Source organism: Condylostylus longicornis, unplaced genomic scaffold, assembly GCF_029603195.1.
Source record: "Condylostylus longicornis isolate FDR11 unplaced genomic scaffold, ASM2960319v2 ptg000241l, whole genome shotgun sequence".
In the NCBI taxonomy this organism is placed as follows: Eukaryota; Metazoa; Arthropoda; class Insecta; order Diptera; family Dolichopodidae; genus Condylostylus; species Condylostylus longicornis.
In genome coordinates this window covers 253913-542270 of record NW_026578208.1, presented here as the reverse complement: position 1 = coordinate 542270, position 288358 = coordinate 253913, and the positions used below count along the sequence as shown (strand labels likewise).

The 288358-nt window shown below is 22.2% G+C and overlaps 10 protein-coding genes across 17 annotated transcripts; 5 read left to right on the top strand and 5 right to left on the bottom strand.

The window, feature by feature from the left end:
• Positions 1–51526: 51526 nt before the first annotated feature.
• Positions 51527–135661, top strand: LOC129616585 (uncharacterized). The gene is made up of 6 exons (XM_055532209.1): positions 51527–53211; positions 131790–131906; positions 133214–133412; positions 133521–133693; positions 133799–133961; positions 134052–135661. The coding sequence occupies exons 1-6, from the start codon at positions 51991–51993 to the stop codon at positions 135359–135361; spliced, it is 3183 nt and encodes a 1060-aa protein (XP_055388184.1). The 5' UTR covers positions 51527–51990; the 3' UTR covers positions 135362–135661.
• Positions 135662–147004: 11343 nt separating this feature from the next.
• On the bottom strand, positions 147005–149877 carry LOC129616582 (E3 ubiquitin-protein ligase CHIP). Its single transcript, XM_055532205.1, has 6 exons — positions 149738–149877; positions 148187–148385; positions 147978–148119; positions 147787–147892; positions 147665–147721; positions 147005–147458 (listed from the first exon to the last, which is right to left on the bottom strand). The coding sequence occupies exons 1-6, from the start codon at positions 149855–149857 to the stop codon at positions 147216–147218; spliced, it is 867 nt and encodes a 288-aa protein (XP_055388180.1). The 5' UTR covers positions 149858–149877; the 3' UTR covers positions 147005–147215.
• Positions 149878–150523: 646 nt separating this feature from the next.
• On the bottom strand, positions 150524–152858 carry LOC129616580 (pescadillo homolog). Its single transcript, XM_055532204.1, has 5 exons — positions 152701–152858; positions 152356–152589; positions 151196–152300; positions 150944–151128; positions 150524–150876 (listed from the first exon to the last, which is right to left on the bottom strand). Exons 1-5 carry the CDS (start codon positions 152716–152718, stop codon positions 150601–150603), a joined length of 1818 nt encoding a protein of 605 aa, XP_055388179.1. The 5' UTR covers positions 152719–152858; the 3' UTR covers positions 150524–150600.
• A 4163-nt stretch (positions 152859–157021) lies between these two features.
• Positions 157022–157448, top strand: LOC129616583 (uncharacterized). The gene is made up of 2 exons (XM_055532206.1): positions 157022–157104; positions 157162–157448. Exon 2 carries the CDS (start codon positions 157164–157166, stop codon positions 157392–157394), a length of 231 nt encoding a protein of 76 aa, XP_055388181.1. The 5' UTR covers positions 157022–157104; positions 157162–157163; the 3' UTR covers positions 157395–157448.
• An 815-nt stretch (positions 157449–158263) lies between these two features.
• LOC129616577 (protein pelota) lies at positions 158264–195306 on the bottom strand. Its single transcript, XM_055532201.1, has 7 exons — positions 195117–195306; positions 194915–195011; positions 194678–194824; positions 194133–194610; positions 193874–194066; positions 162938–163044; positions 158264–158547 (listed from the first exon to the last, which is right to left on the bottom strand). Exons 1-7 carry the CDS (start codon positions 195152–195154, stop codon positions 158441–158443), a joined length of 1167 nt encoding a protein of 388 aa, XP_055388176.1. The 5' UTR covers positions 195155–195306; the 3' UTR covers positions 158264–158440.
• On the top strand, positions 169151–191768 carry LOC129616576 (probable WRKY transcription factor protein 1). Of its 2 annotated transcripts, none has more exons than XM_055532200.1 (3): positions 169151–169446; positions 185836–187563; positions 191101–191768. In XM_055532200.1, exons 2-3 carry the CDS (start codon positions 186446–186448, stop codon positions 191237–191239), a joined length of 1257 nt encoding a protein of 418 aa, XP_055388175.1. In that variant the 5' UTR covers positions 169151–169446; positions 185836–186445; the 3' UTR covers positions 191240–191768. The 2 variants fall into 2 exon arrangements, with proteins under 2 accessions (XP_055388175.1, XP_055388174.1); XM_055532199.1 differs by having other exon boundaries at positions 169151–169487.
• Positions 195307–195858: 552 nt separating the features above from the next.
• Positions 195859–196895, top strand: LOC129616578 (NADH dehydrogenase [ubiquinone] flavoprotein 2, mitochondrial). Its single transcript, XM_055532202.1, has 3 exons — positions 195859–195948; positions 196007–196461; positions 196543–196895. Exons 2-3 carry the CDS (start codon positions 196014–196016, stop codon positions 196821–196823), a joined length of 729 nt encoding a protein of 242 aa, XP_055388177.1. The 5' UTR covers positions 195859–195948; positions 196007–196013; the 3' UTR covers positions 196824–196895.
• A 116-nt stretch (positions 196896–197011) lies between these two features.
• Positions 197012–197697, bottom strand: LOC129616579 (NHP2-like protein 1 homolog). Its single transcript, XM_055532203.1, has 2 exons — positions 197526–197697; positions 197012–197466 (listed from the first exon to the last, which is right to left on the bottom strand). The coding sequence occupies exons 1-2, from the start codon at positions 197526–197528 to the stop codon at positions 197086–197088; spliced, it is 384 nt and encodes a 127-aa protein (XP_055388178.1). The 5' UTR covers positions 197529–197697; the 3' UTR covers positions 197012–197085.
• Positions 197698–199145: 1448 nt separating this feature from the next.
• On the top strand, positions 199146–256126 carry LOC129616586 (cAMP-dependent protein kinase catalytic subunit 1). 7 transcript variants are annotated; one of them, XM_055532215.1, is made up of 3 exons: positions 199146–199612; positions 204617–205153; positions 254909–256126. In XM_055532215.1, the coding sequence occupies exon 3, from the start codon at positions 254986–254988 to the stop codon at positions 256045–256047; it is 1062 nt and encodes a 353-aa protein (XP_055388190.1). In that variant the 5' UTR covers positions 199146–199612; positions 204617–205153; positions 254909–254985; the 3' UTR covers positions 256048–256126. The 7 variants fall into 7 exon arrangements, with proteins under 7 accessions (XP_055388190.1, XP_055388191.1, XP_055388187.1 ...); XM_055532216.1 differs by lacking the exons at positions 199146–199612; positions 204617–205153 and adding an exon at positions 209929–210569; XM_055532212.1 differs by lacking the exons at positions 199146–199612; positions 204617–205153 and adding an exon at positions 214757–214775.
• A 7413-nt stretch (positions 256127–263539) lies between these two features.
• Positions 263540–280058, bottom strand: LOC129616584 (uncharacterized). The gene is made up of 2 exons (XM_055532207.1): positions 280041–280058; positions 263540–264097 (listed from the first exon to the last, which is right to left on the bottom strand). Exons 1-2 carry the CDS (start codon positions 280056–280058, stop codon positions 263540–263542), a joined length of 576 nt encoding a protein of 191 aa, XP_055388182.1.
• Positions 280059–288358: the final 8300 nt, after the last annotated feature.

The window sequence follows — 288358 nt, the reverse complement described above, 5'->3', positions numbered from 1 at the left end:
AACATGTTATGAAAAATTTTGATAATTTTACATTAATTCTATATTTTCGTAATTAATAATTCTAAAATTCTCTACACTCGTTCCTTTTTATGATAAACTTAAAAAATATTTTGTAAATTACACCATGCAATTTTATACAAAAGAGAAAACCCTTTGAGTTCTGTGTTTTTAAGTTTCTATTGAGTCTTGCACAATATTTATATCAAAGAATTTTGGTGTCAAAACATTATAAAATATTTTTGATTTTCAAAATAAAAGGAAAAAATTTTTTTTTCAATTCAAGTGCAAATAACTACAAACTTATTGAACATACTTTTTTTACACATTTTCATTATACTTGACATTTATATCAATTCAATAACAAAAAACGTATATCTTTTTATTTACATTCTATTTACTTCTATACATATACTGTATACAAAAGGACGTGTTATTCAAAAAAAAAATTAATATGTAGGCATGAAATTTTGAAAAAATAAACGCTACATTGCACACACATAAAACATCAAATTATTATTTTTTTATCGCATACCATTAATGTGAATTTAAATTCAATAAAAGTTATTCATAGCTTTGTCTATTGTGCAGCTTTTTCAAAAAAAAAACATAATTCAATGTTATACAAATATTTTATGAATTTTACTCCATGATTTCACATACATACACAAGTAAATAAAACACAAAAATTTTTTGAACATTACGATATATATATTTCAAATAGTAAAGAATTGGAAAGAGAATCTTAATGCTTTGAGTTCATTTTATTTAAAAAAAACTGCTTAATTTGTTTTAACATTATTAGAACAATTGAAATTCCAGAATACACTTGGCGTTTATCTTTTAATTTTCTTCATTTATGTACATAAATATTGGTCTATACATAAAAGATTTGCAAAACAATTCAATTATATACAGTTACGTTTCATAAAGCTCTTAACACTATAATTAGCGATACTATTAATTAATTATACAATCAATACAAAAATAAAATTCAAGTATTTTCAGCAAAAATCTTGCATCTCAAACTAAAATTATTAATAAATTAAACATTTTCAATTGTAAAATAAACAATACGCGATAAAACAATATTATATTTACTTTGTTTGAGCTTTCATTATGCCGTTTTTCTTAATAAGTAAATTAATAAATTATTAACTAAATTTTATACAAAACAATTTCTATAACAAAATTTTCTTCTAAGCTCAACATTTTCTTAAAATCTTGGGTAATTAAAATAAATAAAAAAATTGCATACTTTTAGGGTACATTATTAATATTAAATATTATAAAACCATACGAAAAAGACATGATTTTTTGATAGAAATGAAAATTTATTGTTGAATAAATAATATTTTAATAATTAATTTAATAAAAAAACTAATTACAAATGCTAAAATTAATAAATAATTCAAAAATTTTATAAATTTTAAAATATCACAAATCTTTGTGCGTAATATTTTATTTTACCTATGCTGTGACAAAACTTAAATTCTTCATATTTCATCCAAATATTATTTACATTTCAATAAAATTCTTCATATTTATCTAAATTTATCTCACTTATGACCTCAAAGCACTAAATCAAAATGTTTATTTTGAAAAACTTTTTTGGAATTAATTGAATTTTAATTTCATTACCTTTCACTTTTGTTTTCTTTTTCATAAAACATGATTTTTATCAACACTTCAAATTTTAATTTAGTGTAAAATATCCTTATCGTTTCTCATCACTTTTCTATTATATAACTTTAGTTTCCTTCAAAATATTTTCTTCATTTCCATTCGGAATACATGTATAAAAATAAAAAAAGTAAATTTAATAATTTAATTTGCCCATAAATTGAAAAAATTTCCTTGTTTCTTTTTATTTTCCCTACATTTTTACAAATAGATTTATGCATTTGATTCATATCCGATTATTTCAATTATTCGTTTATTTTTCCTTATTTATTTTATAAAATAAATATTCACGGTAACAAAAAAAAAGTAATAGCAAAAAACTTAAATTTCTAAAATAAACATGATTTCCATACAATTTCGTCCTTATTTTTTTCCTCCTTATTTTGTTTGTTTTGCAAATAATTCATTTCCTACTGAAGTCCTTTTCGTTTAGTTTTTTTTTCTTTTCTTGCATTTTTCTTCAAAATATTCAACCAAAAAATGGAGGGAACATAAAAAAAAATGTGAAATCATGAAAATTTATTTAAAATTGCAAAATGTAAATCGATTTGATTTTATTTCCGTTCACCTAATGCCTTTCTATGCATTTACAAAAAAAAAAATGAAAAAAAATAATAAAAAAAAATATCAAACTATTTATTTATATGCATATTCATAGGACTTCCGGTCACATGTGACCAAATATCATACACTATGGAAAAAAAAGCTGGAAAAAATTAAAATGTCCTTGCAATACTTATTATTATGTTTGTATTTCTATTTAACAACACATTTACATATATTTTAAAAATAAGGAACAAAAAATGGGGATTTATCTATGTAGAAATGAAACTCACGTTCTGAACAAATCAAAATGGTTAAAAATATGGTGTTACAATAAAACCAAATACCATTGTAAGTTGTAATATAAAATTTAAAATGTTTTATCGTAAAAATTCAAGTGTATCAATAACATTATGAATTATAAGAGTTTATGGGTATGAAATCTTAAAGTTTCCATTTTGAAATTTGTTTATTTCGTCTTATTACTTTGTATGATAAAAAAAGTGATTTTTAAATTTATGTTAAAGAGTTCGACTTTTACCGAAATTATTGATAACAATTAAATTTTTTATTCAAAAATCACGAAAAGTATGGATTTTTCATGAAAATTTTATACAAAGAACTGAAAATTTTTCATGTTTTTTTTTTTCATAAAAATTCAAGGATCTTACAAAATTTTCATGAAAAATATGAAGTATTTTTAGGTCTAATCCAGAAATATCAAAATATTTTTAATATTTTCATGATAAACAAGGATATATTAAAGAAAAATCAAATATGGTGGCTTTAATAATGAACATTATGCAAAATAAAAGAAAAAAAATTACAGGATAATATGCAAAATTTTCCTGCTAATAACACCCGTATTGATTATCACAATTACGCCATGCCTTATTTACTGATTTTTTATCATCTATGCTCCTATAATTTCCTATTATTTTGCTGTTTATTTCAAAGGTGGATCTCATTATAAAATACATATACACACCCTGAAGACATATATGAACAGTTATACCCTAAGGATATTTAATACAATTCTATCTTGTATACAATTTATTTCATTATTGTATGTATTAAGTGTATACAGATTGCATTTTAAAAATGCACAATCAAAATATTTAATTTTTTACTAATAAAAATGGAAACTTGTATACCTTAGGGATTTTTATTTTAAATATGTTTAATAAAAAAAAACTTTGTAATATTTAACAACAAAAAAAATGAATCAATTGAATAAATTTAAAAAAAAAGGAAAATTTAATATAAAAATGGGAAATACTTAAATACCTAGTTCAATTCCCTTTGAATTTAATATGTATTAAATAAATTAAATTTAGGAAAAGAAAAATTTTTTCGGAAATAGTTTTTTTATTTTATAAAAGAATTTCAATAAAATACTTGAAAATTTTTCCCTTTTGACTTTTTACCTCAAGATTTTTTAACTTAAACAAAATGAATTTTCGTTTTTGTAAAGTTGATAATCTCCTTCTGTAAGAGTTGTACACAAAAAAAAATATAGAAATATAGTCTAAGAAATTTGAGTACTCAATAAGTTCTTAAAACTAACTAAACTGAATTTATTTTATTCAGTTTGTAATTTTCAAAATTATTAAAATAAATCAATAATTTTTTAAACAAGAATTGGATCTAGAATGAGAATTTAATCATCAATCAAGGGTTGAATCCTTGAACATGAGATGCAAAAATATTGTGCTTTTCGATTCACTTTTAGAGTCTGTTATATCAAATATTAGTGTATAAATCAATATATACTTTAATTCTCGATTAAATATTAAAACACTCATTTGAATTGATAGTATTTTAGGCAGTACTATAGCCGAAGCGAATTTGCCAGTGATTTAGGTAGTGCTTCATCTAATAGAATTATATGCTGTTTCCCTGTTTTATGTTGATCTAGAATTTTCAATTAAGACCGATCAATTGTTGCGGTATTGGATAAAATTTTATAAACTTATTTTAAATAATAAAGTACGTATGCTCCGTAAAAAAATTATCAATCATAGAATTAATTACAATGAAAGCATAACTTTAACAAGAAGGCAAAAACATCACAGCAGAATAGCATTTAATATGAGTTTAACTGATTTAACAAATCATACGCGTTACCCAACTAATATTAGATTTGAAAATTAAATAACTTATTTCATATTATTTGAGTTATATGACAATAAGAATGCGATATTGTTGCACTTTTCAAAAATTCTATGGCGTATATAATTGGATTTATTTTCAATTTTTTTCCACCTCAAATTTTTTTTTCCATCTCTATATAAATTGTATAATTACCATTTATTAAACATGCAATTATTTTCTAATATTCCTTCTATATAAACTAATTAATTTTTACAAATTTTAATTATAAATAACATAAAGTGCTTGTGGTATTGCAACTTCATAATCAAAATCTAAACCATACAATATTAATTTTAATATATAGGCACTATAATATAAAATACATATTGATTTTTCATATTCTACTCAAATATTCATTTCAAATTATATGTAATAACAATAATTATGAAAATAATAATGCCGTAAGGCTAACAACCTTATTATATGCGTGCCTTGAATGAATAATAGTGCAATTTTAACATTCAACAGGTTAATTTATGATATAATATTAAAAATATATAAAAATTATTTTGAAATATTTTCTAAATAATGTGATAATAATTTTGATAGTTTTATGTCAATAAATAAATAAAACTAGTATCCTTTTTCACTTTTCTAATTACATAATAAGGTTAAAATCAAAAAAATAAATTTTTAAAATATCCTAAAACAATAATAATATAAATAATTTATTATTCATTAAATTGCAATATTATTTAGAATCTAATTAAAGAACTAAAAAAAACAAGCATTTTATAACAGTGGTACGTGACACGAGTTTTAAATGTTATTCAAGCTAAAATCAAAAATAAAAAAAAAAAAATTTTAAAGGATATTGTCAATATAATTTAAATTAAATTTTAAAATGAATAGCTAGGTACTATTTAAAGTATACTTGAATTTTTAAATAATTTTTTTTTTCAATTGCAATCCTTTAATAATTTTCATTTTATTATTGCTTGGTTTTATATTATAATTTTTAAATAATCTATAATTTTATTTAATACTAAATTTGAAAATTTCATTAAAAAATCTTGAAATAATTGAGATGTTGTTGTTTTACCTCGTATATTGGTTTTGAATTAAATTTCTGCACTCAAGAAATCACAAAAAAAAAAGTACAATTATTCAACAGATTTTCTAGATTTTATGCACTCCTGACAATTGTGATTGTGGTAATAAAAGAAAAGCATAATTTTCTATATTATTGAAGTACTAAAACCAATAATATAAATATGGTACTTGTACATAAAGAAATCTGAACAATTTACATAATACCGAGATTTATAAATATTCTATTTTTATATTTAACATTTTTAAGAAAAATTTTTTGATTTTTTATAACATTTTATGCAGATTATTTCTGTAAATTCAATTAAATATTACACAATATTTTTTTATAAAAATAATTATACTTTTTCAAATTTTGTAATAAAAATAATTCTCTATACAAACACATTTTTGTATTATAATATTCTAAAATATTTTAGTCCTTGTCATCCTTTAATTTAACAAAAAAATTCAGATTTTTTTTTTTATTATACAAGTAATAATTTTATTCAAACCAATTTGTATTCTTTTTCTGTTTTCTGTGTTAACAGCATTAAATCAGATTTTGTATATTTTTTTCTGGAAAAATAAAATTTAGTTTTCAATAATAAAATCAAAATAATACAATGATGTCATCATTAAATTATTATTTTCTTTTTTTAATTTATTACAAAAAAAAATTTTTTTTTGTTGAAATTGGTTTAAATGTTTTTTTTTATTACAATAATATTTGTAAGTTTTACATTAAAATAGCTTAATAAATAATTTACAAAAAAAAAAAAAATTCATGTTAAAATTAAAATTTCATAGTTTATATTCTAACAATAATTTAAAATTAGTTGTCTTTGTGCAGGGTCTATATGCACAATATTGTTTAATAAAATCAGAAATTCCTGAACAAGCAACAAAAAGGTGTAAAATTGAATTAATCGTGATTATTGCTTTCTCTAAATTTTGTTTACGTTGTTATTGAAATATGAACTTTTATCAAAAAAATTTGATTGTATAGAAAGCCGCTGTAAAACTCCTAGAACAACATGAAAAACAGATGAAAATTTAATAATTAAAATTGTGCAAAATAATGGCTGAGAAATCCGTAAATTTTTCTTGAAGAACATTTTCAAAGATCGTTACTGAGTAGTAGGTGATTGGTTCTCACATACCTTTTTTTAATTTATCGTAATTTTATAAAATGAATTTATATTTTTTTTTATCAAATATTTAAGGGTCGCCCAACAAGTTGAATACACATTTTTCCTATATTTTAAGTGAATATGATACAAAAAGACTTTCTATAAGGAATTTCTTATATTTATAATAAAAATTTTGGGTATCAAGTAGGTTCATATGCCTTAAAAACTAATAAAATTTTAAACTATAAGGATTACAAAATTTTTGTTAATTTTCCTTAACCGAGTTTCAACGAAGCTAACAAAATTCTTACAATATCTTCAAACTGATATTTTTAATTTAAAATGAAGATTTTTGAATTAAAATCGATTTTTGTACTAAAAGAAATTTTTAAAATGACACACAATGAACCAAAAACTTTGAATAACTTCAATAATATTGAAATCAATGAAATAAAAATTAGAACAAAGTAAATTAAAAAAAAATTACTTAATAAATAAAACTACCCTGTTTACTATGTCCATACAATATTTACAAAATTGTTAAATAAAAAAGGATATTTCTTTTTTATTATCGTAAAAATAATTTTATAATGCATATTTTATAAACATGCAAAAAAAAAAATCATTTAAAAATAGGTAATCGCCTTGTTCCATTCATTTATATTTTAACTGTGTTTTTTAATTCCTTATATACCTATATAGTTACCGTTTGCCCCAATTATTGCATACAAAAAGAAGTTAATGCACATATCTATATAGTAACAGGGCAAAAACAATAAAGAACAGACTGTCACGGTGAAAGCACACATTTTGTTTTTCTTTTTTTTGTCTTTATTAAAATTTTATTGTGCTTTTTTTTCCTATATATGCAGCTATTGGTCATTATTATGTGAAAGAATCTCGGACAAATTCGTTTTCTATACTATTATAAGTTTGTCACCATAATTTTATTCCAGTTCATCAACTATCCTGAGGCAATTTATATTTTTGTAATATATTTTATATGTACATTAAAATATGCATATATGCACATAACAGTATGTTATACATTATGTTCAATATTTTAAATGAAACTGTAATCAAAATAATCAAAATATGCAAAAAAAAAACAACAAATCAAAAGAAAGGAAAAAAGAGTATAAAAAAAAAATTTTTACGTGATTATTATTTGTCTGCCTGCCATCATCATTAATATGTACACTGTCATGACAGTGTATTAAAAAAGCATATAAAAATGCATTTTACATTAAATCCATATTATTATACTAGTATACTAGTATATTTTATGTAAATATGGGTGAGCGTTCATTCATTCTCTCTGGACAATAGAGAATAATTTTCTCTCTTATTTTATTTTATTTTTTTTTTTTGGTATTTCGCTTGCAATTTAATCATCATCATCATTTCCATATATAGTCATCGTTTCAATTACTATCATCAACATCATCGTCATCATCATCATCGTTGTAATCATCATCATCATCGTGGTAATAACAGAGTGGGTGTAAAACGTGCAGTACATAAATGTGTGTATACATTTTTTTTATCGTTTTTATTTTCATGGATTTGCATTTATATATATATACGTATATTTGTATATATATATAAGTAGATATACTAGTATGCACGAGTATAATATTAAAAAATCTGAAAGGATGTCAGTCATATCATTTGATATTTTTATTTATTTTTACAAATATTGTGCATATATTTTTTTTATTCACATGCACATAGGCAATATTAATATGTATATCATATATATGTATGTATACGTAGGTATATATTTTCTATAAATATTAATTTTTTTTGTTGTTGTTTTTCATGCAATAAAATTTTTTTTCTTCTATTTTTAAATTGATTTGTTGTAAATGTTATTTTATTGATTTTTTCTTTTATTTTTTTTTTTAATTCCTATTTTTCTTTAAAGTGCCGATTTAAAATGCCTAGAATAACACCTTTTTCAATAGTGTTTGGCTTTTGGTTTCCCACATATATATATATATAAAGTACGTATTTTTAAAGAAAATAAAAATATTAAAGAGGGACATTTTCAAGAATTAAAACTGTAATACAACTAGAATTTACTTTACAAATATTCTCGACTATTGTAGATTTTGTGATTTTCAATAAGAAATAAGTAAACTTTAATACCACCATGATTAATAATGTTATGAAGGTATCCTCAGTTAGCAGTAAATCAAAAGACAATAATTTTATTTAAGTCTTTATTTTTGGTGGTTTTCTTAAGACTATCTTAATTATCATATAATGTACAATATAGCATATTGAGCTATATTGTACATTATATTATGCTATGTGGTGAATATGGTGTTGCGATGTTAGATAACATGAGAGTTATTTATTCTTTCAATAAATTTCCTGTTCCCATACTTCATGCATATAGCAAAACAACAATTCTGAACTTCTATATTGCTTTATAAACTTATGAAATACTCTCCAGTTAATGTTATTTTATTACAGCACTTATACTTCAAAAAATTCTGCATTTCTCGCTATTGTCTATTAAAATTTTCAGCTATATAATTCGAATATTGAATATTCTTTATATTTTTCATAATTTCATCTTAAATTATATTCAAATTTGCAGCACAAAAATTTAATGAAACATATTGTATAACCTCACCAATATTTCAAACCAAATTATAAATTATAATTAAAATTTTTGCCATGTCAATTTTGTAATTAAAAAACTGAAAGGCAAACAAAATTCTGACCAGAATTCCAATAAAACTTGTTTAATATTATTTTGATCAAGTCTAAAAACAATTCAAGGATATTTTTTTCTCACTTTTATTATTATTTTATGTGGTTTTTCTTCAACATGGAAATTCATAATTGTGATATTGGTCAAACCAAAATTGTTTTGTGACTGTTTAATTATTCCAATTAATTTTTCTTTCATCAATAAACTAATAATATCAATCAAAAATCATTATAAAAGAATTGCTGTACTGTATGCAACTAGATTAATAATGAAAAACAATGAAAAATTAATTTTCGAAATTCAGAGTCCACTCTTTAATAGAATTTCAATATAGTTTGTCAATTTAGAAATTACAATTTTTAGTTTCTATTTTTACATTTTCATACTAAAATATTATTTTATATTTTATAGTGTTCTAAAAATTTTACAATACTTTCTCATAAATATTGCAAAAATTTTTTATCCCAAATCGCGATTCTATCTATACTAAAAAATATTCCTGTACAAGTACAGAAAATTTATTTGAATCGTAAAAATAAAATATTGAGATGAAAACCAATGATTTATTTAGATACATTAACGTATATATAATGTAAACGTAAACACAAAATTGTCATAAAACTTATATTGGTACATAACAATTTATACAAGTACATAAAAACCTAAAAATATATGTACATATTTTTCACGAATGGGAAAAGGACAACATTTTATCTGATAAGTACATGATTTATGTCAACAAAATTGTTGTCAATCAATTTTCTCGATTTTTATTATGTTGTATGTCATGTAATACATTAGGAATTTTCCATTCAATCAATTAAATATTGTACAATGCCAAATCTGTTACCAATATTGGATTACTTAAATACGTTTTTCATTTATTATTCTATTTTATTTTTATTATTATATTTTTAATTTTACGAATTGTTTTTTGAATGATGATATAAATAAATGAATTTAGAAGATGATTTAAAGATTTTAATATAACAGTTATATTTCCATTTAATGAAAAATTGAAGAGAAAATTGTTTTGATTCTCGAATTGAAAGCTATAAAATTCTTTATAGTTTATATACAGGGCATGATGGAGGCAGCATTATTAATGAAATATTGTGGTGCAATAACGAATATTAAATTGTTAAACATTTAAATATTTTTAAAGTTAGTAACAAACTTTGTATTCCAATCTAGCCTTTGAATTTTGAGTTGTTGGGATATAAAAAATATAATTATAGTTCCGAAATAATTTTTATGGGTACACAAATTTAGTGTGACCCAAACATTCCAGATGAAAACAAATGAACTCGGCTGTGCATAAAATAACAAAAAATTTTGCCTAATTACGAAATTTTCCAAAATTATTTTGAAAATTCTTTTGAATCTCACTTAAAAATTTTTATACGCCTCAATTTTTTTTAAAGATTTTCTTAAAAAATTTCATTTCGTATTTCAATTATACTTAGTTTTTTTTCGCAAAACAATAATATATCCTTGAGAGAAAAATGGTATTGAAAACATTTGAGTATTCAAAAAATATTCCTAATTTTTTATTTGGCAATTTTTTGTTTTTTTTTTTAGAAATTTCGATAAAATATTTTCATACACAATGTATGCAAGTAAAATAATAATAATTCGAAGTCAAAATGTCAATGGTAGAAACATTATAAATATCCAAAATTTGAAAATTTCTAAAAATATTGTAACCTTAAAACCCCAATTGAAAAATATAAGAAAAATGTGGAAAATTTTTGAAAGAAAATTAGTGCACTTAAAGATTCATTTTGGGTCAAAATTAGTAGCTATGGAATTATATTGTTTTCAAATTATTCACAAAATATGTACAGTTGTTGAAAAAAAAACCATCATATTCCATTATAATATATAATTTTGATTATTTCGTTTTTCTTATTCCTCTAATAAAATATTTGGAATAAAATTAAAATGATTGAAATTCGTTCGTTTACAAAACAATTTATGATATTCGAGCAAAAGTATTTCAATGCATATAGTCATGCAAAATGTATAATTATGCATAGATATATTGTATAAGTTGTATAGAAATGAAGTTCCCATAAATTGTGTATAAATATCGAGGTCCTTATAATATTTAACTGAATTAAAAATTATAATTTATTTTTTGTGAAGAGCCATTAACACGACTGAAAAAGTATTTTCTACTTAAAACTCAAATTACATTACAAACATAATTGTACTTTAAAAATTCAAATTACTAATTTACGATAATAAAAATTTACGATTTGTATTAGTTTTACTACATTTAGAAATGAAAATAAGTACAAATAAAAACCGATTGAATGACCTTCAAAAGCTTTTATTATTATAAATTTTATTTCATAAAATATTTTTGTAATTGTAAAGCAAAAATAAAATCTTAAATCAAAAAATTTTATGAACTAGAACGGTTTGTTAAAAATTTAATAGCTAAATTTTATTGAAATCTTAGTGAAATTATTTAGTTTTAGAAAAACGTCTCAAAATCTGCTTATTATTGATAAATGTAAATAGCTAGGAATCATTTTATTACAAATTAATTTTGAAATTGCATACTTATAGGGGTAGGCATTTTTCTTTGAAGTTTTTATTTAAAAAGTAAATACGATAAAAGAAAGGTAAGTTGAATTTCGTGCATGATTTGATTTTATAATTGATTTTTAAGTTCCATAATACTTTAGCACGGTTCTTAAATTCAATTCGGTTCAAATAGAAAATCGTTGATTCCAAGTTAAACACAAATTTTTGAGCTGAATTTAAAAACTTTTGCGTTATAGATCTTAAGAAGTTTTTACAATTTAATAATACAAAAAATATATTTCTAAATTACAAAAATTTTAAAATATTTAAAAAATCAAAGTACAGATTAATTCTTAAACACGATCAAAGTAAATACAGCTTTCAATTACCTTAAATCCTGCATTAAAATTTTATATTTTTTTCAACAATACTAGATACTCAACAACAATTGCTAAACATTAAAGATTTGACTCACGTCTTACATTCTTCAATATCAGCAATTTTCTTTAATCACTCAATTTTTTTAAATTTTGAAAACTCTTACATATTTCTTTTACATTTGAACATGATAATAATCTAAAATTGAAAATTTTTTCTTTACGTTTTTTTTTTAAACCGCTCCATAAATTCAATTCAGAGTCACAAAACAGTTAGTTACTTTGAAAATGAATTCACTATCAAGAAAATAATAATCATTTTAAATAATATAAAAGCGTTTTATGACTTAACCATTATTCTCGAAATGATATTGTTAATTGCCTTTGAATTGTTATAAAAAGAAAAATTTTTTTTTATCTTAAATCTTTAAAATGGAATTGAATAAAAAATTCAAATCCAAAAAAAAAATAAAAAAAAAACTAAAATAATAAGAAGAGCGATTTTAAGCGATGATAAGCAAAAACAAAAACGAAAATTTTTAACAATAATAAAAATTTTTTTTAGCTTATGTTTTTAATAGTAAGACTTAAATACAGAGTGTATGAAAAATAACAAAATAAGAAAATAAATGTGTCAAATCTATTGAAAATCAAATTTAAATGTAACAAATGTTGGTTGCTTTAACTGTACTAAAAAATTCAGGAAATAATTACAAATTTGATATAGGAAATTTCTCAATAAAGAACAATCCAATTCAATAAGCGATGGTCACATTAAAACACCACTTTTATTGCGTACAAATTTTAAAACAAAATTTTTTTTAATTGAAGACGCATAGTACCCAACTATGACGTTTTTACCACAGCAGAATTATTCCATTCTTATGAAAACAACCCATTCATCAGCTCCTTCCTATTATTTAATTTTAAGAAACCTTGTTAAATTCCAACACAAAATATTTATTAAACACACTGTTTTTAATTTATTTAAATTAATCTTATATATTAAAATAGAATTCGTATAAGGATTTAAAATGCAACAACAACAGAATAAAAACCAAATGAAATAAAACAAACAGAATGACTGACAACTTATCATTCTTCCAACAAAAAAAAAACAAAATCAGAAAAACAGAAAAAATATGCAAAAACAATTTCGAATAAAAAAATTCATTTTATGCCTCTCTTGACTCAATTACGATGATGATGAGATAGATGAATGAATGAAATAAAAATAAAAAAGAAAAATCCAAGAAAACAATGATGAAAATGATAAAGAATGCAACCTTTAAAATGAGTCCTTGTAATCAAAATCACTAATTAGACTAAATTTAGCATAAAAATTTAAACAATGAATTTATTTTTTGTTTTTCATTTTCTTCTTATTTTCTTCGTTGTTTAAATTTGCTAGTTTGTTTTAACTAGTTTTTCACGTTTTTTTTTTTTATTTGTATTACTTGTTCGAATCCTTATGTTCCGTGTTGTGGAGGTTGAAGAGTAAGATTCAGAAAATTTCATTTATTTTTTGTTTTTCTTCTTTTCTTTTCCATTTTCCATTTTGCAAAAAAAGAAAAATAAAAATTCTCATGCCTATAAGTACGCAATTTTGTTTCCTTCTCGTTTTTTCTTTTTTCATTGTTTTTTTTTTCTGTTTCTTTTTCAGATTTTTTAGTTTATTTTTTATTTAAAAAGGTAAAACAATTTTTAATTAAGATGTTCTTTCGTAAAATTTCAATGAAACTTACGATTTGAGACCAAAAAAAAAATATTATAAAAATATATGAGCAAGAAATTTAGGTACACATAATGTAGAGAAAACTAAAGTGAGAGAAATGAGGATGGGAAGGAAGTGAAGAAAACAACATCTTGAATAAAAACAATAAAACATGATTGTATAGTGGCAATAAAATAAGGAGGAAATGAATTTTAATGCCATAGTCGAATAATTTTTTTTCTCCTTTTTTTTCTTTCTCTCTCTTTCTCTCTCGTTTTCACGAGGAAACGTTTTTAGTTTTCTTCACTTTGCATTTAAAATATGAATTAATATAATGCATATAGACTTGTCCATATTAAGTGCGCGATACTTGTGCAAATTTTTAGAATTTGTATAAGAGCGACAATCTGTTATACAAATCTTAGTCAATTTCATTGTGAAAAGTAACCTTAAACATATTTTACTCAATTCCTTCTCGGGTTCTTTATTAATTTCTTAACAAAACAATTTTATTATCACACAACATTTTGTATATTAATTTTGATACCTTTCAATGCTCCAAAATAATTTAATATAACAGTTTTTCAAATTGATTTTATGGCAATGCTTTAAATATATTTTATATACACAAACAGACCGTTGGTTTACGTGTTCGATACGACTCCAATTTTTTGTGAAAATTTTCTAAATATCCTTATCATTGTAGGTTTCTTTCTCAACAATTTGAATGAAACAACAAATTTGCAACACTCTGTATGTATATAATATAAAAAGTAGTACAAGTTCATAATAAGAAATAGAATCAAACTGAGCAATAATAAGTAAATTCTTCTCATTCTCTATTTCCCATTTATAAGTAAAATAAAGAGAGCGGAATACAGTGTAGTAGAAATGTAAAATTTTCGCCATATTCTCAAAATTAGGTTAAAACAACATAAACTGTGTTTTTTTTTGTGTGTTCTCCTTATACAAAATTTAAAGAGAGATTTAAATGAGCATATTAGGAAAAAATTATAAAAAAATTCAAGAAAATTACAGAAACATTGAAATATATAGTTTACAGTCACCAATCTACATATAACATACATTTATTCTAATAGTTTACAGAACATTCTCACAATTTATTATTATGGAATATTAAGCAGTATACTTGCATGTACAACTGTATACAACATACGCTTATTTCAGAACCAAAACTTTACATTTATTAAAACTAAGTGTGTATAAAAATTATTGTAGCGTACATTCAAATGTCAAAATATGAAAATTTTTCATGAAATTTTTTCTTGTTTTATTTTTTTTTTTTTTTTTCATCTTAAATTGCAATTTTTTGTTTTTTTTTTCTTCTTTTTCTCATATTTTTTTTCATTTTAGTTGTTATTTTATTTTCTTCCTTTTTATTGTGTAGGTCAAGTGCAATTAGAATAAAAAACAAAAAAAAAAAAATGAAAACAAAAATTTTTTAAATTTTCTTTTAAAATTTCAAAAAAAAAAAATAACAGAAAAAAAAACCCATGGAATCTTCATATAATGAATGTGAATTCAAAAAATAGCGAAAGCAAAGTTATCAAAAAAAAAAAACAAATTAAAATATTAAAAATATTAAAAGTTTTATTAATATAAAATTTTAAAAGTTTGTTTGCTTTAATTTTAATTTGAATTTCTAGAGTTAAAAATTAAAAATTTAATTAAAAAAAATTTTATTTTCATATAAAAATCTTTAAATTTACAAATTATGTACCAACTCTACCAATTAATACTTTACAATTTTTTTTCAATGTTAAACTCTATTAAAAAATTTCTACTTTTTCCGAACGAGCTTAAAACAGTCTCCAGTTACCAAAATTTATTAGATATTATAAGAATTTATTGACATTATTGACGGAGAAATAGTAGCTTAAAACGAAATTCGTAAGAAGGACATTTCAATTATAATATCTACAGTAATTTAGCCACCTACCTAGTTAAAACTCTATGACGCAATGAAACTGGAGCATGACTATGTATGATATCATAGGAGGGAAAAAGGGAAAAAAAATAATAAAACTAATTTTTTGCCTCGATGAAAAACACCCTATAATCTTTAGGAATCATGTAATTTGTCATTGATGCTAAATTTATATAAATATGTAAACTCGATAGTAGGTATTTATAAACAGTCATGAACTTGGCAAAAATTCCACTTGTTATTATTAGAATTCTTTAAATGTTTTCAAAATTTCTTTTGCGTTCTTTTTGGAATATTGAACCTAATATTATAATCATTTTCCCAAAAATATTTCACAGCAGTATAACAATTAAATTTTATTGCATAATTATAGCACAGTTTTCTTTCTTATTAATAAAAAAATTATAATAAAAATTGATTATTTACCCTGTATTTTCATTTCAATTCAAATATTTCTAAAATTTTCTATATTCTTTTTGTAATTTAAATGTAATTGAATTCTATATTGAATTTTTCTAATATTAGTATTGTATAATATGTAATTGGTATTATAATCAAAATTATATTAAATTCATATTTGAATCGATAGTAATCTTCTTATGGTCCATACCCTTGTTATTACATTAATACTTTTTAAGAAACAATCTAAGACAGAAAATATTAAGTTAATTTCGAATCCATTCGAAATAACGTTCTGTGGAATTAATAGAAATTTTTTTTCCATAATATTCTGAAAATAATTTTTTTTTTTTATTTTTCGTGACTTCATCGACTTTATGGAAAATTTGTTTCGAAAACACTTAAAAAATATTTACTTTTTGAAAAATTTCTTTTTAATATTTTGATTTCAAAATTCCAATTATTTTATAAATTTTTTTTTTTCTAAAAAGCTTTCATATTTTAAAATTTTCATCAAAATCATTCCTTTTGATTATATTTTTTTATTGGTAGGTTGTACATGAATACAATCCAAAATATTTAATCTTCAACTTTAAATATGCTACCCTCAGTTATGTATTCGATTTTCTATTCCACTAATAATATTCTATGAGAAATACACATTATACATACACATTTAAATGTATGTATGTTTAATTTCAAACAAAATATTATCAAGTAAATGCTCTTATCTTTTTTTTTTAGGTCATTATACGAATTTATGTTATTCGTATAAAATTTAACATGATATTATTTATTGTAAAAGAACACCTTAAGCATCTCATTCTATTTTCACACCTGTATACATTGAAAATCATTATGTTTTTTATATAAAAGTAAAGGAAAATGCACATAAACTTGTATTAAAAGATAATATAAATGTGTAAAACATAAAATATTCAAAATAAATGTGTGAGTATGGTGGAAAAAGGATGAACATAATTGGCAAAAATAACATAAAATAATATTAAACAAGAACAACAATCTATAATAACATTATTGTGTGGCTGAATCAGTATGGCTTTAAGCACAATTTTAAAAGTCTCTTATATTAATGCAATATATACATCAGTATATCACATATATGAACATAAACACGTGTATTTCTTGAAAAGCAAAAATATTGTCGACAAGCAGAGAAATGCTTAATTTAAATAAAAATATCAGAAAATTTTATAAAACAACATATTTTACCATTAACTTTAAATCTAGTGACTCTAAATCGTATGTACCACATATTCTTTAATATCTTCTACTTAAAAATTTTCTATTCTGAGTTCTTTCTATTCTGAGACAAGTTTCTCCTTTGATAAAGAATTTATATTAAATTTGAGTTCGTATCTTTTTTAGATTTAATTCAAGGAATTCAAAAGTAGTTAATTGTCAGCCAAAGATCTTAAACCTAAAAAAAATCATTACAGTAATTCGTTTACTGTTATGGCTTTTTTTATATTTATTGAAAGGTGGTAATTTACCGTTTCTTGTTCTACCTCAATTAATGGAAATCTTGATAAATATCTAACCTTTATGACACTATTGATGACTTCATAACGTAATAATGAGTTTCTATAGAAAATAAGTATTGCAATACAAAACACGTCATAAGTGACGCATTCAGTTCTATATATATCTCTTATGAATTCATACACTCTTATTTACGTCGTCGTTATAAATAATGAAACTGTTTGATCAAAAAAAAATTTGTGTTGTAATTATATTCACCCACGTGTAAAAAACAATAGGGGAAAATTCCTTTAAATTTACTTTATCAAGTTGTAAGACTTATTTGAAAGTTTTCAAAATTTTTAGTTAGTATATTAAGAACACCACAATATTATTATGGTTTAATTGAAGAAAATCACCTAAATAGGCTCCATATCCTGTTATTGATGGTTTAAAATCTGACTAGGTTACGCTTTAATTCTTATTCATAGAATATATCCTCATAACGGATGACTCATCTCATAATTATCATATTTTTAAATAAACACTATATATTTAAAAACACTTCTTGAGTAAAACGGAAATCTGTAAGATGGTAGTAATCAACTTCATTTAATATTATAAATTTACACACTATTATATGATATAATAAGCAGATTTTTGATATCTTCTTAATATTTTAGAAATTTCAAGTTATACGGTATTGCATGTTACAAGACTATTATACACATAGGCCATAGCATATGAAATGTTGTTTGTTATTTTAGAGAGAAAAAAATCAATTTGATTACGTACCTTCTTTTATTATTTTATATATCAAAAATTTATAATATTATATAACAAATATTACCCCATATATCTACATACATACATACCTAAAATATTTCTACATCATAAAATATTTAAATATCATATGATATTCGATATTTTCTTTTATATTTTTTATTATTCATACATTATGTATACCCTATGAAGATAATATAATTATAACACTTTTTATATAAGTAATACAAAATTCAAACGTTATTATATTTACAAACTTATTATAATTTTATAATGCATAGGTACATTTTATAAAATCAAATAAAATAATTTTTATTAATCTGACAACTATAAAATTTATATCCTTAAAATATTTTAAAAATAGGAAAAATGAACAAGCAAAAGAAATTCTTATAAAATATCATTGATGATAAATTGGATTACGTTATACACGTATAATAGAAAATATTATATAGACATTATTATAAATTAAAAGGGATAGATACAAAGAATAATTGAAAAATAATTTTATAATAAAAAAATATACCATTACATAATACAGCTATATACATTATATACACATATGTCCTTATGATATTTAAGGATATCAATTTAGAATAACTCTATATACAAAAAATGATTGATTGAAATAGGAAGTTTTCTTACATTTTTTTACAAAAATTACATTGTAACTATAAATATAAAGTCCTTTGATTAAAGAAATAATTTTCACACGCAACCTTTTTTATTAAATGGTATTTTATCCAAATGGAAAACGAATTAAATTTAAATAGTAACCTTAAACTTTATAAAAAGTGTTAAAATATAAAATTGATTGTTCAAATTTTCAATTATTAAAAAAATATCATATTATATTACTATAGGTCTATAGCTAACTACTAAATAAACATTATATTGCTAAATTATTGTTTGGAATTCCCATATCAAAATCGAATTACTTGTAACTAAGAGCAATTTGTGACATTAAATATTTTAACTTGAAAATTGGAAATTTTAAACTATTTTTTAAGAGATTTTGTACGATAAGAAATTCATATCAATCTTCTTCTTTAACACCTGATCTCTTAAATGGAAATTCTTGTGTTGAATGTTGAATTTATTAATGATTGTTTACGAGGAGTAAAATCTAGTATTCGGAACTCATCAAGATTCTAATTTATCCCGCATATGATTTTTCATTATATAAGGAATGAATTGCCCAAGACGGCTGCATTATTTAGAAAATCAAATAATTCTGCTTATGTTTCTACTCTTTTAACATCCTTGTTTTAAATACCAGATTCTTGCCATAACTACTAACCACATTAAAACTTTTTATATTTTATTATATTTCTACACCTGATTATATATATTTATTATTTTTATACATTATTGTTTATATATATAAATTTATTATGAATAAAACCATATTTTATGGCCATAATATAAAATCTAGACAAGATAAAAATCTTTTACATATATTTTTTTTGTTTTGCTACTGAAATGAAAACAATGCATAAGAGTTATAATCATGTGCATGAATGCATGGACATATAAATTATTCTTAGATTTATATACATATACATCTATCTACATATAGGTAATCCTAGTGTTAGAATACCTATAATTGAATAAATAATATTATAAAATTTACAGAACGTATATGAATCGACATACATATGTATGAACAGTTGTTAAAAAATATAAAATAAATTGAAAATATTAGAATATAATTGAGTGTAAAATCGAAAAATAAAATTCAAATTCCAATAAATTATTTGCTTGAATATGTCAATTAAAATTGAAAAATAATAGTTATAAAATTTCAATAATCAAATTTTAAAATAAATATTTTCAAAATCTATAGACAAGGATCTTCAAATAAAAATTTATAATATTTTTTTTGGTTTTTTAGTATTTATTGCTTTAAAATTTTTTAGTTATTTTGGAATCTGATCATTTTAAATGGAACCGAATTTGAAATAAAATCAAAATTTTTCTAATAATAATAAAAAAATTTTAGGTAAATATTTTCGAATTGCAAAAATATTTCAAATTGTAATAAAATTGTTAAGTCCCAAAGTATTTCAGAAAATAGAATCACTTTTATGACAGTTTTTAACATATTGCATTAATATTCTCTTTTAAAACCTTTAAATTGAAATTTTAAGAGCCCTCTTTAAATATAAAAGAATCATTAAAAATTCCTTCTATCTAGCTGTATTCTATTATAAAAAAATAACTAATTATCCTAAAAGTACGCAATTTTTAATTATTTCAAAAATTAGAAGAAGGTAACATTGAGTGGTTAGAATTCAATTAAAATCAACACAAAAAATCGATTTTAAGAAAAATTTGTATGTTAATGTAAATTTAAGTCCAATTCTTTTCAAAATTTACAGAATAAATTAAATTTTATTAGAAGGAAATACTACAAATATTCACTAATTTTGTTTATCCACTAATTTAATAAAAAAAATTCATATTCCCACATAACATATTGAAAGTTCACTAAAACTGCACAGCATTATTCTCTTACGATCCAACAAACAAAACAAGTTCCTTCAAAAGGAAATAAGGAAATTACACGGTTAAAAATCATTACTCAAACATTACTAAATAATGTGCCAACTACTTATATAAAGGTAAAATTTTCTTATTATAAATAAAATAAAAAATTATATTGTTAAATGTGTATAACCACAACAAGATTAAAAACCTAAATATTAATTTAATGACCAAATTAACATAAAATGTCATAATTTACAAAACAGTACAAAATAATAACTGAAAATTTCATATAGGTAATTTACAAATACGTAAACACCAATAAAAACAAAGTTTATTTTGCTGTCTTAGTCTACCCAGTGTATGTGCATATATAAGCATGCATATGTGCATTTATTAATCAAACATAAGTAAAAGTAAACTGGTAAGTCAAGGAAGATTTGTAAATCTACAAGTCAAGGTATACTTGCATATTATTAAATAACAATTTTTGAATTGAAATTTGTTATATTTCCCCCCCCCCCCTCTTCTCTTTTATTCCTTTTTTGTTTCTTGAACGTTTGTATTGCGTGCATGCATGTGCATTTTTTTTTTCAATTCATTGTTTCCATTTTTGTTATTCAACATCATGTTATTAAAATATTTATTCAAAAAGAAAATAGGGGTATATGAATGTATGTGAATGTATTTACTAGCTAGTTATTAATAATAATAATACTAGCTAGTTTACATACGTATAATAATTAATAATTTAAATGTCAAATAACGGTAATATCTATGTTTATAAAACATAAATTTTTGACATTTTAATTTGACATTTTTACACACTTTTAAATTTTAATATATTTTTATTTTTTTTGTTTTTACTAAATAAATTCTTTCAATAACCTTACACACACAAAATATATTATTATAACAATTTTATGATGCGGTTTTCACAACAATATTGTAACAGTTTATAATATATGTATATGTGTATGCGTGACTGGTGACTATTAATTTGAATACTAAATAAAAAAAAAATATTATAAAAACATATATAAAATGAGAAAAATAACAAGGTTTGGGATAAGATGTGAAAGATCCTTACTAATTTTATGTTAATTTTAGTATTTTTTTTTTGGAAATTTCCTTGACTAAGGTCAAGATTAAAGTTTAGGGTGTGTACGTTTTCGGTTGTTTATAATTTTATAATAAACTAAACATTTAATATTAAATGACCTTTAAATTAAAATATATAATAAAAAAATTTAAATATCTGACGTTAATAATTAAAATGTGACGTTATTTAAAGAAAATTTTATATTTAGAATAGATTTTTTTGTGGAAATAATAGTTTTATGAGCGTATAGCTTGTTAGTTCGTTATTCTCATTTAATAAGAAACGAAAATTAGAATTTTCAAATTTTAAGAAAAATTGCATACTTTTAGGGGATCTAAGAAAATTTAATAGTTTTTCTAAATATGATAACCTAATGATACAGAAAGCACATATTCATTAAATTTTTATGTAACGAGCCTAGTTAAAGTGAATTTTCTAACATTTTTATTTCGAAAAGAGCATTTAACAATAATATGTAAAATAATTAAGAACAAGATAAGTTTAATTTTCATAGCATTTGAAGATTATGTAATTCATTTTTATGAAACCTGTTGAAAAATAAATTATATAAAATATTTGGCTGCAGAATAAGACATTCAATAATACAAAAAATTTCAAAAACACTTAAAAATTCATGATTTATTTGAGGTATTGAACCGGAAATTTATTGCAATGCCTCATAATTTTTAAACAAAAGTCTTGCCTCATAAAATTTAACAAAATGTAAAATATAATAAGTAAGTAAAATAAATGTAAATTCCAAAATTACTCAATTATTACAAAATAATGGATTTTAAACATAAAATTTAAGTAGACAAAATTTTAATAAATTTTGTTTCAGTTCAATAATCTTCTAATAGCTTTACATAAAACTTAATATTGTTCTCAATTTTGAATACTCACATTTCACTCCCACCTCCTAGATAAAATACTACTCCCAAATATTTTGCAAAAAAAAAAAATTTTCTTTACATATTTTACAAATATATAGAATTAAGTACATTTATTCAACCAAAACCAAAATTTCAATACTTTACCAAATAAAACTAAAAACCAAAAAAATAGACCGCGAAAAGTTTATTAAATTTTAAATCGATTTTCTTTTTAGTTAAAATAAAAGTTTTAAAATTTTACATACTGTGGTCGAAATATTTATATACTTTCCAACACTATTATTATTTTAATATTATTGTTATAAAGAATTATAAGTGTACAGTATCAAAAATAATTTTTATTAAATTTTCCAACCCATTATAACCACATACTGAAATTGAAAATGGATTTTATTCATTTATTATAAAAATAAATTTTAAGTCCTGAGAATATCATTGGAATTCCATTTATAAAATTTGAATGAAAATGACTTGAAATTAGAATGAAATAATTTAAATATTTGGTTTAAAATACATAAAAGAGCAATATGAGTGAATCCAAACTTTGTTTCAATAATTCTCTTTTCGTTCATTAATTTCTTTACAAGTTTCCGTTATGTATTCGCAAACAACCCTTAAAAAATGTTTTACGGCATCTCCTCACTATCAAGAAAATCTGAAATGTTTGGAGCAACTGTTTGGAACATTAGCCTAGAAGCATCACGACATATAATTCCATGTAATCTCTTGGAATTCTAATCAAGACATTAAATTTCGAAGAGTTTGCATTATTCGATCCATCTCCGCTGCCCTTATGAATATTAAGTTCTGAGACAAAATTTTAGCACAAATTATTAGAAAGTATATTAACCCAATGATAATATACGAGGGTCACTATTTATATTTCGGGTCCTGGCAATACTAGTGCTGCCAGGTGCAATCTGACACTTCCATTGGAAAGTTTGACATTTTTTAGGTCAACTTCACTCAGAACGTTTTGTCATTCGAGCGCGAATTGTTTTGTTTACAGTGACTTGAAAAATTCATCTCGGTCAAAAAATGGTCAATTTTCAACACCTGAAGAAGCAGTCGATGCGTTCAAAAACCATGTTTTGGAGGTGTCTCAATCGGAGTGGAAAAAGTGCTACGAAAATTGGTTTCAGCGCATGCAAAAGTGTATTGATCTTCATGGGGAATATTTTGAAAAACAATAAAACCATTTCCAATGATAAATGTTTGTTTTTTATTGCTAGACCCGAAATATAAATAGTGACCCTCGTAATGATACTTTTTAGCCATTGTTTCGCCATATCTACTATAGACTGTATGTGTCTATTATTTAAACATTTTTCCTCGTATTGTACATTTAGTTCTACTAATTTAATTCGAATATAGCATTAAAAACAGGTTAAACAGAATTTTTAAATAAGTAAGATATCTTTTAAATCGCAAGGAATTTTTTATTAGAAAAATATGCATATAAATTTTTAAATACTTAAAAATAAAAAAACAAAATTTAGTCAAATAACGACTGTTTTTGTATATAACAATGTTTATACTTACAAACTCAATATACATGTACGTATACTGTACTGATAACGGTATAAAATGTTTCCTCTTTCTATTAAAAGGATATTAGAGTAACGGTATCAAAAAATTTACGACTCACTAGCTTAAATGACTTTATATCAGTATGTTTTTGCACTTGTTTTATTGTGCTATCAAAAAAAAAAAACAAAAAATAGAAAATGAAAATTAATGCTCCGCGGTAATGTAATAGAAATTTTTGCATGTGTACTTTTCGAAATTCACTTTTGTAGATGTCAGGTGAAAATGAAAAACAAAAAATTTTTCTAATCTAATTTTACCTTTTTTCTGTCTTTGCCTCACTCTCTTTCTCTCATTCTTTTCTTTTTTATTTTTGTCTACTATGTTTAAAAGATTTATAGGAAACGATAGAAATAAATATAAGTCTTTCAAAATCCTTATATTCCTGTTATATATTCACCGTTGTTTTCTGCTTTTATTTTCAGAAATAAAAGGTATAAAGAATTTTAGTTTGTTATTTAAATTTTCTCTGTTATATTCGTTTATGCTGTTTTTTTATTGCAATCAGTTTAATTTGGTAACTAGTTTTGTTTTTTAGGAAATTTTCAAATAAAAATCACAATTTTCAAATATAAACCATAAAGAATAGTTAATTCTCGTAAAACCACACTCTATTTGATTCAACTTTACTGTATTTTGATTATTGAGTTGCGTTTGTGATTTCAATAGTTTTAATGGTTTTCAAATTAAACAAACAAAATCATATAAGGATAGAAATTGCGGTGTACTTTTTATATGAGAATAGTCTCCATGCATGTATAATAGTTTGCATGCTATAATTTATAATTTAAAAAGAAAAGACTTGATCTGAAATTTAGAATAATTGGTGGAAATTTTAAATTTAATTCTAAAAAATTATTATTCAGTTGGTATGATTTAAAATTTGCAGAATTTTCTAGTAATTTTGTAATGAAATTCGTAAAGAAAGGATGTAAACCAAGGATGATAATTACGAGTATAAGAAAGAAAAATTTTGTCAAAAAATTCACAACCCATAGATTGTTTCTAATCAACTTCCTAATTAACAAAGCACTCAAATTTTAATAATGACAATTGGGGAAAACAGAAATAAAGGCTATTAAGTATGGGACATAAAGTGGAATATAAAATAAATGCGGCTGAATTAAACATATTTTCCTTAACTTTGGCCCTATAAGCTCTGTATTTTGTACAAAAGCCATAATACAGAGAAAAATTTTCGTTATGAATATTTCAGTAATTGTGATTTACAATTTCATAATTTACTTACAATTCATTCATATCCATTACAGTTTAATCATTAGTCTATTATAGCCCACAATCTCACAAAATTTGCTCACAAAATAAGCCATTTGTATTCAGTGAAAATAAGTAGAAAACAACAATTATAATTGCAACATTATGAGCAAAAAATATAATATTAAATTCTGAAAAATAATTCTTAATTTTTTTCCAAAATCATTACCAAATTTCAATCAGCATTTTAAATAGTTACTTTTTAATACAGAAAATTTTCATATCCCAAATATCAATTTATATTTTTTATATATATTTTAATTACACGAAAATTATCATAATCATACAAATACACACACCAACTCCATAGTATCATTAACAAAACAAAATTTTTAAATAAAATTTTTCAAAACCAACATAAAATCATTTTCTAAAATATTAATAAAAAAAATTTTCATTCATCGCTTTAATTTCAAAAAAAAAAAAATTTAATATTCTCTGTTGCATTTAAAACATTCAAAATTGAGACGGGCAAAACATTTTTCTCATATTGTATAAGAAAAAAAAAATAATATTTAAAATTTAAATATTTCCTAGTTTTTTATAATTTATCTTCTAAGTGTTATATACACGAATGTTTGTATACACACAAATCCTTGCCATATAATAAATAATAGAGAGAGGGAGATCGAGAATGAAAAAGAAAAGAAAACAAAAAAAAATTAAATCTTCTCTCTACCGCATAAATAAAACAAGCAAATGAAAAAAAAAAACAAAATATTAAAAAAAAAAATAAAAAACAAGAGAAAATCAAAATGCATTTAGTGTCCTTAAAACAAACACACCAACACATATACGTATAACAGTTTTTTAGTTGCATATTTAATGCAGAAAACACTTTAAATGTCCTTATCCGTGCTTCTTATCCTTGAATTTCTGACAGACTTAAATAATATTTCAAGAATAAAAAGAGTGATGATATCACATGCAGTACCAGCAGCAATTTTCCAGTTGAAATAAAAAATAAAAAAGGTAAAACTACGTAATTTTCCTGATTGGTTTATATATTTTTTTTTTTTTACTTTTTCTTTATTATTTTGTATGATAATAAACTTTTTTTTTGTTGTTTTTTTGTTATAAAGGTAGAGAATATTATAATAAACTTTAAAAAGTTATGATTATGTTTTAATCATAATTCTTGAGTGGATTTTTCTAACTAAACTTGTTCTATATTAAAAACTTATAGTTGGAAATTTTTCTTTTAAAAAATTTATGAACTTCAAAAGTAATTTAAGCGAAATTGGAGTTTAAAATATTCTAAATATTTCGTGACATATTTAAAAAATATTACAGATCTTAGTTAAAATAATTGGAATTTAAATATTAATAATCGTTAATTCTAGAGTAGTAAAAATTCATTTAAATTCCCAGAGTATTTTAGCCTTAATTCAATTAAATTTTATAGGAAGATTAATTAAACTAGCATGTTTCGCTCGTTTACTTTGACGTAAACGGCTAGAGTTGTTAGAATTTTGGAATTGTTCCCGACAAATATAAAATTTTAATAACTCTATTTGCTGAAAGCCAGATATGACATTCCACAAAATATGACTCTCATTCATCATACTTGAACAAATTGTTATTCGAAACAAATGTGATGATAAAAGACCGAGAAATTTTAAAAATGAAATCATACTTGCAAATTATTTTAACCCAGAATGTTATACTGAACTTTTTGCATTATGTTAAATGACTAAAAACTCTTAATAGAATGAAAAGACAAATTGTATTACTAGTAAAATCTTGCGAACCAGTAAATTATACTATATAAACTTTTACAATTTATCACACTCCATTTTTTCATGCATTATATTACTGAAATTTATACAGGTATGAAATGAAAATATTTCAATTGTATGCAGGTGTTTTATCATTTAGTCGCCACTATTATATGACAGCAAAAAAAAAATTATGGTGTTTGTCCCTGTGAGGGATTAAGATGATTTAATTTTGTTTCCCTTTTGTTTCTGGATTTTTATTTCTTTTATTATTGTACTTCTTGTTGATTAAATGAATCAGTTTAGATTTCATTGAATTGCAAATTTTTGTATTCAGTGGAAATATTTTAATAATTTTTCATTTTTGTTGTTTTGTTTTTGCTCCCTTTTTATCTACATATAAAGGATATGCACCCACGATCTCTAAATTATAAAATCCTTGAAAATAAGAGAACTGGAATTATAATTTTAAAAAGTAATGTTTGAATTTTTTTTTAATTTTTCTAGTATTCTTACATATGTACATATATAGACCTTGTCGCGATATTAGAAAACAAAAATCGTCATATTTCATTTGAATAAAGTTCCTATACGTTTTACAATTACTGACAAGGGCATTTTGAATTCATGGAGGCACTGATTTAAGTGTAAAAATTAGTTGTTTTAATTAAAACTGAAGAATCTGTAGAGTTCAAATAGAAATTTCAATATTTCCCATTACTATGGACTCAAGAAATTTAAAAGAAATTAAAAATTACAGGTCCAATAACTAAACAAAAAATTGCATAACTCCAGCGGCAACAATTTTATATTTTGTAAAAAAATCACTGTTTTCACTTATTTTGCATTCAAAAATTTTATTTAGCATTTAAAAATGATAAATACCATCAAAAATTAATTATTATTCAACTATTCGCTACTCATTTCACTGTCTGTTTACTATTCAAGATGTTTTCTCTTTTAATATTTTTAAAACCATAGAACTAACATTTATTATAATTTTTACAAAAGTGTTCAAGTTATTCTAGTGACCAAATCATATTTTTTTTTTTTAATTTATAACTTTTCATATTAAACACATTTTTTCTCTATAACTACAATTTAAAAAAAAAATTGTCTTATAAATTCTTTTTCAAAAAAATTATTATTAAAAATTCTCTTCTCAATGAAATGAACGTGTAATAAATACTTTATAAAATACTAACCTTGTAAATCTAAAACTAATATATAATGTATATACATAAATTATATAGATATATATACATATATACCTTATATTAAAGGAATTAAAGCAGCATTTAAAATTTCATGTTCAAAGACATTTTCATTCATTATAAAGGTCTTTATTTAAAATCGAAAAGAAAACAGAAAATGAAACTACATATACCATCTTATATTCTTCCTATAATATTTGTGATGTCAGCTATAATACATTCCCCGTATGATATATCTACATACGTAAATTTAAGTACATTTTATACACATACCTATAAACATAACATGACGTTGGTATTACAGTTCATATAAATAATATTTAGATAAAAATTACAAATTTAACAAGGACCAAAAAATGCCAGGTGTTAAAAATACCAGTTCTAATATTGTTATACATCACCTTAACATAGAGGAACAAAAAAACTAAAGAAAAAAAAATCATGTTGAATTTTTTACAAGAAAATAAAAAAAAACATTGGAGGTTAATATTAGAAGATATGATCTAAGTAGTTGAACAAACATGATATTTTTTTTTTTACTCAAATTATCCTCGAGAAAAATAAAAAAGAAGAATAAAAGTGCAAAAAAAACAAGAGAAAAAACTTAAGCAGCACAAATAAAAAATTTTTAAAATGAAAATAAAAAAAAATATAAAAATATCCTTTATGTCATAACGGTTATTCAAACAACTGAATAATATGTTGAAATGTTGAAAGATAACTTATAACTCTGCCAAGAAAGACTTCATCGTTATCATCATAATCATTGCAATCATGACCATCATGATCATCAATATCATTATCATCACAAATAAAATTAGAAATTCGAATAGACGTATACATATATAAAATTTTAATACTCACAAGAAAGAAAAACAAAAAAAAATAGAAGAACCGTAACAGGACCTCTATTTTTCTTTCTACTTTTTCTTTATATTTTCTTGATATGTATATATTTTTGAAAAGGATATTATTTTTAGAATGAAATATAATTAGGAAATGCAATACATTTTTTTTCTTTCTTCTCCTTGTTCTCATTCTTATTCTTTTTTCATATCTCTTTAATATAGTGTAGAAATATGTTATACAAATTAATAAAATATATAAATACATATAGAATAATTCTATGTACTAATATGTATATATACAATGAGTTTGTTGAATATTTTCTAGTTAATTTTAACTCTTAAAAAAATAGAATATTATTTAAAGATGACATACAAACTTAAACACTAACATACATTTAAATTTCAAATATTAAAATACATTCTAGTTAAAAATATACTAATACTTAAAAATATATTCTATTTGTATTAAAGAAGTTTATGTATTAAGGTCGCATTGAAAATCATTGTCAATGATAAGCACAATTCCTTGAATATTTTGTAAATAGAAAAATATTTTTAATGTTTACGTATTATCTGTCTACATATAATTTAAATAAAAGATTACGCATAATCTTGAAACAATGAATGTTATAACAGTTCTAAGAAAATCAGAAATTGCTAAAAAATTTTATTCCGGAGTTCGTTCGAAATTTTAATGGTTTACGGGACACTGATATTTTAAAAAAACCATAGTTTGGCTATTTTTAGAATAATTTTTAATTTCTCTCAATATTTCGTTCATAACTCCTTGTCTAAGTGAAATGGGGACTTCTAGCAAAAATTTTTGTGAATGAGATTTTTTGGGCCTTAAAGGTATAATAATTTCATACTCATTGTGCTTCCGAAATAAAAAACACTAAATTTTCAGAAAAATTCTGTTTTCTAAATGGTATTTTTCTAATTTTTTACAAAAATCAGCATTTTGAAAAATGCAAAAACGATTTTAAAATTTAAGACAATTTAATGAATAGCCACATGGAAATAATAAAAGGGAAATTTTAATTTTTCTTTTGAAATTATTTTTTTGTAAACAATAAATTTTCAGTTTCTTTTTTGACGTCATTACAGTTTTAAAATAAAGTACTTTTCATTTCTTTTTTAATTTAAAAATATAAGAGTTTATTTTTATTATTTCATTCTTTTATAAATAAAAATTAAAAATTTTCACATATTATATATTTAATTAAAATCTCCATTTTCGAAATATATAACTATAATTTAGAATATGTACTTGAAGATAAAGCACCCCTTTGAATTTAAAAAAAAAAAAATATAACAGTTTTAAATTTTAAAATGTTTATTAGAACATACAAAATATAATTTTACTCAAATTAACCATGTACCTATTTATAATTTCAACTAAGTTTATTTTTAACTTTAATATTCTCATATGATAATCTTATTTCGAACTCTTATTTATTCTCTTTAATTAAATTTATAAAAATAATGTAATTTTATTTGAGTGTTATTTAAGATATAGAATACTTAAGTCAAACAACTTTTATTTATGAAATACTCAAAATTTTATTAAAGAGAGTTTTGCTACTTGAGAAAAAAATTGGGAGAAGAAGAGAAATAATAATACTAAAATATTTTTTAAAACATGCATTTAGAATGAATTTTTCTCTTTAATGAACAAATAAATTGTGGTTGTAGTCGAGACTAAATCGACAGCGTTAAATACACTTGTTATAATACATTGAAAAAAGCAATTATATATAAAATTAATTCCAACTACAATATTATAAACTGACCTACAACTTTTAAAATAAAATGATAAAAATTTTATTTATTTTTGTTTTTTTCAACACAATAACAATATTTAAAAAGAATATGAAAATATTTTGAATAAATGAAAATGCGTTTTCATTGTTATAATGGTAATTGCATGTCATCATACATTAGTTACAATAGATGAGTTTTTATTGTACGATTTAAAAACCATTATATTCATACATTATACAAAAAAGTAGAATATTATAAAAATGAAGCTTTTAACTTTTATTTATTTCATATTTTGAAAAAAGTAAATATATAAAAATAAATGTAAACAACATTATTATTTTTCTACTACATTGCCATTTTTCTAATCGTTCTAATGGTACCAATGCATTCAAATGCGTATATATACACATATTCAAACAAATAAAAATAAATTACTTGTGATATGTTCAAAAGTATTACTAACTATTTATTGTCGGTTTACAAAATGAACAACATAATAAATACAAAATAGACCACAATTAAAGGAAAATAAAGGAATAGTTTGCAACAATAATAATATTAAATGGATTGTTCACGTATAAAATAGATTATCTATAAATAATAAGCAAAATCAATAATGAGTATGAATTCCATGTGTCAATAACTAGTCGACAATTAATTCACACATGATTATTAATTATAATAAGTAATTTTAGCCGAAAAATACAAAATTTGTATTACAATATTGGAAAACAGTGAATTAACTTTATATCATTCAAATTTACAAATATTTCTGTACAAAAGTAGTTTAAGGATTTCTATTGCAATATATATCCTTCATTAAAGATCAGCTCACCTTCACATATTGTTGTTTTTAATAATCCTTGTACATATATGTATGATTTATAAAAATATTTTAACCTCTAAAAATTTAAAGGAAAAAATAAAAAATTTTTATTTGAAATTTTATATGATCCCATTTAAAGCAGAAACAAAAAAAACAAGCCATTCAAATTTCAATGATAAAATAACATTACAAGTACCATTAAATAAACAATAACCGATCATGGTCAATATAAACCATATTGACCTACCCTTATATAAATGAGATTTTTTATTATTATAATATTGAGTATAAATTTCTACTAAATTTTTGTTTCTTTAAAAACATTTTCGTTTATTTAAAATAATTTTTTTAAAATTTGAGCTCTAGATTTGAAATTTTTTATCAAAATTAAAACCATTTGAAGCTAGATCACATGCTAAGGCAGTTTAACATCTTATTAATTAAATAACTACTGTTCCTCTCTCTTAACTTTTATTTTTTCTCCTTACCTCAGTACTCCTTTCTTACTCCAATGTTTCTAGTGAAATTATTGTCATTCAAACAAAAGTAATATGAAGAATTAGAGATATATTTTATATGAAAGAGACGGGAAATTTTGGTATTTATGAAAAGTATAGAGTATATACATATTATGTAGTTAAATGAAGAGAATAATATAGATGACGGAATATTAAAAATATTTTTTGTTATATTTTGTCCCCTTTACTTTAGTTAGGTAGTTCTAATTTTATTTTTCAATATTTTCATATAATACCCAAGTGAATCATAAAAAACAAATATATAACAAAATAAAACTTTCAATATTTTGTTTTGTCTACTCTATTCATTTGAATATCTACTTTATTATTAGAACATTAAAATGTTTACGATATAAAACATAAAACACAGAAAAAAACTAAAAAAAAATTTTTAGGACATTGTCATAAAATTGGACAATGTCGGTTGAGATTTATACAAATTCAATTTGTTTAGGAAAATCACAACAACAAAAATGTTATTTTTTAATTGTAAAGTAAATATTGTATTCACAATAGAATTTTGTTTTTCTGTAATATGTATAATATTGAGAACATGTTATAAGAAGAATATAATATTAAGGATATTAAGGACATAAAAATAGAATTAATAATAAAATAAAATTAATAGCTTATAGACCTAGTAAAACCAACATTTTATTTGCAATCTTAATAAGGAGTTATGTGTTTACAAAAATTTTCAATAAAGAATATTAAATAAAATTACCTCAATAATGACATCATCAAGATGACAAGAAATACAATAATAACTTTTCACAATTCGTATTTAATGACCATAGGAAAACGAATTTTGACCAAAAAATATTTAGAGAAAAAACGAAAATTATAGCTAATTTTCTGCAAATTAAAAAGAATTTTATGGAATTTTTTAAGGAAATCCCGAAAAAATTCCAGAAATGCCTGGAAAACCTAAAATTTTTAATTAATCATATCAAAAATTCATTATCAAGTAGAATTTCAGGCAATAATGAGCAATTCTAATTATAATTTGACTTAAATCGTTTAATTTTCTCTATGTTTTTAAGTCATATAATCAAAAATCATTAACATAATCTTGAATATAATTAAGCAATTCGAGGAATGATATTAAATATATCTGTATACAGAAAATATAACACACACGTAAAATACGAAAAAAAATCAATAAACATAATTGTATACGTTAGACTAATCAAAAAAAAAAGATTACTTTTTTTCAATTATTGACAATGAATCGTAAATCACTTCAAATTCATTAATAGTTTTATATCATCTATACACATATAATATAATGTATAATATAATTCATATATAAAAACATTTACACAATATGGATAATTCCCACATTGTAAAATGAAATAGAAAAAATTGTAATCAATTTTGTACAAATAGTAAATTTGATTGTATATTTCAATTCAATATGTATGTCTGTACTTGTACATACTCCAATAATTTTTACAATTACAATATTGTACACGAATTATTCGAAAATTTCAATTAATTTTTATTCATGTTTTTTGAATAAAATGACTATAATTCATAAAAAAAAAATTTATTTCCCCCGCCACCCATTTTAATGACTTTTTATTGATTTAAATTAAGTACCTTTGTATGTAAAAAAAAAATAATTATGTACTTGTATACATAAGGTATTGGACATATATGGTTATTTTTTTTTGTCAATTTTTTTCGGAATATTTCAGATTTTCGTTTTAATTCAGTAATAATTTATTATGAAACATAATTAATTAATTAAAAAGTTATTTTTATTTTTACAAGAGTGTGTACTATTAAAAATTCTTTGAAAAATTTTTTAAAATGATATTTTAAAAGGGTATTAGGATGAAATAACATAAAAAGAAAGTAGAGATATTGGAAACAAAATTATATGAAGAAAAAATTTCGGAAGAATTCCAAACAAACGATGACTTGAACCTCTCAATAAAATTTCTAAGTGTTGGGTGTTGATTAAGACGGTCCTCACATACAAATTGCTGCAGTAGAATGATGAGTTTCAGCCCCTTGATGCATTCAAGCAGATACCGTAGAATGTCTTATTGCAAGCCGTTGCACATTACAATTTCTACCTTAGCATAGGAAAGATTACAGGTTGGTCAAATGAAATTTATTTATATTTTATGGGAAAAATGAATTTGTATTAAACCTAAAACCCATTAAATTTAAATTAACAAAAAAATTGACTTAGCCGATTATTACTTGAAAAATTTCAAATAAGAAAGATGAATAAGAAAACATAATAAATACACCCAAGTAATAAAATTAATATTAACAAAATTACTAAGTAAATAATCAGAAACTGTCATACTTATTCCTTCTGGGGGGGAGTAGGTTTCAATCTTTAAAATCTTCTTAGTGTTGTAAATGAATGTAAGGACGGATATTTGGAATAAGAGTATAATAAGCACATTTTATTGGCAATGTGCTTAAAAAATTACTATTTTGAAGAAATTAAATTGTTATACACAAAACTTTAAATGAAATCTATTACAAACTATCAAAATTTGCTAAAGGAAGAAAAAAATTAATTTAATAAATTATGCATTTTCAATCTCATTTTTAATTTTAATAAAAAACAAATTAAAAAATATAATAAATATTTTTTTATAATGAAATTATTATGGTATCAAAACTTAAATTTAATTTCATAAAAAACATAAAAAAAATGGCAAAATATCAAAAAATCTTTTGTAAAAAAATCAATTCTCTGCTTTTTTTTTACCCTATACGAAACCAAATATTTAAATAGAAAATCTTTTAAATTTTTTGCATAAAAGAAATCAATTTATTTTATTGAAAAAATTTTCAATATTTATAAAAAGTTTTTTCTTTTTTTTAAAGAAAAAATTGCAAACCCCAAAAACTTCACAAAAAAACAACCAACAAATTTTTGTTAAAAAACTATTAAGGATTTTCCATCATCTTTGGAAAAATATTTTTAAGTTGATCTCTCAGACAATACAAAAAAAATTCTTGCCCCTTTATAATGGTCTCATTGTTTTGCACCCCTTTTGGTCATCTGTTAATATTTTAAGGATATAAAAGGATAATTTTTGTTTACTTTTATTTTTGGCAAAAAAAAAAAACAAACCTTAGGGCGACTTCTTTCCCCTACTTATTAAGAGGTATAACATTTAAAATTTTATAATAAGGACAACAACTTTATTATTGTATAGGTCACAAAAACCGGTATATGAGATTTCATGTGCAATATGGTTAACTTCTTGTGCTTATTCTGAAATTTCTGCTTTTATTTTTTGCATATTATTCTTGTGATTTTCTCCTTCTTATTTCTTGCTTTTTTAATCAAATTATCCTTTCTCTCATTCGTTATATATAAAATTATGAATATAGTTTTTCTTTTCAACTTCTTTCACTCTATATATTTAATTTTTTCTAAGTAAAAGTTTACTTTAATAATTTTATTTAATTTTTTTCTGTTTTTTGTTACATTATTTTTAGATTTTTTAATTCAAAAAACAGAAACTGTAGAAAAATTCTTTTACCTTTAATTCTTGTATATATTATACTTTTAAATACAATATCCTTTTGCATTACGAGTATTATAGTCTCATAATCTTAAAATAAGTGTTTTAATAAAATATAAGTATGTGTATGTTCATAAATATAACACATCTGATACATTCTATAATATAAGACTGAAATTAACTCTATTCCTTGTTAAATAACAAAAGTATGTACCATACATTTGTGAGTAATTCTATGTCATGCATTGTACACTAGTGATAGATTCGCTTGGTTGTTATAACTTTGTTTTTTTCTCTATTTCTTATGCCTATACAGTATTTTCATTTCTTTTACTAAAATAAACCTCTCTATATTAAAAAAAATGAGGAAGAGAGATAGAGAGAGAGAAAGAGAGAGAGAAGAAAACTAAACTAAATGTTTATTAGGCTCAAAAGAATGGTTGCAGGAGCAAAAAAAATATTAAAAATAATATAAGAATAAAAAGGAGATAAGCGGTGAAACTTATACAAAAAAAATCACAAAATACGTACATGAACGTATGTATGTATACAAGTATATTCTGTACGTATAATTTTATACAATTTTTATTAATATTTAAAGAAGATTTTGCAAAATTAAAATGAGCCTTCAACCGTTTTTTTTTTCTAGTGTTCATGTTTCTTAGATATTATTATGATTTAAAAATTGCAAATACGTGCTTTTTATCTTGATCTTTAATACCATTTTGTATGTATAGGTATTATCCAAAAAAAAGCTCACAATATGAATACATATACATATACATTAAATATTAAAACATAGATATATACGAAAAGTTGGTATTTAGGCATATTTCGGGTATAAAAATACAGGATGAGGTGAATAAAAAGAATGAATAGTTTTGACTTTAAAAAATTTTATTGATCCTGCAAGATAGAGTAAAAACTGGCAAAAAAACCAAAAAAAATTGACACACACTTAAGCTGAGCAGAGATAATGTATCACTTATGAACATACAGAACAAGAAGCTTCTGTAATAACTCTTGATTATAATAAATTTAGTAATTGATCGCAATAATATGTTTAAACTCAGTTTAATAATTTTACCTATAATTTATATCGAATTAAAAAACCAATTTACTTTGATAAAGAATGCAATAAATGAAAATTTTTATTAAAATTTTATAAAAAGTTGAGAAAGAATTTGAAAATGAAAAATACAAAAATTCTATCATAAATTTCTCAAATGATGGAGAAACCACTCAATTATTGTATAATAGAAACTTATAGCGAGTGTCCTTATATGGGGACTCAGATCCCTATATTGCTAAAATTCTGTCAATATTCGTAAATATTACGAAATTTCATATTAAAAAATGCAAATATAGAAGTATTCAAACCATTTCCTGATATCGGTACAGAAACCATTTCCGGAAATCGGCCTCGCTTCTTAGACAACAACATAAAATAATTACAAGAAATAAATCATCTCAATACATATTTCTCATACCTAAAAATAAATATACTAGCACTATCCTTTTCTAGTATTTTTCAAAATTTATTATTCATGCAATATTTCGATATCCTAAAAGTATGCAATTTTTATCATATGGTATTTTTTTTAAACGTTTTATAAATTTTCAATAAAAATTCTTAATAAATTACCATTTCGTTTTCCAATCACAATAATTGTTGAAAAAAAAAAAAGGAAACGAAAAAATTCAAAAATTCAAGAATAAATAAAAAAAATTTTTCTTATTCAAATAATTCGATAATCAAGTGCAATTTTAAATTAGTTATTTATTCATCAAGTACAAATTTATAATATATTGGTATTGAGTTTATTTAAATAGCACGTAAGTGCACAAATAGTAATTAAATAAATTATTATTATTAAAAAATAGAAAAAAAAAGTTAAATTATGCAAATAATACAGAATTTGTTGAAATCGTCAAATTATCATAGAATAACCAGTACTTATATAGTAAAAATAATTTATGTAATTTCATTAAAAGTATTATTTTATACCCCAATTAGAACCTAGAATTAGCAAACATGCTGAAGTTCAAAGTTCAAGAAGTTTATTTTAATTACTACGCAATCCTTAAAATCTTGTAAAACTATCAGCTTTTTAAATAATTTTAGACGTATGTTAAAGCATTCAAGCCATAAATCTAAGAATAAACAAATTTGGGACCAAAAATTTATTTTGAATTTTATTGATTTTAAAAGTTGACGAACATAAACATAAAAAAATTCTTACAAAAAAAAAAGTGATAGAATAATTCCACTGAACACAAAATGTCATAAAAATATAATGGAAACTAATTTAAAAACTACAAAATAATTTTGTTATATATGTCTTTTTTATTTGTTATATATATAACAAAAATTTTGAAAACTAAAATAAAATTTATCATGTGAAAATAATGAAACTTGAAATACAATAACACATACAATTCAACATAACGCCATAAAATATTAAAGTTCAGTTCTATAATAGTTTCACTCTTGTAATTTTTACTTAAAAACTTTTTTTTTGTTATCATAAAAGACATTTATACATCCTGCTGTTCTACATAATATCCTTAATAATAATATACTTGAATAGTTTTTTTTTCTTTTGTTAGAATCATGAACATATACATACAAAAATTCACATACTTATAAGTAGAATAATTGTACATGCATAAAATATTGTTAAAAGTAAAAATAATTTCAAATTTTTCATACAATTACGTGTAAAATTCAACAGTACGTTTTGAATACTATGCCGAATAGAAATACTTAGATTGTCGTTCATGTATCTAATTTTTTCACTTTACTGCATGAGAATTAGTAGAGTGAGAATAAAATGAGTAATGCGTTACTAAAGTGCCGAATTTTAAAAAATCAAATATAACAGATACATAAATATTTACAATAATAAGGATAATGAATTAACAATTTTAAGTACAAATACAACAGAATTAAATTCGTGGAAATTAATCAATAATACACATATATCTAACACTTTATCAAGGATATAATATTGTTCCTAACAATCATTCGTAACAATTCCAATCCAAGACCCTACGAGTAGCTTTTAAATAAATCCGTCAACTAAATTTTCTACTGTAAAGCTCTATATAGAAAAGATTCATTTCCACGCTAGCATTCCTTACTCTAGTTCGAAAACTGTTTTATTTCATATGGTCTACCAATGATTTTCCTGGTTGGTTACAGTATATACATAACAGGTTACTATTAATGAGCTTCGTAAGAAACAATTTATTTAATAGTTTGTATAACAGATATCCTAGAATTAGTAAAACGCTGATTATCAATTTATCCACAACTATTTTTTTTCTCGTTTTTTTTTATATAATACTAAAAAAATTTTCGTATTAAACAATCGTATAGAAATTACAATGTTAGTTAGTGTTCGTGATAATAGCAATGGGAGTAAAAATGCACACATATAGTTACAAGCAAGACAAGAAGACAATGAAATAAAACTATATACATAAATATATAAGATGGAAGAAAAATAAAAAGAAAACGGAAAAAAGACCCCCAAAAGGAATTAAATTTTTTTTTATATAATTTTTCTTTGTTTTTTTAACATGTATGAAAAATACACACTTTTTTTTTGTATTTTAGTTTGAATTCATTTAAAATTCTTGTTTCTTAAATTATTCAAAAAATCATTATAATGATTTCTTTTTTTTTTCCGCTACTTTTAAGTCTATATTTTTAGATGTACATATATGTATATATAATATAGAAGTGACGTTATTGTAAGAATATTTTATAAAATTTTAATGAATTTAAAATCAATCCTGAAATATAAACCTTTTGCAATTTTTATTTTTCTTACTTGTGCTTTCCTCATTTTACAATATATTTTTTCAATGTATACCTACATACTATTATAATATGAGTAAAATTTTTATACTGAAAATATTGTCAATTCGTAAAATTAAAATCACATGACGTACATATGTCACGTATACGTGTATCAATTTTTTTTTAAATATTTAGAACATGTACGTACAATATGTTATAAATTTTTGAGAATGAGATAATATAGGAATGATAATTTTAGAGATTGAATTTTCTTTTAGCATATTTAAAAAATTAACTCACGAATTCATACATTATTATTAACTTTTATATAATACCACAAGAGTTTTTTACATTTTAATATTATTCTCAAATCTAAACTCAATAATATTCTGTAAGAATATCAAAAAATGAGATGAGATAATTTGCCTGTCACATAAAAATAAGAGAAATTTTTATCATTCTGTATTATTGTTTAGAAAATTTTTTCACTATTAAATATTATTGTATATAGAATTGCGGTTTTAATTTCTCTTATTTAGTAATTCTCAATCTACTGTTACGAATTACAATGACTGATGTGTGTTATGAGTTCCTCTTGTTAATTACGATTTCTGAGTACTTTTTAATTAAACTCATATTGATAATGATTGCTCTTCACCTTCTGTGTACACGATCGAAAACATTCCTATTTATTTAATATTAAAAATCATTTCCTTCAAATATTTCGTTGTTGAATTCAATAAATTATTCAAAAAGAAAACTATAAATTTATAGGTATTTTATGTTCAATAATTTATTAATACCGTATTTAAATTAAAAGGCAATGATCTCAAGCACAAAGTAAAAAAAAATATGTCAGATGTGGGTGCACCTTTCAATTATACATGAAATTATAATTATGAAATTAAATTATGAGTATGACGAAAATGAATAAGTATAAAATGGAAAATTTCTAGTTTTATTTCTTATTCGTTCTATTCTACAATAACATGAAGAAAAATAAAATATTAAATTTAAAATTGTGTGTTTTAAAAACGTTCAACATGCATTATAATTTCATAAATGGTATATGTATGTATTTATGTATAAATATACTTGTATACAAAAATATGTTCAAGTAGTTTTATAAATGACTTTTTTTTTCTCCATTTTATTAATTTAAATTCATTCGTTTTCATTTCGTTTTTGTTTCTTTTAAATTCTTGAATAGAAATTTTATTAAATTGATGGCAATGCAAGTAAAATAATCATAATAATGTATAATAGTTATGATTAAACTTTAAAAGAATTTAAGAAAAAAAATTTGTAAAAATAAAAATTAGGTCAACAATTTTACAGTAATTAATTTAAATTCAGAATTTTGTTAAAAAAAAATAAATATTCTTGAATTTAATTAAAAAATTTTGAAGAACTTTTTAATAAAGTGCAAATTTTTCTTTTTCTAAATGTTTTAATGTAATAATTTATTTTTTATCAATTTAAAAAAAAATTTTTGAGGATTAGGTACCGAATTTTAGTTTTTCATTATTTTAATTTCTATTGAAAATAAATTCATAATTTTTTTTTTCTCTTACTGACTTTATTCTATAATTTTTAAATTATATAATATTCATTTAACAAACTGCAGAAATTTAAAAATTTCATTTTGAATTTATTGAATAGCTAGTTAACTACTTACGTTAATTACTTACTATTTTCGATTTACAAAAAATATGGAATTATGTTTTTATCGTAATTTGCATAAATTTAGGAGACATCTTAAATAATTTTGAAAAAATTGTTTTTCTTTCACAAAAATTCCGTGTACGAGAAAAATTACTCTTAAAAAAATTAATTTTTGAAATAACGAGCAAATATATGAATCTACTAATGAAATTTAATTATAGTTTTCATATGGTAGACAAATTATTATCAGCCTATATTTGGATGGTCGTAATAAAACAATTCTGAATATATTCATTGTGTAACTATGATTCTATATATGATTTGTAACTCATCAACTTTGATAATATTACTTTTCATTTTCTAATATTAATTTTTCCGGCCATCAATTGCATAATTATCAACAAAACACGTCTAATATTCCACGTTATGAATTTATAAACACAGTATAATTTACGATATTTATGATTTTAACGGTAATTAATTATAAAATTTTTCAACTGACAATTTGAAAATTTTAATGTAACTACATTTTCGCAACTCGTACTTTCGCAAAATAAATTGAAATTAATACAAAAATTGTTTGCATCATATACAACATGACTAAGAATTGTGCATAATTCACAATTTATCAAAGAAAAATTACCATAAAATTAATAAAATTGAATAATAATTTAAAAAGTTTATAAAAAAATTTAATTAAATATTCAATTAAGAAATTTTAATTTAACTCTTAAAATTGATAAACAAAATATTCTTTTGACAAAAGTATTTAATTAATTTTTTAGTGATATTTTCCTATATTTCATATACTATAGAACAGGTTTATTTTTATTACATACAAATACGTTCAATAATATGAAATTATTGCTTCCCTAGGACTCAATAAATTGTTTTTAAAAATAAGTGACTATTTTTGATATTGATTACATAAAAAACATTTAAAATAAGTAATTAATACAGTATGATAATTTCCTTTTGTATTTTCAATTCCTTAATTGATGATCCATTATGATTATTATGATTTTTAATCATTTAAAATTTTAATAAATTAATCCTGTTCTTTGTCTAGAATTGCTAAATCTCGAACACAACAATGTTCTTTGAATAAAATGCATATCTTTCTATCTAAAATTAAAGTAAAATAAAAATTATTTAAATGCAATTTTTATTTAAAGGATTTTTTTTAAAATCTCTTCTAATGAATGATTAGTTTTTTTTAATAATAAACCATACTACAATAATGTAACAGTTTAACAAATAATTGAAAACAAAACTTATAAAGAAAATTTTAATAAATTAAAACTCTTTGTTCTATTTTTATATTAAAGAATTTGTTAAAAAGCCTTTTTCCAAATTGTTATATTATTTTCATTTTATAGCTATTAAGAAGACTCTAAATTGTCTCTTAATTGAGCAAATAATCGTTATTACAAAAACTCTATAGTACGAAATAATAACAGAGATGCTCAATCCAGAACAAAAGCAAAATGAGCAAAATATCCCAAATCAGTACAAAATCAGAGAAATTTAAATAAAAACTGAGTGCATAGCTTTCAAATAATAACAGCCTATTAACAATTCTCTAAAGTTCTCTTTATTTTTGTTCTAGGCCGGTAATAACCAATAATTAATTATTGTTCATTCAATATTGTATTAAAATTCACCTATATTGTTATATTATTAATTAAAATTTCCCTATTATATTTGCTTTATTTTAATATGATGTCTAATTATATTTTAAAACTTTAAAATATTCCTAAATTAATTTATGAATTCAAATGTCCTTGTAAAGGAATTAAAAAACCACAATTTTTTAATTCTCCAACAACTTTTATTATATTTACTTTATAACATTGCTATTATTGATTGAAATCCTTGAGGAATACATTGAAAATTAAAGGTATTGACGCTTTCTTTTTTGAAATTTTTCTTTTATTTATAAAATTCATATAATGACCTATTTTTCTTTTCCGTAAAAAATTCAAAATATTATAAGCAACTTCTTACCATATTATACTAACCAAATATGAGCAATATTGTTAGCAGAGTTAATACATTACATATCAAAAACTCTTACATAATTAATTAGATTAAAACGTAAATCAATCAAAATCAATGTCAACTGTATATACATATCTAAAAATCATATAATTATATTGAAATAGAATTTTCAATTTAAGCTATACAATGCTAATATATAGACATTAAGGAAAATATAACAAATGTGACATAATTCAATTAAATTTTTAATTAATCCTTAGGTGAAAATGAATTTTTTTTGTGCTTTTTTATTGACTCTTTTAAGCTTTATGCTTAATTACACATAAGATTTGTATTTTCACATAATTTTGTACCTTTATAAAAAAAATCCTTCATAATATATATAAGAGTTATATAAAGGTAAATAACATAAATAACAATTTTTTATATATGAATCCTCATTTATGACATTCTGTTATCCTTATTTTATCCTAATTTATGTAATAGATCTTAACTATTTATAACTATAAGTATCTTAAGGTTAGTTTCCGTTTTGTTTTCTAATACCTTAAAATGCCTCACCTTAATACAAATACATATGCAAAATTAAAATAAAAATAGAAAATTGCTTCTTATATTCACTTACACAAACTATTCATATTTTAAGTAGAAATTATTATCCCAGCAAAACTGTATTAGAGACACAGGAAATAAAACGTAGGTGTCTTATTATTATGAGCTAAAATTTTACCTCTATATTAGTGCTTTCTCGTTCAACCAAACGAAATTTGGAAATATCAAATTGCAGTCCCTAAACTGAATGTTAAATAAAATATTAACAAATTTGTTTTGAATGAGAATTTTCACTTAACACGAATAGGCTAAATATGAACATTTTTAACAATTCGAAAAATGAGTAAAATTTTCGCTTAATTCTCAAATAATAGTCCGCTTAACATCGGGCATCTCCTGTGGGAATAATGTTATTACCGAATCTCAAATAATATATATGTTCAATTTTTGGGGAGAAAAATGTTCGGATTTTGGAAAAAAATTTAAAACTAGTTTTTTACTCATTTTATATTTATTATATAGGGGTAATAATTTTTTTATTAACAAAAATTTTCCAATTACCCGATTATCCCCGATTTCACCCGATTTTACCTGATGAAACATTTTCCAATAAATCAAAAATATTTCATATGTATATAGGAACATTGAAATGGTCTAGTTGAAAAAATAGCGCGAAACTCTTAAATCTATAGACTCATTATTTCCAAGTCTTGAACCATAGTGAAGTTAAAAAATCCTGATTTTATAATATAAGTACTCATCATTGATTACCATGCACCCTATCTATATGCAAGTAGGTACGCTGCTCAACATTTTTTCTGTCCACTTAAAAAATATTTAGAATCTACTTTATTTTTTAACTTTGCATTTTGTTATACGGTTTGTTACCTGGTATCTTTTTCTATGAATCTAAATATTGTTGCCACATGCTGTCTAGCAAAAAATCAAACGAAAAAAAAAACTTAAATGATTTATGAGAAATTCTTTTTATTCTATTTTTTATTTTTAAATGAGTCCATAATGGAAAAAAGACATAGTTGGAAAAGATACAAAAAATTGAATGCAGAGGTAAAATAGGACACCTATTGAGTTTTTTTTTGCCTCCTTCTCTCTATATTTTTTATTTTACTCCTTTTCTGTTATTTTGATATGCAATTTAAGTTCATTTAAGAGTTTTAAATAGCAGAATAGATCGATAAATCGCAGAGCTCTAAAAAAAATAAAAATTTAAAAAAATATATGTATATCTATGTATATAACAGTATAATGTCAAAAAAAAGCAACAGAAAACCCCAAGAGTTAAACCCATAAATTAGAAAAAAAAAGAAAAGTACTTGTGCCAACAATAATAAATTTAAGTTGTTACTCACCATATGGGTAAAATTAAAGTATATGGTTGAGTATTTGCTTGTAAATACTATAATACCTATATGTGTTTATACTCGTATGTGTACAATATATAGAGAAAAAAAATAATGAAATGTTTAATGGTGTTTGCATTTCATTCCCAAAAAAAACAATCATTGTATCATATAGTTTAAGAGATTTATATCATATATAAGTGCTTATTTATGTAATACTCTATATTTATAGTAATATTTGTAGCATTGTGTGCTGATCTCTTTCCTATTTCTCTGTCCTTTATTATATTATTTGTATGTTATATTATTATTGTATTTGAATATTATACCTATAAACACGTTAATATAGATTTATGCTATACACTTTTGATAGTATTTTATTTACACTAAAATGAAGAAAAACTCACAATATGTAATCTGTTAGTTAATTAAATATTAAATAAATGCAGGTACCATCAGTGTTTACTAATTATGTCAATTATGTAATACTTGGAATTTTTAACTTTTATACAATATTACAAAAAGATCATTTGTTATATTTTTAGAATTTCGTTTTTAAATAAAAAAATTTTGTAGAAATACTGCATGAAGGCACTTTTAATTCTTTACGCAGTTTTTCTTATTAAATTCAATTAATTAAAAAATAAATTAGAATAGAAGAATTTGTAATAAATTCAATTAATAAAAAATTATTAGAATAAAAGAATTTGTTGAGAATGAGAGAATAATTGACCAAAAATGAGAAATTGATCATTATAAGTTGAGCTTTAAATTTTTACTTAACTCGAATACGTAAGAGAAATCCTGCATTTAAAGAGAAAACTTTATTCCTGTTTTAAAATATTTCCTTATACGAATATTTTCTTATACCGACAACGTATACATTATATTTAAGAAAGTTAATATTGCCCCAGAAGATGGATGAATATAATCAAATTTTTTTGGAAAATATTTATATTAAAGATCCAAAAATTAAACGAACGTCAATATTATAAAATTTAAGAGAATCTTCGGTGAATATTACATAATTCTGTGGTTCAAATTTTTTTAATATTAATTCTGTTTTAATTAAAAATTTCGTTATTTTTGTTTTTCTCATTTCAGTATTCATTCAATTATAAGAAGAGACATAAATTTCCCATATATCGCATAAAGAGAGAGAGAGGGGAAATAGGAAATAAATTCTCATAAATTTAATAAATTAAAATATTTAATATTTACTCATAAAAATATGGGAAGTATAAATGAGAATATATTGTAAATAAATTATATAAATTATTTTTTTAAATTATCATAATAATTATTAATTTACTAAAGTTGCCCAAAATCGCAAAAAATTCATTAAAAAAAATAATTTCATTATAGGTTATCAAACAAGAATAATTAAAAAATTTAGAATAATTAATGTAAATTTAAATTAGAATTCAAAAATAAAAAGAAAATGCAACTGATTAAAAGAAGTTAACATATAAAATTAATTAAATTAAAATAAAATAAATCGCAAAAAAAAAAATAGTAGTAGACGATAGATTACAAAATTAAATTAAAGAATCAGAAAATTAAATAATTAAAAAAATGTTAAAAAAAATATTATTTAATTAAAATTTAAAAATTACAATTTTATTTTTTTAATTTTTAAAATTAGACTAAAAATCAATTAAAAGTTATAGTGAAATTAAAAATATTTAAAAACAAAATAACGTCCAAAAATATCAAGACAAAATTAAAAGAAAATTTTCAACAAGTTTCAAATTATAAAAAAAAAAAATTCAAAATGATATCAAGATAAAATTTATTATATTTAAAAAATATTTAAAAAAAAATTTGTTATTAATATCTAAAACATTTAAATACAATTTAATTATAAGGTAGATAATTTTAATATAAAAAAAAATTAAATAAATATAAATTTAATTAATGTTATTAATATAAATGTCGCTTTTGTTGGCTAAAATACAAAAATATTTATGATAAAGCAAAAAAGAAAACCTGTTTTTTTTATATTATATAAAAAATTATTATTATAGAATTATTATTACTAAAAATAAAGAAATAATAGTTCAAAAACAACAAAAAAAAAATTTATTAGTTTTATACACATACTTTATTATAAAATTGAAAAATGTTATACATAAGCAAAAAAGTAGTTTTTATAATACTAAAATAATAGCAAAAATAAATAAATTACAACTTGATATAAAGAGTAACATTTATTATTTTATTGTTAAATATTGAAAAAGAGAACCTTATATAAAAAAAACAACAAGAAAAAAAGAGTATAACATAACAAGACAATACAATTTTTTTAAATTAAATAGTAAAACAAAAAAAGAAGAGAAAAATTAAAAGAAAATTTAAGAGAATTAAAATTATTTTTTTAAAAAATAAAATTCACATAAAATATTTATAATAAAGAAAGAAGCTAAATTTAAGATTGATTAAAATTTATAAAAATTTTTATAATAAAAATTTAATTAAATAATTTTCAACTACAATTAATTATTAAAAACATTTTTTCTTTTATTGAATAAATCAATTATTTTATTATTGTAAAAGAAATATTTTTTTTTATATTTTTCATATTATTAAATAATAAACTGATAATAGTTAAAAAATTATTTGAGTAGAAAAAATAAATAATAATTATGTTAGAAATTTTCCCTTTTTTCAATAAATTAAATTCTATAATTTTGAAATAGTATAGATTTTATAATTTTATTTCTAATTTTTAAATAGTAGATTATTTCAAAACTTAAATAAAATAAAAGTAAGCAAATACAATTAAAATAATATTAAAAAGAAAATTAAATAATTGCAGAATAATATTATATTATAAAAATATAATAATTTATTTTTATTAATATTAATTTAATAAAAGTAATTAGTAATAATAATAATTTAACAATTTTTATTTAATTAATAACAATAATAAATTTTATAATAACTATTATTTAATTTTTATAATATAATATAATAAAATAAATAATTGTTATATAAATATATTAAGAAATAATTAATAATGTATTATAAACTATAATACTATTACATATATACATTAATACACAAATATAATAATAAATAAAATATGGTTTCTACATATGCATTTAATTTTAAATTATTTAATAAAATAAATCTCATAACTTTTCTGATATCCGATTGTATTTAATTTGTTTTAAAAAAATTTTATAAAAAAAATAAAAAATTTATAATGTTTTTGGCATAATTTCTTTTTTCTTTAAAAAAAAAAAAAAAACAAACAAAAATTTATATTGTAAACCAGGTAAATTTAAAAAAAAATTTAAGAAATGGCAAACTTATACTGAAAAAAAAATTACTTGAGAATTAAATTAAAACTCAGGTTTTTAATTTTTACAACCATAAAAAACTTTTAATATAATTAAAAGAGTGAAAAATAACACAACATTTTCAAACATCACAGTACAATCAGTTTTAAAGAAAACAAGAAAACTCAAAATTCACCTCACATCTCACATTTAATTAATTTCAGTTTACTCTTCCCACTTTTCATACTTATTCTCCTTTTTTAAAATTTTTGATTAATATATTACCGCAAATAAGAACGAAAAACAAAAAAAAAAATAAACTTACATCACATTTATATAAATAAATTAAAAAGAGAAAAAAAAAATTATATTTATATAAAAAAAAATTACAATTTTCTAAAAAATCATTTATTTAAGAGAAAAACTACATTAAAAATTTTTAAAAAAAAAAAAAAACTCTTATACTCTACTATAAAATTTCTATATAAAACAAAAAAAAAAATTTTTACACAAAAAAAATCACAACTTTTCTATACAACCCCAAAAAAAAAAATAAATTAAATATTTTGAAAAAAAAATTAATAATTAATAATTTATATAAAATTTATAAATGTATATATATAAATAAAAATTAATATTTGAGTATATTTTAAACAAAACTTGAAACTAAAAAAAAAAATTATAATAATTTATATTTTGCTATATAAACAAAAACATACTTTAAAACAAAGACTTGTTTTATCTTCTTTAAAACACAAAAACCAAATTAAGAAAAAGAAAAACTATTTTCAAAAATAAATAACAGTATTAAATATATATAACAGTAGCAAAAATAGCTATAAATATTTATTTTCTAAGATCAAAACAAAGAAAAAAAATCACTTTATATTTATTTAAATAAATAGCGTATAATAAATAAATACATACATAATTAATATAAACAAATATTATATATATATTATATTTGTTATACAATAACAAATAAATATAAATTTATATTAAAATATACAAAAAGTACAGGGATTAAAAAAAAAATATAATCTTAAATTTTATCTTATAAGAAATATTAAAAATAATTTTGGAAAACAAAATTCGTATACATACATAACAATTATTATTATTAAATACAAGAAAGAAGAAAAAAGGGGGAAAAAAATGAGAAAATTTCAAATTCACTTTTAATTTTACTCTTACTTAACAATAGTATATAGAACTAAACTATTAATATTATTATACTATGTGAACCATATTATTAATTTTTTTTTTTAGAATGAGAACTCTATTAGAGAGCGAAATTGACATAATAATAGTAATGTTATTGTATACATATGCATAAAATCGAAAATAATTGAGTAAAATTTTTAAATTTATAAGGTATGTGTGTGTGTAATGCTTTATATCGTAATTATTTTTTAAGAAAAATAATTTATTTATAAAAGAATATAAAAAAAAATAAAAAAATTATTTAATAATTTCTTTATATAATATAATTTTTTTTTTAAATTAAAAAACGAAAACAAAAAATTTTGCAAAAATAAATTTAAATATTTTGGAAAATTTAAATTATTTTTTTCTTAAATTAATTCAATTATTAATAAAAAATTATTCAAAATTTTTAAAATTTTAATTTCAAATTTTCAATTCCAAAATTCGATTCTAAAAATTAAAGTTAAGAAAATATAAAAACAAAAAATTTTTTTGATTTAAAATTAAAATTATTTGAAAAAATAATAAAAAAATAAATTTTTCAATTTTTTTTTAATAAAGGTTTATATGTATATATATATATATATATATATATATATATAGTTAAAAATTTTTTAAAATATTTATAAATAGAATATTAATTATTGTATATGCTTAAATCTTAACAAAAAAAAAAAAATAATATTTAAATTAAATTTTCTTTTTTTTTTGAAATATACAGAAAAAAAAATTATAAAAAATTTTAAATAAACTGTAAAATTAAATACACCATTTCCGGCCATTGCTTTTATATTTATTGTGATGTAATTAAAAAAAAAATTTTTTTAAAAATAATTAAAAATAAAAACATTTATATTAACAAATTTTAAAGAGAAAAATTCATTATAAAATGCTCTTCGCTACATCTACACACATCTAATTAAATAAAAATATAAAAAGTATTCAAATAATATTTATAGAAAATTTTTAATTAATTTTTAAATTATTGGAAATTTCCATTTATTTTTAATTTTTTAAATTTCTCGAATTAATTTTGAATTAATTAAAAAATAAATGTATTTTAATTATTAATAAAAATTTAAGTTTCAATAAGAATCAATTTTTTCAAAAAGGAAAAACGCACATATTATATTTTATTAAAATAAATACTAAAATAATTTGAAACTAAATTTTAATTAAAAATACTTAAAATTTATATATGTAACTAACTATAAAAGAAGAACAATCTCTCAATTGTATATATCATATATATATATATATATATATATATATATAGCTTATATATAAAGGGCAACTTTAGAATTTAAAATCAACAATTACTACTAAATTAATCACTTAAATTTTATATATAATGGTAAATCATTATAAAAACTATTTTTTATTTAAAAAAAAATTTTAAAAATCTAAAAATTTAATTAAGTAATCAAAATTGAGAAGAAAAGAAATTAAAATAAAAAATTAACATCTAAATAAATTAAATTTGTCATATATTCAATCACTTATCGCTGTCTCGTCAAACTAGAAAATTTCAAATTTGTTGTAAACTTCCCATAAATATCTTATAAAACAAATAAAAAAAAAAATTCTAAAATAAATAATATTTATATATACATTCACACATATATGTATATATTCATAAAAATTCATCAGAAAAATTCACTTACTACAAAACTACGCGTAAATAACTTTCTATTCGATACAAGAAACAAAAGAAAAAAAAAGAGTAAAATCTCTCTCACTATCTATAATACCAACAAAATATAGGCGCTAATTCTAAAAATTCTAAAACCAAAAAAAAGAAAATTCATAAAAAATTATAAAATTTCAAAAATTTACAAAAATTAAAAATAATTAATCACAAAATTTTAATTATAATATGTATGCGGCTGCAGGCGGTGCTTCATTAGCATCGCGTAAAGCTCGTCAAAATAAACAAAAAAAATATCAAGCACAACAGGCTCGTGCACGTGCCGTTAATGAAATAGCACAACCACGTGTTCAACAATCACGTCAATTTCATCAATTACCCCCAAATTATTTACGTACACCTGGTGGTGGTCCATCACGTAAATTAAGTGCTGCTAGTTTTGCTACACAAAGTAAATTATTACTGCCAATACATGAAGGGCATCAACAACATCCGCATACACATCATCATCGTCATCCTAGTGGTGCTATTACATATTATGGTAATCAACAATCAATTATTAATCAACATAGTCAATATCATTCACATTTACCACATGGAGCTGTGTTACATCATTCACGTCAAAATTTACATCATGGACGTCCATCAACACCTAGGTTATCACAAACCGATGAAAGTTTAATACCAGATAAACCACATTTAATAAAATCAGCAACAGCATCATTTCCATTAGTTAGCCAAATTGAGGCTACACCACCTGCCACACCATTAATATCAATTGAAACAAATAAATTAAAACCACCTGGTACAAGCAGTTTAGTTGGTGTTGAATTAGTTAATATAGATGAAACATTATTAGTTACTACAACAGCAACAACAACATTACCATTAACATCAATAATTCAAGCACAACCTATAACTACTACTACTACTACTACAACTACTAGTAATATAATTGAAGATGATCAAAAAGAGAAGACTGATATAATAATAACAACAACAGGTGCAACTGTTCAAACTACAACTACAACTTCAACTACAGAAACAAGCGGTTTACAAGTTCTTCCAATACCACATGATTCAATAATTGTTACACCAGCAACACCATTACCATCACCTGGTCATAGTATTAAAGCTGCATCAACATCATCACAAGCTGCCGAAGAGAAAGACTTTTTTGGTCCTGGACCATTTCGTTTGGAAAGAAAATGTAGTTTTTATCGTGTTAGACCTAGACGAAGTAATGCATTCGAAACTTATGATGATTGTCAATCTTTTTTGGATGCGACAGGTCATGAGTTAACCCAAGCTCAATTACTTCATTATAGAGATTATACAGATGATAGCACATTATTACATCCACCAATTGGAAATGGTATTAAAGAACCACATAAATATTCACAATGTGCCTATTGTGAAGATGGAATTTGCTTATGTGAACATATTGAGGTAAATTAAAATTTTGAAAACTTTTTCGCCAAAAAAAAATGGACGACTGAAGAATGGATTTTTTTTTTTCAAACTTTTATGGTACAAAATTACTTTTTCGGTTTATGTAGCTCTTGCTACATAATTATTCTTATAAAATGTGGTTTACAAGTAATCATCAATTTAAGAAATTTTTTTGCTTTTGGAACTCAAAGTTTATTTCAGCATGCAAAAAAGCTTTTTGATTTGCTTTGGTTTTTTTTTCTTTTTTGGAATATTCGCTTATTTACATTTTCTGCATGAAAATTGGAAGCTTAGAAAAATTTAATGTTTGGTTGTTTTGGATAATAGAAATTTGTGGTCAAGACAATTACACAAAAAAAAATCTCTGCAAAGAACTTATATCTACAATATTTTGTCACTATTAAAAGAGTATATAGTTTTACCTAAATAATACTGTTACTTGTGAATATAGTAAAATTATACCCAATATCAAAAATCAATTGGAATAACAATGGTGCATTGCCATATTTCGATAATATCAATTAGGACAACAATCCACCACATTAACAACTGGTTGTAATCTTTAATAAACTCGGTTACCTGTCGGGGTTTTAGTAAGTTATACTAGTGTTTCGATTCTGCCCTCTGATTCTGTACATTAATTCTGTTACTAGCTGTTCACAACTAAAAGATAATGGTTTCATTACGTTAAAATACCTCAGTCTCATTTGAAAGCCGTCAGTCCTTCCGCGTTTCTACAATATTTTAAATTTAATATTTTTTTTTGTTATATTAAATTTAACATTAAGCTGATTTTCTTAATTTTTATTACTCTCTTATTCTGTTATTCTCATTCTCTTTTTTTAAAATTTAAAATTAAATAAAAAATTCCACTCGAAAAAAAACTAAGTAAAGTTTAATATAAAAAATCCTTTACATATATATATATGTATGTATATACTTCAACATATTAACAATGATTTTGTTCTTTTTTATATTTTATTTCTTTTACTCTCATTATTCTCTATAATAATTCTTTTAAATAAATAAAACAAACTATATTCCCATACTTATTTCATTAATCATTTTTGTTTTATTTTTTTTTTTTCTCAAAGGTGAACTTTACATATTTTAAATGTTAACAAAATAAAAGATTATCTTTAGTCATAATTCACTAAATAAATATTGTTATTGTATACTCGTATATGTATATCCTTGATACATACATACATACATAAGCAAAAAAAAAAATTCATATCTTTTTCCTTCTCTTTTTCCTTTCATTTTTATTGCTCATTCTATAAATAAATATTATTATTATAAATTGCACATTATATTTGTATATACTCATATACTAACAGATAATAAATGTATAAATAAAAATATAATATATTTTAGTATATTACATAATAAAAACATTTTGTAAAATCGTCGTGATTCGTGGGTGCTACTCATAATAATATAAATTATATTGTACACATATAAAATATACACAACACATACTATTATACTATGGTTATTTGTAACTATACTTTATAATGTGCATAACTGTATGACTTACAGAAGTCATACAGTTATGCACATTATGTTCATTTTATGCTATTCCGTATCGATCCATTAAAAAGTATATGAACAGAACCTACACCTAAAGTAAATTTAAAATTCATATTTTTATATAAATACAAGTATACCTAAATTGAAAAATACTTGTATTGCCATCTATATTTTTAAAAAATTTAAAAGAGTTCTTTAAAAATGTTTTCATAGGATATGATTTTAAATCTAATATAGTCTCATTTAAAATAATTCACAATTTGAAGAGAGTATAAGTTATTTTCTCTTTTGTATAATAAATAAGTAAAAAATAAAGAAATTTTTCATTTATCGGGTTGTCTTTATGAAAAGTAAAAATTATGATTAATATTTAATTTTATTTTAAGTATCTGTTTTGAAATAAATTTAATTTTAATATTTTTAAAATTCTAATTAATATTGTAGACGAAACTGTTAATTTACTGAGATTTATTAAGATTGCTGAGAAGAGAATATAAAAGAAAATTTAAAATTAAACTTTAAGAGACTAAGAGAATTAAGTCTTAATCGAAAATCTTAAATTTATCTTCAATCACAACTGAGAACTTCAACCCAAACTATGTAATCACTTTGATACTATAAGAATTCAAAAAAACTTTTTCTTCATACATAAAAATTCTTCGAGGCATAAAATCGTCTTTTGAAATTGTAGACCATTTTAACTCATCATTATAACAAAGCATACAAAACTTTGTCATTCATTATTATTAAAAGAAATTATATTCGATTAAAAACACTTCCTCTATGCGGTTTATTTATTGTGTTATGGGCAATTTTTGTATTCCAGAATATATTTCGAGAACGTGGTGAAAATACAGCCCGAATAACAGTATTTGTTCATCTGGATACATTCTTTTTTTTACTTCTTGTGGGAATGTAACGTAAGCTAATAGTATCATCAAAGTTATTGAAGACATTCGTGCTGTCTTAAAGTTTACAACACAATTAACTTACTGTATGTGATGGAATAAACAATTAACTTACTGGATTACACCAGCTTCTCTATTCAAATTCTAAATATAAAATTGTTTCTCATATTATAAATTGTAAACCCGAACCTCAATCCAAATTCTAAATAGAAGGTTTTTATATTAGATTTTTCTCTTGTACTGCACAAATAATTTTCATTACACAGATTTTCTGTATTAAAATGATATTCTCTATAGATACTAATAGTAAATTTGTAAAAATGAAAAACAAAAATTAAAATGAAAGCAAATAATAAAAAACATAAAACATTTTTATTATACTTTTGTAGTTTATAGTCTAGGTCGCCTTTATAAAAATTTTTCCTCATTTTTTTTTTTGTTTTTGCATATTTAAATCATAAATTTGCTCTTTTTAAAAAAAACAAAAATTATAAAAAGAATATAGTTTTTTCCTTTTCCCAGTATAAAATTAAAATTTATTTAAATAAGGGAGACATGCACCACATTAAATGCATATGAAACTTAAAATTTAATATCTTATTTTTCAGTTTTACATTTCCATATTAAATTACGAGTACATGTATACATACAGTTTAATTGAAATTAAAAAGGATAATAAAGGGTAAATTTTTAGATGTAATTATTAAATAAATTACATGAAGTCATAATTATCCGGAGTACATAAAAATATTAATTGTATGAATTAAAAAAAAGAAAAGAGCAGTTTTGTGTTTTCATTCGGATGCATGTATAGGATGACAATAATGTACCCAAATATTCAATGATTTTGGTGTTAAAGATATTGTTTGGATTACAGAATTTAATTAACATACATAGGTTGTAATTCAACTTAGAAATTGTTCGAGTTTTTAGAATAATTTTTTAAAAATTTTTTAAAAATAATGACTGTCTTCACTATATTATGGGTTGAAATCCATAAGTAATTAGTTAAGTGCAAAAGATTAACATATCTAGAGTACATAGATGGGAGCAACAATATGCATAGTATATAAAAATGAACTGTTCATTTGATTTGGGGTTTTTAAATTAAAATATTTTCTATTTCTCTGTAAAGATTATAACATTTAAAAGGTCTCTAAATCAGGAGCCTCTAAAATGTTCTGGAACGCCTAAAAGCTAATTTATTAACTACATAACAATATGAACAGATGTAAATTTTTGGAATATTATCTTGACTTTACTAAGAACGAAATGTTGCTACTGTTCTAATGATTTCATTTCAGCCAGTGCTATTTATACAGTATTGTATATGGTACACAATGATAATATGTAGGATTACATCATATTTAGGACAAAATATTTGAAATCCTTTAAAAGAAATTGAACAAATGACTAAAAATAATTATAAATTATGTGCTCCAAACTAACATTTTCTTTCTCCAAATTAAATTTTAAAAGTTATTAAATCAATTACATTTTTATTTTACTTGAACAAAATTTTATTTTTTCAAATCTTATGAGCATTTAATCAACTTTTTTCGAACTAAAAAAAGATACAAAAAAATTTTGTAATAAAAAATTTATTCAATTTATTAAATTAAAGTTTTTTACCCCAATTCCTTTAGGAAGTCCTTTTTCAATAAGGATTTTTTTTTTGAATTCTTTATCATGATCGGAAGTTAAAAATTTTGCCATATGAAACACAAATATTAAATCTCATAAAATATGAAATGCAATATTGTATTATGTAGGATTACAAATATTATTTTTTTTTAATAAAATTGAAAATTTTAATATTTTAAGACTACAATTTTCAATTTATTTTTTTTTTGTTTTATTTCCTGCTTTTTATTTGGAAATTAAAACACTTTAACTTTATATTATTGAATAATCTTTTATAAAATCTTTTCTGTAGTTTTTTTTATTTCTTCATCATTGTGCATTGTGCACTGTGTTCTTTTATATTTATTTGGAATTAATATTTTGCACATATTAATGTACGATTAACGAAAACATATGATACCCATGATATTTTAATTCGGATGTTGGACTTCACTATCACATCCCGCCTTTGTTAATTTCATATACCCATCATATATATATGGTAATTGTTCCATAATGTACAATAAAATTGAAATCCATCTGGTATAAAATAATGTAGTAATCAATTTGTATAAAGTAAAAAAATAAAAAAACAATTTTTTTATTGACCATTATTTTGGTTATTTTTTGTTCCTTTTTGGCTCTCTTTATCCCATATAAAATATCCTTTTTAAGTTTAATTATTTAAAAGTATTATTTATTATATATGTATGTGTGTATAAAGGATTTCATTTATGATTTATGTATATAAATAAAATATATAGAATTCTCATCATCACACATTTTATTTATATCAATAAAATCAAAATAAAATATAGGACATCTGTTTATTGAATTGAAAATGAATTGAATAAAAATTGAATTTGTATCTGAAAATAAAGGGAAAAATTTAAAATACCCAAATAAAATATATAAATATTATTATATGTATATAATATTTTTTTATATAAAATGTGAATGAATGAATGCAAAATTGTAATTAATTCCCGTATAGCATGTAAATTATATGGATTTTCTTGAAAAAATCCAGATTTTGAATATTAATTTATATAGAGATTAAGTGAATCACGGACGTTGCCTTCTAATATTATTGTGATTCGAATTAGTACAAAATGGAAATGAAACAGACTTAAACAGAAGTTGAAGTAAGCGAGTCCTAATTCAAAATTCCATAAAACTGCGCTGGTTGGCTTATACAAATCATTTAAGAAGAAAAAGACTCAGAATATTTTCTTAAATTTAAAAAAAAAAAAAACAATTTAACTGGTTTATACTGAAAAATAATTAAAGGAGGCTTAAATTACTACCTTGTACAAGGAACAGAAATTCACCAAAATTCTCTAATTTAAAAACGTATCGTACTTTTAATTTACGATATGGTGAAATTGGATTTCTATTGAATTACATTGACGACATACATATCTGATGGGAAGTACAATAAAAAATTTCATTGTAAACAATACAAGGTTTATTATGTTGTATGTATGTATGTAAAATATACTGCACGATAATATTGATATTACCATATTTATTAATATTGTCACATTAAAATATTTCAATCAATTCATCAGTATCCTTGTAATAATAAAATGTCCATTTTTGCTGATGCACATTGGATAGTACAGACAATTACTATTATTTGAATATATACATATATAATATATATGTATACCTGTATATTGTTATTATTAATTATTTAAAATAAAAATCTGGAACTGAATTGATTTTTTTCATGTTTTTGTAATATTTGTTAAATATATACCTTGATACTAATGGTTTTTTATTTTAAACAAGAATTTATGGTTCTTTTATTATTTGTGCGGCAGATTTTGGAAATAATATATTAATTCGGAAAAAGCAATGTTTATTAAAAAATATTTTTAATATGAATAAGAGGAACATTGAATTTGTATTTTTGAATATTTTATAAGAATTGTGATTTAACTAAATTGTTGATATTAGCTGTAATCTAGTGAAAACTTAACTGAATAGATAATTATTTCATTCAAAACAATGGGTAAGGCTAAAAGGAATGGAAAAGAATGGAAAAATAGTTCGAATTGATTTATATATTAACAAAATTTGAATTATTTTTAAAGGATCTTAATCATAATGTCTTGGTTCGCTACAGATTGTGCTATATATTGCATTCTGAATGAAACAGCATGAAGAACCCATTGAGAGTGATTATAATCTTAAAAATTATTCAATAATTTTTGGTTTAAATAATTCCAAAAGTACTTCCTTTTAGGTTTTATTTAAAATCCTAAAATTATAATCCATTTAAATTCCAAGTGAATTAAAAATTCAGAATTAAATTTAATTAATAAATATTATTTCATAATTATAAAATAATTTTAAATATTTTATTCTTCAAATAAAACTTTCACATTCTGACAAGAATTTAAACGAGATAAATGATCCTTTTGACACGTAATTTATTGGAAGATATTAAATTTTAATTTTATTGTTTAGGTATACCATGTACATAAGCTCACATTTTGATATAATTTAATGCCAAAAAATTTTAAAGAAATAAATTAAGAAAATAACTTTTTCTATATATATTAAAGTACAAACATAATGTATGTGTATATATACATGTAAGATAATAAATCATCGTAATGAAAGCTATAATATAATATGTATATTTTATAATTTCAAATTTAATACTTATAAAATTGTTAATTATTCATAAATATTAATTAAATTTTGAAGTCAAATTTTAATTAAATTACATATTTATATAGTCATTATTATCTGAAAATCTTAATATACGTAATAATAATTAACATTGTAATTGTTTATTATTCATTTATATAAATTTATATGAATCCAGATGTATGTATGGCAAAATAAATAATAGAGTGTGATTGTGTATAGGTATGCACAATCTATACATATATTTCTATAAAATTTATAAAATTTATTGAGTTGCATATTAATTAGTTTTATCATTTTCACAATTATTCTCGACATCATTATTTTATGTAAATACAATATATCTACTTTCTTGACAAATTATACCTGTGTATGTTGTAATATACATATTTACCTTAACAAGATGTATGCGTGGAAAGACCTATACGAATTCGCCAATGTTATATTTCAAAAATACGTATTTTTGAGTTATTCAAATTAAAATTTTACTTATATTTTAAAAATATTTGATAATTTCCTTATCTCCAATATAAGATTGTTTTAATCTTATTGAATATCTTAAATTTGAGAAAATGTATTTAAATAAATTTTTATAGGGTAGAAAGACATTTGAGACAATTATAAAACACTGTATATTTCCGGTTATTTAGAACGAAATTTATGAAAGGAACCCAACATACGAATATTCTTCTACATAATTTCGTTTTGATTTTTTAGCTTATAAACATCACATTCGTAAACAAATTTTTGTTTTTCTGGAATTCTGCTGATCGTATTTTCTCTATAAGAAACCAACATTTTGTTAAACTTTTAAATTCCCTTGTATTTTTGTATTTTTATAATGTTTACAAAATATACATAGTTTTTTTTTTTATAATTCATTCCTTTGTAAACTTTATAAACCCAAAATTTAATATAAACAAGAATTTAGATGAAATTCCTTAGTTTTTCTTTAGATTTCACTTTTTGTGTTTTCAAGTTTTTCTAAAAGAAGTTGTTTACTTTTCATATACAAACAAGGTCTTTCTGGTTTAAGATGGAAAAGAAAATTAAAGTATATACTTTTTTTTTATTTAATTTTGCTCTATGCAGCTTGAAATCATATATTCCACAGAATTTCTGGTCTTTCTATGTTCATTATAAAAACAACTATGTTTGATTCAAAATAATTAATTTTAAATTTTAATAGTATTTTTAAAATTTTTTATAATTATTAAAAAGTACAGTAATTTTAAGAACTTCCATATTTTCTATTACTACTGCAGAGTTGGTTACCTAATCGTTCAGTAGGGTTGTTTAGCATTACTAGGGAGGACCTTCTGAAGGCTAGATTTGATTTTAAATATCGTAGGCTGAAGGACATGTAACTTGTCACACATAAACTGTATTGCCATACTACCCAATTTTCTCACATTAATATCTTTGTCCAGGGAAAATTAAATGCATTTAATCTGCTATTCCTCTAATAGTTGCTTAAAATGTAAGAATTTTAATTCTAGAATTACTATTTTTAAATGCAATCGACAAAATCTTTGTACTTATATATATAAAAAAACAATACATAAAACATACTTGAACATAAAGAGACACAAATCTAAAATTAATTTAATATTATTAAGAGAAAAATTTTAATTAATTAAAATTCTTTTCTTATTTTAAAATAATTTTTACTCGTAGTTTAGTTACAATTTACATACACATAGAACTATAACCATCATCTATTTATTTATGTAAGTGTACAAAGGGGAAAAAACAAAAAGAGAAATATTTATAATTCTCTTGATTCATCCGCAAAACTCTTAAAGGAAATTTTCTTATACAAAAAAAAAATTATAAATATTAAAATGCAAAAAAAAAATTTATTTAATTAAAAAACTTTTTATAATTGAAATAAACTGTTAAACAAATTGTTTCTTATTCTTTTTTTTAATATATAAAATATAAAATTCAAATATAACATGAAATTTAAATATTCGCCGAGAATATTAAAACTTAACTTATTTTTTCCCCTGAATAATTTAATCAAAATGAATTAGTCTCTACTCCACAATCCGCTCTTCTCTCTTTTTTCACTGTAAAATTTTGTACAATATTATGGCATTTAACTCATGCATATAAGAGGTATATTTTCTATTACTGTTCTACTACAGCAATATCATTGAATTGAAAGCATTGTATAACATTTACATACAATTAAAATTATACAAGATAAGAAAAGTTACAAGTATAAGCAATACCATATACATTTACATATAATATTTATAAATGTAGGTACTTGTTTCTAATTTTATACCCATGTCTAAGATATTATGCAAATTTTTTTTTTTTTCGCTTCATGGATTATGTTGAAATCTTTCCGTTATGGAATTTTATTTCCTGCAATTTGTCCAAGATAATGAAGAGTCTAAAATTTGAATAAAAGTTAAGTCATTGCTGTGTTTCATGTATAATAATAGTAATGTTATGTGAACAGGAAATATTTGCAATAGTAATTTTTTTTAGTATATGAATGTATAACAGTATAACATTTTGTTATTACATATTTTTATTATTATTTTTTATATTTTTATTATTTGCTATGTTTTTATTATTCTAAATGGTAATTGTCTGAACTTTTGTACATTAGGATATTTTTTTTGCTATTTATAATTTATTCATATACATAATATACATACGTGGTATATGTGTATAATACACTAAGTGGTTAATAATATTTTTTTTACCCTAATTTTTTTATTGTCCTTCTTACATTTTTATGTGTGTATAACAACAGAAGGTTGAAAAAAATAACATTTTTTTTAGCTTTTGTCATATTATTTATGCTTATGAGAGTGATTTTTTTGCATAATTCACATTGTAAAGTTGAAATATTAAATCAAAAAAAAAAGATGAAAATTTAAATATCTAATTCAGATCCTTCATTATTTGACAAAATATTTTGAAAGAACATATAAGTATATGAGATAAGAGTTTTTCTGAAAAAACTGTTATACATATTGTTTTTTTGGAAATACTTTAAATTAAAGTGATATGTTACATGTATATTGTCATACACGTATGACAATATACTGTAATAGTGTACAATTTATTGATCAAATTTTGAATATCCCTCTCTGCTCATTTTAATTTGCTATCATCGTATAGAGCGACTTTTAAAATTTATTCAAACAGGTTTTCTCTCAGTCTTTTCGAGTTGTGCCGAAAAATTCATTTTGAAAATTTTCGTAAAATGATTAAATTTGGATGTGCTCATTGAATTCCCTTGTCATAATATTATTTTCGGTAAATTTTTTGTCAAAATTATTGAGTTTACATTCCTTTTCCGTATTTCTCAAACAAACTTGTTAAACAAATAATCTTTAAGTGTCGAAAAACTGTAAATGAAATTTATAGATTTGTCGAAATAATGATTACATAAATTTTTTTTTATTTTTATATACATATATAAAAAATATCCATAATATTGTATAATAAATTATTTTTTTATAATATAATAACAATAAAATATTTCAAGGATTTTGAAAATTATTATATATGTACCTATAATAAAAATTATATAAAATCTAAAATAAATATTATTAAAAAAATTTATATACAAAATTTTTAAATCATCTTCAAATTAGGCAAAGAAAATCATAAAATTTTATTACCAGAGCGCTAGTTAATTTTTTTTCTCAAATAATTTTATCTATTCTATATTTTCAGTTCCTATATTATTTATAAGCTTGTTATAAAATCTTATATTATATTAGTCATTTAAATTTAAAAAGAAAGATGTTTATTTGGTTTTATTAATATTTTTTAAACAAACTTTTCAACTTATTCAATAATATTATTGTGGTTTTATGGCCTTTATATGTGAATAAAAATAAAATAAAAAAATGTTAAAATATTTAATATTATCCATTAAAAAACAAATAAAAATTAAATTGAAAATATATCTGGGATTAAATTTTAGATTATATGACTATGTAATAGGCAGCAATAATCTGTTTCCTATATCATTCTTTATTATATACGAATAGAATATTTTAATGGTTAATATAATTACAAATTAATAATCCGTTTAACGATCGAACTCCATCTATCGATATTACAAACATTAAAATAGAATCAATAAATTCACACTTAATAACAATAAATGGATGATGACAACAGTAACAGCATACAACAGTAGACACAGATACAGTATATTTAATCCCTTTCCTTCTCATTGTAGGTTGTGAGAATTTTATATACAATATATTAATTTGCTCTTCAAGTCAATTCTCTTTCATTTGAAGTATGTATGAGTTAAACATGTCGCTATTCCTTAATGCTCTTCTTAATAATTTGTGAATCAAATACTATGAGTTTATTGGCCAATTCTTAATATTTTACTGATTTTATAAATTTACTCGTAGATTTCTATAAATTTAGATTTTATTGACAATTTTTCTTAATTAATAAAATAATAATTAATAGAATCATAAAGTCTTTGGTTAAATTTTTCTTGAAAACTAGCTACATACGAATAATTTGAATAACACTGAAACCTTACCATATTATATTTTTTTTTTGTTTTTTTTTTGCATTGGAAACAAATATATTCAAAACATAGTTAATAGTTTTTCTTTATATTTATTTTTTAATCTATATATATATATATCTACATATTAAGTATTATGTAACATGCTAATGGATTTCAATGTCACATATTTCTATATAGTATTAATAAATTATTATACACGTGGATAATATTTTCTCTTGTCAAATTCAAGCTTTTTTTTGTACTTTTTTATATTTTCACCAATATAACCTCAAATTAATTTTTATTTCTATTGTTTACAGTTCTATTAATATATGAAAACACTGCATATTATTCATATATATTATACACCATATTTACTATTATTTTATGAAATATATATGTATAGCATATTGACGGTTTAGTGCTTGTTTCCGACAAACACCATTTAGTCATTTTTCGCACTAAAAATATTTTTATACTCCATTAGCCGCGATACTAAAAATTTTGTATACATATTATTTAGTCAATGGCATAAAAAAACATTAGAACTATTAAAGCACATTTAAGCTATTAAAATTGTAAGGAATAAATCCTAAATTCATTAAAAAAAAAAAAAATTCCATTTCGATTTACAAACCCAATTTTCGAATGATTAAATTTGAAAATTATTATCCTGAAAATCTGATATGTTACGGTTGTTCCGAACAAGCTCTAAACCAACGGTATTATATTTATAATTCAAATATTTCTTATTATTTTTTTCTATTAATAAAAGTTATTCGTGTAAATCATCATATTAAGGAAAATATCCTTTGAACTGTGAATAAAAAAAACATTACTAAATTGGCTACAATTATTGGTTTTACTTATATAGATTTTTTACTTATTCTTTTCTTCTTTTATTTTTTTTTTTTGTTTTTCAATTTTAATATGTACAGGCATACGTATAATAGTTTCATTAGTATATTATTCATACTAGAATTGCCATTTCTTCTATAGGGGAGAAAATTTTTTTAATTACGTAAAACGTGCCAAAAAATATCGCTTAAAAATTAATAACTTACTACGAATATCAATGGTAAAAAAAAATTTTAATGAATTTAATTTTAATTGAATATTTAATTTTTTAATAAGACATAATAATAGTAATTATTATTATTCTATTTTTGTAAATTCTATTTTGCAAATTACTTTAATTGCTCTAATTTTATTCATTTTAAGAATATTAAGTAAATAGGGAACACATATGTAGGTGCGCCTCCTATTTTGATAAAAATAATTATATTTAGTCTTAAATTTATATTCGTATACTACAAACGTCTTACATATTGTACGTTTTTTTATAAATTATAAATATAATGCAATTATAATAAAAATTTAAAAAAAAATATTAAAGAATTTAAGAATACTTTTTGCAAAATTTCTTAAATTGTTAAAAGTCTTACCTTAAATTGAATTGAGCGATTTCAGATTAATATTGAATTTAATTAATGATTTTCGATATTATATGTATATTTTTAGACCGGATTATGAGGTAGATATAAAAATTCCTGAATTTGAAAATTTTATAATATAATATACCCCCGACGATGTGTTTTACAAACCACCTCGCACCGCCCCCTTTAACCAGCCGAAACGTCTCAATCTTAAGCACTCCACAGAGTAATAAAGGGTAACACAAAGGTTAACCACTGCACATACCAACTATTAATCTCGAAGCTGAACGGCCTAAAGCGATTAGAACCTTGCTGCTACTCTCCGACATAATCTATAAGTCCTACATCTTCTGAGGTTTCTTCTGATAGACTCACGATAACACACTTTTATGATATTTGTTTTTTTCCCGAAAGATTTATGCAAAATATTATATACAGGCCCACTGGTGCTACTTGATATACCCATATATTTATATATACATACATGATTCAAGAAAAACAACACGTGTTAAAAGTTCATGTTCAATTGTCAAATTCACCACTCGTTATGCCATTTATTTTTATTTTAATTTTGTATAACAGTTTAAACTATATTAATTTATTTTTTCTTATATAAATTTTTCTTATTTATAATATATTTTTTATTAATTATGATTTGAAGTTTTTTTTTATTTATATAAAAATCAAACTGGTCAAATAAATATTTTTAATAATTAAAATTTTGATTTTAACGTATATAAATATTAGTCAAATATAAATTTAATTTGATAATGAATATTAAAAACTATAATAATAATTTTATTACGTGTAAATTTCATTATTACTTTTTAATAAAATTTTGAAAATATTATATTGAAATACTAAAATACAAATGAAAAAAAAAAAAAAAAACAATAATTTATAATAAAACGACAAAAAACAAATTTATTACAGATTCCATTTTGTAAATAGACTTCATTTTCTTTTTTATTTGATATAAATAAAACAAAAAACCAGAAAAAAGAAACAAGAAACAGATTAAAATTAAACTAAAAACTTTAATTAAATAAAAAAAAGGAAGATTATTTAACTTTAGAAATGATCAATTAAAAAAAAATTTAATTTAAATTTAATTTAAATAATAATTTATATTAATTTAAAAACAAAAACCAAAACCAAAACAAATTGTGATAATCATTAATCATAATCATAGTATATAATTTAAAAAAAGAAAAAAAATAAAATTTACAATTTAATTTTTAATTACAATTAATTGAATTTAAATAATACAACAAAATTAAAAATTATTAATTAATATAATAAAATTATAACTTTAAAAATTTTATAAGAAAAAAAATTTAATATAATTAAAAAAAATAACTAGAAAATTATACTAAGCATTATATAACGCTAAAAACATAAAAATAACATAAAAATAATAAAAAAGTTAACTGTAAATATATAAAATTATAAAATAAATAAAATAATAAAAAAAATAATTTAATTAAACAATAAAACAAAGTGCTTCTTTATAAAATAAACAAAAAAAATCTTAAAACAGAATTAAAAATAAATAAAATTAAACAAAAAAAAATTAAATAAAAGAAAAAAAAAATTATTTTTTTTTTTCAAAAAAATTCTATTCAATGTGATTTTCAAAATTTGCCTCTAAAATATTATTAATATTTGTTTTATATTATATACAAATATTTATGAATATTTGTTAAATAAAAAAGTATTTGTTATATTTAAAAAAGAAAGAATAAAAAATTATTTTAAATGTCGTGCAATTTACAAAACAAAAATTTATAATAAATATTATATAAATTAAAATGAAATATAAAACAGAAATATAAAAATGAAAATATATATACAAAAGTGTTATACAAATGTGTTATACAAAATATGAAAAATAATAAAGAAAATAATAAAAACATAAAAAAATAACAGAATAATTTATATTTACCACAAAAAAAACATCAATTTAATATTAGTATAACAGTTTCAACATACATAACATTTATATATGCTTATATATAAATATAACATTATAATATATTTTATATAAAAGAATTTTTCGCTTCTTATTTCTTCTATGTATACAATATATATTTTATATATATACAAATATATATATATAAATATCCCATAAATTCAAAAATAAAAGCTATTTAAATAATTTTAAAACTATAAATATATGAAACTTAATATGTGATATTAAATAAATATAACATTTATTATTTAATTTTTTAATTAAATTTTCTTTTAAAATTTGTATATACCTGCATAATTAAATAAAATTTATATGTATATACATATAACTTTTGAGTTAAAAAAATTCATTTTCAAATCTCCTACTTCAAAAATTTATGTTTTATATATTATATAATACTTATATACATATATACAATAACAAAAAAAATGTACCTTTTTCTATTAAATGGCTATAATAAAAATCAAAATAAGTTAATAAATTTTATAAAATTATGTTATATAAAAAAAAATGAATAATAAATTAAAAAAAAATATATAAATTAAATAATAAAAGCATTATTAAGAATTAAAAATTTACTAACACTGCTACACAATTAAAATATAACTTTTTTTTTTTCTAAAAACAAATGAGTATAACAAATATAATGATTTTGATAATATTAAAAACCAAACTAATTATGTATTACAATAAATTATAATATAAGATCAATAATATTAAAATAAAAAACTAGCAAAAAAGAAATACTAAAAAAAAAAAACAAAAATTTTTTTTACTTAAACACATATATATGTAAAAATTCAACCATCATGTCAAATTATAATGTCAAAATGAAACGAAAATTACGAAAGTGTTATATAACTTGTAAACAATTTAAATACAATTTAACATTATTTTATAAGAATTCATTCTGCCTAAAAGAACTATTAAAAATAATGGATCAAGTATATAGCTAGGTATTTAATGTAAAAAAAGAAAACTAATATAACAAAAAAAATCAAACCAAAAATGTAATTAATTATAACAATTAATTTATTTATAAGCAATAGCATTAAATAATAATTTAAAACAAAAAAACAAACAAACACTATATAACAAAATGTATAACAGTTTTTTTTTTATTTTTCGTACATTTTTTTTTTCTACTTTTGGATTTGTAAAAAATAATCAAATCAAAAATTTTATTTTAAATAAATAAAAAATAAAAATTAATAAATAATTATAAAAAAAAAAAATTAAAAAATAAAATGGAATTCACCATAAAAGCCTATAATATAACAAAATATTCTTAAAAAAAAGAAAACAGAATTATTATATATATAAATATAATATGTATATATGAAACAACACACAAAATATAATAAAAATTAATATAACACATAATTCAAATTAACTAAATTTGAGTAGATAAAAAATTTTTAAAAATTTATATCGGGAGAAAAGTATAAGGTAGTAAATAATATTACAGTAATATAAGATAACCATTAAACATATTATGAGAATATTAATATAATATACAAGTAAGAGAGTCAAAAAATAATCAATATGAGGAAAAAACACAAAAAACGTGGGATTTAATTAAAAATTTATTAAAAACATTTACAAATCAAAATGTATAAAACTTTTCAATTATCATCAAATTTAATTTAAATTAAAAATGCGAAAATAAATAAACTAATCACATCAAATGTTAATAATAACAATAATAATAATGAAAATACAAAAAAAAAAATTAATTAAATTTTGACAATATTTTTTTTTCATTTAATACTTATTAAATTTTTTATTAATAAAATAATATAACAAAAAATACAAAAACTTTATAATACAGCAACACATTTGTATATAAAATCTAAAAAAAAAAAGGAGACAACAACAACTATAATAAAAGCCGAATAATTAACAATAAAACTTTTTTAAAACTTTTATATATATACAATTTATATATATAACACAATATATATATAACGCAATATATATATATATATATTAATAATAGAAATATTTATAATTTATTTTGTGTTTTTTAAATGTATAATTTCTCTTGTATAACAATTTTTTACCATATTATTGTTAATTACTATAATATTGTTGTTATTCCGTAATAATTAATTAAATTAAATTATTATTATTGTTTTTGTTGTGTATAAAAAAAAAAAAAAAGACTTTTGAAAAAGAAAAGAAAATATTTATTTTTTTTATACTATACCGTTATTTTATTAATTTATTATTTATTATTATTATTACTTTTATTATTATTTTATACTTTTTTTTTTTTTTTTGATATTTGTTAAATATTTTATGAGTGTGTCGAGTGGTGAATTTATTAACATAAAGAGGAGACGTCGAAGACGACGAAGAAGCCATCAGGATGCAGGCGGCTTTGATGATAAGATCGAAACAACGGGTAGAAAAACGACGAAAATTACGGAAATTAGGTGGAAGGCTTGAGTTGCCAAGCAATGTTGCAACAAAAGAAATAGCTCCATTTCCTCGTTATCCACCTGAATCATGGGTAATAACAAAAATTAAACACTTAAAAACCAAAAAAAAAAAAACACTCTTTTTTTTAAATATACCACCCACCAATATTTTTTTTTGTTTTTTTTTTTAAACTCTCTTAATCTCTCTTTTTCTCTCTATCTCTCAACTTCATTATTTCTCTATATTATATATATGTATTTCTATCACAATTATTTCCTAATTATTACATCTCTTTAATATAATATTAACATTATTGTATATTTAAATGTCTTTTTCTATACAAAAAAAAAAATTCTTTTACTCTTTTTTTTTCTATTGTGACATTTAAAGCACAACACGAAAATATTAAAAAAATTAACAACAATTTTTTAATTTAATTAAATTCCAAAGTAAATAATAATTAAAAACACATCTTTCTCCTTAAAATCTCTTATATACTTACAATCAAAAAATAAAATATTTCTGCACTGTCAATTTCAAAAATATTTAATTATGTAAGAGTTACCGAACTAAAACTAAATTCAAAAAAAACACCCCAAAAATTGGTTAAAACGCAAAAAACAAATAAAAAATTTTTAAAGCTTTTGTTTCTTCTCAATATTCTAATAATATTTATATGAAAATAAAATATATTCAAACAGAGAAATTAATTTAAAAGAATTCAACAAAATAAATATTAAAAATATCAAAAATTTAAAAAAAAAAATTTATGATATTTAAATATTTATTTGATTTCTCTATTTTTTCCTTTTTGATTTTACAACAATTAATTTTTTAATTTATTTTTATTTTTTTAATTCAAATTAATTTTCATTTGAATATTCTCCTTCTGTAACGCAAAACACAATAATACTATAAAAATATTAAAATTATTTCAAAATATAACTAGAAATAATAAATTTAAGCAGTAGGTTCAACTTAATTAATATTAACGGCACACGTATTGTTATACTTAGTAAAATTGATGAAAAACGCTTTGTATTTTGTTAGTTAAAGAATAAATAATTATAAGACAAAGCAATCTAAAAATAAAATATGATTAAATTATTTCACACATCTTATATCTCTCGCTATTTCTATAAATCTCTTTTATATAATAAATCACGGCTTAATAAAAATAAAATCAAAATTTTTTAATATTTTATATTTTTTCTTTTAATTTTTAAATAACACATTCAAAATTGAAAATTCAAATTATATAATAAATTTGTTAAGTTTTTCGCTGTTTTTTAAAAATTGCCTACTTATAGGATTAGTGCTTAAGTAAAGCTTTTTTTAAATTTTCTCTATCTTAAAATTATTAATCGTAAATTAGCGTACCAAAAAAAATGCTTAAATTTATAATATTATAGTTTAATCAGCTAATTTTAGTAAGCTTTTGAAGCACATATTCTGAATAAAATTAATAAAATACGTTAAGAATTTAATAAAAAAAAATAACAATCTACGAGAGATAAAATTGAAAATAATTTTTTTTTGCCGAACATAGTTACTAAAATAGTATGTGTATGAAACATAAAACAGTCTGATTTTCTAATTATTTTAAAGGTAAGATGTTAAATGACGTACGTATAATATGAAAATATAAAAAACTAAGTATATATCGATTCAATGATACTTAAAATTTTTCTGCCAAATTAAAGTGTTACAAATATCCACTTACTAAAATAAATTCTATAATAGATTTGACTTTATTCAATTCAAAACCACAAATATTATACTCCGTATTATCACAAAATATTTATTCAATATCATGCTCCTTCCTCAATTTTTCATACCATTCTTCATACTACATATACATGCAACTAACTCTTTCATTTATAATTTTATAATTATTCACATTTTAAAACATAATGTTATTATTATTATAATGGTCGCCTTCACATTTCATATCAATAGGAATAAATGGTATTCTACTTAACTATACAAAATTTTATTGAAAATTTTTAGAAAAGAAATTTTTGAATTATTTTCATAAAATATTTCGTGTTAAAATTCGTGACTTCCAAAAAACAAATTTTATTATTTTTATTACTGTTATATAAAATTACAACATTATTCTTAATTATTAAAATCCTAAAAGCATTAATTAAAATAATAAATATTAATAAATTAGTAAACATTTGTAATTAACATTCGAAAATAAATATTTTAATCAGATTATTACCATACTTGTTAATTATTTAAGAAAAACCAAAATGAATTTTTAATAATATACATCCATATAAATTCTGATACCTTAATATATACTGTAATACCCTAACTTATTAAATAATTTTTAAAATATTTTCTATTTATTTTTATTTAATTATTAATATTAATTCTATAGGACCAATTTTATAAAAATTTTTCTTTAATAATATATAATAATTATTATATTTTTAGTATTTTTTCTCTTTTTCTAATTTTATTGTATACTGCAATATAATTAAATTACAAAACAACTTTTACTCAATTAAAAAATTTTTCTGAGAATAATTTGAAAATATTCAGATAGGTGAGAGTCAGGAATGTCTGCGGTGGCTCGAGGGGTTGCTCCTGTCGCACTCGGTTTTATTACAATAAATAATTAAAATAATTTCAAAAATATATTTATTATATAAAATAATTTAAAAGTTTATACATTTTAATGCAATAGCATTAGTTTAACAAATTATCTAAATAACAAAATTTTCTGAATCTATTAATATAACAAATTACAAAATCACGGCATAATTAAACGAAATACACTGTATTAAAAAGAACACTTTTAACTAATTTATTAACTATTACCGCTATTAATAATTTAGTAATAATATCTCAGCTACAAGAATTAATTACCAGAAATTTCCTTTTTTTAGGGAACAATATCCATTTAAAGAGAATATTTATATGCTCTTATTACTTTTAAGCATTGATGAACAGTAACATAGCATTCTTACATTTTACATTACAGTAAGACTCTCTTTCATTTCATATTACACTCAAAATCTTTCTTACCACATTATTTTATAATACATATTAAAATCTTTTCGACTTATTATTCTTTTCAATCATATTAAAAATGATTAAGAAGATAACAAAGCTTTAAAAATAAAATTTAAATATACAAAAATTATGTTAAGCGAAAATCATAAATTTTTAATTTAAAAAAAAAAAAAACAAAGAAATAGCAACTTTTTCTTTTTCTTTTTTTTGTGTTTTGTATTTTATTTACAAAATCCGAAAAAAAAGAAAAAAGAAAAATTCAAAATTTATTTTGTATTTATTGCAAATAATTTAAAAAAAAATTTATGGTACAAAAAAAAAAAAAAAACAAACAAATGAAAAAAACCTCTAAATATTTTTTACCCATTTTACAACAAAAAAAAAAAATAATTTTTCTTCCCAAAAATTCAAAAACTATAAGAAACGCTTCGCTATTATGTAAATTTTAATTATTTTTAGAATTTAAATTTTTTTTTTCTTTTAAATTATTAATATTTATATAAAGTATTTGAAAAAATAATGTTGTTTTTGATCTCATCATTTTGGTCGCCTATTTGAAATGTAAGATATGTTTGTTCTATTCTATAAAACTTAATAAATATGACAAAAAATATTTTTTAAATGGAAAAAAGCAAATGAAAGTAAAAAATTATAAATAAGTAAAAGCAAAAATATCACAAAAAAAAATTCCTTATTTTTATTGCAAAACAAAAATTATTAAACAAAAAAAAAAATTATAGTAAATATTTTTTTTTTTTCAATTCTATATAGTTATTTTTTTTATTTTTATTATTCTATCAACTTTGTACAAAAGAAAAGCAATTTTTTCATATATTTTACAAAAAATTTATTTTTTTTTTTGTCAATTTTTAATTTTTCAATTTCTGTTTATTAAATTACAAAAAGAAAATTATTTAAAAAAAAAAAAACAAAACTGCGTATATATTGAATAACTATGTCGCTTCTTATTATCACTGAAAAATTCCAAAAAAAAAAAAAAAAAAAATTGAAAATGATTTAATTTATTTTTGAAAAAAAAAATTTAATTAATAAAATTTTTTAAATCAAAATTTTTGTATTATACAATTTAGTTTTCAAAAAAAAAAAAAAAAGTCAAAAATTTATTTTTCAAATCATTTTTAAAAAATTTATTTTAATTTTAATTTCATTTAATTATTTTTTTTTTTGTTCGTTTTCATTTTTATTTCTAACCTTTAACATTAAATGTCATTCAAATGCCACAATTATGTGTATACAGATAATAAAATCAAATATTTTAGTATTTTGCCGCTAGAGTATTAAAAAAGATTTTAGTTGTTCTCTTAATTTCATTTTTCTTTTATTTTACTTTTTTATCCTATTTTAATTTTTCTATATATAGCTCAATTTCATTTAAATAATTGTGTTTTCTTCCTTTTATATTTCAAAATAAAAGCATTTTTAATATTATTTATATTACATACTTTTTATTTATGTTATATTTTCATATATATATATATATATAGGCTTTCAATGTAGCAAAATATTTTCCATATATATATTAATCGTATATATTATATAAAATTATATTTTCTAAAAATTCTTCACCATAATTTTCAAATTTTTCTATACATATATATTTTTATATATTTTCAAATTAGTTAAAATTAATTTGTTTTTTATTTTATTAAATGTTTTTTCTTCAAATGTTTTTCACAATAATTTTTTTTTTTTGTAGAAATTTTTTTGATTTAAATTTTTATTTTTGACAATATACATATAATATTATTTTTAAATCTTAAATAATAATAAATTGAAGTTATTCGCCATCTGGTGTAGAGTTTATTTATTATTTATTGATAATTATTGTGAATTCACTTTGCTTATATTTTGTAAACAAAGTAATGATATTGTAATTCAAAATTTTAAAAATAAATTTTATGCAAGACTGTGAATACTTTAAAAATATTATTTAAGTTTTTATTTTGATTTTCTCGTTGTTTTGTTTTTTATAAATGTAAAGATCAATTTATGGAAAATAATATTTTTTTTTCGTCAAAATAGTAGTTTAGTAAAACATCTATATCAGTATTTTGTATAAGAAGAACAATAAAAATTCACTTGTCAATAATAAATCAAATATTTCATTTTTTTTTTTTGTACAAAATGTATAATTTTTCTCAAAAAACTCATCGAAATTGCAATATTTTTCAATTTATATCACAATAGCTATAAAAATACAATAAATGCATGTAGGACCTTAAGTACACCTTAAGAGATCTTTTTTTCCCATCTTCGACAGTTTCAAAATGGCTGACGTAGATCGGACCCAAAGTCTCGAATTTTTTCAATTGAAATTATCAAAAAAAAAATCTATATTAGGTGTGGTTAGTTTTGTGTGGAAAACGACGTATTATTTAAATGTGGAAAGAACAATAAGGAATGATAAGGAATTATTTAAAATTTATTTAAAATAGTTTTTTTATAAAATGTGTAGATTATAGGGGGCAAAACAATATTTCACTTCAAAAATTCATTTTATATATTGTTATTTTAATATTACACTCGTTTTATTATACTGTATATTTTATTATATATAATTGTATATTTTCTTTGAAAATAATATTATAAAATCATTTGATTTTTTTTTTTATTTATATTCTTATTGTAAATTTTAAAAATTGTGAACTCATACATATGTACATTTGTACATAAAAAACTTTCATGTTTAATTAATGTAAATATTATAAAATAAAATAAATAATACCAATAATACTAATATAATGATTATAAAATATATAATATAAATTTTAATAATTTCAAGTTAAATTTTAATACTTATATTCAATTCTTAATCGAATTTTAACAATTAATATTCTTAAATTAACATTTTTAACAAAAATTAGAACAACAACCTAATATTTAAAACTTTGTGTAAAAATAATACCAAAAATATAATAAATAAAGATTTTAATACTTTAGTGAACTTTATTAAAAATTTATATAATATTAAAACAATAAAAATTAAATTTAATAATATTAAAAATAGTATTTAATAATTGAAAAATATTATTTATTTTCAATATCATTGTGGATAAAAATAATACAAAATAGAGTAAAATTAATGAAAATTTAATAAATCCTTATAACATTGAATAATTTTTAAAAATTAATATAAATATTAAATGGATATTAAAATATAATGAATAATTTTAATTTTTTTTTAAATTCAATGCTGATTAATATGCTTAATAGTGTGAATAATTTTTTTCAGTGTATACTCGTAATACATAAAATTGATATTCAAAAAAAAATATGCAGAAAAAATTATTTCTTTTATAATAACAATTTTTATTATCTATTAATTTTTATTGGCAGTAATGAAAATTTTTTATAATTTTAATAAATAAAATGAGTGCAAGGCTGTCGCTTTATACTATTCCTAATTTTAGGGGTGCGGAATCTATATAAATTGGTTATTTGTACATATTAAAATTGATATTGCATTCTATTTGATTGCATATATGATTGCATCATTTTATTAAAGTGGAACTATTTGTTTACATTTCAACAAAGAGAAATATTCTCTGTTATGATTTTGAGACCTGTAATTCTACAATGTAAATTGTATGTAACTATAAAACAATCATGTACCGTACTCACATGATATTATACAAAAATATTAATTTTCGTTTTCTCATGCTATGGTAGTAATTTACAATTAAATATTTTAAATTCTATATATTGTGTAATCGTAAAAGTAAGATTGCTTTTAGAATTACGTATAGTTTTTAAAACATCTTATAAAGTTTTTGAAAAATATTAAGTTCAACCTTCAGCACCTTTTATAGTACATTTGTGATTTGAGTTATATTTAACAAAGTGACAGCCTCCCACACAAGAATTGGTTTCCAAATTTAAATATAGAAATTTAAATAAATTTTATTGAAAAGCATTATATGCGTATTTTTAATTAATATATAATTAAAAAATATGAAAATTAGAATAGTTTGCAATTATATGTATATATATTATACAGGTAGAATTTTCAAGATTGAAATGCATTCAAAATCGAGTACTTTAAATGTCGGACAAAATATGAACGATGAATTTCACCCAATCAAAACAATATAGAAAGCCTGGACTATGCTTTTTGTTCTCTTAAATTTCTTAATAAAATTTGTTGATATTATCTATTCTAAAACCTGTTGCATATTATTATTAAATAAAATTGTCGTTTATTTTAATAAAAAATTGTGCAATAAATTTCTAAACTTTATGCTCTTGTTGTCAGTCTCAGTGTCCATTTCTCTTGCATATTATTATTAAATATTTGATCCTTTGTTTTAATAGCATTTCATGATGAGATTGAAGTGAAATAAAAATAACAAAACATCTTATATAAAAATTTTCGCTAAGTGTCTTTTGCTAATTATCTTAAGCCGCAAACAAAACAGAAAAATTTATTCGAAAAATTTCTACCCAATTTATATTAAAAAAGTATTCAAATTAATAAATTAATTGAATATTAAAATATCCCAAAATAAACTGTTATATTTTTGTATAACAGTAAAATTTTATAAATTCAATAAATGCCTAAAACCCAAATAGTTATCAAAACTTGAATTAATATAAACTTTACCTGAAATTTATTAAATTCGCTAGAAAATACAATTTATACATATATTACAAGGAAATATAGAAAAAAATCGTATAAAATGAGTGGAATATAAACAAGCCTAATAAGATATTAAAATTTTAGTTATTAGAAATTACATTAACATCAAGACCATTAATATTGTACAAGTTTATCCATAATATTATAATAATAGTCTAAAAAATACATTTATTTTAAAATATTATAATTTATTATTATATATATATAGTATATTTATGAATTACCCATATTATACCATTTTTTTTAGTATTTATATGTGCCAATATAAAAAGCATGTTCAATTGAATTTTTAAATTAACCATTATGCTATTTGAAGTTTTTTGTTCAAAAAAAAACTATGACCAAAAAAGAAAAAATAAATTCCAATTCTACATTTTTAAAAAATGCTAAAAGAAAAGTTGAAAATAAAATTAATTAACAAAAAAAACCCGTATTAAATACATACATCCATGCGTATAACACTTATTGAATCGTACACATAATTTCCTGAATATTGCATAATTATTATTATTAAATAGCTCTCTCTCTCTCTTACAATACATTTATAATTTAGAAAAAGTATAAAAAGAAATAAAATATCCCCATACACCATATCTAACATTATTTTAACGTACATACATACATACCATATAGGTGAAACCCCTAAACACTATAATTTAGTATTATTATTATAACATTTTTAACATAACATAATCAATTCACAATATACACAATACACGTTAATATTATTATTAATACACTAAACAAAATGTTTTGATGTAACACAAACACACATAATACACTATATGTTTTATTAAACACTTTACAAAACAATAAAATGATATTATAAATGATAAAAAAAAAAAACAAAAATTATTTATATTCTTGTAAAAGGAAACAAAATTCATCATCCGAAATACAGAAATAAATCGAGTTTTTTGAATTTTTTTTTTTTTCATTATTATTATATACAATATATACACAGATAAAAAAAAGAAAGGTTTATTCAAATCAAAACAATTTTTTTTTTTAATATTATTTAAATTTTAGATTAAAGAAAAATAATATATATATATATATATATTATTTACACATATTATATATAAATATATATTAAAGGGAAAAAAACAATACATATACAATACACATACGAATAAGCAGCAGCTGTCTGCACCTGATGTGCGCAAGTTAAACTAATTCAAGAAAGAAAAAAAAACAACAAAGATTGAAATGATTTTTTTAATTAGAAAACGGTAATCGATATAATCATATATATATATATATATATATATATATATATATATATACTTTCAAAAACAAATACATTATATATATATATATTATATATAATTTATATATAAAACACTAAATACAAAATAACTATATATTAATTAATTATTTATTTTAAAGAATATAATATAACAGTTTTTGGAAAGCAAAAAATTTTTTTATTATGTTGATATGTAAATATCGATATATCGTTTTTTAAAGAAGTCATCGTTATAAGACGGTCTCCTTTATACTACTTTTATTAATATATATTAACAAAAAACAAAAAAATGAGACCCGTATTTTTTAAATATTAATTAAATTTATTATATTAAATATTTTATTTTTCCATATTCCAATAAAAGATTTATTGTTATACTAAAAAAAAAACAATTGTTATATTTGATTTCCTTACGTTTTTTTTTTTTTGTTCTTTCTTTCTTTAATTTTATTTTATTATATATTTATAACTGAATTTGTTATTTTACTTTTCGTTATAAGTTGCGTATAACAGTTATAATTGATTATATTGTATTTATTAAGTATAATTTTTTTTTTTATTATTTATTTTATATTAATTTAATTTATTAAATAATTATTTTCTTTTTTTTTTTTTTGTTATTAATTTTTTTTATTATCTTAATAGTTGTTGTATTTCTAACAATATTGTATTTTGTGTTGTTAAATTTACAAATAAAAAAGTCGAGATTTTTTTTTTTGTTTTTACAACACAATTATTAGAAAAATTTAAAATAAAGCAAATATTTTACCAAAAGAAAAATTTAATATAATACAGAAATATGCGTAAAATTAAAAAAAGAAAAAAAAAAAATGATAATGACAATTTTATTTTCTTTTGCATTCTATATTAAGAAAATTAATTAAATAAATTAAAAATAAAATAAAAACAAAAATTAGTTCTAAAATTTGAAATAACAAAAAAAGAAATTAAAATTTAATTAAAATATATTAATTTTTAATATTTTAGAGTATAATAAATATAAATAATTACTTGATAATTTAATACAGCAAATCTAAGTTTTTTTTTTGTTTGTTTGAAAAATTAGAATTAAATATATAGTAGCTGTGCGTACTCGTATATATATATATATATAGTTGAAATTAAGGGTGTTGTTTCTATATAGAATTCTATTAATATATAGAATAAATTTTAGATTTTGTGATTTAAAAAATTTTCTATTTTTATATTTCCTTTAAAAGATTTAAATTTTTATAAAACAATAATGAATTTAAATGAGTTTTAGAGTTCTAAAATTCTAGACATAGAATATATATAATAGAACATATTATTATAGAATATAATTATGTTATATATATAATTTTTTTTTCAGTATTCATAATTAATTTAATAGAATCAATCATGTATAACTACATGAAAATATCATATAAAATTATTTCATTTTTCTATATATAGAAAACCCATAAATATAACATGTACTGTATGACAGTTTTCATTTTTTTCTTCTTCTTCTAATATAGAATAAATTACTATACTTATCTATCTATAACTATGTAAAATATAGATTTATATATAGAATTTATATAATTTCAAATACATTAAAAAATTAAAATTTCATTTTAAAAATTTTTTTTATTTTCAAAGTATAGTGAAAATGAAAATCTCATTAAAAAAAAAAACCCTCAATTTTCACCTATATATTAATATTAAATTGTTTAAGTAAATTATATATTTTAAAATCAATTCATCATTATCAAATCGAATATTAATAATATAACACATACCTTAAATATTTATTACATACTTTTTTTCTCTCTTCTTTTAATCTTAAACATTTCAATTTTTAAAATAATTCATACACAAAATATTTATATTTTATATAATTAATATATTTCTCTTCTTTATTTTCATTTTTTTTTTTGTTTGTTATTAATTTTATATTAATTTTTATTAATTATTATAAACATTTTATTTCTCTCTATATATTTATACATTTTATTTTAAATAGTTACTTGCACACAATAATTCGTATTATATTAAATCTTATTATAAAATTAAACTGTTATATTGTGTTACATTAAGTCTTTTTACTAATATATTTCTAATATTTACAAAAAGAAAAATTACTTTTGAAAATATTTCTCTTAAATACTATTTATTTTAATATAAACTACATTTACAATTATATACAGACCAACATGACTTTTATAACTCTAATCTTGTGTAATAGTTTTGTTCTCGAAAACGTATAATACATATACGAGAAATATAAACATTCTCAATTTTGGTTGATGAGTGTGTAAGTACATTGAAAAATATTATTAATATAACAGTTGATCGTGAATAACATATTATTAATCTTAATCAACTCAGTTCTCTTAATTCTCAATCATTACTTAATATCACATTTCTTAATTGAATCTTTAATATAACTCAATGATTATTGAGTAAATTTTTGCATATTATTATGTCATAATACAAGTATTTATACAATTCGTACAATGTACTAATTTCAAAAGAATAAAATAATTTTTTTTTTCCTATAAAATAAAATTGTAATCAATGAAAATGCTATGAAAATAATTTTTAAGAATCATTATGAAAATTATTTTTTTTTTTATTAAATTGTCATGGTTAAATACCAAAATTTTTCCAAACAATATTAACATGAATACGCGGTATTAACTTCACTCCTAGAATATTTTATATGTTTTGATATTAGGAGAAAAGCCCAACACACACAATTTTCGAAAACAAACAAAGATATATACAATAATAATGTTAGATATTCTCAAACACCGAATTTAAAAACTTAAATTTATTAAAAGAATTCTTTTGAAATTCACACACTACAACATTATATTGAAAAAATATAAACAATACAAACTATATTAACCTTAAATACAGACATTGTAAGACCACTTCAACATAATATAATACTTATCCAATACGTATTACCTTTATGCTTTTGTGCAGCTATGAAAATTTATAACACTGAATACTAACGTATATCGTAATAGTAACTTTCTTTTAAATGATTTGAAGGCAAATCAAATCAATTGAATTTTAGAAGGATTTATGAAGGCTAATTTAGTTTTTTTTTTTCCATTCAGTTACAATATCTATTAATAAAGAAGAAAAACAAAAAATAAGAAAAAAATAACAAATCTTGAAACTTTTACTGATATTCAAATATGTATTGAAAAATTGCGTTCTATATACCGTAAACTTTTTGTTAGTTTCATTCAAAATTATATAGTTAATAACCATGAGTCAATCGCTGTTCGTATTATATATAACTACATGTACGTGCTGCCACTCCGATTGAAATAAAAATTTTATGAAAATAATAGAACCTTGAGAAATTATTTTGGTTCGCGAAATTTATAAAAAAGAAAAGAGAAAATCACAATTTTTTTCTAAAAAGGTAAATATGTACTAGGGTTATGATTGTGATTCAAAACTGTATATTACGAAATTTATTTAAAATTATTATTAAATTGGAAAATTTCTTCATTATAAACATTTTTAATATTTTCATGTTCAAGTGGGAGAATTTAAAAATTTAATTTGAAAATTATTGGAATTTAATTTACGAATAAGAATTTTTTATATCGAAAATTTTTTATGAAAGAACTTTAATTTATCTAGAGTTGATGCCTTATAGGACCAATATCCATTTCATCTTTAATAATTCAAATGTTTCTTACGAGTGAAATAAATATTTTTGCATTGAGAACCCAGAAAACTGCTTCCTAAGTATTCTCTTTTACTCTTTGGTTTTTTGAAAATAATTTAAAAAAAATTCTTTTCTCTTCCAAAACCCGTTACTTAATAAAATTATTGTTATTTGTTATACAAATTTCTTTTTAAACAAATTAATTTTTTTTTTTCTTTATTACAATTCTACTCTTTATTTTTGATATTCAAATATCATTTATTATAATCGTGTCAAATATCCTATCCCAATTTTAGCTATTATTACTATTATATTCATTAATACATCCTCTTCAATTAAAACCAATTCTTATTAGTAATAATATTAATTAAAATTAAACAGATTTAACATTTTATATTATTATGAAAACCAAAAATGAACTTTCGAATTCAAGCCGATAGAACGCCTTTGAATATTTTAAATTCATTATTTTTCATAATATACCTGTTATGATCAGTCCTGTAACTGTTATATAGATAGTAAATTTAATAAAATTTTAAATTACTTAGAATTTTAAATAACTTTTTATTTATTAAAAATTATAATAACATATAATTAAATATAATGTAATTATTATGTTATTTTAAATTCTAGGTAATTTAATAATAAATTTATACAAACTGTCCTTTAAACCTTTAATACATGGAATTCATTAAAGAAAACTTATCTATGAAATATTCTCTTAAATTAAATCATACTTTAAGTTTCTTCATCGCATATAGTAACTATATATGTATGTCTATAAGTCTGGACATTATAGTAATGGGTTCTCATCTTAATATTTGAAAATTTGTATTCTACATTATAATTAAATCTATATACAAGTATAATGTTGAATTGTAGGAAATGTTACAAATAAATTTTTATATTTTAATTGTATTTATTGTAAACGTACTATAAAATTTTTAAATATTTTTATAAAATTTATATTATCCCCAATTCGTTATATTTTTGCTTATTTATATTAAAAATTTTATTAATTATTTTACGTAAAAAATTCTTAAAATTTTAATAAAAATTAATTAAGAAAATTTTTTGTATAGCATGCTAATTATATTCTAAAAAGTTGGGTAGAATTTTATCGTATATTTGGTTAAAATTAAAATTCTTATTTATTATTAAAAAAATTGAGCTTCAATTAATAAAAGTAATAAATATTTTAGTATTATTGTTGTAAATTAATTTAGGTTTCTAATAAGGAAATTGTATAATTATTGTAATTTTAGTAATGTTGTTTAATGTTTTATAATAACAAAGTCAGTAAATTTTTTCAAATGCTTTTTAAATAATTTAAAATATATACGCTTATTTATATTTATTTTATATTATATATTTATAATTTAGAATTGAGAAATTACTTCAAATGTGTAAGTATATTAATTATTATTATAATTTTATTATTAAAATATAAATTCAAATAAATTCTATGATTTTTTAATATTGCTTATATTGATAAATTATTATTCGAATTTTGAATGAAATAATGCTATTTTTTTTCTCAATGACTTTATTAGTAACAATACAAAATTAAGGTGTGTTAAATAAAACTTATGCTTACATTTTACCTAATTGCTATTAATTGTTTCGTTAATATATGCGAAACAAAGGCGAATTTGTTGGTCGACGGAACAAAAATCTCAATCTGATCGTATCTGTTATTAGACGCGAAGAAAGCCCAAGTTACATCGAATTTTCTAACACCCTGACTAACAACCAAAATTAGATCAGATTCCTAAAAGTAAAGCCAACAATCCAAACCTGATCGAATTTTCTAACCAGAGTAAAACAATCAAAATCGCCTCCAATTATTTAATAGATGGAATAATAGATCAGAAAACAACCTGAATTAGTTTAGATTTCTAAAAAAGGGGGGAACAATTCGAATCTGACCGTATTTTTTAATAAACGGGACAACAACCCAAATCGGTTTGTATTTTCTGATAGATTGTACAACAATCCAAATTGAATCGAATTTTCTAATATACCAGAGAACAACTAAAATTTCTTCGGATTTCTAAAGAAAGGAAGAGTAGTTTAATTTGCCTGTCTAATATATTGGCCAACAACCCGAACGGTTCATATTTTCTGATAGATTGGATAACAATCCAAATTGAGACGGATTTTCTTATAGACCGGAAAACAGCCAAAATTAGTTCGTATTTCTGAAGGACTGTAGAGTTATCCAAATCGGATCAGACTGTCTAATAAATTGGGCAACAACCCAAATCGGTTCAGATATTTTAATAGTTTAGACAACAACCAAAAACAAATTAGGTTTTGCTATAGACCAGATAATAACAGTTATCATATTTGCTGAATTTTTTATATTTTTAAATTTTTTTCTTTAATTTTCCTTCTCTTATACTATACTAAACATTTACTATTTTTACGTTTAAATAAAACGATGAATGTTACACATTCACATACAAATAATAGGTACCTAATTTCCGGAAGGTTATTGAAAACTTAAAACAAGAGTGAAATGGAAACAAAAAACTATTTTTTTTTTTTTCATGAAACTACATTCATTTCAAGTTCCATGTTAAACTTACTAAAAATAATGTTGAAAAATACAATCAATAAAATAAACGAATCACATTTTTTTACATACTTTTAGGCGAAACACATACCGAAAGTATTTCAATAATAAAGCAAAAAAATGTAATTTAGAAAAGTTTTGATTTACTTCCGGAAGGTTATTGAAAAGTTAATGAAAATTGAAAAATATGTTGAAGTTTTCTTTTTTTTCTGTATGTTCTTCTACGTTTTCTGAAAATATAAGGAAATTTTTAGGAGTAGAATTTTTACGTTTTAAATTTTCATACGTTATACTTTATAGAAAAGGAAAATTGTTAATAAATATTTGTAATAAGAAAATAATTGCGGAATTGCGTTGAATTGTTTTTATTTTCTTATTTAAGAATTTTAATTTGAAAGTAATTAAAAAAAAATACTTTAAATTAAATTTCGATTAATAAAAACCACCTTTATAGGTGTTATGTTCATTCACAATTCAGTTTAGGCAGTTCAATAAAAAGGAAATAGAAATAATTCAAACACTAAATAGTTATTCAAAATCAATAACGAAAACTGATGACAAAAAATAATTGGTTGGATGATGCAGTGTGCCAATTATTTGCAATACTCATAGAATTCATTCTTTTGTGCATGTATTATAGAGTTGATACAGTAATTTCTTACTTCTCTTGCTTTCAATGGAATTCATGTAGCTATAACAATAAATGATTACCATGTTATAACATATTCCAGCCTCTTTTCATCTTGCCTTAAATATTTTGGTTTTATTTATGAATGGCAGCATAACTGACTACAAATTTGTATGAATAAAATCATTTTTCAATCTGTTAATTAAAATTTAAATCAAAAATATGTTGTAAAATCTTTATTCAAAAAATATTTTACATAAAAAATGATAAAACGAATATCCGAACGTGATCCATGAATAAGCGTGAACCTGTTCTTGGATTGTATATGTTTACATGTGTATGTAAGAGAAAAAAAAGAAAATAAATGAATAAAAAAAATCATCAGAAAATTTTTATATTCTCTTAAAGAGAAAAGCAAAAATAACTTTTTTTCATATTTTACTTGTATTTCTTCCTTTTGAGTTTTTTTTTAATATTCACCTGTCCCTCATTTTTATACATACTATACCTACATACATATGTATATTGAGTACATTATATGACACTTAAAAATAAATTTTCAAATAATTTTTCGTATGTGCCTATCTATCGTTATACACACATAATTATTATGTATGACACAATACTCATATACTCATATTATGTATAACAAAAATATGAAATGATGCAATAAAAATAATGAAAAGAGAAGAAAAAAAATCGCTGCTCCTTAAAATACCAGACTTACATTATTCTAGTAAATAGCTTTCGATTTTTCAAGGATATTATCGTTTCCTTTTTTTGTTTTTGTTTTTCTTCTTTTTTTTTTTTAAGATTTTCATTATTATTATTTTGTTTTTCTTTACTATATATACACACACAGAATACACAAATATACTTTTATTTCTATTCAAAAATATATCCACTTAAAGTTAAAGCTTATAACAAAGGATTTCCTTCAATCTACACCTTCACATATACTTTGAAATTATTTTGCTATACAGGGTACCTAATACTGTATACAAATATATTATAAATGTTATAAACATGTGTACAAACATATTATTGAATAAAAGAAACTAATTTTTTTTTTATATTTTTTTTTGTTTTTTTGAAGAACAAGGACATTCTTCAAAATATTATTATAATATATATATTAAAGTGCCACAAGTGTAGTACCACTTTTAGTTTCAATTTACATTCAATTCTTAAAAAATAAAATATAGGTTATTATAAGGATATTATGAAAATATATATGAGTGTATTTATTTATAAATCTATGTATGTATATAAATGTTATATAATACATAATAGACATAAGTCTGTTTACTTAATAGATAAATCAAAATTTGTATATGGGAAAGAGAGAAAACCGAGTAGAATAGCATAGAGGTAAAAAGGAACATAATATTGTGGTTTGAAAATATCTTTTGGGAAATAACAATAAAAATAATATTAAAGAATAATAAAGAAAAATAGCGAAATAACCTTTAATCGGGAAGAAGAGCATTTATACATGAAGATATGCTATAATTTTACATGAATATATGTACATATATCGAGGCCATATATACCAAAATTTAGACAAAAAAAAATATAATAACATTGAAAAATTAAAATATATGATTAATCGTTAACTGAATTTTATTGATTTTAGTTCAATCAAAATTTTCATTTCTATATATAGGTATACATACTTATATAATATAAGGATATTATTTGTTTTTGTAAAGGTTTGCTATTAAATGAAGATTAGTTGGAAAATAATAACAAAATATAATTATTAATTTTTAATATATTAGGAAATAAATTATCATATGTGGTCTTGAAATCATTAAAAACAGAGAAAAATAATTTCAGTATAGTGCTATAAGAAAAAGGAGCATAAAATTCTATTTGTTTTTGAAAATTCTTAAATTTTATAAATTTGTTTTAGAATTTAATCAATTCCAAACGTATAAAATTTAAAACTATATTACAATTCAACCCAGTTTCAACTACTACATATTTCCCATGACCAAAATTCTTGCAATATTGTAAATTTTCAGCTCCACTTGCAATTCTTTTATTAAATTTAATATTCTAAGATAAAAATATAAATATGTGCTCTTATAATCTCGCTATATATGAATTTTTTTTCAATTAATTAAGCCTGTTAATCCATGCATTCCATTTGTCTCCAATCTTATTTAATTTGAACACAACCATAATAACGCATTTTAATTAATAGTCGTACAATTTTAGAAACAATATGTGAATATAGAATTTTATCGCACTGAAACTATTGTAATTAAGGTGCTAAAACTTGCAACTTATAGAGGCCACTAATTCTATCAACGATTGCAAAATCTTACACGATATTTGTAGCAACTTTCTTAAAAAATATTAAAACTGTACTAAAACCAATAATATTACTAAACAATTTCAAATATTTAATTGTTTTTAAAATTCCTTCATATATAATCAAGGTCCTATTAACAAGTTGAATCCTTAAATAAATATTTATATAGAGAACATACACTTATATACATTTTCAAAATGTAAACAAACTTCTCGAAATTATTAAAAATTAAAATATTTTTAATAAGGAATTTTAAAAAAAAAATCAAAAAAAAAACTTCTAAAGTAAAAAAAAACAAAACTTTTATTTTGCATGTTTCACGAAATCCCGGAAAAGATAAAAAGTCAACTGCACCACATTCGATAGTTAGTAAGTTTTTGTTTTTAATTTTTTTTTTCTCTTTTTTTCTTTTTTGCATCTGCATTAATATGAATTTAATTCAAGGTAATAAAAATATTAAAATACCTATATTTCTTTATTAAAGTATACAATATTGCAATTTACACTATATCTATGGCATGTAGTAAGGTTCTATTTACCTTAAAGTAGTCGCTTTGAAGGATAAAATAGAAACTTTTGAATATTTTTCCCATGTCGACTTTATTAATTTGTTTCATGGCTACCTTCAAATCAACTTAATTTATTAAAAACTTTTTTCAAAAGTTACTTTTTATCATAATGGCAGTAAGAAAAGAAACTTTTTTTACAAAAGATATAAAAAAATCTAAGTACTGGGATGAAAAACTTTCTAGTTCCTTTAAGTTTTGTACATAGTAGATTCGCATATCCATCGCATGGATTCGTATATAAACTATGAACTTCAAAAGGAAACACCATGGAATATTTTCTATTGGCAAAATGGTTGCCAAGAAACAATCACATTATTTTGTATATGAGGATAAGCGGGCCAGCAACCAGCAAAATATATATACTTCTTTTCTTATAAATAGTTTAGAGACATGACCAATCAATGCTTAATAATTTCTTCCACCAATGACAATTCTGTGTCTGCCTATGCCTTCTACTATTGTGATCCAATTCATATTTCAGAGTGCATTATTATATATTCTGAGTATGAAAGAAAATATTTGCGGTCAAGCAGAAGATGCGTTACATAGCCATTAATTTTATTGAAATAGATCCAAATATCTGGATACCAATCGAACCGGCCATTTGCTTCTGTAATCCTCATTAAAATTTGTAACATTGTTTTCATTTCTGTATCATCCAAATCGCGCTCAAAATTAATTAAGTTCGTTCTTTCAAAAAAACCATGCGATAGGAGTACGCGACCTGTAAAAATTATTCTTCTTATATCAATGCTGCTAATCAGTTTTTGCAATACTGTTCAGAACCATATATTTCACAACTGACTGAATCAAAAACAAACAAAGACATTTGCTAGAAGTGGATTAGGTTCGATAACTTAGTATAACACTGCTTTCTGAATAATTTTACAGAAAATTAATTTTGAATATTTATATTTTTTTTCGTGAAACACTTCACGGATTGCTTTTCTTCAATCACATCCATTACCAAAATATTATATTGTTTCTTCTTCTAGTGATGACTACTATCGTGAGTCCCCAATAGTTCTAATCCGTAATCATTTATCTACGTGCCAACAATTTAAAAAGAAACTAATTTGTACGGAATTCAAAAAGATTAAATCTTTTGAGATTTTCTTGTTATGTGCATATAAAAATGTGTATATAATAATAATGTCTATGATTTTTTAACAAAATGTCCGATATCAACAGAACTATGCACATATACAGATGTGTATACACATACTATATTTTATTTAAAATTTTTATAATAAAATTTTCAAAAAAAATACCAATTGAATTTCAAACAATTCACTTAAAAATCTTTTTCAATAATAAAATTAAAATTTGTCAGGAATAAAAATGTGGTGGTGAAAAAGGACCTTATATACATGAAGATGTTAAACACTATATAAAATAAATAAAATGTGTTAAGTTTTCTAATAAAAATATCACTTAAAAAGTTGCTTAAAAAAAATGAAGGAAAAAACTTAAAAATAAAGTTTTTGGATATTTTTTACAAACGTGATTCCATTAAGTTTATTTTTGGTTTCCCATTCCTTCTTCTTCTTCTTTTCTTCCTCCATGTACGTTTGAAATTCTAGTTTTGTTTTTTAAATTTCTGTTTTTTGAAAGTTTAAATTTAGTTTTTAATTTGCTTTTATGTACACATATCCTTCGTTTTTTTTTTTAAAGAAGTGTGAAATCCATAATGATAATTTGTAAAATTTTTGTAAGAAAATGCTATAATATTTATAACGAAACTTTAGAAAGTTTTCTTTTTGTGTACTCTCATATGTGTACATGTTCAAACTTTCAACAATTTCAATATATTAAAGTGATCTACTCATAATAACTTTAAATAAGTTTTTGTTTTTTAACTTAAATTTTAATATTTTTCAATATGCATATGTTCTAAATATGATTTTATAGTTTAATGGCAAAGATAACAATAAGGAAGAAAATATCGACTCCCTATAATGGAAGTTTGTTTCAAGAAATTTTTCAGAAAAATTGTTGAATATAAGGATGATAATATAAGCCACTATAGACTAAGTAAATTTTTCCAAATTTTAAAAGAGCATTGGAGCTTAGAGTTATGAGTTGATTATGGAAATGATAATCTGAAACCTACTAACTCGAAAGCGAGACTCAAGAATTCTCTGGCGTACTTCAACGCAACTCAAAGTTCTTTGTGACCAACGCAACTCAGTACTCCAACTCAAAGTTCTTTGTGACCAAGAACAAAAACAGGTTCGATGCCGTTACACGGCCTCTATGACGTGGTTCGAAATCGTATTGTGTATGTTATAGGCGCATCTGCCGACTTGATATTTTAATGACGACAGATTGATCCCAATAGACTGAGTGATTCTAAAGCCTAACCTCTTTCCGATGGCTTTTTTACACGAATAAAGCACAATAGCTGCTTAATATTAGACTTCCAGTTCAGCTTCGAATCAAGAATTAAACTTATAAATCTAGCCTTCCTGCTAATACGTGGATTTGGTTTAGTTTCACTGGAATTTGTGACAGATATTTCATAAATTCCTAACAATTTTGTATAAATATACTATCAAATATATTGCATACTTTAAGGATTTTTAATGATTGTGAAAAACATTTTGTTAATTATTATTCTTGTTTTTCACGAATATACGTTGGAATTCAATATTCGTTTAAAACCATATTCCATCTGTTACTTAATGAATATATACATTTGCATTGAATTCCTTGAATTTTTGAGCAGTTTATTACTATACGCGATTGTATGACAGAGTTTTCAGTGAAATTAATGCAAGTGGATAGAAATTTACTCTATTATAATACCTGAATACCAGTCATGATTTGAAAATATTACTAAGAACGATAACAAGTTATAAAATTTCATTTAAATTTAGACAAGTTTTTCTTTAAAACCAATAAAAATTAGGAACAGTATACTTGTTTCAATTAAATTATTTGATTTTTATATTAAAAATTAAAATAATATAAGTAGATTTATGTATGTGTGAGTGTAAAATATGAATAAAATAAATTCTTAATTAAAAGAAAATCAAAAACAACTAAGCATATTTTTCATAAACTTTAGCTACATTATTATCATACATAAAATATGCCTTCCTACTTAGTTTTATACTTGAACTTACATATAATGTACGAGTACATACAGTTTTAATCTTGGCATTGTCAGTCTCAGAAGATATAAATATTTTTATTATATACTATAGTAATATGGAAATTTTTTTAACTTAATTATCCTAAATATTTTTCTTTAAAATAAATATTTATTCACCTTAATTTGACTATGAAACAAATTTACTGCATCCTTTTCTAAAATATTTTTGTAATCATTTTGAATTTTAAGTTGAAAAAGAAAGTCCTTGTAAACTTCTAACAATGGTAAAATATAATAAAGAAAGAAATTATATTACAAAATTTACCAACTAATTCCAGTATTAAGGAGCATACTTTTACTTGAAGGAGAGCATTGATTTAGGTCTTTCCAAAATTGAAATAATCATTCATACTAAATTGACTTTATTTACTGAATTAAGAGCTTTAAAGTTCAAAACATGCAATATGGTATAGTCCAACCATTTTTCCTAAATTTGTGATACAGTAAGATGACTGTTTTGCACAATTCCTCTGATGATTATATTGGTCAAATTCTAAATTTTCTCGAAAACGCTTTAATTAAAGCTGTTTGATACCTTTGCAACAATATGTCAGACAATTATATTTGTTGAAATTTTGCGAGGTTATAATCTAAAACTTTTAATTGTACGTATTTGAGGAAAGCTGATGCAACCCACTGGATTTCCTTAATTCTTTATGTAGCATACGTTGTGTATATCTCAAATATGCTCTCTTTATAGTAAATAGAGGATGTGGAACGAATTTTAGCATTTTCTTTTTCCGCTTCCTTGCCGAAACAATTCAAGTTATCCCTATAAATGGAAATTAAAAAAATCCTATAACTGGTTTGAATTATAAATAAAATTCAGAAACATGTTCCTGGGCAAAAAAAGCATTTTCAGTATTTGGAGTACAATTTTCCGCAATGTGTATGTGATGTGATCCGTCAGGTTAATTCCATCATTACCTTTGTGGCCGCATTCATGATGACTTATCACTTTACATGTAATCACGAAAAAAATTTAAAGTTCTTTTCAATGTTTCGTCTTTGTGTCCTCTTTAAATTTACTTTGAGTATGTTGGAATGACTATAAGAGTTGAGTCGTTGAATTAAATATATGTTAAAATACGAACGAAAGTTAATAATTTGAAACCGCGGAATTTAGTTGTTAACAAACATTGTATTCAAATCAACGTGTATCTAAATAGAATGTTAACACTATGTACTACATACAACTAAACTAATAAAACCATTTAAACTTATTCATTATTCTTTACAACTTATTAGAATATTTTACGGGCTTTTTTAAGATAAATTTTCCAGTTAGTTTCTTTCTTTTTATATACGTACGTATACACTTAAAAACCAACTTTTTTTTCTTTCCTACTTTATTCTTACAAAAAAAAATCATAATATTTTTACTCTTCCTTTTACACAGGATAACAAAAATATTGATATCCTTTTTTCATCATATACATACATATAAACTATAAAAGTTTTATTATAAAAGTATATATATATAGGTATGTACTTTTATTATATGCTTAGATACTATAGAAATTTTATGAATTCAATGATTATTTAATAAGAAGTTTGAAATTGAATAATATTAGAATAAATTTAAAATACTGAATTATAAATCTGTGTAAATTGGGAATATACATACATAATTTTATATATCTCTTTTCTCTCTCTTCCTTTCTATCTAGGTCTCTTTTATTTTCATTGCATAGTATTCTCATATAACTTAAACTATTTAAATTGATATGCAGTAAAATTTACATACTTGTTATACTTTTTACATTTTGGAAAAAGTTTTCTCATTGAGAATTCTTAAAGTATATAAAAAGTATAAATACACTTTTATAAAGAAGTAGAAATTTTCGAATATAATGAAAATTATAACTTAAGAGAATATTATATAATATTTTATAATACTCGTAACATATAGTATATAAAATTATAATTTATAAAATTTATATTACTCTAACAATATCGAATTATTCTAGAATCACTTGCGGAATAAATAGAAACATTATTTTTATATTAAAGTTTGTTTCTCTTGTTCTACATATCAACTTTTCTAATATAATTTTGTAAAAATTTGTAAATTACTTAAAAAAGAAATTTTATTCATAAAATGGATTAACAATTCTTTTATAAAGTTAAAATAGTTCAGAATTATAATAATTTTTTTCTGAATTGTTACTAGTTGTAAGAAATGCATTCAATAATTTTTAGGAATTTTTATAATCTATTTTGGGTAATAAAGTAAAAATATGATTGGTTTTGTCAAAAATTTTAATTAGCTGTTAAAGTACTAACTGAATTGAAAGAATCTGAATCAAGGAGTCAGAATCATTAAATTGGAATCAATCCTTCGAGGCTTGTGTTTAAAAGATTTTTAAATGGTAGTCACGCTTTCTTAAAGGTAAAGTTAGCATTAAAGTTAAGAGAAGAAGTTTTTCAATTTCTATTCATAACTTGGGAGTTTAGGTAAAATGATCAAATTTAAGCTGGAGAAACAATAAATAATCAAAAACTCACATTTACTGCTTGATAATGTATCTCACCTTTTCAGTCACCATTTTTATTCACTTTCAATTGGATATGTTATTTTCCTTCAATTCGAGATCAATTGAGTTAACTCAATTTTTAATTTTCTCGTTTTTGTACCTCTATTGCGTACAATAACTTAAAACAAATTGTGGTCTTAATATTTAAATGCTCTTATTAATTTCAAATACTCTTACTGTTCACTACTATTAACTTCTACTTAAAAATTTTATATTATTAACCTTAATTAGGATTATGAACCTTAAATATTTACGACAACTTTAGGAACAACAATATTAATATGAAAAAATCTAGAGTAAATTCGAATTTATGAGGTAATTATGAGATAATTTTTAATAATTATATTTAAGGATGACCCGTCATTAACATTCCATTAATATTCCGATATATTACAAAACAAATAATTCATCAATAACTACTCATAACACAAAAAAGAAAAAAATAAAAACAGAAAAGAATTTTTTTTTCCCTAGAACTACTGGCCAAGGATTATATGAAATCTGTTTTTTTTGTTTTCACTATTCTCTTTAATTTTTTTCTCATTTTGAGTATTAATTTACATTTTTCACTCTTAACCCACATAATATTATGTTATACCCTTTTCAATAATAGAATAATTCAAGGATCTGTATCCAACATCAGTTCCATTACCTTAACTTGAAAAAAAAAACCAGAAAATAAATGAAAAATTAAAGAAATAACAATTAATATTAATTTCCTTGATGGCAACAATTAAAATTACATTGAATGAAGTATCTATCATTATTTTATATATTCTATTGTCTTTAAAAAAAAACCATTATACTTTAAAACAATTCCAAAGATTTATTACAACCAAAATATTAAACAAGATAGAAAAAAAGAACAATGATCACAACAAAACGCCAACGCTATTTTTAGAATATATAAAAAATCTATTCATGCTATTAAAATATTTTTTGAATTTATTTGATGAATAAAAATTTTTCTTCTTATTATTATACTCCCCTATAATAATCATTGTATTTCACTTCATTCATTTCATTATGTTGCAGTACTGCATTATCTTGTCTTCTTATGGCAAAATATCAGATGATTATAGTGTCAAAATCGTTCAAAACTTGAATAAGTGAAAAATGTATCCTTGATTTTCGCTATTATTAACATTTTCAGTTATAAGTATATATGTATAATATGAATGATTGATGTATGAATGTATATATGAACATAATAATAATAAAGCTAAATATTTTTCAATTAAAATATTTTTCTCATCTCATTTTTCTTAATATAATATTTCTATATTACTCTGTTAGAAAACGTTAGAATATCCTTCTGCGAACAAAACATCAAAAAAAAAATATAGAAAATCATAATTTGAATCGTTTTAATGGAATTCCAAAAGCATTTTTTCTTTTTTTTTTTTCTTTTAAAGGAAAGAATGATATTATTTTCAAACAAAATATCCTAAAAATATGGAAAAAATATAAAAGAAACGCAAGAAAACAAAAAGAAGTAAAAAATTTGAAAAAATGTGAAATGTTCATCGTTTTTTTCTTTTTTTTTTTCCTAAATAGTCCATATTTCATTTAGTATTTTATTAGATTTTTTGTATTTGAATAACAATATTAGGTAGATATTTGAGGATTTGAGAAATTTTTGAAAATGATATCTGAATTTCGGATTATATGTATGTAATTGCGGTGACTCCTAAATATTTTATAATCAAAAATACTACTAAATTTACTCAGAATGTAAAAATTCCTTGATAATCTTTAAAATCTAATTGTAATTTTGTGAAAATAATATAAAAATTTTTAAAATTTTGAAATTCTGGAAAAAACTTAAACTTAAACTATGATCTTCTTCTTGGAATCGTAATAAGCAAACAGAAATAATGTTATGCTCATAAATGTACAGGATCGTTTGACAATTATTTTAATATCTTAAGGTCTTTTGAATATTTTATACTTTAATTAGGAAAGATAGCTAGAGTTGCAAACTTGAATCTCTTTTCAGCTCCAAAACCAATATTAAATCTCAGAAAACAAAAAATTTTGTAGTACTTAGAGTTGTCAATTTTTCTAATTTTCATTCAAAATCCTTAGTCAACTAGTTTAACAATATTTAATGAGTCAATCAGAAATTTGAATTGAACGATTATTAATTGAGTAATCACTATAATGAATTTTAACACAACAATCAAATTTAACGCATTTCACTTAATACATTAATAATTTAATACATTTAAATAAATTGAATTCCGGTCACTTTAGAACACAATATTATAGTCGGCAAATCTGGTAATAATTTTTTGATTTATTCAACATATTTCTTTCATCATAATAATAATATGGTCGATGACAAAAAAAAACATTTCATTTTATAAACACTAAAGAGATCTGAAAAGTAAAAATTATATAGATCATCACGAGACTAGATTTATCTTATCTAGACTATAGGATATTAAGGATATTAAAGTAAAATGCCAAAAGAATAAAATATACTAACAAAAATTTACCGAAAGCAAAAAGTAGTAAAACTAAAACAACTATAGAAAACCAAAACAAGAATAAAAAAATTATGTTTCTAAATGGGAAAAATAGAAAAAAGAGAAAAAAAAGAAAAAAAGTATATTAAAAACTTCATCATTTTTAGTGTAGGATTTTTTACCATATACTCATAATTGCACACTGCAATAGAGAACAGAAAGAGAAAGGAAAAAAAGGATATTAGTGATTTAAAAAATATACTCATAACACTTACATAAATTTATATATATATATATGTAGGTATACAAATTTAAGTAAATAAGTATGCAGGGATCTGCATATCTTTTAAAAATTTAAGTACATAAAAAAAACAAAAAAACAAAATGGAAAAAACGAAAAAATTTTCGCAAAAAAAAAAATTTAGTTTTTTGTTTTTTATTATTCGTTTTTCTGTGATTTTATGGTTTCTGATATTTTTGTGGCCCAAAGCCAAAAAAAAAAACCTAACAGAAGAACGAGAAAAAAAAATATTTTCGTTTTTTTTTTTTTTATTTCTGATGAAGAGCTATATTGAAAGGCAAAAAAGAATATTTTTTTTTTTGTTTAAACTATATTCAAATGTAAATGTTAAAAGCAGTGACTGTCAATATTTACTTTAAAAATAGGCCTATAAAATACTTCAAATTAATATTAGAAGTTAGTCCAGGAATCTTTCACTAATATATCTTCCGTTAATCATAAGTATATCGTCGTTCGCTAATAGAACTATCAAGATCAAACAGATGAAAAATAATTGGCTTTTCAAGTTGATTTTATTACAGATTTATTTCGAGAAATATTTTTATCTAAACACTGAAATAGTTTAAAATAAAATACGAAAAATAATTTTAATAAAGCTACTCACCTGTCCAATTAAAATCCAATCCAATTTACGAAACTGAGGGAGATGGGTTCTCTATAATAGGTGAAGAAGAAAAAAAATGGTCATTTCTAATAATATTAGAGTTAATTAAATTAAGAATAAGAAATAATTTTCTATAGAGTTGTTGGAAGTGATCTAAAAATATTTGACTTTCATAATAATAATCATATTTTGAATTGGAAGAAATTTTTTTTTATATTTTATAAATAATTTATATTAAATCAATTAGCTCTACGCAGACGATTTCTAATTAATTTCAAAATCTAATTTATTCAAACGGACGAATTATCAATGGTTTTTGCAAGGGAAACTAACTTTCTCAACTTGATTTATATAAGCTTTAAATATTGAGAATTTGAAATTTTATTTTCTGTATGTACAGAAATATTAAAGCCATCTACCGGAAAACATACTTAAATAAATACTTTATTCTCATAATTATTCATTAAGTTAGACCAATTTATTTATAAACAAAAGTGAAAGTAAATACGATCAGTGTTGAATTAAAATTAAAATTTTGAGAAATATTCTTTTTTTACAGTATTTGCACTTTTAGTACATACATACATAGATATATGAAATATATTTCTATGCATTCAGTATAGAGTGATTTAAGAATAATTTAACTGGAAATATTTTTTCTATATTTGTGTACAAAATATTTTTATACTATTTTTTCATTTTACAAAAATTTTTAAAAAAAATAGCTATCTAAAAATTTTAAACAAATATACAAAATTAGTCCTTACCTATACTGCAATAATATAAATACTTATATGTATGCATTTCTATAGTATTCTAGCGTAAACAATTTTATACATTATGGCTATTATGACGAAAAAAGATGATACTTTTTTAATATTGCTGATGCATCAAAAAATTTACTTTTTTCTTTCTTCCTTTCTTTCTTTTTGTTTTTCGTCCTTTCTCTTCTGTAATTCTGACATTTCGTCAGGTTGAATTGTTATTTCATATACCTATCTGCCTACTTTTTATTTTTTTTTTCTATTTTTTTTTTCGTTTGTGTTATTGCACAAGAATAAACCACATAAATGACTATCTTTTGCATCTTATATTTTTTTTTTTGTAATATGAAATTTTATTTGTTTTTCTCTTTTATTATTATTTTTTTTCTTCTTATTTTTATAATAGACGTGTGCCTTTTATTTGAAAGTGCATATATGTATGAATGCACATAATACAAAAAGAACCCAAAAACATGGTATGTGTAAAATATGGAGGACGAGGTCATAAAACATATTACAAAAAGAGAAAAACAATTTTTTTTTGATATTTCAAAATGAAAATTGAATTGAAATCTAATCAATTTAAAAGTATATAGTACCTGAATTGAATGCGGATTTTTCAATTTTAAATGTTACGTTCTTACACAATAAAATAAGGATGCACTTATACAGACTATATATATATACATATATATATAGGTAGTAATCAAAAAACCTTAAAAAAAAATATTAAAAAAAAGAGAAGAAGAAAAAAGAAAGAAATAATATGTTTATAAGTTTTTGGTCACAATTATTATGAGTATAAAGTGAAAGGATATAGATTAAAGAGTGTATATGTACAAATACTATATACAACAACAATCTTTTGATGAGTTTTACGAAAATATAATTAAATTATTGAAGGTTTCTTAATTTATATTAGATTTTTTTAAAAAAGAAAGAATATTGAAACATTAGAGTTGATATGACGCACCATTTTGCATTATTTTTTTTCTAATAATTTCATTAAGGGTCTGGTATAATGAATACCAGAAATACCTTAAACGTTATTAATGGCAATATGAATTTGAGCAGTATATCAATTTTAATATTTTATTAAATTTAATTTAATTAATTTAAATATTTTCCAAATAAGAATTGACGATCAATTGAAAAAATAAGAATTAATAACAATAAATAATTTTTACAAATTTGTTGATGCGTGAGTTTCAAAGCTGAAACCATTATGGTATGTAATTGAAGACCCCATAATATTTGATAAAAATTATATTACATAGCATTCTTTTATAAGATTTTGAATTCGCTATTCCACTTTTAAAAATTTTACTTTCAATTTGTGATATCATTCAGTTTTCGGAAAATATACAGTTATATTATATAAAATGCAATTTCAACCAAGTCCGAACTTCAAAAAAACTACCATTTTTATAAAAATACACAACAAGACTTTGTCATATTCGAATTTAAACAATCAAGTTTTAATTATAACATTTCAATTTTAATAGCTAATTTTTTTTTTTGTACAACGTCTATTGTTATTAAAAACATTTGAAATTATCTCAAGAAAATTTTTTTAAGGACCCTATAAAAAAAACTTTTAATTTTTTTTTTTTTAATTTTATTAATTCATGTCTGAATTTAAAATATGTATGACGTATATGCTGTAAAACTTTTGCAAAAGAAAAAAAAAATTGCATATATGTAGGCGTAAATTTTTTTTTTCTTTTGTTTTTCTTTTAACCACTTTTATTTTTTTTTAAAACTCTTATGTTAAAATGTAAATCTGTATTTTCATTTCATTTACTTTATTTTATATTGTGTAAAAAAAAAGAGATTTCAATTTACATATATACATACATACACAAAAATATTGCTAAAAATAAATGAAAAAGAAAAAAAAAAATTTTTTTAAGTGCTGTTAAGTTATTTTGATCTTTAGTCCTTAAGGTCATAAGAATTTCTTTTTTTGCATCATCTTACACAACGTTTACAGTCATTGTTATTTACATAACGCAATTATTATCAAAGAAGCAATGAGAAATTGTGTGAGTCATATCATACTGTCAAATAAGTTGAGTACACAATAAAAACAGTTGAACATTGAAAATGCAATATATAAAAAATTGTAAAAAAAATTAAAAACAATTTCTTTTTCTCATATTTTATTAAAAATAAAAATTTATGAATCGTCGTGAAAACTTGCTATTAAAACAATATAAAAATCAAATAAATTTTAAAATTAAAAATAATATTTTAATATCAAATTTTTAATATCTGCGTATAAGTCTGCAAAATATAGTGTCTAAAGGAATTATAAAAGTTATTTGAATTTAGCTTTTGCCTATAGTATTCCATAAAATTAGTGACTTTGAAAATATGTTTTTGATAAGCACTACAGAATTATGTAGAAAATTAAATGATATTATAACTAGTATCGAATCTGATCACTTTCAAAATATTTTTTATTCTCATTAAAGTTAATAACCAAAAATTTAAATATTAAAGTGACTTTCTTTATGTGGCCGGTGCAACAGATCCATTCCATTCCAATTAGCTGATAAAGTCAAAAATGAACTGGTTTGTTACCATTACCCCGTGATAACAAAGCTGTATTGAGCGTACAATTACAGGTGGCCTATCTAAGTGCAATTGTTATTAAATCCATATTTATTAAAAAATATCTTTCTATCATTTAAACCAGTTGAAAATTAACCAAAAATTTTGTGTTTTATTTAAAAACAAAACTAAATCCTATTATTAATAATAAAAACTATTTTAATAGCTTTAAACAGAATTACAATATTTAAGAATTAAATCATTAAAACGTTCTTTATGTATAAATACATTTGCTTGCATATCGCTCATTTTCACATTTAATTTTCCTGCTCAGATAATTGCTATTCTATTATATATGAAATTGACCGTATTTTTTATTTAAATTATAAATATTTTAAATAAGACATTTTAAATTTTGAAAAAGAGAAAATTACCAAAATAATTTTTTGGTTCATTCTCATCTATTTAATTGGCATTTTTCCTATGCGTACATATGTAAATAAATTCACTAAATTTTTCCTCTTCAACTCCACAAAAATGTACATAAAAGTGTATTTATACACATATTTTCAGTGTTGATAATATTGCATTTTATAATTCTATTTATTCAAAATTAATTAAATATTTGGAACAAACAAAAAAAAACAGAAACAAAACAAAATGTGGTATTTAAATTTAATGAATCGTTTCCTTTTTATTTTATAAATTTTTCTTTTCAGCTTCCTGTTTTTTTTTCAATAAAAATATTTTAATTTGGTAAATTAAAAAACCAGCAAAAAATAAAAATTATTATTATTATCTTCAATTTCGTTTTATTCCATTTTTTTTTTTAAAAAAATCAATTTTTTAACACCAATACAAGCCGAAAAAAAAATATCAAGGATAAAAATCAAGAATTTATTTTCAAAAAAATTTAAAATTTTTTTTTTTTGTCTTGTTTGTTTTTAATTGGCACGATATTTTATACCCCAAATAGTGTTAAGTATTTTAAATCATCAATATGTAGTTGACTTAATAATGGATGAAATTATACAGTTGTCGTGAGATCAAATGGGGATAACATAATATGCATATACTAGTCAATATTTAAAAGGAATGGAGTCATTTTGTGTTTTTGAAAATTCTTTTGATATCAATGACCACAACTCTCTATTGTACTTTTTATTGCAAACAGTTATTTAAAGACAACTGGTATTAGTAAATAAATTCTTAATAGTCTTAATATATAATTGGATGCTTTGTATAATCCAATAATTTCAAATTAAATTTTTTTCACACAATAAATTCCCAATACCCTAAAATTATTCACAAAATTCAAAATGACATGAAAGAGAATATTTCAATATAGAAAATTTTATTTAAAATCTCACAGTTTTTAAATTATTTCTTATACACTTTACGGGAAATTGTTCTAGAATCCTATAAATGTGTTTAAATAATAACACTTTGATTTTGGTTTATAATGAAAATATTGAAAATTCATGTTTAAAATTGAGATTAAAAAAATATTAATTCTCAGTATTTTCATTGTTAAACTAGAAATAGGCCATAATATAAATTACTTATGCAACGTTTCTAATTATTATTAATATAATCGTATAGGAAAAATGTCACAATTATTTGACTGTGTTACCTCGAATTTAAAAAAATTAAGTTCATTTTACGCTACTTTACAATGTTGTTACTTAAAAATATATTCACAATTAAATTATTCTCGAATTGGTAATTTAAATTATTGCTAATTTTTTTAAGAGTAGCTTTATACTTAAATTATTTCTTAAAATTTAAAAATATTTATACCCATTTAAAATCTATTAAATTTTCTTATTCTTTTATACCGTAAACGTTATGTCATGCCTTTTTCATGAGAACAATAATTTCGGAATTTTTTAAGCCCAGAAATCTCCAATTGAAGACCATATGATAGCAATTTTTATCAAAATAAGTAATTTTATTCTGTCATATAGAATAATCAATATGATAAAACAAAATAAATATCATAGTAAAAAATTATTTGAAACTTCTTGAATATTTTATTTGAAACTGGGATAACTTGTATAATTGACTAAAGAATTTCAATTACCTGATGATGATACTTCATTCCTGATATTTAATTCGTTCTGTATAATAAACATTCAATTGAAGAAATTCTATATTATTTTGCACTATCATTTTGTATAACAAATTTTTATAAACCATTCACGTATGGATAAACGCAATTCTATAAAAAAATATAATTAAATTAATACACAATTAAATTAATTGGCTGTCCCTAAAATACATGTGGATGTACAATGTAGAACTTAATTTTAATTTTCTATTTTATAAAATTCAATATTTATTTTAAATATTTTCAATAATTAGCTTAATGAATTCGTATTTATTTATTTTTATTAAAAAATATCTACGAATTAATTTTCATATATTTTGTTATATTGTTTTTTTTTTTTTTTGTAAACCACTAATCAAATATGCCTTTTAACTAAAATAACAAAATAATTTTATAAAAATTTCAATTAATTTATTTAGAAATTTAAAATTATTTTCAAAAATCAATGCCTCTTTAATTCTAAAAAATTATATTAATTGTTGAAAATAGCCTCGACTTCATAGCGACCTTTTGGAAATAAATACTCTCAATTCCAAATTTGGCAATCAAATGCACAAAATCTAGCCTATTAGAATCTTAAAATTTAAAATGAAAAATAATACATTAAGAAGATTTTTATAATTATATTTTCTAATTATTAAAAAAATAAAAATTTTCAATTAATTTCATTGCAAATCAAAAATTTAATTTTTAATTCTATTAGTTTTTTAATATTGCAATTTTCTTATTAATTTCATTTAAAAATTTTTATATTAAACTATTAAAATCTATGCTTTATTTCCTTCCTCTCTTGACCTACATAGTTTATATGTATTTATACTTGTATGTGAATTTTAAAATCAAAAATTTAAAATTTTTGATCAAGTATTGGAAATCAGTTTTGCCTTTATATACATGGCGTACAATTATTCAGCTTATTATATACCACTTGTAAGACTTATTTGTATACATAGCCGTAAAATATGCAATATACTCTATAGAAATTGTGAAAATTACATCAATGTCTAACTAGATGTGCATTTATTAAAATTTTCTATATATATATATGTATACACAATTTGTATGTGCACTGAAATAATCAGTTTTGTGGTATATCCTTTAAAAGAAATATTCGAAAAATTAGAGCATTTCTTTGATTAAAAACAATAAAAATATTTTCCAAAACGTTTGCCTTATAAATTTTCCAATTTAAATATAGATATAGCTATGACACAATTGAAAGTATGATTGAAAATTTTATGGAGAAATTAACAAAAATGCATTTGACATGTATGTGGTGTGTATTTTTGGTATATATATGTGTACGCTGTTCTTTATTTATAAATATGTGTATATCAGTGTGTTCCATAATATCGCATAGAATTTATTTGGTTTTCATCAATCATTTCATATATGTACATACATTTTTCAATTAACATAATCATGTCCTCTTTTGAAAATAAATATTTATTAATGTTTTGATAATTTTTTTTTTTTGGGAACTAAAAGGAAGAGGTTATCAAATAAAAATTCTTTTCATGTGTTATATACATATATAATATGTATGTATGTACACATATATACAGATTTCATATTTATCTAATAATACGCAATATTGATTTTAATAATTTGAATCATGAATTTTTTACAAATATAATAATTCTATTATATAATTCTTATTTAGATATTATTTATATAGAGTCGACTAATTAACGTAAAAATTATAGAGGTTATTTAATTATATATAAGATTTTTAATTAAAATAAAAATTCAAAGTTGAAAATTTTTGTATTTTTACATAGAAAAGTTTAAAAAAAAAAACAAACAAACTTTTTCATTATACAATAAAAAAAAAGAAAATGTAATTATGTAACAAATCCTTCTATAATTATGTATATATAGAACAAATTCTAATTCTAATTATATATGTATATGCATATATTGTGTGTAATTGAAATCTATTCAAAAGTTTAAATCTAAAAATAATTATTACAAAATCTACTCTTGAAATTATAAAAAAAAAAATCTCATTCGTAGTATGGAAATGAATCCTTTTTCAAATTTCAAGGAAATTTATTCAGAATAATGTGTAAGCATAATAAAAAATCTATTCTTCAAAATTTTCAATGAACTTTATATTGAAAAGAAAATAATATATAAATAAATAAAGTTGATGTAATGAAAACTTCAATAAAGTTTAAAAAAAAAAAATGTAGGTATATCAGGCTAATTAACTATGATGATATTTTATCATTTTGTTTGTCTACCTTTTCTATATCTACACATAATTATTTGAAATTTTATTCTGAAAGTTTGGATAAAAATCAACTTTATGTTCCTGTGTCTTGTGCTTATAATAGTAAAAGTTTTTGAAAAAATTTTTTTTAAATATTTTTCAGAAGTACTGGCCCCATAGATTTTTATCATTACATTGCTAGATTCTATAATTTTCTAGTGATTATGAAAAATACTCGAAATTGCTATATTTCTTCTTGTTTAAAGTCTATTGAAAGATTATTTCAAGTATCTCCCAAAATATTGGTCTCACAGATTTCTATTATATAAAATCTGATAATTTAATAAATAAATGTATTCGAAAAATAAATTTGAATTTAATGTTATACATTTTCATATTGGAAAATTTATAAAAAAATTGTTGTCCTCTTATATACCTTTATATATCACAATTTCCTTGCGTAAAACTGACAAGTTCATTTATACAACTCTTACACCTATCTGAGTTTTTCACACTTTTTAATGTCATAATAGACGTACAAATGTGCCTATATGAGCCTAATGAGAGGGATAAAAAAAACCAAGGTAAATAATATTAAATTTACAATTAAACTCAAAATAATTAATTCATAAATCATTATTTTGCGTAAAATTATTTTGACAAAAATCGTAAACCCAAAAATTCAAAATACCTTTTATGTGCTGCTATACATGTATAAATCAAAATATTTTTCCGACCTTATTCAGTCATGAAAAATTAACTATGTATTTGGAAATTCAGGTATCCATTGCCTTCAAATAACTAACATTACATCATCTAAAACTAAAATTTAAATGTTTTAGGTCAGTATATAAATTTATATTTAATGAATATATTTATAAAATTAATATTAAATAGTAAAATATTCAAAAATAATTATCCTAATTTTATATAAAATAATTTAAAAGGTATAATACTAAAATGGTATTATTGCCAAAATAAAATTAATATTTATTAAATTATTTATTTTGTGTTATAACTGATAATTCAGTACAATTTTTTATTCAAATTTTTTTATAATATTCTAAAAAAATTTGCCCTCGTTCAAAGGTCAAAAATAAAATTTGGAAAAACAAAAGTGTAACGTTACAATAGTCTGCATGTGAATGCAATTTTGCCGGATTTGCATATTCCGTTTAAACCAAAATTTTGTGGGAATGCAAATTTGTAGAATTTGAAAATGATGAAAGTTAAATATTGGTAAATGAGTTTTTCTTTTCATAAAAGAAATTTCAATCCAAAAGGTACAGTAATAATATTCCCGTTATTTAATAATATGATACGGCCGAAATCAAAATCCTAAGCAAATAATTTAAAAGTCTTAACACTTTAATCAAATTTAAAAATATCGTATAGGTGCTTGTTTTATTATGGCAAATCTTTTAACATCATTCACACTTCAATTTAATAAATTTATAATTATTTTGTAATTTATTCCCCTTGTTCTGTTTATTTAATGTGGTAATCTTTACCGTTTCCTTATTTAATTTTCTAAATTATTTTTACTCTCCGCTCTCTCTCCGCCCTGCACTCTCTCTCTCTCTCTTTTCCTTATTTAGGTTTCTTATTTTGTATTTTTATGAGTTCTTCATCTTCACTTTTTCTTATATATATTTTCAATTCAATTAATTTATTCATAAAAAACAAAGGGAGGAGAGAAAAAAACAAAGAATCCTGAGTCTGAATCAGTTATTTCTCTTTCTCTTACTATTGAAATTTTAATTTTTCAATGTATATGTATAATGATATTCTTAAATTTAAACACATATATGTAATATATAACCATATTGTAAGCATAATATACAAATATCTATTTGTACGTAAACACATTATTGAGTGAAATAAAAGAAAAAGAAAAAAAAAAGAACAAAATAAAATTATAAATATATAAAAAGTCCTTTTAAAAAGCACGTGGAATCCTTACAAAAAAAAAAGACACAAGAAAGAAAACAAAAAACAATATTCAATTCCAATATTACAACAAATCGTAAAAAAAAAAAGAGACACAGCGAAAGAAAAGAAAAGAAAAGGCAAAACAAAACATAAATTTGTAAAAAGGAAAGAAAAAATTTTATACTGAAAAATGTACCGTTATAATAAAGTTTTTATATGAGCTCGAGACTTAGATTTGCGTGTTATAAACCAACTGAGAATAGCTTTTAATTTCAAGGCCAAATCGATTTTTTGATTATACGATTTTTTTTTTCTTTTTTTATATTTTCTCTTTCTCATTCTTCTTTTTTTTACTTAAAATTATTTTTTCCTCTTTTCTTTTTTCGCTAAAGCTCGCTGCTACTACTGCTACTACTAATACTACCGTCATTACAACGTCAGTTATGATTCACAATAATTTTTTTTTTGTTCATTTTTATTCATTTATTCCGTTCTCCCCCCGGCTCCAGCTTCCTTTTTATAGATTTTTACATCTACATACCGAATTATATTGTGATGTATGTACGTGTGTGTGCCAATATGTTTTAACAAAAAAAAAAATTATTTCTTTTACATATGTTACGCGATGTTGTTTGTACAAATCTTTATGATTTTCTTTTCCCTTTTAAACATATTATTATTTTTTTTTGTCTTATTCTTGGTTTTCCTTAATTTCTGTTTCCTTGCCTTTTCTTATATGTATTCACAAGTATACAGACTCGTGATTATAATCATATAACTTATAATTTTGTTAAATAACGAAAGATATTCTTGATTTTTAAGAATAATTTTAAGAATGAATTTCCAGTGTTTCAATTGAGTAAAATATGTACCTCGCTGCTACGAGTATAATTAATATATTTTATGGAAATTTAGAAAATTGAGTAATCAAAATCACCTAATAAATTAATTTCTATTCCCTATGGGAAAAAATAAAGGAACAGAAAGTTTTCGGTGTTCTTCACCTGTAATCGTTTGAAATTTCTTTCATTTATATCTTGAACTTAAAGAGTACTACTTTGTTCCGAATTTTATCATTAAATTTCGAAAACTTAAATGTATTCCAAAAGTCATTACTTACCGAAATTCTATAATAAAGTTCGGCTTTGTACTCTCCCTATAAATTCACCATCCGCTACTGCTTCCTGCAAAAAAACACTAATCAAAAAAGACTTTGTAATTCATGATTCTAAAGATGTAAGAAGTTCGTTAAAACATTAATTCCACCACTCATTTTGACCTAATTTTTAAAGCCTTAACGCGCCACTTCACATGTATTGTTTGAATTTATTCTTCTACTGACTCAGCACCGAACCCATTTGAGAAGAAGCCAATACTCATAACTTTTAGGCATACAACACCATCTACCTTCTCTTTTCTTTCAATACCTCAACATTTAGGCACTTATTCATGTTAAATTGTTGTATTTAGCCGGTTTCTACCTTAGGATCTTTATGTTATTAATATAGTCATCATAAACTATTACACAAACACCAATGCTGGTTTTTGATTTGCTAGTATAGAAGCCCATAACACAGGCATCAATATGGGTACCATGATCACAGATCTAGTTTTGAGATTTTAAAGTTTTATTTGGCAACTAAAACAACTTGATATCTAAATGCTTATTTGTATCTAAATCTTAACAACAAATTCAATAGTTTTTTTTTTCGGATCACTGCAACCGTAAGCAATAATAAAAGAAAGTATAACAAAAAAAAATTAATTTTCATAAATAAGTGTAAATAATCAGAAATATGTAAAAGAGGAATATTCAGGTTCGCAAATACGTGTATTTATTGAAATGAGTTTTCTGCGTTTTGTTTTTTGTTATCATTTCTTTTTGAAAATATAAAAAAAAATATTAAAGCCTGTTTATAGTTTCGAAATATTCATATTACAGAAATTTCATTTATCAGTTTTGAAAATTTGTTTTTTTAATTCCAAAACACATTGAATATGAAAAGAGGTTCAAGGCTGGAAATCTTGCGATATGGCATATTATTAAATTTCCAATTTTAAAACTGTTGTTTGTTAAAATAATTATATAAAAGAAATTTTCCTTTAAATTTTTTTTTGAAAATAAGGATTATAAAATTAAAGAAAATTTCATTTCTTTTATTTTAAATTATTGGTAACATTAGAATATTAAAAAAAATCTCAACTGGATCTGTTTTCAGTTTCAAGGAACAAAAATAATTTCATTAATTTTAAGGTTAAATAAAATTTATTCATTGATTAAAAAATGTGTTAAATATTGAGAACTATTTGAAATTTATAACTATAACAGCGTACGACTTAAATTTTTAAGAACACAATGAAAATATTTCAAAATATTAAAGCGTGCTCTGAAATTTTTGGCATCAATCATTTTACTAAATTTAAAATTGTTCCAAAGCACTAGAAACAAATCCAGTATGTGCACTAAAAAGGTTTCTTAAGGAATTTTTGAAATATTTACAAGAAGTTATACGTTCATACTGTAAAGATCCCAAGAAATTTCGATTTAAAATGCTACAATGCATTCATGTACAAATCATATAACATTCATATGGCTTATACTCTAATACTCCGCAATATATTTTCTGCTAAGACTACAGGTTAAAAATACAACGGCAGCTAAAGAAATTTAAAATTGAAAATTCTATTGGCTTATTCATTTTTCCAATAGATAAGTAAATAGTTATTTAATACGTCATGTATAATGATAAATAAAATTTATTCATTTATACGAGCATTTGCTATTCATTTTTCAATAGTATATCAACAATAAATGTTTTGCTTCCAATTAACTCTTCTTCATTCAAATATTCTACTATAGCAAAACCCTTGTATTACCCAAAGAATCTCGTATAGTGTAGGATTGAACTATCCTTTTTCCAAAAAATTTGAAAAAACAAACAATTTTCATATACAATTATATAAAAATTATTCTAAAAGTCCATAATAAATCATGCATACTTATAGGATGAACACTTATACCGACATTTTCAAAGGGGACAAAAAAATTTCTATTAATATTTTGAAAAATAAAATGAATTGTTTACTAATTATTTCTAATTATAAAACGTAGCTAAAAAAAAATTCCAATTAAATATTTTTATATAACTTTAATTATGTTTATTTCGCACCATTCAGCAGAAAAAAAATTATTTTCCGTTTCTTCTTTTTTTATTTAAAAATATCAAAAAAAAATACAAAATAAAAGCTAATTTTAAATTTTTCTCCCAAAACTATAATATTTACAATATGATATATGTACATGTTGGTATGTGCATACTCGTATGATTTTATAAATGAAAAAGGAATTCTATGGTAATTCAAATATAAGTGGAAGAAAATAAATTTAAAAATATTAGGGGATAAAATAGTTTCACCCTCAAATTCGTAATGGATTTTAAATTGCTAAACAAACAAAAACAAAAATTAGTAAACAGGTTAGTCACATACAGTCAGATGTTATTATCCAAATATTATGTAAAAGAAAAGGATAATTATTGTGTTAAAGAACTAAGTAAGCCTTAAAGCATAAAGGAATTCATAAAATATTTATTGTATACCGGGTGAAATATTTCAAGAATGCTATTTTTAGTATATCCCCGTTTGCCATGTTTGTTTAAAAATCAAATTATCACTAAAATTAAAATATTTCCAAAGATCTAATCATTTATGCTCCAATTTTCAAATGTTCGTTATTTAAGAAATGAATTCAACACTCAGATTATAAATTCCTTTGAACTAAATTCAAAAATATCAGTTCATTTCTTATTGATTTGAATAAATTTAAGAATTAATTTAAAGAAAACTTAAGCCTCTTATATAAAAAACTAATAATTTTGTTATATTACAGTAAATTATTTTCATGTAGTATATTTGGTACTACTAGTTCTTCAACCTACTAGTGTATTAAAGTCATCTTAAAGTGGCGCTACTATTGTGTAAATACGAAAGAAACTTAAATCCAACATACCTAATTTCCACAATATTATATCTAAGCCGTCTATCCATATCTGATATAATCTGTTATACAGTTTTAATAGAATATTGCTTGACAACATATAGTATCTAACTAATATACTATTGTATAATTAATATATTATTATAATTTAGCCCGTCTATACATCTGTTATAATCTGTTATACAATTTATGAGAATATTTTATTATACCATAATACAATATATAATTAATATACCATTGTATAATTAATATACTATTGTGATAAGTATTGAATTACAAAATATCTGTTATACAATCTGTTATACAAACGTCATTTTACTGATTACTGTGCACGCCATATTAAACTTAAATTTGTTTATTCTAAATAATCTTTTTCACTTTTAAAATTTAATTGTAAAATACTTTTATCTTTGTTATCCTTTCTATAATATAGAATTACAACAACATTATTACGCGATTTAATTTACTATAACTATTATACAAATAAAAATGAATCAGCAAAATTTCATTTACGCTCTTTTAATTAAAAATAAAAATACAAATTAATTATTCAGTATTTTTAATAACTAATTTGTAAAAGTTGTTTTGTTTGTTATTTTATTTTTTTATTTTTAAATTGAAATAAAAATAAAGTATATATTTGGGAATAAAACAAATATAATATTTTAATTATCTATGTAATTTTTACTCTAAAAATATTTTTCTTTCATTTAATTAAAGAAGATTTCATTCTCTCCTTCTCTTTTTCTCTCTCTCTCAAGTTTACATTTCTATTATAGCCTAATAATAATTAACATAAACGTTAATTATTATTGTAGACAAAGTATGTATATGTATGTATGTATGTGTGTATTATAATTTCCCTAAAGTCAGATGATATATTATATAATATAATAATAGTTATAATGTAATTAAAAATAGTTATTTAGAAAATTTAAACCTTTATAATTTTGTATGTATAGGTTTGTATGTATACGCGTATTCTTTCTATACTTTTTATTCAACTAAAATTTTTGCTTTAAGAGTATAATAGCTATAGGGTTTTTTGTTTATATTAAATATTTATTTTATATATTATTAAAAGGTTAAATGAATAGCTAATTTAAAAAAAAAAATATATATTTGATTTCATAGGAAAGATTACGATCTATGTATTATTGAGTGATTCAGAGTTAATTACTCAGAAAGCAATGCTCTTCATTCTCTTCAATTGGTTATTTCTGTATTTTGTTAATGAATTTCTAAGAAAAGAATTGGAGGAGAAGGCGGTGGGGATATCGAAGAAATCTTTTGAGGCTTAAACAGATTATAGGATTAATTAAGTAAGAATTCTCACCGAAATGACGGCAGCTCATTAGGGAACCCCAATATACGTATTCTGGAATATTGTGATGGTCTTGCTTATGAAAGAAGGCGTATAAAAAGGAATTTTACATTGAGGCTCAAAAAACCCACAGGGTTGTGAGTTTTTTGAGCCTCATATGTTTCTCGAGCTCATCAGGAAAACTTTGAGCTGATATACTATAATAATATACAAATTTACAATATAATAAATCTGAAATACTTAGTGATATTTGAATTTTTTATATTTTAATATTCAATAAATTTTTTTTTCATTTCATTCAATTTATTCGAAAAGTCACCAAATTTTAACGAATTTATTGAGCCTCTCAAAAATGTTTATTGAGCCAAAATTTTTAAACCTATATATAAGTCAAAATCTATAGAGCGTTGAAATTTTCCCCAAAAAAAAAACCTTTTAAAGATTTAATCTCAATTTAATTCAAACAAAATCGAGTTGTGACTTTAATAGAGCTAAAATAATTCTGATTTAGGCGTAGACCAAAACTTACCTTAGCAATACCATTTAAATTAAATTCAAATTAATTCCTTAAAAAAATTCTTGTTCTATACATCCATATTTAAACTAGAGAACAGTAGACTTGTTATCAAATATTATAAAACTTCAAACTTATAAATTTAGTTTTAAACCAAATGTTTCAAGTTTTGAACAAGAGACACCTATACTTAAATATACCTTATACGAGTAATAATATTTCACTATTATTTAACTGGTTTTGATTTAAAATCCAATACAATTTGAATAATTTTTACCAACAATTTACAATGCGTTATAGTGAATTTAAATAAAAAAATTTAATTGTATATAATAAAACAAATAATATCGATTTCGTGGCTTTTAAATTGCAATATTTAAGCTAAACAATTCATTTAATACTCATATATACAAAATAAAATTACAATTTATTTTATACGTCCATATTATTATACTTGTTATATTATGCATACAATTTACTATTATTTTTATTAACAAAATTTCTAACCTTCTTTATTTACCGTAATTTATAGTAATATAAAAATAAAATAAAATTTTCTAAATATTTTCTATAATTGCGTCCTTCCATTATTTTCAACAAAATTATATTTTTGGTATGAAATGTTTTTTATAAAACAAAAAAATGGTTACAATATTGTAAGGGAGAATACTTGTTAAAAAAAATGTTTCCCTACATAATATATATAGACATATTTTAAATACTAGTTATAAAATAGGGGAAAAAAATAGAATGTTAAAAAATAAATAAACCACCTACGTATACGAGACATGCAATATTCTCTATTATAAAAAATTTATAACAATGTATAAAATATTCTGATTTGTTGTTGGTTAACAAAAATAATTTTATCAGTATACATCACATATTAAAAAAAATTTCAAATATATTCTATAAAGGCTAAAAAAAATTTCCTATTCAAGAGTATTTTTTATGTATACGAGTATCCTTATTACCTTATAAACTGATATATGAGTTTAAAAACCTAAAAATTCTGTGTACAAATTTTTATAACACAATATAAACAAAAAATTTATAAAAAGTAAACAAATATATTTTTTTTTTCTTTTACTCATGTACCCAATTAAAATATGGTTTTTACTCGTGGTGTAATGGTTTTTACCAAAAATATTTCTAACCCAAAATTTTTATTAAAAAAATACATTTTTGAATTCCACTTTATTGAAGGTGTACCAAATATATGAATTGATTTTTATAAAATATATATTTTGCGCTTATATGTGTATATTTTGCATAGAAAAATTAAAAAAAAGGAAAACAAAGGATATAAGAGATGGCTTGAAAATATTCAATGTATAATTAACAATTTAATAATAAATGAATTTTATGAATTATTAATTAAAATAAATCAAAATGTGTAATTATGAATCCTTTTTTATTTTAAAAATACTATATAAAAGGATGTAAGTATAGTTGAAGTTGAAAGAACTTGATTTTTTGAACTCAATATATTTTTAATTTAAAATTGTTAAAAATAATATATTAGAATGATTATTATGGGGTAAAAACACGATTATTCTAGCAAGTATACATTGTATTATTTTAAGAATAAATAAAATTTTCAAATATGTATAGATATAATTAAAAAATATTTAATATGAAAAATCGTAGAAATTTTTAAAATTACAACGGAATTTATATGAAGAATCGTATCGTGGAAATATGAAAGTGTGTCTGTCTGAAATGCAATTTATATTGAAAAATCATTATCGTCGAAATATGAAATTATGTCAGTCGAGAGCGCTCTTTATGTGAAAAATCGTGTAAATACGAAAATCTGTCTGGGCACCCATTTTTATGAAGAAATTATTGAAATATGAAAATGTGTCTATCTGGAATACTGTTTGTAAAAAAATCGTAACAATATGTGTAATGCATTTTATGTAAATTATCGTATATAAAAAAAATCTGTCTTAATAAGAGTACTAATATTATTTACAATCACTATTAAATACGAATTAAAAATTGAAATAAGACAGCCCTTTGTTTGAGATATTGATTATAGAATGAATATTGAATGTTACCTATAAATCCTTTCTTATTTTCACAACGAAAGTAAAAAATTAATGTCAAATTATTTAAAATCAAAAAATTTAAATTATTTTATAATTTTTCAATCATTTTTAATTCTTAACCTTTTTTCATATTTTTTTATTTTTAAAGAGAAAACAAATTAAATCTGAAATAAAAAGCAGAAAGCAATTACACTCTTATATACATGTTATGTATTCAAATAAATGGCTGTATATTTTAATAACATTACATAAATACTCTTAAAAAATTATATTATTGCCACTAACGTAACATGTAATACTGTAATATATATAACATATGTTCACATTTATATATAATATGTAATATACTCAACTACACCGTACATACATATACATAGTATACTCAAATATTAAGGATAATTATTATGATCCTTTTTTTTTTATATTTATTTCATATCTGTGTCGATTTTTTTATTCTTATATTGTTTTTCATATTATTTTTATTTGCAAAATGTTGTTGTCATTATTATCGACCGGACCATATACATATAATGTATTTATGTCTATAATACATATTTACGTATATAATTATATATATGATTAAAAAAGGTGTGTTCATTATGTTCGCGATTCTATGACCTATATTTATTTTTTATTATTTTGCTTTTTTTTTCCACTGGTTTTTTGTAAGTAAAACTATACAGTTGAAAATCAAAAAATATAAAACAAAATGTAAAAAACAGAAGAAAATAAAATGAAAGAAATTAAATTACAAATCACGGTATTGTTAAATTATGACGTTCATTAAGTATCATAAAAACTTGGTAATATGCTATTGAAATTTTACTTTTAAAATTACAAAAAAAAAAAAATTGTCTATTATACTTGAAATTATCAACCATTTGTCTTGTTGTTCATTTTATATTAATATGGAATATGGCTACTTAATTTCGTACACATCGGAAATTGAATTTTTTTTTTGTATTAAATTCTGAAAGGAGACTGGAAAATATGAATATTTTTTAAAAGATACTTGAGCGCAAAGAGATATATATCTATATTATTAGTATAATTTCATTGAAAAGGCATTATTAATGATATTGGTTATAATTATAGCTAGCTAGTATCTCAAAAACGTTTTACGAGAAAAATATAAAAATTTTAAAAAATTTGCAAAAAATTGCATACTTTACGGCGTAATGTATTGTATAGAAAATGAATAAAGCATGATAATATTTTATATTGTAAACTATTAAGTTATATGAGAGAAAATGATTTTCTTTGTAAAAGAGAAAAATAATTTTATTATCACATTATTATTATTTGAAAGAAAAAAATTAAAAAACAATTATTTTAAAAGTTTATAATTGCATATTTATTCTCAAAGAAAATAATAGGTTTAAGAAAAATTTTATTGAGTATAACATCACAAAATTTGATTCATATATTAATTACAATTAATTATTTTCCACAATGAATGAAGAATCTAGCAATTTGCAAAGGGTAAATGTACCAAAGTGCCCAATATCACTTAACAGTAAGCAAGTTTTTGATAAAATTTCGAATATATATCTGATTCTTCAGCAATAAATGTATATAATATTTGAATATTAATAGAAAATTTTAATTAAATGTAAAAAAAAAAATACACTTCTAAAAGGACTTCATTTCTTTGTATAAAAGTTTCCACTATAACTCAAATAGTAAACTTAAAATTTTTGTGATAAAACACATTTTAAATTAAATTTATTTATCTACAAATACCCTTTATATTTTTTATTTGACCGTAATTTAAAATAAAATAGGTATATATACATAGAAAAGGTGTGAATAATAATTATAATTAAAAAATATAATTTTATTTTCTCAAAGAAGGCGTTGACAAATCGATTTCAATTTGAGAGAATATCAAACTAACATTTATGAAATTCTTATCCAACACCCATTTAACTAATATTAAATTCCATTATTTTTGTGTATATATCGCAATATAATAATAATTATTGTATATATAAAAATATAATATATAAAAACAAAAATTAAATTTTAAAAACGATCACAAAGTGATTTTTTTTTCTGTTCAATCCTTTTTTTTGCTTTCCTTTGATTCCCTGACTATTCCTCCACTACAAATATTTAATTCATATCAAAAGGCATTATACCGTACACTTTAAAATATTACGCTATACAATCAAATAAACAAACAAATATTATAATTTTTATAAAAAAATATACAAGTAAAATATTTGATGTTGCAGTAAATTTTAAGTATAATATTTTCCAATATAGTCTACATATAATAGCTACCCACACTAAAAATAATTATGTTTGTATGTATTATATGTTCTTTATTAAACTAAAAATCAACCTTTTACCTTGACTAAATCAACAAAATTAATGTTATGTACCTCGCAATATATAATGTCAATTGCTTCTACAGTATTAATTGTTTGAAATATTTTTTTTTTTACATTAGTGTAATTTTATATAAAGTATGTTTTTATATAGGAATATATTATATACGGGTATACTCTATATAGAGCTATATATAGCCCTGCCTCTATATTTATGTGAATATCCTTTATGCATACACGGAATGAAATGATTTTTTTTTTCAAGTTTTTAACAAAAAAAATAAAAGGTTTTCCAAAATTTTTTTTTTCTTTTTTGTTTTCTTTGTATATTTGCAAATACTTTTTATGTATTTATGAAAAAAAAAATAAATTTATTGAGTTATGTTTGCATAATTCTGCTATTTTTGTTTGTTTGTTTATTTTTATTTTAATCTTTTAGTCAAAAATTAAAATTTTTGCTCAAAAATTTTTATAACATTTTTTTTTTGAATACAAAGTGTCCCTTATTTTAAAATTTAAACATATAAAATATTTTAAATTGCGTTGCGAGCTGTGCAATTTGAGTAATTGGAACCGTGAGATGGGAAATGGCACTTCATCTTCAGATAATTTTAAAGATTTTTGGTGTCAAATCAAATATAGGTCTGAAAATTACCAATAATATCAAAGGAATAGTTAAGAAATTAATTAATTAATTGTAGTAGATTTATAAAGAATTAATAACATATTTTAATATTTTAATATTTAATCTAAGTCTGATAAATGCCATATTTTTAAAGAATATTTAACATCGCATTAAATCTCACAGCAAGTAATATAAATTACTCTAGATGTCCCACGTCATGTTTACTGTCAAATTTATTAAAATTAAGTGGAAGAAAATAATTTTTTGAGAGAGTTTCGAACAGAAATCACGTAATTTTTTACTGTGGGTATAATTTTAAGATGAATGCAAAAGAAATTTTTTTAAATGCTAACCTAAACTTTGAACTCCATCAGATCTCAGAGAATTTGAATTTGGTATGTAAACTGTTATAAGATTTTTTCGTCTTTAACACCTAAAAAATTTATCGTGTTTATTTAAATTAATCAACACCAATTATTTATTAATTTTTATAGTGAATCTTATTGAAGCACTTATTGAAAATTGTTTCATTTTTAATGGTATGTTTAATATAAAAAAGAAAACTGCTTTCGTTTATTAATATTAAATCTAACTTAATTCAAATATTGTTTTCAGCTTTGAAATTTATTTCAAGTAGAGTGAGAGAAAAGAAATTATCAGGAAAAAGCCAACAGGAAAAGCATATTTAATTGATTTTAAAAAGATTTAAGTACAAATGCCGTCAAATACTGTAAAATACATATTGAATTGGATACCAACAAATTATACCAAAATATCCAAAACATTTATGACTACTCATTTTTTATGACCTTTTTCATTAATGAAAATTATTTCTGCGCCAATAACCTCTAAAAACACGATTTTGACCTCTAAATCACAACTTTATTAGAACTGAAATAAGCATATGTCAATTTTTGATTGTAATTTTAAGTAATCATAGTATATCAAAAAAATCTTATACCTATTCATCTTGAAGTCTTCTATATCATACTAAAATCAAAACTTAATTCCTTAACATTATATTTAAGGCGTAACTTTTTATATTCACGCCTTAATTTACAAAATATACCTACATTTAATCAATAATATAAATTTATTGTAGAATTGTAAGCAAAACAAAAATTATTCATTCCTCAAAAGAATTTCACCGTTTTATTCATAAAAATTTCCAAGACACTAACTATTTACAATACCAACAATATATATGAATGAAATAAAATTTATAGCTATGCACAAAGTCAAAAGTTAAAAAGTAAAATGAATGGGTGACTAATTGTTTTCAAATTATAATGAATAAAGAGAAGTACAAGAAAAAAGAGAGTAAAATTTGTAATTATATTGTACTATACTAGATACTTTGACTTACAGACATAAATTTAAGATTTACTAAAAATTTTACTCCCCATATGTTATGTAAGTATAAAAATATCGTATGCCTATGACTTTGAATTTTTATAAAGTGTTGACATACAAAGGTTAAAATCAAAACAAAAAGATAAAAAATAAGCATAAATTGACATTTTTAAGAAAGGCCGTCCGTCTCTTACGTACTAAAAAGGAAAAGAAAAAAAAAAGTATATTTTTCTTTTCTTTTCCTAAAGATTTTCCTTTCGTTTTTCCTTTTTCTGCTAGTAAGTAAAATATTAAAGAAAAATAAGAAGAAAAAATAATTAAAAAAAAAAACTGAAAAAAAAAATTTTTCTTTTTTTGTTGAATACATTACATTGCAATTCATAAAGTACACATGAAAACTCTTTGATATGAAAAATATTTTCTCTTTTAGTATATTTTTTTTTAATTTTATCACAAAAAAAAATTAAAAACAAAGTTGAAAAATAAATAGAAATTTAAGAAAAGGACATTTTTTCTATCATTTCTCTATTTCAATTAATGTTACCTTAAATTGCATATTTTTCAGTTTTTAAAAATAAAATTGCATACTTTTAGGGTAAAATTTTATTTACATATACAAATAACTACATAGCTAGATGCGTACAAACTGAATAAATAAAATTGTATATTTTTAGGATTTGCGAAAAAATTGCATGTTTTTGGGATTATATTTTTATAAAAATACAGTAAAATTTCCATATAACTAACCACGTAAATACAAATATTTTGTATGTAAAACACAAAATTTTGCTAAATATGAAATTTAAATTCAATTTTAAATTTACTGGCGCTACAATAATATTTTTTGTAAAATTGAAGAAATTCGTTACATTTATGTTCGTTATATAGACATTCTACTGTAATGGCAATAAATTGCAAATTTGTAATAAAAATTTGACAAAGTCATAATTAGGTAAATTCAAAGATATGAAGTCTTAATTGCGTATGTTCAATTTTAAAGATTTCATTGCAAAATTTAGTCATTTAAATTTAAAACAAGGGTTATTAGAGAGTAAAGTTAGCACAGTGTATAAGATCTAATAATTTTTGCATTTCTAAGAATCATAATAATCCTGTGAATATTTGATAATTTTCGAAAATAATTAAAAATATTTACAATACATAATAATGTAGGTCGTTGTCTTAGAAAGCGGTAGACATTTGTTTCGAATCCAATTAAAATTTTCTCCCTTAACTTGTCTTTTGTTTAAACATATCGTAAAAGTACTCATTTTGTATAATAAGCACAAGTTTATTTATTAGAAAACATTATAATTGTTAAAATTTTAATAACTCTCAAAAAATTTTGTAAACTCTTTAGTTTAAATTCTAAACCTAAGTGAACAGTGTTAATACTAGAAATTTTCATTGTTATTCCAAATTGTCGCCCTTTATTTAATATTGCCCTTTTATTCCGAATTGCTCTTTATTTTAATATTTAAAACAATATAGGTAGATACAAACATAATACGGAAATGCTGAGTTAACAATGCATATAAGATGATTAAAAATTCAGCCGATTTTAATCTAAATTTGAAAAGAATATTCCAAAATAACATTTCTCAAACTACAACATCCTGAATTTGAATATATTTAAATGCTAATCATAATTAAGGACATTATTAACTTCATTTAACAAGTATTTGTGATACACATAATAATTAAAAGAAAACAAAGAACATATATACGAAAAAAAGAAAAACTATATTGACAGACAAACTAAATTAAACCATTTCATTTATTTTAAAAACATTTTTTAATTAAAAATATTCCCTAAAAGGCAAAGTAAAGAGTAAAATTTAAAAAAAAAAGAATACGAATAACGTTTTACATATTTGAATGTAACTATTCAAGCCGTATGAATTTCAAAGAAAATAAGCAAAAAAACAAAAAAAAAAAAACAAAAAAAAATAATGTGAAAAAAAATTTTTTTTTTTGCATTTAATTCCAATGTAACAGAAAAACAAAAACGAAAAAATCAAAAGAATTTTATCATAAAGAAAAAAATAAAAATAATTATACTGAAGTGGCCTTAAGTTGTTCATAACCTTTCTGATTCACACTATACCAGCCCGAAATAACCCCTCACACCAAGAGCTCCTCACTTTTTAATCTCTGTATACAAAACTGCTTTGGTGCTCATTTTTTTTTTAAAGATTTAAAATTTATTAAATTTCTTTTTGTATATACATACGTACATTTTTGTCATATATCATCTTTTTTTCTCATATCCTTTATTTATAAGGATAAAATGTAAATGAAACTAAACGCACGTGTCTTTCATAAAAACAAAACAAGAAATAAAAATAAAAATAATCATTTTAAAGGTATATTTGAAGCTAAGGCGTTTCATATATGAAAAATATTGAAAATTATTTTTCATTTTCAAAAAGGAAAAACAAAAACAAAAAAAAACAGATTATTTTTCTTAATAAACATTTTAATTTTTTAACGCTATGCGCTATTAAAATCCTTAAAATAAAAGGATATAATATTTTTGATTTGATTTCTGCCACAAGGAAAAAAATTTTCAAAATAGAAAAATGTTAAATTGTTCACACTAAAAACAAAAGAAAAGAAAATTTTTTTCTTTTTCAAGAAAAAATTATTGAACGCTTTCCACGGTTTATTGAACTTAAACCATTTTTTCTTTTCGTTTAAATTCTTAATATTATAAAAAAAAATTGTAAACACTATTGGAATATTTTTATTTTTAAATTGTAAACACTATTAATATTTTTTTATTAAATTTTTAAAGAAAATTTAATATTAAATTCATATTTTTAAATAAATTCTTCAAATATTCTTATTGATAATTAAAATGCTGCTCGTTTAATGGCTCGATTTCAGGCTGGAATTTAAAGGATTAGAATTATTTTCAAATTAATTAATAGAAATATTGATTATTTAATGAAATTTATAATAATCTTCTGATTACTTCTTCAGATATTTAAAGCATTATATTGGATTTAAAAATTAGAATTTCAATATTTTATATACCCAACCATTAATACACTATACTTGAAATTAATTCTTTTCAGTCTCTGTAGCAGTCCTAAAGAATTAAGAATTCTAGCATTATTAAGAGAGAAATTATAAAATAGTTAAAGAAGCGAAATACAGAGGAGTGAAATGTTGTGGAAGAGTACTAAATTTAATCTAATTATAAAGTTCTTAAAACATTTCTTTTGTTTGGACCTAATTTTTTTTTTTTTTGTGAAACATTCAGATTCTTTTGGCCATATGAATTAAAATAAATTTCTACTATGCAGCTAGAGTACCATATTCTATTACATTATTTTATGTTCTCCAATAAATTCAAAACTGAACATAATTAGAATACGGATCAGAATTGAAAACAAAGAAGTAAAAAATTTCAGTCAGGAATTTTTTAAAGAAAAACTTCTTAATTATCGTATTATTTCGTTATTGATGAAAAACTACATCATTTAAATGATCGCCATGAGCACATCTACAGGCTACCATACGAAAATTAAAATTTTCAAGAAATCGCTTACACATTATCACATACAAAGCAGAAATTTATTGAGCCGAGTATTGTGTTTCAGCTCTGAAATTGTTCTAAGTTTATTCACATAAACTTTACTTTTAAAAAAACCACCACAAAAATTAGATTTTAATGGAGTTAGAACATATTTTAACTTATTTAATGATAATATATAGAAAAAGTGAAATTTTAATGATTGGGCTTATAAAATTTTTAAAAAATGATAATTGTAAAAATTTGAGATCTATTAAATTCAATTTGTGTATTTGCGACCTTGAAAAATTCTAGAAAATTTTACATTTAATTTACCGAAATTCAGCAAAGAATCATGTTCTCTTTTATGTTTTTCATAATTACATCTATTATTTTAATTATTATCATAATCAGATCTAATTATACAAATTTAATATCTAAATATCTATAATTATTTTATAATTAACAAAATATAATTATTTACTGTATTACAATATTTTTGTAATCGTTCAATTATTATTAAAAAAAAAATTATATTTTCGCTTCGTTAAATCGCAAATGTATAAAAATATTTACCTTCATCTTTTAATCTTACAACAATGTTGAAAAACAATTCTCTTTCTCTCTTTGAATAGGAAGTGCAAAAAAAATCAAAAAATAATTTCTCTTTTGTTTTTTTTTTTTTTGCTTAATTTCTCTCCCATACTTCATATGAGTACATAAGTACAATGAAAACTAATTTTCAACAATTTCAACAGCAAAGAGATTTACCCTTTAATTATCAAATTCACATTTGCGGTGCACATGAATAAATTTTTTGTTTTAATTTTCTCGAATTTTTTCTCTTTTATTTTATTTTAAATAACTAATTATTTTAAAATAATATAAAAAAAAAATTTCCCATTTTCTTTCCTTTCAAAAACAAAGAACTATATGTAGTTAAAAATAATTGAATTCTTTTATTAACATTTAAGTTTTCTTATTCTTCTTAATAATTTTGGCAATGGAATATACATATGTATGAGTGTATATGAATTGAATGTGGAAATGGACAATTAATAAAGAGAAAAACCTTGCTATTTACTTACTGTTTTAAAAGTTTGTCCTTCTTTTTTTTAAAAAAATAGATAATAATATGGTCATTTTTAGTAGATCATTATTGTTATTACATAGCAATTATTTTCAATTCCAATGTAAAAGGAAATTTTAAATGTAATATTGAAATTTCCAGAAAAATTCCGACATATTATTTGAATTGAGGAAGTAAATTTTCAATTTTTTGAATAATTATTAAAAAAAAAATGTATTTATTATAATATTATAAAAAATAAAATAAATAATTATCTTGCTTAGCCATAACTATAAATGTGAAGAATATTTTAAGAAAATGTACTTTCCAAGTATAAATTCTCTATATTAAGCGTGTAACATGGTGACCAGATCATATTACACATTTAAATGGTTTTCATTTCGTGAATTGGGTATAAAAATATACTCTATAATTCAGGCTATAAACTTATAACAAAGTTTTCATATTTCTAAAATATATAGGATTTTCTATTTTACAATATAGTTGGAACCGCTCTTAAACTTTTCAGTTTCTGCACAATATGCTGAATACAGACATAATTAGCTGAATTATTTAAGCTTATACTGCAAACTCATTGTATTTAACACAGATTTTTTGTTATTTCAATTGGTTTTAAGATAAATTAAAAATGTTTGTAAATTCTCTTAAAATTTCAGTAACATTTCTTAATTTTATATTCATATAATTTACAAATTCATATGCGATTTTATAATGCTGAATTACTTTGAAAGCAGAAAATACTTCAAATCTCTTTAATATATTTTATAGGTCAAAGACTTCATAACCTAGTTTTTTCATCATATTATACAAAAAAAAACAAAATACTTTAACTATTTGCATTTATACATTTATAAACGTATGACACGCGGGGTTAAAATATCGCATTAAAAATTTTAATTCACTTCAAGTGAAAGGATTATATTAAGTTCCAAAAACAGAAAAAAACAAAATAGAAACAGAATTTTTTCACTTTTCAATTTGAAATTTTTTTTTTCACTCTCTTTACACTCTTGTAAAAATTTTCATTTTAAACAATTTTCATATTACACATTTATTATATCCTTAAAAAATCCTTAGAAATATGAAACTGTAATTTTTTCTTGTCCCCTCATTGTAAATCCTTTTTATATTAAATTTTCAAAAAAAAAAAATTTAAGAGACTTATAAAACTTTCATTTATTTGGATAAAAAAAAAAAAAAACAAAAATAATTGAAAAGAAGTGTGCGATTTTAAAAATGTCAAAGTGTCCAAAAACAAAAGAAAATGGAAATTGTGTACCTAGATACTTAAGAAAAAGAAAATCTTAAGAAATTTTTTTATTAACCGCATAATAAATTCTATGATTTTTTGTAATTTTTTACAAAACTAAATACAAAATTTAGCAGAAAAATGTTATTTTATTTTCAAAACACTGCAAAAACCATTAAGGAATGTGTACAAACTAAAATAGTGAAATGTGTGTGTGTTTCCTAATGAAACTCAAATTTTAAGAATCTAAAAGGATAATAAAATTAAAAATACATTTGAAATACTTTTTCTATCATTTCAACAAATTTAAAATTTACCAAAGAGAAGTTGAAAAAACTAATTAATCTCTTGGTCGAATGACTTTTTTAACTATGTGTACATGTATGAATTCCAAAGTTACTTCTGTTGATAAATTGAATTTTGCGCAAAATAAACTATTTATAATTTACTAAATCGCAGTACAAGCATAAATTCTTAATAGACAGGATTTTAAGCTCACGATAGTATTTACTAAGCACGGGGTGATATAGAAGATTCAAAACTAAAGAGAAAAAATATAGGAGAACTTTTTAATTACTCTTTCATTATATTGTGGCAGGTTAGGTTTGGTACACTATAAGGTACACTATAAGGTTCACGCAAACCAAATGTATCCGTTCGTGGTATCATCGTATCCTCATAACCAAATCCTAGTGGCAATCAGTCTAAGATTTTCATAAACTGGTTACATTTATGTCTGAACATTTCTACATTACAACATCTTCTGCAAAAATCATTCATAAAGCGGTTCATACTTCTAAAATACTCGCCAATTTCTCAACATCTTTGTTAGAACCAACTCTTATCACAGCTACGATATCTCGTTGGCGGAGAGCTATCAAACCTATTGTATATCACAAATTTAGTTTTAGTTACAATTTTTTGAATTTGCTGTATTTTACTCTTTTTGTGTATTGCGTAATAACAGCTTATACATTATCAAAGGCATTCATAAGCTAATTCTTTTCAAAAATTGTATCTAGAACAGATCCAACTCGTAACAATGATATTCTCTTTATATGGCAATAAAAAGAATTTCATTTTTACAGGGGGGAGATGATCGAAGATTGTACTTTCAAAAGTGTAAATCAAATTTACATTATTCGGAAATTCTTATATATTGTCCAATTTCTCTAATACTCACCTCATCATACAGTAATTCACCATTAATGTTATCCATAAAACAGAAGCCATTTGTATTACAAACGCTATTCAATCTTCGAATGGAAAACATATTTGGCACACTTAAGGAACATAAAAGCGTTTGTAATTGTTTAAAGATATAGCCTTAATGGTATTTTCTTTCTAAAATTAAAAATACAAAAATGAAATAATATTTTTGATGATAGTAGAAAGAAGTAAAAAATAATTTGCTTTATTCTAAAATAAAAAAGGAAAAAAGAAAATCTTTTGAAACTTTTATGTCTACTTTCAAATCAAAAAAATGTTTTTTTTTTAAGAACAAAATGTAGTCTCTATTATACTATGCTTTCAATTAAAAACGTAAGTACTTTAAGTAATTTAGTGGTAACGGTTTTACTTTTATCTGTACTTGAATTTTCATTAAAGGTAATTGAATCGAAATAGAATATAGTTTGAATAGATTGAGTATTCTTTAATAATAGTTTTTTTTTTTACGTTAATAAAGAAAACGAAAATCTCTTTTTGAGATCTTAACCAAGATTAGTTGGTTGTGTCTGGTCTATAGAAAATTGTAAGAATTTAATTATAAAAAAAAAAGTATTCTGCTGCCGAATGGTAACAGAATTGAATGGAATTACACTGTTTGCAAAATTGTTGATGAAAATAAAAAAATTATTTTCAATTAGGATGTCCATGTATCACAATCCTATTAACTAATCGATTCGTTGCAGTATTCAAAATATATCAATGAATATTATTGCATTCTATACAAAAAAAAAATCTTACTTTTTAATATGGTCATTAAATCGTAAGGTGTAATGCTAAAGAAGCAGAACTAATTATCGCGAAGTACAAAATTTGTAATCGATAAATGGAAAACTATCGAAATTTAGATTGACTGCAGAGATAAATGCGTTGAGGTCACAGTGTTTCGTAAGATTGCCTTATTCTTTTCAGCTTTAAGATTATGAAAAACTAAATTATACTTAAACACGCGTATAGAAATCGTTGTGAAAGCAAATTTCTATGTGAACAACAAATTTTCTAAGTCCCAAAGTCTATAATTTATTGTTAACTGTTTTAAGATAAAGAAGATAGATTACCTTACTCAATTAATGTTATAATTTCAGTAACGCTAATGCAAGTAAATCAACAATTATTCGTTTGTATCGAGTACTTTTGTGTAGAACTTGGCAAATCATAGAAAGACTCGACAATAAACAACGTGTCTGTTCGCCTTTTTGTTTTTTAAATTTTATATGAACTGCAGTCAATCAAAGAATGACTCTATTTATTTTGAATAGCCTCGCTACGATTCAAAATCGTTCTCATACATGAATTGTGATTCAACAAACTTCCATATTAAAGCCGGATTATTTTGTTAAAATAAACTTGTAGCTAGATTTTTCTTAAATCCCTTTCTGGACAATTTCGCATATGCTCGAATTAGGAGCGAAATCATCTTTAGTCTGAAATATTACCGACTATTGTATTATCGTAAGAGGTACCGACGCTTCTAAACAATCTGCAACGGTGTGTGTTCATTCTAATCCTCTCTCGTATGAATATTTTTAAATTTATTTTAAATAATTTTAAATTTTTTAAATTATTTAAATTAAAATCTTCCAACACAAAATGTTGAATCAGTAATAATATAATGTTAATCTTCCTCATCCTCTGTTAATCTATTTTAAATCTACAATACAAGTACATATGAAACGCTCCTTATTAAAGCAAAAAAAAAATTTTTTTTTTGCCACATTTAAAAGTCATTGCGTGTTTAAAATTATTCACATTATACTTGTGTTTAATATAAATTTACAAGTATAATAAAGTTGTTTATTTTTTTTATTTTTATTTAATTTAATTTAATTTTATTCAAAAGCAAATTTAACATACATACCATATGTTTCCGTATCACTTAATATTGTGAACAAAACAATAAAATTCAATCAACTAAAAAAGGTTTAATAAATATAAAATACCTGTATGTTTTACAGCCACTATAATAACATGTAATATATGCTATACAGTTTACAAATTTTCAATATTTTTGTAATCCGTATGTAATCTCTCACTTGAACATGCAAATATGGTAACAACAAAAAAAAAATTAAATTATAATACGGATTTGTTTTTAAATTTTATAATTAAATCATCGGATGATTTTCTGTAATTATACATGGTGGATAATCGTACATATACACACACATACGATAGAATGTCCTTGATATTCATATATATTTATTTTATTTACTTATATTAAAATATTTAATTATTATATTATTTTCCTTAACATAAAAAAAAATTTTTTACACGTAAATTTATAAAAATTAAAAAAAAAAAAAATTGGTATTACAAATGCAGTTATTAATTTTTAAAATATAGATTATTGCCTATAATGAGCTTTACAATACTTACATAACAGTAAAAAAAATGCAATCTTTGCAAATCAATTTGGTACTGTAATAATAAGGCAATAGTTGTGACTCACTTTTGCCTATGTTTTTTAAATAAAATATAGAGAAAATTTGTTGAAAATAATTTTCTATTTTCGTTATTGCTGTAGTGACACCGGAGCTGGCATATTTTATGATTCACTTGACGGGCAATTACGAATACGTCTTCGTAAATTACGACTCGTAATGAGAATTACAATTATTCTTCCCCAGTGTAAACGCGAGTTTGCGAGTTGAGAAACTTATTAGAAATTTATCGGAAGTTATTCTGAAAATAGTGAGGTTTCTGGCGGTCGTTATTCTCTTCATTTCGAAATTTAATTTTCATTTGATTTTCTATAGATTTGAGATGAGAATAACTGATGATTATTGGGATTTATAGCGAAGCTGTCTTGTTTTCAAAATAGCAACTAATTTTGTTTGTTGATGTAAACGATCGCCGCCGAAATGGGTTTTATAGCATCGTGAGGTATAAAATAAATGGGAGAGAGTACACTTTCTTGAGGGACGTATATCTCGTATTTTGCAAATATTTTTTGAACTCATATACGTACCTTCCTACATTTGTATGAAATGTTTCCATTGTTAACAGAATTAAATTCAGTTGTTGATTGAACCCCAACTTTCCAAAATTTTAAATTTTAATCTCATTTTAAAATGTTTGAAATAAAAGTAAGTAACAGACTAATATTATAATTAGTTGTTTTTGAACTATTTTGATAAAACTACAAACTAGTTCCCGGCCACTAAAACATAGCAAGAAATGAACGAGCCGATGAATTGGCTAAGTGTGGCTCAACTATGTATATTTTCGCGGAAGAACGGTGCTTATTCCCAACAACACTGTGAGAATGAATATATGTAGATATTATTTATTGTGCGGCGACTACAGTGGTCCATCCATGGACGATGGCAGAATAAGTGGGCAATTATATAGATTTCTCAAAAAATCGGATGGTTTAGATAGGTCACTTGTAGTCGTACGCTCAATGACGGTCTGGTGGTCACTGAGTGGTGGTAGCTAAACGGGTCGCACCGGGAACGTCAACCACAACACGTTACTTTGATTTTGTGATCTCATAATTAATATTACAATTAATTTCTTACAATATTAATTGTCTTCGCATTATACTCGTAAAATTACTGGTCGTTTTTTCTCTTTAAATCTTTGTTACTCTGTAAAGAAATAAAAAGTATTACCAATTCTTGTTAAATTTCCTTTATTTAAAAATGATAACATCAGGTAATATTTTATTCAACTATTTTTTTATAAGTTACTAATTTTTAGCCAGAAAAAAAATGTTTGTTTTTTAATATTCCAAAAAAAAATTCTTTAAAAATTTTTTGCATGGCAACAAAATTGCTTACTGTGACAATGTTTTTTTCTTATAAATTGCAAGAATAAAACAAAATTGTATTGAAGTGTTACCGTTCTTCATTTATGTTTTCTTCTTTTTGTTATGCTAGAAAAGCTACTGAAATTCATTATTGTGATGATGTTATACAATTATTTTATTAATTTCTTTAATTAAAAATTTATTTTAACAAAAAAAATTTTTTAAAAATAAAAACACAAACTTTTTTTCTGTTCTTCCGGTATTGGAAAAAAAAAATAACACAATTTTTTTGCTATTAGAAAATTTTATAATTTTAAAAATTAAAAAAAAAATCACTTAAATTTTTTCATGTTTAATATTTTAAATAAAACAAATAAAAATTTTAAAATTATTAAAAATATAATTTCAATATGCTATTTGCAAAAAAAATATGTTTGAATGTTTGTATTGTTGCATACAAAAGAAAAGCAAAAATTATTTTTTGTCTTGTTCACTCTTTTATTTATTCTCAATATTGTTTTGCTCTTTCAATGTTTTTTAAGTGTTTACGTTGTTGTTTGTTTCTTATTTTTTGTTCTGTTTCGTTTTTTTTTCTTGTTTTTTTTTTTTCAAAAGTTCATTAAATCAAGAACCAGTTCTCTTTTGTACCATAAAAGTAAAAAAAAACAAAAAAAGACAAACAAAAATTGAACCAAAATGAAAAAGTACTGTTTTTTTTTTTTGGAAAAAAAAATTTCAATTGAAAAAATCGTTTATTTTTTTTTTTAGAAGAAAAAGTTTGCGAATTTCTTATTTTTTTTTTTTTATAATTTTTTTTTATAATTTTTTTTTTTTTAAATAAAAATTTGTTTCTTGGAATTTTTATCTTAGTATGAAATTTTACTAATAAATTTTTTTCTTCTTTTTTTTTTTGTTTTTGTTTTCTTTTCTCTTTTCTTACTTCTTTTCCTCGTATGTTCTCTTCTCGTTTACATTCTTTACTTTTCGTTCATTTTGTTTTTTGGAATTGATTTATTTGATGATTTACATGTTCGTTCTCCCCAAAACTCTGTTTTAATTGGGTAACAAAAAAAAAAAAAAATCAAATTCAAAATATTTTATCAAAAAAAAAAAAAAACCATCGAAATAAACTAAACAGTGCGCCCAAGGACGTGCAGCATGGTTGGAACGAGAACGTATCAGACGTTGTAGTGTCCAAGAGAAAGATATTACAACACCAGCTACCTGCCATCGAAAATGGGTGAAACGAAATCGAGTAAGTATTATTGTAGTTGTGTATTGTGTATATGGAATTTTTTTTTTTTTCTAAAAATTCAAAGTTTTTCAAATCAGCGATGATTTTAAAAAGAGAAATTGACTAAAATTCAAAATATTACAAATTAGATTTTTACTTGTATGGTAACACTTATATTGTCAAAATTACACTTATCTTTCGACACATCGTAATATAGAACCTTATTGAAATAACCGTAACAGTAATGTCTTTAACCTGATTATAGGAGAATATATGATAACGACTTTAATGCTTCCTGCCGTACCTGTTAATATAAACTTTTATTTTTGTATAAGCCATCTTCACAGCCTTCTAGATGCTTTCTGAAAAAAAATGCACCTTTCGGATTCCGCAGTTAGAAGCAATTATCCATCAGAGTATACAGATACTCTGCTATAAATACCGGCTTTCATTCTTTGATCCATTTTCAAGCTTTAAAATTTTCAATTCCGAGAAAATTTGAAAAGCAGTCCTACTACTGCTGAGTACTTTTAATTTAATCTTTTTATTTGGCGAATATATCGAGGCATAATCAGTTAAGTATGACGTGAGACGTCGAAAACTTCGTCTTCACTCTATAATTTTTTTCGGCCAAAATAATATCTTATTGGCAAAATTTGTACATTTTCGTAAAAAAAATTAACAAAACAAACGCCGTGCGCTAAATTTGCATAAGTAAATTGCAAATAAATGGCAATGATGCATATATTTTTTTAAATAATTATTTTGCTTGTATTTATGCACGGAATTCAAATAAAATTAAAATATTTGTTTGATTTTATTTTTGATCTTCTGTTTCCTATGTCTTTTTTTCCTGCAACAAAATCACGTTTGAGTAATTTGCCGGGACAATTATTAAAATTAATTTTTGTTATTGTCTTGAAAAATTTACTTTCAAATATTTACTCTCAATTTTATTTATGTACGTGATGCGAGTATTTCACGTACAGGACAACAAAAAGAAAATCATAATATTATTTATCCTTTAAATATTTAAATACAATAATTATTACGGTCGATTATTTGATAATTTTTATAATGTTTAATCGATTCAATGCTCTTGCTTTTTGTATATTTAACCAAATCAATTCCATGAACTCAGGAAAAAGTTTATGATAAATAAATAAAATGCAATAATATGCAAATCATAAAAGATGAAATTTTCTTTGGATAAAACTTTTGGTATATAAGAAATTGAAGAATGTTAAAAATTCTAAAACAAACAATTATCATTAAAGAATATTTGTACAAAAAGATATAAAGACTCTGATTTTTATAATTTATTAAAGATACAAGATTCATCACTTGGTGGCTCATCAGATGACGAAGACTTATTAGGTGTATTAAGAGGACCTAGTAATTTTGCAAATGCCTTCCTTTATGTTGGCTTAGGTACTGTAGCAATTGGTTTAGTTATAGCATTCGTTGGAACCGGCGAGAAAGGGTTCAAAACTGTTGAATTAAGACTTATAGGACCTTCGTTAATAGGTAAATATTTTAAAATAATTTAATAAATTTTTTTACATAAATTTATTTGTTTTATTCGTTTTTGCATTCATTTAATCACATGTATCTTATATTTTTTCATTGATATAGGTATCGGACTAATATGTTGTATATTACGAATATGTTTTTGTATATGTCCATCTAGTTGTATATCATCTAGTAGAAGAGCACGTAAAAAAAATAGTAATAAAGTTGATGCGGATCATACTACTTCCTTACTTCGTGGCGAAAATAAACGTGTTTCAATAGCGAAAGGCCCACATGTAAGAATTTTTTTTAATATAACGCCAGTATAACATGGTCTTTTGCAAAAATAACTTTAATAATAATTTTTACATTTCTTATTTCTTTTTTTTTCATAATTGCAGCGATTCCCACTGGGGCGAAAGAAAAGTAATAATAAAATGATGAATGAAGGTATGGAAGCACTTAGACAAATAGCAACAACATCGTTATTTTTACAAAATGAACAAAAACCCGCCAGTTCAAATCGTGTTGTTCCTATTATTAAAGAACCTGAAACTCTTCATGGTATAAAATAAAATTAAAATCTATTAATTTTTAATTAATTTAATTAATTTTTATTTTATTTTAATTTTTTTAATATTTTTTGTAAAACAGATTCACCATTAGAAATGAAAAAATTAGATACTACATTAAATATAAGCGATATTACAGATGATGAAGATGAAGATGATGAATCACAAGCCATAATACAACCTCATCAACATCATAAAAATTCTTCGATGGCTGCCGCGACTGCAATTATACAATCTAATAATAATAATGATGCACATGATAATATCGATGAAGAATCACCATCAGCGCCATTAGTACGTACACAAAGTAAATTAGCTAGAAAAAGATTTTCAATACATCAACAACAAAAACAACAAGATCAACATACATCATTATCATTATCATCACCGCCATCAATAGCGCCGCCATCAAATCAACAATTAATTAATAATAATAAATATGATGCTGATACATTACTTATGGAAACATCATTAATGGTAATAAATCCTACACCGCCAACGACAGCGGAATCAAATAAATTAACGCTACCTGTTGAAATACCAACAACATCAGCATTAATAAATACATCAAAAACGAAAACAATATATAATAATAATAATGAAAATAATAATAGTAATAATATTAAATCGACAATATTACCATCAACTTCATCTTCCATTAAAAATAATAATAAAGTAAAAAGTTTATCACCACCACCAGCACCATCATTATCGGCTACATCATTTATACCGGCATCAACAACTTTAATAGCACCTCGAAGTACTTATGATTTACCGAAGTCAACATTAATTAACGGATCTAATATAACGGAAGCACATAAACAAAAAGCACAAAAATATGATAAACAACAGCAAAAACAATCACAACAATCTCAACAATTACAACAACAACATACACCTGGCCAAATTATTGATTTTTCAATATCAACATCATCTATATCATCATCATCAGCAACAACAACAACACCAGCAACTGTTATAGGTTTAACTGGTGTTGAAGGTGCTATTGGTGGTAGTTTATTATTACCAAAAACATTATCAACAACAATAGCAACATCAACAATAACAGCAGCAACAAAAACAACAACAACAATAATGCCAATAATACCACCACCACCGCAATCATTATCATCATTATCATCAAATAATAATATGAATTCACAATTAATATTAACACCATCATTATTACCTGGTACTGTTGTCGGTCCAACATCAAATATTATATCTTCATCAACTGGTAGCAATAATAATAATAATAATAATTATAATATAATAAGTAGTGGTAAACCATCAACATCGTCTAATTTATCATCACAATTAACACCACCGCCATTAACAGGATTACAAACTGAACCGGAAATAGTATTAAGTCCAGCTAAACTGGGTCAATAACAAATGGGGATAATTGGTAGAAATGTAGAGCACCTTATGTAGTATAGAATAATATTAATTATAAAAATAATATTAATAATAATAATAATGAAAATAAAAATAATAATGATAATAACAGTTATAATAATAATTATATTAAAAATAATAATAATTAACATTATCATAATTAAAAATCATATATCCATTTTAGGTATCCTTTTTAAAATTTTTGGCAAAATTCATAATAATAATTTTAAATTTAATAATTCTCTAATTTTAATAATAAAAATTGAATTTTTGTTTATTTTTTATTTAAAAAATAAAAGGAAAAAAAATTATTTATTTAAAAAAAAAAAATGAAACTTATTTTGCATTTGAAATTTTCCAAATTATTCCCATATTTTCTATATTTTACCTTTATTTTTTTAATTTACTATTATTTTTTTTTTTTCAGAAACCCAATATTTCCTACCCTTTGATATTTAATACTCGGTATACACACATAATATAAATTTACTTGTCTTACTGTCTTAGTATTTAGTAATATCGTAAATGTTTTTTATGTATGCATGTAAAAGAATTTTCAAAACATGAAAAAAAACCTATATAAGAATTTAGATTTGTGGCAAACTATATAGAAAATTTAGAATTTCCCAAATAATAAAATCACATATAAATACGTACACATATACACATATATATATATAATTATTGATATTTATATATGCATAAGTATATGTATACATGAATATAGAGATTTTTATCGTATAGATTGTAATTTAGCTATTTTAGAACAAACTAAATAGTTTTGATCAAAATACTTACTAGTATATAGAAATTTATTAATATGCGAGTAGTCAGTCAAAAACAAAATAGAAAAGAAAAGAAAATACAATCTTCCCTCTCTGCTATCCCGTCCATAAGATTCAATAAAAAAAAAATAAATTGAATTATACGCGTATCTAAAAATCGAAAAATATTAAATTTACAAAAAAAAAAATTTAATTTGAATAATGAAAATAAAAGAAATTTCATTTCTTTTTTAAATTAATTTTATTAATTTTTTTAAATTAATAAATAGCTGGTATTTAATACAATTTACATATTTTACATCGCTCTGATTTATTTTATCAATTAATTTATTTTCCAAATTAAATTGCAAGTAATTTTAAAATTTTTATTCAACGTAATATTACTTATTGAATTTTTTAACGATAATTTATATTTATTATCGTAAAAATGTTCGAAACAATGCTTACGTGCGTACTTTATTTCCGAAGCAAACTTGAAAAGTGGAGGTTATTCTGAATTTTGAATTACTTAGAGTGATAGTGATATTTATCGTAAAAGTTTCAAAAACTTTATTATAAACATAAATCATTTGAATTTATTGGTTTGTGTCTACAATAGTAATATTAAACTTTTTACGGATAAATTATCACTATCACTTAGTCATTCATTACTCAGAATACTAGCACAATAATTGCATGCTACAATTTTTTACAAAAACTCGAAACAGCGCATTCGAAGCAATTCACTATTGTGCTATCACTCCGATAACTAAAAATAAGAGTTATAAAATTTGGAAACCAAAATTCATAATTTTAAACAAATAAATTTTTAAGAGATTTTTTCGTAAATTTTTGGCTGTTTTGGCTTTTCAATAATAATTTAAAATCTGTTTAGCGCCCCGAGATATATGCAATAATTTACTACATACTTAAAAGTAGAATATTATTATTAATTTTACGATAAGACATATCTAACTGAGTTAACACCTTATTGTTTGCAAATATTTTAATCAAAAGATAAATTAGTATTTATTCTGAATGAAAATTAATTTCCAGCGTACTAGCATAATTATCTTCTAAATCTTAATCTCTTGATTTTAATCTTTTATTTATTTGAAAACTTTATATTCTTATAATGAAAATTTATAAAAATCTTTTAATTTATTCCAAACACAATTTGTAAAATCTATAATCAGAATAATTTCATTTAAAATTGCAAATTTACAACAAGAGTAAAAATTTTTTATTTCATATTTTGCAAATATAGCTAGCCTAGCCATTTTCAATTTCTCCCTAAATTTAGAAAATAAATTCAAAAAATTATGTTATAATAAAAAAATATAAAATCAAAATTTTTAATATGACAAATTATAACAATTTATAATTTGTCACAATTAATTCGCTACTCTACTATAATATTTTTTCCTTTAAATTTCACTCTATATTAAAAATCGTCCTGTTGTGCGTGTCTATGAATTTTTGGTATTAATATACGAAAAAACAAAATTTAAATTAAAATGAATTAGACAAATTTAATTTTTTTAAGTGGAATACATGAATAATAAAAAGTTTTTTTTTGTTTTATACAAAGCTACACATTTATTTAGTATGTGTTTATAGCCGTATAGATGTATAGGACTTTTTATATATTTTTAATGATTCTTAAGGTTAATTTACTTATAAAAATGACTTTAGTCAAAAAGAATATATAGGCAAAAAAACAAGCACACATATTATTCAAATGTCCTTTCCTTTTATTAAAATTTTGATAAATTTTACAATGAGGTTATAAATAAATTACGTAATGAGTGTTTCCCATGCACTTAATTAAAATTTTTACTATTAAAAATTCAAAAAATTTTACAACACTAAAATTTGCATGCATACACACAAAAAATTTATTTCTTATTGTCATCAAAATCATATCTTTTTAATCATATAATTATTAAGGTACTTAAAAATTTTGTACATTCAATATGAACAGAGATTTCCTACCAGGTTCCGGGCATAAATCCTGAACTCCTGCCTGGTGAAATTTTAAATATTGCAAATTTTTGAAAATTTTTCTCTATTAAGTTTTATTATGACATTGAATAAATTTAGAACGCCAACTTAAAAAATACGATCTAAGTAAATATCATAAAATTTTTAATTATTGTGAATTTTTTGTGAAAGTTAGTCATTTTTTTTTGGCATAATTTTCGTTAATTCTATATACAGCTAGTACTGAAAAGGAATTTATAATAATTTTTATGATTTCAATTCACAATACAAAGTCTATTTCAATTTAGAACGGAAAGATTTCAAGTTATAATTAAAAATTGAAGAAGAATGTAATGTGACTTACATAATTAAAAAAATTTATAAATGAACACTGTATGCAATTATATTAGAAATCAAAAATTTCAAACGAATTTCCTGATTATCGAGTAAATAAGTTTTAAGCTTATATGAAAAACAAATTTCAAGAAGAACAAATTTCGGCTTAAAATTTTCCTCTTAAATCTTTGGTTTTCCAAAAAAAAAAATTAACATAATTTGAAATTAGTCCCCCCTCGACTAAAATATACCGCATAATTTTTTTCCAACTTGAATAAAATAAAAAATCCTTTTTTTTTCACATTTTGTTTTACAATTTTTTTTCTAACCGGCAGAAAAATGAAATTATACAAAAAAAAATGTCTTAATATAATAAAAATCACACGCAATCTTATACGCAAAACAGAAAGAAAAAAAAACTCATATAACTCATATACTTTTCGCATAAAACGCTAATGAAATTCAACATGAAACCATTTGAACTTGAAAAAATACAAAAATGACTAAAAACTAGCTACTAGCTATTTTTTTTTTAATTATTTATAAAATGTTTTTATTTTTTTTTTAAATTTATCTTCATAGTTTATTTTTCTCATTACAAAATTTTTGGGGTGCAAAATTGACGACAAAAAGACTGTTAATTTGATAAATCAATGCCAAATATTATTCAACTTTTTGTACAACAAAACAAAAAAACAAAAAAACATTTTAGAATAATAAAAAAGAAAATAATAATAATAAAATATTTAATTAAATTGTCAACCTTGTTGTGCAAATAACAGCAAAATTATATAAATATTAACATTTGAATTAAATTAAATTTATAGGACACAATCATTTAAAATTGAAAAAATTATTCAATAAAATTAACAGTCAAAAAATTTAATTTGCGGCAAGCAAAGAATATAGTGAAATATAAAAAAAAATTGCATATGTTTAGGCGAGAACATTAAAAATTATTTTGTATTTCAAAACCAAATTTATTAATATAAAACAAAAATGTTGAAAATGAGGTAAATAAGATAAGAATTTCTAATTAAAGTTTAAAGAGTTTTAGAAAAAGAAAATTTTAAATATTAAGAAATTTTCTCATTAACTCATTTACTACCTTAATTTTAATTAATAAATAGCAAATGAATTGGCCGTGAACACAAAAATCCAGATACTCAATTTGTCACCCACAATTTCAATTTATGACCTTATATTCACAATTTATATTAAGCTATTAAATTTGTATTGCTGAATATAAAAAAAGTTGATGTTAGATCTACATTATGGGAAACAGAATAATCAAGATTTTCTTATTGTTAGAATCAATTTAGAAAATTTAATATTTTATGTAGCCATTGCAATAATTTTAATTTAAAAATTATACAGGATTTTCATTTAAAATATTATACAGCCACTAAGTCGATTAGTTTATACCCTAGTTATTTATTCTCAATCTCAATATAATCATATGAATCTTTTATATTCTTATATAAAATTGTCAAATAATTTCCTTGTATAACGAAATGGAAGAAATTTTAAAAAATAATGAAAACGTGAGTACAAAATTGTAATTATATTTTTTCACAATATCTTTATATTAATCACTAAATATTATGCTAACAATGTGTTTTTTAGTATATAAAGTGTATAACACAAGCAAACTAAATGTGCTGCACTGAAATTAGCAATAAGTTTCAAGATATTGAACACAAATTCTACAAAAATTTCGCTTATATATTTTATGTAATTTTAATCATCCATATTTTTTTCCATCATCATCCAGCACCGTATTATAAATTGTGATTATTCTCCAAAAAAAAAAAACGCCAGGATCTAAAATATATTTCTTATATAAGTATATGCATATCTCTGCTATACTGCAATTTGTTATGGGTCTGGATATAATGGAGATGAGAGTCACAAAAGATCCTATGAGTCGACGTAAGAAGGGCCTAAAAGCTTCAATTCCCTACGGAGAAAAAAATATATTATTTATATTATTTACTTATATTATTATTTATTTATATTATTTATTTATATTATTCATTCCAGAAAAAGCAAACTGTTGTAAACATGCATAAATATGCTATTAGGATTTTTTATTTTAATTTCAATGAAAACTTCAATTTTACTATAGAAATATTTATAGCTAATAAAATTTTAAATTTTATACCATAAAAATGAGAATGATTGTGGAAATTTATCGTATACAAAAACGTTTTAAATTTCACCCATTTCTACAAATCTATTCAATTTGTTCGAATTTACAATGTTGAGCCAATACAAATTCTAAAACTTTATCTTCAGAATCAATGTACAATTCTATTTTACATAAAAACTTTTATGTAAATATCATTTTTCTTGGGTTTCGTATTTCATGATGTGTTGCAACTCAACCTTATTTTCTAAATTATAAGAATTTTGAAATGAAAAAAACTTATTCAATTTAACTTTTTCATTCTAAACTTAACAAAGTTACATTTGAAATTATTGGCCAACATGGAGAATAAATCAGAGCGATGTTAAATATTTTTAAATTAAAATTTTATTTCTTTACATGCACTTAAACATTATATCACAAAATTTTGTCTTTTATTAGAGCAAATTATTTAAATTCCGAAACATTATATATCAGATATTTTATATTTTATAATATATTTTATATAAAAGGTAATTCTGTGATAAGTACAACCGTAATATGTACCATTGCTCATAAAATTTGCAATATGTATAGCAAATCGGTATAGTGTCCGTAATACGCATATTTTAAACTAAATCTCACAATATGAATGCAATAAAATATTACCGTGCTTATTACAAAATCACCTCGTATGTATGACTTACGTACATAAAGCATTCTGTCAATTATTTCTTTAATAACATATTTTACAATTTAAAAAAAATTATAAGTCTATTCATTTCATTATAAAATACATTATATAAAAAAAATATTAAAAAATATATTAAAATACATAATAATAATGAAAATTAAAGAGCAAAAGAAAACATAAAGAAAACAAAATATAAAAATGCTGTGTTCTATTTCTATTATAAAAATTATTCACAACTGTTGTTATACCCAGTTTAATTAAAAAAAAAAAAACAAATTTTTAAACATCAAGCAACAATCCGCAGATATTCCAAAAAGGATCAAATCAAATTCATTAAGTACTTACAAAAGAAATGATGAAAGTTATTAAATATTTTACAATTTTTTGTAAATTTAAAAAATATTTTTTTAACCTTAATTTATTTTATTTTTTATTTCCTACTTTGTTTTTTTTATATATAAGCAAAAATTTGTTGCAAATTTTTTCAAAAAATTGTAAAATAAATATCAAAAACGTTACATAAACAATAACATTATTTTTACCAAGAAAAAATTTCTAATATAAAAATTCTAAACAGTCAACACAAAAAATTTACGATTCAAGATATTTAATTTATAAATTTAGAGCTAAAATCTATTGAAATTAGAGCTAAAATCTACAGATCTAACTTCCTAACAAATTATGTGGAATTTTAATGCATGAATAATTTAATTTAATTACTTATGATTTTAATAAATAGAAAATTTTTGAAAATTATTACTACATAACAACTTGGTTTAAAAAAACATTTAATATTTTATTTAATTTATCTAACATTTGTAAATAATTTATAAAATCCAGTTACAAGCGTAAAAATTTTTATATTTTATCATTTTTATGATTTTTTCAAACACTTTCAACGGGAAAAATTGCAACCCTCATAATTATTTATTCATAAATACCCTTTTAATTGCAATGTGTATTTTAATATATAAAATATGAAAAAAACATGAAATACATATACAACCAGGATTAATTACAAAACAAAATATTTAAAAAATTGCCATTCACAATGATATATGTAATTTACATTTGAAACAATTTGGGTCCGAATGTAATATCTATAAAACAAATTAAAAAAAAAATTATATTTGTATATTTTTTTGTATAATAAAAAGTACTGAAAACCTTGAAAGGTTCACAAAAAAGCACATAGTTACAATTTTTGTTTTACAAATTTTACAATTATTTAAAATTTTTGTTTTTATCTACATATTAATGTAAATATTATGTATAAAATTTAGCTCTAAATTTATAAATTTTCTAACAATAAAAATCTCTTCAAATATTGCATAAAAAATTAATTTTTTATTATACATACATTATTTATGTATATAAACATTATCATTTTCTAATTAAAATGAACCAAGTTTACTAATAAGCAAATTTATTTTTTAATTAAGATTATTATTCAAAAATCCCTGAGCACATAAAACAAATACAGATTTAACAACAAAAAAAAAAAAAAAAGAAAACTAAAATATCATAAATTTATTATTAATTATTCCATAAGTACTTGTAATAATATATTTAAAAAAAAAAATCATATAAAACTTACATTTATTTCATTTTAAATATATTTGAAATTCAAAGAAAAATTCATAAAGAATTATTTGTTAAAAATAACAACCAAAATACAAAATTATTTATTTGTTATACAATATAGTTTATTTAAATTAAATTAAATATTTTATTAAAATTTTTAATTTTAACATTAAATATATACATAATAAAATCGATAAAAGTTAAGAAAATCATCTCGAAAACTAGAAAAAAATAGATAAGAGAAAAACCTTAAAACTCGTTCAACGCCAAAATTAAGCTTAATATTTGTGTTATCTTAATAAAATTTTAAAATAATTTAATTTATTTAATAAACCTAGACCTCATATTCTTTATGAATATTTTCTATTATTTTCTAATTTAAAATATTTATCTTAATATTACTTTACAGTAAATAAATTTATTTCACTTACAAAAAAAAATTACAAAGCCTACAAATTTTAATAAAAAAAAAAATCTTAAAATAACAATTTTAGCGAATGATAACTAGATATAATTTAAAATTAACTTTTAATTTGCCTTTGGTACAAATCATATAAGATGGTAGAATCAATTGGTTAAATTTAAATTTAATAAATTTCCATTTTGAATTTCCTTATTTATTGCATTTGCCTAAAATAATTATATTATTAAATTAAAATAAATACATTTTTATATAATTTATTTTATACTTACTCCAAATGATTCAAGCAATTGTTATGTAAAATAGAATTTCAAGCAATTATTTCCACAATACAATTTGAAGGCACTTCTCTCTAAACAAAATTTTGAATAATAAAAATAATTTTTTTCCAAAATAATTTTTCCAAAAATTAAATATTCTGAATTTTTTCAAAAATAATTCAACAAATTATTTTAAGCAGATTTTCTTGCTCTTCATAATTTTTGGATCCCAGAGTAAATATCTAAAAATAATAAATTTCTAATTAAAATTATATTTTTTCTTACCCTATTATTAATTTTCAATCATAATATCAGAAATATTAATAAACAAAATAAAAGTTATTCAGTTGACTCCACTGCTCCAAGCCTGATAATTTAAATTATTTGTTGGTAAGTTAGAAATATTTGTGAATACTTATATTTGTAACATTTGCTTATGACCATTGATTTGCTATCTCTATTTATATAAATATAGTGAAGTTTTTGCAATATGTAAGACGCCTATTATTCTTGATCATTTTAATTCATTTACCATAGCAAACAATAAATATAAAATAACTTTTGGCGTTCAACGAGCATCAGTATCAAAAACACACTAAAAAAATAATAATAGAAGAAAATTTTAAAGAAAATAAATGGAAAAATAAATAAAAAAGAAGAAGAAAAATGTTAAACACTAGTATGTAATTTATATTTAAAAATAAATAATAAATGAAGAAAAAAAAACATTATAATTAAATATAAATAACAATTATATATTAAATTATATAAAAAATTATATATAAAAAAGAAAAAAAATAAATAATTATTATTTTTATTTTTTAATAGGAAAAAAAAACTACAAGAAAAAATAAAATAAAATGACAAAAACCAAAAACAAAAATATTTTATTAAATAATATTATAAAATCAAAAAAAAAAAAATAATAAAACCGCTAAAAAAACCCAAAAAAAAAAATTGTATTATAATTATGGTAAGTTATTAAGTTTTCGAACATATCGTTTATATATTTTTAAGAATTTGTTTGAAGTTATTATTAATAAAAAAAATGAAATGTATATGATTAAAATATATAATTAAATATAATTAAAATAGTAATATTAATATATTAATTGTATACATACATATATAAAATATAATGTATATGAATAAAGAACGTAAGATTCAAGAAGAAAGAAAGAAAAAAAAATTAAATATAATCCAAGAAATACGCAAAAATATTAATAATAAAAGAAAATAAAACCGAAAAATGCGTATAACAAAAAAAAATGTTAAAAATACACAAATATATTCACATACAATATAAAATAAATGTATTTTACATAAAAAAAATATAAAAATATTAAATAGAATCAAATAAAATCAAAAAAAAAAATTAATGTTATTATTATAATGAATTTTAAGTAATATAAATGAAAAACAAATGAAAATTACAACTATATAAAAAATATTAAAAAATTGTAAGAAAAAAAAACAAAAAAAACCCATTTAATTATAACGTATATTTATAAAATTATATAAGAAATATAGACATCTATTTAAAAAAAAAAAAACAAAAAAAAAACATATATGAAAAAATTCAAAAAACCAAAAAAAAAAAGGACTAAAAAAACGCAAACTTGAGAAATAATAAAAAAAAAAAAAAACAAAATAAAAACTAACAAAAAAAAAAATAAAAAAATAATGTGGAAAAATTAAAAAAAAAAATTGCTTTTATATTTTTAAATTTCTCACCTAAATTGAATTTGAAGTAACATTCAATACCTCCCTGGTATGTTATCAATACCACCCTGTTCACTCAATTTTCTTTCTATTCCTCCAACACTAAGCAATTATTGTAATTATTTAACAATTCGTTTTTTTTTTTTTTGCAACTCTACAATCAAATCAAATTCTACAAAATGTTAAATAATACTATGAAAAAATAAATAAATTTAGCAAATCACAATCTCACATTAAATTGAAGTATTTAAACATAGAAAATAATAATCCTGCACTGTTTTGTTGATCTTTTATTAGCCTAAGCGTGTATCTTCCTTTTCCATCTCGCTTTTTTATTCATTTTGAAATCAGAATTCACCTTTTGCTTATATCCATGATATTTCAAATTTTTCCAATATTTCCAAGATTACTCATTTTTTCAAATTATAATTTTTGCATTTTTTCTAAAATTATCGACTAAACCAATCTATAATCTTTAAAAACAAAATGAATAAAATAATAATTAAATTTTGTATACATTTTCGAAAAAAAAACTCGGAAATTGCATTATACAATTATGAAGATGATAATCATTTTCCTTCTTCTTATTTAGCGAATAAAATAACAAGATATATTATATGACTAGGCCCTATTTATAAATAGTAGTAAAATATGTGCAATAACACAAAATATAAAATTGAGTAAATATTTTGTTACAAAAATTTTATATATCTAGTAAATAAATATTATATTGTATGTAAAGAAAATCCTAATAGTATCAAATACAGAAGATATTTGATGAAACACAAAAATTTTAAATGATCATAAAATACATACTGATTTGTTTATTTATAAAACAGGTGAGTATTTGTTTCAACTTAATTTAGATTCTAAAACAGATCTATCATAAATTATCTAACATCAGATTTTTTTAATGAGTTTAAGAAACTTAAAACTGTATAACAAATACATAGTTTAAATACAAAAATTTGTTCTAATGCTCTAAATAAATTATTATAAAATATTGCAACTACTAATTTTAATATCCAAAATTTTAAATTTAAGCGACTAATTTCCTAAGTTTGAAAACTAACACAAGAAAACGAAATATGTACCTGGATTTGTTTAGTAATGATAAAATTTTTTCTATATACTTATCAAAATTTGCTAAAATCAATTGTCACAATTATTAACGTATTAATAACTTTGAAGATAGCAAAAAGTTCTTTGAATATAATAATAATGTAGAAATTTCAATTATGATTCATGATATATTATTACACATAAAATAACACGTATCGAAAATTATAAATTTTATAGGAATTCCTTATCTTTATAAAAGAAATTTTATAAAGATTTAAACAAAGAAAAAAATTGGAACCACATACAATACAGTAGAAAAAAAATAATAATTATCAACAAATATAATAAATTTTACAACTAGTTTTCGTTGATAACAAAATAATTAGACCAAAAAACTATTGAAATCTCTTATCATACTTGATTATATCTTATCTCTCTTAATTATATAAAAATTAAATGAACTATATAAATATTTTGTAAACATAATGTCGAGTTCTTCAAATTTTTGAAAATATTTGATTTCTGTCATCCAACAATTATTACCCTATTGTTCAGTAGTTTTTTTTTTGTTTTCCAAGATATTATGAATGGAAATGTATACATATTCTATGTTCTTAATGATATTTTTCAAAACAATCTTATTTTAATTTGAATATATGTAATTAAGAAACCTTATTTTCGTTTACAATATATATTTTTTTTTATTAATATGAATTATGAATTCGATTTAAACAATATAATTTTTTATTTGATTTTGCTTCACACATCAAAAAGTTTTGCATTCTCTTCATCATAATTATTTCTTTTGTTTTTTTTTTAACTTAATAATTTATAATTATAATTAAAACTTTGTTTTTTTTTTAATTACTATATACAGTGATAATCACTACATTATTAGTAGTCTAGTGACCATTCATTTTCAGCTATAAACGCATCAACAACTTCTTTCATTGAAAAATTTGGTATTAATTGATCTTGAGTTAGTTTAACCCTTGTTACTGGATCAAAATGTCCAACACGTTGTAAATGTTCTTCAATATCTTTTCTTTCATATGTAATACCAGAAGGTGTAATTACAGGATCAGTTAAAATCTCAAAACTAATTTTGCCACATAGGAAGTCAGGTACATCACGCTTCTAAAAAAATATAAAAATTTGAATTATTATTGCTTCAAGAGATCGAGATCTAGTATATTAAATTCGAATATTGAACAGAAAGTGAAGTGTAAGAAAAAGTTATTTGAAGGCAATTTTAAATAATTTTAACAGCAACACATTGAATAAAACAAAAAAAGAACAGAACATTATAAAAATGTAGATACTAGAGAAATATTTGCACTTACTCGTCGTTTTTCATCGACTTTTGCGAATAAATTATTTAACTCAGTCATATGATCCTCCTAAGGAAAAAGAAAAACAATATAAAATTTAAATTTAAAAAGAAAAACTTTTTCCGGAAACTTACACATTCCTGTTCAATTTCTTGGCTTTTTTCTTTAATTAAATCCTCGTTTACATTATCTTCTAATTTTAATTTTGCGATTCTATTTTCCATATCTTCTTTAATAAGTCTACAATTAATTATATTATTAAGGTTTCTTTAATAATTTATTAAATATATTTAATCTTAAATATAATATCGATAATGAATCTTACCTATTTAAATAACTTTGCAATTCAATTTCCTGGCAAATTCTTTTTTCTTCCAAAACATTCCAACGTTTTTTTCTTGCCAGTCTTAATTGAGCTGTAATATCATCACCAAAATTTTGTTTCTGCTCTTTAGCCAAATCGAATGCTACAAAAGATTTACAAAAAAAAATTATACAAAAAATTTACAAAATATAATTATAGAGAATACTAACCTCTTTGAAGATGTTTAATTGATTCATCATACAATTCTAATTCCATTAAACTTTGACCTAAGAAAAAGTGTGGTTTAACCAAATTCTGATCCATATCTAATGCTCTGCGACAATCTTGACATGATTGCTCCCATCGCTTTAATTTCAAATGGCATAATGCACGATTTGTAAAATATGTACCATTTGTTGGATTTTTAATCTGAAACAAAACAAAGTTCATATTGATTTTAGTTTTAATATTGAAATATCAAATAAAATTATAATAAAATGAAAATAATTATATAAATATGTAAATTTTTTAAGGGTAGTATTTGAGCTACGCATGTAATTTTAAATTAAACAAAGCAGAAGATTAAAAAGTAGGCAAATAATAAATAATTTTTTTTTTAAATTAATTAATATTGCTTCTCATAGCAACAGAAAACCGATTGAACAAAATCTAATACTGTTTTTGTGCTAGTTTCAAATGCATTCAATAAGATTAAAGGCTTATATTCTATAATCATTAGACATTTTACTTGTAATCCAAAAAATATGATTAAAAAATTATTGAACTTAATTAATAGATACACAGATAATAGGGTAGGTACCCTCTCCTATATTTCTAATATGTATTATTTTTGATAAAATTCAAGTAAGATATTATACATAAAGAGATTAAGGAAATCTGAAAAATAAACCAAAATAATAGTATTTAGTTGAACAAACTTTAGCCGGCAAAAATAAAGTATTTTTGGCTCCACAATTTTTTTCCTACCCACGTAAATTTTTTATTTAATTTTTAAAAGTTTTTGTTTTCATGTTATTCATGTCTCTTGCTCCCCTATAATAAAATTTTTACAAGTCTATAAAATATAGATAATATTATTGTACTATAATATACCCAATTTATTTGCCTTTACTAAATTTAAACCAATTCAATGTTGCTATAGAGAGAAGCAAATACTTCCGTAAGTAAAATGAATATTTAGGTATACATTCATATATAAATTTATTTATTTAGTAGGCTATTTATTGTACCTATTTCTATAATAAAATTAATAAATATGTATATTATAAATAGCTAGCATTTCAAGATATAATTAATAACATGTGTACACACATATTAAAAAAAAAAATAAATTTTAATACAAAATTGCCCTAAAATATGAATATTTTCAAAATTCTCGTGGAAATTATGTAGATTGAGTGTTGGGTATATCTTCGCTAGGTATCACAAACATGTGATTTATAGGTAGATCTATCTACATTGAAAAAAATAAAAATCAATTATGAAACTATTGAAAATTTATACTTAATTACATTAATGAAATACAAAAGGACTTTTATGGGGAAAACTCATTTTGAAAAATTTCAAGGTTTCACTTATTTATAGTATTCATGCTTATTGTATATACTTGTGTACATATGTAGTATATACATTACGTTATAGCTGTAGCCCAAAGCGAATACTATGAAGAAGAAACCTACCTGTTTTAATTTCTCATACAAACTTTAAGTTTTATATATATATGTACTTATAATAATATATACATATATGTAGGTACTTACAATGGCTTTTGTATAACATGAAATCGCATCTTCATATTTTCTTGCTGCAAATAATTGATTTCCTTGCTCCTTTAATTGAGTATCAGTTAAATTAGCTGTTGAATACATATGTTTACTCATTTTTATATAAATATGTGTATAATATTAAATTATAAATGAAAATTTTTCTAGTTTTTATTTCCGAAATAGAAAATAATCCTTTGTTTTTTTTTTTCTCCCAAATTTTCTTTTTTCTTATTTTGCTTTTAACGCAGTATTAAAAAAATCTATATATACATTTTTTTTTCTTTTTTAACTTTTACATGCTTAATACTTATATGTAACAATGAAATTATTTAAATTTTAAAATCTATATCGTATTTAAATTTAATTTATCTAAATAATTTTAAAATTTTCTAAGTTAATTAAATTGAATTTCACTATACAAGTACACAGGAACAAAAATCAGAATTAATATTTTTCTCAAAATGTCATAATCAGTTATCAAAAAATAAATTAGCTCTCTGGTGTCAGATATGTAAAATACAAGTTGAAAAAAAAGTAGTCTTACCAAAATGACTCGATTAAAGTAGTAGAATCTACTAATTTAATTTACTAATAAATTAGTAGAATCTACTATTAAATTATTTTAAAGAATGAAATTCATGACATAAAATTTGATCTTGTCTCATGTGAATTATGAATATAATAAATAATATTAAACTTGGATTTATGACTGAAAATTGCAAATTGAACAAAAAGTACGAAATAAATTTGTCCAATATTTAAGACCTCAATATTAAAATACTTTTGATATACTGAAAATTTATTTCAGCCTTTAAAATTTACAATTGCATGATAAAGTAAATATTAAGAGTAATTGTTTAAGATTGTTTGTCAGCTAGTAATTTTTTTTTCATTTCTTTTCTTTTTTGTTTCCTTTCTGTTTTAATTTTTTGATCATGTACACGTCGTTTTTTCTTAAGCAACCATTCTTCTTTTTCTTTAGATTGTTTATCTCTTATCAATTTTCTGAATAGATTTCTGTGACGAGGTTTAACCATTCGTGCTTTTAATCTATGTTCTTCGATCTCGATTTTCTTTAATGCTCTCTTGTTCTCCTTATGTACTTTACCAGATTGAACTGCCATTTGTTTTTTCTATTAAAATTTAAAATTATATTTTAATGTTTGTAATTTTTTTTCAAACAGAGAAGTTATATGTTACCTCTTTCTCACGTTTTTTCTCTTTATCTTCTTCATCATCCTCATCGTCTTCTTCTTCATTTTCGTTATTTTCATCAGACATTGTTTCACCAATTTCCGCAGACTCTTGTTGGAATAAGCTTTCAAGTTGTTCATCTACATTTTCCGGTTTTTCATCTTCTGCCTCTGATTCTTCATCGGTTGGTTCTTCAAAACCAAAATTATCATTTCAATAATATTGTATAAATAAAATTTATTTTAATATAAAATTTACCATGAGTTTCAATTAGTGAAGGATCACGTAAAGCTTTTTCTTCAGGAGGAACATAAGCATCACGTTTTGGATCAACAAATGGTGACAAATGAGGTGGTAAAACAGCTCCAATAAAATATTTATTTGTTGGTAGAAGTTCCCTGCGGTTTACGCAATCGAAAACCCATTGCGGTTGAATATAATCCCTAGATATATACTGTTTACTTAAGCTTGGTCTATCAACAATATGATGTGTAATAGTTTCATCATTTTCATCATAAGTAGCACCAGGAAAAATACTTTTCTCCCACGATACTCTTCCACCAAAAGAACGAATTAAAATTACAAGCGGCTCACGTGGTACCTCTCGATTTATGAAAAATTTTAGTCCTTTAAATAAACTTTTCAATTTTTTAACACTCTGTGAATCCTTTTTGTATTTTGCCATTCTTGTTGCGTTATCAGTATCAGTTTCTAACAATTCCATATCTATTTCATTTTCTTCTTCTTCTTGTATACTACTATTATCTGTTCGAAGTAGATCAAAATTTAATGCTGCTATTCTATCAGAAACAAAACTATGTTCGTTTGATAGTGTTTCGGCTGAATCTTGCAGCATATTTGAAGGAAATTGTGGTGGATATGCCAAATTAATTTGATGATATAAACGGAAATTCACAAAGCCCAACATTATTGTATAAAATTCTACAAAAATTGACATTACTTTAAAATCTACTTCAGATTTACTGTGCGGTTTGAACGGATAATAATGTGGTACTATCCATGTCACTTTATGTCCTTTTATATCGGCTTGGAAATAGTATCCTTTAATAGAAATAAAAACTTTTCGAATTGCTTTAGCTGCTATGACATAATGAAGGAATTCAATAGTTAATCTTCGGCATAATGATGATTGCTCTCTAGGAATCAAATGAATTGAAGGAAAAGTGCTGAATAAAAATAATAGAGTTAAGCAATCATCTAAATCTTTTATAGCATCTATAAATGTTGGATAACGTTCTTTAACTACATGATCAAGTTTTAATTGTGGAAACAGTTCAAGACGCCGTTTTAAATTACGGAAATCGCGAATTGCACGATCACGGCCAGTTTTTTTGGCAAAAATCTAAAATGATAAAGATTTAAATTTATTATTTGTTGATAGATATTTATTCAAAAACCTTATAGTTTCGCAAACTCCAAACGATTGGCTCATGTAATAAAAATTTTATGTCTTTCGCATGATATAATATTTTGATATCTGATGAGCCTTTCTGAGCTCGACGTCGATGTTTTGGTTCACGAGGATAAATGCCTTTAATAATGCATAATCTACGAAAATCATTTAAAGTCAGTTGAAGCCTTTTTAATGCTTGCTTTCTTGAAATATAAAATGTTGCTTCTCCAGATTGATACTAAAATTATATTAGTGAATATTAAGAATTATCAAAAACACACGAAGAATGAAAGTTTTGCAAAACATAACCTTTAAAATTTAATTTTTGCAATAGCTTTAATGCATTTACCTTTTTAGGCCTTCTCATGATTGAAAATTTAATTTAGTTTGTATTTCTTCAATTAAATAACTTTATAAAACGCAAATTAATAATTAAACAATCGACATAAAGAAAGATTTTTTTAAAATCCTTAATTTTTTTAGTCTTTACGGCGCTACTGAACTAACAAAAGAAACTAACGTGTGTTGTGACGTTTATTTATAGGAAATTATAACAGATTATGTTTCTTCCATATTCACAATTTTTTTACTTATTCACAATTTCGCTTTAATAAAATTCAGTTCTAGCAAACGAAAATGGGTGAAAAATATTGAATCAACCTAAATATTTTTTTGAGTAAATGATACTGTGGCTCAATACTCCACTGAGTCATTCTTAATTTCCACATTAGAGTATCCTAAAACAATATTAAATTTATACACGGCGATTTTAAAATATTGTGGTAAAGGTGAAGGTAGCAAATGTCGATTGAAATATTTCTATGGCAATATTTTCTCCTTTTCACTGATCTTAAAACAACTGCAATAAACGCACAATATTCAAAACAAAAAAGATTAAAGGACAAATCTACGTTTTAAAACTTCTGTTTCTCTATGAATACAAAATTTTCTCGAACACCAAAATGCTAACTAAAACTGCTTCATATATTGGATGAATTTGACGTGTTTGATGAATTTACTCCAAAATTTTTGAAAAAATGTCAAATCTGTAATAAAATCAGAAACGTCATAATAAAAACGAAATGACAATACTTTTTTATTTTTGAAAATGATATAAAAAACGTAAATAAAAATAAAAATAATTTATAAGCAATGCAATCACGTACACGTTACGATAGAAATAAAAAGTCTAAAATTCAAACAAGAAATGGCTTTCAAGTAGAAAAAGAAGACAAAACAGTAGGTCAGCTTAATGTGGAAAAATTATATAATTTCGAGGATCCAGATTTGGACATATTTTATGATTTATCTGAATTCCTAAGTCAAGAAATCATGTTGATGAAAAGTGAGAATGTTGAAAAATTTAAAAATTGTGAAATTAAAAATGAAAATACTAATAGAGAAGTATTAACTACCGGCAAAGAAAATTTTGATAATTTCACAAGCAAAACTATACCGCAATTCAGTAAAGAATCAACATCGAGCTCTCCAAAATTAGAAGCAGAAAAAAGAAACGATTGTAATATAAAATTTCCAAATAAAATTGTTGGTGAAATATATACCGACTTCAGTGAAATGGAAGATAAAGAATACAAAAATTTAAAAAATAATTTAGATATAAGTATTTCTAAAATATATTTTCGAAAAAAAATCAAATGGACTTATTCAAATAAGAAACCAAGGAGGAAATTTAGCTTACCAAAGGACAGCATATCAATAAGTACCAGTGAGATTTTATCGGATAAGGTTGAAGATATTGAAACTTCCAAAATTGATGTTATTTTATCACAACCCGTTTCAGATAATTTAGTAAAATTATCATCATATTTTATGTCAAACGACAAATTAGATACGATAAGTCAAGATGAAAATCTAAATAATACTGCAAATTCCATAGATTTACAAAAACTATTTAATAGGGGTGAAATTTTATTTTTTGGAAGATTAACTGATCTAGATCCCGTGTTTGGTTATAACCCACACCAAAGGAAAATAATTCATCCTGGAACATCTAAAATTGTAAGTTCAGAAATCAAGTGTCATAATGACTTCGGTGTTGAATTTTCAAAAAATTTTGAAAAAACAAATATTCAACTTTCTAAAATTAAAGAAATTTTATCTCCGCAATATCAAATCCAACCTCAGAGTCCAAAATTTAAAATACCAAGGCCTAAAACACCACCATTAAATTCAAATTTTTCTGATCATAATGAATTGTGGCCTGATGAAGACTTATTGCAAAATATAGAAATTATGGAGACTGAAGCAAATAAACCTGCAAAATCAAAAGACGTGTTAAAAACAAATAGTTTTTTGACTTGCAATAATTTTATTAATAAAACTCCAAAACGGAAATCGAACATTGATTATTCAAATTTTAGTCTAAAACAAGAGAACCATCCTGTGTTGAAAAGAAGAACTCTAGACTTGAAAACGAATTCTTCAGAGAAATCAGATTTTAAAATTGAAGAAAGTATGCCTGAATTTTTAACAGCATCACAAAAGGAAATTCATAGATCCCATGAAGCCTTATCGAGAGCCACAAGTTTAATTCAATGTGGTACTGAATCAATAATTGAACCAAATGAAACTCCCAAAAGAAGATCAAACATTGAATTTTCAAATTATAGTTTGAAAGAGAAAAACCATCCTGTATTGAAAAGAAGAACTCTAGATTTAAAAACGAATTATTCTGAGAAATCAGATTTCGAAATTGAAGAAAGTATGCCAGGATTTATAACAGCATCGCAAAAGGAAATTCGTATATCTCATGATGCATTATCGAGAGCCAAAAGTCTAATTCAATGTGACACTGAATCAACAAATGAACCAAATGAAACTCCCAAAAGAAGATCAAACATTGAATTTTCCAAATTTAGTCTAAAACAAGAGAATGCTCCTGTGTCAAAAAGGAGAACTTTAGATTTAAAAACGAATTATTCTGAGAAATCAGATTTCGAAAATGAAGAAAGTATGCCAGGATTTATAACAGCGTCGCAAAAGAAAATTCATATATCCCATGAAGCTTTATCGAGAGCCAAAAATTTAATTCAATGTGATACTGAATCATCAGATGAACTAAATATACGAAAATAGAATATATGTATATTACGAAATTCGATCAGAATTATATTTAATTGTATTTTAATGATTTATTTGTTAGAAAATCATTTTCTTTATACATAAATTAACTATTATCGTTAAAGAAATAAAATTTATTTATATTAATATCGGACTCACACAATAATGCTTGTTGGTAGCTAATTAAGTAACTTTGTAAAATACCAATTGATATTTGGAATAGTATCTTTTTTTTTTAAATTTAATATCTGAAATGGGAAATAGATAACAATTTTAGTGTTGGACTAACTAACTAATCATAAATTAACTAGAAAATGATAATGATGTTCGAGAAATATTGTTGTATAGGTGTAGGTAGGTAGGTACTAAAAAAATTTTGGAATATTAATCAAAATTTGTTAAAAATAATAAATAATAATTTAAAAAAACACAGGCGATTTTTACGTTGTTTTTTAATTAAATATAAGGGGAATGGAATAATTTGCCATTTTTACGGAACCAAATTGCAATTTGTGAGTAATATTTTCTATATATTTACTTTGCATAGAAAAACTTGCTTGGCGTAATTTGTAAAAACTTTATTTACAATTTTTCGTGAGGTCATTGTATTTATTGTATTATGACCCTTCACTATATGAACCATCATTTTGAGTGATCATTGCAACGGTGCAAATATGAGGCATTGTTCCTAATGTAAACAATTTCTGAAATTCACAAAAATAAAACAACAAGCTAATTTGCCGACATTTATGTTGTACTTAGATTTTCCATAATATTAGCATTGGTATTTATTAAATTCTTAATTTCTTAAGAAATTAATAATTTCTTTTTGTTTAATAGACAGATATTTTAAGAATTACATAGCACTCTAGGTGTATAAATTTCCAGCTAACCAGATATACCTAGGAATAGTAACGCATATTTATTCCAACAGATGGCTTTGGAATATAATGAAGTTAGATAGAAATAAATTTTTGCATAGAAGGTTGAAAAGAAATACAAAATTAACCTGTCAAATTAAAAAATCTCTTTAGTACATATTTACTTCTTTCAAAAAAATTTTGACATTTAATTAAACAAAAAAAATATTTGAATTTTGAAAAATCTTAAAAATTTAAAATAATATTAGATTTGATTCTTATAAATTTTTTTGAATTTGTTTTGAATTTTAAATGTCTTAAAAAAGAAAATGACTTGATGTCTGTAGCAAAAAAAATAATTTTTATTGTGACTGCTGCCATCTATTTAAAAATAGAATAATATTAAATATATATCTCTGAAATTGAGTACTCAAAATATAAAATTTTTTTTTTGAGTAATTCTGAACAATTTTTTTAGCATTTTTTACATATAGAGTTTTATATTTATTTCAGCTAACCGCAAGAAAATAAATAGTTTTACTACTGCATAACAGGGTCTTCACACAAACAGCGCTCCATTTATAAATATAAAGTACTACATAGTATTTTTAAAAAATATATATTCTTTTCGAAGTAATGCTAATATCTGCCGTAAGATGTCACTTTTCTTTTATTTAATAAAATTCGCCATAGTAATGTAATTAATTCACAATTATATATTATGTAATTTTCTATTTCTCTCATTTTTCTATATATGACATTATTTTGACATTAATTGTCAAAGTTACGTATAGCCTGTTAAAAAAAAAGAAGTAACATTTTTATTATTTACATAATTTCTGATTTTTTTTAAAAATATTAAAATTTAGAAATGGCAGCCGCTGGACCTGCAAGAAATGGATTAACCGGCCTTCTTAAACAGGGATGGAATGAAATTCCAGATGTCGTAGGTGGTTCTGTATTAGCTGTTGTCGGTTTGGTACTTGGTACTATAGGAGTCTCAAGATACTATAGTCTGGATATGGATAATCGTAAATATAAAATTGGCTTTGTTGTTATGAGACCAGAAGATCCAAAAGCAGCAAAAGTTCATAAAGATTAGATGAATTATTAAAGTAGAAAATATTGGAATAAATGAAATTATTGTTAAATTAAAGAAGAAAATTATTTGAATTTTGTTACAAGGATAAATTAATTTGCGATTATGTTAGCTTAGAATAAAACATTCCACATTTCTTCGAATTAAGATTGAAGGGTAAGGTATGCTAGTGAATACGAATTAAAAATAAGCACTTATTCTGAGTTTTCTGACTGTAATTTTTGTTTTAATAAAACATACAAAATGTTCTCAACACATGCCCTTATATTTTATAATCGGTCTTCTTTAAGACTAACTTTGGTTTAGTTTAATTGAAATGAATGATTTTGTTACCGATTATTATACAAAATCAGTTCAGTATTTGGCACCTTTTATTCTTATGAACTAAATGAACAGAAGGAAAAAATTTTTACCGTTCAAAAGAAACATAATCCTAAATAAGAAACAACGTCTTATTTATTATGGGTGCATATTCCTATTTAAGTGTTTTATTCCGCAAGAAGAATGTACGATTAAGGAGATAAATGTTATTCTATTTATGTATGTATATGCTTGGAGCAAATTTAGCTAGTAAGTTGAGAGGTAGGTACGTACTGAAATAAATTGAGGTCTTCTTTATCAGGGAAATATTTTATCTATTGATGCATCCTAGAGAGTTTGTAAATAATTTATGTATGAGTCCTATTCAACCAATCACTTTACTTGGTACTCGAATATAGTTCATTAATGTTTTGGCTTTTAGTACTATAGAAGCTTTATAAATTTTACCATTAATTGATTCAAAAAGAAATACAAAATGGTTGATGCAATGGAATCCAGTTAGAACAATGTTACAATAAGTAAATTATAAAAGCAATTAATTTTTTTTTTTTTTACAAAATTGAAACAAAAATATTTTTTATTTGTTATATTAATTATTTGTTTGTTTGTTTTCTTTTTTCTTTTTATACAAAATTTGCGTTACAATAATTTAAATATTAAAAAAAAAATATATATATATATATAATGTATGTTTAAGGATTTTGTTTTTTTTTTTCAAGAAAATAAAATTAGTCTGAATCTCCGCCGGCAGCACCTTCATCTTCTTCATCACTCTCTTCAAGTTCTGGCATTGGAAATCTTAATATTGCAGCAACACCGGTTAACTGAGCCAATTCTAAAATTCAAAAAGAAATATTTTTATTAAAATTTAATAATTTAATTAAACATTTTGCATTTCTTATAATACAACACATTCACAAAAATATAAAAGTAGTGCATTAATAGGACTTTGTCTTTTTGGATTCGAGAATTTATACTATTAGATCTTATGGAATCAGTTCAGTAACGATGATTATACCTACTGAAAGTACATATTTCAATAAAAGGACTTGTACTTCTACCAATTTAAATATGCTCTATTAGAAAATATTATCTGAATGAGATACAGCCATCCTCCACATACATTATGCAGATATTATGATAGATGCAAATGGAAATGCAAAAAGAATTTTGGGGAAAATACAAACACCTCCTATCTGTAATCTGTAAATTACAAGCCAAAATGTAAAGTTAAATGTTCATCTCTAAAGCTACATTGTAAATATTTTTCAATATAAATGAAAAAGATGACTTTCAATGAGGTCTGAATTAATTAAAGTAGAAGAAATCCGGAAATATTATTTAACACTTTAGCGATTTATATCAAATTTTTCTAATACACAATAGTGACTCTATCCGAGGTATTACTGTATTGTACTTAAAATCAGGTTTTTTAATGTTCTAAACATACCAAATTACTCGAAACATTACAAAATTATTGTTTGCTGTTAAACTGGTTTCTACTATTTTTTTTTCCTCTTTTTCTTTGTTACAAGAGAACGTGATACAATATAAAAATCATAAAAAGAATTTCAATTTCTTTAATTTTATTTTATCATGTTTTTCTTCTTAAAAATATAGGTATTGCCGGCTTATAATTTTTGCTTTTTCTTATGGGCCAACGCCTTATTAATGGTATCGGTAAGAATTAAAGAATTTTTTTTTCTTGTTTATTTTAATATTATTACATTTTTAATATAAAATAGATTTTCATGATTGAACCCACTCCTATTTTTTTTTCTCTTTTAATTTTTTTGCAAATAAACTTGAACCTGGCTTTCAAATGCCTTACCTTATTACACACAATGAATATAAAAATATAAGTATAACTAGATGCTTTGAGAAATTGCATATTTTATAATTATGCGTTCATAATCAAATAGTTTTGTTACAATATTATTTGAGTTGAAAACAAAATCTATGTGTCTTATAATTGTTGAGATTTTGTAATTTTAATTCCATAATCAATTTAGTTTTGATCTCTGTATTTGATCTGATTTAGTTTTGTATCAAGAGTTGTGATTTTAATATTGGAATCATTCATACACTTTGTATAAGTAAATTAATAAATGTTCTGTAAAATTTTCACGAAAAATTTTGCCGTCTTAATTGTTAAATTTAAATATAATAATTTACCATTGTACTTTTTTAATAAAATTTAAAATTGCAAAATTTGATTAATTTTTAGCTCAAAATTTGAAGTTATTTATCAAACTGTTACACATCTAAATAAAATCTTCTGCCCGCAAAATCTATTTCACGAAAACACAAGAATTTTATAAGCAATTGTAATTATAGGAAAACACGCTCATTGTGAGCTCACAGAGAACTAATTAACTCATGAGCGATCTATTCAAAACAATAGGTTTAAATAATATCATTATTACCATTTCTATTACATTTATGTATAAATTTACAATACATTAAATAATATTCAATAATATTTGGTTATCATGGTCATATATAGGTTATTTATAACTGCTGAAGCATAAACTTGTAAATTGTAATTTTACTTATTAAAATTATAGAATAACAATAGTACATAATTGTAATTTACAATTCGCTTACGTTAGAATTTTAAAAAATTTTTTAATTTACATTATTTTTAATTTTTTTTATCAGAATAATAATATTCTTTGAAATATCTTGATTATTTGGATTTGGAATACAATTAATGTTGTAATGTTATACTAAAGTAAATATTGAATAAAATGTGTTATACTTTTTAAAATTTTAATTCAATCAAAAATATAAGGAGAAATCTATTGATAAAAAGGCAATAAAGAGTATGATTCGAATTCAAGATCTTAATTTAAAAGTAGCTTCAATTTAGTAAACTTAAATTTAAGAAATAAGAGCAAAAAAATTTAGTTTTACAGCTTCATTATTTTCATTAATAACAAGACAAATGCCTCCACTTGAATGTGTTTTATGTTTCTTTAGTTTTTTTTTTTTTTATTGCACGCATACATAAAGTTTCCTATTTTATTTTTCAAAATTATATTATGTATATTTTTCCCTTCATTTTAAATTCTATTTTTAAAAAATTTTTCCATTTTAAAAAATAAGAAATATTTGTTTTTTTTTAAAAAGTCGCATAGAATAGTGAACTAATTTTCATTTTATGTACTTCAATAAAACTTTTATTATAATTTTCTACACAGCATCATTCGATTATACTCAAGAATACTTTGAATTTGTAGAAATCGTATAAGATCCCAATTCCTTATAAAAATTTCTTTTCCAGATATAAAATTCAATATTGTTTTAATTTGTTTCTAAAAAGAGAAATTATTTTTATAGTCATTGATCTATATATTGGATCTTATATAATAATAAAAACGTATTTAATTTAAAATGTATTCAATCTGATGATATTTTGAAAATAGGCTAGGACCACACATTGCATTCTTATTGAATGATGGCAAGGGAAAGAAAATTATGTATGTTAAAAAAAATTTATGCAATTGCAGCTGTTATACAATTGTATAGGAAGAAGAGACTTCAACTGAATGTAGCATATTAGTATGTTTAATTGAATGAATCTGAAATGAAAACAATCTAAATAAAGAAATGAAGCTCAACCCTTTAAAATACAAAAAAAAAAAAATAAATATTTCTTTCTTACATCGCAGTTCAAAACTATTTCAATTATGCTTATAATTTCAAATGAATGGAATTTTGACTTTATGTATGCCAGTAAAAATGGAAGAATTAATTTTAAAATTTCTAGTTGTTCTATTTATAGCCGCCTTGAATATTGTTGCATCTGGTAGTAATTTCTCATAATTTTCCTGTTTTCAATACTGTTCATTTTGAATTTTCATGAATTTTTTGATTCTGTGAAATTTTTCTATTCAAGCCTCTATCTACCAATACTACAAATTACAATTCAAAAATTATTATTGAAATAAGAAGTGACATACATACGTACATTTCAAAAATGAGAATTTCAATTATTATTTTTGTAAGATTAATGCACAAATTTATTAATTTTATTAGTCATTATACAATTGTGATTTCATTTAATTAATTTGCTATTATAATAGAAAATTACGATACAATTTTTGACATTAAAATTTCAAATACAATATCGCCCTCTATTATAATATTAGTTGTACAAATTTGTAAAACACTCTAGTGTCAGATTTTAATACTTTTTTAAATATCCAATAATTTTGATAAGAGACTAACATTTTTTTAATGATAATGATAATTAAATTTTTTTTCTTTTAATCAAATTATAATTTCGATTATGTAAAAACAATGGAAATAAAATAATTTTATATACAAAATTTCTCTTGTTATATAAAATCAACCAAACTGAAATTAGGTCGTAGTACAATCTCGTATAATTAAAGTAAAAAATTTATTTTAATTACATTTGTGACACTTGGTTTCATTCCTTTTTATTACAATGTTCTAAATTTTTATTAAATGAAATTATATTAAATAATTGAAATATGTATGTGTGTGTATATTGATAGAAAATTCAAAATTTTAATTGCAATAAAACCCTAATTAACAAATTAATTGTCAAGTACATTTGGTTTCCTCAAATTTTTAATTAAAATCTTGCAAAATAATTTCCTGTTTAGTTGCTTAAAAATTGAATTTTTATTTCTTTTATAGAATAAATATTTTCTATTAATTAATTGTACTTAGATCTTAAAAATTTTATGAAAAATTTGTAAAATACGTATACAACAGAAAGTATGTATGTACATATTTTCATTTTTCGGATTGATTTTAGTTTAGCTAGAGCTTGTAGTACTTTTCAATGATATTAAAACATGGGCGAATGAAACTTTTGTTATAAAATATAGCTGAACTTTTAGCAAAATATGCCAGAAATAATAAAAATACATGTTTTTTTAAGTTTTAAGTAATTGAATAATTTTTTTTCCTCTCTTTCTTTTTTTTTCAAAATAGCTTTGCTCTACCCAGACTCTTTCACACAACTTTTACCTTCTAATCTATTTTAATCGTAACTCGTAAGATATATTATGTATTACAACAAATTTTTGTTTAAAAAAAAAATATTTTCATAAATTTTTTATGAAATTAGGTTACAATAATTAAAAATTTTATTAATAAATTTTTTTTGGTATGTCAAACATAATATTATACAAACACACAAAATATTTATTTTCTAAAATAAAAAAGCAAATCATGTAAATACTTACGTTCACCTGATATATGCATACTAGAAAATATTTTAACTTCACCGCCAGATTCCCTAACAGATTCAACTAAATTTACATATTCTTTGCGAAGATTTATATCTTGGCACCTATAAAAAAAAACAAATAACAAAAAATAATAAAATTTTTTAACATTTTAATAAATTATATAAAATGTTTTAAAAAAAGATTTAAGATAAAATTTATATCTATAAAAATTAATAAATATTCAAATAAATCCAAATATTTCTAAGATATTATGAATTATTTTGATTCATTAAATAATTGTACTGAAAAAGTGACTGTAAAAGTTTTCTTTGGCATGGCATTTTGCACAAACTGTGAATTTTTATTATAATATGCATTGCTAATTTAATAGTTTCAAATATTTGATCATATTTCAATACAAAAAAATATTGTAACAAAATTTGCCATGCTTTATTTTTTCACTGGATTTTAATTAATAATTTAAATTTTCGGCAGAGGTCGCAATAATTTTTACTCCAGAAAGATTGTGTGACAAGGAAGAAAATTCAGTAAGGAAATATCAACAATTAAAATTTTGGACGGATCCTGAGAATTTTGTTATTAGCATTTATTTTTAAACCAATTGACTAACATGCTCCCATGCATTTTAACCATTTTCAATACAATACAATAATGTGATAATAATTTTTAAACCAACAACATTAGAGCAAAAATACTTTGAAAAATTTTAAGATTCTAATATTTTTTTGGAGCTGGATCACAAGCGGAAATACAATTTTGCCAAGACGTAAATAAAAGATGGAATAAACGTAAGATAATCAATATTATTTTAATTTTCTAACTATAAATTATAAGTATTATATTTTTTTAAGAACAATGGCCAGTATTCGATACCAAAAATTATGATTGATTTCAATGTTATTTATTCTTTTATAAATTATTTTATAACTACAATATAATTTAATTGAGCTTATATATAGGGGATTAATTTACACAATTGCTTGATATTTCATGGAAATTATATACAAGATACATACATATTTTTTTAATACAAGTTTCCTGAAGACTTAAACAACATAATAATAACCTGCAGCATTTTGTTTTGAATAAAAAATTATGAACAATTTTCTTTGATCTGTTAAAGAATTTTTTGTATTTTATACGCAACCGCAATCAACGACTTTTGCCTCAAAATGTTGCAAAACAAAATTATTAAAAAAAAATGTAAACGAATAATAATAATTTTTTTTTTAGATTTATGTTATACGATATCGGAATATAAAATGAAATACGAGATTTCATTTTAAAAGTGGAAACAATCACCTGCATCTAAGATTTACAGTAATAGCAATATTAAAACAAAGTATGTTTTTGAATAAAACTTTCAAACTTATTGATTTTTTATATTTATTCCTTTTTTAGGGAAGAATTCAGATACCGAAACCACCAACTTTACAAAACTATAAAAAAATTTTATAGAAATTCCTCAGTTAATTTATTGATTAGTTGTTAATAAATCAAATTTAAAGATGATTTTAAATAATTGCTTGTTCATAGCATATTGCATACTATATAGGCTCATATTTTTATTTAAACCAATTGATCTCAAGTAGATGTTCAAAATTATGGAATTTACCTATGATTTCCAAGTCGAAATATTCTCGATAAATTTTTTTTACTTCGATTTGATCAGTTGAGAAATTTGCCGAATTGGATTAAATTTCGCTGGATTATAAAATATGCTTATTAAATTTAAATAACGTAATTATGTGATTTTATATTGAAGGTTGTCTTAAAGAATTTTTCTTAATTGTTAGACAATAGCCATTTGTAAATATATTAGTTAAATTCAGTTCCAATTCAATAGTACTGAATACATATATCATTTCATTTCTACTGATTGATTTAAGTAAATTTTGAATTTAATTAAGACTAAGAGTAGGTACAACCTGTTCAAAAATCAACTATTTGCAGATAAAAAAGTTCAAAATTTTAATAAATATTCTTAAAGTAAATATTTACTATTAATAGATTAGATAAAATTCTTCAATATCAAAATTGTGTCATCGACCCAATCAATAAAACAACATATGTGGTCTTGCATAGATATCAAATTTTCTTCTTTAATATAATTTCTTTAATAATAATTGGAGCATACAAAAAGATTTATGCTAGAATAGAATTAATAATAAAAATTATGAAAAATAAAATAAAATCAAAGATAATTTGTGGTTTTTTTTTTTCAAAATTCTTTAATTAATATCATTGAATTTTTTTATACTCGTATGTGTATAAAAAACCTACACTTCTTTAAATTGAAATTTAATATTTCAATAAGTAAAGCAAAAATCAATAAAATAAGAATAATAAAAGAGAAAAAAAATTGAAATTTTACAACTCCTATAAAAAGTAAAAGTGTAACAAAATTGATCTTGTTCTTATGCATATTATGCAGGTATGGTATTTTTCCATGTTTCAAATGAATATTTATAATTAAAATTCACAAGAACAGGTTCCTATACTTGGTAACAATAATAATGATAATATCGAATTCAATTGAAATATGTGTATAATGTACAAATATAATAAAATTTCATAAATTAAGAAACAAAAATGGGAAATACACACATATGCATAGCTAGGTATGTATGTAGCGTACCTACTACATATTCATTTTCGCTTAAATAAACTACATGTATTGATACATACTTATCTAAATCTTTAAATATTTTACACGCTCAGATAATATAATTTCGTGCATCATCAAATATTAAATATGTACATAATTTGCAATTTGCACTTAAATATTATACATATGTATGTAGGTACCTACATAAAATACAAAAATTCCCAAAAAAATAATAAACAAAAAAAAAACCAGAAAAAAATTCACCTTTCACCTATCGTAAAGACACGTCATATTAACAAACATGCTCACATTCATAAAAATTATATTAAAATATTCATACAATCATACGAAAAGAAAAAAAAAGAACAGTAAAAAGAGAAAAAAGTCCATTGACCTCAATCAAAATACTACTGTTGCTGCTAGCTGCTACTATTTAAAAACAAAGAACTTCAAAAATTATGTGTAATTTCATACATACAGACAAACATTATACATTATATATGCATACAAATATATATACATAATATATTCTTCTATTTATGTTTACAAAAAGACAGAAATATCTTCGAAAAGAGCTGCAACATCGCAACTCACACGATTCCTTAACTTCAATAATTTGATTTTTTTTTCTTCTTTTTTATTATTATTGTTGTTTTTCTTTTTCACGTTTTTGTTTTTCAGCTTATATTAAACACATACCTACAAGTTTACTCTGGAAAAAAATATTTTTTTTTTGTCAATCTTCTTCATATTGTTTCGAAAAAGAAAAAATTTAAATCAAAAAATAATGGGAAAGGTGCATTTTGAGAAAAACACGAAAAAATTAAAAATCATAGCAAGAGAATCAATAAGAGAGATAGGGCAAAAGGAAATCGAAAAACATAAAAACAAAAATTACATACATACATATATACATACGTTTATTACTTTAAAATAATTTATGGTCGCAAAATCATAAAATTTTCTCAAAAAAAAAAAGAAAAATTTCCTTATAATGTACATCCATACATACACACATGCATATGTAAATATATAATGGAAATTGTTGTACTGTAATTTAAGCTATAAACAAGACAGTCTTTTGAGATTAAAAATTAAAATTCTTTTATATTATAAATTTACATTCTTATTGAAGTAGCACCAATCTGACTTTCATGCAAACATAATTGTTTACTCTTACAAGAATGATATTAAATTATAAATTTAAGAGAAATATGACGTGTCAAAAGACTGATCTCTTCAATTCTCTTAAAATTTTAGATTATTTTTTAATGGGGAAAATTTTATATTGTTTTTAAAGAGAAATGTAATTTCTAATTCATGATTGCCAAAATGTATTTTAGTTCATAAATTTTTTCGCCATACTTACATCATTTTAATATAAAAATTATTAGAATAATTTGAAAAATTTAATTTATTTATTTTAATTTAATATTCTTGATTAGTTTTGTCAGAATAATTACAGGGGTTATGATTTATAAAATGGCTTTTCAATGTTTTCAAATTTCAATGTAAAAATTACATAAAGTTATTTTAGTTGTCGGTATACACAACATAATACAAAATTTAAAATATGGGCAATCCGATGAGACAAATAAATTCATACATACAATTGCAATATTGCGATATATTTATATACGGTTAATTGTTATATACGGAAACTAACGTGAAAACCAAACGTGTTTTATATTCTTAACATTTTTGGTGCACTGTTGTACCAGTTGTATAAAACTATAATTATTATTTACTAAATTTTCTACACGAATTTGAATATTTCATTTTAAAACAAAAATTTAATATACGAAAATGTGCTATGCTGTGCCAGTTAAAAAGATTACTATACCTTTATTAAAATTGAAAGAGAGAAATGAGAAAACTTTTTTAAATTTTTAAAATTGAGTTTTGTTTAAAGAGAAATACATTCGTTATATTCTTTTCCATACATTATTATTTATTATTATTATTGTAATTTGTAAAAAATTTAAATTATGATCGTGTATTCGTGTTTGTATTTTTAACTCTTTTTTGCTCATTTTTATTATTTTGCTCTCGCTATATACATATTATCCATTGAAGTTTCAATTTAAAGTACTTACTCGTATTATTTTAGAATAAACTCAGGAGGAAAGCAATTAATTTAGTATATCCATATTAAAATATTACATACACATATATAATATAGAGAATATAGTTATTATATATATGAAAGGTATATAAATGACTAGAATATCTTAAGAAATTTTTTATTAATACGTCGGGAAATACCTCTAGGGTACCTACTATGTATACTTTTTGTGATTTGGTAATGTTACCAAATTTAAAAAAAAATTAAGCTAAATTTAGGATAATTTTTGTTCCTTTAGTCTTAAAAAACTTTAATTTTGCCAAAAGTCAACTCATAATTCCATTTTTGACAGTATTTTAGGTAAGGATTGGAAAACATGAGACTAGATTAAAAATTTCCTATTGATAAAAGAAAATAAAATAATAGCGTATAAGCCCAAAAGTATAGTTACAGACTATTTCAAAATTTTAAAATCGCCAAATTGAAAAATTGCATATTTTGCGGATTTCATTTTAAGGGAAATTTGGGAGAATCGGAAGAATGTGATTCTCATCCATTAAGCATGTTTCATTTCCTTTATATAGCAAAGTTGGAAGCCGTACTATTCTTCCTTCTTAGCACAGAATTACTTTTGTTAATTTTTAAAATTCGCTTAAGTCATAGCCAGCGTTCCCACTTGGATACAATTGTATCCATTTGGATACATTTTTTGCTTTAAATTTAGCTTGGATACAAAGATACTCAAATCTGCTAAAATGCCAAAATTGGCTACATTTCAAAATTTTGCTGAAATATGGATACATTTATTCCCTAAACACTAAATAAATGTTACAAAACTGTTAAAATGCTGCTAATATTAAAACGCGTAATTGCTTTATCTTTCAAAAGTGTTATTTGCTGGCATTTCTAAGCAGATTTCCGAGTTTACTAGAAGAAAGTAAGAAATCTACTTTATTAAATGAGTGCTGTCTCTTCCTGTATCCAAATCTAGAACATTTAGACAAGAACGTACCAGAAATATTTTGGAGTAAGCTAGTTGTAATAGAAAATGCATTGGCTGTACATATTTTTTAACATTTATCCGTTTTAATGGTAAATTGTCTTTAGCACATAGTTCAACAACATATATGCATATGTTTTTTCTGACCTTAACTTTTTACACATTTAAAATGTAATAGAAGTTGTATGTGATTTCTTAAAGAATTTACTATAAATAAAAAAGCCAACAATAGGACGGCTTGGTATAAAAATTCTGCTTTATGAGGTGGGATACATTTTGGATACATTTTTTCTTCGAAATTGGATACATTTTGTTTTAACCAAGTGGGAACACTGGTCATAGCCTGACCGAAAATATTTTTTTTCTTTTATAAATTTTGGTAACACTAGTCTAAAAAATATTCTCAACTAGTCTACAAAAATTCAATTGTTTATTTTTTTTTTCTCTACTATGTATTTTTTTTTTTAAAGAAAATTTTAAAAGTAGAAAATAAAAAGGAAAAAAAATCCGTTTTCAGCCCGTTCACAGTAACCGTACAGTTCAGTTAGTCTTTAAAGAGTATTCAAGCGTTAAAGTTGTCGTTCGCGCAACAAAATATATTTATGAATCATTCTATTGCGCTAAATTTTTGATCGTGTTGCAAAAAAAAAAAATAACAACAAATAGAAAAAAAATCGCGTGCTTTCACTATTTTTTAAATTTACACGAAATTTAAGGAAAGCGTTTTTTTTTCCTACTTCAGTTTTCTCAACACGTAACCAAACCATACCTTTTTGGATTAATTTGTTTTTGGATTACTTCGCATACAAGCAACTTAATTTTATTATTGGGTATTTCTTTGTTTTTTTTTTTCGGGGAATTAATATTAATGGTAAAAATTTTTTTTATGAAATATAATTTTAAATTTTAAAATTTTGGTTAAAAAGATGATTAAGAAATTATTTGAGAAAAAATATGGCTATAAAAATGGTGTAAAATGAGCAGTTTCTGTTATAATTTTATTTTTTTGTTTTTATTAAATTAAAGATCAAAGTCTGTTATACAATTTCTTTTAATTGAAATAACAGGGAATAAATATACATTGACATACACAAATTATTATTAATTTATATAAGAGAAAGCGAAATAAAAAGTTGACCGCTTGTTTTTACACAATCTTGAACAAAAATAAGAAGCAAATATTAAAAAAAAATTTAATTATTAAAATAAAGAAAAAGTATTATAAATTACAGCTTGGTCTGTACTCTTTAATATACATATGTATGTAAATAAATGCCCTTAATATATATAGAGAAATTGTCCTAAGAAAAGAGGAAATTTCTCTGTTAAAATTTCTACTTTAATTAATTTTCATTTAATTTGGAATGAAAGCCACAACAGTCGGCATTATCAAAGTACATATTTTCAAATCATATTCATAAGTGATAAATATTCAAGATAAAAAATACATTATGTATACCTAATTTGTATATATGTACAAAAATGTATATAACACTATTATCTGTAACTATATATGGATGTACATTTAAATGTACATATATTTAAATTTTACAAGAATGTAGAGTAGATACAAATTTGTTGATAATTTTCTTTACATTTGCAAGACAATATTAATTGACTCGTAAATATTGCATACTTTTATACATATATAAAAGCACATATTTTATACATATAAATTTGTATAACAATATACATATAACAATACTATTGCAGTCCGGAATGTGCAATGAATAAATAGTGAGGTAGTGGAAAGCAAAAAAAAATTAAGAAACAAAATTTAATTTCTTACAATTTCTCTTTTCTTTTTTTTTTGGGAAATTTTTTGTTATTGTAAAATTAATTATGACCAATTATACTTATGATCATATACATACATATTATTTGTGTTCATATATTAAAAGAAATTTATTTTTCTTTTTAATAACAAAACGTAATTCAAAATTTGAAATGTTCTAGCTCTAATGAACACAAATATGTAGAGTAGACAAATAAAATGTTTATTTGGCATTTGCGGTAAAAAATGTACATTGCGGCGAAAAATGTATATAAATTTAAAAAAATAAATTCCTAAGAATTTTAACAATAATCAAGATTGTTAAACAATAATATAGCCCCCTTAGAATAATATAACTGTTATACAATAATATAACTGTTATACAATAATATAACTGTTATACAATAATATAACTGTTATACAATAATATAGCTGTTATACAATAATATAACTGTTATACAATAATATAACTGTTATACAATATTATAACTGTTATACAATAATATAACTGTTATACTATAACTCAATTTCACTGTAATATCAAATACAAGCAATTTTCACTGTAATATTATACTGTAAAAAAAAAAATAACTTTTAGAATAACGTATTTTAAATTAATTTTACTATTTATATTTATTAATAATAATACTACCATTATTGTCTGAATGGCATATATTTGCAGCATTTTTAGTTAAAAATTTTCGAAACGAATTTCATTTAAAGTGTTTGAAATCAAAAGAATTTCAGTATCCATTCAAGTATTTTTTTACAAAAATTCATGAAATATCAAGATGAATAATTCGTGAAATTTTAAAAAAATCAATTGAAATTTAATAATGTTTGGAATAATTGAATTCACTAATATTTTAATTATATCATTAATACTAATATTATAAATTCTAAAAATTAAGATTCTTTTGTAGCTAGAATACAAAAATTTTTTGATATTTAACACATCACCTTTTTAAAACAACAATAAAATAAAATTTATATATTGAAAAAATCCTCTTTAAATGGATATAAGGAATGCTGTCTTTTGCCATATTCCCAAATTAATCACACACAATCACAATAATATATTGTTATTATAATAATATTGAAAAACCTGATCTGAATATTTAATTTTATTAAATTCATTAAAAATATTTCTTCTTTAATTAGAATTTTATTGTTGAATAAAAAAAAATTGTGAAAATTTTGTTTTAGAATTTTTAGATTTTCCTTAATTGAATACAAAAAACAAAAAAACAAAATTTTTTATGATGATTATTGCATTTTAATAGCATTTTAAAATTAAAATATTGCATACCAAGGTGTATGATACATGAATGTGTAAGTGTTATATGAATTTGTGTATGACATATTCCTTGTAGTGATTATCAATGTGAAGGTAATTTTTGCACTGTTTTAGGAGTAAGAAAGGATTTTGTATTTCTAATTTTTTTTTTATTATAAAATTGAAAACATGTAAAGAATTTTCAATGAGATTTTCCATTTTTATATGGTGTAGCTTATTTATTATGTTGTAACTTCGTATTATTTAATTTAAATAAAGTGTTAAGACCTTAATATACACTACAATATTAAAAAATACCCTTGATAATTAGATTATATATTGTCCCGAACAGAATAGAGTTTGTAGATACGGAAATATTTAATTAAAATCAAAACTATTAAAATTATTTATTTCTTTAATTTTTATTTAATTCTTAAATACCTAGCCTAAATCCAGTTAACTGACTGATTATTGAGATATCTATACCCATATAATATAAATTTTTCAATTAGAATCTATAATTAGAATTCAAATCTTACAAAATACTATAATAGAAATATGCATGACTTTACACAATATTTTTAAATAAAATACTTATAGTATTGTATTTATGTAAATTAAAATTGTAATAAAAATTTCAATTAATATTTCTAAGATTACCTCATTATTTCTTTACTGTGATTCAATAAAAAAAATTTAATTTATATTTTAACATGGAATAAAAATAAGAAAACTAGGTTACTTAGTGTCATTTATTTTGCGCGGTCTTAAATAATAAATTTTGTTTAGCATCTTAAATTATTCGTTGCCATTACACGTATATTTACTGCTCATCGGCAATATATGAGCTTATTGTTGAATAATAATAGGAATTCTGTGGGGTTTTCAAGTAAAAACTGCTTAAGTTGAAAAATCGCTTTTTCGGTAAATATTTGAAATATTTTTCAAAAAAAAATTTTTTTTTCAGTTTGCTTTTACAAACGGTATGAGCATTGAACAAAGTTTTTCATATAAAAAAAATGCTCATTGACAGGGCTCATGACTTAATTTTATACCCGTTGTAGCTTCGGAATGACAGACACTTGAAATTTTTTTTTGCATTGAGTCAAATTGCCACGTTTATATTTCTGCTTTAATCGTAAATTAAACTAAAATAAGTCAAATTTGGACCATATTGCAAATTAAGCTACAAAAAATTTAATTTGCATTTGTAATCCAATTTTGAACCAATATAAAATTCGATACAGGCAATTATTGATTGCAACCACAAAATTATCATCAATAAACTTAAATAAAAAATTTTGTAAACGAATTTTCATAAGAATTGAATTTGTTCTACATACAAAGATAATATAGAAAACATAATTTTCCTTTTTAAATTAATTTAAAACAAAAAAATAAAAAATCATGTTCAACAATTCAAAATAGACATTTTGACACCTGCAATAACATAAAATAACAATATTGTGAACATATAGAAATTCTATGATGAGTAATGAAATTTTCCTATGTACTCGTTTAATGAAAATGCGTGATTTTATTTGTTATACTCGTATTCGAAGTTAATAATTAAAATTTAATACTAAATGTTGCATTCAATAAACATTGATATTTAATAGTTTCAATGAAAATTATTTTTATACATTTAAACATTAAACCAATCAATCAATATATATAGACATATATGTAGGTATTGTGAAAACCTCAATAAAAATATTATTGTAATATTAGAATGCAATGTGATATTTATGCAGTAAATATACACTAGTATAATGTGAAGAATGAATCAAACATGTGAAAAATAGTTGGAACATGTGAATAAAAGAACATCTTACTTATTTTCTATAAAAATTATAAATAAAATATTAATAATAATTCACAATTAATATAAAGTAATATTAAAATTGATGAAAGAATTTCAATATTGAGTTACATAAGAAATTTTTAGTTTCATTTTGCAAGTACTTATCTAAGCACTTCGTTTATATTGTGAATTTTATAATATGAAAAAATAATTTTTTAAGTATAGATTATATAATAATATTAAGCGCGGAAGCAAAATAACATACTTATTAAGTATCTCTTTGGAATTTTTTATATATTTTTTTTTCTTTTTGCTCCCTTAATTGATTGTGAATGGGAATTCCAAAACGCAAAAACGCAAAATAAAAAAAATTAAATGACAAATTGGCTAATTTGACAAATATATAGGTATAAATTTGTAAGAAAGATATGTACATATATACATATGTGTGTGCTAAATCTTAGTTCTTAATACAAAAAGTAAAATTTTTATTAAAATTTTTGTTTTACTTAAATTATCTGTGCTTATAGAATTTTTGACATACATATATTCAAAATTGGTGAAGATAATTGCGAAAATTGATGACTTTCATGATATTTTATTCATGCGTGTGTTATTTGTGTTGTCTTTCATTCTTTGTAATTTCATGTCAAGTGCAATATGACACATTGTGTCATGTGTATTCTCAAACAGTTCACTCAACAATATTTTGAGGATGCAATGGAAATAAAGTATATTATTGAAATGAGTGTAACATTAAATTTGTTTTTTTACGGTTATACATTCATTAAAGTCTCTTATACTTTCATTGCATATTGAGTTGCAATTTACTAAAAAAATTAATTAAATTTCGATTTTTTACCTGAATACCTACATACGAGTATATATGTACTTTAGTTTTAGTAATTTTATTTATTAATTTAGTCATTTTTAATCGCAAAATGAATTTTGTGACATTAAAATCATACAGTACACAAATTGTATGACAACAACATTATATACTGTCACAAACTGCCCATTATTAAATTACTGTTTTAGACAATAGATGGATAATTTTCATAATTAAAATCAAATAAATAATTTTTAAAACCATATTAAGATTAACAAACAACCAAAAAAAAAAGTTCACAATAAAATCATTAATTTCTTTATATTTATTAAATTGTTATTGATTTCAAGGAAAATAAGACTACCGTATATCTATGCTCGCATATAAAATTCCATAACAGTAGTTTTTAGCAATGGGAATACCCAAAAACTTTTCTTCCATGTCTATATATTAAAATTTAATTTTTATATTGTTGGATGCCTTCAGAAATGTGACTAGTAAATTAATATTTTAATTTTGGATTGCTTTTTCGAAATACAGTGTGGTTTTTCAGTCAAGAATAAAAAAAACACTGTTAGTTTAACAAATTTTCCAAAAATAACTTTTATTAAATTTTTTTTGCAAGAGTCTTAATATAAAGATTATAGAAATGATTAAATGAATTCTTTCAATTTTAGTACCACACACTAATTAATTATTTGATTAAAAAAAATTAAAAACAAGAAAAAATAAAAAAAATTGGTTGTTATTAATACTTTCATTGAAAATTTAAAAATGGAAAGATGATTTTATTATATAATGCTTAGTTTACTTAAGGTGTCACCAAAAAAAGAACAAGAAAAAAAAAGACTGAATTAATTGTAGATTTTAATTTTAATCTTATAATAAATTTCTTAATCAATCTCTTATTAATCTTAAATCTTCTTGACTACATGGCGACAAAATATTTAAAAAAATATTTAAGATGCCTATAATAGTGTAATTATTTATGAAAAAACGTCTCGGATTATTTAACGAGCGAATGTTCCTTACTACTTAGCTATACAAAATATAATAAGGATGACGTAATTAATATGAAAATAGTCTCGGATTTTCATTAATTTCTTCATGATCTTATAAACAGGATTATGAAGGAATTATATACAACATTGATAGGAATTAATTCGAAAATTGTGTTCAAGCCATTATTGATCAATCAGCGTCACATTTGACATTATAATTTACTCAACTAGATTAATTGATTAAATTCAAATTTCGAGGATTTCTTTCTTGTAAAATAAAATCCCGAATAAGAATTTTAACGAAAATACAAAAATTTTGAAATAAATTCAAATCTGAAGACTTAATTATTTAAATTTCTAAAACAAGCACAAATAATGTAAGATTTTTCGAAATGACGCTTACTTGATTATAGCTCGATCTTATTTAGTCAGTAATAATGCAATTGTTCATTTAAATCTAAAACGGGTAAGGAATTATTTATTCCGAATATTCGTAAATTTTATTTTTAAACAATTTCTGTTATTAACTATATGGTAAAGCTGTGTTTATTTATAATAAATTATGTTTATAAAAATTTTTACATTATAAACACGTCAACACTGTTCTCTTAACATTATATTATTTATGTCAAAAATTTTCGTAATAATATATACTTTCACACAATAATTATCACATTATTATTGTACTTAAACAATAGCTAATAAAAAATTATTATGAAAAAAACATTTTTTAAAATCAAAATTTAAATTTTACAGAAAAATATTTTTATAAGTGTACATATACAAAAATGACGCTCAGACAAAACTGTAAATGTTCAGTTTTTGTCGAAACCTTATGCATAAAATTAATACTCGTAATGTCAGCAAAAAATTTCGAATAATTATAACCTTCTTCTTCTTTTGTATATCGATTGGAATGTAAAATATTTAATAATTTTTTTTTAACGAGAGAAAATGAGGCCATTTTATATATGCATGTAAGGTCACTTTAAGCATAATATATGTATGTTTTGCATATATAGCAACAAAATTATTATTGTATTATTTCACGTATGCAAATTGTTTATTGTGAATTCATAACGCGCATTAATAATTTAGAAATTTACTGTGAATCATTATGCAACTCACAATCATTAATATTAATAATGAAAATTTAATAATTTTCATTTAAATTTTAATAAAATTTTAAATTAATTTCAATTGATTGTCAATAAAAAAAAAAATTAATATTTTCTAATTTTAATATTAATTAAGTATACACGGATAATCGGGTATATTTCAACTTTGAACTCATTTATTTTAAATGAAAAATCATTAAAATGTAATTATAATATACTTAAAACATAATTATATATGAGCTTAAAATTAAAATACAAAATACCTTAAATTATGTTCACATGCTTAAATTGAACATTATTAAATAAAATATTGATTGAAAATTGATAATATTAAATAAATAAATTAATAAAAATTACAAATATTTTAATTCATTAAAATCAAATTATAATGTTGATAAGTGTTATACTCTTCAAAAAAAAAATATCATTTATGATTATTATTATCATTAACTACTTAAGTTTGTTCCTTTAAAAATCAAAAATAATCTACCAATTTTTATTGAATACCAATAAAACAACAAAAAAAAAATCTGATGTGATCAGCACATAACCGATCGCAATGTTAACGGGTGTTGCGTGTAATTATGACAATTTCTTTTAAGTTTTTATTTCAAATTTTATGAAAGATAGGAGCTAGACTTTAATTAATTTATAATTCGATTCGATGATTATTTTTTTAAAAGTACTCGAAAATGTCGCAAATCGGCCCCGTATAGTAAAAATTCAGTTCCAGAGACCTGACATATTCAAAGATTAGATTAAACCACGTTCTCATTCTCAAAGCAAACTCAGATATAAATTTTCGTGAAAATTGTTTCAGCTGAACTTGAGTTACTGATTTGAACAGATAGACTACCATTGACAAATGTGTATTCGCCGAAAATTTGACATAAAAAATTTGATGTCATTACATAATTTCTATTATTTTATACAATTGTCATAATGATAGTAAAAAAAATTTATTGAACAGAAATTTTTGATCATTATCGTGTAAGTGGTTATTATGCGGGAAATTATTCGCATTATCTTAGGTACTTGTACTTATTCATTGCCGTGCAGTAACAAAAAGCAACACTTAATATTAAATGATTTCAAGGTGTGTACAGTAACTTGTATACGTGTACAGTACAGTGGTATCCCAAAATGTAGAAATAATTTTATTTTATTTTTTTTTGTTATTAAATCAATAACCTATAATAATAATTAAATTATTTTTTTTTTATTTAATTAATGACACATACATGATATATTAAAATACTATTATTACTTATCATTTCATATTATACAGAGTGGCGTGTATTATTAAGAACAACTCGTTTCTTATAGACAGACATTTTAATATTTTTTTTATCAGTTTTATTTAATTGACTTTATTAAATTGTGTTTTAATTTTATCAACCAAATTTTTTTTTTCAATATTTTTGTTGTTGTTGAACAAAAATTTCAAAAATTTTTTTAATTTATTTACTTATTTTGTTTTTTTCTGCTGGTATTCTTTTTTAAACAAGTTCTGTTTAAATATTTACATTTTCTCTATATAGTTAAAGATAATAATGAACATGGTTGTTGTGTTAATTTTATATAGAGAATTTTTAAAAAAATTTATCAGGTTATAATTATAAATTTATGTTTATATATCGGATATGAACTATATACAATATATTTGCTCGAATATACGAAGCTAACGTAGCACAACATTAAAAACGATTAAAAATTGTAGTATAGAAGAGGTAAAATTTTTTTATATCACTAAGTAACGCGTACAATTAAATTAGTTCCAAGTAATCAATTACATCAATTATTGAATACGTGTAATCATAACGATTACTGCAAATAAAAGTAAATGTGGAGAATTATTTCCCGATAATTTTTACAGACCTCTATATAGCTCAGTTGGTAGAGCATCTACTCAGAAAGCGGTATAGATTACTGTTTCGAATCCAATTCGTGGAGAATTTTTGAAATTTTTCGACCTTGACTCATTACTTTAGTTATACGTGATCTATTTGTTCCGGTGCAGTTGCGTATAAAAGAATTTTAATTATTTATTTCCATATAAGTGTGATTTTTTCAATTTGCCACAAAAAAAAAATTACTTGTCATATACTTACGTACATACGTTAACAGTCTCTCAAATTTAACTTAATATAGAATTTCAATTGAATTTATAAATTAAATTAATAATTGAAATTTTTTTGAACTTTGAACAAGGTTAATTCTAATTTAAAGTGCATAAATAATTGGGCTTCCCTCTCCCAATATTTTATTCTAATAAATAATTATTAAAATGTTAAAAAGTAATTAAAATGTTTGAATGAAATTTCTAGTTGAAATCAAAACTATTAGCAAAAACAATTAATTTTCAAAAAGCCTATAGTGTTTTAATAGTTGAATTAATGCCTCAACCCATTTCCGGAATTGCTATGCTAAAAATTCCATAAACTAATCTTTATCTACTATAGCAATTTATATTAGAGAAAACGAGATAAGCCGATTTTCGGTGCTCCTCTTTATTCTAAACCAAATAAATAAAATGCGGCTATCTATATGAAAATGCAAATTTAATTAAAATATTTTTATTTTTAAGAATTAAATAATTACCAACAGATCTATTTATAATTTAAATAATATTGACTAATTCATAAAGATAAAAAAGAAAATTATAAAATATTCTTTGCACAAATTGATTATACTATAGCTATTAAAGCCGCCCATTACAATATCAATTAGTCAAGTTTTTTTCAAAATCCAAGCGCACACACAAATACTGTTATATTTCAATTTCTTTTCTGCCATATCTATATGTCTTAAGTACACACTGATATCAATTTAACGCCCTCTATATACTTTTTGCGGAAAGTTAAACAACAGCAAAAAAAAAAAAAGCTTTTCCATATGGGGGGAATTATTTTTATTTACTTGTACTTGCAATAAATTTAAAGTAATTTTGCAGACAATAAAAAACTTAATAAACGTAATTTTCAATTTAATTTTTTTTTTTTTTTTGAAAGAGTATACAGCTTATTTTTTAATTAAAAAATAAAATCAAAATGCAAATATGTGTGTATTGTATGTGCAAATAAGCTAATCAAGATAATTTAATTTTTTATTTATTTATTTTTTATTTGTTTGTTGAATTTTTACTCTTATTCCGTTTTCAATTCGTTTGCATGCAAATTAATTAAAATTGAACTACATTTAGTAAAAAAAAAAAAATATGGGAATTTCCTCTTAACTCTCCCTAAAAAATTAAATCTGCTTTTCGAAAAAAAAACTAACTAATTCGATTGTATAAACAGAACCAAAGCAACGGCGGACAATTTCCGTTGTTAAGTCAGAACCGTAGCGCAACAGCATATAATGTTCCGCTGCGTTGCAATAAACGATTTTAAGCTATTTTACAGCTACCAACTAAATTCTTTGCGGTAATTTGGCTTCATTCTAGGCAGTCTCATTTCGTCACTTCTGCTCCTGCTCTTTATTAAACTTGATATGGGAAATTCCCTTCAACCCACTCTCAAGAAACAAATCAACTTCTCTAAAAAAAACACACTCATTTGAATTAAGTATAGGAAAAATTAACACTTACATAACTATTTTTAAAAAATCAACTTCTCTTCCCACAATTGATTTTAAATTTTGAGAATTTTTTTTTAAGAGATTCTATACTCTTTTTCTTTTTGCTATGATTTTATATTCTAATTTAGATGATCTTTTGCGTTCATTAAACAATTTACTTGTTGTTATTAAATTTTAATATAAAAATAAAATTTTTGTAATTGCAAATTAAAATGTTTTAAATCCATTTTAAAAGAAATTGAAGAAATAATAAAATTTTTGTTTTATATTAAAGGAGGTGATGTATTTTCGATGCAATTCTTGAAATTAATTATAGAAAATCCCAATTTCAAAATGTTAAAACTTTATTTTCTTAAACTTTTTTTTGCACAAATTCGGCCACATAATCGAACTCTGTTCGATATATATAGAGAAATCATAAGTGTCCATAAATTTTTACTAAAATTTCGAAAATCTTCTTAAAAGTTAACTAAAATTTAGCTTTAGCATGGAATTTATAAGAGAAATTATTTCAATTGAAAAATAACAAATATGTAGTTAGGCTTGAATAAGGCTGAGTAATGAAATAAGCATATTTCACCAAACAGAGTCCATTAACAGAGTTCATTTATTTCAAAAATTTTGCACATAAATACTATACTGTTGCCAATAAATATATGTGTTTTATTCAATTACAATTACAAAAGTAGAAAAATTAATTAAATTTTTCCGTTCTAATTGCCTAATCTTTCGCAAATTTTTTACTTTGAACATTTAAAAATTGGAGGCAGAAAATTATGAAAAAATTATAATTATAGCTACGGAAACTTTTATAAAAATTCTATTCCAAATATGCAATAATACAAATAAAATAAATTTGCATAAATGCTTTATAATTCATGCTTTTTAATTAAATCATAGATTTATGTTAATTTTAAAAATTATTTTGACTATAGTACATAAACCGCACATAAACCAAATATGCATAAATGGTTAGAATTGATTGAGAGAAGCTAAACAATGCCCATATTCACTCTTATACAAATATTATTAAAAATTTATTATTGAAAAACAACTACAAACATAATTAAATTTATTTAATTTTTCGAATATTTTCATTTTGTTTTGTTATGCGATGACACCTTTTTCATTGTTAATTAGTTAACAATGGTATTACCTGTTTTTAGAAATATTTTTGAATTTTTTTTTCTGCGTTTAGAAAATCTTATTAAAAATAGTTTAGCAAATAGGTTTTATTTAACAAAAAATAATAAATTCAGTTTAAATCTACATTTAAAATGTTTTTTTTGTATAAATTAAGTTTAATCTAGTTTTATCTACTTCTTTTAAAATCTAGTGTATATAGTAAATGAATCCGAAAAGTACATTGTATATCAGTATAAATTGTATTTATAGAAATTGTTGAATTTAGGCACTTTATATAAAAATTTATAATTTGTTACAAAAGACTCACATGCTAGAATCTAAATTAGTTGAAATTTTTATCTACGAAAAATTTGAGTTAAACGTTTTGCATTATTATAATTATAAAATGAGTGATTTTAATGGTTTAGAAATCTGAGATTTGAAATTTTATGTTCACAATATACAATTAAAAAACTACCGTTGCAAGCAAGATTACTTATGGTATTACTAAAATTTTTTTGGAGTATATTTCATAACTACAAAAATTCCAACTCTGCATTAATTTTTTTGTTATATGCATATATACAAATATACACACATCTAGTATTTAATTCATTATATAGAGAATTTGTTGATTTAAAAGAGTAAAAAATAAGCGGAGTAAGTAATTGTCGACTCTTTGTTGTTAGGAATGTTAGGATTTTGACTCAGTTGCTTTTTTAATTTAGAACTAGAAATTTTTTTAGTTTAGGTCTAGGAAGCAATGCAGTTTGCTGTAAATTTATTTTAAATATATTCAAAAAATAATGGTTTCTGAAAATAATAATTGAAAATTTTCTAAATAGCTATTTTCTTACAAAAATTATATTAATCTTATTTTTAACAAGAGCTTCCATTGTTATTCCAAAACGACAGTCAAATCAAATTCAAAAATTACTCCAAGTATAATCCAAGTACCAATTATATTTCAATTTTGAAATTTTAATTTCAATGTTCGTAAATGTTCGTAAATGTTCGTAAAAAAATTCGTACTTCCTAATTATATATTCAATTCAATTATTCTATTAAATTTTTATTACATATTTTTAATTACAATATTTAAAACTATAAATCATTTTAAAAATTTTATGTTGACTTTAGAAATCTAGTAAAACTAATTTCAATAACACTATTAAAAAATTTTTTTAACAAGCTATAAAATTTTTCAAAAATTTTCCAAATCATTGCTTTATATTCAAAACAATTGATTAATAAACTTGTGTCACTTTGTAATTAGCAATTACAAAAATGTAATTAATTAAATTTAGAAACTGACGCTGAAATAAAAAATTTAAATTTGAAACCAACCCCGCTGCCTCCTTTTACCATCCCTATTTAATTGTAATTTATGTGAGCAACAAAGTGAGTAAAGAAAAACAAACTGTTCAACTTTTAATATTATTAAAATTACTTTATATTAGTCATATTAGTAGGATAAATAACTGCTATATTAAATCTTAAAATTACGTCATTAAAAAGTTACTTTATTACGAAATCAATGTTAATAATGAAAGTATTAATAATGATTTTCCATATAAAAGCTGTTATACAAAAAAAAATTTAATCAAAAATCTTATTCGGCGATCTAGTATAATAACGACATAATCCTACTTAGTTGCAATAAACAGGTATAATAACGTCATTCATTCATTCATTTAAATGAGTCATTGATAAAAAAAATTTCTAGAAAATTTTTTTAACTTTTTACTTAAAATATATGCTGCCTACAATAATTATGTAAAATAAAAGTGAAAAATTTCAAATAAATTTAAATAATAATTACAAGTTTTTATAAGTTATAATTGTTATACAATTATAAAATACAAATTAAAAGTATAACAAGAATTATAAAATCACGTCATTAAAATTATGGCAGCTTCCCAGTATATCTAATGCGTGCAACTAACGTTTGTTCATAATATCCAACACGACATAAAATACGCGTCATAAATTCCAATATACATACGTTGCCAACGCAAATGATTATTATTTCATTTTTTGCATTAAATTTCTTTAAAAATTGATATATTAGTGATTTTTTTTGTCACAAAACGAGTGACGAAGGAAACATTTCAATGTCTCGAATTTTAAATTTTTCGCTTTATTGCAAATGATTGATGTTTACAAAATCAAGCAAATGAAGTGAATGGTTAATCTATCTTTGGCATTCAGGGAAATGACCACAGACTCACTTTCTATATATTTACATGGGCCCAAGCCCAAAAATTTCAAATATTTCATTAAACTCTTTAAATACATAATAATTTTAATTGCAAATTTAAAAAATATACAAAAAAAACCAAATTAATTTTTTTGTAAATAGATTTTAATTATTTAATCATTAAAAAATACAAAAATTTTAAGGTTAAATGGCAAAATTTTATAATTATTTTTTAAATTTTATTTCAATAATAGAATCTTCATATACTTCAATAAAATAATAATGAGATCTCAGAATATTTTATTCCTAAATAATCCTTTTATTACATTTATATAGACTATATAAAAAATCTAAATAAAATCTATTAAAATTCAAGAATTTTTAAGTAATTAAAAAAAAAGCAATTAAAAAAAATCGCGGTAAGAATTCTAATCAGTTTTTTTTTTTATTAAAATTTTATTTTGTTCTTTGTTTATAGTTACCGAATTCGTATACTTATGATAAACATTTAACAATTATCACGTCAATCAATTTAATTCGCGTTACGTTGCGCTATACATGTACATTGTATACATTTGTGTACAACTTTGAATTTACAAAGCTGACAATTTATAAACGAACATTCTAATATAATTAATAAATAATTTATAAACGACTACTTAATAATAAACAAGCAGTTAATTCAAATTAATATCGTAAAAAATAATTAAATGGAATCAATCATTTTCAATAAAAAAGTTATTAATACTCGTATTATAATTTCTATTAATTTCATTCGATCATTTAAAACTTTAGAAACAATTTATTTTTAATCAATTACTTAAATAATTAATTTAAAAGCACAAATTTATTATAGAATGTATTTAAAATACCTTTGAATAACCAACATTACAGTGTTCACATCAGTTTTCAGTGAAGTCACATAATATTCTTTGTTATTGCAAAAAAGAAAGGTAAAATTGAAAATTTAAAATTTATAGCGTAGTCATCTGTCAATTTTTTAGCAGTGAACCATTAACGAGAACATTGAGCGTATAATCTTCGCTAATTTAATATTACTGGTAACGAATTTTGACAATAAACCAATTCAAAATTGTGAATGATCTATAATTCAAAAATTATAGATCATTCGCAATCAATTCTGCCCATTTAAATATCTCCCTCAAACAAAAAGTAAAAATTAGCATTTCCAATTGACAAAATATAATTAAGGTAGTCAGGGTTTTTTTACCATATTTAGGGAACTTAGCGATTCAATTTTCAGCGAACTATATTTGAGAACTTTATTAATTTAAAAAAAAGCATCGATTCCTTATTTCCTTTATTCTTCCTTTTGAACTAATCAAGATACAACAATCGAATTACGATGAAACGTAGATTCAATTCTCAGAGAAATAGAATTTGAAATAAAATCGAGATCTAGAAAAAACAAGCATATAGTTTTTGCTTATTGATTTTAAAATTATACTTTTGGAATTAATATACTCGATCAACATGCATGATGACATTAAACATAAAAACAAAGAAAAACTTTTATACTTAAAATTGTAATATTACAAAATTAAGGGTAAAAAATTATCATAAAAATTAAATCACTTATAACAAATAAAATATAACAGCGAATTAATTATCCCACATTAATTAATTTTTCAAATGTATGAATACAAAATGAGATTATGAACATGCTGAATTAATTTATTAGTATGTACACAAACACATATGTTTTTTCGAATTTATTATTATAATTAAAATTACTGTATATGAATGTACATATGTATGTACAAACATACAAAACGAATGAATTCATAATTAGTTTTCAGAATAACCTATAACTAAATTTACGTGTATTGACAACGGAATCACCAAAAAACTGGTTTTTAAATAATAAAATGATGTTATTTCCGAAGCCGAATCCGAAAAACCGAGAAATGGAGATCGAAAAATTTTTCAAAACACATTTTAAAAGCAATCTAGAACATTCTTTTTAACTTATGAATACAAAAATTCTTTTACCAACTGCGTTGTACACAATAAGTAAGGTATTGTGATTGCACCAAATTTTGCATGTCGAGTTTTCGGTGGAAACCACTTCTCCATGGAAGGGAAGCGTAAACAAATTAATCAAACAAATTAACACAAATTATTCTCTGCACAAATTAGTATCTCAAAGTTTTATCTTACCAATAATGATCGAATTTTCCTGAAGTCCTATATGCATATGTATAAGCTTCGCCTATTAATACAACAACTAATCACCTAACTTTTTGAGCTGCAAAGAAATTTTCATAAAGCTATGCAAATTGTCGGTTATGTGCTGTTCACATCAAATTTTTTTGCTTATTTTTTTTTCCATTTCAACTTATGACTTATATAAAAACTCAAAGACCTCTTCACAATATGTAGATAAAAAAAAAAAAAAACAAAAAATCTACAATGTATTCATAAAATTAACATTATTAAGACGTATTTAAACATTTTTTCTTATTTTTATTATTTTTTCTTTTTCATTTTAGGTGAAATTTTTAATAATAAGGTGAAAATTAACAAATATAAAGAAAAAAGAGAATAAGAAAATACTTTCAATTTGTGACTGAGTCACCAGCAGCAACTTCATAAATAAATTATTAAAACACCGTCTCACCGTATTTTGAGAACAAAAATTCCCTTTTATTCTCAAATATTTATTCACAATGATCAATCAGTATGTGAACATTTTTTTCAAATGAAACATCAACTTTAAACTGTAAATTACCTGCGGTTTGATTTTGTATTAAAAAAACCTTGATCTTTTTCAAGTTACAAGCACAAGCGGTAAAAAAAAAAATTATTAAAAAATATTAAAATAAATTTATTGTTTTTGGTGATCATATTAAAAATTCAACCAGATCACTATACAGAAACTAATATATAGGAAGAATTTAATGACCAGTTTATTAAAATAAACAAGAAATTTAAAGCATAATATTAAAAATTCACAAAAAATCGCTCTGGGGTGTAGCAATACAACTAATCCAATACAAAATTTAAATTCAACAACCTCAAAAATTTGAATAAACACCATTAAAATTACAATTAAAGCAACAAGAAACAACAACACAACAAAGTAGAAAGAAAGAAAAAAAAATGTCTTTGACCGAAAATTTCATAGTTCCGGATTTTTATTATAATGATTTTGGTATACCAACATTATACAATAATGATAATTTTTTTAAAAACAGTTTACCAACAACAACAGCAACAACAAAAATAAAAACTAGTAAAACAACAGGTTATCAAATGAAAATCTCAACAGGAAATTTAAATATAGAGCAAAAAATTAAAAGAAAATCATTAATACCGTTATCAATTCGATCAGTAATACCACCACCACCAACACAAACAACATCAATATCACCAACATCATCATCGTCATCACAATCATTATTATTTCAACATAAAACCCATAATAATAATTCAAAAATACCATTAGAAATATCTAATTGTTATAAAACAGCAACAACAACAACAATGAAAAAAATAACAAAACCAAGTAGATTAGCAACAAAGGTAACAAAAACTACTATAAAAACTCATAATAGATTAGACAATCATAATAATAATAGCAATAGTAGTGATATTTATATATTAAATAATTATTACTGTGATAAAAATAACCAAAATATTTTTAAAAAATATGATAAACCAAAAAAATTATTAACAAAACGTTCAACAATTTATCAAAATTATGAAATGTTACCTAAACTGTCATCATCATCATCGTCATCATCACTGTCATCGAAAATAATACCAAAAACAACAATGACAATAATGCAACAACAAAAAAACAAACAAGATCCGTTATTATTATCATCAGCACAATCATCAATGTTATTAACAACAGCAACTACTACAACAAAAACAACAATATTACCTAAAACAAGAATAATTTTAACAAAAAATAATTCAAATGATAAAATTATATATAAAAAATCATCGAAATTTAATTGTAATAATAATATTAAAAATAATAGTAGTAGTAAATCGATGATTTATTATGATAACAGTAACAGTAATAATTATTATAAGAGTAATGAAAATTTAAATCATAATAATGAATTGATAATGAATGAATTTGAAAATGATAAGGAACATAAAAATTATATAAATAATAATATTAAAAAAATAAATTATGGAAAAAGAATTAAAATTTCAGAAAATTCTGAAAATCATAATTATTATCAACAACAATCATTGGATAATTGGTGAGCATTATAAATAATATTATTTTTTTTTCTCTTATTTTTATTATCGTTCATTTACTTTCTTTTTATGCTTCATAATTATAAGACTTAATAAGTGTAAGTTTATTCACAATTAATTATTTAAATAAAAAATTTGAAATATTTTCACAATTTTCAAAAAAAAAAAATTTTTTTTTCGTTTTATATTAAAAATTATTTCTTTATTTTTGATATTTAACTCAAGTTATTTAAGAAAATTCAATGAACTAGTACACAACCGATTTTATTCACGGGCTTAATTTACATTCACAGTAATTGACAATAGTTGGTTATAAATTGCAGTTGTTACATTTTGACATAAACTTAATGTTCATGTTCAATTCAAATTTTTTTGTATTTTCACATTAATTTTCATAAGAAAATCTTTTCCAAGAAGTTTGTTATAGTGAACAACTACAATAGATTCGAGGTAAGAAATGCAATTGATCATATCACTCAAAATTTGATTAATATTAAAATTCTTCGTTCATTTCAGAACAATTGACAATTGACAGAAAACTAAACTTTGTAAAAATTCTAATAATTCTAAATTCAGTTTAAAAATCAAAACAATTAAATCATATATATCAAAGTCAATGGACAAGCATATATTAATTTTAAATTGATTTTTTAAAAACAAAGCTGTGAAATTGAAAAATTTTTAAGAGTACAAAAGATTAAAAATTCTATACAGAACTAGTAGATACCAGTTAGACACAATAATTTATTATGTTTACTGATAAATGCAAAAAAAAACTTTTAAAATCTACTTTGTCAAAATCAAACAAGAAAAACAGAAACAACATAGATATTTGAAAGTGACAAAACAAGAATTAATAGTTTTTTTCTTTTTTTGCACCAATTCATTTACTTTAAATATTAAATATTAAAATCCATGTTCCAATATATGCATATCTATCTATCTATTACCATATCACCATATCATATTCAATAAGCAAATTTTATATCAGAAAAGCAATGATTTGCTGCTATCTCATGAAATAATCTGGAAACGTGAAAAAAAAAATATTAAAACCAAAATAAAATAAAAAGCTTATTTTACCGTTTCTAACAGAATCAAGCTACGAAAATTTATTTTTAACTATTCAAGAGAGAAAAAAAATTTAGTTGTATTTGAAAACCATAAAAATAATAAAAATTTTGATTTAAGATAAATTAGTTTTAAAGAAAACTGAAATTTATGTGAACAAGGTCGTTAAGGTTCCAGAAATAATTAAAAAAAATAAATTTATTTTTTTTTTGCAAACCGGCATAATAAACTGGTATTATAATTTTAATTACGGCAGGCTAGTCAACTATCTAGTTAACTCTATGACACTGTGAAATCAGGGCATGATATCATGCACTAGCCCTATGCTCCTCCTAGGAGTGAAGAAGGAAAAAACATATATATATAATTTCAAATACAGTGTAGATTTTCAGAATATTTAAAATATTGCATAGAAAAAATTAAAGATTTTGGAATTAATTGCTATTTTGCAGACAATTTTATACATAGTATTAGAAAATTTTGCTATTAAAACTCAAGTTATATCGCAACACCTTTAATAAATTCATTGCACTACCTAAAAAATCTTACAACATCATGGTCATTTTAATAAAACAATTGACCCACCGCTTTGACACAATCAAAAATTCGTTTAATTAAATATTAGTCTCAGTTTCTTGAAAAAAAAAAAGCATTTCATTTGAATAAATTCAGTCACAAATGTAATTTATGCCTCAATACAATTTGGATGTATAGTAAAATAAAATCAAAAACCGTAGAGTTGTTAAATCTATCTTTTAATCAAATCAAATTGAATTGCAGCTTGATTAAGCACTTTAGTTGCTTAAATTAAAGTACAGGCCTTCAGAAAATTAATTCAATTACTTACAAATCTAAAAGCTTTAAAATCCAATCACTATATTATTATTAATTAATAAAAATATAAATATACATATACATTTTTCAATTAAATATCATTTATAGCCCAATATAAATTATTAATTCCATTTAATTATAGCAAGAAATTCTAAAAATATTAACTATAATATCGCAAATGTTCCAACTCATGCCAAATTAATAAAAAAAATTAATTTTTATATGAAATTGTACACAAATATTGTTCTGATTTCTAACACAATATGATTTTTATAAAATTTAATTAAAAAATATTAAAACTAATTTCAAATTTAAATAGTAAAAATAAATAAGAACTTATTTTGCATTACTTATACAAACTGAATTTTAGATTAAATAGCACATGTCTTATCATAATTTACATATTTTATTTAGAATGTTATTGAATTATATAATAGAATTAGTAAATATAAAAATTACATATGTATAAAGTAAATTCAAAAAAAAAAAAAAAAAAAACTGATTACATACGTACGATAAAAAATGAAAGAAAATGTGAAATAAATGCAAATTTACTGGTAGATAGCAAAAAAAAAAATTAATTTAGAAATAAAATCGAACAAATAGAATGAGAAATGAATTCTAAATTTTACTTTAGTTTTGTTATTAAAAATTTTATCTAGAATGTAAAACACTATAACAAAACTGTTGTTATGCTACTTATTCAACTCATAACAATATAACAGTATTGCAATTACTTATTCTCAAGACCCTGATTGTATCCATTTCATATGCTTGTTAAATACTTTATATATAATATATAATATAATTGGGTCAGTTTATAAATGTTAATCAAATATAAAATTGTAATTAAATTGAAAATGTCATCCAAGGATATTCTAAATTTAATAATAATGATACTGTTTATGTGCCGTATTCTTTACTGCTTATAACAATTTTCTTGTATAACAGTTTTATAAAATAATAGAATAATTTCATTAATACAAGAAATTTTAATTAAAAAATTTCTAATATTTTGGCATCTTCAACTAGTGCCAATCTCATTTAAAAAGACGTACGTACATCCCGTTCCTACAATAACAATTCAAAAAAGTATTGAAAATCCAAAAAAATACCAAAAAGTAGCATAAATTTTTTAAGGCCCCTTATTCTATTATTAACTTTTCATTTTAATTATTTTAATTACAATTAAAAAAATTGTTAAACTAATTTATAGCAATCCCCTACAAATAATAATATCAAGTTTATTTTTGCAAATTCAATTAATTTTATAGGACAAGTTTAAATTATAATTGGAGTTAATAAATTTGTTATTGCTTGAATATTATTTAATCCTTAATTTTGAATAAAAAAAATATTACTTGACATTACTTACAAAATAGGAAAAAAAATTTATTCAATTCAATTTCAATTCTCCAGATCACTTTTGTATTTTGTAAATTCGAATTTTCTTTATTCGGCTATTTCAATTATTTTCATATTTCTGGAATAACTGGTCTAACTTTTTTACAATATTTATTCCAATTACATTAGTCTACCAAATACTAATTCAATAATTAATCAAATAATTTACACCTAATAAAAAATATTTTAATTACATTATTAATTTTTTAAAATATTTTTATTTTTTGCAGCCCAAATTATGAAAATTTTACAACCAAAAATATTCAACAGAATAATAATGATAGTAATGATCAAGAGAATGTCATTAATCAACAACAATTGGATAATCGGATTACATATGATATGGCCACCAAAATTATAAAATTTTAGCAAAAGAAAAAAAGCCCAGAAATAAAAAAATTAATTTATAATTTAAAATAGCAATAAGAGAAATCACTTGAGAAAGATAGAGGACAAATCAACAAAAAAAGAACAACCAAATATAAAATTAGAGAGCCAAAATTCAATCAAAATCTTTGCCGTAATCGGATACAAAACTAAATAGTACATACAAAATTGTGTATATATGTAGTATCAAGTAGTATAACACTAGTATAGTTTGAAATATTGAAACTTAAGTGCTAGTATATAAGTAATACAAATATAACTATGTATGTACATATTATATAATTATAATATAAAATTTCAAATTGATCTTATATATAATATATATATATATATACTGAATGACATTGTCAATGATGATGATGATGCTGGCAATAAAAAAAAATTTTTTTTTTTATAATGTACGACGACACTAAAATTATAAAATGATGAAGATGATTTTGTGATAATTAATGAGAATAAAAACAAAATTATTATATTATGATGATTGAAAGAAATAAAAGATTAGATTTAAGTAATTTTTCTTTTATAAAAAAAGCATAACAATCCTATAAATTTTTTTATTTTTAATTTTACAATCAATATTGATTTGGTGATACAGTAAGGTCTCGTTTTATGTGTGGATTCGTTCTAAAGGAAAGCGTATATAAAAAAACTTTACATTACAAAGTTTAATTTTTTGCTTTAAAAAAGTAGGAATACGTTCTGTAATTTTTAAAAAAATCGCCTAAAACCGAAACAACAAGTTAAAATTAACTTAAAGTTGCATGAAACCGAAGAAAAGTTGCATGTCTGAAGAAAAGAAATCATTAAAATTTTAATTCACTTATTACAAAAAGGAACAAAATGCAATAAAATAAAATTTAATCTCAAAAGAATTCTAGTTTATACCTTTCAATTCGAAACTTAGAATGAAGCAAAAGCGATTCGTCGGTGATAATAATTATCACATAAACTTTCAATGTTTGCCCCAAAAAAAAATTTTAGTTAAAATTTCAATCGCAAACTCAAAATCGCCTAAAAAGAGAATTATTGAGCTTTATTTTGTGTCCTACCCTATTCATATTTCTTTATGTTAAATTATTTTGCAAAAATACAAAAAGATCAAGAAAACAAAAAAATAACTGCCTATAAAAAAATTCAAGACCTATCAATAAAAAATGTTTGTTTTTACTTTCAAATTTTTAAATATGTGTGCCGTTTTTACTTTCAATTCAATATTTTTTATAGTTTTCTTAAAAAGATTTTATCTTTCCCGTCCGTTCCCTCCATAACATTTATGATTTGAATCATTTTGCTTTTCTATCTTATTGCTATGAAAATGCTTATAACATTAAACTACAAACCCATTAGATATCATATGAAAGCTTTTAGCTTTTCATTAAAAATAAGATACACAAAAGTTTAATTGGAAAAATAAAATGAAAAGTAAATTTTGAAAAGGAAAAAAAAAATTTGAATAATATTTGAATAAAAAAACAAAATACAAAAACATTGTTTGAATTGAAATTTCATAAAAAAATTTTATTTTTTTGATTTGATTAATTCATACTCCGTAAAAAAAGGTAAATTGGAAAGGTTATTCAATATAAAACTTTGAATTAATTTGAATTAAGTATACATTTTCGATGTTAGGACACAATCTAAATAATTAGGGCAAATCAGAAAGAGCATTTAGAGAAAAATCAAAAGTCTCCAAAAATATAGTTCTTTTGAATAAAATTTTAAAATATTTCTTCAATCATTAATTTATATTGGTTTTAAAAAGCTATTTTGAAATCACTAAAACCTTTCATAAACTACTTCATACTTCTAGTTTTTAAAGCATGAAGTACCCCATTAGCAAACTTAGTTTCCGTATAAAAAAAAGTTTCTTATTATTATATTTGCTATTATAATTGTCGTTTACACATCACAGCTTAAATCATTTCAAATCCACTCTTCCATTCTACTTTCACCTGCTTTAGTTTTTTTGAGAATTGAAAACCATTTTTTTTAAATTTTGATATAACAAAATAAGATTAAAAAAAGCAAAAACTTTAAATATGGATAACAATTGACAGTAGCAAACGAATTTGCAAGAACTTTTTATAGTTTAAATCTCAAAACCAATTGCTTTCAGCTTAGACTACGTAAAAATTGTAGAGAAAAAGCGTAACAATGAACTATTTTATAAAAACTTTCTTTTAATTCTTCAATAAGATTTGGAAAAAATGATCCTGAAATTAATTTCTTATAAGTTATTTGTATACCTTAAACAAATGAAGGCTATATAAATCATAAAAAATAATTTTTCAATACGTACTATGGTCTCCTGTTAGGGTAAATAGTTTTTTTTAATCTAACTAACACAATATTTACGAAAATATTTAAATACATATTAGAATGCTATAAATAGAAAATTGTAACCTTACTAATATACAATCAAAATAAATAATAATAAAAATCAAAAGTAAATATAATTGATTCTCAAATCAATTATCTTATCAGTAACATTTAATTTAAGAATAATTTAATTCAATTTTTATTTATTATCTTTCTCATTAATTCCCATATGGCCAGTTATATTGAAAAAAGCCATCATAATAGAGCAAATTAATAAAAAAAATTATCACTTACCGGAATAGATTATCAGATATTAGAAGTGTTTCTATTGCAGATGCCTCTGCAGCTGCCATTACGTGTTTTTTACCATAAAAAGCTTTTGCCGGCTCACATTGTAACGTTGTATAAAAATTTTCAAGAGATTTAACTTCACCAGCAGCTTTTGTATCAGACATTTTTGCAATAACTGATGAATCTTGTAGAATTTCTAAAAAGAACAATTTTTTTTTAATAGATTTTAAAATTTGGATGATAGAAGTGAAGAGTACTCTACCTTTCAGTGAATGTTTAAATCCTGACGAAGCATGCACCAGTAAAAATTTACTTTTATTTTCTAATATAATTTTATTGTCTAATTTTGTTGCTTGCTCAATCATATAATCAAAAAATTGATCTTTAACGAAACCGGGCGATGCGATGAGTACACATTTAACAATATCAAAATTAACATGTCTTAAAATTCCTTGCATTACAGCTTCATAAAATTTATGTAAACCTTTATCATGCTGTGCACAGTTACCTTTGCGTTTACGTGGAATACCAACTTCAATTTTACTACGTATCAATGTCATACTTGATAAAATTAAACAAACATGAGCTAAACCTTCTTGCATAATAACAGCAGCAACATCTGCTGATTGAGTTGCATCACAAGCCATTTCAATTCGTTCTAATGCTATAGAATCCCATTCTGCTTTGGCTAATTCAAATTTTCGGTTTAGTTCTAAATCAAGTGTGTGATAAGCACCCATCTAAAAATTTTAATAATTAAATATTAATATTTATTTTCTTGTAAAATTTTTCTGAAATAATAGATACCTTAACATATTGATTTTCTTCAATATTCCTTCCTTTTAATCTTAGCACACAGGCTTGAGTATCAAAATCTATGTTTTCAACGCTTATAGTTAATGTTGTCCTTATACGGCTGCTTGTCGATGAGCCGGTAGCACTTTCATTTTGGACCTAATAAAATCAAATATCATTTTAACATTGTGTTTACCTTTAAGTTTTATTAGTTTAATACGTATGCACTATTTAATAATTTATGTTTACTTTTCGTATAGTGGTACTTCGAACTTTATCACCAACAGCTATCAAATTATATGCATGCCACATATCCTCATTTTCTTCAGGTATCAGTACTACTGACCTAAAATAATTAATATTTAAAAAAAATCTGTCTGACATACATAACCAAAAATTTTGTATTCAAGTTTAATAGAATTTTATATGATGCACGAATAGATTAACTTACCCTTGGCCTTTATCAACATTTTTACTAACTAGTTTCATTTTTCTTTGATTAAATTGTATATTAAAAACATGTAAACTTTTGTCAGTTGAACCAATCTAATTTGTTTGAATAAATTTTAATGTAATAGAAAGGCATTTTACATTTTTCAAAACAAATTATAAAAGAAGAGCGAGTGATGCGATGGGCTTTTATAAACACACCAGCAAACATCAAAAAGTGTTACCATCTCATTATTAACAAAATTTGTACACGTACTTGTCAAAATATTTATAAAAATGTACACTGGGCAAATATGTCAATTAAATTAAAAATTTAATTCTAAAAGATAAATCAATGAACATTTTATGAAATGTATTTATTGTTAATATTTTAGTAATAAGGGATCTATTTCCAAATTTAATAAATGAAATTTTTCTAAATGGTCGTAATCTTTGAATTGTGCATGTAAATATGAAAGCTTTGTTCAGTCAATTTTTTTTTCAAGGTGTTAAAACATGTAATTACATAAGAAACTTTAATGTTTTAGGTTTAAAACTTAAAATATATTTCAAAGACATGTTTCTGTTTATTATTGGTATAGCTTAATACATATCAATACATACATAACCACTACAATGCTTGATGCAAAACTTTTCTTTTGCTCGAGTAGTAGAATTTTGTTTTCAAAATGTAGTAGAATTTTTTTTGTTAAACAAAAAGTATGGCCGTTTTATAAAATACATATTTAATTTATAACATATGATATTGACAGCCCTATGAATAAATTCGATTTTACATAACAAACTCTGTGTAGTTTTACCATTCTATTCCATAGTAAAATCAAGTAACAAAAGTAAATTTATTTAAATAAATTTATTATCTTTGTATAAAAAACAAAAATTTACTTTTAGGGGCACCATGCTAATGAACTATGCAAGTCGAGGTGTTCGCCTTTTACGAGATAAAATTCGTTTGGTGAGCACTACAGCTTCAAATTGCAGTGATAATTTATTTGTTCATCGTGATACACCTGAAGATAATCAAAATACACCATGGGAATTTACAGAAGAAAATAAAAAACGTGTAGAAGCTATTTTAAGCATTTACCCAGAAGGGCATAAACGTGGTGCAATGATCCCTTTATTAGATTTAGCACAACGACAGCATGGTTGGTTACCAATTTCTGCAATGCATAAAGTTGCCGAAATTTTAGGTCTCCCCAATATGAGAGTATACGAAGTGGCTACATTTTATACCATGTTTATGAGAAAACCAACTGGTACATATCATATTCAAGTATGTACAACAACTCCTTGTTGGTTGAGAGGTTCCGATGAAATTTTAGAATGTTGTAAAAAATCTTTAGGTATCTAACTAAAAGTCAATACATAGTTACACATTTAAATAAAAATAAATATATATTTCATAAATTTGTTATAAATTTCAGGAATCGGTGTAGGTGAAACTACCAAAGATAATAAATTTACAATATCAGAAGTTGAATGCTTGGGAGCATGTGTTAATGCTCCAATGATAGCAGTAAATGATGATTACTACGAAGATTTAACAGAAAAAGATATGCAAGAAATAATTAATGATTTGAAGAGTGGTAAAGCTCCAAGAGCTGGTCCTAGAAACGGAAGATTTGCATCAGAACCAAAGGGTGGATTAACGTCCTTAACTGAAGAGCCTAAGGGACCAGGCTTTGGAATGCAACCCGGAATATAATTTAGAATAATTATGTAAATTTTATTATGTATTATGAATATTATTTGCAATAAGGGAAAATTTCCAAATTAAGCGGTGTTTAATTGAAATATGTTGATCCCTCTATAAAGAGTACATGTAGTATCTATTTCACTATATCAGACAATACTATAAAAAAAAATTACACCTTTATTAAAGTCAAACAAGCATTATTTATAAAGAAAATTTTATTTCTTATCAAAAATACTTAAAATCTATATTTAAAATGAATGTTTATTGACTTTTAAATAAGAAGTCTTTCGATTTCTTGTTGTATTGTTTGAATTTGGGTTTTTAATTGGGATCCTTCATTTGCAGTAACTGAACAAGCAACAATTGGACGAGAAACCCCACAAGCACGACCGAGTGCCTGTTTAGATCGAACGAAAACATAAGGAACATTCTTATCTTCACAAAGCAAAGGTAAATGTAGTAAAATTTCAATAGGTTTGGTATCTGCGGCCAAAACAATAAATTCTGCCAAACCACGATTTAAAGTTTTTGTTGCTTCATTAGCCCCTTTTCTTAGCTGACTGAAATTTAAAGATTGTTGCACCAAATTTAAAATTTTTGTTGTTAATGCTGGATCAGCAAGGGGAAAAGCTTTGGGATTAACCTCCTCTGTCTACAATATACAAAAAATTAATAAGGCTTATTTCGATTTAAAAAAAGAAAGAAACTTACCATAATTGTTAGTTTTTGTTGTAAGGTTTTATAAAAAGTTACTTTATTTCAACCTCTCGGCTTTTTAGCTTCACTGAGGGAATTTAAGGAAAATATAATTCAAACGTTTACACAGAGCCTCGTGCCTATATTTGAGCTTTGTTATATTGTTATACTTTATTTAAAAAAACGCACATGTATAATTTGACTTAGCAGGAGAGTGAAAATGCCAAAATGCTTTCAAACTTTAAGTGTGGCCAGATGTAAAATATCGTACTGAGAAGAAAATCAAATAATAAGTTGTACGACTATGTATACACTTCAGTTTTTAAAACATCGCCTTTATTTCTTTTCTCTGGGGGTTATTAGGTGAAACATAATAGAATAATTATATATAAGTATTTTAAATACACTTTTATAATAAACTTATTTTTAACATTTCGTATAATTATATATTGTAAAAACTAATATTATAATAAAAATTTGGCAGACAATATTCTAAATTAGCTCGCAAAATAAACAGATAAAAAGATCGGGTGACTATGTTTATTTGTTTTAAATGTTACGGTTAGATTATTAACTGTATTTGTAAAGCATTTTAGCCATATACGACATTGGAAACACATCGAAAAAAGTGATATAAAATATCATATACGTACTTCATAATCAACTCATATACTTCAATAATTAATACAATAACTGTAATTATTGAAGCTCTTAAAAAGCATTAAATTTTAGCAAACACTAAGTAAATAAGTTTAAATGTATTTGGTCCTGCAATGATCTATGTGGAATGTACCATAATAGCACGTCTTACCAGGCATGACTTTTCGAAAACTTTCTTATCGATATTATTTTTCTTGTTTATTGACTATAACCAGTGCTGTCAGTTTAATTTAATTGTACAATTAATTTTTCACTACCATCTTGAATTTCATTTTATTAGAAAGAGACAAAAGTTGAATTTAAATTTACTTCATTTAATCCCAATAAACTTTAATATTTTTTTTTTATAAATATAATTCACAATTGTTTTAAAAGTTCAATGAATTGATGATATGAGCTAATGAGTAAATCAAAGATAATTTCCAAATTTATATGAAGTTCAAAATGGAAAGGTTTTGGAAATTATTTGTGTGAAGAAAATTTATTAATATTTTTAGCTCTACTGTTTTTCCAAATTTTTTTTTTAATTTAATTTTTTTTTATGCACAAAATTATATTAATTTATAAACAATTGCTGGCAGTTTTTATATACATTCTTTAAAATAAAACTAATTTCATTTTAATTAACAATTTTGCGGAACTATTGAACTTTTCCGATTCACAATATTTCACTGACTTATTTAAAACCTTCTCAATTTGAAATTTACTTCCTTTATTGTTAATAAATAAATTAAAAAAAATTTACATTTTTTTTTCATAATTTTATAATTTTCATTTTTTTACATTTTTTCATAAATTTTATGATTTCCTTGATTTTAAAACAAAAAATTTTTTCAATTGTGAATTTGTATATTAGTCCAAAAAAAAATGTTTTTTTCCTCGTATGTCAACTGGGTTGCAAAAATGAAATAAAAAAAACATATTGACAGTATAGGATTTTTTTCGGAACTTTTTGAAAAATTCCATCAGAATCGTTTTGTCTTTCTTTGTTAATGGTGGAGTTCTTGTTGAAAATTTTGATTTTCCTATAGAGAAAAAAATAGAGGAGAAAAATAAAAAAAAAATCAATTTTTGTGGATTAATATTTTTTTTGTGCAAAATATAACGAAAAAAAAAATACGAATTCGCGTTTTTTCAATTTCAATTTACGCTCTATAAAAAAAGACATAAATAAAGAAAAAACAAAACCCGTGTTCTAAAAAAATTTTGTGTTTTTTTTAAGTAAAAATTTTATTTAATTTTTTTTTACGTTAATTAAATTCTGTCGCTGTCGTCGTCGTCGTCATTCTTATTTCTAATTTAATTTGAAGTTTGAATATTTTTTTTCTAAATTTTATAAAAAACTATAATTTTTTGGATTCAATTTAAATTTTTTTTTAATTGTTTTTTATATAAAAGAAAAGTAAAAAATAAAATATCGATCGAAGGGAAAGTTGTAAAATGTAAGTTTGTGTGTAATTTTTTTCTAATAAAACAAAAAAAGATTTTGTGAACAAGAAAAGAAAAAAGGAAATTTTTGCAGTTACGGGTCGCCGCGGACAACAGTTGTCAAGAATTTAAAAAAAAATTTTCATGGACTATTTTCGATAACCTTAAATAATTTTTACAAATTAAGGAATATTTTTCTTACGAAATTTAATTTTTTATAAGAAATAATAAAAAATTGGAAATATAATAACAAATAAAATAAGGAATTTAAAAAAATTTTTTTTTATGCATGTGTGTATACTACATAATATATACATACATATACATACACCTGTTTTGTGTTAGATAATAATAAATATATGTATGAGGGAGATAATGAAGTGAAAAATGAAAATTTGCAAAACAATATTTAAAAATACAAAATATTTGAATAAAATTTTTCGCGATTAATTTCGAAAATAAATAAATTTTTTATTTTGAAAAAAGAAAATAATAATTTGTAATTTTGTTTCCCAAAATTATAAATTGTGGAATATTGAAAAAAAAAAACAAAATATTAAAAATAAAATTAAAGAAAATTAAAAATTGTTTCTATTAAATTATAAAGTGAAATTAAAACTTGCAAGCGAAAATTATTTTTCTTATACTTACTAAATATACGATAAAATAAAATATATATATGTGTATAGAAATATACACACACATACTTAACTACCTATAATATATATATACATACATATAGAATAAACTTTTGTGGAATACCTTCTTCTTACCTAATATTGATTGATTAAAAAATAAAAAGAAAAAAAAAAATTGATTTTTGTGTAATGCTATTTATAGTGTTTTAACCTCTGTGTGTAAGCAGTGTGTACAAAAAATTGAAAAAAAAAAATAAAACTATTTAATAAACTCCCCACTTTGCCTACCTACCTACCTTATTTTTTCTCATTGTGGTAAAATAACTATAATATTCATTTTATATTTACATACTACTTTTAAGTGAAGAAAAAAAAATGCAATATTTTAGGTATACCTACACAAATAATATTAGAAAATTTTCCGAAAAAAATATTTATAAGTAGCTTACCCTATCTACCTAGAAGAAAAGAAAATTCTTTAAAAAGAAAAGAAAATTCTATGCCCAGATTCAAATAAATCCTTAGAGTAGTATATTTTCCAGCCACCATAATTAATTAATAAATTTGTGAGTAGAAAAAAAAATTATAAAAAAAATAATAAGAGAAAAAATTAACAAAACACAAATTAATTCTTGTTAAAACTACAAAACTACACAACAACAATAATATTGTAAAATTCCCAAAAAAAAAAAAAACAAGAAAAAAAATTATTAAAAAATATGTAGATACCTACACAGAGAAAAATATTTTTTTTATTATTTTTTTTTTTTGTTACAAGGTGATTCTCCAACCGACTAACTACCCAATTAAAGCAACAATAATAATAAAAACAAAAAAAAAAAATAATAAAAAAAATTAAATGGGATTTTTTTGTGTTTTTTTTTTATTTTCTACTTCTACTTTACTATAAAAAATGATCATATGATTGGATTACCATGGAAATAATTTGTTTTTTTTTTTTTTGCTGCTATTTTCTTTTTTCATATTTTGTGATAAGAAATAAAATACATAAATTATTTAAGATTGAAAAAATAAAAAAGAAATAATTTTTTTTTTTTAGTCATATTTTTCATAATTTTCAAATTATTTATTTTTGTTCATTAACACCTGTTTGTTATTGTAGATTTTTGTTGAATTTTTTTTTTTTTTTGCTAAAAAATATTTGGAAAAAGCAAAAAAAAAATTTTTGTTATCTATGTATAGCTATCCATATAAAGTACAATATACAGGTGTATACATACATTCATGTAGGTGGCTACAATAATTAATTATGACAATTTTTTATGCATATCTACTTATGAGTACAGATAAATTGCTAATTAAAATGGCATGGATCGATTTATGGAATCAATATATTTATCATAATATATTTAGTAACCTCTAGTAGTTATAGTGGTCTACTTATCCGAAAAGTACATATACTTCAGACAAAAGTTTCAAATAACTTATAGATAATTACAGAATTTTAGTACAAATTTTAGCACAAATTTATTGTCAGATATTTTAGGTAAGGAATCGCCTCATTGCAGTAACTAGCTGCTATGGGTAGACAGAACCAAAAGAAATTTTTAAAAAAAATTTAATAGAATAGGATGAAGAAAGAAACTAAATTTAAATATGTGTGCTTATAAGGATACTTTTAATTTCAGGTTACGTAGGTATCTACTCCATTTTCAAAGTAGGTTTACATAAATAATGTTATTCAAAATTTCAAAAATTTTATTATACTTAATGTGAAAATATTTAAATTTTAAATAATTTTGGTATACCAACACAGTTTTTTTTGTATTTCTAATAATATCTACATACAAACTTAGGTAGGTATACATACCTTGATTTGACCCATATAAAAAAAACATAAATATTATACTTATGTAGGTACCTACAAACTTATCTGAATAATTCAACTGTAAAAAAAATGACATTTCAATTAATATTGGTTTTAATTTAATGAAATTGTATTATAAGTAGAATTTGTTATTTAAATCATGAAATCAGCTGATCTTTGTTCCAAACTTACTCCAAAGTATATACCTAATTGTTGTTATTTAGACGGTAATAATTTGAAATTAGGTTTATAAATTGATTAGAATTCAATAACGTAATTTTATTAGTTATAAACGAAGTTTGTTAAATAAATTTTATAACATTCTAATTCTTGATATACTTACTTACTCAATTAAAAAAATTTTCCAATTATTTATATTAAAACACAAAATTCTTCTGAAATCGGTATGGTTAGATAGGTACTACAACATTGTTTTTGTGTTTTCTTATCTATTAAGTAAGTACCTAGGTTGTTACTTAATTCTTAATCGATTTTATTATCATTGATACTCAATTTTTTTTCTTTTTATTGTTGTAAATCTAATTAAGGCACGTGTATGTATCCCCATAGGAAAATTATATATTTTTGCAAAAGTACTATAATACCTACATTATCAATACAATACCTTAATTGCGTTTGATTGTATATAAGTACTTACAATATTCGTTTAAAATATTGTATATTTTCTATTTTTTTTGCTCTACCCAAAGATTTTTTCAATAGAATTCTTGTTTATTTACTTGCAAAATCTACTTTTACTTTAATATTATATTTGCATGACAAAAAAATTAAAATTCAAATGTAGGTACCTACTTAAACCCCTATACATATTTTGTTTCTCTCGAGAAAACAATAAAAATTTCATTTAAAATATGAAAATATTCCATTAAAAATTAAAAAAAAAAAAAGAAATAAATGAAAAAAGAATATGAATGGAATTTATTTGCTTTTTTTTTACAAAATTTTAATTGCTAAATATCTAAGTAATGACAAAAACTTTTGAATTTTTTCAAAAATATTTTTCTTTACTTACTTAAATGTTATAATTTTAAAGATAAAAGTACTTATACAAAGAAAAGAAAAATAGGGGTGACGGGGTTAAAAATTGAGAATTGTGAAAGCAATTGTAATTTCAATAGTATTTTTGTACATTTTGTACGAGTACATACATACATATTCTGTATGGACACGTTTGTATATATATATACAATATTGATTTAAGTATTTTTTGCTTTCATTCTTCTGTTGAATTAGATATTCATTGTTAAATGAAAATATCTCTTAAATACTGATTTACTTCAGTCACATATTAATTAGCGAATTAATTTAAATACTAGTATAGTCTAGTTTAATGTAGTTTAACCAAAAATTAGAAAATTTTTTATCAGAAAAAGAATAGCTCTAATTAAATTTAAATTGTATTTTTTTTTCTCAAATTAAATTATTTATATTATATTTGAAGTAGAAAATATAGGAGTGATTTTGGAGAAGGGGGGGAAGAAAATATCGCTCTTTCTTTTTTTTTTCGTTTTCAAAATCTAATTAAAAAGAATCTAATTAAGAGAGAACATTTTACTAATTAAGTTTATTCAACAATTTTTTTTTTTTTTTTTTCGAAAAATGTTTAAATATTTGGATGATTTAAAACATTTACTGACTCGGGTTACTTAGTTTGCAAATTTAAAAATATTTAAAACTTTCATTTTCATATTTTCACTTTTATTTTGGTCGTTGGTCTAAATTACTTAATAAAAAAATATTCGGCATATGTAGTTAAATTTTAGTAAATTACAGATTTTTTTAATATAAAATCTAAATATTTACTTTACACAGGTTTGAATATTTGAAAATTTCCAAAACCTTTATAAAACAGCTGCAGTGTTTCTCTTACTTCTTCTTCTTTAAATAATGAAGAGGGATGTTGATCATAAGTGTCTTGAATTAACATATCGCATTTTTCTTGTCAAAAACTCCGGAATTGATTTTGGTTGAAATATTTTTAGGCATATTAAAATATGGCCTCCACCTATAACAATGGCGTTTTGAAAAAAATTTTCAAATTAAATGTTATTCAAATTTATAACAACAATATTATATGGGTTTATTTTGAAGGTGACTAAGTCAATTTCAAATTGAAAATTAAATATTAGTCCATTAGGATTTAGAATAACAATAAATTCGATTAAGTGATTACTAGTTTTATAAAATAATTGATTTCGTATCCGATAATACTTATAAGTTGCAAATGAGCAACAATCGTCTTTATTAGCAAGCAACAATCGTCATTATTTAGTGGAATGAGTCGGAAGGGGAGAGGGGGAGGGGGCGTTTAGGTGGTACACATTAAATAGGTTGAGGAGTAGAAATAACAAAAACAAAAAAATTAATATAAATAGCATTACATAATTATCAATTTTTCTATAAAAACATAAACTTTTATTCAAAGAAATAAAAACAATAAATAAGTGACTAATTATTTTTTAATATAAAACAATTAATTTTTAAAATAATTTTTAAATTAATTTTATATTTTTTTTGTTTGTTTCTTTTAGTGAAGGAAAAATTCATTTACAAATTTGTGAAAAAGAAAATTTAATTTTCATATTGAGAAAATTTTGAAATCGGAAAGGGAAGAAAAATTGTTATAGAAAGAAAATAAAGTGCAATAAAGGAAAAGAAAATCTTCAAATTTTTTTTTTTGAATTAAAGAAGAATAAAGGAATAAAAATTAAAGTGATAAGAAAAAAAAATAATTTGAAACCCACAAGAATTTTATTTAATTATTTAAAAAAAAATTTAACCAGTTGTTTTAGTTAACATTTTTTTTTTCAAATTATTTAAATAACATTTTGAAGATAAAAATAAAAAGTAAAAATTTCTTTTAAGTGTAAAAAATTTCAAAAAAAATAAATAAGAAAATTTGAAATAATTTTTTTTTTTTTATAAATTAAAAAAATCAATTTTTCTACTCTTGTATATTTTCTTTAAAGAATAATATACAATATATAAAATAAATAAATATATAGGTATATATATATTAAAATATATATATATATATAATTAATCTTGAAAAATATCTTGAAAAAAAAGTAAGTGTTCATGTGTGTGTGTGTGATATAAAATAATAAAATTTCTTTTTTTTTAAATAAAAAAATTTTTTGGTTTGTTTTTAAATGTAAAAAATAATAACAAAAAAAAAAGGGTTTATTTTTTTTTTTCAAATTTTTATTTTTTTTTTAATTTAACCAATTTTTATTAATATATTATATATATATACAGTAAGGTCTCTTTTTTTATGCGAATTATTTTTGTTCTATTTGTATTTGATTCAAAATTTTCTTAGACTCGCATAAATATACAGTCACCTAAAATCATAAAATACTCAAAGCTCCTTTTTCATTTATTACACCACTGACACAATCGTACTTAACGTTTATACATGTAAAGGACGGCTAAATTTACTTTAAAACTTTTCACATCCACATTGTGTCAGTGATTTTGATTTTTAAAATGAGATTTTGCAATTTGGGAATTCTTTCCCGTATGTGTATAGTCACTGTGACTATATTCTGAGTTTCGGATTGAAAAGTATTGAACTGTAATGTAATTGTTTTGTTAATTAAATTTTTTATTGATGGTGTTTTTTTTCAATCTTTATAATACTTAAGTGATGAGTTTAAATCGTCTGTTGAGAAATAAAACTGTGAATAATCCATATACTTTGTATACGTTATATACTGTTTCATTTCTCAACAGACGAAATTTTGTTGATCTCAAATTACAGTAATAAGCAAGAGCAATAAATTTTGATTACTCTTTTAAAAAAGTTTAAATTGAGTGTCGTAAATTATTAGCGATTTTAAAAATTTAAAGTACTTAAATTAATTTTTTATATGCACTTAATTCTGTAGAACGTATACATCGCATTAAACGAGACTTTACTGTACAAATAAATTTAAACAACAATTAAAAAACAAAATCAATTTAGTTATTAATGAGAAAAAATATATATATTTTTTATTTTTTTATTTATTTATTTTTTTTTTAATTTTTTCTACTACATATTAAAAAAAATTAAATATCACACGAAAAAAAATGCAAAGAAGAAAAGAAATAAAAAAATTACTTAAATTAATTAAATTTACTAACACCAAATTATATAATCAAAATATTACCTACTTACTTATATATCATTATAAATTAAGAAAAAAAAAAATTTAATTATAATTATTATTTTTGTTGTTTTTTGTTTTACCTATATTTCATGTATACATTTTTAAGTTTCTTTTTTATTATTATTATTCTTTTTTAATATTAACAATATTATTATTATATTTTATTTGTTCTTAATATTATTTATACATATGCATATTATAATAAGGTGTAATCGATAATGTCAAATGCCGGTCGACAATAATTGGTTCTGGTAGTCACCAACGGGCAATCAACAATATGTATGCTTAAAATAACATTTGTATATATACAACTGTTGCGTGAAACCCGGCTAACAACTGCTTTAACACCAAATTATTTTGGGTAGCATGAATTTGGCATACTTCACGTTTTACTTCTTTTCAATATCGAATTTTTTTTTTTAAATATGTCTGTACATCTATATGCCGGATATTATAAAATTTCTAAAACTAAATTTCATTAAATGAAATGAACCAAAAAATTTTTAATAATATGACAGGCAATTGACATTATTAATTACGTGACAATTTTGCTTTTTGTATTATCGATTACACTACAAATGTATATATATATATATATAGAGATCTGTTGACAATATTTAAAAATTACAAAATGCTTTTGTTAACTGCAATATCGATTAAGATGCAAAAGAACCCCAACCTGTATTTTACTTTTATCGATTACACCAATATATAAATACACATTGTATACAAGTATATAAACTATATACATATGTATATATTATATATATATCAAATAATAAATGAAAATTATACTTAGTTACACTCTGTTTGGTAAAGTTCATTAACAAAAAAAAAAATTCATAGCAATTATTAAAAAAATGAAAAGGTCTTACTTGTTATTAATTTTGTTATTTTTGTTTTCTTTTTGTAAAAAGTGAAAATTAACACAATTTACTCATATTACAATAAGAATATATATGTGTTTTTTAATTTTATATACTTATATGTACATATATATATATAAGAATAAAATATAATATTGTGTTTTTTTTACGGTATTACAAATGCTTTTTTTTTTACGGTATTGCGTTACAGTATTATTGTTATTGTTTATATATATGGTAATAATTACTTACTAAAAATAAAAACATACTTGTATCTCTGTATGCTTAAGTACTTCATTTAATTAAAAATTGAAGTACAATTGTACAATTATACCAAAAACAATATTATTTACTTCAGTTGTTTTTCTTAATATTATAAATATTAATATATATTTTTTTAAAAATTATACTTCAAATATGAAACATATATATATATACATATGTGTATATATATAAACACAATAAATCCCAATAAATTTTTAAATTAAAGTTTAGAGAACGAGAGAACATATTTAAACTACTCATTTAATTAAAATACAATATATTTGCATTTTTTAATATTTTTATTAAAAAAATTTTCCGGAGGCTCAAAGGTATCCTCAGCAATATGATGATGGAATGCCTTCAGACGAACGAGAAATACCTAATGACATTTTGCTTTTTCGGTTTCTTCTTCCTTCTCTAGTTATGAGTAGTGAAAATTGAAATTTCTGTAAAATTCCCCTTCTAAAGGTGTACCAGTGATCTTGAATTTTTTTTTTGTTCCTTCAGAAATATTTTAATGAGCAATGTCAAAATATTTGTAAAATATCATTAACTTCTTGTTCGTCTGGAGGCATTATATTACCATACTATGGGAGTTCCATTGAGTTTCGGACACCCTACATAAAAGCATATACGTATCAAATATTTAAAAATACAAATAAATAATTTTTGTTTTATAATTAAGGTTTCGATATATATATACAGGTATATGTACATATATATACTCTTGATTTATATATATTAAAAATATACATAATATAATATAATAAATATGTATATGTATAAATATTATTTATTCGTTGTTTGTTCTAACTTTTTATATTTATATTAAATTATTACTTATATACTTACTTACTTAATTATTGTTATTAATTTTTTTTTTTATTTATTCGTTAATATTTTTTAATTTAATTAAATTTTATATTATATACATATATTTTAAAAAACAATGATCTTTAATAAACAAATATTAAATTACTTAATTGGAATTTGCTAAGCATATTTTGATTTATAATCAATTAAATAATCGACTAATTAATTCATTTTATAATCTTAAATTTCTTTAATATAAGTATATATACATGTATAATATAATTAATAATGTATTCGTATAACATTTAAATTTTTATTTTTTTCGAAATACTTACTTGAGTATTAAAATTTTCTTAATAATTATGATTGAGTTTGTAATTAATTATGATTGTATGAATGGCTGATTATTTCTAATACACAAGATTATTTTATATACATATTTTATTAAATTATATAAAATTACAAAATGAGTGCTACTTATATTTCAATTCACAATATTTTATTCAATTTGTTTTACAAGAAATTATTTTTTGATTAACAAATTATTGTTAATAAAAAAATAGTAAATTAAAAATTCATAATTACTTAATTATATTGAAAAGTAATTTATGGTTTTAGTATTATTGAATAAGTAGTTCAGTTTTTTTGAAAATTTCTTGATTTTTCAAAATTTGTATTTATTTTAAATGAAAAATTTTCAATACTTTATTCAAAATGTTTGAATGTTAATGAAAAAATTGAAACCAAATACGTTAAATACGGTTATCTAAAATAATATTTCTAATTAATATAATTAATTATAATTATATATACTTATATTTTATTTAAAAATGCTTTAACAACAAATAATTTTTTATTAATAAATTTTACATTAAATTACATTAAACTAGAATTACAAATAAATTTTGTAATACTTAATTAAATTATCTACATTTTCTTAAATCTTAAATACTTTCTTTAACTAATAATAAATATTTTTTAAAAACATGCTTTTATATTATATATAATATTATATACATTAAGTAATTTACATTTATCATTTTATTTTAATTTGATTATTTTATTTTAATAATTAAAAAAATCATACATCATTACAATAATTGCTATTTTATTATAATAATTATTTAATTATTACTTACCTCTTGTAACTATTTAATTATAAATTATTTACCGTTAATAATTATTATTAAAAATCTACTTATTTTCTTAATTATTTTGTATAATTTCATCTCTATGAATATCATTTTGCTTTTCCTTTCCTCCTCTCTTCTCTATTACTTAATTATGAATATATTTAATAATAATAATGAATTTACAAATACTTACTTAAAAAAGTACCAAAAAAAGTACTTAAAATTTAAATTTTTTTATATAATTTTTTAATTTTTGTTTTATACTTAAAATTTTTTTTATGTTGTTTACAATTTTATTAAAATATTTAAATTTATTTTCTAAAAAATTTGAATAAATTTGAAAATAATTTTTTTTTTTCAAAAAAAAGCAACAAGAACTTGTTAAACTCAAAATTAAAAATAAAAATATTTATTTTAATTATTTTTTTTTATTATAAATTAAATATTTATTAATTAAATATTAAAATATTAAATTTCATATATAATTACATAAAATTATTCAAAAAAAAATTTAATAATACAATTGAAATTTTTTTTTAATGAAAATCAATTAGAACAACAAAACAACAACAACAAGAATAAAAATAAATAAAAAAAACATTTTTATTCTAAAACATAACAACAAAATCATTGCAAGAAAATTAAAAAAAAAAAATTATTATACTTAAACAACACAATAAAGGAATTTAATTAAAAAAAAAAATAAGATTAAAAAAAAACAAAACAAAAATTAAAATATATATACAAAAAATCAAAAATTAAAGCAAAAAAAAAAAAAAAATTAGGACACGCTGGACTCAATTAAGGATAAAAGTCGTCAACAACAACAACAACAACAACAGCATCATCATCCACATCTTCATCATTATAATTCACTTCCTATTAATCTATCCTTTGATTCCGTAAATTCTTTTACTACTACCGATACTACTACTACTACTACTAGTACTACTAAAACTAAAAATACTACAATATCTCATAATACAACTGCAAACATTAATACAAGCACAAAAATAACCGCCACCACCACCGCCACAATTAGTACACAAAAAACAACAACAGCAACAACAACAACTGCTACTAGTAGCACATCATCCTCATCATCAAATCCATATCATAATAATAGTAATAATAAATCCTTAAATAAACGTTCATTTTCCTTTAAACCATTGGATAAAGATATCCAACAGAAAATTTCTAATTTCAAAAAGTCTGATAATAAAACATTCGACGTGGCCGAATCAACAGGATCAGGTAAATTTTTTTTTTTTTTTTTTCTAAGTTTTTCTCTCAGTTTTTTTCTTCTTCTATTAAGAGTATTGAAAAAATAAAAATGATTTTTTTTAAAAATCAATATGATTGCAATAATTACAAAAAAAAAAGAAAAGAAAACCCTTTAAAGAATGAAAATTTCCCTTTTTCAATATTATTATTATTTTCGTCCTTTTATATAATTTTATACTTTAAAGTATACCATTAATTTTAAAATGAAAGAGAAAAAAATATTAGAGAATGAAAAAAAATCCTATTTCTTGCCTTGTTTTATGTTTTTTTTTAATTTGTATCTTTGGATGAAATCAAAAAGTAAGCACTATGATTAAGATGTTGCAGCAGTGGTACTAACAACATAATCAAAAAATAATCACGAAATCAGCTGGCGTAAATAACATAATCAATTTCTTAACGTTCACTCAATTAAGCTCTAATTGATAGTATAACAAGTCACCTAACTTTTAATAAACTTAAATCAGGTGTCAGCAACTACAGAACTACTGAACTTTTACTGCGTAATCAACCACTTTACTTGATAAAATAAGAATATTCAAGAAAAAGAAAAGGACTAATACATTTTTTTTTTGTGAATATCAAGACCCAGAAACAAAACTTTCACTAAGAGCCCCGAATATATGTAATATTTGACTATCATTCTAATCATCTCGCTTTTTTACTCACTTTTTATTCAAATCAGAATTTTTTAATAGATATTTTTTGTTTTCCAATAAGATTACTCATTTATTCAATTGGATTTTTTTATTTTTTCTCAAATTATCGAATGAATGTCTCACTTTCAAAAATAAAGTGAATAAATTTTATATATAATATTTTAAAATAAATATTCTTACTAAAAAATTACGTTATACAAATGTATGATAATTATTCACTTTCTACTCACTTACCGAGTAAAATAGCAATATAGACGATCATCCCCTATATCTCAGGAAATAATTGATGAATTTTTTTTTAAATTTAATATTTGAGCTCAGGTTGCTAATGAAATTAATTGGAAAACTTTACATCGAAATTGGATCGCGGATTATGAATATCTAGTAAAAACCAAATTTACATTTTTCTAGGGAGATTAATTAAAACCTACTTTATATTTTTTCATAGAGTTTTGTAAAAAATATTTAATTGAAAATTTTCATAATCTTATGCAACACTTTAATAATACAGCTGGTTATGTGCTGACTATCTTAATAAAATTTTTAAAAAGTAACTCGTATATTGTAAAATTTACAACTTTTAACTTGTCATACTTGTATCATTTACAAGTTTAAACCAAACAGACGAAATTTAACATATTTTATAAAGGATGTCGTAAAATTTAATACCGCGCCATTGTAACATAATACGAGTATGACAATCTTAGAGCAACATCGCAGCAACACTTATGCAATGTTACATTTTATGTTTACTTTTCGATTTCATCCCTTATTAATAACAAAATAGAAGAAACTTCTTATGTATACTTGCATTACGAAAAATTCTCTCTTCTTTTTAATAAAATTTATAATATTTTATGAGTTTTAAAAAAAAAAATGTCCTTATAATTAATTTTAATAAGTTTTTTTAATTTAATTTTATGTTTTTAAAATTGTTGTACATTTTGTATATGTAACGTTTATTATATTGATTTTAAGTAAAAAATTTTAATATGAAAAGATTATTTTAAATGTATTGCAAAAAAAAAAAACTAAAAGGAATTAAGAGTACTTACCCCCTTAATTTTTTGTTTTTGTTCAACTTTTTATACAATAAATTACATTATTTACCTATACCTGTGTATTTAAAACTTTTAAAAGAGAAACTTTTTTAAATAATGAAAAACTTTACGTTTTTTTTTACATTTTTGTTTTTGCTATTTTTATCCTTGTCCTTTCGTTTCCATACAAAAAATGAAAAGAAAATCAAAAACTGCTCCTCCAACATTTTTTTTTTCAATTTAATTTTAATTTCAATTAAATTATAATAAAAATATATTTTTTATTTTTTTATAAAATTACAAATTTTAGTTCTATTATTTTTGAAAATTAGTGTGTTTTTAAAAAAAAAAAATATTGTTGTTGATGTTGTTTGAAAAATACTTTTACTTGCATAATTGTTATTATTATGAAAAAAAAAAATAGTGTTATTGTTATTGTCAAAAATTTGTTGTTCTCATGTTGTGTCATTACTTTAATTATTATACACTTATATAAATTTATTATTAAATGTTATTCATTTTTGATTATTGCATAATTTATGTATATTTAAATGTGAGTAAAAATTACATATATATATATATATATATATTTAATATTCAACACATACTTATATGGAAAAACAAAAAATATTTGATTTCATTGGTAAAATTTCTTTAAATTATTTATTTACTTATTTACTTACATGTTTATATAAATATAGATATATATAATTGGTTTTTAATTTTAAGTTTTATCACGTATTTTTACTTTTAAAATTATTGTACAAAATATTGAATTTTTTTCTACTTATTATATATATATTGTATATAAATTTGTTTTATTAAATCATTGATAAGATTCTTAGAAATCCTCACAGGAGCGATATTCTATACCCAATTTGTCTCTTTTGAAATAAATATAAATGAGAATAGCAGTTATAGTACAATAAAATAGGATTTATTCTGACAGTTATTTTAAAAAAATATGACATTTTATATGACACCTGAATGTTAGATGACATTGACATTATTCCTAAAGTCGGGTATTCTGATTATCAGGTGGTGAGATTAAGTACTAATTTTTATGTACTGTTAATTCTTAAATGCAGTAAGGTTACATAAATTGAAAAATAAGTATTACATAATTTTTTTTCGCAGTGTAAATGTAAAAAAGCAGTAACATTATTTGTGACAGTTTTATAAACACGCTTACTATATCACTATATCTTGGTAATTGAAAACAAAATTTAGAAAAAAAAAACGAATAATACTCATATCTATTTAATGTCATAATAGATGTCACTTTCAGTTAATAGACAGTGACATTAGTTAGTCATAAATTATAAAAATGAACGTACCTGTCGGTAGGTGGATTCCGAAATAAAAAAACGTAATTCTTTTTGACAGAATTCGAGAGTCTTTTTAAAAAGTGTTGAGAATAAGAATAAGTATGACATGCCCAAAATTAATATTTACGTTCTGTGAAGTCGGAGTATTTTAATATATTAAGTAATTAAGTATTTGTGGTTGCAATTTACTTTTTTGAAAATCTATAAAAATTTTTTTAAATTTTCAAATATTTTTTTTCAAACTTCAATAACTTCATTGACTTTATTGTTGGATATAGTAAATCAGAGTGTATATATATTTATTAAATATAGCACTCAAAATTTTTTCAAGTATTTATTTAATTTATTAATTAATATTTTTTAAATAATTATTTTGCGACATTCTTATACATATACACTTATCGCATGATTAAGCATTATGAACAATTATTAAAGATTAAAAGTGTATATATGTAAGTTATATGTCTATTGATATACAATGCTATATTTTAATTGCTGATATTACTAACTTTGTTATTAATTAGATAACTAAAAATTTTAGTGGCAATCAAAAATTATCAATTTAATTTTCTATATTATCTAATTGAATATCTTATCAGTATAGGTTAAATATTTTAGATTTTTAGAAGCTATTATATTGTTGGACTAAGTAGATTGTTTTATAGAAAATTTAGATTAGGAAATGGAAAAGAGAAACTATGTTATAATGGTATTGGAATAGCAATAAGTAAGCCCTTTCCCAATATATACAATAGTGTATTCATTTTTATATTCCACAACATCCTGTATAATTCGATTTTTTTTTTGGTTTCGAAGTAAGCAAATTGCCGTACAGGTATAACAATAAATTATTATTTAGGGCAATTAAGTAATTAATATCTAATATTCGCCTGGTTTATAATTGTTTAGACAGTTGAAATTAGTAATTGTCGATTATGGATACTAAAATTCCTAATAAAATATTTAATATTTTCTAATTTTATATTAATTTCGAATTATATATTTTTTTATCTTTTAAAAGGGTTGTTTGTTTTACTAATAGTATTCTCCTTAAAATGGAAGAAAATTTTTACAACGAAATTCATTGACTTATATAACAATAGTAATTGACATTTTATTGAATGGATCCAAGTCCAGCATCATTTTTTGGTAATTTTTATTAATATTGAATAACATATTCGATTTTGGTACGCTCTCAAGGAATATATGATTGATATTATATAGTTAAATTAAAACTTAGTTGTAATACAATATGTGGTCGGTATTAGAAAATTATTCGAAAATTTTTAAAACATTGCTTAAATAAATTTTCTTATGCTAGAAATTCTCTTCTGTGTTTGTCCTTTCCATTTGTGTCCAACTTTTGTTACAGCTTGTAATAATACTTAAAAGATGATTAAACTCAAATGCTTAAGTATACACATTATTTGAGCGGATCAAGTTTAAAGTAAATGTTTATGTAAGAGTATCCAGTTAAATACATATGTACCCTATTTAATATTTGAAAATAATATCCAAAATACGAGAACTAGAATTTTGTTATCATGACACATACTATGTTTATCAATATTTTTACATTTAATATACATTCATAATACTTGTATAAAAGTTTTACAGTTACCAAAATTATTCACATCCTATTATTTATAGTCTGAAATCTTTAAACCTAAACAAATATACTTAGTTGCTTACATACCTTCTTATTTACATATGTATATACTCGTACATATATAAACATTATATGTACAAGTATCTATACAAATATAATCAAATATAATATTCCAATTAAGTACTTAAGTACTTCTACTATATTTATGTGAAATTGAAATAGAAAACAAATAAGCTTTACAACAAAATAAGTGTATGAGTATTTAGATAATCTTATTGTATTACTTAAGTAAGTAATAATCTTTAAAAAAAATTTATATATATACAGAGTGTCCGAGACTCGACCATATTCCCGAAGCAGAGTATTATAATGTCTCCATACGAACAAGAAATATCTATAAGTAGTGAAATTCAATTGCTTCTCAAGTCATGAGCCGTCAAAATTGGAATTTCGGAAAACTGTTTAATTTTACATTTTTGAATTAGAAATTTCAATTCTGAGACTTCACAATTTAAGAAGGAGGACTCAAAAACCAAAATGGTACCAGGTGTTTTTTGTTTGTTTGGTGGCATTGTGCCAGGGGTACCTTCGAGTCACGATTACTTCTTTGTTTTTTGCCTCTGTACATATTCTTAATTATTAGTATTTTTTTTATAATGTCATTGATTTTATTAATTGTGTTTGAATCTACTTTCATTATTATTTTAAATATTACAAAATTTTTATATTAGTGTACAAATCTAAAAATCGAACTCACCGCAATTGGTTATAACTTGATTTTATTAGAAATTTTCAGATTTATTTGAATATATAATTTTTGTATAAATTATATTTAATTGTTAAAAATATGCACATATAAAAAAATAATGGTGCTTTACAAATTTAAAATTATTGTTGTACTTTACAAGTTGTTGGTTATAAACTTGAATTAAATTATAATTTGTATAATTCGGCCTTGAAATTTAACCTAATTAAATTGCCTTGAGAAATGAAATAAAATTCAACTCGATTAAAATAGGCTTATATGTATATGTATATTAGTTAAAAACGGCTTCAACTGCATAATTTTACGAGCGATCATTGAACTGCCTAAAGCTAACATTTTATTGTACTGACTTTTTTTCCACACGGTCACTCGCTTTTATAAATAGAAATGCGCTATATATGTAGTTACTTCCCTCGCTGTTGAGTATAATAGATTTGCCATCATAACAATAGTGTTCTTTACTCTATGATTTTTCAATTGTACTTTTTTCATTTACCTATACATATGTACTAATAGTATATTAAATTTAATTTATTAAATAGAAATAAAAAATTTAAATACAGATGTTCACAATTTGGTTACTATTCAAATTTTGTAAATTTCAAAAAAAATAATAATAATAATAAAAAAAATTAAATATTGAAAAATAAATATGCAAATTTTTGAAATTTTTTTAAAACTAAAATAAATATACACGTATGACTATATGTATGTATTCATAACAGTGTACATACATAAATGTAAATAACTTAAAATATTAAATTTATTCTAATTATTGAATTACTCACATAAGTACATACAAAATATTTTTTTTTCAATAATATTCTCTTTTGAATTACTAAAATATTTTAGTAATATGTTTATGTTATTCACAAACACATACAAGGTTCTGCAACAGCAAGTCTGTCTGTCTCAAATATACAAAGATTTTTGTGAGCGTTAAAAAATTTATAAATTTTATGAAGCAATTACTTAATATTAATTTTACAAAAATCGTAAGGAGACGACCCAACATGAATATCTGGGAGTTCAAGACTATCTGATTCAGTACTCAATTATTTAAAATTGAGTCATATGAAATGTAAAATAATTAATTAATTTTGAGTCTTCATCAAATTTTACTATGATAATTAAGATAATTGATTTACAAATTACTTAATTTTAAGTACACACATACACACATTATCATATTGTATAACTTGTTATGTAAACTAGTTTCTGTTATAGTTTCATTTTAATTACTCAAATTATGATTATATTATTTACTTCTAAAGAGATTCCTGTAAATAACAAGTACATATTACTTATATAATATTAATATATTGTGTGAATAAGTACTTATAAATTAGTTTACGATTATTTTCTGTTTTATTGATTTTACATTGTTTTCAAATTATTTCAATAATTTCTTTAAATTACTTGTAAGTTAATGACATTAGTATATTTAATGTTGACATTATTTTTTATAGAAGTTTCTTATCATCGTAAATATCAATGTGTACTACAAATATATATATATATATAAAAAATATAATTCATTTATATTAGGATTCAATAATATTTTTAATAATAAGCCAATGACTTTTGATAATTTATAATTTAATATGTTTTTTCAAATACATATTATTAATTTCTATATAATTATTCAATTTGTACTTATGTTATTAAATTTTTATTACTTATTCTTCAAAATAATATTTTGAACTTTTTAATTTAAATAATCAAATTTTATGATATTTTTGTAATAAGCCCTTATATATACTTTAAGAAAATTTAAAAATTATTATTAAAATATTTTTGTTTCTTAATTAAATACAAAAAATAAATGTTAAAGTAACATCAACTAAAGAAGAAAATCAGCTTTGGTAAAGTGCGTATGTAGCGCACGAAATATATTAGCAAAAATAAAAAGTATTTTATTCCGAATAAAAGGAAGTTTTTTTTTCATACACCTAAAAAAAAAAAAAAAATTCGTATTTCGGAAAAATTATCAACCATAGAAGAATTTTTTAACATCAACTTTTTATATCCCATTTATATCCCGTTCTATACTCTATATCCCGTTCACATCGGAATGAGTTTTAAAAGCGTAACGTAGCTTATCACAGCATAATTTCGCTTTTTTAATACAATCTGGTAACGCCGCGCTTACATATGAGAGAGTGCTGTTCTTATGTCACTATATAATTAAACTCATAGGTCACATTTTTTATTTTCAAGAATTTTAGTGAAAACTATTGTTTGTACTATTTTCTTTTGTTTTTATCCGCTTGTATTGTAAAAAAAATTGCTAATAATTGTTGAGTCACCGCCTAGTGGGAATTAAGAAAACAATGAAAAACATAATTACTGTTTAGGAATTTAACAAAATTATATTTACTTATCCGTATCGATTATCCGTAAAAAATTTCACTTGAAAATCAAGATCTACTCATTTTAATCTACTTATTTTAACATAAATATTTGTCTGAATTTCATTTTTCCCTAATGAATAACAATTTAATGAACTACATTTGAATAAATATTTGAAAATTTCCTCTTTTCAAATTCAAGTTTATTATTTGAAGTGTAAATTTCACACCTTAATTAATTTTGGAAACTTCTGTTTTTTTAATTAATTTCTTCTTTTGTCAAAATAAAAAAATCATCTTATAACTTTGAATTTTTTCAATTTTTGTTGTTGTTTTTCATCATTTTTGTTATTCCAAAAAAAATTTTTTTTTTTATTTTCATATTGAAATATTATTTTCATTTTTGTTTTTATTAAACTAAATTATGGAATATAAATACTTAAAAACTCTCTTAAATATTTTGTTTGAAATTTAAGAAAAAAAAAAAATTAAAATAAAAATATTTATTAATAATTTTCTGTAATTTTTTTTCTTTCAAAAAGATAAAAACCACACATTCATAATATCACACCACCCAATTTGACATACCCACACATACGTATATGACGCAAGAATAATATAAGCTATTGTTATAATTCAGGTATAAACACAAATAACTTCATAGCTTATTATTTAATGTTATTTTTAGCATATTTTTTGAATTAAAAAACAACAAAAATTTAAAAACCGACCAAATACTTTTAGTACATTATTTTACATATTACTTGTTTATTACAACACAGTCATAACTCAAAATTTACATATTTGAGAAAATCGAATTTTAAAGTTTTGAGGTTCATATAATTTTCTGGCTATATCATTATTTTATAATGTGCTTATTGTAAGCGGCAGCTTTCAAGCTAGATAAATGGCATTTTACACAAAAAGGAAATGTTAAGAAAAACAAAATAACCGTAATTTATATAAAAAAGGAGTACGAACAAACATTATTTAGCGGTCACATAAAAATATTGCATGCGCATTTTCGATAGAGGGTGTTTTGAAATACTTACATCAAAAAAATTCCTATCAAATATGACAACCGAACAATCATACTTTGAAAGTCGAACTCTGATAAAAGCTCCGCCATCTTTTGGAAAATTTATTAAACTAGTTAATATGTGCTTAATAATATTACCATTTAAATTTACTACCTTTTAAATTTTTATTTTTTTGAACTTCAAATTTATTTTCTTATTTTTATTTTTTATTTATTAATTATTTTTTTTTTTGTAGAAACTTTTTTATTTATTTATTTTGTTTTTTAAATATTTATTGTTAAAAATTTTTTTTTATTTGCAAAACTTAAATTCATACATATGTTTCGTTTGAATAAAGGAAAAAAAATTTTTCTTGTGTTTTTTCTTTTTTTTTTTTTGTTTATTTCAAATAAAAATATAATATTTTTGTTTTTTTGAACTTAAAATAAGTTAGATAAGCTCCAGAGAAAATAAATTATGTAGCATAATAATAAAGAATGTACATTTCTATTTATATTTTGTTGGGATGGAATGGTAGGGTAGGACGGGCAGCGGGAGAGAGAAAGGAAGATGTGAAAAACTTTTTTGTTTTATTTCACAAATTCATATTAAGTAACACTTGTTATACACACATACATTTGAAAATTTAGTTAGATGTTTAGCTATATTTAAAATATGTAGGTACATATACGTATGTAAATACATTACGTGTTTACGTACTTATATACATATTTTATGGCATATAACAGTAAAAAAGAAAATATTTTTATATTAACATAAAATTATAATTTTATTTTTAAAGCATAAATTTATTTGATTTTTTCTTTTCAAATTTTAACAAAAATTGCAAAACATTTATGACTATTTTATCTGCTTAAATATTGTACATACAACATATGTACATACATACATACATTTGTATATCAAAACATAAACTGTATGTATATGTACAAATATGCTTTATACGGTACATAAAAAACCTTAAATATATTTAAATATAAAAATAAATTAAAAATTTAAAGAATGACATTGAGCAATGTCAACATGTTTTATATTTTTTTTTCTAAGTATTTAGTAAAGTATAAAAGTTTTATAAATATAAAAATGTTTCTTTTTTCCTTGTACTTAAATTTTGAGGAGAGAAGCGGGGGGTACTAAATCAACCTCAAGTAGAATAGACCTTAAACTAAAGTAAAAAGAAATAATACAGGTAATTATTTTTTGACTTATTTTCATTTTCATGAGACGTATTTGCATATACATACGTATGTCGCTTATACATATGTATATGTGTGAATGTGTAAGGACATAGCAATCAAGGACATAATTATAGGAATTATATAACGAAAATAAAAGAATTTCTTAAAAAAAAAGTTGTTAGAAAATCAAAATTTTAAAAAATATTTTTTTAAATAAGTAAGTTTTTACTTACATTCTGCACTTTAAATTTAGTCCTATACTTTTAAATTAGCCCTATTATGGTGCTCTATTCTTATTTGGTGTATTACTTACTCCCAACTCCAAATTTCGGAATTGAACTCCGAAAATTTTATTTCAATTTGAACTGATGACCGAAGCAAATGATTAATTTTTTAAAATAAATAATTTTTACATAAAATTTAAAATCAAAATATTTTCGAAAGAAAAAATATCAAATTAATACCAGTTTTACGAAAAATTTTTTAATTTTGAATTATTATTGTTATTTTTATATACATACATACATATGTATGTTTGTATGCATATTGTAAGTGTTTATTGTAATCCTAACTACAATTTTGTCTTAAAATAACTTTGTTTATGATTTTACTAAAATAAAAAAAATATCAGAACTGGTTTTAGTGAAGAATAAAGAATTTTTCTAAAATGAGTGAGGCAAAAAAAATTTTGTTTAAAGCATTTAGAAAAATTATAAGAAATATGGGAAAAAAATCAAGCACTGGCGATTTTTGATTTATAGTTGTTTTAATTTTCTTTTAAAAATTTATTTTCAATTATTTAAAAAAAAACTGAAATGTCATACTTGATTAAGCAAATATATACTAAATGATTAATTCGATAGAACTTTTGGCTAATAACATTTCTATATTTCTATATACTTACTTGCTCGAGTAAAATATTTTAAAATTTCAATTAGACACATTTTATATGAGCCAATCTACGAAAAAGCCATCTTCTAAATTGTATTATCTCCGAATATTAAAAAGTTCATATATTTTATATTTAGTTAAGTATTTGAAAATATTTAATATTTTAATATTTTATTTAATAAGTTATTATCAGAATTAATATTGTTTTAGAGAATATGTTTTTAAGCTCGGAATTTCAGAACTTATTTATTAAGTACGAGTTGGAAATTAAATATTTAAACTAAAAATTGGAAAATGATAAATTTTGGAATGACTGATGAAAGAAGGAATCTTGAATAACTGCCTAATATGTTCTTAATTGGCATTAGTGTTCAACTAATTAATGTTTTATATTGAGCTGAAAGTCAAATTATTGTTATAAATTCTGAAGATAAATATTGTGATTGTCAATATCAAAAATTTAAAGCTCAATTTATGTGTTTATGCATTTATTGTTGCAGAATAACCTGATGGATTGAGTATCAGTACTTATATGTAAGTACTAAACAAGTACTTAAATTCTATTCAAAAATTTATAATTATGTAATTTTAACTTAGCACTTCATTTTTAAGGTGAATCAAGTTTAAAAACAGCAGTAATGCAATATGAAATTCAAGGATTTTTTAATTCCACTCCATTTCAGTACATATTTATGTCAGCGAGCTTCCCTAAAGAGATTCTATTAAAATTTAAATATTCTTGTTCAGAATAGAATTTTGTATTTTTTTTTAAAACAAATTTTCTGCATATTTTTCACAGAATGACCCATACTTGTGTAGTTACACACATAATTTTTTATAAGAGTATAAGTAATACTCGTATTTTAAATAATTTTCTGATCATTTATGGTATCATAAATTTATTTTTAAAAACTTGAAATTTATTAGGCTTTCGTTATGGTTAGTTTTTTTTTTTTTAAATATTTTTTTCTTCTATTTGTAAATTTATTTTCAGTCATTTTTATTAAATAATTAGTTACTATTTTTATAATTTCTCATATTTTCTTTTTTTTTTACTCGTATACTTATTATTTAATATTTTTTTTATTATTTTTTTAAATTGTTATTGTCTATATACTTATACTTACATATATAATACGTATACTTATAATAATTACTAAAATTTTTTTTAAATTTTTTTAAATTAAGTTCATAGTTATCTTTGTATACATATAAATACTTATGTATAAATACCGCATACAATATACAGTCGAACCCATTAATAAGCAACTGGCATTAAAGTAAAATTCGTTTATTAGCAAATAATTTAATAGTATATACAGATACACTATGAAGGTAGATATAGTATATACCTACCTTCATATTACTGTTTGTACATCTAAGGAGGATATAATGGTATTAAGATTGAACATTGAAAGTATGTAACATTGAAAGGCTGATTCTTTTTTATATTAAGATCTTTATATATCTTTTATATCTTGACATTGCTCTAACTTTGACATCTTTAAAATTTTTTCTTAAACTATCAATTTTTTTTAATGCACTTATAAGCGGATCTAACTGTATATACTTATATTTTATATATATGTATGTATGATAACGTTATAATTATATAAATTGGTCATTTTTTTAAGAACATATGTACATGAATATATGAATGTTATCATAAACTTACATTTACACAGGTATCCGTCATAAAACGCGATAGTTAAGTTCTAAGAAAATTTCGCCGGAAATAATTTCCATTATATAGAGAATCTACTTTTAACTTTCATATAAATTTGAGGGTTATGTTCAAAAAGTTTAAATTTACAATTGAGATCAATGAAAATCTTTGTTTTAGACATTTAAATACTTTGAACAATTTTGTTAAATACATGTTTGAAAAAAAAAACAAACAGCTCAAAATACCATGCAACTAACTCTTAGTGTAAAGAGCAGAACCAATGAGATGAACGACAACGGTATAAAATAGGATGTTAGGCTATTTTATAGTGGTCGGTTGAATTCATTCTTGGTAGTCTCATTTATATGTGATTTGTTAATGCACGTTAAATATAAGTCAAAATTTCATGTTGTATTTGAAATTAATTTTCTTTTTTTGAGCTGCGATATGCGGTGGATACCTGTATGTACTTATGTATGTATGTATATGGGTTGCACATAAATCAATCTACTTCATTTTGCTTTTTATATTTATTTATTTATTTCTTTTAATTATACTTTGTTATACATATATATGTGCTTTTTCTTTCTGATTGTTCAATTTACTTAACTTGAATACATATTTTTAATATAAAAAAATATTAAATAACTAGGCACGAGTTATACTTATGTATACATACTTGTACATACATACATATATAGAAAAATAATTTATTTAATTTGTTATTTACTTATTTTAATTTTTTTTTTATTACTGTGAGTTTTCTCGTTTTTTTCTGCTGTCTGTCATCGTTTTTTCAATATTTTAATAAAAAAAAAAGAAAATAAGAATTTTTTTCATTTTACTCTCCCAAGCACAATATAAAAATATTATGATTACTAAAATTAGTTTGATAACGACAACCGGCTTTAAAAAACCTCATAATTATTTCAAGGGGTTCAAAAAAAAAAAAATTAAATTAAATTTAAAAAATATTTTTTTTTATACTTGGTTTTATAATTAATTTAAGAGTTTGCTTATTTTTAATAAAATTTTTTTTCGTTTTAATTTGAAAAATATTGCTTTTGAGTTTCGCAATAACTAATTATTTTATAATAAATTATAGTACCTATAATTAACAATTAAAAAAATTATTGAATTTTTTTTGTGTAATAAATTTTAAATAGTAGAAAAAAAGGGGAGAAAATTCATATATAAAATTTATTTAATTTTAATTTCTACATTTATATATACACATATTTAATATTAAAAATATAATTTTTAATTATAAATTTTTTATTAAATTAAAATTTTAATTAGTTTATAAAATTTTTTATACAATAATATTATTATGTTTCTGTGTCTATGAATTGAAAACAAAGCCCCGGCTATAAAGTCAATATTCAAAAACATTCACTTAAACTGACTATTATTCCGTGTATAACACTCATATAAATATATACATACATATATGTACATGTACTTCAAAGAACTATAACAAAGTGTGAAAATATAATACATACTTAACTATGATGAATAAATTTTTCCTAAAAAGTAACTATTTATTCATGTTAATTTTTTATTGTTATTTAAAGGTAAAATTATTTTTAAGCACAAAGATAAAAAAAAAATCAATTCATTTAAATGCATTAAAAATATTTTTACATATATACATACATATATACATTTTTGTATTTTTATTTTTCAATAAAATTCAAAAAAAAAAACAAACCGTCCAACAATAAATTATCAATAAATTTGGATCAAATTATTGGTTTATAAAGTAACACATTTCCCTTAAAATATATTCACAATAGTAAAATTATTGTCTTAAAGCAAAATTTTTCTCAAATTATTTTCAATTTATTGCATACTTTTTGCATGAGAAAAAAAAATTAGAATACGCGTTTAACTTAAGTATATATAACAGTTGAATTCGTCAGTTAATTAGGTGATTTAACATGTGATAACGCACACTAAAAACTTATAATTGTCGTGCAGCAAAAGAAGTGAAAAACACTTTGGCAATACCAGTCTCATTGAATGATGTAGTCATTATGGTACCGGTTTTTTAACTAAAGGCTCTCGTGTTTAAACTCCAGGTCACTATAAAAATTATATTTAATATTATAAATTAATATAAAATTTAATTGCACACGAACCTAACTGTGCGATGACTTATGATACCAGCCCGTATTTCTCCTATTGGTGAAGTTTCGAAAGTACAAATAGACTTTGTTCTAGAGATTCTATTTATTGCAAAATATAATCGATATCTAACTGTATTCAAATTTGAATCTTTTAGCATTCCGATATGAAAATAAATATCAATATTTTTACGATAAGACATTTGCCGTACGTTTTTTGTTTCTATAAAAATTTGGGAAAAATAATAGCGGAATATTGAAATTTTTTGAAATTTTGAAAGATGATAAATCGAAAAGTAAGAGAGAGGTTTTTAAAATCTTACATTTCTACAATAGAGAAACGAAGAACGGAACGGACAGAATGAATTTAATAAAGAAACTTTTATTACCCCCCAAAATTTTGTTGTTAATGTGCTAAAAATTAAATTCTAATGAATTTTAATTAATTTAATATTTATATTATTTTTATTTTGTTTAATATTATTTATTTATGAATTTAATATAATTACAGTATACACACATATTTATATAGAGAAAATATTGTAGACAATAGAAATTCTTTTGTTCTTTGAAAATATTGACTCTCGAGATGTATATGTATAAATCTGCATAATAGATGTATTTACAACTATTTATGAATGTATAAAATAAAAGAATACAATGCATTTGAATATATTAATACATACATACTTAAATATTTAAATAGGTCAATGCTTATAAAATTCTTCATCATCGCCAAAAGGTTTACTATTACTTATTATGATTAAAATATTTAAGTGGGTATAAAATGATAGCGCATTTCAATATATTTTATATTATATTGTGACATACGGTTTATGACATACACCGTGTGTATACATATATTGTGGTTTACATTATTGTAGATATTCAAATTAAAAGAAAAAAAATTGAATTCTTTGTTAAATAATTTAAAATGATAATTTAATTTTTCAAAGATAAAATAATATATAAATAACATTAAAAGTAGGTTATTGGGCCAGTTCTTAAATGTTTTAAAGATTAAAGGAATACTATGCTTCCGTGCACGAATAGGTTTGATTGAATTTGGAATCAATTTCTAAATTCTGAAATACAAATGTGATAGTGGAAATAATTTTGATAAAAATTCAAATGTCCATGTAAAATAAGTTATCATATTCAAATAGAATATAAGTATAATTAATAATAATAAAATAGCAAATATGATAAAAAACGCCTACTCAAATTATAAATTAGAGTTGCTATGATAACTGCTTGTATATATTTGCGCACTTAAATATAATAAAATAATTTTATTATATTTAAGTGTTATCAATTTCGTTAGCAATATTTAATGGAAATCAATGAATTTATTAGAAATTTATGTAGACAAAATATACTAGTTACTTACGCAGTATTTGAAGGCCCTGTATTACAATAGAGTAGTATACAATAGAACTTGAATTACTATTTTTGTCTGATTTATAAAAAAATTCAACTTGTAACTCAAAAACCAAGGCCTGTCGTTCTTCCAATCTGTTTTTCTTAATTTTAACAAAACAAAAATCATTTCAAAATATTTTATTTAAAATTAAATATGCTACTTTAATTGCCTAATTCGTTTATAAATGCTCCAGTGTCATTAACACTTTTCTCTGAAACGAGATCTTTTAGTTATTAAACTGGCATATTATACAAATTTACTGAAATTTTTAAATGAGTCTTAATAAGGACACTGTATAATACTTAATTAACAATTTTCTATATTTAAAATATGTGTGTGTAGATTGTAAATGATTAAGAGGGCCATAATTTAACATTTACAACTCTAGCAACTCAAAATATTTTTTAAATTTCTATTCAAATTTTTAAATAATACCCCCATATAACAAATTTTAAAAGTTTTATTATGAAAATTATTTAATTTTCCCCACAAATTATTCACATTTTAACCTCTAGATATGTAAGTTTTAATAAATAATTTATAATTATTATTTAATGTGATTACATGAGTATAGGAGTAAAAAAAATCAAAGTAACAATAAATTAAAATTAAATTTATCTCAATTATACTAAAATAATTAAAAAACCAACAAAAAATCAAGCAAATCTCTTATTTATTTTATTTTTATTTTTAATTTAATTTTATAATAGCTCAGCTCAACATAATTTGACATATTTTTGTTCAATTATTTCTCATTATTTTGGAATTTTAATTAATGATAATGATATTTGAACAGAGTATATATATATATGTATGTCTACACATACATATATCACCTAAGTATACATATATACATAACCATAAATCTGTGTAAAAAAATAGCAAAATATTTGATTAAAATTACAAAAATAAATTATTTATTAAAGTGTTTATTTAATTTTACTAAAATATTGTACATAAAATAATTATTATTTTTGAATTATCATTATTATTGTTATTATGTGTATAGTATTCAAGTATGATGGTGTGATTTTTATCCTATAAAATATTTATAAATTTTTAAAAAATCGATGATATTTTTTTTAGTAGATAATTAAAATTATTTGTTATACTTAGTAATATGATAGTTTTTTCCTCATATCTATTTAAAATAATATTTTATATAATTTTGATTTTATAATGATGATAATTAATAATTTAATTTAGAAAAAATATGGTGGTTTAAAAAAATATGAATTCTCAATTAGTGAATATTGAAATATTGAGTGTCCAATACAAAAAAAAAAAAAATCTAAATTAATGTCTGCTCATTGAATTTTTAAGGATTATGGCATAGCATAATAGTGTTCAACATAATTAATTAGGATTTTCAAGATCGATTATTTAAAAATTTATAAAATTTTATATGAATACTTTAAGGATGTTGTATTAATAATGATTTGAGTATTAAAAATTGGCCAAAGAATAAGCGAAACATCGATATACTTTTCATTTTAAGTAATTAAATTATGGTACTTAAAAAGTTAATTGAAATTTTAAGTGTAACCAATTCATTTTATGCTTTTATTTCATTGTTCAATTTATTTGCTTTCACTTTAAATTAAAAAATTTAGTTTGTAATTTTACAATTCACATTGTTATAAGTACTTTATTCAAATGTAATCATGTAATTTTAGTTTTTTTTTTTAGAAATAATTTATTTTCTACAAAATTTCTTTAAAATTTCGAAAATTCGCAGTTATAATAATAAGTTGCCTCTTTACTTTCTTTGTAAGAAAACGACCTGATTTACTTATGAAATTCATTTGTAATGTTAACAGTTTTGTATATCGAGATGTGTATTACTGTAATATTATAATTGTTTAGAACTGAGATCACCCTCTTAAACTGTGAAAGCAGGAATAGAAACGACAGTAAATATTGTATACAGTCAGGTCCGATTTTGGCTTGTTTAAAAACGCCTACTTCTAGGCATGCAAAATAATTTTTTTGTTTGATCACACAAGTTTTATAACCAAAAATTGAATTTTTTCAATGAAAATTAAGGTGAAAATAAATATTTTTTACTATATTTAATTCAGAAACTCAATAAATAATTATGAAGTAACATCTGTAAACTCTAAATTTAATATTTTTATCATTTAATTTAATATAATTAAGATTTTATTTGCATCACTATATTTTAAAATAAAAATAAAAAAATTTAATGAAAATAATATTTTAATGTTTACTGAGGCAGAGAAGAGGAAAGAAAATATTTAATAAAGTAATAAAAAATAAGTTCAATGGTTATGCTAAAAGATCACTTTCATAGAATATTCACCTTTGTAGAGACCCTATATAATAAGACCATCATATCATTTCATAAAAAAATAAAAACAAAAATTATTTTTTTTATAAAAAACTGATCTGTTTTTTAAAGGTCAAGAGAAATTAAGAAAAAAAAATATATGTATACGAAACGGAAAATTTAAAAAGAAATTAAAATGGCAACAATAAGAATAAAATAAAATAAAATTCATGTCAATACGGTCAATAATTTATAATACCTGTTAATATTCCACAGACTACTTATGTATGTACATACTCGTACATATGTACATACTGTACATGTAACATGAATTTATTTATTTTTTTTTCAAATTATTTAAGTTTAAATAAGCCTGATTTTTCAGCCTGAATTCTTTGAATTTTTATAAATATGTGCTTATTAATATTAATTTTTTTATTTCTTTACAACGATGTTAGTTGTTTATACAACAAAGAAATCGTAAAATAAAATCTTAAAAAAAAAATCGATGATCTTTGGACATAAAATAAATATTGTTGACATCAATAGTAAAATTATAAATAAAAATATCAAAGCTCGTTTTTGAGAGCAAAAAAATAAAATTGAAATTAATGACGAAAATGGAATTTAACACAAAAAAAAAAAACTAAAATGGTTGAACAAAAACGTCTTATTTTTTTACGCAAAAAAAAACAAAAACAAACGAGAATCAAGAGAAACAAGAGAGTCAAATTACCAGATGAAACCGATTTTATTGTTTTAAGTATATCGAATTTCTTGATAAATGTGATATAAATAGTGCACTGTTATCAATGGCTTAAATCTTAATTAAAGAACTAAATTTTTCCAGATTTGTCATTTAAGATTAATATTTTTATGATGAACAGCTAATGCAATCGAAATGAATTCAAAATGTCAATTTTCGTATATCAAATTATTGTTTTCGAATTAATTATTTTTAGTGAAATGTATTGTTCGGAAGCATAGGCGTCATTAGAATTTGAATATATTGTATAGATTATCAGCTTTGCAAATCTGCCATATGCTCTTCAAAAATATTCCTAATTTATTATTCTGTGGCACTAAATGTATAGTTTCTAACAAATTGGTCACAATATTTTAATGAAAAGAAAAATTTATAGAATTTCATATGATGAAAACTTTTCTTCTATTGCACTATAATTCAGTTTTGTGTTCGAAATTCTTACAATGTGTGCGGGGCCATGGTATAATAAAAAATTGCAGAAAAATCTATTGCATTAAATTTTGAAAATATTTACTAAATTTTAAGATAAATCAGTAGCAACATTTATACCTACTTATTGTAAATTAATTTTTTTGAATTTTTAACATTAGTAATAATCGGCTGTCTTACAACTCTCACTTTGTTTACGAAAAGTACATTTTTCTTTTAATATAAATTAGATGTCTATGGCAATTCTCCTCTGTTTTTCTTCTTTAATATTATATAAATACATAATATTATGTACATATGCATACACATTTTTTTTATATTATACAACCGCAAACATTTTAAGTTTTAAAAATTCTTATTATAAAAATACTTGAGTAACATGTTATTATGAATGTTACATTATGTGCATTAAAAATATGTGTAACGCGAGTATATAACATAATATTATTATGTATAAAATATATTAAATAACAAAACAGAATAATATAAAAATATATTATAGGTCATAAAATATTTATACTGATACAGTAATGTATGTATGTATATGCATCAAAGTGTGGCTATGTGTTTTTATTTTCTGTTTTTAAATAAAACAATATTGAAACAACTTAAATGAAATAAGAGAAAAAAAAACAATAATAAAAAAAAATTTTTAAGAGCGAAACTTTTAATAGAACCCGATAATAATAATAAAGAGAAAGAAAGAGAAGAAGAGATAAAATGAAAGAGAAAAATAGAGAAACAAAGAAAGAGAAGGAAATATAAAAAAGTTAAAAACGAAATAACAAAAAAAAAAAAAAAAAAAAATTAGCTTGCCGTCATTTTATGTATATACTATGTGTATACTTATGTGTACAATTTTAACTTATAAAAATAATATGTACATACACATGCATGCATATATAAAGTATGTACAACTTAAAATATTGAAGTATATACAGACCTACTCTTGCAAATACTTAGAATATATTGTACAATGTGTGTATGTATATTTAGTATAAATATAAATTTAAACTAAAGAAAATATGTACATATTTATATTTTTTTTGTTTTGTTTAAGAATTTCTTATCTAACAAGTTATATACAAACAAAAGTAAATAATACACAGTAGAACTCTATTATATGGGATTAACATTTGATTTATATTATTTTATATTAGTATGCACATATTTACTTAATGATAATGTTAGATTTTTTTACAATTATTTAACGAATATTTTCTGAATTCTTTTTTCCGATTATCTTCTCAATATTACTTCATTGTGAAATTAAAAATCCTCTCCGTTTATTACGTAATTTGTATTAATGCATATACTATATGTTTTTGAACTGCATATACTTGTTTGTACTTAAAACAATTACTATATAATAAGGATTGTAAAAGAAGACAATTATTAGTATGTATTTGAAATGAATGAGATATAAGGTGTACAAATTCACAAATAATTTGAATTTTCAAAAAAAAAAAAACCATTTAACTATAATTCTAAAAAAAAAAAAATTCATAGCGCTACATTTAAGAGTCGTGTTCAGTTTACAAAACGCAAAAATTCTGGTTCTTGTATTGAATACAAAAATTTATCTATTACATAGTCCTCGGCATATTTCGAATATAACTATCAAACATACGTTTATTTCCCTTTCGCTAAGATGAAATAATAATGACAACAAGCGTTTTAGAATCTCTTTCCGGGCAGGTTATGAACGTTGTAAGACTCCTACAGAATCTATAAATCGTGAAACCATTGTTCCAATAGTTTTTAGAGAACACATGTAGGTTATGGAGCATGTCACTTATATGTTCTTTAACAGAATATTGCATACTTGATTAAGATCGAACACTTAATGAGCTTCATTTCCATAGAATCACATATGTATGTATATATTTCAATTTAGGATTTAACTGTACATTTATTTTCTATATTATGAATATATTATGCATAAATGTTTTAAAATTTATATTTGGCACATACATACATACATACAGAAATATAAAAAACAAAAAAAAAGTTTAAGAAAATTCTCAAGTTTTGTTTAATTTTAAACACGGGATTTTTCATTTTATTTTTCTTCTTTCTCTTTTTTTTTTGTTATTTTTTTTTTTGTTTCTTGCCTTTTTTACTTGTTTTTTTTTTCATTTAATTTAGTCTTAATTTTCATTAAAAATTTTTCTTTTTCATCTTTATTGTTGTTGTTTATTGTTAATTATTTAAAGTGAATTTTTTTTTCTGTGGTTTGAATTGTTCTTAAAAATACAAAAATAAAAAATATTTTCCTTTCTTTTTCGTTGGAGCCTATACCCAATTTGTGCCAGCAGCTTTTCTTTTACATAAAATGGATTTTATTTTTTTGTTGTTCCTTAACAAACGTTGTTAAATTAAAATGTGTTGGAAGTTTGTTGTGTGAACAGTTTTGAAATTGATACTATGCGATGCTATGGTGTAGGTATATACTTATGTACATACGCGTTCATAAATGATAATTAAGCGCCATAGCAAAAATAACACACAAACAAAACGAATGAATAATTTCTATGATGATGAACGTTTTTATTATGCAGAAAAATGAAGAAAATATGGAAAATTTTTTTAGAGGAATATTGTATTTTTCCATTCATGAAAACACGGCAGATCAATTAACAAAATCCTAATCAACAAATTAATTAATTATACAAAATTAAACTGGTTTATATTTTTTCTTAAAAATTTTTTTATAATGGCTACATATAGAAATATGTACATACATATACATACATGTAAACAATCATTTAAAATTTATTAAAAAAAATTTTTATGCTTACTAATCAGATAACTGATGAGATTAAAAATTACTTACATGGTATGAATGAGTAATATTGACATATTGTGTTTTTAATGTTTTTAAATCTGGTTTGAGTTATGTAAAATTTCTAAAGAAATGTTGTTATGTATCATGTGTTGCAAAATATTTATGTAGGTACATACAGGTTCTTCTGAAAACGCAGTTCTAATTTAGTACTAGATTGCAATGTATTTTATAAGAACTGCTTTTAGAAGCATCTTCTGTAATTGTAAGTTTGCGTCTTTTTCCATTTTAAATGAAAACTATTAACAGGCATTTATACCAGTTCTTTAATTTACTTATTAGTAGCTTCTATATTAATTAGCGTAAATCTTTTATTTTCTCTCCTATTTCTGTGCATTTATGGACAATATTTTCTGATATTTAACATTTAACTTAGGCTTTATTGTGAGGCGTACTCATGTGTTTATTTTCTAGTTTACCATTAAATAATTTGATAAGTATTACAAAATAAAATAAAAAATTTTTTTGTGATGTCAATGATCTAATTCTTAAAATTTAATATTTGATCAACAATTTTTTTGGTTATTAAGAGTATATTGATATTAGAATATAAGTATTTGGTTTGTTAGTAACTAAAATTTATTAGCAAATTTATGAAAATTTAAAATGTTCACATAAAATTATTATAAGAATATTTTTAAGTAAACTTCTAAATTGAAAGCAATGTTTTGTTAAATAATATAATAGAAATTTGAATAACAAATAATAAACTAATTATCACTTTTACAGACAGACTCTTTTCTCTTCACAGAGAAAGAGAGAAAGAGAATGATTTGCTGTTGTTTGTAATTATTCTTATAAAATTGTTATAACTAATTAGAGATATAACTACGTAAATACCTTTATAAAATACACTTTTTTACAAAGATTTACTACAATTTTTCATGTTTTCAAAGTGTTGTCGTTTTATTGTCATTGAAATTTTGCTACTATTTAAATAAGTATTACCAAAATATACAGATGTTACTACTTTAGTTCACAATATATGAAATATTATGCAATTCAGCAAAATTTAAATACTTAAACGAGAACAAATTTTATTCAAAATTTTTGAATTTGGTAAAAATTAGAGCAAAGATAAGACTAAGTAATGAGAACTTATTAACTTCAATTTGAAATAACTAGCTACATACCTAGTTCTGGAATTTTTTTTTAAAATTTATTAATTTATATAATAGTTTTCGTGTCTTAGTGTTTCGCTCTACTTAATTTTCTATATATACAGAAATGAAACAAAATATGTTCAACAACTTAATAGTAAACTGTTATAAACTTTTAATTTTAATAAAATATTTTGTTATTTTTTTTTTTTATTTAATATTTTGCTATTGAATTTCATTTAAAATGTAGATTATTATGTCGTTTTTAAGTGCCTATACTTATTTCTACCTATTAATCTTATGTACACTTATAGAAAACAAAAGTGTTATACAAAAGTCGTTATATTGAATTCTTTTTTAATATTATACAATGAAAACTAAATGTTTACAACAATGTAGGTATTAAATAAAATATTAACCCAGTGCTGCCAGTGTTTTATAGAATAAGACAAGGTTCATTTCTTTATTATTTTTACTCAATTAAAATTTATTTTTATATCATAAGCGAATTTCAAAATCATACGTAGGTACTAAAAATTTGATTGATATTTCGCAATAAAACTGTTTTGTTTTATTGTTTGTTAGGTCTGTTTTGGTGGTGCTGTTATGAAACAAAAAATTAGTATCTGATCAAATCCAAAATGTATCAAATTGTCCAAAATCGAATCGAACCAAATTAAAACATCTTACTTACTTATTTACAATATTTTTTAAAATAATTCAATTATTCAAGTGCGATAACAAATAATTATCAACATGCCTTGTGATTTTCATAACTGGATGTGATTTGGAAATTAATTTTGGAATATTCTCTGTACTTGGTCTCCCGATCGATTTCTACATATGTGTATATGGAGTTAATATCAATTTAACCAGATGGCGGCACCTATGTCACAAATATAATAATTTGATAGTTCGCATTATGTAGTAGAGTAGGACAATTAGCACTCTCCCGTGCAATAGAGGAGTAACAAAAAAATAAAAATTTTTTTGTCTTTTTGATTTTGCCACTAACTTAAATGTATTTTATATGCGGCATGTGTATTGAAATTGCCATATTTATATAAGAATTATGTGTAAAATTACAAAGTTTGTAAAAATAAAAAAAACATTTCATTGCTATATAAATCGCGCTTTCTTCTATAATTTCAATTCGACATTACCTACTTATAAGTTTTTGGCTGCATAAATTCTGTAGTTCTTTTATTATTTAGTTTCCTTTTTCTCTAAATATTTTAATTTGCTTTTACTATATAATTAAATAATTGCGGGTTACAAAGCCATATAAAAAGTAAAAAAGAAAAATTCTATTTTTAGAAATTTTTTTATAATTTTATAATGCAAATTTTTACTATTCAAGTTCTTAACTGAAATTTTTGTGTATTAAAAAAAAAATTTCCATTTCACACGCAAAATAATAGTGTTTTTTGTTTGCTCTTGTTTTTTTTTTTATATTCTTATGTAATATTTAGATTCTAAATGTACGTGTTCTTTTATTTCATGCTTAAATTTATTTTCTTTTCTTATGTAAATATTTAATTGTTTTAAATAAAATAAAATTTATTATAATTAAAGTGAGAAGAATGACCTTAAAATGGTAAATTTTTTTTTTGTATTTTAACCTGCTAAAATTGAAAGTAATTTTACACGTATGGGTTTTAAAAGTTTAGTAGTAAAATGTCACTTACGTAATTTCATCGTTGAGGGACGCAGCTTCATTTTGTTATGTAAAGTTAAATGCAATACTTTTTATGAGAAAAATTTTGCTCCAATAGGGTTAATAGTTAAATATTAAAATTTCTTATTTTATTAAAATTTCTTGATATATTTTAATTGTATCAAAAACTCAGATTTTAAATTGTGCTAAGGTAGCTGCTGAGTACATTTTGTTTCAAGTTTCATTTAATTTGGTATTATTTTTGGAAGTACATACCTAAAATATAAATCAAATAGTTATTTGTTATTCAGGGTGACTATACAAAATTAGAGATTTGACGTCAAATTTACTATTTTCAATTTTTGGTACAATCTGCAAAAAGTTTAATTGATTTCAGTACTTTTTTCCAAAATGTCAAAGTAAAATCAAATCTAAATCAATTCGTTAAATTTTTAGTACTAATAAGTAAGACTTTTTTTCCGATACAATCATTTAAAAAAAAAACGTGTCAAACTTATTGTTTTCACTTCTATTCAATTTCTTCTACTATCCACCTGAGAATAAACTTGAAATGCAAGTAGAGAATATTTTTGAGAAAGTAAGTGATTATTGTTTGTACATAAATATTTCCTGTATTGTGAACCGTACTTGCGCATGTTTTGTAATTGCCATGCGATTAATTTTTCGTGTCATCTCACAATAATAAGTACTTTAAGTACGTGCGTAAGTACAAGATCATATTATGGAAAATAATAATTTTTTTTTCATTAAAAAAATTTCACATTTTTTATCAAATTAAAATTTTTAATTCTTCTTTACGTTTAAAACTTCTTATTTTACTATTTATTATTATGCACATACTTGCTAATTAAAATTATTATTTTTTTTTTTTAAATTGTATTTTTCCATGTTTATATATTTGACATTGTGATAATTAGTTATTCAATATTTGAATAATTAGAAGAGAGTAAAAAAAAAATGATAATCGCTATTAAAAGTAGTCTGAATCTAATTTTAGTTAACATGATGACAATCTTATGATATTCTTGTATACTTGTGTATTATATAAGTTATTTTATCTTATAGATACTTATCGTATATTTAAAGTACATACATACGATACACTTAAATATACGAATAAAGTAACTTGGTTAAATATAAATGTGAACGTGAACTTCTGTCATATGGTATTTTAAGTATTTATTATAAAAAAAAATATTATAAATGATAATAAAACGTAATCGAGTGTATTTTTAAAGATAACTACGTAATTTAAAATCGATATAAACTCACATACTTACTTACAAGTTTATAAATTTGTTTTTAGATTTATTTTTTTTTTTAGTAATAAGTAGTTTTAATTCACGCAAGCACTTATATGTCTGTAGAATTTACGTAAGTAAAGAGTTTTCCAAATAATCTGACTTTATTTGTTAGGTGTCGCTAGTGCTGCATTTAGGAAATTCTATTTCAATCAAAATTAAAAATTACCTGCGAATGTGGTGAAACTCATTCTGAACGTGTTATAATCGCTGTTTGCCGTATGTGACTATAGCACGTAAAATAATGGTATAAAATGTGCTTATTTCCGTCTATCAGTATACATTTCATATTCTAAAACAGGTGTAGTAATAACCAAAATTGATCAAAACTTGAACTTAACTTGAACTTAATTTTTGAAGGAATATAGCGTGAAAACCGGATCAAACAGTTCAATTTTTTCGGATGTAACATTGTTAGCGTAATTTCCTGTGAATCGCTTTTATTTTTACATGAAACGGTTTTGAGAAAAAAACCCGTTAAGTAAAAAATCAAAAAATTTTCAAGTACAGTTTCAATACAGAATTGAATTTTATAAATGTTGCCACATCTCATGATTCAAATTGTCCTGTTTTTTTTTGTATTGAAACATCCGTTTCTGCAAGGCGTATAATATATGAGTAACGGTTATATATATTGATATATGTATGTATTTGAAAATTGTTATGCTTATATATTTTATGTAGAAATATAATTAAATAGAAAATCTGTTTTAAGACCACCTCAACAAAAAAAAGGATAGATATTTTTAATCAATTTTTATATACAATTAAATAGATATTTTATTTTACAAAAATTGCGGTTCGATTTCTGATATTTCTGATTTTGTTCAATGCGTCATTCATATGTACATATGTGTACAATTGCATTGAATGAAACTTTAATCACAAAAATAAAAAAAATCCTTTTCAATAAGAAATTCTTTATATGCCAATGAAATGGAATTCCGGTTCCTTTTTTATAATGTTTGCACCTATATTGAATTATGTACTTATATTATAACTATAATATACTAATAATAGATAATATTTATGTGGTTAAAGAAATTTTATTAAATCATTATTGCACATATCAAAATTTTTGTATTTAGATTATTGAAAATTTATAAATATATTTTTTATTGTTATTAAAGTTATATGGGATATCTTGTGACACACATGTACATACTCGTACTTGACTGTTTTCTCCTTATGATTCAATGTTTGTATGCTATTTATTAGAAAAAATGACAATAACTATTCAAGATTATTTTTGAATCACCTATTTATTTATAAGTAAATTTTAAATGTTTGGGGCCGACTCTCTGATCTATCTATTAAAAAGTACTGTGTATACTTTTAGAAGGACTATAGAGAAATTTAAAACAAATAGGGCGTTTGAAAATACTCAATGAAAAAATTTGATATTAACAATTTTCGAATCATAAATAGCCTCTCCAGCGCTTTTTTTTTTGGTAAAACTGATAGGACGTCATTTTATAGAATTGTATACATAAGTACTTTCGCAGAATGTCACCAATCTGATGAACATGTCAATTACGATAATAAATTTCATTAGCAAATGACAGTCATATGTAAATAAAGCGCCACTTATCAGCTGATGTTTCATTACTAAAAAAAAAATTTTTCTTTTTTACTTGTTTTCCTTTCCTACATCAAAATCAGTCATTTTTAAGATTTTGGTTTTGTAAATGCAAATAATACATGAGAAAATGGAAAAAAAAATTAAAAAATGAAAATCACTTGCGTTAGCAACAAAATTTTGAATTCATGACGTTAGCGTCAAAATGTGTTGGAATTCATTACTGTTGTAAATTATGTGCATTTGACATTCTGGAAAGGTGCTATATTTAATGTTGACTCGCAAAATTTGCAAAAATTTTAGGAAATAGTTTTCGAATATTTTAAAAGGTTGAAAATTCATTACAACTCTTAATATCTAATATTCTATTGTGAATTTTTGTCGCAAAATTTAATTTTTTTTTTTTTTGAATGATTCTGGACAACAAATTTTATTTTATTTTTCCACATAATTTAGATTGGACTTTGATTTATTACAATAATTTCTCTTCTTCTTATATATTTTACTTTTCATTTCTATATATAAATTAGAAATTATAGTCATTTCATGTGTTTATTTAATTTAAATTCATTTCAAGTGCTTAAATGAAAAAGCTGTGTTTTTTATTAAAATAACAGCTTTTCATATAATATATAACCTTCAATTCATATACACACTCTCTTATACACACGTATATTTATATAGATATATGTATGTATAAATAAATATTAATTTAAATGAACTTTAATTTATGTTTATATTTTTATTTTTCTTTCTATAAGATTTACTTTTATTTTCTTTTAATAAAATTTTTTTTTGCAAATCTATAAATTTTATTAGATCATTAAATGAAAATAAAAAAAAATAATAAAAATATTCAATATTAAAAGAAAACTGTGATAAATATTCTTTCATATTCCTTAAAACTTTGTGTGCTTTTTAAATTTAATATTCTTACTTTAATAATTTGGGGGTCAAATAATAAAAGTATCATATCAAATCTTTAATAAAATTGCAAGTTCAAATTTTTTACTTTTTATGTTACATAATGTAAAGTAATTGGCTTGTTTGTATATTATCGAAATATCGATTTTGTATATATTATCACAAAAAAATCTTACCTAAAATTGGCAATGCTTTGTTATAAAATTTGCAATTATTCTATGTTTTGTTCAATCTGTCTGTAAATAATAATCTTTTGCAAACTAAGCTCTTTAAATAAATAGAAATTCGGTATCACTTTTTTCTCAAAATCTTCCGTTATTCCACTATATTGCAGCAGTGATTTTCTTCTTTTTACAACAATCTTTTGCAAGCTACACTCCTTACATTCATTGGAAATTGGCATCACTTTTTTCTCAAAATCTTCTCTTACACTACAGTATCAGGAATTATTTTCTGCTTTTTCAAATTTATTTTAGTAACTAAACCTAAAGGGGGGGGGGGGGGGGGGACACCAACATTACTTTAAATATGATTAAATATGAGAAAATACCATGATTGTCAACTTTAGTTTGAATGTTCAATATGAATATTATTCACAATACTATTCACAATATTATTCATTTAATATACAAAATTTTTTGTTTCATTTTAAAATTATTTAATTGAAATTTTAATGAAAAATTTAGATATGAATTTGCATATTTAATAGAAAATATTTCTAATTAACTTTTATAGAAAATATTTGAATGGAACACAAAATTATTTCAATAAATTAAACAAAAATTAAAAATTCCGTATTATTAAAATAAATATTCAAACAATATTATTTATCCAATATAATTTTATTATATTATAAAAATATTAGAAATAATATGTTAAATATCTATTAATATTAGAAATAAAATTGACAATTTGCAAAATATTTGCTGTATAATACTCTATTACCCAAATTCAATGAAAATTAATTTAAATTGAATATGTACATTGAAATTATTCCAATTTTTTTTTTTTAAAACATGTTAGTAATGTATGAATTATTAATTTAAATAATAGCTTAACATGCCCTGTAAAATCATATAAATTGATATTATAAATATTTTATTCCGAATAATTTTTCACTAAATTCACAAAGAACACAGTTTGTTTTTCTATTTATAAATAATTTTTTTTTTTATAAATATTCATAGGGTTAGAAAATTATGGTTAATTAACTCACGTTTTTTTCTTTAAAATAAAATTCTAAAATTATGTGATATATTATTTTTTTTTTGCTTTTTAAAATAATTAAATAATTTATTTTATGAATAAATCAGTATAAGTAATGCATGGACCGCATTTAAACGACATAGTTTTTGTTTGCGAGCCATTTTTTTTTTTCAATTTGTTTATTTTAAAATTTTTCACTCCGTTGAGCCACAAAACGGATTGAGCCACTTGAATTCATTGTATAGGCTAACATGGAAATTAATTTATAAATTTTAATGTATTTGCAATTTTATAAAAAAAAAATTCACTTCATTAAATATAAATACTATAAAATAAATGATAAATGATATTTAATTGTACATTTTATGTATATTTTAACGCAATTCACAATAGGTACACAAGTTGAAGGAGATTTTAAATAAAATGTCATAAAATAACAGTTCATTATAAAATATTTGAGTGATTTTAACTTTAAATTATCACATATTTAATTTGAAAAACAATAAAAATTATGATGAGAAAGATTGATGAATGAATTTTGAATGATAAACCTAGAAGTAAATGAAAATAAAAATACTTGTCAAATATCACATAACAAAAACTTTATGACATAACAAAACTTTATGACTTTATGACATTATAATATAAATGAAATTTAAATGAATTTGAAATATTGTGAATAACGGTTGATCTAATATTTAAGAATCGATATACTCATAATTTAATCGATTAAATTTCTTCATGCATATTTAAATTTCATTTATCTGTATATATTGCAGTAATAGAGGCAAATGAAATTTGTAAAATTCATAATTTTTGCGTTTTAATACTTAAACAAATACATACAAAAGTAATTTAAATTTTTTTTTGGTTAGAAATTTGACAAGTGAGAGTGATAAATTTTTTGACATTTTGTTCTTATTACAATGACATTATTTTTACCCCATAAATATTTGACATTTTGCATACTATTTGACATTAGATTAAGAGTTTTGATTAGTTTTATTCCTTTTTAGTTGCACTTTAAGTAGCCGTCTACTTAAACGTGGCAGAATTCCAATTGGATATTATAAACTATACCATATTGTCTTCAAATTTGCAGTATATTATGGTATTAATATACACAATTCAGCTTATAAGTTCTACCGTATACTTAACTGTCGAATTGTTTTAAAATTGTGTATACAGTGAAATCGAATTTTTCATATACAGTATCACTGCAATTTTGAACTCACATATACTTATACATTTGTTTTGTTAATATATTATATACATTTTATTGGTATTTTTATATACATTTAATTGGTTTATTTATTATATTACATTTATAACGTTTGTACTGGCAGAAAAATTTTCTAAAATGATATTATCTTATACTTACCACTGACACTTTTATACTCTTAAGGTTTCACTTTTTTTGCAACAATAAATTACATATTTTCTTATATACTTATAAGTACTTGTATAATATTAGTATAAAATATGTATATACTTTATTATAATTAAATTTTACTAATATTTAAGTTGTACAAAAATTAAATTATTTTTTTTTGTTAAAATTTACTATATTTATTTTAAAATACTTGCATTACTACATTATGTATATACTATAAATATTATTAAGTAATTGAGCTTTTTTTATTGTATATAAAAAATTTACAAAATGTATGTATATAAAAATTTATGGGTATATCATTCATAGGGTGTCTACCAAAATGCAAATAAAACTCAAATAGATTTATTCAGTAATTAAAACAGTATTGCTGAATCAGTCAAATTAACGTTTGATCTGCATTTCGGTAGACCCCCATACATGCATTGAAAAATTTTCATAATTATTTCTTTTTCGTCCTGATAAAACAATACACTGGGGCTCTAACAAAAAATTCTTGGACTAAAGTCTGTTATTATATTTTAAAGTTGGAAAATCTGAAAGTCTTAGTTTTATACATAACATTCATTGTTTTTTTTTTTTTAAATCATTGTTTAAACATACATAAATGTAATACAAACATATTTATTATACTTACTATTATTATTAATAATAATAAATTATTAATTTAATAAGGTTTTCTTTTAATGCCTTTATCATGTAATCCTTAAGTTTCATAATGCTAGAATTAGGTTTAAAAATTCCAAATTATTGCAATGTGAAACTCAGGAGTTTTGCTTACAATATATGGTCAAGTTAAATTTTGTGATTTTAAAAAATTAAAATTGATTATTGTAATTAATTTACCACTATAAATTGCATACTATAAAAGCATAGCTATTGAAAAATGAATTCGAATTTTGGATTAATTTAGCTATGACGGCTTGCCTTTTGATTTGTCTGTTTGACAAGTTCGTTTCTGTAATAGTTCGATTACTAGTTCGAATAGTTTGCGAATATTAAGAGGCAATTAGACTAAATTTTAAGAATTATTCAGAATACTACAGCATATTTAAGTACTACATCATAACTCTGATATTTTCATAGCTGGCCACCCTGAAACTGCTAAAATGATAGTCTATATATTTTATTACCCCTTCTTGTAATTTCATTAAAACTGAGAAAGTATTTAATTTAATACTCTGAAATTTTGCTCTTAAACGAAAGGCCCGTATTACGAACTCCATATCAATAATTTTTTTGGGAATAGTTCATAGTTTTGTATAAAGCAAAACCAAACTGGATTTTATATACAAGTAGAAAATAATTTTTAATAAATTTTCATATTGATTTTGTCGCTGAAAAGAAGGTGATTTTTAATAAAATACTCTGTATATATATTTAATATTTGAAAATAAAATAAACACAAATTTACAGAAAAAAAAAAAATTAAAATTTATGTTGCAAATTTAATGTTTATGTTATTTATTTTATTCATTTTTTGTTCTTCTTTTTTTGTATTAAGTTTCGTTTATACTCAAAAGTCATCTTAAACTTTTTTACACACACATTTTTCTGTTTTTTACATATAAAAATATTATATTTATATTATTATTTAAGCACACATAAAATCTAGCTCACAAATTTTACTTATAAATCTAAAATACTTACTATAAATTAAATCTAATTTGAATTACATAACTTAAATACAAAAAAAATACTTTAAACTTGTATGGGTGATTTCATAAAAACACTATTTTATGGTTTAAAATAAATTTTGTATATATATAAAACTTATTTTCATTTATTAAATGGGGAAAAAAAAAAAATTGCATAAATTATGGGGCTAAAAATTATTCGCAATAATTTCTTTTTCAAAAAAGACGAAAATTATTCTTTTTTTTTGTAACTAAAATAATTAAAAAAAAAAATTTTTAAAAATTTTTTGCTTCAAAATTTCAGTTTAATACACAATTTAGCTTATGATATGTAATTGCTGAATTGTGTAGCAATACTAGTTTTACTGTAATTTTCCCAGTCATGGAATTTTTAACTTCAAAATTACAAGAATACCGTATTAATATACAATTCAGCTTAAGATTTATAATTGCTGAATTGTAAAGCAATACCAGTTTTACTGTAATTTTGAAGTCACATGACTCCTGGCTTCAAAATTTCAATTACATAGTATATATACACAATTCAGCTTAAGATTTATAATTGCTGAATTGTGTAGCAATACTACTTTTACTGTAATTTTGAAGCGGAATTATTTACATACATTTTTTTTTTATTTTTTATAATAAACACACAATTTTTATACATTTTTTACTTAATTTTTTAAATAAGTAATTAAAATATTTTTTTTTATTTTTTTTTTAAATTATACACAAAGAACACAACATAACCAAAACAAATATAAAAAAAAATAAAAAAAAAATGAAAAATCTTCAAAATTTATTTTCAGTTTTAATGTAATTGAGGTCTTTTCATATACAAAAAAATATTCTATGGTGTATAGGAGAGGAGTTGATATAAAAACTAAATAAAAAAAATTAAAACAAACTCAGGAAAAAATATTAATTTAATAAAAAATAAAAATAATTTTTTTTAAATAATCATAAAAAAAAAGAGAGAAAAACCAAATCAAAAGCGTACAAAAAATATTTCAATTAAATAAAAAAAATAAGAAAAAACCAAATGAAGTACTGGCAAAGGTAGATTACTTGTTGGGGGCACAAATAAAATATAAAAAGGCTTTTAAAACCAAAAAACACAAAAAGTGCAAATCAATGCAATGCAAAGAAAATTTTTAAGTAAGTAAAATATAGTTAAATAAAAATAAGAACAAATTAGAAAAGCTTTAATTAAAAAACAAAAAAAAAAAAAAATTGAAAAGTTCTAAATTGAAAAAACTTCATAAAATGCGAAATTTTAAATACAAAAAAACACAGAAAAATTTTTAATATATTTTTTTTTTTTTAAATTATAAAAACACTAAATGGCATTAAAAATGCATAAAATTTTCATTCACAATAGACTCACATTCTGTACAATTTTTTCTTTCATATTTTGTTAAATTGTACAGAAATACAGATTTTCACTTGTATTTTACAAATTTTTTTTTTTTAATGGATGAATACGAATGAATTACTTCAGAATATTCTTTGATCATATATTTTTTTATATTAATTATTTAGTATAAACAGAAACTACAAAAACCTCTTAAATAGCTATCAAATTATTATGATAAAAGGGTCGAATATATGGAACTCTAATAAACATTATTCGGCACCTTAAAATATGCAAAAATTTCTATATATTGACATTTTTTTAATAATATAGAGCTTTGTAATCATGCATATGCATATCTACATCAAACCCAATAAAGAAAAACTGCTACATATCAAAAATGAAAAGACGGCCCTGTTTATTAGACCATAAACTTAAAAAAGACCCTGATTATCAAAATTGACTAACTGAATTTAAGAAGCAAATAAAGCAAATTTTAATTTCTATTTTTTTCTTTCTTTCTTTCTCTTTCTCTTTGATACGCATAATTCCTGTTCCAAAATCAGTTTATAGAGTACACGATGAGATATGAGAATCGTAAAGATTTAAACATGATGATTGATGTAAATTATGTTGATTTTTCCTGTACTTGGCGTTAGGTCAATATAGATGATTGTCAAAATGAAGATCTAATGTCAATTTGATTTATTTAACAACACAATTTCAATTGCTGAATAAGTTAAATTGACAAATTCCGTATTGTCAAAAACCAAGTTTTGATAATGCCTTTAAAATGAATTTATATTGAACAATATGTAGAATGATATTGCATTGTCAAACAAAAACACAGTTTTATTACAATTCGGGTTGTAAATTTTAATGTTGTCACTATGTCTTTTTTGACAAATAGTTTTTAGGAAATTCTTTATCGTTCCAACATCTTAAAAATGTCCAATATAAGCGTTATGTCAATTTAAGTATTAAATTACTGTTAATAAGTACTTGTCAAAATTTTACAAAAAGCATTCAGAATTTTTAATTTCTAATATTACAGAAATAATATGATCATTGAATTGTTCTACTTATTTATAAAGCAAATAAAATTTAATCGACAAGAAAAAAAATTAGGTCTATTTATCCCCATCAACATCTTGTATACTTATCATAAGAACATTGTTACATGAGTACGTACTTATATAAACATAGTATTTATTAGAGTTGTTTCTTACATTTTGTAAATATATCAAAAACTTTGTTTGTAAGTACGTTATGGATCAATACATGCATATTAGACAATACTTAAACACATTATTTACATAATATATTAAGTACTCAAAATTTATGAAAAATTTTACAACTTCATACACGTATATTAACATTTTAACACATACATACATACATAATTATTTAGGCGCTACTATTAATTTTATAGTTTTGAATGTTTTTTGATTGCATAATGTTAGAAATATTTTCAATAAATTTTTAGATATGTATTCGATACATGCATAAAAATGTACATAAATAAATAGTTATATACAAACATAAATGTAAATATACATATATATACGCAATGTAGATGCAATAGTTGCTGTGATTGTCCGAAATTTATGTCTTAATCTTGAAAATTAAATGATAGGTAATTGTAAATAAGCAATATTGAAAAATGTACGAGTATGTGATCAAAATTCAGATCTTACGACTACTTAAGTCATTCAGCTAAAAGCGGTTTTATTTACTAAATAAGTCAATTTGACGTTGGATCTGCATTTTGGTAGATCAAGTATGGTTAGGTATTTGGCTGATTCATTTAAGCTAACGGGAATAGAATTCGTGTTGAAGTCGAATATTAATTAAATTTTTTTGAAATATTTTCCGAATCAGAATTTTTTATTAATGGATCAACTGAAAATTTGTCTAAAAAGATCGAGAGATGTCACTCGAGAAAATAAATATTTTTGAAAATTTTATTATTTTTTAAGTCAAATTTTTTACTCGAATATTTGCGAATTTGGAGATCGCAATACTTACGAACTTGACATCTATATTTTTCAATGTAAGTATTAGATTATTGACGGTCTCTTATGGATTTGTTTTGAACTTATTTAGGCAAAAATATAAGCTGTTGCTTTTCTGACCAGTTTCAAAGTGAATAAATACATGAATTTATAAAATCGTAGCCTTGCCAGACTAAAGTATTAATAATGACACTATGACAGCTCAGTTGGCCTTCGTTCCTACCTAAAAGAAAAAAAATATGTAAATCAAAAAATTTTTTACAAATTTCGGACATTAACTTTTACAATATTTGTAGCTATTTGTTCACTATTCACTTGTACACTTGACTTGCCAACACAACTTTGCTTATATTCTTCTCTGATTTTTTTTAATTTTTTAATTGTAGATATTATAGAGATATATACATAGATTCAGTTGTATAAGGATTTATGCATATAGTTTAGCGGGTTTTGAATGGGCTATATTTAAAGTATAAAATAATTTTGCCATTTTCATATTTAGCGTGCAAAATCTATAATAATATACAAAAATATAAATTTATTAAATAAAAAATAAATAATATTCAAGCGAATAAGAAAATTTTTTTTGTTTAGTTTTAGTAATTCGCATAGATAAAAAACAGTTTTTTGAATTCTGTTATTTATTTTTTTTCTTTTTTGGATAACACGATTGCAAAATGCAATTTAAGCAATTTCATTTTAGTTTTCTTTTCGCAAATTTGCAAATAAATTTTTATTTCTGTAAGTATTAATTTTATTATTTTGTCAAGGATTTAGTTTAATATTTTGGCTTGTTGAAATTTTTTGATCATTTTTTTTTTTTTTTTTGTAAAACTGAAGTTGTATTTGAAATTATAAAATTAGATTGAATGACTTAAGTTTACCATATAAAATTATTTTTGAAACGAACTTGCCGTTTTAAGAAAATGAAGTTTATATTGATCTACTCGGATCTAATTTATTTAAATTTCATGATTTTTTAAATTTCTAGTGGATGAATTTCTTGGCATCAATACTACAATCTTAATTGTATAGTTTAGAGACAAATTTTCCACTAAAAGTAGTTAGTTTTGCTATCAGGTTTGCATTTCTACTAAAATGGCAGTTGGCAATCTTAATTTTAGTTTTAATTAATAAGTTTACAATATACGGCGAATTCGCAAGGAAAATTTATCAATATAAATACATATAATGTGTAAATACATACTCGAATTTGCCAAAAGAGTAAAAAATTTTGTTATGACAGTTCAGATTATAATATATTGTAAAAATTGTACAATGTTGCCATTGAATAAAAAGATTGGTGAACAAATTTATTATACATAATACAAAATGCAAGCGAATTCGCTAATTCAAGAAAATTCGACAAGTATGTGATTTTACCATATACGTTTAAGATTCGGAAAATTTTATAACAAATCGAGAATACTTTTCTCATAATTAATGTTTTGTTAACCTTTGAAGAGAATTATAAAATTTTATCTGGATTTTATATTAAATACATACGAGTATATATTTTGAGGTTTAGCATATTTAAGACCCCAGAGTAGAATCCAGAGTATTAATTATATTTATTTGAGTTATCACTATATTTATACAAAATTCAAGAAAAATTCGGGATAACTAGTACTTTTTTGTATATAAAACAAAAAAAATCCTCCTAAAAATATGCAAATTATCAAAAAATATAAATAATTCATGACGAATTTATTTTGATCGATTTTTTTTCTACCATAAATCTTTTTTTATTAAAAAAAAACAGAATTAAATGTTCTTGTAACTACATCAAGGTATTATTTTATATATTGCCATATACTTGTATAACAGAAAATAATGTTAAATATCGATTTTGTAATTCTTAAACTATTTTTATTATAACTACACTTACATAAGAACATATCAATGAATATTGTATACAAAAAAAAATAGAAAAGGAAAAATTAACTTAAAAGTTTTTTGCCAGAAAATTTTATGCATGTGAAAAATTTTCAAATTGTTTCTTAAGTATTTGTATATATATATATCCATGCGAGTATATATAAATATTTCATGACGAAAATTAATTTGACGTATTAAAATTTTGTGTGGGACTTGAAGAAGAAAAATGAGAAAGAAGGATTCTTGAAGTAAAATGAAGAACTGTAGCGATTTTTGGATTTTATTAATAAAAATGTCTGTTTCAAAGGTCGTAGATAAGTACAAACTGTTTTCAAATTTTTACAAACAAGTTCAAATTATTGACCAATTTAATGTGTTTAAATGTGTTGAATATATTTTATGAATCTTTGATTTTATGGAAAAGTGTCTCTTAGGTAAAAACATCTTTCGGTTAAATATTTCGACTCTTGCAAAAAATCCAAAAAATTCAAAGTTAATTTCAGTGTATGAAAGAATTCGAATTTTTTGACTTAGTAAGTTTGACCTTCGAATTTAACATTTTGTTTTGCAAAAAACACAGTTACGTTGTGTACTTTCCATTATAATTTCCAAAGCAAGCGAATAATCATCCCTTAACCGATTATAAATAAAGTTATAAGAAATTCGAATTTATAATTAATGCCCGAATTTGACTTATACATAGGTTAGAAAATTATAAATGTCAAATTTGATATATAAATTTTAGAGAATACTTACATATATTTATTAATTTTGAAGAAATTGCAGATAGATTGCAAAGAAATTTTCAATAATTAGAGAAAATTCAATAAATTAATTCACAATAAATTCTTTAATATTTGCTATACATAAATTTGATTGAATAAGTATGGCCGACAGATAACTGCAAACAAAATCAACTATGTCGATGCTTTTATAGAGTTCACGTTTTATATTATTACTGGAAATTGTTGATAAAAATTTGTATTTGAATCTAAAAAATAAAAAAGAAAAGGAAATTTATTATTTTTAAAAGTTTTTATTAATAGAATTTATTTATTTTTTTTTTTTTTTGTTAGCAGACAAATATTCTGAATCATTTTGATTTGACGTTTGTATATATGCAATCGATTTATATTTATGCAGTAAATTTACTTTGATTGAACTATTTGGAAAATATATTTTAAAACAGTAAAATCCGAATTTAATTACTACTCAAGAATATTCTAAATTAATACTAATATTTTGTAATATTGAAATAATAATGGAAGTTGATGATTATTGTCATTCTTATTTGTCATTTTTTTTTTCGAAAATTACGTTATTGAACACATTTTTTAATCAATGATAAAAATATTGTTGCGATACAACTCTGACGGTACCACACCATCACTACTCCATCTATCGGATTTTAATTTTATATAAATCCGAATTTTATATTTATTAGGTAAATTTTTCCAATCACTAAGAATTATTTATTAATAAAAGATTAACAAGTTTGAAATTATTATTCATATGCGCTATACTTAATGCTTTTGTCAGATTAAAAATAAAAATTGTGCTAATATTGCTTTTCAAAAAATATAATTAAATATTATAATGTTGCTATTTAGTTTAATTTAAATTTAAAAATTTGCTTCAGTAATAATAATTTCTTATTTTGTAAATAAAGTTTTGACAAAGTATGAGTACGTACTCATTAATGAAAACTCACCTGTAATAAATTGAATGCCGTCATAATGTTAATTTATTTGCGATTTTTAAAGGTTAATTATCTGTTGCTCAAATTTTAAAAAATTTTATTTTTATTTGATGCTGATATTCTAATTTTTTCTTTGTTTTTAAATATTTCAATTCTGTAATATATATTAGCAGACAGTTTACGTACATTAACCAAACACTAATTGAATTTTGTTTTTATTATTATTTTGTTTTTACATAACAATTTTGGAATTTTACCAAATTTTTCATTTTATGACACAAAACGTGAGAACAAAAATAAAATTAAAAAGTTAAAATAAGAAAATTCTCTTGTTTGAATTTTTCCGAACAGCTGTGATTGTTTAATTTTTTGAAATTAATATTATTATTGTCTCTTTCATTGATTATACTTTTAAATTATATTCTTAGAATAGAATTAGAGTAAAACAAATATATTATTTGAAATCTATAAGATAGAAAATTTTCCAAATTTGCAAGCTATATGATAGATTTAAAAATCTTTTAAGAAAATATAGTTAATTAGATTTTTTTAGTTGATAGAGATTTTTTTTTATTATTGATAGAGAATTTTTTAAAAAAATTATTGAATTCTAATATTTGAAAATTTCTAGAAAATTTTAATCAAAAAATAAAATGAGTTTTCCAATTAATGAATTTTATAATAGATTTCGTGAATATATTGAGAAAGATAAAAGTGAGTGTATAAAAAAGTAGTGCGAAAATATTGTTGTTGAAGAATATTAAATGTTCAATTTTTATGTATTTACAAATAAAAATCAAAAATATTCTATGTTTTTGAATCAGTTCAATTAATAATATAATTCATTACAGAATTTACAACTACGTTTACTGATAAAGTCAATAATAGTAACATAATTATTGGTAAAGATGGCGCTCGCTTAATGTATTTATAATTCTCACGTCATAAGTATGTGTATCATATTTTATTTTTTGATCTCATAATATGACATTTTGATGTCATAAACAAATGTAAAGGTATAGGTGAAATAAAATGAATTTGATTTTTTTTAAGTTTTCAAGCTTGTACACCTATTTTGAAAAGAAATTTTTAAAAATATTCAATTATAATATAAAAATGCTTTTATTGTGTAGAAAAATCTAAGTAATTCTAGGAAAATGCTCTCAAAACTGAAATTTCAACAATTTTATGTCAAGAAAATGCTGTCCAACTGCATGATGTCGAACAATTTCTAACACTATAATTTTTTTTCAGTAATTGCTTTTATATAAAAATTTTTTAAAATTCAAAAAAATTCTGTCCAACTGCATAACATCGAACAATTTCTAACACTATATAATTTATTTTTAGTAATTAATTTTAAGTATATAAAAATTTTTTAAAATACAAATTTTACTTAAAATAGAAAACATTTTCGCATTAATTACTACTTACTTGTAATGTCATTAAATAATTCTGCCATTTAAATATATTTTTTGGCACGCGTTGATATCAAAACGCAATCAAAGCGAGATGTCAGAAAACGCATCAAATGTCAAATTGTTTGTGTTATTATAATATTTACAAAGATAATAGAGTTTAAACAAATCAAATATGCTGCATATGTCATTGTATGAATGCAATGTTAAAAATGAAATAAAAACATTTTGAAATTAAATGAATTATTTTTAAACCACATAATTTTTATATTTTTAAAATAAAAGTATTTATTATGTGATTTATAATTGAAAATAATGTTCAAATATAAAAATAAAATTCAAATTAATTATGTACTTATGTACTTATGTACTTAAGTATTTTTATAATTATACAAAATATTAAATATGTATATCGTTATTTCATCAGCTAATATTTTTTTTTGGCTATCTTAACATTGATAGAATTAAAATTGACAAAATTTAGAAATGTTGGCATTAAATATTTGACAGTACTTCTGTATATAATTAATATATATAGAATATGCACATGAATTTCATATTTACATAGTATATATATATAAATTTATTAAATTCATGTCCAACAAATTTTATTATAATTTGTTAATTTTACAATATTTTGCTTTGATATAATTAAAAAAGATGAAACAAAATTAATAAAATTTACGAGAATATTATTCTTTTCTTTTGTAGTTGTCTTATACATATGCATACACAGTATATGTATTTAGAATAATATACGCTATATTTTAAAAAATTTTATTGAAATTATAAAAGTAAAAAAAAAGAAAAATATTCTTTAAATTGAAATTCAAAGGTTAAGAATGAAAAAAACGCGTTTTACCAATAGTAAAAAATATAAAGAGAATTTTATTTCACGTTTAATACGGATATCATTATCAAGAGAAATCGGTTAGATAAAATACATTTCTGTTTATATTATAAGTACTGTGTAAGATTTATTTTTAACTAATAGTGTTTTCTAGATGTATATAATACGTGGTAGAAATTACTAGAATCTTAGATAAATTAAAAGTATTTTAATAAATTTTAAATTTTATGGTTCTCATTTTATTATTTAACAGCAATAATAACAGTAAAACAAATGAAATTCATTAATAGGAAAAAATAACACACTTTTTTTTGTTATGCCGCAATGCGTTTTACAAAAATTTCTTCTCAATTTTTTTTTTAATAAGTGTAAACTCAAGTTTAGCATTGACATTGACATTGCTTCAAATTAAAATTTAAAAATTAATGAAATTAATACACAAATTTTAATATAAAAACAAAAAAATAATGGTGAAAAATTAAAAATTGTTAGATAAGAAATATTTCAAAATTTTTAATATACTTAATATACACAAAAAGAAATTGAATTTATAATTTTTTTTGAATAAAAAAAAATATTGAATACAGTTTTCATTGTTCAAAGTATTTCATAAATGATTTTATAGCACAAAATTTTTGAAAAATATAAGAAGGTGCCAAAAATTCTTGTATCGTCAGAAATTTTCATCATGCTTTCAAAATTTTTATATCTGTAAATCTTTAATAATTTCAATGTAACTTAATCTTCTGTGAATAAAATTAATATGACGTATGAAATTTAAACCAACTTTTTTAAATATTCCTATTAATTTTAGATTTTTTGCGATAAGCAAGATTTGAAACCTCTGGTAAAACAAAATTATTATTATTTTTGTCTAGAAAATGTCAAAAATATTTCCACTCGCTCGTTGCTTCTTATTGTGAACGCACGGTTTCAACTATATTACTGTGCTCTTAATAAATACTTGACGTCAGATGGCATCATAGTATACTTCAGTTGAACAATGAACAGTAAAAAATTTTACTCTCAGCAAAGCAAATATTTAAAAGAAAGAAAAAAAAAATCTATGCTTTTAAATTATAAAATTCAAAATTTAATTTTGTAATATTAAATTCTGAAATTTCAATATTTTCTTCATTTAAAACAACATTATATGAAAGTTTTAAGCAAGTCGTTGGTTTGCTAGATCAAATTCTTTAATTTTTCTGGTGCAACTCTTACATATGTATGTTGAAGATGGTAAAAGGAACACGGAACGTATTAAGATTAGTGTTTGGTGTTTTAGTATTGTAAGAATTCTATCAAAGTCTATAATATTTTTTTGGCTATCACAAAACCAAAACACTTTTTGATCATTTTAGTAGAAACTCTTGGCTAAAAAAGCAGTAGAGTACTTAGGCACTGACGCTTGTTTTTGCATTTTGATGTCTTTCTTGACATTAAGTAAAATTTTATGTAGTTTTTGTATATCAAATTTTTTTTTTTTTTATTTTGAGTGCGCTATAATTATTAAAAAATGTTTGAGTAGCATTTTGTTGTAGTGATTTCAAATATGCTTAAATTTTTCTTAGACTTTTTATCTTTTAGAATCTTTTTTGCACAAAACTTCTATCACAAATTAAATTTTAGTTTATTTTTACAAATGCAAATGAAATATGCCTTTATTAAATACAACAATCAATTACTTATGTACATTGTAATTTAAAAATTATTTTAGTTTTGCCCTAGTGTTTTGTTTTTTAATTTTTTTTTGTATTTACCTACCCCAATACTTAAAATTTATTTATTTTTTAATAATTTTTTTTTGAAAAATTTTGCCTAATTTAATTTTAATAATAATTTTTTTTTTATTTTTGTCTATTTATTACAGGTTCCGGCGGCGGAAGCAGCAGCGGTGGTGGTTCGAGTAGCGGTGGAGCTAAAGGTGTTGTAAAAAAGCTCTTCAGTATGGGGAATAATGCTGCAACCGCTAATAAAAAAGTTGATGCTGCTGAAACAGTAAAAGAATTTCTTGAGCAGGCAAGAGAAGAATTTGAAGATAAATGGAAACGTAATCCAACAAATACAGCAAGTCTCGATGATTTTGAACGTATTAAAACATTGGGTACCGGTTCATTTGGACGTGTTATGATAGTACAACATAAACCGACAAAAGATTATTATGCTATGAAAATTTTGGATAAACAAAAAGTTGTTAAACTAAAACAAGTTGAGCATACATTAAATGAGAAACGAATTTTACAAGCAATCTCATTTCCATTTTTGGTCAGTTTACGTTATCATTTCAAAGATAATTCAAATTTATATATGGTATTGGAATATGTACCAGGTGGTGAAATGTTTTCACATTTAAGAAAAGTTGGTCGTTTTTCAGAGCCACATTCAAGATTTTATGCAGCGCAAATAGTTTTGGCATTCGAATATTTACATTATTTGGATTTAATTTATCGTGATTTAAAACCAGAAAATTTATTGATAGATTCACAAGGTTATTTAAAAGTAACTGATTTTGGTTTTGCAAAACGTGTTAAAGGGCGTACATGGACATTATGCGGTACACCAGAATATTTGGCACCAGAAATTATATTGAGTAAAGGTTATAATAAAGCAGTAGATTGGTGGGCATTGGGTGTATTGGTATATGAAATGGCTGCCGGTTATCCACCATTTTTTGCTGATCAACCTATACAAATATATGAAAAAATTGTATCTGGTAAAGTAAGGTTTCCATCACATTTTGGTTCAGATTTAAAAGATTTATTAAGAAATCTATTGCAAGTGGATTTAACAAAACGTTATGGTAATTTAAAAGCTGGTGTTAATGATATTAAGGGACATAAATGGTTTGCATCAACCGATTGGATTGCTATATTCCAAAGAAAAGTAGAAGCACCATTTATACCAAGATGTAAGGGTCCAGGAGATACTAGCAATTTTGATGATTATGAAGAAGAAGCGCTTAGAATTTCAAGTACAGAAAAATGCGCTAAAGAATTTGCTGAATTTTAAATAAAAAAAAAAACAAAATGAAAAACAACAAACAAAAACAAAATATATAAATTAAAATAAATAAAATAAAAAAAAAAAACTTTTTATTAATTTAAGAAATAAAATTAAACTTAAAAAAACAAAACTGTAAGAATAAAAATTTTTAAATTTAAATTAAAAAACAAAATAAAAAAAAGAAAAAAAAAAAGAAATAAAATAAATAAAATTAATGAAAATAAAAAATTAATATAAAAAAAAAACTCAGAATAAAGAAAAACAAAACAAAAAAAAATTTCAAAAAAATGCAAAAAAAGAAAAGTTCAATTTTCCGCTAAGAAATTTTTTCTGTTAATTAGATTTATACATATATAAAAATAAATATTTCATATATATATATGTAATGTATATATATATATACATGCATGCATACATATCTGTGTATATTTGTATGCATATATATATATATACATTTAAATATATAGTTAAAGTATATTTACGTAGTTAAATTCCATTTGTTATATGCATAAACATTTATTTTTTATTATTTCTCTATTTTTTTTTTAGTTATTTTAATTTTTATTTAATTATAAAATATATTTTTTTTTTGTTTTCATTCATATATACAAAACACAACACATTATTATCATTATTATTTTGCAATATTATTATTTACATAACTACCTTGTATTTTTAATATTTTTATTTTTACTTTATTTTTTGCTCTAGTTATATATTATTAAATGGTATTTAAGTTATAAAAAAAAAAAGAATAATAAAAAATCATTAATAAAATAATTTTGCTGTTTTTAGTTTTAAAATAAATGAAAAAAAATATATATAAATAAAAAAAATTAATAAAAAATTATATAAGTTTTATTTTTGCATTTTTCTAATAATATAAAATATAATATTGTATAATAAATGTATATTTATACATATACCCTCGGAATATATGAATGCTATAAAGATATGGTTATTGATCAAAGGTAAAAAAAAATAAAGCGTCAATAATACATACAATTAAGAAAAATTTAAAAAATAAAAAAGAAGAACAAAAACAATTTATTGTTCATATAATCTGACTGATTTAATTATATTTTAATTATATATATATATATATATCTTTCTTAAATAATACATAATTAAATATTAAAATATTGTTTTAAATTTAATTAAGTAGAAAATCATGTTATTAATTATTTTATTATTTTATATTTAAATATTAAAATTTTGTTCTAAATTCAATTTTGGAGATCATGTTAATTTTATTTGTTATTTTATTATATTATTATTTAATGTCAATAAATGTAACCATCACATTCTCTAAAATTCTAATTAAAATTAAGATCATAATAAATAAAATAAGAGTAATGATTTAAAAGAATTTTCTAAAGTACATATATGTACGTACACAAATAATATTATATAAGATGAAATTTTAATAATTGAAATTATTGTAAATTTTCCTAAAAAGTATGTAAAGAAATTTCGAATACATTGAAGAATTTTTTAATTAAAAGATATTTCTAATTCTTAATTATTCAATTTATTAAATTAAAATTTTACTTTTGTTATTTAAAAGAAAAAAATAATTCAATTGAAAAAAAAAATATATAAATAAACAAAATGTAATATTGTTGCAAAAATAACAAATTGATGATAAAATAACAATTGCGTTAAAAGAAAATTGTCATTATTAATTTTTACATTGTCGTATACGTACATTGTTTTTTTTACTTAAAATGAACAAATGGTGGAATTTTTCTTGTAAAATTTAATTTATTTACTTACATTTTTTCAAATTATTTTGTTAGCTTAAATGTATTTTAAAAAAATGCAAAATTTTTTGGAATTAAGCCATAGTAAATTTCAAATTTATACAATCTTGCAAATTGCATCATATAAAATCTATATAATAAAAAAATCATTGAAAAAAACACTATAAAATAAAAAATCTTAATCAAAAATATGTTGTGGAAAATACTAAATTGATTTTAGTTTAAAAAATTTTATTCAATTTTTGATTTTCAAATTAAATCTATGATATTTTTAACAAATTTCTCAATTGATTTTTTAAAATTTACTTTTCAAGTTTACATTTTTAAAATTTTTTTATTGAATTGCAATAAAATAAAAATTTTTTTTCGACTAATTTTAGAAGATATTTAATTTAATTAATTAAAAAATGAAATCTTGTTAAAATATTAGAAATTATAAAAAGAATAAATTTAATTATTTTAATTATTTAATGGAAATTATTTAATTTCTATATTATTTTTAGCATAAAATCAGTCAGATAAATATGAAAATATTACAAACTTGTTAATTTACTTATTATATTATTATTATGTTAATTTTGGATTTTTTTTTTTTTTACAAAATATAACAAAATTCATATATGTAGTAATTATACTGCACTTTTATCCTATATTACATAATAAATATTTTTATATAAGCAGAAAAAAAAAAAACAAAACGATGAAAATATTATTATTTTTAAATTTAATTTCAAATTTTTTACTTTTTCACTTTTGAATTCCTTTTTTTTTTTTAAACAAAATAAATATTTAAAATAAAAATTAAGAAAAATTAAAAAATTGTCTTTTTTTTTTTTTTTTTTTTTTTTTTTTGAATTGAAATTCTTTAAATTTAAAATTCTTAAAAATTAATTTCATGTGTTCCTGATAATTGAAAATAACAAACAAACAAGAAAAAAAAAAAATAAGTAAATTTACATAAATTTAAAATAGAACAGAAAAGAAGAATATAAGAAAAATAAAATAATATTTCAAAACATACATACATACATAAAAAATTAAATTTAAAAATATAAAAATAAAAATAATATAAATTCATAATATACATTAATATATATAAATATATAGATATAATACATAAGTACATAAAATATTTTGTAGCAAGAACAAAATGAAAAAAAAATATTTGAAATAAAATTTTTTTTTTGTTGTTTTCGCGAATTTTTCAAAATTGTTTCGTTATTTTGTTTTATATATATATATATATATATTTTAAAATTAAGTATTTCTTTCATATTTCTTTAATAAATATTTTAGTGGAGATCTCCTTTTTTTGTTTATAAATTTTTTGAAAATTACCCAAATCCCACATTTAAATATAACTTATAAAAAATTGCAAAATAAAATTTTGATAAAGGAAAAAAATATTAAATATAAAAATTAATTTTTAATAAAAATAATTTATGATAAATTATTATTTACTTATATTTTACTTTGCATTATTATAAAATTAAAATTAAAATTCTGTTATAAAAAAAAAAGTATAAAACCTAGTCATTTTGAAAAGAAATTAAAAGAAAAAGCAGAAATTAAAGAAATAAAATAAAAATATTTTTAATTTACAAAAACTAATAAACTCGTAATTTACAAAACTAAAAAAATTTATATATTTTTAAAATAAAAATTTTAAAATATTTTCAATTTCAAATTATGTAATTTTTGGAGTCATGTTTTTTCATGTTAAGTTATTTTTAAATATTAATTAAAAATTAATAATATTGTGCAAAAATTTAATGAATAATTTAATAAAAAAAAATTTTGTTAAAAAAAAAACTATTTTGATCTTGTTGTTTTTTTTTTCACATAGATGAGATCTCCAAATTAAGTATGAAATTAAAATGATGTTAAATTTAATTTTTATTTTAATTTTTAAAATTTTGTTTTACGTGATTAATGGAATTATTGAAAAATTTAAATTTGTATTTTGTTTTATTTATAACATTCTTTTTTAATAATTTTAAAATTTTTCTGAATTTTTACTGAATATATGCATTTTTTCTATTTCAATAAATAATTCAGAAATTCTATTATTGTTTAATAATTTTGAAAATGTATAAATTATGTTTTATTCCAAAATTTTAGAAATTTTAATTAAAGAAGGTGAATAAGGCATATTGGATTGTTAAAATCGAACAAAATATAAGAAATTTGAAGATTTCCGTATTAAAAAAATTTTATTTAAACAAAATTACTTTAAGAATTTTTTTATATTAAAATTATATTAATTATATTAAAATTTAAATTTCTTATTTTATAAATTTTTTTATCAAAAATTTTTTATTATTATTAATTGTACAAAAAATTATTCTTTTCAATTTTTTTTTTTAGAAAATTTGAATTCAAATTAAATAAATTTCAAATTAAATTAAAGAAAAGTAATTAAATTTACAAAACCTTAAAATTTTTTTCAAATTTCTATATTAGGTCCTTAAAGCACCCTATATTGCCGACTCAATCACGTAAAACAGAATAAGAAAATTGATTCATTATTCAAAGAATAATAATTTTTGAATACTTAACAATAATTTAATCCAAATTTTTTTTTTTTGTATTGCAATTCAATTATAATATTATTTAAATATTTTAATGTCCTTAATTTATTTAGAAATCCTTTTCCAATTATAATTTCATTTCCTTTACCATTTCCTATGATATTTTTCTTTTCATTGTTTATCGTTAATTTTTAATTTATCTAATTACATAATTTTAAATTTAGTCATTAAAAATGAATTTAAAAATAAAAAAAAAAACTAATAATAATACAAAAAAAAAAACAAAAAACAAAAAAAAAAGCAATGTGTCTATAAAATATTAAAAATTGCTTTGATGAAATTTCAAAAACTAAAATACCTATATATTAAATCTAAAAAACAAAACAAAAAAAAAAAAAACAAAAAAAAGGTAAAAAAACAAACAAATATACATACAGTAAATTATTTAAAAAAAATAAAAATAGTAAACTAAAAATTTTATTAGAAAGTTTTGTAAAAAATAAAAATCAAGAAAAAACAAATTAGAAATACAAAAATGAATAAAAAAAAAGAAAAGTAAGAAAATATAAAAAAATTATATTATAAAAAAAAAAAATATAAGTAAAAAGTCATAAAATTAGAATCCAAATTTAAAATAAAAAAAACAAAAAAAAAAAAAAAATGAAAAGTTTTAAATGTAAAATTTTAGCTAAATTTGTTAAATTTAAAAAAAAAAAATGAAAAAAAGGAAATATGAAATAAACAAAACAAACAAAACAAAAAAGAATATAAAAATTATATTTGTAAAATTATGAAAAAGAAAAAAAAAATCACTACATTGGATAGTTGAATTTTGAATAAAGAAAACAAAACAAAAAAAAAACAACAAAATTTTAGCGCATTTTTTAGTACAATAAACAAAAAATTTTATTTCAGTAGCAAATTGCCTTGCACACATACATTTAAGAAGTGGGTCAGTATATTTGAGTCAACCTATTTTTCAATACTTATTCATCCGTTAATAAAGAGGATTTTCGAAATTTTAGTTTTAATTTAGAACCTTAAGACAAGGCATTTTGTTCTATAAATCTCTATTACAAAATTAGCAAAAAGTTCAAAAATTGTAGCACGCTTAAAGTTGTAAAATATTTTTAAAGAGTAACAGAATTTTCCGAAATTCAATTCTAATTAAGGTTTCACCATAAAACACGCTTGAATAAATTCAAACTGATAAATCTGCATAAATAGCATGTTCAAATTTTTTTTTTTTTTTTTTTTTCCTTTGTTCACTCCTAGAAGGAGCATAGGGCTAGTGCATGATTTCTCATCATGTCTTGTTCAAATAGCACATGGCAATTTAAGTAAAGGAGTTTTTAAATTATTATATTTATAAATTAGAAGACCATAATAGAAAAATGTTGAATATTGAAGAATTACTGGAGTGTGTTAAAAATCTACAATAATTAAATACTATTAATAAATAAACATAAAATATTAGCAACTACTCGTATAACATTTAATAAAAAAAAATTACCAAGATCGAAAATGAAAACTGACATTTTAAAGTTCAAAATTTAGTAATATTTTTACGATATTAGAAATATTAGGAGCTGAGGCTAGATTAATTATTGGAAGATATTAATTTCCAGGAATCCTTACTTGCTCTAACGAAAGATAAATATTGAAATAATTATATATGAGCCAGTACTATTCTAAATAATGCCTCTTTTTACGTAAAAAAACATAATGAATTTTATCATTCTATGTGAAATTTTCATTTCTTATAAAATTTGTAATTGATTGTTTTATGAAAATTCACAAAATATTGTTGTATAATTAGACTGTCTAGCTTAAAATAAAACAAATAAGAGTACCATTATTCCAGATGCGTAAAGGGCTACATTCAAAGGATTAAGGATATTTTAATTTGTAAGAGCATTTCATTTATTTTTATACGATCATTTACATTAGATATGGTAATTAATAAATAACTACAAAAGATACATTTGCGTAAATTATTTTATATATGTTTAATTGAATAACTAAGAGGACAAATGAAACTTGTATAAATTAAGTGAAGTCAATATATTTGAAAACCGCCTCTGCTCTGTCATAACAACTAAAACATTGCGTATACTTTATAATTTTACATTTAATACTATTACTGAAATCTAAAAACCTATATTAATATTACATATAAAATGTTTTAAATTTAATTGTATGTATTGTGCATATACAAATGTGTATAATGTGTTATATGCTTGTATACCAGTTACAGAATATTCTTTTTAGCAAATATATAAAATTTGTTGTTATTATTCTAATATAAAAGTCTAGTCAATGGAATTCTAAATTGCTGTTAATGTATTTTTTTTTTTTATTTATTTTTCGTAATAATTTAAATTGTATAGAGGCGACAAATTTGATTTTAATAATCTGTCATTCATTTAATATGTCAATGTACTTTGGATATTTTCGAATATCATTCCATACTTAAAAAATTTAGAATGTAGGTATGACATATTACGTAATGTGTATACGCAGCAGACAAAATATAAAAATAAATATTTTGGTATCCGTAGACAAATTTTAGAAAAAAAAAAATTTAAATAAAAATAAAATATTTAAAATTAGCTATTAATTTTTGGATTTACTTTGTGTTTGTGTTATTATTATTGTAAAGTAAGTATGTGTGCGGCTTAACAGTAAGTAGTTTAGTGTAATTTTGTGAAAATCTAAATACTTTTATTACGTTTTTTGTAAGGAACAAATTATTGTGTCAACGTTACTTATGCTATTCTAAATGTCCTTTAGAAATTCTTTGCTATTGCCTATTGTGAATAAATGTTCCAGCGAACCGGTTGTTCAGCTGGAAATAAAAATTAGATAATGTTTTGTGGTCACAAATCGTATTAAACTGTTATATTGCGTATTGATGCGTGACGTCTCTTAATTTTCTCATCTGCAATATATTCTGAGTGAAAGAAGTAAATATCCTTTTTGTGTTCTCTCCAAAAATTCACAAACTGTCGTTTAGTATATTTTCTTCCTAATTTTCACAATAGAAAAGAAAATATTCACAATTAAACAAATTCACATTAATAACATCAGTTATTTATTACAGTTTTTTGTGTTTTTTTCTTTTTCATAACATTAAAATTAACGGTTATATTTTATTAAAACAAAAATAATTCCATTTATTTCAATTTAATACAACAATAATTATTATCCTGATTTTGTTGGTAAAGTTATTGGAGGAATTGTCATTGGAGGTATTGTCATTGGTGGCATTGTTATTGGTGGTATAGTCATAGGTATTGACGGTAAAGTTAATGGTATTGATGGTAAAGATATTGAGGGTAAGGATATTGGTGGTAAGGACATTGGTGGTAAGGATACTGGTGGCAAAGACATTGCTGGTAAGGGTAAAGACAAAGCTGGTAAAGTCATAGGTACAGTTGGTGGAAAAGTTGGTATTGGTGGTATTGTTGGTGGAAAAGTTGGAATTGGTGGTATTGTTGGTGGAAAAGTTGGTATAGGTGGCATTGTCATAGGTGGTATAGTCATTCCTGAACCTTTCGATGGTATTGTAATACAACTATTAAATATACAAGTAGTAAATGATGGTGGATTTGGTGGGGCTGGTGCTGTCGGTGTTGTTGTTCCAGGTGTAACAGGTGATGTCGTTGGTGGTGATGTCGTTGGTGGTGATGTTGTTGGTGATGTAGCTGGTGATGTAGGTGTTGTAGGTACTGTTGTTGGTACAGTGGTTTGAGCAGAAGCCTTAAAGAAATATCAAATATTATGAAATTTTCGCATTTATATATTAAATTATATTGTTAACAATATTTTCTTACATAATGGACTATTAAAATAATTAAAAATAATAAATTTATTAAAAATTTCATTTTATAAAATTAAAATTAATTTTTATTCTTAAAAATTGTAGTATTCAATTCGAATGATTGAATTGAAATGTTTTGAAAATTTTTCAGTTTTAAAAAATGTTATATTGAATTTTATTAGAATTTTTTGTTTTTGAGTTCTTATAGGTCATTGATCGGTACTAATGTAACAGTAATATTTGTTTAAGTGTTCTTGTAATCGAAAAATAGTTAATAATTTGTATAATAGTTAATATTTGTACTAGTATAGGGGCTTGTGCTTCACATTTTATAAGACAAATATTTTTTCAAGCATTAAATTCAACTAATTTCTAAATTACATAACAATAATATTTCAATGAAATAAAAAAGTTCAGCAATTCTTCTGCATAAAATAAGAAATTGATATTGCTCCTCTTCTGCTTACTTTTCTGCTTCTCGATGAGAGAAAAATACGTAAGTGTTGTAAGAAATTTGGAAATGAGAAGAATTTTTTCTAAATTATTAATCACGTTTTTCTTTCAGAATTGGAAATATTCATGAGAATTTGAAATATTCCGTTATATTGCCTTATAATATGACAATTAATGTGCAAATTTTTCGAAATTTTGACATAATACCTATATTGAGAAGAGTTTAGAAGTTTAATTCATAAGTCTAATTTGATTGTTATTGAATGAACTGAGAATTGAAAATGAGAATTTTAATTCAACATTCTTCCTATAAAATAAAATTGAGATAAATAATGAATTAGATAAATTAGAGTAATAGTAACATAAAAAATGAGTAATTAGATTATTCTTAGAAGTGATAATGATTAGAAGTGTTGCCAATACTGTATAAAATCTGTAATAAATTGACTCATATAAATTAAAATATTATTCAATACTGTATATGAATCATTTACAAAGATTTAATATTACAGAATGATACTCGTATTGCCAGGATATCTTTATGAGCCTGTATGTAAATAAATTCAAGGTCTATATCAATTATTTAAATATTTATGCATTAATTTTTCAAGGTTATTTAAATTTTAGTAGTTATAAAATTTATAATGTGGGACTAATAAAATTTCCTTTTATTGTGAGATTTGTATTTACATATGTGAGCAATATTTGGCGATTCTGTTTAAAATCTACCACCAATAATAAGTCCAATTAAACTTGAATTTTAGTCAAAATATAGAAATAATAGTATATATACATAAGAATATGTATATGTGTATTTATAACAGTTTATTTCAAGGATATTTTATTAAAGAATTTAAAAATCAATCTGGCATTCTCTTATGCCACATGGAGACATACTGAGAGAGAAAGAGAGAGAGACAATGAAGTCATACTATAAAAATTGAATTTTCTTAATCCTATATAATGTGATGAAGAATTTAATTTATGATATAAAAATTTTTTTTTATATATTTTGCTTTTAATATATATATTAAATAATATTATTGTCATAATATACAAATATGTTATACATATGTATGTATGTATTTGAAAATCCTTGTAATATTCTGTATTCGTTTCGGATACAAATGAGAATGAGGTCATATTTTTATATTTATTTATTTAATTTTTTTTTTTTTTAAATTACAAATTCTATTTATAGTTATTCAAGAAAAATGTCTCTCTTATTATTGCTTTTATTTTCTAATTTATAATTAGATTTTTCTTTTTTTTTTTGCTTCTATTGTAATAATGTAGTGTTCGACATGAGGCGTAAATATTTTTAAACCGACATTGGAATTTTTTTTTTTTGTTTTTATTTTATTTTATTCATTTAATTAAATTCCTTTTTCATTTAAAACCCAATAGAAGAGTATAACGTTATCCTCAAGAAAATTTTACTAATAGACAGTGTAATATAAATGAATATTTTATGTTCTTTCGATTTTATTACTATGAGAAATGGGATTGTGTTGCTGAAATTGTAACTCCTCCGATTATTGGAACATTCATAGTAACACTAGCATCGAATGTGAGTTACCAAGACAATTAATAATTTTCAAATTCTATATGTCGAGTATTCTAGGTTGGTTTTCTTAGTTCGCCGGTTTTGAGTGAGAGTCGTTTTTGATAGCTCAATAGCATGTCATTGATGGGAGTCACTTAGAGAATACTATTATCTACGCATATCATTAAATTTATGAGTTAGAAAAAGTAAGTTCTTACTTATACATAAAAAGTATAATTTAGCGATCTATTAATATATACATAATAATTACGAACAAAACGAAAATTCGTTGAACGGGGAAATAACGCTTGTACTGAATCAGGGAAATTGTCTAACGTCACATTTAAAATCGGTGAACAAGAAAATCTCGCCTTGATACTTGCCCGATATATATATATATGATTTGAAAAAGTCAAATAATTTCAGCATAATTTTTTTTTTCGAAAACTTTTAAAAAATTTTTCATATTACTTTTACTCTTAATATAAAACCATGGATATATGAGAACTAGGACTATGATTACCGCTTGATTAATATTGATGATGACGTTGCCTTTATATGAAACTGTTATATGAGAAAAAGCATTTTTTATTGTGAATGATGATTAGTAGGAAATAAAAATTTAATTGTGTGTTTAAATATTTTATTTGTATTTCTTTATAAATATATTTAGTATGCTAATAAATAATTTTTATTTACTTATATAAGAGTTCGCAAAAAAAAAAAATCTAGATGAAATGAAAAATATACATTAATTTTCTACTATTTAGTTAAAGAAATTCTTAAAATGATATCTAAAATTCTATAAATTTGGTTGAATGTTTTATTAAATGAAAATGAAATTTGAATTAAAAATAAAAATATCGAAATAATTCACTAATAAGCATAAGTTAATTGTGATTTTCCAATTGGATTCCATTTTATAAAAATTTACATATATTTTTCAAAATAGAATCAGTTATATTGGATTGAAAGAACGGTTGGCGGGGGGAGCTTATAAGAGTGCGAATTTCGTTCTTATATTAGTTTTTTCAAAAGAATTTCAATAGAAATTAATTAAATTTACTTGATAATTTGTTGTACAAAGAATTCGGAAATAAAATTAAATAAAATTTTGAATTGTGGAAACAATAATTCGTATAACAGTTATATACAAAAATGAATATGATAGTCATTTTATGGCTCTCTCAAGGAAAAGAGTCATGACTCAGTTATGAGTAAAACGGTCATTTATTTATTTTGTATAATGCATTTTGAGTGAGAGAAACTATTTAATATTAATCATCATAATATGCTCTTTTCAAAAATATGAGCGAGTAAAATTCTCGAATTTGAAAAGTTTATTTGACTTATCGAATATTCGGCATGATTTTTAAAGGAAAATTGAAAAATTTAATTGAAAAAGTGATAAAATTTTGAGATATAGAATAATCAGTAATTTATAAATGAGTTTATGATAACATCACAGTTTTAATGACTGTCAACTCTCACGTCTAATGATTTCTTACTATTCTAACAAATCCAGTACTAATTCGGATGAAATTTTTAATAATTTGATTCTATATTTCTGCACATTTATAACACATATATTAACTTTTGATTTCAATGGATAATTTATACTATACTATACTAGAGAATAATAAAATGCAAGTCTGCAAACGCATATTAATTCCACGATATACATATATATGTATACAAAATAAAGTTTAAACTAATTTATTCAGAAATACTTTGCGTGTCACAATAAAATAAACTCGGTAACTTCCTCTATACAATATTTTTAAATTATTTTATTGCCTATAATATTAAATTTTAGTGCAATTTTCATTCAATAATTTAATATATGTATATGTATAAATGGGCTTATATGGTACGTATATAGCCCCACATTTCTTATAATGGTATCCGGAAAATAATGATTAATTTATTTCCTTTAATAATTCAAGATTTATTGTATAAATGTATATTATAATGGTTTGTGAGAGGAAAATCAAAAAAATCGTTTGTTTTCTCTCTTCTTTCTCTTTCGGATATAAGGGCCTTAAATCCTTGAAATATTTAAGATTAAAATTTAACAAAAATCTTTTAAATGTCTTATCTATTTTTCCGTCATTTTTTTGGAAACATTAATCATTCCTATTTGATTGCTGGAACAGAAAAAAAAAATAGAATTTTTTTTTTTTAAATAGAAATTTTCAATTTTAATTGTCTATATATAATAGTGAAATTTTTTCATCTCTTTTCCACTTATTTAATTTTTAAATTATTACGATTACAATGTAATTAACTTTTCCTATATATTTATATATATATATTATGTACACTTAAATAACAAATTTTATATTCTTCGTGAGAAATATATTTTAAAACTGTGATGTCATTCTTATCTCATCAATCATTTGCTCTGTTATTTTCTAAATTAGAAAATAGCCTCTCAATTTTTTTCTAAAATATATATTTAAGAGAACACAAAAAAGAAACTATTTTTTTCCAATTCATTTTGTTATTTCTGTATTAATAATAAAGTTCGGTCAAACCAATGGTTTGTATTGTAGCACTTTTCCCTTCAACAAGTGAAAATTCTGCTTTTAAATACAGTCTACGAGTATGGATACCTATCACACTATTAAAATTATTTTCATTCATATACAAAACTATTTCTAGGATTGCATATATTTAGGATGACGCATATATGCAGTCTTTGAAATAAAGCAAAAATTAATATAAAGAGGGGTTAACATAATGCTCGATTTAAAGGGTTATTTGTGTGAGTTAAGAAAAATAATTATATTTTTTAATGTAATGGAAATTACCGTTAACTTTTTGCGTTTATAGAAATTTGAAAAAGCTTGCGGTTTCGGAAATATAAGGTGTCAAAAATTCAAATTTTACAAATTTCAAGAGGCGATAACTTGAGAGGAGGTGGAGATGGAAAAAAATTTTCTTCTAACAAAATAAACTATTTGTTAATGTCTAAAAGGCCCTAAAGTTTCAAGCTTCTACAGGCTGGGGTCTAGAAGAAAAACGAAATCAAAAATTTGCAAAAAAAGGACTTTAGATAACGGTAAATTTGAACGGCCATTTTGTTTTTCTAAAGTTTAACTATAGTATACCGTGCTAGAGGAAGCAAGCCACTGTCTTTCTGCGTTTGCAAAATTTCAAAAATGCTTATGGTTTCATTGCAACAAATAATTAAAAAAGGCCATTTTTAGGGTTTTGGGGGGGTATAACTTTTAGAGAGGGGGAGATAGGTAAAAATTTTGTTCTACGGAAATAAGTTTCTAGTAAAGATCTATGTACGTACAAAATTTCAGCTTTCTATCTTCAAGGGTGTAGAAGTTTTGTAAACAGACACACGGACGGACGGACGGACGGACGGACGGACGGACGGACGGACAGAGTGAAACTAATAACCACTTTTTTTCAAAAAATTTGTTGGAAAAGTGCTAAAAATATACGGTCGAAAAAATGGTCTATTTCATTTCTTTCCCAATTTTTGAAACATTCCATTTGCTTTTATATCCTTGATCTGTAAAGAATTTTCATTGAGTGTTGGAGTATTCTTTTTTCTCATTACAGAGTTACCAAAATAAATTTCAAATTTGTAAAGAATATTCTCTTCATTATCTTCACCACGGAATGGTATGTACCATTTACAAAAGAATTCAAGAAAGAATTTTGGTTAGTAAATATTGTTAACAAAAATATTTATTGTTATATTAGTCATTATTACTGTGATGACAGTAAAAGTTTGGTGTTTTCAATTTTTTGGTAATTTAGTATACAATGTACATAGATCAAAATATGAGAGTAAGAAAGAGGAATTGAATTAATTATACTGAGACAAAAATTCATATGTCATTTTATATGTTATACTTTTATAGGGTATGAAATTATTTATGAGGAAGGAAATTTTACTGTTATTAGTATTTCTGATATAAAATTGGAATATAAATCAAACACTTAGCATGATAGTAAGTTGTATAATAAGATATATATGCTATATATTTTATTATATCCTGGACTATGAGATGAAAAATTAAGTCTAAAATAATTAATTTCCAAAGGAAATTTGCAAATTTTTCAGGTAATGAATAAAATTTTGGGTGGTATTCGCAATAAAAACTAAATCTATAGTCGAATTTTCTGTGGTTTGATTTTATTGCAGTTTTAAATTCTTCATAAACTTCACAATGCCATAAAATTCCCAATCACTTCCGATTTTATGAGGTGAAATGTGGCAAACCCTAACTTAATTTCAAAAATTACATGTCCTTTTATGAGTCCGAAATTCAATCAAACATTTAAACACTTAATGGCAAAACAAATGACAAAATTGGACAATAAAATTTGCATATTATTTAAGGGCTTGTCCTAACACTAAAAATAAAATTCCTCTTCCCCAGCATTTGCCCCCTTTGTATTTGTTATTTAGTGAAGTTTCAGCGTAAAATTTCCCTAATACTTAAAATTATTAAAAATTTTCTTTTTTAATATTTTTTATAAATATTTTTTTTTAATTTTTGCAATTTCTATTTTTTATTTATTTATATAAATTTTATATTTAATTTTTTAGTTCCTATTTTTTTTTTCTTTTATAATTTTTTGCCTCTATTTAAATTACCCAGTTATTTTTTAATGAAAAATAAATAAAATTGGTTTTTTTTCATTTCTTCTCTCTCAATCTTCTTATTTTTATTTTCTCTATTTAAAATTAAAAATGAAATTGTTAAAACTAAAAAAAAAAAAACAATTCAAAGTCCTTTGTAGTCCTTATTTTCAATTTTCTTTATTATTTTCTAAAAAAGAAAAAAAAATAAATAAACAAAAGTAAAACAAAAGTTTTTCATTACATGACTATAAGTCCTCGAAATGACGGAAAGGAAGATTTCCATTTTATTGTTATATTTTTTTTGCTATACTCGTATACACATAAATATATACGTATACTGTACATAAAAATAAGCTTATAAGAAGTTTGGCTTGCCATATTGTTCTTATATAATATTTTGTAAAAAAATTGTTATTTGCTTTTAGAAAATTTTTAAAATATGCGACTTTGAAGTTAAAAGGCAAAATTTGTTAGAAATATTTGTTTAAATTATATAGAGACTTTCTATACATAAATGTATTTATAGTACAGTAAAATTCCCTTAAAACAAGCCAACTAAATCCAAATATTAGTTCGTAAATACCTTGAAATATTTTGTTTGTAATATAGCGAAATTCGCTAAGTTAAGAGAATTAACAGAAATTTGTAAAAATGCTTTTATAACACTACACAATAATTTGTTTTCAAAAAATATTTTCAATAGGGAAATTCGTTATAATAGTGAATCAGCCAAAGATGAAAGTTTTAGACAGTTTATGGAAAAATTATAAAGATGTTTGTAGATGGAAAAATATGACACTAGTTTCTTCCCTGAAATTTCTTGTGTAATATCGATTTAGTCTAGTTTTATCATTTTAAGAATCTCAAATTAATCTTAGTGCTGTGGGAATAATTTTACTATTTAAGGGGGGTTTCTATATTTAATTTCAATTACAGCGTTTGAATTTAAATATTTGGTTTTTTTCGTTTTTATAATTTGAATATTTTTTTTTTTTAATAAATTCAGGGGATCTGGTAATCGAGTTTTTTTTTCATTAAGTAATTTTTTAAAATAGACACACACATGTATATACATCGTATATAAATATCATATAGTTCATTGTATATTTAGAAACTATATTTACTATTACAGGGTGTGAAATTTAGAAAATATTTAAAAATTTTATGGCATTCACGTTTAAAAAATTTTAAATTGTTTTCAAATTTTATAACCAAAAACCTTCTTTACTTATTAAATTCAACAAATACATATGTATAACGTAGATACATATGTATAACGTAGAGTATAATATGTATTTCATTTACTTTTTTCTAACTCTCGTACGTAGTCTGCACAATTTTACAAAGGTTTATTTGACAATGTATATACACTTGTATTATCTAAAATGTCAATATAAGATTGCAATTGATTGCAATTAACCTCTTTCTTGTGTCACTACTTATAATTGAATATTAAACTCATTCGACATTTCACAATTTTTTTCTTGTCAAAATTTTCTCATATCCGTACTTTACTCATTATTAACATTTTTGATTTTGACAACGCGTAAGTAGTTTTTTTTCTGTTTTTTTTCCTAGTCACTACAGGATGTGTTCAATTTGGTTATCTTATATGTATATGCTTATACTTACGTATTCTACGTACCCATTTCAATAGGTAATTTAGATTTTCGATTTTTATTATGTGGTGCACCCGGTACTCGTATAGGTATATAAAAAATATAAAAAAATAATAAAGAAATGAAAAATTAAGAATAATTGGGCGAAACCATCAGCCTGTCATAAATAATATTCTACAAATAATATTACATTTATACATAAATATACAGGGGTAATAACGTAAATGTATGTATGTGTATATAGAAATCCATATGTATAGAATGAAAAATAAATGAAGAGAAAATGCAAAACCAAAAAAAAAGAAAAGCTTTATAAATCAATAAATGAATAAATAAGCTAAAGAACAGAAAGGAAATTATTTTAATACATACAACATGTGTTTATATAGAATGAAATTCAGAGGATTTAGAAATATAATGCAGGCTATATTTGTGAGTATGTGTACGTACATATATTGTTATAATAAATATAACAACTCTTTGTTTCTTTGTTATACAGAAAGCGTTAAAAATTCCTTTTTTTTTCTCGGTTTTTTTTTTTTATATAGGTAATTTTTTGTTTTGTGTCATAAAAATTTCTAAAAGTATAACGCTTATAGGTTGCTGTCACCTTAATTGTATTACAAGAAAAGTATGCATATACATACAAATACATGAATATTTGAAAGGATGTATGCCTAGTATGTACATAATATAAAATGGGAGAGGGGAGGAATAACCAAAAACATTTATACCGCAAGTTTAATTTTATACTTTTTTTTTGTTGGGAGGAATGCCTTATTTCAAGGTTTCTAAATAAATTTCTATTATTTCTACATACATATACTTATGTACTCGTATATACATAAAACAAATTATTGATTAATATGCATTAATGTAATAAAGTAAGTCCTATATAGATAAAAGCAATTTGCTATAAATAGACTCTTATAATGACTTTTCAATATTCAAGGGCAAAATATCATTCATTATTTTCACTGTAAATTATCACATAACGGTATATAATAATTATTATAATGTAAATATTTGGACAATTATTATTTACATACATATATACGACTTAAACAATGTGTATGTGGGGACTTAAATTTTTTGAACCTATTTAATTGCATATTAACCAAATTTTATTTGGGAATTATCACAAGGATTTCTTGTAAAAATAAATTAATTATTTGTGCTGCTGCCTAATATTATAAATTTTCATAATACATATTATGTAGATATATGTACCTATACATATAATGAGTTTAATTTTAATTCAAGGTTGCAAAGCGTACAATTAGTGAGATATCACTTAGATCGCAGTTTACTTTTGAGAAGAGAAAATTTTACGATTTTGAATCGTTTCAGAAAGACAAAAATATCCATATTTTAACGACATTTCACAACAATAGCGTTCCCGACAGACATTTTTTCATTTCTTGGTGATTTTTCATAAAACTTCCGTTCCAAACAGACACTTTTTCATATTTTTCTATTATAAAAAGAAAATTTTTTGTGTTATAGAGTAGTAAGCGGGGTACGTAACCTTTTTGAGAAGAGGGGGTACGTAGCCACGTAGTAAAAATCGAATAAAGTATTTACCGAGTTCGCAACTTTTTAAAGAAAAATAACAAAAAAAATCACTTTTTTCTGGAATAGCCCGTAAATTTTATCGATTATTATTAATTAACATGACATACCTACATTGTAAATGTACATGTCCTTTGGATTATGAATTATTTATTATTATATACCTACATATTAAATATATAATTAAGTTGCATGTTAATATAATTTGTTTTTTGTTCACCTTATACAATTTGTACTTATAATAATCTATAAATTTGTTGGAAAAGTAATTAAGGGAGTTGAAAGTAATAAAAATGCTGAAAGAATTTTATGTATGTATTAAAAATAAATATTAAGTATGTAATGAAAATATGTACATACATTATTACATTGATAAGTAATTATTTTATTGACAGGACCGTAAAATTTAATAATATCGATGTCCCTGACTTTAAAACTACGATATTACGAGGTTAGTACATGGTACTCTTACAAAACTGAACCATCACATACTGTTTTTAGCTATCATTTAATGAGAATTTCAATCTGATGTCGTGTGTAGGCAATTTTTTCAAAGTAAGTCTTTAAGTATGCCAAATTTTGAATACAATTCTATTTCTTTTTCTTTACGGTCACTGATATTTTATCTTGTGTAGTTAGCGATCACAGGTCGGTACGATAACTTATACGTTGCCGTCAGAATATTTAGCAAATGAATATTTTGCAGGCATTTGTTTAAGAACAATTGCAGTTTATTTTTTGTGTCTTCCTGTACAAGTCACCTCACTGAGTGTTATAGCAGGATCGACTATTATTCGATTACTAGCAGTTTTGTTTTGACTATAATAAATTCTATTACAATTTGAATATTACGAAATACGAGAAATTTTCCGGCATTTTGTAATAAATCTAATAGTGCGGTCTCTACTTAAATACGTCAGAAATTTGTTACACAATATACGTACATATATCAATATTTTCAGGAAAATAAATTAATTTTTTTTATATAGCTATTGACAAAATATTGTAATCTTTAGGCACTTCTTAGAAAGGAAAATGAACCTTCAGAAAATATGCTATGAGAAACAATAAATTAGGAGAGAGAAATATTCATAATTTTTCTAATATTTTGTTTTTTTTCGCTCTTTCCTCCCAACTACGTTTCATTTTAAAGTTAAAATGGAAAAATGTTTAAAATTTCAATAAAGCAAAAAAAAACAAAAAAAAATAAATAAGAATTATTCCCTAAAGCTTTTAAATTGAATTTTCCTTTTTTATTACGTATAAAATTCTGGAAAATAAAAAATAAAAAAATAAATGATAGAAAAAGAAAGCAAAAAATGAATTGAAAAAGGAAAGAAAATTAAATTTATCTCTTACGTTACAGTTATTACTATAGCATTGCATTCTCATTTCTGTATCAACATCAAAACATTATTATCATTATCAACATTGAAGATAGTGTGTATAAAGGAGAATATAATGTTAAAGAGCATTGACCTAAAACCATAAAAGAGCGGCAAGCGCAAGGCAAGGCCTGTTTTATTTTCTTATTATTTTTTTTTATTATTACGCTTTTATATGCGCTCACATCATGTGGATGTACTACAGCAAATTATGTGTATACGATTTTTGTTGCAAAACATTTATTATTTTGCAAAAATTATATATGTATGTATGCTCAAAAATTATGCTCAACGATGTGACTGTATGCAAATTGTTTTCTTTAAATTTTCTAAATGTTTTTTGTTTTCTCTATGAATTTGTTGACTTTAAGTAGAAAAATTGTTGGCCAGAGTGAAAGAGTTAAAGATTTTTATTTTATTTTTTATTTTTAGCACTTTTCCAAAAATTTTTTGAAAAAAAGTGCTTATTAGTTTCACTCTGTCCGTCCGTCCGTCCGTCCGTCCGTGTGTCTGTTTACAAAACTTCTACACCCTTGAAGATAGAAAGCTGAAATTTTATATGTACATAGATCTTTACTAGAAACTTATTTCTGTAGAACAAAATTTTTACCTATCTCCTCCCCTCTAGAAGTTATACCCCCCCAAAACCCTAAAAATGGCCTTTTTTAACTATTTGTTGCAATGAAACCATAAGCATTTTTGAAATTTTGCAAACGCAGAAAAGCAGCGGCTTGCTTCCAATAGCGCGGCATACTATATTTGAACTTTAGAAAAACAAAATGGCCGTTCAAATTTACCGTTATCTAAAGTCCTTTTTTTGCAAATTTTTGATGTCGTTTTTTTTCCAAACTACAGCCTGTAGAAGCTTGAAATTTTAGGAGCTTTTAGACATTATCAAATAGTTCATTTCGCTAGAAGAAAATTTTTTTCCATCTCCACCCCCTCTCAAGTTATCGCCTCTTGAAATTTGTAAAATTTGAATTTTTGACACCTTATATTTCCGAAACCGCAAGCTTTTTCAAATTTCTATTAACGCAAAAAGTTAACGGTAAATTCCATGAAATTAAAAAATATAATTATTTTTCTTAACTCACACAATTAACCCTTAAAATCGAGCATTATGTTAACCCCTTTTTATATTAATTTTTGCCTCATTTCAAAGACTGCATAAATCATTCATCCTAAATATATGCAATCCTAGAAATAGTTTTGTATATGAATGAAAATAATTTTAATAGTGTGATAGGTACATAGACTACATAGACTGTATTTAAAAGCAAAATTTTCATTTGTTGAAGGGAAAAGTGCTACAATACAAACCATTGGTTTGACCCAACTTTATTCTTCATACTTTTCTTATATTTTGATATTTTAGAAAGAAAATTTAATTATATTTATTTTACTTACTCGTATTTTCATTTTTCATTAGTGCGTAGCTCTTATAAAAAAATTAAATTAAAGTTCTTTTTCCAAAAAAAAATGTTGAATCTGTCAGAGTAATCTTATAATAGAGAAGAACATTTTATGAAACTAAAATACATATAGTCAAGATAATTAAACTAACGAAATTAGTTTAATTTTCGAAAGAGAATTTGAAATATTTAGAATGTCAACAGAGCAAATATAGGAAAAAATTAAAAATAAATATAGGAATATATTAGACATATTATTTCCAAAATATTATAGGTGACGTTCTTAACTCGCTAAATTAAAAGAATATAATAGTGCGATTCTGATTCAGTTTTCGGATTACTGATAGTTTATAAGGCACAAAAACTCCCTTGGGGTGTGGGTCTAATCTGTGGTACAACTCGGCTTGAAGATCTTCTTTCGTTTTTCGGAACACTGCAAACAGAACTATATATTACGCAACCAGAGAACTGTGTCCAAGAGCGAATTTGCATTGCGGGACATTGTTTTATTGACGAATATCCCAAGAGGATGGGCCGCCCTGCTAATAAATTCTATTTTATTTTTGGCGTGGATCTGTTGTTTTCGAATAAATATTCCGCAGTTATCCAAAATATGTACATATGTATGTAGTTATTTAGAATTATTTGTATATAGCAGATATTGATATAATTTGAAGACATAAATATAGTGTTAAAAAATTTTTTTCTTCTTATTCTTAGTTTCTTTTTGTTGTCAAAAATAATTTTTCTAAAAATAAAATTTTCTTTAATGTGTTTAATATTTTGTAAAAATGTTATTTTATTATAGAGTTAATGTGATTTTTACTTGCCAACATTTACTAAATCTGTATGATATAAACATATTTTTTTACGTATATAACGTGTATAATATGTACAACATATGTATATTAAGGTCCTTTGGCATTAATGTCTAACATCAAACCATTAAAAATGAATTCTTTTATCCATTAAATTTTACTTTAATTTTATTTCTTAAGTTAAAAGCAAAGAAAAGTTTTTTTACAAAATATATACATAAATATATACATATATACATATGTATAAATCCAATGAAATATTTTATGGCATAATGTCAAATTAATTTAATTCTCACATTTAAGGAAAACCATTTATATAACGTATATTACATATACATATACGTATGTGTAGCAAGAGAGTGAGAGAGTCTTCTTATTCCTTGCATAATTTAATTTTTGCGATAACTTTATTTTCAGACATTTTAGTAAATTTTTTTGCGTATTTTGTCCAAAACTTTTTTGTTTTAAATTATATTTGAGAATTTTTGTTTTTGTTACTTTAAAAGTATGCTTAATGAAAGTAAATTACTATGTAATGTATTTTAGAATAAAATTTTTTCTCAACATTTTTAACCTTAAATTCACAATGTTAAACTTTACAGACTTCAAATTTATGAAATGTGTCATTTAAAATTTTTTCCATATTATTGGGGTTTTACAGTTTATTATTTTATAAATTTTCACTTAATATTAGATTTCTAGTATATTTAAATAATATTTTTAAAAAAATTATGTAAATTATGAGGTACAGAACATAAATAATAATATTGATTTTAGGTTTTCTTTAGAGAACTTGGTTAAACGACTAGCTATGTGCATTCTGCATACTTAAATTTATATTGTGAATTTGTAAAGCTAGACTATAGTCAGCAAATATGTCAAAATATATGTTAACATGTGAACTTGAAGTAAATCGTAAAATTAGCCCATTAAGATTTGTTAGCTGGAGCTAAAATTCCAGTAAGGTTTTACACGTTTTTTAACAATTTTTTGTATTATAACAAAAATAATAAACATCTGAGGTGAAATTTTAATTTTTAATTTTTCTTTTTGCGATATAAGTATAAGGTGTGAATGATAAGAGCACACCTATAAAAATTTTGCAAAAATGTTATTTTAAAAAAAAAGTTTTAACAAAATAAAATAATAATTGATTTCCAATTTATAAAACTTTTGAAATGGTTGGTTTTTTCCAATACCTTAATTATTTCATAAGAACAATATAAATTTATTAAAATGGTGTAATTATTCGGTAAATAAATACTCATCTCTTTTCAGGAAAATTTTTGGAAAAAAAAAACTATTCACCATATTGTTGTTAAGCTTGTGTTTTCTATTACAATCGTATATTTAAGACAAAACCGATTAATATTGTTATAATATCTTTGATTCTATCTTAATGGAACCGTGGAAGAGTCATGCAAATAATTAATTTAACTTCTTCCATTAAATCCTAGCGGTTTGTTATGGAACTGTTTTCGAGAAAACTATGATACCTATAAGTAAATATTTTTTGTACAACTTTCAAAAATAATGAAAGTGTGAATTTCAATGAGTATTTTAATTACTCATATTCCATTATTTATATAGGGTCCAAACATTTTATGAGATTTACTTAATTATAAAATCTTTTTTCATTAAAGCACAAGCTTTGTACATAATTATTTTATAAGTTTGTTAAAATAAGTGAATATTGCATAAAATATGGAAAATAATATTAAGTTTTTTTTTTTAAATATTTAGAAAAAACTTGTATGCGTCTATGGAACCAAAATACTCGTATAAATGAGAAAATATTATTAGCTCTTTCTTTTATATATTTTTCAAAGGATATTTTATATCAAGGACATTTTGAATGTGTGTTTTAAAAAACTTTAATTCTTTTCTTTTATAATTTTCATTTTAAAAGTCTGTAGGTATAAACATAAATACATATTTAAAGAGAACCAGCCCAACCATATACATAAAATGTGTGCATAAAGCAAACATTTTGAAGAATATAAAAATGTTGTTAATTAAAATTTTATAAAATAATTATTTTAAAATATTATGGATTATATAATATAAATTTTCACATAATAAATTAAAAGTATGTATGTATGTATGTTGTGTATACAATATAAAAATACAGACAAAAATGGAAATAAGGCTAATGAGAGTCTCTTGTTTTTCATGTGATACGAAATACGAACAATAAGAGAAGAGAGTATTTTTTTTTCAAAAATTTTTTCATTTAAGAAATGTGTCGCCTTTGATTTCATTATTAAATTCCAAGTTTTTTTTTCTAGGTCGTTATAAAATTTTGTATTTACTTCAATATAAATTATGATGGCAATTTGTTTTTTTTTTTAAATAAGGACTTCTTTTTTATAAGCGAAAAAGGGTGACGCATTCATTTTTCATTTGTAAATTTTTCTGTTTTATGTTGAAGTTTATTTTGTTTATTTGCTTTTAAAGTGACTTACTTGTTGATGTTGTGTCATATATTACTGTTTATATATATACACATACATACACATATAAAATAGTTTGAGAGAATTCCGAATAATTATTTAAAAAATTTCGAAATTTTCTTAAATAAACCCGCCTGAATTCATTGTTAGCAATCTAAGGCACTGTACAAATATGTACTTTACAGGCGTAATCAATATAGGCTTAATAAGTGCAAAGCAAAGATTTTTCTCACCGCACGGATCAGAAAATTCTTTTGCTCACCTTATTATTTGAGATCGATAGTATTGGTAACCATAGTAGGCGTCGAAAACAAACATTTCGTCTTGCATTAACCAAAACATTACGATTACTAAGATTAATCCATCTCAGAACATTGCCATCTATGTGGAAGCTTCTTGAAGGTATCAAAAAAACCTACGACAATGTAAATTGTCAAAACCCTCCAAGTTAATTTATAACACAAAATAATCAATCTCAGAGAAAACTGAGAAAATGTAATCCTAATCAACTAATTTCGCGTTCGGTACAAAACCTGATATGAATTACCACCACGGTGAATTATTATTATTTGTCGATATAATGAAAAGAAACAAGTTATTTAATGGTGAATTCTATCAAAAACTTTACTCACCTTACTGAATATGATGTCAACCTGATCATCGTGCTTCGCTACATTCATTATGATAAATAATAAATACGACTTAATTTGATATCATACAGAAAAATCGCTTTAGGAACATATCATATGGTTGTGCTTCATATGAATAGGTAGAACAAACCACTATATCTCGCCGAATAACTCCTTCACAATTGACGTCATCTGAAATCAAAACCAATGAAAATAAGTAAAGTCATTTGCGAGCTCAAAAACAAATTTTTTCAAAACAGAATGTTTATCAGCCAAAAGAGGTACAGGAGGAATGGCATGGGAAGATTAGAAATTATAATAGATTCATAACAAATAAAAAGATTGGATCCATAGTTTTAATAGTCAATAAAGTTTTAAATATGAAAATTATATTAAAACTATAATGTAAATGTCAATAACATAATTAAAAAGAATATATCGTGGGAATTTTTGGGAAGTGTGAGAAAAAAGTAATATTTTAAAATTACAGGATTACAAACGTATGTGTACGAGTATTTCTGTTTGAACTTCGGTAACCTTTCTATAAGTTATTCGCATTCATTTCTTAGAAATTTATTTATGTACATATAAATAAAACAAAACACAACACTTAAAGAAATTTACTGAATCAATGACTTTTTAAAAATAATTATAGAGCACAATATTTTGAAGACAATGTCGCGAATAATGTATTGAAAAGGTAAGAAACAATGCTACACACCATAATTTTAAATTTCCACTGTTATCACTTTTGTGTAAATGCTAATATTTGTGTATGTGTATGTATTTAACAAAAAAAATTGTATTATTCATTTTTGAAGTTTTCATTGTTTGTTTTTTTTTTATTTAACAACTTGTTTTTCTTTTATTCTGTTTTTTTTTCAAAAAGAAGCTACTGTATGTATAACGTTAATTATTGACAACTTTATTTACTTGACTGATAAAAAAAAAATAACATATAACAGTCAATGTAACGTCAATTGAATTTTATGTTTTTTATCTCTCTACTGTTTATGTCACTTTAAAAAAAAAGGAAAACAATTGACAGAAAAAAATAATACAACAAAATTGATAGATAAACTGTTAAGTAAATATGTGTATAGGTAAAAATTAAATGTGATCAGCTTATAACCGATCCGTACTTGTATATTCAAGAGACTGACAAAAAATATTAATTATAAAAAACCGCTTTTGCATTATTACCATTAATTGACAGAGGCGCCTGTTTAGAACTTATTTTCTTGAATATAATATTTCCTTAAAATATTTGTTAGTTCGTTTCATTGATATGAAATACTGCAAAATAAATAACAATATCTGTAAATATTACATTAAATACGGTAAAAAATGTAAAACAGACTACTTGTAAGAGTTTAATGGTTCAAATCCCGGATACGCTCAAAAAACGGTAAAAGCAAACTAACAGGAACACTACATACATACATACATATTATATGAAAAGTTATCCAGCTGAAATTGAGATGATGGCAAGAAAGACTCCAAGAATGCGAAGTACATTCCTCTTAAATTTTTGACATGTGAAATTTGATTCGAAAATAATGCCTCTCTTACTGTATAAAAAAAAAAAATATATAGTAAGTAAAGTTTAGTAAAATGTATATTAGAGAGAGATAGAAACAGAGGGTGACAGAGAGTTGTCATACAATTTTTAAAACGACATTTTAGAAAATGATTGATTTAAAAAATGTTTTAAATACAAGTTTTACAAGATTTAATGATCTTTTCATGACTTAAGCGTATACACGTATAAACGTGTATTTAGAGTTTTATCCTGTACATACAATATGTGTCAAAATAATCTAATTGACAATTTATTGATTTATGAATTAGTTTAGCAAAAAAAATGTATATAGATATAATATAAACAATGTTATTGATCAGAGAATAAAATTGAAATTTTTAATATATACAATATAACTTATATGATAGGGTTAGGTAGCAATAGTGATTTGACAGCGCGTTCTGTTTAGCAATCTTTGCGTCAATTCTTAGATATGAGGCGTGCTGTGTTGTAACTATTCTTGATTACTAGAACACACCACACAAGAACGTATTTCCAAGAAATCTGCTCTTTGATTTACGTAAATGTCAAAAAACAACTTGATATGCTATAATATTATTAAATATACGAACAGGAAAAGCATTAACTTATATATACATACGAGTACGTATAATTTTATGAAATGCAACTTCGTATAATATGCTGTTACCTTAACTTCCGAATCAGTATATGTACATATGTACATACTTGATCAATGTCATTCACATAAGTGCAATGCATGTATATGACATAATACATATGTACATTAAAAATGTCCCATCTTTTATTTACTTTTTCAATTGGAAATAATAGCTACTGTAAATGACATTGATATGAATGAAATCATTGTAAGAGCTACAAAATTATTTTCTTTTTACATTTTTATGTAATAAACAAAAAAAAATAAAATTTAATTGTAAATATTTATTTATTTGTCAAAAAAAAAAGTTCAATAAAACATACATACATACATATAAACAAACAAATAAGCTCTGAAAAATTTCAGCGTATTTCACACAACGTACCTATGATATATGTATGTATGTAAAATTTTGTAATTTTATTTATTTATTAAGTTAAATTCGTATACTTGTAAATTGTAATATACATATGTATGTATGAATGTACATACATACATGCCCATGTAAAAAAAATTATCTGTTTCGAATTAAAAAACAACAAAAACAAAGTTTTTTTAAAATACCGAGTACAAAAACACTCTGACATGTAAGAGTAAATATTCGATTTGCGTATTCAAGCGGGTGTTGTCGTTCTGCACTATAAAAATTGCGCCGTACGGAAAAAAATATACATGCAAAATTTCTTTAATATGTATATATTCACTTAGAGACTGTAACATACGAAATAACATAATTTTTGTTCGTTTTTAACTCCTCTTCAATTTTTCTTTCATGTGACTTCTCTGACAACCCTGCTTCACTTTTGAAATTTATTACTATTTTACTACGTTTGTGTGAAGTACTTTCGTGCTCGATTACTATTTCTGTGTAATAAATTGTATATAAAAATATTTTTATTAATTTTTGTTACGATGGCAACATTTTAAAATACGACAAGTACAACTACTTTAAATGAGGCTTTATGTCGAAACAGCAGCAGGTGTATAATACATATTGTTACATAGGTATGGTACATTCATTGTTGTTGTTGTTGATTTTTTTTAGTTGTAAGTTTGTATTTCATGCTGTTGTTCTTGGTTTTTCTGTTTTGTTTTTTAATTCTGTTATCAAAATACATAATTTATCTTGTGTTGTAAAACGAATGATAAAAACATTCTTTTTTTTTGTACACATAAGTGGGTGACAAATTAATATTTTATGGGAAAGTTATAAAAAAAAAACAAAAACAATGGCATAACAAAATGGGGCGAATGATAGAGCGAAAATTAAAAATGTAATAAAGTTGGGTCAAACCAATGGTTTGTATTGTAGCACTTTTCCCTTCAACAAGTGAAAATACTGCTTTTAAAAATCTATGTATATCCACCACACTATTAAAATTATTTTTATTCATAAACGAAACTATTTCTAGGATTGCATATATTTAGGATGAACGATTTATGCAGTCTTTGAAATAGATAAAAATTAATATAAAGAGGGGTTAACATAATGCTCGATTTTAAGGGTTAATTGTGTGAGTTAAGAAAAGTAATTATATTTTTTAATGTCATGGAATTTACCGTTAGCTTTTTGCGTTTATAGAAATTTGGAAAAGTTTGAGGTTTCGGAAATATAAGGTGTCAAAAATTCAAATTTTACGAATTTCAAGAGGCGATAACTTGAGAGGGGGTAGAGATGGAAAAAAATTTTCTTCTAACGAAATAAACTATTTGTTAATGTCTAAAAGCTCCTAAAATTTTAAGCTTCTGCAGGCTAGGGTATAGGAGAAAAACGACATCAAAAATTTGGAAAAAAAGGACTTTAGATAACGGTAAATTTGAACAGCCATTTTGTTTATCTAAGGTTTGACTATAGTATACCGCGCTAGGGAAAGCCAGCCGCTGCCTTTCTGCGTTTGCAAAATTTCAAAAATGCTTATGGTTTCATTGCAACAAATAGTTAAAATGGGCCATTTTTGTGGCTTTGGGGGGGTATAACTTCTAGAGGGGGGGAGATAGGTAAAAATTTTGTTCTACGAAAATAAGTTTCTAGTAAAGATCTATGCATGTATTAAATTCCAGCTTTTTATCTTTAAGAATGTAGAAGTTTTGTAAACAGACACACGGACAGACGGACGGACGGACGGACGGACGGACGGACAGAGTGAAACTAATAAGCACTTTTTTTCAAAAATTTTTTGGAAAAGTGCTAAAAACAAACAAAAAAAATAAATAAATATACATAAATGCATGTTCATGTGTATGTTTATTTAACATATTATAAAATATTAGAAAATGTACAGCAATTTTGTGTAGAACATTTTAAAAGTTTTTTTTTTCACATCTGAACATGCAATTGTGGAGTGTCATTACGGTAAAATAGGTTGCACTCAATGCAATAACATTCCTACCTATACATGTATAGAAACTAACAAAAAAAACATTAAAAGAACTTGTTTTACAACTAATAAAAATATTTTTTTTTTGCTTGATGTTGAAATTCATAGTAAAGATGAATTCAGGTAAACGCGTATACTTTATGTTTGTATGATGTATGTAAATGCTGTTGAATTAAAAATTGTATATTAAGCTGTTCCACGGTGAATTGAGTATTTATAGATGCTTTTACAAGAGGGTATGTAAAATGAATGTACTCAAGAATTACAAAATTAAAAAAGAAACAGAATCCATATAATAGAAAGGGAGAAAATAATTTCTTCTGACGTTCAAGACGATGGACGTTGCTATAATTTCGGAATTCAATCAGTCAAGCATTGTTTATTGATTTTGTATGATTCGAACATAAAAGTTGGTGTTAGTTTGATGTGAAACTGTATGATTAGATATTAAAATGTGATTCAATTGTCATGATGAGAAAACCATGATGACTGATCGATAAATTAAACCACAAAACCAAAAAAAATTATTTTTGCTATGTTTTTCAAAAATCTTATTGTATTTTTAAGAAAAATTGCCAATTAAAAACTGTCAAGTTCGTCAGCCTTTTTAAGCTGTCAAATTTACTATAATAAGTTTGATTAAACTGTCATTTGAATAACTTAAATTAATTATAAATGTAAAAATATACACAAAATAGGTGTGATAATTTTTTTAATGTTTTTTAATTTTATGTTTAATTGATTAAAATAATTTTACGTAGGTATGTAATTATTCTGCGCTTTTATAAACGTTACTATATACTTATATTAGCAATTAACATAAGATTTGTATATGTATGTGTAGGTATCATATAACCAAAAATATATTTTAAAGTTGTCATTGACTTTTTTGTATAATAAGAAAAAGTGGAACAACAAGTTTTATTTTAGTTTTTTTTTTTGTGTAAAAAGAAAGAAAGAATTCAATTAATTCTTTATTTTGGATAAAATAATTAATTAATGTGAATGTAATCAAAATGTTGATACGCCTTAAAAATTTAACTATTAATTGATGCCTTATACGAGTATATAAAAGTAGTAAAAATATTTAAGATTAATTTATTTTTCCATTCGTATATTTTCTTTTTAAAGATTAATAATATACGATGATCTCTTTTTCGTTTTTTAATTTCAATTGAAATTTCAATTGAAATTTATTGTCAAAAAATTTGTCATTCTCAATCAATTTCTTTTTTTTTTAAAAAGAAAAACATGATTAAGGAAAGTTATAAATATTCAATTGAAAAATTTATCATTTAATTTATTTTAAATACTTCGAATCGAATTCTGGTATTTTTCTTGAAAAAAACAAGATATTTGGCATGCTATAGAATGTGATTGCAATTGAATTCTGTCAGATATGTTGGTACCAAATGCTGACGTAAATTGTTGTAACCTATGAAATTAATTTTTGAATATTTTGAATAACATTTTCAATATTGTGAATAATTTTTGATTAAGATTTAGTGTGATTATTGAATTTAGATATTTTATTAAGTTGAGATAGAGTGTTTGAGTTTCGAAATTTTTAATACATATAAAAATTCAATAAATATTTTTTATCGAAATTATTAGTTTTTGTTTATTAGTAAATAGCTGCAATAAAAACTATATTTTATAATAATTTTGTTTCTTTCAAATAAATTTACTTATTTTGGTATTTTTAAATTAAAATGAAAATGTGAATTTTATCAATAAAATTAAAATATTTTAGAGAATTTAATTTGCGTTGGTAGAATATTTGGCAAACTCCAATGTATTTAGCGCCTAAGTAATTCATACTTGTACCTATATTGCTTATTAATATTGTTTGGCCTACTTGCTCTTCAAATAGGAGATATTTTTCAAATAGTCACAATGTATAACATTTTATAACTGTGCTGGTCTTGGTGAGGATTAATTTTAACGGCTATTTTATTTTCTTATTGTTCTATTGTGTTGTGCCGCAGCAGAAAGAGCGTGCCGTTCTGCTTTTACAGAATTTAAAAAATACTTGTGGTTTTGTTACGATAAATGGCTGAAAAATGACATTTTTATGACTTTTGGAGGCAATAACTTTGGACCCCCCCTCCCCCACCGCTAGTAAAGTAAGTGTATCCAGTAATTATCTCTAGTAAAGTAAATGAATAAACTTAAATTTCCAGCTTTCTATCTCAAAGGGTATGTAAGTTTTGTAAACAGGCACATGGACGAACGTTCGGACAAAATGAAACCATTAAGAACTTTCTCTCAAAATTTTTTTTTTTTTGGAAAAGTGCTAAAAACGAATTTCAAAAGTTAATTTATAAGAAAAATATAAATAAATTTTCCACTAGATCACAATTTTATAATCAAAAATTTATATTAAGTACCAAATATTTCGTTTCAAATACATTATTATTACCATTAATTCACTGCAATAAATAAAATGTTGATTTTAATCAAATTGAAAGCAAATGTTAAAACAATTACTTTTAAAAATATTACCGTATTAACATAAAATGTAATCAAAATAATGAATAGCATGTAACTCATTATATTTATTAAAAGCTAGGCGAAACTGCTAAGTCTACTTTAATACAAAATTGGAATAAACGAATTTTTAAATTCTACATATAGGAAGCTGTGATCGTTAGTCGGATAACTTTATGATGGATAAGTTAACAAAACAACATGAATACATGGGGTGGGCAATGAAAGAAATAATGATTTAGCTAGGTTCGGGTCGACTACTGACGAGACAAAATTTTATCATTTGGCACTTCGGCCGTTGGCCATGCTTGCGTGTCTTATAGATAAGGAAATTAGGAGAAGGGAAGAAGTTTTTTGGTATGACGTCCATGTGTGCGGCGCAAACAAGGCGTCATGAAAGAATATCGGCTCTATTGGCTTTGGTGTTGCAGTCAGAATATTCAAGGTATCGCGTCATCGAACATTTGCCGGGGTCGCCTGACTGTTGAGGAAGTAGAGGACGTGCATCATGCCCTGTGTGAATATTCTTGTTTTCTGACTTATCAGGTTTTGATTTTTAATGAAAAATATATTGTGTATTCTGAATGCAATTACTTAATTTTTATTTGATATTTTAAATTATTGAACAAATA

Excerpts from the sequence above, each read along its gene's own strand:
- LOC129616577 (XM_055532201.1), bottom strand. The coding sequence starts at position 195,154 with ATGAAACTAGTTAGTAAAAATGTTGATAAAGGCCAAGG. Across the intron at positions 194,067-194,132 it reads ATTTAAACATTCACTGAAAG|AAATTCTACAAGATTCATCA; the intron begins GTAGAGTACTCT and ends TGTTCTTTTTAG. Across the intron at positions 158,548-162,937 it reads TATGCATATATCAGGTGAAC|AATTGGCTCAGTTAACCGGT; the intron begins GTAAGTATTTAC and ends TTTGAATTTTAG.
- LOC129616580 (XM_055532204.1), bottom strand. Across the intron at positions 152,301-152,355 it reads GGAGTTTGCGAAACTATAAG|ATTTTTGCCAAAAAAACTGG; the intron begins GTTTTTGAATAA and ends TTATCATTTTAG. Across the intron at positions 151,129-151,195 it reads TTCACTAATTGAAACTCATG|AACCAACCGATGAAGAATCA; the intron begins GTAAATTTTATA and ends TTGGTTTTGAAG.
- LOC129616585 (XM_055532209.1), top strand. The coding sequence starts at position 51,991 with ATGTATGCGGCTGCAGGCGGTGCTTCATTAGCATCGCGTAAAGCTCGT. Across the intron at positions 133,694-133,798 it reads CAATAGCGAAAGGCCCACAT|CGATTCCCACTGGGGCGAAA; the intron begins GTAAGAATTTTT and ends TCATAATTGCAG. Across the intron at positions 133,962-134,051 it reads AGAACCTGAAACTCTTCATG|ATTCACCATTAGAAATGAAA; the intron begins GTATAAAATAAA and ends TTTGTAAAACAG.
- LOC129616576 (XM_055532200.1), top strand. The coding sequence starts at position 186,446 with ATGTCTTTGACCGAAAATTTCATAGTTCCGGATTTTTATTATAATGAT. Across the intron at positions 187,564-191,100 it reads CAACAATCATTGGATAATTG|CCCAAATTATGAAAATTTTA; the intron begins GTGAGCATTATA and ends TATTTTTTGCAG.
- LOC129616583 (XM_055532206.1), top strand. The coding sequence starts at position 157,164 with ATGGCAGCCGCTGGACCTGCAAGAAATGGATTAACCGGCCTTCTTAAA.
- LOC129616578 (XM_055532202.1), top strand. The coding sequence starts at position 196,014 with ATGCTAATGAACTATGCAAGTCGAGGTGTTCGCCTTTTACGAGATAAA. Across the intron at positions 196,462-196,542 it reads ATGTTGTAAAAAATCTTTAG|GAATCGGTGTAGGTGAAACT; the intron begins GTATCTAACTAA and ends TATAAATTTCAG.
- LOC129616586 (XM_055532210.1), top strand. The coding sequence starts at position 253,031 with ATGAAAAAAACGCGTTTTACCAATAGTAAAAAATATAAAGAGAATTTT. Across the intron at positions 253,119-254,908 it reads ATCATTATCAAGAGAAATCG|GTTCCGGCGGCGGAAGCAGC; the intron begins GTTAGATAAAAT and ends TATTTATTACAG.
- LOC129616582 (XM_055532205.1), bottom strand. The coding sequence starts at position 149,857 with ATGAGTAAACATATGTATTCAACAGCTAATTTAACTGATACTCAATTA. Across the intron at positions 147,722-147,786 it reads AAGAAATTGAACAGGAATGT|GAGGATCATATGACTGAGTT; the intron begins GTAAGTTTCCGG and ends CTTTTTCCTTAG. Across the intron at positions 147,459-147,664 it reads AAGTCGATGAAAAACGACGA|AAGCGTGATGTACCTGACTT; the intron begins GTAAGTGCAAAT and ends ATATTTTTTTAG.